General features: G+C 39.9%; 1 protein-coding gene and 2 pseudogenes across 7 annotated transcripts; all 3 read right to left on the reverse strand.

The window, feature by feature from the left end:
- Nucleotides 1-11,861: 11,861 nt before the first annotated feature.
- LOC116563451 lies at nucleotides 11,862-12,531 on the reverse strand (annotated as a pseudogene). The gene has a single exon (XR_004274400.1). The product of XR_004274400.1 is annotated as a 40S ribosomal protein S7 pseudogene (transcript).
- Nucleotides 12,532-22,477: 9,946 nt separating this feature from the next.
- Nucleotides 22,478-128,696, reverse strand: RB1CC1 (RB1 inducible coiled-coil 1). Of its 5 annotated transcripts, none has more exons than XM_032296076.1 (24): nucleotides 128,306-128,696; nucleotides 93,813-93,927; nucleotides 92,358-92,479; nucleotides 91,115-91,241; nucleotides 90,767-90,937; nucleotides 75,186-75,388; nucleotides 72,411-72,840; nucleotides 67,990-68,160; nucleotides 63,235-63,419; nucleotides 62,794-62,980; nucleotides 62,622-62,703; nucleotides 62,292-62,353; nucleotides 60,349-60,452; nucleotides 59,488-59,614; nucleotides 57,503-59,403; nucleotides 47,583-47,748; nucleotides 44,653-44,761; nucleotides 44,312-44,552; nucleotides 36,056-36,110; nucleotides 35,024-35,071; nucleotides 30,729-30,787; nucleotides 28,337-28,464; nucleotides 24,727-24,797; nucleotides 22,605-23,859 (listed from the first exon to the last, which is right to left on the reverse strand). In XM_032296076.1, exons 3-24 carry the CDS (start codon nucleotides 92,426-92,428, stop codon nucleotides 23,782-23,784), a joined length of 4,776 nt encoding a protein of 1,591 aa, XP_032151967.1. In that variant the 5' UTR covers nucleotides 92,429-92,479; nucleotides 93,813-93,927; nucleotides 128,306-128,696; the 3' UTR covers nucleotides 22,605-23,781. The 5 variants fall into 5 exon arrangements, 4 of the variants coding, with proteins under 4 accessions (XP_032151969.1, XP_032151967.1, XP_032151966.1 ...); XM_032296075.1 differs by having other exon boundaries at nucleotides 22,888-23,859; nucleotides 28,328-28,464; nucleotides 128,306-128,665; XM_032296077.1 differs by having other exon boundaries at nucleotides 23,582-23,859; nucleotides 28,328-28,464; nucleotides 47,583-47,727; nucleotides 128,306-128,429.
- Nucleotides 36,392-37,321, reverse strand: LOC116563454 (annotated as a pseudogene). The gene has a single exon (XR_004274402.1). The product of XR_004274402.1 is annotated as a 60S ribosomal protein L6 pseudogene (transcript).
- Nucleotides 128,697-288,358: the final 159,662 nt, after the last annotated feature.

Below are 288,358 nucleotides of genomic sequence, written 5' to 3' on the forward strand. Positions count from 1 at the left end.
GCCAGAAAGAGAATTATCCGTAATTTTTTGTTGTCTGTTCTTGCTATAGTTATGTGAATCAGATCACCCTCAGGTAAATGAAAAAAATCCAGAAAGTTCATCAATATTCCTGTCATACTGTAAGTTTTGACTTCCCTCATCAATCTGTGTGTTATGGTGTATGTTTCAGTCTTCAGATAGGTGAATTGTCTATAAATGTCAATTAGACCCCGTTGACTGATGGAGTTGTTAAATTCTTCTACATCATTGTTGATTTTCTATTCAGTTATTCCATCAGATGTGGAGGAGGGGTGGTAAAGTCTCCAACTCTAATTTGGATATGTCAGTTTCTCCTTTCAATTCTATCAGTTTTTGCTTCACATGTTTTATGACTTTGTTGTTTAGTGACACATTATAGCAATGTCTTCTTGGTGGATTGACCCTTTTATCATTATGTACGTACTTCTTTTTCTCTTCTCTAAAGCTGACTTGATTTGATATTAATATAGCCACTTCTACTTTATTTTGATTAATGTTTGCATGGTACATATTTTCTACCCTTTTACTTTCTTTTTTTTTTTTTTGGGACGGAGTTTCGCTCTTGTTACCCAGGCTGGAGTGCAATGGCGCGATCTCGGCTCACTGCAACCTCCGCCTCCTGGGTTCAGGCAATTCTCCTGCCTCAGCCTCCTGAGTAGCTGGGATTACAGGCACACACCACCATGCCCAGCTAATTTTTTGTATTTTTAGTAGAGACGGGGTTTCACCGTGTTGACCAGGATGGTCTCGATCTTTTGACCTCGTGATCCACCCGCTTCGGCCTCCCAAAGTGCTAGGATTACAGGCTTGAGCCACCGCGCTCGGTCCCTTTTGCTTTCAATCTATATACATAATTACATTTGAAGTGTGTGTGTGTGTTTTTTTTTTTCTTTTTTTGAAAAAAACAGCATATAGACGAATTGGAGTTTTTTCTGCTATGCTAATCTCTGTCCTTAACTTTTTAACCATTTACATTTAATATAATTATAGCTATGTGAAGGCTTTAAGTTTACCATTTTATTTTTAATTTTATGTTTGTTCTTTCTGTTTTGTGCTTCTATGCTTTTTTTTTTTACCTTGTTAGTAACTTTCACCTTTTTTAAAGAATTCCATTTGGTTTTATCGATAATGCTTTTGAGTGTATCTCTTTGTTTAGCTTTTTTTAAAGTGGTTGTTAAAGGTATTATATCATACAAATACACCACAGTCTGCTAGTGTTAACATTTTACCAGTTGATGAGAAGTGTACAAAATTTTCCTTCCTAAAATTTCTTTACCCTCACCTGTTCATAATTGTCCTAAATATTTGCTCTACATATTTTGAAAAACACATCAGATACTATTGATACTTTTAGTTAATAATCATCAAGCATTTCTTTAAATGCAAGAGAAGAATACTCTATTGTGTTTACACATATTTTTAATAATTCTTTCATTCTTTCCTCCTTTCTGACATTCTAATGTTGCTTCATTTATCATAACCTTTTTGTTTTATGAATTCCTTTTGCTGCTTTTTAGGATAGATCTTCTGGAGGCAAATTCTTATTGTTTTCCATCATCTGTGTTTGCCTTGATTTACCCTTAATATCTAAAGAATATATTTACTGTATATAAAATGATGATTAACAATCATTTCCTCTTAGCACTTGGAAAATGTGTGTGTCTTCCTTCTAGCTCCCATGGTTTCTGACATTATTTTTTTTATTTTTATTTTTATTTTTTTTTGAGACAGAGTTTCACTCATGTTACCCAGGCTGGAGTGCAATGGCGTGATCTTGGCTCACCGCAACCTCCGCCTCTCGGGTTCAGGCAATTCTCCTACCCCAGCCTCCTGAGTAGCTGGGATTACAGGCACGCGCCACCATGCCCAGCTAATTTTTTGTATTTTTAGTAGAGAAGGGGTTTCACCGTGTTGACCAGGATGGTCTCGATCTCTTGACCTTGTGATCCACCCGCCTCGGCCTCCCAACGTACTGGGATTACAGGCTTGAGCCACCGCGCCCGGCCTTCTGACATTATTTGAATAGCACTGTACTCCAGCCTGAGCAACAAGGTGAGAACTTGTCTCTGAAAAAAAAAAAAAAAAGCACCACAGACAATAAAGTGGTAGACCTAATCTAGTCATGTCAATAATTATATTAAGAGTAAAATTTCTGACCAGGCACAGTGGCTCACACCTATAATCCCAGCACTTTGGGAAGCCAAGGTGGGTGCATCACCTGAAGTCTGAAGTCTGTGTGATGCAAATTTAATTATCCTATCTCAATTATTTTCTAATAGGGTCACTCATCAAGAGGACTTATAATGGTGTCACCATAAGTCCCACTTCTAGATTAAAGATTTTATAATTCATTAGCAAACAAGGCAAAACAAGACAAAACTCTTCTGCTTCAAATTTCTGAAAGTCCCTCCAAATTTGATTCTACCTATCACCAACTGTGCAAAGTCATTCATTGTTTTATCATCTTCTGATGTAACTTATAGGGCTCATTCGGGAACCAACTGTCCTATGACCTCATATTTTTCCAGGGTTTTCCTACATCTAATAAAGAATGTTCAAATAATTAGTTTTAAAAATTACCTGCTTCCAAAACACGTAACTAATTTCTGAGTTGTAGTTTAAGGTTTTTCAGAATACCTAGTATATATTTTCTCAATTTTTTTTCAATCTAGGAATTAAATGTCACAGAAATTATATTATTTATCCAAATTAATGGTGGAACCATGAAGCTTAGGATAGTTATCGCCCCTGTTTGAAGGTTTTCTCTATGGAAGATGAATCAGAATTTTTCTATGTGCCTTCAAGAAAACTGGTTAAAGTAAGAGCATTTCAAGAATCAGAGATTATGCAAAGATAAAATGAATTGCCCTTGTTGGTAGTAACTTTTTCCATTTCTGGAGAAATTTAGACATCAGTTAGATTTTATACAACTCTATTGATGACTTATACTAGGTTTGAATTTTAGAATACAGGGGTTAAGGTGAATGTTTGAATTCATGCTTTATATATAAACCACAGCTAAAAAGATCATATGCCGCTCAAATAAATTATCTATCAAATTTTTATTTCCTTTGTAAGTTGTCTACTCACCCTCTGAAAAAATTAAAACATTTTAAAAGCTGTCTACTAATTAAGAGAATAGATTTTAAGTCATCAATTGCCAAAATAATCCATAAAATATTTATTGTATGTATAAAATCTTAATAATTGAAAAAATTGCATGTTCATATTAGATTTTTCATCCACTGTTCCTCAGTTCAAAGAGAGATTTGAGTAGATGTAAGATATAAAGAGGCTTGCTGTACTTCACATGTGAATATCAGCCAATTTCAAGGAGACAAGGTTAATTTTATATGCTCTTTGGTGCCCTAATTATTAAAGCAATTGTCACTTTTATAACCAGTATTCCTAGATGTCAAATTGAAGACAGAAAATGGAGTATCATAAACTTGATTACCAATAATTGAAACACCACACTTACTTTAGGAAGATAATTATCGTTGTTTTCAGCGGGACCATACTCTGACAATTGTGAGATTTTGCCTAGTCTCACCTTCTGCCACTGGGAAACATGTCCAGGCATATTTGAGAGGAGCAGATGGGCAGTAATAATACATGTTTCCTAGGTGTATTACTTGAAATCTAAATACCCTTTCTCTTATTTATTTCCTTATTGTGCTATTAGAGGAGTTAAGATGACTTAGATATTGATATCTATAGAGATTTCCTTCATTTGAGGCATCTCTCATTCACAAAATATTGTTTCAGATGCTGAAAATCTCAACTATTTTTTCTGACAGTCGGAGTGGGAATTGAGGTCTTTGTTATACATTTCCGCTAACATACTTTGGAATGTGTAGTTAAGACCTTGTTGCAAATCGATCCTCCAGACCTGGATGAGAAATTAGAATGAAAATAAAAATGTCTGAGTAGGACTAAATGTTGTCTTATTATATGAAAATATCTTTCAATTGTGACTTATCCCTGTAAACAAGAGGTTTTGTTTTTATTCCTGGTAAAATAATTTTAAATATCATCTCTAAATTAAAGAAAATCATAAGAGAACCAATTAGAGTATGTCCATGAACATTTTCTTGAGAATCATGTACTTATGACTTATGTTTTAGAATATCTTCAGTGTTGGCCCAGGCGCGGTGGCTCACGCCTGTAATCCCAGCACTTTGGGAGGCCGAGGCGGGTGGATCACGAGGTCAAGAGATCGAGACCATCCTGGTCAACATGGTGAAACCCCGTCTCTACTAAAACTACAAAAAACATTAGCTGGGCATGGTGGTGCGTGCCTGTAATCCCAGCTACTCAGGAGGCTGAGGCAGGAGAATTGCCTGAACCCAGGAGGCGGAGGTTGCGGTGAGCCGAGATCGCGCCATTGCACTCCAGCGTGGGTAACAAGAACAAAACCCCGTCTCAAAAAAAAAAAAAAAAAAAAAAAAAAAAAACAACAACAAAAAAAACAGAATATCTACAGTGTCATAAATTATATCATGTTAATAAATAAAGTGAATAAATGTAATAAATATTTATTGTATAGATCATTTTCAGTACAAACCATTGTGAATATTAAGTTTGGTGTACAAAACAGAGTATCTAAGGCTATTTTCTATTGGTTCTGAGCCACCTTTCTTTTCTTTTCTTTTCTTTTCTTTTTTCTCTTTCTTTCTTTCTTTCTTCCTTTCTTTCTCTTTTTTCTTTCTTTCTCTCTCTCTCTTTCTCTCTTTCTTTCTTTCTTCTTTCCTTCTTTTCTTTCTTTTTTGTAATCTCTTTCTGTCACCCAGGCTGGAGTGCAGTGGTACGATCTCGGCTCACTGCAACCTCCACCTCCCAGGTTCAAGCATTTCTCCTGCCTCAGTCTCCTGAGTAGCTGGGATTACAGGCGCCCACCACCATGCCAAACTAATTTTTGTATTTTTTTTTTTTTTTTGAGACGGAGTTTCACTCTTGTTACCCAGGCTAGAGTGCAATGGCGCGATCTAGGCTCACCGCAACCTCCGCCTCCTGGGTTCAGGCAATTCTCCTGCCTCAGCCTCCTGAGTAGCTGGGATTACAGGCACGCACCACCATGCCCAGCTAATGTTTTGTATTTTTAGTAGAGACGGGGTTTCACCATGTTGACCAGGATGGTCTCGATCTCTTGACCTCGTGATCCACCCACCTTGGCCTCCCAAAGTGCTGGGATTACAGGCTTGAGCCACCGCGCCCGGCCAATTTTTGTATTTTTAATAGAGACAAGGTTTTGCCATGTTGGCCAGTCTGGTCTTGAACTCCTGACCTCAAGTGATTTGCCGGCCTTTGCCTCCCAAAGTGCTGGGATTACAGGCATGAGCCACAGTGCCTGGCCCTGAGTCACAATTTCTAATAGATCATGCCCTTAAAATAATCAATACTCACCAAGAAAAAAGTATGAATAAATGACTCTGAGGACTGTCACTGGCCTGATATATGAATGCAGAGTAATTTTACTGAAATTATTTGTAATGGAACCCTTCTATTGTTAGCATTGTTATATGAATTTGGAGGCAATGGGCTAATTATAAAAAACGAAAAGACACACTAAATGTGTGCCCTGTGCTTACATAACAGAGAAACATACAGGGCTATGCTGTGGCAATAGCTTACCATTTTTGCCAACACCATTCTGAACACTTTACATTTGCTAACAACTTTAATCCTCCCAGCTATCCTTCAAGTTGTTAATATTAACACTATCAACATTTTCATCGTGTAGTCAAAGGACTGAATCATGGAGCAGGCCACTGGTCCAAGGTCAGAGCTGGTAAGTGGCAGAGTCAGAATTTCAACTGGCTAGTCCACTCTAGACATCATGTTCTTTTTTTTTTTTTTTTTTGAGACGGAGTGTTGCTCTTGTTACCCAGGCTGGAGTGCAATGGCGCGATCTCGGCTCACCGCAACCTCCGCCTCCTGGGTTCAGGCAATTCTCCTGCCTCAGCCTCCTGAGTCGCTGGGATTACAGGCACGCGCCACCATGCCCAGCTAATTTTTTTGTATTTTTAGTAGAGACGGGGTTTCATCGTGTTGACCAGGATGGTCTCAATCTCTTGACCTCGTGATCCACCCACCTCGGCCTCCCAAAGTGCTGGGATTACAGGTGTGAGCCACTGCCCCGGCAACATCATGTTCTTAACTCTCACCCAGTAACTTGTGAGTTTCCTCACTCTGTCTTCATTTATTCACTGAACATCGTCATCAAAACCAAATCCAATTTCAACAGTTTTGCACACTGGGTTTTTTTTTTTTTTTTTCTGACCTGTTTTAGGATGGTACTTAAGAGGTTTTTATTAATTTGGCTTTCCTTGTCTACAGGAAGAACATTTGCATCTCTGCAAAATTAGCAATCAGTTCCTTGGCTTGGCTGAAAGCATTTTCACATAACTGCTAAGATAATAAACAACTCCTACTTTCAACAGCATAGTTATCTGTTAGAATGCAATAGCCACAAAAAGGCCAGAATTTCAACTGAACAGCGATCATCTAAGAAGCCATACTCCCTGGCAATAGCACGAATCCACATACGTGTACTCACTGGTCATTCTGCCTAGTCCCCGTGTCGCCAGGGGACACTCAAAGCCCTTCTACTCTAAGTCATCGGGCTTGCCAGGCTGTGGGCAATCCAGTCACATTGGACAATATAGTGTTTCGTGAGTAGCTTTCATTAGATGGAGTCCCACCATGAGATGTTTACAAGGTCACACTTATTTATGGAATAATTTATTAATTTAAGGCAACTTAAAAATTTTTGTCTTGTGCGTACGTTAATTTTTATCATGGTTCATAAGCAATGTAGGATATACATCAACAAACATTCCTTCACTGTTTTGATTGTTAGCATTTCCACACACAGCCCTCTTCAGCAATGCAGGAAGAACAAGCACCAGCTTCAGTGACATCTGATCTGAGAACTAACTGGGACTTTCTAGGACACGTTTCTGGGTTGCTACCAATGGCCATTGCGAGCTGGAGTCAGTAGTGATAGACATAGACCACCTTTGTTTTCCAGACCTTTGCTGGGAGGTGGCAATGAGTTTGAGGAAGGAGACCGAGGCATCTGGGGTCAACTTCCCCCTCCACTTCCACAAAGCATTTCAGTAGAAGAAAAGACTGGCCAACTGGTGCCTCCTGAGTTTACCTTCCTGTAAATAACATGCTTTGTATGGGGAAACTCTCCGGAAGACACTGTTTTTACTTAAAACAAGATCAAACCCAAAAACCTTTTCACATGTGATTCCTAAAACTGAACCCGAAAGCCTTTCATATGTGATTTCTAAAGCTGTAAACCCGAAACCTTTTCACATGTGAGTCCTAAAGCTGTAAATCCAAAGCCCTTTCACTGGTGATTTCTAAGGCTGTAAACCTAAGATTCTTTCACGTGTAATATCTAGAGTGCAAGCCTATACACAGACGGAACCTCCCTTTGTTGGAGGAGCTGGGTAATTTGGAACCATCACCCGGCTCTTGGCCGTAACAATAATAAAAATAATAATAATAATAATAAACTCCTTCCTTCCCCATTCGGTGTTTGAGAGCTCTCCTTCCTGCGGCCGCTCCTGCTGCAAGTTTAGAAGGTAAAATCTTTGAGAAAGCTTAGCCCGAGAGGAGGCCCTAAGATGAAATTTCTAAAGATAGAGAGCAAATGAGGTAGCCAGAGACAGTCTCGCCAGAGATGCTGCTCAGTGTCAGGCTGACAGGAGCATAAACCGCTAAAGTCGGGTAGAAAGTCCTGTAAGCACAGGTACTTTAAGTTTTGATGAACCTGGTGCTCACTAAAAGGCAGTTCCCAAAAACTCTTTGACACCTATGACCTAACAGCGTCTACAGCAGATTAGTCCAAGTTTGATGAGATTGTCAAAATATTAGTGAATTTACTATGATTCCCCATTACATTTTTTCTGTCCAAATTAAGGTTCAGCGCTCTGAGATTTCCCACCAGCAGTAGCATATGATGTAACTCTATTTTTTTTTTTTTTTTTTTAAAGATGGGGTTTCACCATATTGATCAGGCTGGTCTCGAATTCCTGACCTCAGGTGATCCACCCACCTCAGCCTCCCAAGTGCTGGAATTGCAGGAGTGAGCCACCACGCCCAGCATGATGTAACTCTAGTGTTGGTGTCTCAGGTAGCTCAAAAATAGAGCTGAGTTGCACATATTAGGGGGGCACAAAAAAAAATAATGGTCGATGAAGTGTAAGCTTAAATTGAGATGGAGCAAAAACTCCCCTTAGTGAAAGCCCTCTAAGCATCAAAAGAAAATAAAATCTTAAGTTTGCTTCAAGGGAAATTCCAGGCACCTGGCTAGCCTTGAGAAGAAAACGAGCAACCTGATAAGCAAGAAGGTAACAATACGTAACTTAAAACAGTAGCAAGCCGGGCGCGGTGGCTCACGCCTATAATCCCAGCACTTTGGGAGGCTGAGGCGGGCGGATCACCTGAAGTCAGAAGTTCAAGACCAGCCTGACCAATACAGTGAAATCCCGTCTTAAAAACAAAACAAACAAAACAGAAAAAAACAGCAGCCAAGGAGGTTAGAGTCAGGAGATGTTTGGTTCCCTATGGAAATTAAAGATAACATCTTAACATCTGTCCTTGAGTTGTTTTTCAGAAATCAGATGGAAAATCCTGTCCAGGTAGACCTGGCAGGTAGACCTCAGATGCAGGGAACTGAGGACTGAATTCTGACTACTGTTCTTTGTTCTAAATTTCTTCATGAGGGTCCTACAGGAAGTCATGCCCACAGGCCAGAGCTCAACATTGCATTCTACTGACCCCAGGATTTTAGACCAAAGCTTAACAATCTACAGATCAGAAAATCTTTCAATCCACCTATGACCTGTGGGGCCAATCCTTCAGAGATCCCACAATTTTACACCAAAAGAATGTGTAGCCTCCATTTATGACTTTGCCTGTAATGTCTGCCTCCTCCTTTAACAACTTACATGTGGCCAGGCACAGTGGCTTAAGCCTGTAATCCTAGCACTTTGGGAGGCTGAGACAGGTGGATCACTTGAGGCCAGGAGTTTGAGACCAGCCTGGCTAACATGGTGAAACATCACCCCTACTAAAAATACGAAAATTAGCCAGGCATGGTGGTGCACACTTGTGATCCCAGCTACTTGGGTGGCTGAGACACAAGAATTGCTTGAACTCACGAGGTGGGGGTTGCAGTGAGCCAAGATGGTGCCACTGCACTCCAGCCTCAGCACTCTGTCTCTCAAAAAAATAAAAAGCCTCAAATGCTAACTCAAAAAAGCCATTTGGAGAGAGAAATGTGTTACGTACTAATTGCTACAGTCCGTATTTTAGCAGTTAACTTTTCTGCATCCATGCTCTAAACTTATCATTAGTAACGTTGACTCTGCCTGAAATCAGTTTCCTTTATATACATGACACAAATGCACAAAACTAAATTGACATATTAGTGGATTTCAGTTCAGGATTTAGTTTTATTTTATGTTTTCTTAGATTTCAAATGGAATGAGACTTGGATGATTGACATCTTCCATTTTCCCATTTCTGTCTTTTCCTGTATTCTGTCTTTGTAAAAAAAAAAAAAAAAAAAAAGCCTCTTACATTTAGGCCGTTTGAGAGTTTGAAGCTTAAGCATTTGCTGCCTTCTCTTCATGTGGTGCACTTTAATAAATGCTTCACTTTTTCTTGCTGTAAATCTTGATGTCAGTGTTTGGCTGCACCAGGCAGGTGGACCCAAGGTCAGTGTGTCTGCATGCCTAATTTTTTCTGGTCATAGGACAAGAACTCAGATTTTAGCTGAACTAAGGAGCAAAAAATCCTGCATCAATCCCAGCACTTTGGGAGGCCAAGCCTGGTGGATCACTTGAGGTCAGGAGTTCGAGACCAGCCTGGCCAACATAGCAAAACCTTGTCTCGGCCAGGTGTGGTGGCTTACGCCTGTAATGCAAGCACTTTGGAGGCCAAGGCAGGTGGATCACCTGAGGTCGGGAGTTCAAGACCAGCCTGACCAACATGGTGAAACCCCGTCTTTATAAAAAAAGAAAGAAAGAAAGAAAGAAGAAAGAAAGAAAAGAAAGAAAGAAAGAAAAGAAAGAAAGAAAGAAAGAAAGAAAGAAAGAAAGAAAGAAAGAAAGAAAGAAAGAAAGAAAGAAAGAAAGAAAGAAAGAAAGAAAGAAAGAAAAAAAGAAAGAAAGAAAGAAAGAAAGAAAACCTTGTCTCTACTAAAAATACAAAAATTAGCCAAGTGTGGTGGTGGGCAACTGTAATCCCAGCCAGTCAGTAGGTTGAGGCATGAGAATTGCTTGAACCCAGGAGGGAGAGGTTGCAGTCAGCCGAGATCACGTCACTGCACTCCAGCCTGGGCAACCAAGCAAGACCTGTTAAAAACAAAAACTTGAATTTTTCCCAGATGACAAATTAAAACCCACTGAAAAGTAGGTAAGATTATTAAGGTGACTTTTAGAGTAGTCTGTTATTTTGACCACTGAGCAACACAATTTTTAGTTTCTACTTTCTTTTTTGATACATTCTCTTCTAAAGTTAAAGATAAATTTCAAACTCAAAATTTCATGGCATCTTTTGAGATAATTTGACCTATTTATCTATTGATTGTTGTGATTTTCTTGTTCATTTATTTTTAATTGTATAAAATAGCAAGACTTTCTCATATTTGTAGAAATATTTCTTTGGGCATTGTGGGCATTTCATTTTTATTATTACATGTACTGAAGAGAATTTTTAATTTGTATATGAAAAAATCCACCTGTTTTTAAAGTATTTAATCCTAGGACTGTTCTTGATTTTTAATGCTATCTGCAATTCATAGCTTCAGTTCATGATACTATTTTGGAATATTGATAAAATGAGGAGTTAAGTTTATTTTTTGTAGAAGCAATGCAGTTTTCTCCCCTAATTTTATAAGGTGTACTGATTTGACTAAATTGATCTAATTCCTCTGTTGTTTTATGAAAAGGATTCAGCGGACTCGGGTTTCTCCCTTTAATGGTCTTGTAGTCTAAAATGATGGTTTCAGCCCCTAGGCAGAGACACCTGTGGACCTGTTGTCACAAGAAGAAGTGAATGCCCTGAGGGTGGTGTGCACTGAATAATCCTTCAGGGGTTCTACCAGGCAGATGGGCAGGGGCTGGCTTTAAAAACTAAAAATAAATTATCCTGTTATCATCCTTTCACCATCAACAAAGATAAGACTGCCTTTCTCTTTTTAATGCAAATGCCTCCTAGGCTACAAGAAACATCATTTAATTTTTTAAAAGGGTGGATTGTTTGTTCTGAGCACTGAGTCTTTTTTAGGAGTTTTGTTAATGATTGCAGCAATGTACATATTTTTAAAGTGTCACCCTTGTAAAGTGTCATATTTTCCCCATTTCCTTTCCTTGAATTCCCCCTTTCTATCATATTTATCCTGTAAGTAGACCAAGCAAAGGGTTCTGTTGTCTGAAACTGCATCAGGATAGATTTAGGCTAAACACAAAGAATGTCTCCAAAATAAAATATACTTGTTTGGGTGCCTTTGCCAGCTGCTGTTCTTGCCTTCCTGGACTCATAGCCTAATGTGACAGGCATAAAGACAGGATGCTAAATTAAAAAAAAAAAACACATGCAAAGTCAGACAATAAATGATAAAAAAAAGTCTAAGGCAGCTTCAAATTTAACAAATACCTTAAAGTAGTGGTCCAATTTTATGCTTAATATATTTGATTTTGGGAGACTAAAGGGAAGGTAGTGGCCACTTTGGAATGAGAAGAGTCAGAATCAACTGGGGTAGAGGATTGAGACCACAGTCTCTCAACTCTATATCCCTTTGCTTTCATTTTTTTTTTTTAACTGTGAATATATTTTTTATTTAGTCATTCTGTTTACAATTGAAACTCTGGGAATTCAAAATTAACATCCTTGCCCGTGAGCTTCTTATAGACACCAGAAAAAGTTTCAACCTTGTGTTCCACATTGTTCTGCTGTGCTTTGTCCAAACGAACCTTTATGAGCCGGCTGCCATCCACTTTCACGCGGATTCTCTTGCCCACAATTTCACTTGGGAAGACCAGGTCCTCAAGGATTGCATCGTGCACAGCTGTCAGTGTAGGGCTCCTGGGACGCTTTTGTTTATTTTTTGTACGATTTTTTCGAGTTGGCTTAGGCAGAATTCTCCTCTGAGCGATAAAGACAACATGCTTCCCACTGAACTTTTTCTCCAATTCGCGTACTAGCCGGACTTGGATTTTTTGGAAAGATTTTAGTTGAGGAACAGGAACAAAGATTATGATAGCTTTCCGGCCACCATCAACTTCAATCTCCTTGGCTGCCGTAATATTCAGCTCCCTGAGCTGAGCCTTGAGGTCCGAGTTCATCTCCAGCTCCAGAAGAGCCTGGGAGATGCCGGACTCGAACTCGTCTGGCTTCTCGCCATTAGGCTTCACGATCTTGGCGCTGGAACTGAACATGGCTTCCTCCTTGGTGAGCGCCGACCTAGGGAAAGACCCAAATCTCGCCAGAGCACGTCAAAATCCCCCTTTGCTTTCATAATAGACAGTTAATAGTAAATCTATTATGAATAAAATAGATTTTACATCTGGGTTAAAGGGAGAATAATACTGCCTGTTGTAGCAAATGGAAAATGTGGAGTAAGACTTTTTTTTTTTTTTTTTGAGACGGAGTTTTGCTCGTTACCCAGGCTGGAGTGCAATGGCGCGATCTCGGCTCACCACAACCTCCACCTCCTGGGTTCAAGCAGTTCTCCTGCCTCAGCCTCCCGAGTAGCTGGGACTACAGGTGTGCACCACCACGCCCAGATAATTTTTGAATTTTTAGTAGAGACGGGGTTTCACCATGTTGACCAGGATGGTCTCGATCTCTTGACCTCGTGATCCACCCGCCTTGGCCTCCCAAAGTGCTGAGATTATAGGCGAGAGCCACTGTGCCTGTCGGACAAGGTTATTTTCATTTGTCTATAATAGTTGAATTGCTGAATAATGAATAAAGTTCATGGTCCTGACCCTGGGCTACTTCATTACCTTCTCTACACTTCAGAGTCTTTACAAACAAAACAGAGAGAGATACTTTATTTCTAGTTTGAAATAAATGGTTAATCTGTGTCCCAACTGTAAGAATTAAAGAAAAAGGAAAGAAACATAAAAGGTGGCTTGCCAGTCAGGACAGGTTTATTTTAGAGAAAACAAACTTCAGAGGTGCATCTGGCCAAGTTAGGTCAGAGGCACAGCCTCTTACAAAGAGTTCTTAAAGATTCAGGATGGGAGAGTTTACCAGAGGATTGGATTGCTTGTCTCTTTGTTGTGCTTATCAGAGAGAGAGAGAGAGAGAGTTGTCTGTTTCCATACTTCTTTCTACAGCTGCAGGAATATCCCGACCTGAGTCTGCGGTTAATGCGTACATGATGTAGCTATATTCCTACCCAGATTTCGGGATATTCCTGCAGCTGTTGTATGGAGACGGAGTTTCGCTCTTGTTACCCAGGCTGGAGTGCAATGGCGCGATCTCGGCTCACCACAACCTCCGCCTCCTGGGTTCAGGCAATTCTCCTGCCTCAGCCTCCTGAGTAGCTGGGATTACAGGCACGTGCCACCATGCCCAGCTAATTTTTTTGTAGTTTTAGTAGAGACAGGGTTTCACCATGTTGACCAGGATGGTCTCGATCTCTTGACCTCGTGATCCACCCGCCTCAGCCTCCCAAAGTGCTGGGATTACAGGCTTGAGCCACCGCGCCCGGCCAATAATACATTCTTTTAAACTGCTACATAATACTCTGTTGTGTGAGTATACTACAATAGATTTATACATTCTTTTATTGAAAAGCATTTTGGTTGTTTCCAGGTTTTATCTACAAACATTATTTTACATGGCTTTTGGTGAACATATGTACTCATTACTCTTGGGTAAATAATTTAACAGTGAGATTGACATGTCAGCCTGCAGGATTACGTTTAGTTTTGAAATATACCGTCACATTGTTCAAATTACTTCCCACCTGTAATGTGTGAGAGTTTCAACTGCTGCTCATCTTTGCCAATGCTTTTTATTGTTAGTCTTTTGAATTTTAAGCATTCTAGTGGGTGTGTAGTGGTACCACATTGTGGTTTTTATTTGCATTTTCCTGATGACTAATGATGTTGAGCACTTGTGAAAAAAATAATGATTAAAACTGGTCATTTGGTTATCCTGTTTTATGAAGAATCCATTCAACATCCAACATCCAGTTTTGCCCATTTTTAAAACTGGCTTGTCTTTGTCTTATTGATTCATGGGAATTATCCTCTATATGTTCTGGATACTAACGTTTTGCTTATCCATGTATCACATATATTTTGAGTGTAGGACTTGCCTTTTCACTCTCTTAAGGGGGTCTTTTGATGAACAGAAGTTCATAGTTTTCATCTAATCCAACGTATCAATATTTTCTATTTTTCAAATTTTCCTGTTTAAGAGTTTTTTTCTTCCCTGGGAAAAGATATTTGTCTGTTTTGTTCCAAAAGTTTTATTGTTGTATCTTTACCATTTAGGTCTGTGATCCATTCTAAATAAATTTTTTTTTTTTTTTTTTGAGACGGAGTTTCACTCTTGTTACCCAGGCTGGAGTGCAATGGCGCGATCTCGGCTCACGGCAACCTCCGCCTCCTGGGTTCAGGCAATTCTCCTGCCTCAGCCTCCTGAGTAGCTGGGATTACAGGCATACGCCACCATGCCCAGCTAATGTTTTGTATTTTTAGTAGAGACGGGGTTTCACCATGTTGACCAGGATAGTCTCGATCTCTTGACCTCGTGATCCACCCGCCTCGGCCTCCCAAAGTGCTGGGATTACAGGCTTGAGCCACTGCACCCAGCCTCTAAATAAATTTTTATGTGTCTTAAATAAAGGTAGCTTGCAGTCAAGGCAAATGTTCATTGATTTTTCACCTAGCAGCTTTTATCAAGAACACTCCTTTACCTATCAAATTGCACTGGTGCCTTGGTAATAAATCAGGTGACCATATATATGTGGGTCTATTTCTGTACTGTTTTCCACTTTACTTTGTGAGCACAAACGAGGGCTGGATTTGAAATACTGGATAGTAATTTCCCAAAATGCTATTTTTAGATTGCAAAATGAATTGTTTTGCCTTGATAGAGTTCTTTTGATTCTTTTCCCTGACTTACTTTCCATTTCTTTATAAGGACAAAGACAGCAGTGAGCTCCAGGACATGCACTGACTGTGGCATCCCTAGAATTTTTCCCCATCAATTCTGTTGTATTTTTCTCATACAATTTAATAATATAAAATTTAATATATTTCTTAATACGTAGAAAGGGAAGTGAAATTATACAAGCACTAAGGAGACTTTATTTTGCATCATCTTCACAATTCATTTTCTATATTCATGACTGTATATATGAACACTTACTAGAAATAACCTACAAATGTTATGAGATCTGAAATATCAGATAGTGCTATAATCTGGAACTTTTTCTATTTTTTAGTGTGTAAAGAAAAATATTACATCACTTTAATCTTAGCATTTTAGTTATGCAATCTCTATTTGCAATTACAATATTTAAAATTATCTTTTAATTAGGAGAGTACATTTTTAGCTCCTGCTTGTGATTGAAAACATGAGCTCCAAGAAGAAATATTTACATACACTTTGGCTGTGATATTTTTATGAACTGATTCCATATATTTTTTAATAAACTTACAACTAAAAGTAACTCTCCTGATTTAATTATTAATCAGTTTCCCTGGTGCATGTGGTGTAACCAGTATACCTAATTCAATTCTCTACCAAGTAGCTTGGGACCACAGGCTCATGCCACCATGCCTGGCTAATTTTTTTATTTTTTGTAGACATGGATTCTATTTTACCCAGGCTGGTCTTAAACTCCTAAGCTCAAGCAATCCTCCTCCCTTAGCCTCTCAAAGTGCTGGGATTACAGGCATGAGCCACCACATCTGGCCCACTTTTCATTTATAAAAAATAAAATATCCCAAAGAAAAACAGAGGGAAGAGAATAGAAATTGATTTTAGTGTCTTCTTAAATACATGGGTGTCTTCTGCCACATGTCTGGGCAACTTTTTGTGGGATATGGTGATGGGGTGAGTAGGGTGGAGAGCTTACATAGCTTTTTTTGTAAATAAAGATAGTAACAGCAGTATTGACATTTAAGCCTAGGGAGACACCCTGCAGCTTCTAAAATCACTGTTTTGAAAGCATGTGAAAGCTTTTGAAATATTTCTAGCAATATGTAAATATTTCTACAGCCCTTTTCAATATGCAAAAATACATTTACTTCCTTTCATTGTGATCATCACAGTAAGTTGTAAGAATTTCTTACAGATAGGGAAATTGAAGCTAAAAATAAGCTGCATAGATTAACCAGTAATTTCCTTTACAATCAGGGTTTCAACCCAGGTCTATAAACCAAAAGTGTTCTGCCTCTTATCAGAATGTTACATTGTATCACACCTATAATTCAAGGCAGCAGGATCTGCAAAGAACACCGGAATTTTCTGGAGGAAACTGTTTCTGGAGATGTCTAAACTTAAAGCATTTACCAAATAGATGAGGGCTATGTTCAACTCTTGCATTTCTGAGATTCAACTATAGACACTGATGATGTGGGCCTACTGATAATGCTTGGGCGAGGTGCAGTATTGAAGTTCTAACAAGCAGAAAGCAGCCTGCAAGCTGTGGACGTAGGCAGCTTTGCCTTGCCCTCAGAGTGCGCTCACAGATGTCTTTTCTAATCATTAGACTTCAATATAGTGGTCCATTGGTTAAGTGTAAATGATTCATGTTGTTTGATTAGGTTCAGATTTTTCCTTAGAGCAGAGGTCCTATTTCTTTCAAGTACAAGGACTAGATCCAGATAAAATGACAAAGGTCAGCCTTGCTAATAAAATCTTAGTTTCTTGAGTATTAACTCTGAAAATGTGGACTCCTTTCTGCAGTAGTGCATTTCATATTACAAGAGGCCTACCGCAGAAAATAGTCAACACACTATTTGTGTGACAAACCACATCCTTTCAAGGTATGTTCAACTGTCTCTTCTTACATTAACGTACTTGCTCCAGGAGGGAGTCACGGCAACCACCAGTAACATCCAACGTATTATAGTAACCTTGAATATATGATCTCTAGAAAAGCTTTGAAAAGAGCTTGTGAAAAGGGCGGACACCATGCCTCATGACTGTAATCTCAGCACTTTGGGAGGCAGAGGTGGAAGAATTGCTTTAGCCCACGAGTTTAAGTCAAGCCTGGGTAACACAGCAAGACCCTGTCTCTATAAAAAGTAAATTAGTTGGGCATAGTGGCAAGCGTCTGTAGTTACAGCTACTCAGGGGCCTATGGTGGGAGAATTGCTTGGGCCCTGGAGGTTAAAGCTTCATTGAGCTATGATTTTGCCAGTACACTCCAGCCTGGGCAACACAGTGAGACCCCCCCATGTCAAAAAAGAAACAAATATTTTTTAAAAGCTTGTGAGAAAATGTCATACAAAATAACTTCAATGACTTGATGTTCTAGTCAGCTTCCATTTTGCAATTATAGGCATTTTGCTTTGGCCCTCCTAATCAGAATAAGGCATTTGAATTTCATTGTTATGTGAGAACAAAGACCTTTTTTTTTTTTTTTTTTTTTTAAAGACGGGGTTTCACCATGTTGGTCAGGCTGGTCTTGAACTCCTGACCTCAGGTGATCCACCCGCCTTGGCCTCCAGAGTGTTTGGATTACAGGTGTGAGCCACCATGCCCGGCCACAAAGATCATTTTGATGTCAGGCATTATTTAATGAAGATTTTTCTGAACCTCATTCTATTCATAAACTTCTAGTGATGTGCTCTGAATTAAAATTAGAAATAATATTGTAGTGAGGCACTGAACAGGCATTTCAGTATGTCAAAAGTTGAAATTTTCCACATTTAACAATTTGTGCTATTTCCAATTCCAGGATAGTTTATTTTAATAGACAAACGCTAAAGAGAACACACAAACAGAATCAGGCACCCCCTACAGCCTTAGTAACATTAGGTAAGTGTTTAAAATATAATTCAACTAATTATCTGAAGAAACAGTCTAAGAGGCTGTGGATGTGTGGCTGGGATTTTAAAACAACGAGCAGTCCAACCAAGATAATGTAGACTTGGCTGTAGTCTCAGAGCTATAACCAGAATATAATTATAGTCTCAAAAAAGCTAACACCTGAACAGTTGAAAAGACAGCATGAACCCAACAGGGATGGAAAAGGGACCTAGAGAAGGGTGCTGGGGATAGGAAGACATTTGTGAGCCACACTGAGAAAGGCACGTCTGTCCTATGTGAGGCTACCACAGCTGGGCCATTAGGGCCCCCATCACTACTAACTCTTGCTCCCACTTCCAGCTTTCCAGTCAACTTTTGGATGACTCTGCTTTCCAACAAAAAGAAAGAACATATGTATTTACTAGTATATTTCTCTTGGCACTATCTTTTTGGTTCATACAAGTATCATACCCCATATGACATGCACTGCACTTACACAACATGGAAAAATTAGTGCTAAATAAAACAATTTTTCAATTTTACAAAAGTTTGAAGATATTTAGAAAATACTCAGTACTGGCATACTTATAAAAGAGATTTATCTTTCAAGCCAAAAGATGACTTATATATGCACAACACGTGTGCTCTAAATGTGGAGCAACATCTTGACATTCCAGTTGTATTCACAAGCCTTTGCTCACCTCCTGATCCTCTGAACTAGGGATTGTCGCTGGTTTATGATGAGATTTCAAATACCTCAACTGAGAATACTCTTTATTAATAACAGTAAATGGCTAGTTTAATAAAGTTAATATTCGATTGTTTGAAAAGCCTCTCTGATGTCTTAGGAGTGCACAACTGCTCATGGTCATTGCCAGTTAATGTGGAGGTCCTTTGGGAAATAACAGGTTCGGCAGAGACCTCTCTCACACTCCCACTTCACATGGGAGTATCAGGACCAGAGAGGTGACAGAATTCTCTTATGCAGTACCATTCTTTTTTTTTTTTTTGACGGAGTTTCGCTCTTGTTACCCAGGCTGGAGTGCAATGGCGCGATCTCCGCTCACCGCAACCTCCGCCTCCTGGGTTCAGGCAATTCTCCTGCCTCAGCCTCCTGAGTAGCTGGGATTACAGGCACGCGCCACCATGCCCAGCTAATTTTTTGTAGTTTTTAGTAGAGACGGGGTTTCACCATGTTGACCAGGATGGTCTCGGTCTCTTGACCTCGTGATCCACCCGCCTTGGCCTCCCAAAGTGCTGGGATTACAAGCTTGAGCCACCGCGCCCGGCTAGAGAGCCTATTTTAAAGGTGACATGTTGACAACTCCAGGGGTCGTACTTCTCAAACAGGCAGAATGTAGAGATAAACTGGTGAGAAATGACTATGACATAAACTGCTGAAAGAATGAAGTTATAGTGTATGCTTGTGAAGAGAAGCTTCATGCTTTTGGAGAAGTTTAAGAACTCATTTTTTAAGAAACTACGCAATTCATATTAGAAGGCTGGGCTAGTTAAGGAGCCCACTAGTAGAGTCAAATTCCAAAGAGATTACAAGCGACACCTACATTAACTATTCACTAATACTATGACTAACAGAGAAATTAATTGGTGGTATTTCCGGACCAGTCTAAGAAAAGGGTATTACACCACTGATTTGGATTTAGATTGTCAAAAGCATCTTTGCTATTAAGTCCCACAAAACTGGAGAGTTCATTCCAAAGCAAAACATTTGTAAAAATAGCTCGAGAGCCGAGTGTTGCAAATTCTTAAATTGTCAACATTAACACTTTAGTGATGGTTTAGTACAGTTAGAGGGATTCCTGTCTCTAGAAGGCCAAAGGGTGACATCTGTTAAAATGGTTCACTGGCACAGTATTTCAACGGGGCATAGATACTGGGTAAAGAGGCAGTCCTATGTGTTTTCTTATAGGACATCTACGTTATGTTACTGCATTGATTAGCAGAGCACATGGAGGACTAATCTTCCATTTTGTTATCCTGAGGCTTGCTACTTGTTTCTACTAATGTTAGTACTGGTATTGCTATTAAGCTTTAAGGTAGGAATGAAACAAACAGGTGGGGCTCTAACTGGTTTCCAAGTCTGAGACACCTAAGAAATATGTACACCAAAATAGCTTAAAGCTGACTGTTCAGTCTCATTACCACTATGTTAAGAATTGTTTGCAATAATTTCCATCTTACCCATAAAGACTGTAAAGTATACAAAGTATTTTTTAAAAATGGCCAAAGACAGCTTATGTCCTAAGAGTATGACTAACATAAGAGCTATCAATTAGTGGACATTTTAATAAGAGTTTTCACAGCTTTCCAGTTTTCACTTCTAAAAATTGGTAAATCTATGAAAATTAGATTTTGAAGTAAACATTACCAAGTTTGGAATCTCCAAGTATACCTATATATTTTTATCTAAATCTTAAAGGGCACTACCTATTTTAGACCTAACTTAAAAAGAAATGTGATTTTTAAAAGATCACAATTTCCTTGCAAGCTACTCTCATACTTTGACTGTGGGTTGGCTCTGTGACTTGCTTTGACTAACTGACATGACTTCCAAGCTTCTTTTGCTGTCACTCTTGTTGGAATGCTGCTGCCACTGTTTAAGAACTGGGCATTTTGATAAAGGCTCAAAAGAAACCAAGGTATCCCTAACTAATCTCCAGACATGACTGCAGTCACATGTGCAAATGGTTATTTAAGGCCAACAAGTGTAGGAATGAACAGTTACACAATATACACCTGACACAGAAATTAGTACCAACAGTGAGACTGCTGTGTAACAAAAACTTAGAATCCATGGCATTGCCTTGCAAAGGCTGTAAGAACAGTGAACAAAATTGTACTAGCAGAAGCTCGAAAAGTAAAGAAACTGCTACTGAAAACTGGAAAGATAGGAACTTGTATCTTGTGGTGGCAAAACTGGCACTGGTGTTTTGATAGGGATTGCATTCAATCTGTGGCTCACATTGGAGGAATGTTGCCATCTTAAGTCTACCATCCATGAACACAAAATATTTTTCCAGCTGTGTCTAATTTTTTTCACCAAAATTAATAGTTTTTAATGAATAAGTCTTTTACCTGTGTGGCCAAATTTATTCCTATTTTGTTCTTTTCGGTGCTGTTATAAATAAAATTGTTTTCTTAATTTCCTTATATTATTGATTGCTGACGTAAAGAAACATAACTGATTTTTGTGTCTTGATCTTGTACTCTTGAAACTTTGCTGAATTTATTAGGTCTACCATTTGTGTGTATATGTGTCATGTATTCTTTGGGATTTTCAGATTAACAAATTCAGATAATTGTACACCTTCCTTTTCAGTTTGGATGCCTTTTGTTTCTTTTTCTTGCCTAATTTTGTAGCAGAAGTGGGGAAGTTATGAAAGAACTAAATTTTCTTATATGAGAAAGTAAAAATGTACATGGATTAATTTTAAAAAATCAGCATAGCCGTATAATTTGACACACCATATACAAATATCTACAAGTAAAAGTAATTGCCTCTAGGTGGCAAAATTGGGAAATATGACAGGGATCTTGGGGTATATTATTTTTAAAAGAGTTTGCATGTGTTTGTACCTTAATTTTAAAAAATCAATAAAAATGACTGTTCATATGATTCTTGCTATTTCTGTTCTTAGTATATCCATACTCACCTTTGCCAAAATAAATCAATATATGTAATTCATGTGTGCTTAAAGTCTACTTGCAGTAAAATGTGATTTAAATCTTCATTTATGTAATAAAGGGAGGTACATTTCTATGCAAGTCTGAATAGTACCACCTTACAGATTTGATTGTACTACATAAAGAAATCTCGTAACAGCTAACACGTTGAGTCCTTAGCATATGTCTGAAATTGTTCAAAGCACTTGACACTTATAACTCTCATTTAATCTGCAAAATATCCCTCAAAACAGGTTCAGAGTTTATGGAACTCACCTAAAATTAAAGTTAGATCCAAAACTGGAAGTGAGGTATCCTGATGCCAGAGCTCAGGGTATACCACCTTTACCCAAAGGTAGTAACTCAGCTGACGGGTTTAGATTTCCAAATTTCAATTCTCTTCATCTTTTTAACTAAGAAAATTATTTCATTTTTTTGTGCTTTATAAAGATACAGGTGAACAATGAAAGAACAGACACAAAACAGCATGTACGGAAACCATAGGCAACAATCTTCAACAGCAGGATTAACAAGACAATGATTTGATTTGCTATCATGTGTTCACAACAATTCCACAGCAAACGACCACATAGGAAATTTGAAGGGTACCAATTAAGTCAAAATAGCCTACCTGGCAGATTCATTTAGACCTAACCAGATCTGCTTAACAAAATCACTCTCTCTATATAAAGTTATTGTTTAATATTCTTTGCATAAAGGTGTCATGGAAGGATTAAATAGAAACATGTGAAATCATTTGTTCATTTATTCATTAACGTCAAATTCAGTTTTCTATACACTATGATGTTTATTCCATTTTGTACTTATACATATTTAAAAAAATATTTAACTTATTTTTATGAAGAAATTAAATATTTTCTGAAAAAAATTATTATTGTTCTCTAGCAACAAACCTCAAACAAGTCTCATCCAACTCAACTAACTCATTTAAATAACTTTGCTCAATGGCAACTTCTCTACAGATCTAGTTTACACAATTCTATTCTACATAACACTGTTTTACCCTGTTACATAGTATATAGTTAAAGAACATTTTTGTAATAAACGTTTCTCTTTGATATGATACATAACAATATTTTCACACTTCCCAGCAATCACTCAAATATATTAAAAATGTATCCTTCTTTAAAAGGCACACACATTTACAGGTTCAAATCTTTATTGTTTTAAAATTGTACAGTTCTTTTACAATACAATATTTTGTTAATTAAATGACCTCTAAATGGTTAATGTGCAATGAATATTTTTTGTTCTGAAACTCAACCATGAATTACGATTTCATCAATATTATTCTAAAGAGTCATAAAGATGTTGGGAAGGTTTGAGTCTGCATTTGAAATGGTTAATAGCACAGGCTCGGATTCCCTTTAGAACCCAGATGACCAATCCATTGAAAGTGCTTTTGAAGATTGCTGATTACTTATAGCTGATCTTAAAATCAGTCAATCAAATTATAGTTCCTTTTTGAAACATCAAAGGGCATTTTAAAAAATGAAACAATTTGCTTTAGTAATCTACTGAGGCAAACTCAAAATTATGATTATCTGCATGCAATACCACTCCTCTTTAAATAGTTTTGAAGAATGTATACATTTTATAAAGAATATGTTAAAGAGTGCAAGTATTCTGATATTGATTTCACAAAAGGACAAATGCTGGTAATAATAACATTTAACATCTAAGTTCAAGCTAGTGTATATTTAACAGGCAATTAATATGGCTTACGATAAGCCACAATGCACAAGGTATGCCCTTTGAGAAAATGAACTAGTTTGGTCCGCATTTCTAGAGTTGTCTGGGTAAAAAAAAAAAAATCAAAAACCAAAAACCATTTTAATTCAGCCAAGGATTTTGATAAATTTATTACTCCTAAAGTGAAGCCAGTTAAAAAGTAAATGATGTAGACCAATGAAGTATATTGTCACGCTGACTTTTGCATAAAAAGATGGCCTGCTGTTTGTGGAGTGATGAATGAGCACTGCAGGACAAATCAGAAAAAATGTCACAGAATGTATTAATTTTGTCCATAAGTTATACTTTCTTATTCCACGATACAGCTTTCACTCTATAAAACTTTGTCCCCAAAGGAACTTTAAATCTGTTTTGTGCCTAAGAGGGAAAGAAAAAATGGAATCACTACGATGATTAAACCACATCTCTCTCTCTCTCTCTCTCTCACACACACACACACACACACACACACTCCCCCAAAACAAACAAAAATAAACCACATCACACAAGTACCCTATCATCATATTACTTGCTCCTGAGTACTGAGAGGTTGGAGGATGTGGGGGTCTTTATCAAAGTATGTAAGGTCTATCCCTCACCAACTAAGAATATATTGAGTGACTAACAGACAAAGTTGGCAGCCGCAGCTAAATAATAATACAAAGTGAGTCATATGTCATTAAGTATCAATGAAACCTCAGTACTATATGGTTCAAGTTCTATTAGTGTTTTGTACACTGAGGTCCCAAATTATAGTAAGTCAGTGCAGAATATAGTGCTTCTGAGCATTCTTGCTCAGATGGTTTCACTGATTTTACAGCACTGATATTGTTACACAATCAGCCCATTTTTTAAGCCACCAAAAACTTTACATTACCTTTCTTCAATGGAGATTGAGTATGAAAATAATAAAAGATCAACTGTATTTACAAATAAAATTCCCTTTCTGCCACTAGTTATGCAAGGATTTTTTTTCCCCTGCAAATTAGTTACACTAGTAACCTAACAGTCAGAGAACATGGACTTTGTAATGGTTTTCTTTTATACGTTAACAGTAACTACTACCATCTAAAGACAGCATAAATACTTATAAATTGCTGGTTCAAACTCACTCTCATTAAATTCAAGCTCTAACTCAAATATGCATGAAGGCCAAGAACAGCACTGGCAATGATTTCCATATAAAGCAGTATTAAAATTTTCTCTATAATTCCTAGGTTTATTATCACATGATGTAGTTTTTACCTTTTTGGCTTGACAGTATTCCTTTTCCATTACTTTTCCAAGTACCCAGGGTCTTCTAGATGCACCTGAAGCTAATATAATTAAATAGTTAATTTCTTTTTCAAAGTATAATTAAATTGGTCATGAAAACATAACTGCCAAAATCAAAACAGACTAACAAAGTTCTCATGAGTGAAAGAATATGTTAAGACTTTAAAAACTGCTGAAATCACTGAAATGCTTAATTAACAATTCACAAAACTAAATTCATGTTACTTTTCAACTAGTAATGTGTGTATAGCTTTTGTTACTCATTAAATATACATGATATGTCAAATCCCAGAAACAACAGTTTGGGAAACACTAATATCTAAGTACAAATCATTAACAAAGATCTAGGAATTCCAGGCTAACTCAATAGTGCCATCTATTGAAAGAACTAATAAAGATGAGCTTTCCCATTTCTTTAGGCACACAAAATGTGTAGGTTCAGGGCAAAATATTCATTTTTGAGGGACAGTATTTTTAATACAAGTTTGCAAAGGCAGCAACTAAACGGTTCTCACGTGTGCATGACACAGGGCTTGGCAGAGCAGTGTGTATACAGTTGGTACTCAATAAATAACAAATAAGGGTTAAGAACTTCAGAAGGGTGGCACTTGTGTCAATGAAAGAAAGCTGAAAAATGTGGGAGAGGACAAGATGGCAAGGCTAATCCTAGTCTTCATAAAGCCAAAATGTGACAAGCCAACGGATACTCATTCTCTTTTTAAATTCCAGAAAAGAAGCCGTCATATTAAAGTTGACTTCAAAAGTATTCAGGCAATAAAGTACAGATGCCTCTCAACTTAGGATAAGGTTAAACCCATTCTATATTGAAAATATCTAAGCTGAAAATGCATTTAAAACTTCTAATCTACCATATACCATAGCTTAGCCTAGCCTCAGAACACTTACGTTAGCCTACAGTTGGGCAAAATCGTCTAACAAAAAAGCATATTTTAAAGTGTTGAATATCTTACGTAATTTATTGGATACTGTACTTAAAGTGAAAAACAGAATGGTTGTATACTGAAAGTAGGGTTTCTATGACTCTTTTGCACCACGGTAAAGTCAAAAATATTAAAGTAGAACTACTATAAGCTGGGAACTGCCTGTTTTTGCTTAGGCTAAAGCCTTTGAAAGAAGGCATACAGATTTTTATTCCATAAAAAATAATTTGGAAAGATATACAAGAAAGATATCCCAAATAAATAATCAGAAATGAGCCTAAGAATATGATCACATGGCAGAAAGATAAAAGCCCCTGGACAACAGGATGTGGAGAATACTCTGAAGAGCAAACTGGCACTTCACAGCCAATTACTAACATCCAAAAAGAATCATCTAAAACTCAACGTTTGTATGATGCCGGAAGAGTAATGAACCCCACTATCAACAAAAACACTCTGGTAATCCACACTCTCCCAAGGCAACAATACAGGGGTAGATGACCCCAACAGGTATTTCTCAAAGGAAAAAAGGAAGGGGGGTTATTCATGGTTAAGACTGTTAAATCAATTCTTTTATGCAGTACTTGTGTAAGCCTTTAAAATGGCAATGTGCATTTAAAAAAAAGAGTTTTTAAATGTTTCCCAGGTTTAAACACTGAACTCTTAGAAAATGAACATAGAAATATTGAAAGGTAATGGAGTATGATGTAAATTATCATCAAATGGTTCTGGAGGAAAAATATTCACACATTCGTTTATGTTTATATATTAGACACATATACAAAAGAGATATTGCAAGTGGGGTAATATGTTCATAACAGGTGAATCTGGGTAAAGGAATATGGGTTTTCTTTGTACTATATTCATCTTTGCAACGTTTTGTAAGTTTAAAGATTATTTTCAAATAAAAAGTTTAAACAACTGAAAAACAAAAAATCCCATAGAAGACAAAATAAATGTCAGGTTCGTTATTTTCAAGGTAAAAAGTATTAAGCAAAAACAGTAAGTTGTAAGCTATCTTCTTATTTTCACGGTTACATGATTACTGTAACCATGGATACTCTAAGCAGCCCACCACAAACAGCCATGATGGAGTTGTCATAGGAAAGTGGCCTAGTTCAACAATAGGAATTTGCCAGCCTGGACAACAGAGCAAAACCCCGTCTCTACAAAACAAAACAATACAAAACAGAAAAATTGGGTATAGTGGTGGTATACATCTACAGTCCTTAGTCCCAGCTGCTCAGGAGGCTGAGGCAGGAGGTTCTCTTGAGCCCAGGAGTTTGAGGCTGCAGTGAGAAATGATAGTGCCACTGCACTCCTGCCTGGGTGACAGAGCAACTTATCTTAAAGAAAAAATAGGCTGGGTGCAGTGGCTCGTGCCTGTAATCCCAGTACTTGGGGAGGCTGAGGTGGGCGGATCACGAGGTCAGGAGTTCAGTCCAGCCTGGCCAACATGGTGAAATCCCTTCTCTACTAAAAATACAAAAATTAGCTGAGTGCATGCCTGTATTTCCAACTATTTCCAGCTACTCGGGAAGCTGAGGCAGGAGAACTGCTTGAACCTGGGAGGCAGATGCTTCAGTAAGCCGAGATCACGCCATTGCACTCCAGCCTGGGCAACAAAGCAAGACTTCAAATCTCAATTAAAAAAAAAAGAAAAAAAAAAAAAAAAAAAGATATTTCACTTTGTTTGCATGTCAGTCCAACTAGATTAAGAACATCAATCTAAATGGACTTGTTTTACTGTTAAAAATAATTCTGTTGGCCGGGCGCGGTGGCTCACGCCTGTAATCCCAGCACTCTGGGAGGCCGAGGCGGGTGGATCACGAGGTCAAGAGATCGAGACCATCCTGGTCAACATGGTGAAACCCTGTCTCTACTAAAAATACAAAAAATTAGCTGGGCATGGTGGCGCGTGCCTGTAATCCCAGCTACTCATGAGGCTGAGGCAGGAGAATTGCCTGAACCCAGGAGGCGGAGGCTGCGGTGAGCCGAGATCGTGCCATTGCACTCCAGCCTGGGTAGCAAGAGCAAAACTCAGACTCAAAAAAAAAAAAAAAAAAAAAAAAAAAAAATTCTATTTAGGCTACCAGGATATCTATTCTGTTCTTTTTGAGTATTTTAAAAATCAAATAGGTAATAGACATTGTTCCTTAGCATATTTTAACAAAACTTATTTCCTTCTTAAAAAAATAAAGTTATAGAATAGTATAACGAAAAACAAGGTAGGAACACAGGATGATATAGCATAGACATTTTATAATTCAAGAAAACTTTTTTGCCAAAAAATGGTAATGCTTTTATATAAACAAATACGCATATATTAATCTTGACTAGTCCGTACATGAGAATTTTGACAATATAATTATGCGGCCGCCAGGGTATGAGATGCCTGAATCAATGCACATTCTGATCAACTGGTCCATTATATAAGCTACACTCCTTAATTCTGAATTATAAATGGAATTCATTAAAATAATGTAGATAATGTAGGTTTTATAAAAAACAGATTAAACAGGGTTCGCTCTTAGTGACTTAATTCTGACATAATAAACAGGGAAAAAAAGTCTTTACTATGTAATTTCCTCCATTCCAGGTTTATATTTTAGTCAGGGAATGACACTTACCACCCTCACCTGGTTTGAGATCCAGGGCAGGCAGAGACTCTGAATGTAGAAAATATAAAGTAGGACTAACAGTAAATAACACATAATTGTCATGGCGTTCGTCTAGGATGATGAGTACCAAATCTCCCACCTGAAAACTGAATAAAGAAATGCAATTTTATTGACTGAGAGTTACTTTCAATCCCATTCTGAAAACTTAAGTATATAAGCTACAATGCTCAACTACATATTAAGATATTAATGTAATAATAAATTTCACATTTACATGATATTCTTTTTACATTCTGCCCAGCTCCTAATGGGACTGCTGGTCATGTACAGGTGTTCAAAGGATGATGTCAGGGGCTGTCAAAGACCAAAATTTTCCTTAATAAAGTTTCCATTATTTAATGTTAAGAAACTGGATGAAAGGCAGAAAAAGCACACGTGATAGTTTATCCAGTCATAGAAAGATCTTTTTCTCCTCATCTTTCATTTCACACCAAAAACTGAGAGGGACATCTCATTTACAGTTACAGTGTCAAAGAAAAATTAGATCTTGTCTCCAAGTGTAGTGCTCTTCAATTAAAAGAAAAAGCAATTGAGCTAGGTCCACATGTCAGATGCTTAATTAGGTTTAACAAGTGTGACAGATATTACTGTTTTGGGGTACAAGCCCAAAAGAAGACAGAAAAAGAGAGAAGTAGGTACAATCAATCACACGCTTAAGTGGTGTTTGTCTCTTTTACAGCCTTTTTTAGAACTGTTGTTCAAAACATCAACAGGCCTTGAAAATCAGTCTCATATTTTCCAGTTGTCAAGATCATTTAAGTTGGTAGATCTATACCAAATAAGTTGGGGAAATTTTTAAAGTCTTTCATTTATTAAGTTATGCTACAAATACTTATTAACTACCTAACAACCATGTGGCAGGCACTGTTCTGGCTAAACACCAAAAGCCAATAACTTAAAATGAAGAGATGGGGCCTCTATCAGGCAGTTTTTTTGGAGCTCATCTCTCTATAGTCTCTGAAAGACTATTAATGAACTGCCCATTGACATGGTAATGACACCTGGTAATGACAGATACCACCCAGCCCTTTCAAATCATTGAGATAAGACAGAATTTAATGAGATGTGAAAAGTCAGAATCAGGTATCTGACGACCAAAAATGTGGTCAACAAATTTAGAAATAAAATACAAGAAGTAAAATAAAAGTCTTTAATTTTCACAACCGTCCTGTCAGGAATAAAAGGCTGAACGCTGTTCATGAGTTGCCAACAATGCTTTTATTATTCCAGAGCTCCATTCAAATAACCAAAGCTAAAGAAAAATTATAACCATAGGGTAATACAGTGCAGGAAAATTATTAAGCCATTCAACTGATAAATTCTGTAAAAGAAAAATAAAATTCTAAGGGTTCCCTAACCAACCATCTGAATAGACTTCCTCCTCTAGGCCAGCCCAGTGCTCTCTAAATTTAACCTGAAAGACCGGTTCAGGCCATGACAGGAAATGGAGGTTGGACTTGCCTCATCATGTCCTCCTCCCTTTTAGAGTTCAGGAAAAGTCAACAAGAATTTAACATTAACACAGATAAGAAACATTTACAAACAATTATCTCACCAGCCTGCTACCTGGAGGCTTCATCTCATGATAACTTTGGTCTTCACAACCTCTTATCTTAACCTGGACATTCCTTTCTATTGATAACTCTTCCAACCAACTGCCAATCAGAAAACTTTTAAATCCACTTATATCCTGGAAGCTGCCCTCCCACCTTGCACTTGTCCTGGCTTTCTGGACCAAACCAACTTGTATCTACAATGTATTTGATTGATGTCTCATGTCTCCTGAAAATGTAAAAAACCCTCGACCACCTTGGGCACATGATCTCAGGGGATCCTGAGGGCTGTGTCATAGGCCATGGTCACTCACACTTGGCTCAGAATAAAGCTCTTCAAATATTTTACAGAGTTTGACTCTTTGTTGACAATTTCATGGTTTATTACGAATTTGCAGCACATCAATAAAATAAAATCTAAAAACGAAAAATGAGGAAATACTGCAACTTAAATACAAATCAAGACTCTCCAATATAGATGAACAAGACCAAGGAGATAAATGGGATTAAAAAGAGGTAGCACATGCTGAAAAGTGAACTGGAGGAAAGGGCTTCAAGGATATTTATGTGTATCATAAAGCATAATAGGCATGTTTTGGCAATCTAAATGTTTCCAGAATAACAATTTAGAAAAATCCTGCTTTCCAATAAAAAACTTTTACTACTACTGAATACAAAACCCTCAGCTCAATGAACCTGGACCTGAAGGATCACTGTCACTAAAATACATTTTCATTAACAATTCAATTCAGTGAATTTTTTTCACAAAAAAATACTCACAAAACTAAAATACTTACTCTCTAATAGCTATCTTTTCAGAATGCCTTGAGGATACTGAAGACATGCTCTGAGACATCTAAAAAAACAAAAAGTTTATGAACTTACACAATTTGAATACCATATGTAATTCATACTGTAAAAATTTCACTCACTGTTACACACATTAAAGCCTGTGTCCCAGCTTTAAAGAGCCCAAACTAATATAGTTCTTACATTCATTAATAATTACCTCAACAATTAGTCAATTTGATTGAATTAAACATTGATTTTAGAATCATATTTTACATATTTCATCTTAAAAATAAAACAGAAAAAATGCCAAAATTTTCAAGAAGACTTTGAAAATTCTAGCGCATTAGTTTCAAAATCTTTCCTTTTGAAATGACGACAACAACAAAAAACCAAAAAGATTTAAAATCTCCAGCCTGGGCAAAACAGTGATAGCCTGTCCCTACAAAAAAAACACAAAAAATTAGCCAGGCATAATAGCTCACACCTGTAATTCCAGCACTTTGGGAGGCTTAAGTGGGTGGATTGCCTGAGGTCAGGAGGTTGAGACCAGAATGTAGACCAGCCTGGCCAATGCAGTGAAACTCCATCTCTACTAAAAATACAAAAAATTAGCTGGGTGTGGTGGCTGGCACCTATAATCTCAGCCAGTAGGAAGGCTGAGGCAGGAGAATCCCTTGAACCCAGGAGGCAGAGGTTGCAGTTAGCCAAGATTGCGCCATTGCACTCCAGCCTGGGGAATAAGAGCAAAACTCCAACGGGGATGGGGAGGGAAGGAGAAAGGCAGGGACAGGGAGAGGGAAGGGGGAGGGGGAGCGGGAGGGGAAGAAAGGGGTAAGGGGAGAGGGAAAAGATGCAATAGCCAACCATTTCCAACCATTTCCTCTCCTGATCATAAGCAAAATGAAATGGTACTTGCTAGCTGAAAAGCTATCCTGGGAGCTCAGCAGGGAGTGTTCTGCTCTTCAAATGGGCTTCAATCCATTTATAAGACCTGGGGCTTGGAAACCAAGGTCTCCGAAGCTTGAAAGGGTGGTAAAAACATCTTTCCCAAGCAAAGTGAGCGCAATGCATGGTTGCACAAACCAAACAAGAAAGAATTTCTTTTTGTTTATTAAGCCTAATTTTGATGCTCTGAATTTCCTACATTTCCCTCTGAACACTATCTGGTACAATGCGGGGTTCTCAATAGGTGTTTTTAAAAAGAGAAAGAAAACAAATAATAACTAGGAAGGCCTAAAATTGTAGAGCAGCTTACTAAAATTATCCAGACGAGGCCGGGCGCGGTGGCTCACACCTGCAGTCTCAGCACTTTGGGAGGACAAGGCAGGCAGATCATCTGAGGTCGGGAGTCTGAGACCAGCCTGACCAACACAGACAAACCCTGTCTCTATTAAAAATACAAAATTAGCCAGGTGTGGTGGTGCATGCCTGTAATCCCAGCTACTCAGGAAGCTGAGGCAGGGGAATCTCTTGAACCTGGGAGGTGGAGGTGGCAGTGAGCCGAGATCACGCCATTGCACTCCATCCTGGGCAACAAGAACGAGACTCTGTCCCCAACCCCCCCCCGCCCAAAAATATTATCCAGACAAATGGTCTATATCCTGCCAGTGAAGATAAGATTGACCATCATTTTTAAGACCATAATTCAACTTTATTTAAAATTTTTAAAAGCTTAACTTTTTCATATATTATAAATGAAGATAAGGAAGGAAAAATATTTGAATATAGCTGTAAGTGTATGTAAAAGTGTGATTTACATTTGGACACCTCTCTGAATGTGACTGTGATGCTCTCTGGGTCTGAAAGGCAATTTACTCCGTGAAAAGAAAATAAATCTAGGGACCCAAAAATCACTAAGCCAAAGGGAGGTCAAGCTGGGAACTACATCAGACAAATCTGCCTCCCATTTTATTCCTAAAATAAGAGAGCTACAAAGACCTCATAATTTGCCCACAAGGAAACTCCTTGTGGACAAAGGACAGAACTCAAAAGTCATCCCTCTGGTTCCTCTGTTTACATGAGACAAATGCATATCTGATTACTTTCTTGGCCATATTGTTTCACTAAGCCAGACCAAGGCATAAGTGACAATTCCTCTACCCTCCTCTGACATGTAAATGTGTATTCAGTGAAAGGCTAATCCCAGATTCAAAAGAATGCCACCATTTATCTCTTATCTACCTATCACCTGGAAGCCCTCTCACCGGCTTTGAATTGTCTAGCATTTCCAGACTGAACATTTTACACATACTGATTGATGTCTCCTGTCAAACTAAAATGTATAAAACCAAGCTGTGTCCCGACCACCTTGGGCACATGTCATCAGGACCAAGGCTGTGTCATGCGTTCATCCTTAACCTTGGCAAAATAAACTTCTAAATTGATTGAGACCTGTCTCAGATGCTTTTGGGTTCACAATTTAAAAACATATGCCAAGCATCTACAGTATACAAGTTAGCATTCTAGATGTTAAGAATGTAGCAGTGTCCAAAACTGATGAAAATCCTTGCCAAAGACAGCTTATATTCTATTGAGGATACTACATAAAACACATGTTGAGTCATGTCTGGGATAGGCAATTATTCTAGGATTTTGTGACAAAATTAATGATTCACAGTATAATCGCTACAAAATATGTAAATTTTGCTGTTCAAGTTAAGGTATAAAAAAGGAAATGTTTCACTACAAGACATTTTCATTTTTTAAAAACTTAAATTCTAAAAAGTATTTCAAAAGTACATAACAGACACCTTAAACAGTTCCTATTACCTTGTAAACGATAATTATTAGAATTTGAAAAAATTAAGTTATTGCTTTATTAAAACATATAACTGGCTATAAAATGGGCTGTTCAAATAATTGGTTAAGTTCACAGGTTAAAGCCAAGGCAATCTGGCCACATGCAGCAAAATTCTAGGCAATTCCAATTTGCCTGGAATCCCAGCATTTTGGGAGGCTGAGGCAGACGGATTGCTTGAGCTCAGGAGTTCCAGACAAGCCTGGACAAGATGGGGAAAACTGTCTCCACAAAAACAAAACAAAAATTAACCAGCGTGGCAGCGCTTGCCTGTACTCCCAGCTGCTTGCTAGGCTCAGGCAGGAGGATTGCTTGAGCCGAGGAGACTAAGGCTGCAGTGAGCCAAGATCGCACCACCCTCTCACCTGGGTGACAGAGAGACCTTGTCTTGATTTTTTAAAAATTAAAAACAAAGCAATAGAAACCAGGGCAATTTATAGTATCATATGGGATCCCCTGCCTTTCAGGCACTTTCACTTAAAAATAAGATCCATGAAAAGGGCTGGTGGCACAGCGGCTCATGCCTGTAAATCCCAGCACTTTGGAATCCAAGGTGGGCAGATCACTTGAGGCCAGGGGTTTGAGACCAGCCTGTCCAACATGGCGAAATCCTGTCTCCATTAATTATGCAAAAATTAGCCAGGAATGATGGTGCACACTTGTAATCCCAGCTACTTAGGTGGCTACGGCGCAAGAAATCGCCTGAGCTTGGGAGGTAGAGGTTGCAGAGAGTTGAAATCACTCCACCCTAAGCAACAGAGCAAGCAAGACTTAGTCTTAAAAAAAAAAATTCATGGGCCGGGCGCGGTGGCTCAAGCCTGTAATCCCAGCACTTTGGGAGGCCGAGGCGGGTGGATCACGAGGTCAAGAGATCGAGACCATCCTGGTCAACATGGTGAAACCCTGTCTCTACTAAAACTACAAAAAATTAGCTGGGCATGGTGGTGTGTGCCTGTAGTCCCAGCTACTCAGGAGACTGAGGCAGGAGAATTGCTTGAACCGAGGAGGTGGAGGTTGTGGTGAGCCGAGATCGCGCCATTGCACTCCAGCCTGGGTAACAAGAGTGAAACTCCGTCTCCAAAAAAAAAAAAAAAAAAAAAAAAAATTCATGAAAAGATAATAACGTATTAAAATTACGCACACTTGTGAGTAAACATATTAATCTTCAAAATGCTTATGAAGCATACCTCAAAACTGATTTTCATGATTCTTTTAAAAAGAATCTTAGGTGCTTCAACTGGTCAGATCTATAGTCTTAAGTCTCGGCAAGACATTATTTAATTTCACACAAAGAAAAAGTCCCACTCTACAGTTAGGTGATATTTCTGGCCTGACTTCAGCATTCTGAAAATCAATAGGATTCAATGACCAACACAGGTCAACAAACCTACTATAGATAAATCAGTCACAGCACACATCCTCTGATGGAATATCTTCATAATGAAATATAATGCAAATCATTTAAAAATGTTAAGACAAATTTACCAAGAAGAAAAATCTTACCAGTCTTTGATTTAACCGTTTATTTTCTTCTTCCTTCAGTTGCAATGTCTGCAGGTGGAAAGAGAGACCTAGGGTTTACTCTTCTACCTACTCAAATAAATCTAAACAATGATAGTTAAAAAGTTCTTATCATCAGACAAAAATGTTCCGTTCTAGTATGAAAATTTGATAGGCATATTATTTTCCATGACTCCTTTCCAACTGTTTTCATTATCTACTGGCTTAAATGAGAACCAGAGCAATTTTAGATACATTTACCAAGGACTGTCAAACATTAATATGCATTAGAAACACCATTGGAATATATAAATATGTAGCAAAATCTGAGCTCTATACAGCTCAGGTTATTGTGAGGTAGAAAATCACATAACCCTTTAATAACAGTACACATGCTATAGTTCAAATAAAGTTGTACAATCCTGAATTTGGATTTTTATCAGACAATTATGCTTGTAAAGAAAAAAATGACATTGCTGGAAATCTTATAGGCATAAAGAATGAAAAGTAATCTATGAATTACTGCCAAATGTGTACCAATTGATCTTATAGTACCCTTGATAAAGGGAACCCCTTTATTGTCAATTTTTTCTTGTCCATTTCAATTAATCTTTATTAAAAACAAAACTCTCTTTATTACTTATTTTTGTTTTTGACATTTCTAATAAGTATTTAATACTTTTTAAAATAGACGTTTAAAACTGCTGTTTATGTCATTTTGCTGAATTCTTAAGTATTGGATAATATTATTATTCACATATTTATTTAATGAAAACTACCAACTTTTTCCTCTCATACAGACTTCACTCATTGGGAAATTACAAAAAATGGGAGGGGCTGAAATACTGCCAACTGTTTAGCTACTAAGATCATAAATGACAAGACTTCCCAAAACAATGACCACAAAGTTAATCATAAAAAGATTTAACTGATAAACACAAATAGTCTATTGTATGTTTCCAGAATGAAGTTTCTTTAACTGTATCTAAAAGTGAACATATTTAACATGGTACTTCGAGAAGAGAATTTACTTACTCGTTCTAACAGCATTATCCGCTGTTTTTCTTCAGACAACATATGAATATTTTCTCTAAAAGTGAAAGAATAATTTAGTTTCAGTCTTTCAAAATTCTAACCTTTACATTCATTCTTCAATAAGATTTTGGAAATTTAAATATTAATAGAGGTCACTTTAATAATTTAAGGGTTTTTGTAAATTTTCAACGGTAGCTTATTTCAGTTAGCATGTAATTTCAATGTTGCATATTCTCTGTAGACCTATATCTATAAACCTTTTGAAATAATTTAATAAGTAAAATTTTGTGTATGCATTTAACTAGAGATATCTTTAAATTTTTTTTTAAAGGTAATCAGTTATTTAATTAGATCATCAGGACATTTAAAATACCAATTTGTGAGGATAAATTCCATTTGTCAGGGCAAACACACATCTCAGGTAGCCCTGGAGCTGAGGAATAGCTTTGATTTTTGGTAAAATTTGTGAGTCCACAGCTTTCTGATCAATCTTGCGCTGCTCTGTAATCTCGTATTTCTCTTTTTCTGTGTCGAAGATCTCACCTTCCTGGTGTCTGGGCTTTCGCAGCTTCTTCTTCTTGAAGTAAGCATCAGTAAGATGTTTTGGGATTTTTACATTGCTGATATCAATTTTGGCTGAGGTGGCAATGACAAATTTCTTGTGCGTTCTTCGCAGAGGAACTCGACTGAGGACCAGAGGTCCAGTCACAAGTAATAAGCCACTAGCCAGCTGCTTCAGGAAAACCACCCTTTTGCCCCTGTGGCGTCCAGTGAGGATGATCAGAATGGTCCCGGGGATGATGCTGGCTCGCAGTTTTCTCACGTGCTGACTGAAGGGTTTTTTGCCGTGGCTCCACAGCTTTCGAGGCACATCTTCAGTAGGATAATATCTAGGCATTTTGCGAAGTTTAACCACCCAGGTACCGCCGTTTTTGTCACCACCAACTGGTTTTGTAACAGTTGCAAGAACCTTCTCCTTCTTTTTCTTTTCAACCTTGGATTTAGCCGCTGAGTACTTCCTCTTGTACATGGCCTTTCTGGAATACATGGCAGATTGGGAATACCTGCCAATTCCTCTGACAAGAACAGGATTGCGGCTGCAATGGGGTTTCCCCTTCTTGGGCTTTTTAGCCTTGAGGTTACCCTTTTTCACTTTGCTACCAGCATCAGCCTTCTTGGCTTCAGGTTTCTTCTCTTTAGTATCCGGCTTCTCAACTTTTTCACCCGCCATCTTGCAAGATGGGAAAGGGCTAAATTTCTTATTTTTCTCAGGAATTAAGAACCACTCTTCTCCCTTTATGTGAATGAATCCATGTTACTGATAAAGTTGTAGTTCTTGAGTGCCTAAAGACTTCAGTAGATTTACTAAGCGGATGCTATGTACTCACTAGTTACTATGCCAGGTGTGAATTTGCCCATTACACTAAAACATCCAAAAACTAATTAGAAAAAAAAATGCTATAAAATTAGAAAAGAGAAAAACAAATATTATTTAGGTTTTAAAATTCATCTATAGGTATAATCCCCCAATTATATTTTAAGCAACTTGATGCAAGGCAGGTATTCTGTCTTCTTCAACATGTTAATTCTTTAGGAAGAGGCTTTGCCTAATATAAAATCATAAAGATTGACTTCTATAAGAGTTTTATAATTTTAGCTTTTACACTTAAATCTATGGTCTATTTTAAGTCAACCTGTGCATATGTGAAGAAAGGGTCCAACTTCATCTTTTTGCATCGGGATATCCAGCTATGCTAACCCTGTACCATCTGCTGGATTTCCTTCATGGAACTGTTTCAGCACCCTTGACCATAATGCAAGGGTTCAACTGACATGAATGCAATGGCTTATTTTGGACTCTCAATGCTATTCCATTGATATATATATCAGACTAGCACTACAGTATCTTATTACCCTCGCTTACAAATTTTAAAAGTCAAACAGTGTGAGACTTTGTTATTTTTCAAGATTGCTTTGGCTATTTTGGGACTCTTGCAATTCCGTATGAATTTGGGATCTGCCTGGTCTTTTCTGCAAAAATCACAGTTCAGATTATGATAAGAATTATGCTGAATTTGGGCCGGGCGCGGCGGCTCATGCCTATAATCCCAGCACTTTGGGAGGCCGAGGCGGGTGGATCACGAGGTCAAGAAATCGAGACCATCCTGGTCAACATGGTGAAACCCCGTCTCTACTAAAAATACAAAAAATCATCTGGGCATGGTGGCGCATGCCTGTAATCCCAGCTACTCGGGAGGCTGAGGCAGGAGAATTGTCTGAACCCAGGAGGCAGAGGTTGCGGTGAGCCGGGATCGCGCCATTGCCTCCAGCCTGGGTAACAAGAACAAAACTCTGTCTCAAAAAAATAAAAAAAAAGAATCATGCTGAATTGGAAGATAAATCTAGGGAGGCCTGCCATCTCAAGGAGATTAAGTCTTCTAGTCAGCAAACACAGGATGCTTTTCTATCTTCTTTTTTTCCCACAAAGTTTTATAATTTGTACAAGTCTTGAACTTATGTTAAATCTATTTCCTAAATATTTTTATCTTTTTGATGCCATCATAAAAGAAATTGTCTTTTATATCTCATTTTTGAATGATTCACTGCTAGTAGAAAGAATGACATTTTTTTTTTTTTTAAGAGAGAGGGTCTTGTTACGTTGTCCCTGTTCACAAACTCCTAGGCTCAAGGAATCCTGCTGCCTCAATCTCCTGAGTAGCTGGGACTACAGGTGTGCACCACCACAGCCGGCTCCAACTGATTTTTGCTCATTGAGCCTGTATCCTGCAACATTATTGAACTGGTTTATTACTTACAATAGTTTTTTAGAGGAATCCTTAGGATTTGCTAAATAACAGATCAGGCTATATATGCAAATAGTGTTTTATATCTTCCTTACCAACCTAGATGCACTTCTTTCTTTCTTTTTTCTTTTTTTTTTGAGACAGAGTCTTGTTCTGTCCCTGAGGATGGAGTGCAGTCACACAATCTCGGCTCACTGCAACCTCTGCCTCTGGGTTCAAGTGATTCTCCTGGCTCAGCCTCCCAAGTAGCTGAGATTACAGGCAGATGACAGCATGCCCAGCTAATTTTTTTACTTTTAGTAGAAACGGGGTTTCACTATGTTGGCCGGGCTGGTCTTGAACTCCTGACTTCAGATGATCCACCCACCTCGGCCTCCCAAAGTATTGGGATTACAGGATGAGCCACTGTGCCCAGCCAAAGCTTTTAATTTCTTTTTCTTGCCTAAGTGCCCTTATAAAACTTCCAAATATAATGCTGAGTAGCTGTGGCAAGAGCAGATCATCTTCATCTTGATTTTAGGGGAAAGGCATTCAGTCTTTTTTTTTTTTTTTGAGACAGAGTTTCGCTGTTGTTGCCCAGACTGGAGTGCAATGGCACGATCTCGGCTCACTGCAACCTCCGCCTCCTGGGTTCAAGCAATTCTCCTGCCTCAGCCTCCCGAGTAGCTGGGACTACAGGCACACACCATCATGCCCAGCTAATTTTTGTATTTTTAGTAGAGACGGGTTTCACTTTGTTGACCAGAATGGTCTCGGTCTCTTGACCTCGTGAGCCACCCGCCTCGGCCTCCCAAAGTGCTGGGATTATAAGTGCGAGCCACCGCGCCCGGCCAAGCATTCAGTCTTACACCACTGAGTATGATGTTAATTGTGGGTTCTCACAGATGCCTTTTAACAGGTTGAGGAAGTCAATTCCTAGTTTGTTGAGTGTTTTTATGATGAAAGGCTGTTGGGTTTGGTCAAATGCTTTTCCTTCATCTATTGAGATAATCATGTGTTTTTCTGTCCTTTCATTCTACCGATACAGTATATTACATATACTGATTTTAGATGTTCAACCAACCTTGCATTTCTGAAATAAAGCCAACTGAAATTCCTTTTGTATTCTGCCAGACTGGATCTATTAATATTTTCTTGAGAATATTTGTATAAATAGTTATAAAACATGTATTTTTTCTTGTGATATATTTGTCTGATTTGGTATTAGTATATAATATTGGTCTCAGAGGATAAGTTGGGAAGAGTTCTCTACTACTTTTTAAAAGAGACTATAAAAAAAAATTGGCATTGGCTGAGCAGGGTGGCTAATGCCTGTAATCTCAGCACTTTGGAAGGCCGAGGTTGGGGGATCACCTAGGTCAGGAGTTCAAGACCAGCCTGACCAACATGGAGAAACCCCGTCTCTACTAAAATCACAAAATTAGCCGGGCCTTGTGGCACATGACTGTAATCCCAGCTACTTTGGAAGCTGAGGCAGGAGAATCGCTTAAACTTGGGAGACAAAGGTGGGGTGAGCCAAGATTGCAACATTGTACTCCAGCATGGTCAACAAGAGTGAAACTGTCTAAAAAAAAAAATTGCATTATTTAAAAGTTTTTATCTTTTATCTTTTATTTATTAAAAATATTAACCACCAGACTTCTGCTGTTTATAGTGTTTTCTGTTGTACTAAGGTTTTAAATTTCAATGTAATATTGATTATTTTCCAAGTGCTCTCCTACTCTGATTTCAGAGTAGTCTTTTAAGAAACTCTGTAAGTTCAAAACAAATTTAGTCTTTACTACATCTATCATTTGTTTTTATATACAATGTAAAATATGGCTCACCTCCCAACAACAGATAACCAATGACTCTAATGTCCCATTCTGAGGAGTCCATCCTTTATCAAACTGATTTAAAATGTCACATGTAGATTTCTACATATATCCATTGGTTTGTTTCAAGATTACTAATTCTATTAATCTATTTGTCTGTGGCTATACCAATAATGTACTGAATTAAATATTATCTATCTAGTTTAACACTATATTTTAACACATAGCAGGACAAATCTCTACTCCCTGATCTTTATTCAGAAATGCTATCAATTATTTTTATACATTTTTAAAATATAAATTTTAGCAGAAAACATCACTTTTTACCTAACATATTAGAATTTTAGTTGAATAATAGATTAAAGCACTGAATACATCTGAGGAGAAAAAGAATATCTTCATAATACTCCATTTCCATCCATCTTTCCACATATAGCTTTCAGGCCATTCATAAAGTTTTAGTTTTCTCCATAGTCTTATATATTTTTGTTAAATTTATTACAAATAAATTATTTCTTAAAATTTTTATTGGGATCTTTTATACATATTCACATCAGCTTTTGTTGATAAATATGCGAACTACTCCTCTTTGGATATATCTATGACCTACACTGATGTACCCTGTTAATTCTAATATTTCTTTATGTCTTTGTGGTTTGTAAAGGATACTGTCTGAAAATGATGACAGTTAAGTGTTTCCAAATTTTACTTGTCTTGCTGAATGGCAATGGTAACAGCTGGCATTTTTATGTTCTTCCTGAATTTATGGAAAATACTTCTAAATGTTTCTTTTTTTTTTTTTTTTTTTAAAGAGACAGGGTCTCACTATGTGGCCCAGGCTGGAGTGCAGTGGCTATTCACAGGCGCGATCCCACTGCTGATCAGCACGGGAGTTTTGACCTACTCCGTTTCCGACCTGGGCTGGTTCTCCTCTCCTTAGGCAACCTGGTGGTCCCCCGCTCCCGGAAAGTCACCATATTGATGCCAAACTTAGTATGGACATTGGATCAGCATAGCGCACTGCAGCCCACAACTCCTGGGCTCAAGCGATCCTCCCACCTCAGCCTCCCGAGTGGCTGGGACTACAGGCATGCGCCACTGCGCCCGGCTCTAAATGTTTCAGTATGAAATATAATGCTTGCTATGCCTCTCAAATATACTTGCAAATAAACAGAAAGTTCTCATCTACTCCTAGTCTGCTAAGAATTTTTTGGTTAAACCTATTAAATAAATGGGCACTGTATTGTATCAATTATCATTTCAGCTACTACTGAGATGATTCTATAAATCGTCTCAAATAATCGAGTGAATATGGTAACATATTCTACTATAGTTATTCCTCTGGCATTCCTGAAGTAATCCACTGGGTCATGATGACTGTATCATCATAACACCACATGGCATTTGATAAGCTAAAACTGTCTTTAAGATTCCTTGTAATTCACAGGTGAGATTAACTTATATCATGTTCTCTAATTTTTAAAACTATACCTGAGGTTATGCCCCTCTTTTCATTATACATATTTATTTGTACCTTATATTTATTTCAGTATCTACTAAACAAATTTATTTTATTGTGGCTCATCTGCTTTTATTAATTCATTTAAAAACTAAAGGTACTTGAGGCTATACAGTTCTCTCAGAGTACCACACTTTGATTATATCTCTCAGTTTTTGTTACTTTAGTTCTGAATAACTTAATTTTCATATTTATAACAAAACCTACCTATGATCTCCCTCATATGCAGAATCTTAAAAAGCTGCTCTCATGGAAGTACAGAGCAGAACAGTGGTTACCAGAGGCTGGGAGAGTACAGAGGACAGAAGATGAGGAGAGGCTGGTCAACACGTATAAAGCCACAGCTAGATAGGAAGAGTAAGTTTTGGTGTCCAGTAATGTACTGTAGTATCTCAAAACAGCTAGAAAAGAACATTTTGAATGTTCTCACCATAAAGAAATAATAAATGTTTGAGGTGATATGTTAATTACTCTGATTTGATTATATAATGTATACATGTAACTACATCACAATGTAAACCATAAATACGTATAATTTATGTGTTAATCAAAAAGCCTAAATTCCGCTAGCTTTTTAAAGCCTTTTGCTTTGAATTGCTTTTATATTTTTTCCTTCTGTATCTTTCTGAATCACATTATAGTAAACTTTCTATATCATTTGGCTCCAGGTACCTCTCATACGTAGAATGCAGTTGGATGTATTTTTTTCTGAGAGGTTTTAATAAGGTGGTTCACTTTTTTCACACGTCTGGACATACTTTTCTGTCATTTAGGTTTTCTAAATAACCATGTTTTATTTGTTTATATCTTGGTTTTTGAATTACATTTTTTTGTTCTATTTTATTTTTAATATACATTCTTAAGCCTATATCCTTCCAAGTCTAAAGGTAATCAATTTCTTTTACTTTCCTTTGAACCAGAAAGACAGAAACCTAAATAATTTTATAAAAAACAAACAAACAAACAAACAAACAAAAAAAACAGAAAAAAAAAAAAAAAAAAATCCCGTGCTGAAGTTTCTCTAAGGTCAGGCAGATAATGGGCTTAAATGAAGATGCAATTGACTGCTTTCTTCTTAGTGGGCAGGAGGTGGGGTATGAAGGACACTGTACTTACTGGTTTCTTACTATGTACTAGACCGTCTCACAGGAGCTCATTAAATTTAATGCCCAAAGCAACCCTGCTGGTGTATCGTAACTGTTATCTTGTAGATGGAAAAAATAAGGGAAGATGGATAACTTGCTCAAATTCCCAAGCAGGTGTCAGACTCAGGACTTGAACCTGGATCTGTTCGAGCATGGAGACTATATTGATACTCTACGATATCTTTTGGTAACCCCTTGTTCAAATTACTTTGCTCTACTCTTCTATCTCATATGGGGGTGAAGTTCTATTTTATTTTTGCCACTGGGCATAATTATTTGTGTGGCATAATGATCTGGACTTTCTGCCCTTGGAATCTCAGTTCCCGTATCTGAAATCCCAGAGGTGTAGCTGGAAATGCAAACTCTACTTGCAAGGTCCTTTGGAAAGGAGCACTTTCTTGTCCCAGTTCTGTCTCTCCCACAGACACTAATTGTAAGCACAATTTTAGTAGTCTTACATTATATTCAATGAAGAACTGTTGAAGAAAGTTCTAAATTCCAGTAAGCTCTGCCAAGATTTCAATGTAATTCTGTAAACATTTGCTATATATGAATAAACAAATAATAATAAAACTGCCGTGCCTTTCCTCACCAAAATGAATATATTCATTACTACAATTACCCCTTTATAGGTAATGGATCCCAAAATGTCAACATTCCTTGTAAATAAGAATGGCTCAACACTACTGCCATGATCTTTATCTTGGCAGTATAGGATAATTCTGGTCCACATATTATGTATAATACAAAAGTATCCCAAAATAACTCATTCAGTAATGTTTTCTCACATGTACAGTTTAAGGAATTAAAATAGCACAACTTTCAGATATACAGCCTGTAAACAACCAGTACTGGTTGTCCATTACTGGCTGTCAACAGCTAAAAATATTTTCTCTTTTCAGAGCTTTATAACTTATGGAATTTCACTAGTGCTTTAAAAGTCTTAAACAATAGTTGAAAACAGCCATACTTACTGTACAGACATCATGCTTGTTTCCATTGCTGAATCCACTCTTCCTTCATCTGCTGTTTCCAGAGCGGATCTATCTGATTCACCTGGGAGTTCAGGTGCACAAGCTCCATAAAGTTCTGGGGCTGCAGCTACATATGGTGAAGGAACAAAACTGCTACTACGCAACTTACTGACTTCTTCTTCAAGCTTTTTCTTTTCTTCAAGCAAACGAGCTCGATCTTCAGAAAGTGACTCTATCAAATCTGAAAGACCCCCCAACATGAAAAAAGTATTGTGTAATTAAAAAAAAATTTAGCATGAATATATTTTTTCAATTAAAAAGCATTACAAAATAGTACGAACCTTTATCTCGTTCTTGTTGCTGCATTGTACTTTTCAATTTATCACTAAGATCATTTATTATGTTTTCTTTTCTCATTTTCTCTCTTGTTAAAACAGTGTTAAAATTGGTCTGGAACAAGAGAATAATAATTATTTAAATTTATCTGCATGTACCCAGCAGCTAGGACTTAGAAAATAAACTTGCAAATATCCTTTTCTGTGGTGGGTTTGTATATGAAGGTTAGATAGAGTGTGATTCATGAATGTTTTAAAAATGAAATGCAACATACTGTGGCAAAGATACTTGGTTCCAATTTAAGTATACTGAAAGCAAATTCTATTTTCTTATTATTGTCCATATATTTACTGTCAGAGATTTTGAAATTTTGAAGAATCAGTAACTTAGAGTGCTGTCAGACATTTAATTTTTTTCCTTGAATAATCATCCTGCCTCTGAAACCTTCCTTTTGTCTTTAGCATTTGATTACCAAAGTAACATTTTAGATATGACTCTATCTTCCTTATTTCTGTTATTTGGATATCTGCAATGGTCACTGGAATGCTGATTTATATTGGCTAGACTTGTTACTCCTCCACTTCTATAAACTCTTAATATGAAGCCCATATATCTGATTGTCTGCATGGATCTCATGAGACAATCTGGCAATTTTAACTGTAGTTTCTTTAATAAAGACGAAGGAATTTGTTTAAAAAATTTTGCTTAGGCCAGACTTGGTGGCTCATGCCTGTAATCTCAGCACTTTGGGAGACCAAGGTGGGAGGACTGCTTGAGACCAGTCTGAGCAACATAGCAAAATCGAGTGTCTACAAAAAATTTAAAAATGAGCTGGGCATAATGGTACATGCCTGTAGTGCCAGCTATTTGGGAGGCTAAGATGGGAGGACTGCTTGAGCCCACGAGATGCAGGTTATAGTCAGCCACAATTGCACCACTAAATTCCAACCTGAATGACAGAGTGAGACCCTGCCTCTAAGAAGCAAAAAAAAAAAAAAAAAAAAAAAATTTACTTATAAGATTTCTTGAAATGTAAAAGCAATAGATAAATGATAAAATGATCTAAATTGACTCTTCTCATCTACCCAACATTTCTAATTCCAAAATTTTAAGAGCTCTATGGTCCCTGGATAAATGAATAATGCTAACAATGCAGGCAATAGGGAGACTTAGAGCTGGGTACAAATCACCTTAAATTAACTACAACTTAACATACACACCATGGAAAATTGGAAGGTACCTTAGAAGTCATCTCTCTTGCTCTAATTTTATAAATATTAAAAGAGAAATTAAAACATGAAGAACTAGATAGCTGTCAGTACTACACTTTTGGTTTCAATCAGTTAATCCATTCCTTAATTTTAGAAATCTAAAATTGCACATGCTTATAAAAGAGCACATAGACAATGCAATACAACAGAGATAAAGAGATCAATATGCAGAATGAATCATACAGAAGAATCTATAAATCCAGATTCTTAAAGAGAGAGATGTCATTAATGACCTCTTCATTGTTAATTCTGATTTAAAAGTTGGCTATTTTTCTTTCCTGAACACTTAACTTTCCCTGGCTTCCCCTAAGCCACTTCTTTTCTGGCTGCTCTTTCTTATTTACTTTTCCTAGGCTCTTCTTTCCCGAGGCCTTAAAAATCTAAAATTGTTATGAGGTTTGAACTACACTTTATTTTCTTTCCATTCTCTGATTTACATTTTTTCAAATTCTACAAAGACACTAATTAATCATAACATTTTAGGAAACAGAAAAATGTCACATAGTATTACATGTGCACTAAAATGCACTTTCAAAAATGTATCCCTTAAAAATGCAGTATTATCCCTGGCCTGAATTCTACCAGTGGCTACCCAGTTGCTCTTCCAGCTGACTACTTTGCAGTCCTCCAATCCTTCTCCATGTTCCAGTGGGTGATCTTCATTACGTAGAATTCTAATTATGCCATTGCATTTAGTTGTTGTCCAGTACTTTAGGTACAGTACAAGCTCTTTTTTTTTTTTTTTTTTTTTTTGAGACGGAGTTTCACTCTTGTTACCCAGGCTGGAGTGCAATGGCGCGATCTCGGCTCACCGCAACCTCCGCCTCCTGGGTTCAGGCAATTCTCCTGCCTCAGCCTCCTGAGTAGCTGGGATTACAGGCACGCACCACCATGCCCAGCTAATGTTTTTGTATTTTTAGTAGAGACGGGATTTCACCATGTTGACCAGGATGGTCTCGATCTCTTGACCTCGTGATCCACCCGCCTCGGCCTCCCAAAGTGCTGGGATTACAGGCTTGAGCCACCGCGCCCGGCCTCAGTACAAGCTCTTTAGTAAGGCATGTGGTCCTTGATCTAGCCCCAACATACTTCACAAGCACTACTTCTTACTATTGACCAGCAACAAAGTACATTAGTAAAATTCAACAACATTCCATCTTAATCTACCACCAGCCTATCAGAAGGATAAGAATTACACAAAGTGTGAGATATTTATGTTGCTCTGAATGTAATTTAGGATGACAGAATTTAGAGAATTTGAAGCTTAGAGAAAAAAATAGTAAAATCATTTTTTTAAACAAACAAAAAATCATTTCATAGAAAACTAATCTCAGTTCTGAAGATGTTAAATGATCTACCCAAGATCACACAGGTGGTGAAGAAACCAGGAACAGGATTCACATTTCCTCACTTCTAATCTAAGACTATTTCATTTTGAAGCACCTGATATTGTCAAGTGACATATTAACATGAAAAATACCCTTTACCAGATGAGTAAAGAAACTAAAAAATCAATTCTTAAAAATACATGCTTTTGTCATTAAAAAATTTATTAACAGGATTAATGTAAGGAAAATCACATTTAAGATATAAGAAACCCTCAGCTACATAAAGAAATTATGTCTACCTCTAGTTCTCAAATAAATGGGAAAAGAGGTACACACCTGTTGTTCTGCAATCAAGGATGTTCGAACATTTTGCATTTCTTCATTCTTTCTTTTTTCTTGCTCTTCAAGTTGTTCTAGAAACTTAGCTTTTTCTTCCTGAAGCTTTTCTTGAAGTTCAGCAACTAAGCTTGAAGAATCTTCTCTGGTGGAGTCAATGGCAGGGCTTACAAATTAATTATAGCATTAAATTTTTAAAAAATTACAGACCCACAAATATACCAAATATCATATTTAAGAAATTTATCTTCTTTAAACCTAATAATGTTGTGTGACAGATATTTGTGTGAACCCTATCTCTGATATAAAAAGGGAAATAAAAGTTTAATACAGATTAGATGCTCACTGACACTAACAAGGTTTACCGATTTTATCGGTTAATATTAAAATATGCTGCTAAACCTCAAGAGGCTGCTATTATTAAAAACTACCTTGATTACTAGGTCAATTTACTGGTTTAAACGTACATCTATTTGTTTTGAAATGATACTTTAATGTTTGTGAAATCAAGGTGTGTTTTGCAATCAACGTGGGCATGTATTTAAAATGTTCACTCTACATGTATCCTATGTAATTTTCTAATCTAACTATGATAGGAATATACTATTTATGCCAATAATCATAAAAAAATTATTGGGATTCTTTTAGTCATTATTCCAAATTTACCAATAAAAATCTAATATATCAAACTCGCTGCTCAGATAACCTTTCCTCCAAAGGGATAGCTTTAAACAGCCAAACACAGAATATGCAGTTTGAAACATAGTATCTTGGTCGGGTAAAGTGACTCATGCCTGTAACCCCAGCACTTTTGGAGGCTGAGGTGGGTGGATCACAAGGTCAGGAGTTCAAGACCAGCCTGGCCAACATGGTAAAACTCCATCTCTACTAAAATACAAAAATTAGCCGGGCAAGGTGGCAGGTGCCTGTAATCCCAGCTACTTGGGAGGCTGAGGCAGGAGAACTGCTTGAACCCAGGAGGCAGGGCCTGCAGTGAGCTGATATTGCACCACTGCACTCCAGGCTGGGCGACAGAGCGAGACTCCGTCTCAATGAAAAAAACAAAAAACAAAAAACAAAACATTATACCTCTATCAAAGTCTGAGGCTCCTTGCTTAGTTCCCAGAAAGGGTGGAAAAGGAACCCCCTATTCCATAATACAATTAAGTAAGAAGTAAGGTGACGGATTTACTTCTAAAGTTTCTCTTTTAGGTCTGAAGAAGAGGGACATTGCAAGTTTAAACTACTCCATGGCTGGAAAACTGACATATTACATAAATGGAAGTCTTACTGAGGAAAAATAAAGGACTTATAAAAAGGGACTCTGACTACTAACAATGAAGTCCTTGGGATGAAAATAGGCATAGACAAGGCTTACAAATAATCCTGTTTGGCCAAAGTCTTCTTCAAAGAAAACTCCACAGTTCTAAGGTAAGCGGAAATTTTTAGGAATAAAAAACAAGGCCAGGTTTTAAGGAGGGAATCAAGAGAGGACTGAGGTTGAATTGGAGGACAGATAGTTAACAGTAAAGGTAAATTTTATTGCCAAATACCATATAAAATCATTGAAAGGTTTGGTCGTAATATGGTGTGAACCTAGGTTTTGAAAAGATGATTGTGAGAAAGAATATTTGTAAGAAATGGGCACAACTCTCTCTGAAGGAGAACCTTCAACATGATAAAAGATCCTAGAATCATATTAGAGAGTGAAAAAATGTGGTTGAAATTGTACGAGCGAGGGAGGGGAGGCCATGTAGACACGCAGTAATTGTCATTTCTAGGTGTCCTGCATCTTTGTATTGCCTGGGGTACTCCGTTTCTGCGTCAGTGCTGTGCTGAGATGATACACAGACCAGAGGAAATAGTTCCAGGTACACAGATATAGACACCATGGACATGCTCTAAACATGCTATCATCCCCAAATCCAAAATCAGCATTACATGATTAGCATAGGGTATATCATTTACTGACTCATAAGGTAAAAGACTTTTGACAATAAAAGCAAAGAATGGACATATTATGACATGAATAATAATCATTATCCTGTACTGAAAAGTTTTTTTGTGGCTGTATCAATCAGGCCAAAAGTAGATTTACGCCATATAGTTTGAAGCTGCCATCAGAAAATGTTCCAAGTAACTATCCACCAACTTTTACTTTATACTACCCTAGGATCTGAAATGGCCCTGCTATCAGGAGAATTAACCATAGTAATGAAAGGCTAACAGCTAAAATAGGTTTTGTTTTTTAACTAGCATCACTGCCTAGCTTTCTCTGGTGAGCAAGAAGCTGCATAGAGGGGGAAGGAGGTCATGAAGAAGAGGTTCCAGCATATCACAATTTAGTTAGATAAATATAGTAGACCCCTTTTATCCACAGGGAATATGTTCCAAGAACCCCAGTGGATGCCTAAAACCAAGACAGTAGCAAACCCCATATATTTTCCAATATATGCACTGTGGTCATAACTTTTGCAGTTTGAGGTGTGACAGCAAAGAGAGAATGAACTGACTTCTGTACAGCTTCACAGATTGGGTCTTACTGTAGATCTTCACAACCTCAGCACTTTTGTTTTCTTATTAAATCAAGAACTTTCATTTTTTCACTTAAAGGAAACACTCTGAGGCTTCTTTCTGGCATATCCAAATTGTCAGCACCATTACTCTTGTGCTTTGGAGCCATTAAGTAAAGGTTACTTGAACATAAGCACCACGATACTGATATCCCAGATGGCTACCAAGTGACTGATGTGTGGAGAGTGCCTACAGCGTGGATACGCTGGACAAATGGAGGATTCAAATCCTGGAGGGATAGAGTGAGATTTTATCATGCTACTCAAATGGTGTCCAATTTAAAACTCAGAAATTGTTTATTTAATACTTTAGAACCATGGGGTAAATGAAACCATAAAGAGCAAAATCACATAAAATGAAACTAGAGAAGACGAAATGACTATATTTAATCTAACAACACTACCATAGAAATCTAAAATATTTCGGTTGTCCCACTAAAAGAAACTTGCATAATCCTGTCTTTGCATACCTGAATACCTTAAAGAGGTCCGGATGTTAAAACTCAAGGAAGCAGATACATTTGTTATCAGCTGGGAACTTTAACACCACGGAAACTTGAAAGCAAGCATCTCTAAAGGTTGACAGTTCTTCCCACCATTAAAATATCAGTTCTAGCAAAGGACTGTGTTATTATACCCAAGTATTTCTAGCAACTAGAAACTTTACACTGAACATAAACTGGATTGTCTTGATGCTTGAACTTTTTCCTTTTTTTTTTTTTTTTTTTGAGACGGAGTCTCACTCTGTCACCAGGCTGGAGTGCAGTCGTGCAGTCTTGGCTTACTGCAACCTCTGCCTCCAGGGTTCAAGAGATTCTCTGGCCTCAGCCTCCCTGGCTGGGACTATAGGCACATGCCACCATGCCCAGCTAATGATGCTTGAACTCTTCACACTGACTAAACTGAAACAGGGCGCAGTAAACAATTAGTCTACTTTTTAAAAAAAATCTCTTTTATGAAATTAAAATGCTCCCACCCATACTCACTCAGATTCACATCACTACTTTCTGGAAGCAGGGACATCGATCGTGTAGTAGTAGACAGACTTCTTGACACACAAAAACCACATACACACACGTTCTGCACTCATTTCTTTGTACCAAGGTACAGGAAAAAGCTCCTTCTCCTTACATTTTTAAAAATAATGTCAACTATTTATTTAGTAACTCCAAATTAAAACAGAAGATATTCTGATTTGGCATTTCCTTAATCCCAAGTGGACATGCCGGTCATTTGTATTTCTTCTTTGATCTGTTCATATCCTCTGTCCATTTTTCTAATGGATTGTGTACCTTTTTCTTATTGACTTACTGTGGGAGCTCTTGACATTACAGACATAGCTAATATCCATATTTGTATCTTACAAATGTTTCTCCTTGGCAGCTGGCCTCTCAATGTTGCTTCTGGCATAAGTACAACCAAATGGTGAAAGGGAAATGTGCCAGACTCTGTGTCCTTACATAAGCATCATTCTTCTTCAAAGGTTTCCTCTGTGTGACAGAGAAGCCAGGGATGATGTTACCCAGGAATTCCCTTCCCAGAGGTTCTAGGTTTGAGTTTGCCAGTGGAAGATACACAAATCTGATGTGGGATGCTGAAGAGAGACAGACTCTGGAGGTGGTTGTAGCCAAACACGTGGGCAATCTGAGATTCGTAGGATATTTCCAAGTACACTACCTCTTTTACCTCTTTTGGTGTCTTGGTAGACAACTGGTGAAAGTCTTCGAAGACCCGTAGCAGTTTCCTATGCCACAAACTTTGGTGCTTCACATGACTTTCTACTATAGATCTCTTGGTCTTCACCAGATTACTATCCAGTCTCCCAGTTCTCCCAACATTCATGTAAACTCTAAATCTAATATTAACCCCTTTAATCCTGAAATATTTAAAAGTGGTTGTTTTGTAAGTTCAATCCAGATATAGAAATGACTCTAGAGGAAAATAAAAATCCCATAAAACATGGAAATCTGAGATTAAGTCTGTGATCTGAAAGCAGTAATGACCTCACTGCCAGTGCAAAACAGAACAGTGGAAGACCAGGGCAGTATATGGCAGAAGAGCAGACACTTATAGTTGTTTGAAAACCAGTGACTAAGGATCACAAGACTTTGAGACATGTCTCAGCTGTGCCTCCAAATCCCACCAAACCTCCCTTCCTAGAAGCAACAGCCTTTTCTACCTTGTCTGAGGAAATCAGTGTCCCTTCACTTGAGGTAGTCCTTTTCTCAATAAGATGATCATTTTCAACAACCTCTTCCACCATTTAATTACTTCCAGACCCATTGCTACGCTCAAATTCCCAGATCCCTGGAGAGTTAAAAATCTAACAAAGGAGGAACTGCAAAGCAATTATAGAATCTTTAATATATTTTGGCAGAAAAATGAAAAATAAATATACGAATGGATCTAATGAGAATTACAAGAGAAAAAAACAATGTGGAATGAGGCCAAAATTATTTATACCGATGCAATGACCACAGATTCCAGACTCAAACTGTTAACACTTTGCTAAGTTGACTGCTTAGAAAGTAGACCTAAGAATGACCAACATTAAACGAAAATGAGATGGCAAAATGAGATATTTTAGACCAAGCACAGGTAAATTGAATCTGCCGCTTTTTATAAGTCTTACCGGAACATAGCCAAACTATTCATTTATACTGTCTCATTGCAGTCTTGCTAAAATAAAATGGTACAGTTAGGTAGTCTGTATAGAGGCCAATTTGGTCCACAAAGCCTACTATCTGGCCCTTTATAGCAAGTTTGCCAACCATTATTTAGGCTAATGATTCCCAAAGTGTGATCCACAGAAGGCTGGGGGTAACTAGACACATTCAGAGAATGAGTGAATTCAGAACTATTTTCATAGTAACACTAAGGTGTTGTCTTTTTCACCTTGTTGACATTGGCATTGATGATAAAACTGCTGGCACCTGAACACAAATTAAAGACATTAGCACCAAATTTTACTTGTAATCATGTTGTCTTTCACCACAAGACACTGAAAGTGGGGAGGTAAAAGGGGAGGCTGTTTTTTTCTTAGAATATTCTTGATATAGTAAAAATTAATAATATTGTTAAATCCTGATACTTCACATCATTAATATGCTATGTGACCAAATGGGAAGTGCTTATAAATCACTTTGCTGCTTACCAAAGTATAATGTTTATTTCATGGAAAAACACTTGTACAACTGTTTTAGGCACATGCTGAATTAATTAGCTAGTTCTAAAATACGTTAACATTGGGAAGATTGTCATAACTCGGCGAACTAGTGTTCTCCAAATGACCAACTCATGATGCTATAAAATCATGCAGGAGTAAAAATTCAAGTACAAGAGAGATGTATCAATGACTGTTAAGATTATGAGAAAATCCACTGATAGCTTCATATTCCATAATAAAACTAATGTTCAGAAATTACCTCTTGCTAAATTTTGATTTAGTAACAAAGAATATCCAGTTATCTGAAATGCTACTTAAATATTCCTTTCTTTTTCCAATTAGATTCAGCATTAAGGTTAGAGTTTTTTTTCATATACTTCAATCAAAACTTAGAGATTTGCAAATATATATAACAATGCTACTCTTCGACCTAGTTTTCATTTTAGAAAAGTTTACATTAAAAAAATCTTATGTAGGCTAACATGTAATAAGGTTAATTAAAAATAACTAACTTTTAATTTCTTAGCATTAATTGTTAGTACAGAAATACTGACAGACATAATCCATATAAACAAAATCAGTCTGGAGTCAATTTTTTGAGAGCGTAAAAAGATACTGTGACAGAAGTTAGTGAACCACTGTTCCTGTTTTTCACATATTTAAAAGATGGTAAAACACACACACACACACACACACACACACACACACACACACACACACACACACAAACACACATTACATGACTAAGTCTGTGTATGACCTGCATATGCTAAAATTTTTACTACGGGACCTTTAAAAAACAAGTTTGCTAGCTGGGCACAGTGGCTCATGCCTGTAATCACAGCGCTTTGGGAGGCTGAGAGGAGTGGATTATCTGAAGTCAATAGTTCGAGATCAGCCCGACCAACATGGAGAAACCCTGTCTCTACTACCATTAGCCAGGCATGGTGGTGCATGCCTGTAATTCCAGCTACTTGGGAGGCTGAGGCAGAATTGCTTGAACCAGGGAGACACAGGTTGGGTGAGCCAAGATCCCACCATTGCACTCCAGCCTGGGCAACAAGAGCAAAATTCTGTCTCAACCCTCTCCCGCAACCAAAACAACAACAAAAAACCAAGTTTGCTGACTTCTGGTCTACAAGAAGGCATCCGAAGGCAGGTACACTGGAAGAGATTTATTACATACACCCTCAGAGGGCCCAGAGAATATGTTCTTTACCAGGGCTTTGTGAAATAAAGCTTAAAAGGCTCTGTTGTAGTGCTCTGCAGGAAAGGGATAACAGAGGGAGATGAGAACACTGAAATTCAATGAATTTAATGGGAATGACAGGCTTCTGGAGTGGTGGAGGCCAATTAGTGGCACCTAACCACCAGAAACATAATGTGGCTCTATCACAGGCAACAGATTCAAAGCAGTTATCAGAAGGTTTGACCCAGAAAAAACTGTGGCAATGGTGTCTGTAGGCTCTAATAGAATGAACGAGTTAAAGGCCTATTAAAACTGTAATTCAGAGATTTAACTTATCAATAAAATTAGAATCTTCACCCAATTCCAAGATCTAAGCCAGTTATCAATTACAATGCCAAAGAGATCTATGGTCATTTTCCAGACTTTTGGGAGCATACTGAACACTGGCTCTGAGAGGACTGTAGTAGTGACTGTGGTCCACCAGGAAGAGGACATTATTGATACTCATGTGACAGAGTTTGGGACCAATGGTTCCTGCACTGGAGACAGTACCAAGCTGATAACTTTACCAGAAATGCTTGGGAGCAGAAGTGTTTTGAATTTCAGATTCTGGAATATTTGCGTTGTATTTACCAGCTGAGTGTCTTAAATGTGAAAATTCAAAATCCAAAATGTTCCAATGAGCATTTCCTTTAAGCATCATGTCAGGGCTCAAAATAGTTTTCAGATTTTGGAGCATTTTGGATTTGGGATACCCACCTGTACATTCTTAGATCCAGAATCTTTACTGGAATAGACACAGAAGAAACTGGCAGAATCCTCATGTTGCTTCCCTTACTAATGAAACAAGGACTATTATGGTAGAAAAGGCCAAGTAAAACTCCTAAAACACTCACTTCACATGACACAGGGGAGGCAGGTTTCTATCATATTCTTAATTCGACTAAGTATGTGTCCTGTCCAGAAGATATGGAGACAAACAATAGATTTTAATGAATTTCTGTGGTGGTGTCTTCAACTGCTGTTTCCTATTTTAAATGTCTTTATTTGGAAGCACAATATGGGCAAAAAAGATTTATCTGTCTGACTGCTGAGTTTTAAATGGGGTATAAAGTGCTGGACTGTCTAGTATTCCACAGGCATTGCCCTTGCCCCTCTTTCATCATCCCATATGCACTGAAATAGAGATCCTACATTTCCCAAAATCCAAGGTATAGCTTACAGTTTGCCAATGAGAAGATCTGCAACGTTTGGGAGGTAGAAAAGCAGCACAGGCTTATTCTCCAGAGATGGTTGTAGCCAAACGCAGTTTCACAGTAGCTTCCTGGCAAGTAAGTAAGAACTAACCATTTTGTGATGCAGATTGAGTCAGACTGGTCTTTGAAGAGATTCTTAATGTAGCAGCTTCCCAGAGAGCCATGGAAAACCATCCACTTTGGTGGGTGCTTCAGCCTGTTTTCCTGATATTTCACTTAGTGTTTGAAAAGGGCTCTCCTGAACTAAACTTCAGTCAGGCTCCTCTAGGCCCTCTAGGCTTTGACCTTGACATCTATTCTTCTTGGGCCTACACTGCCCAGCTGTAGCAAGAGTCTTGCTAACTCAGTTTAGAGAGTATCTCTCCATCAATTTCTGACCAAATTGTCGTCCCTACGCTTGGTATTTTATCATCCTGGCCTGGCTTCAGTAAGGTAAGATCCTGTTAGATCAATTTAACCAAAATTCCCCTTACTCCTCATGTTTCCTGTAAGTAATTTTCCATCCACTAACCCTTACCCTCCTTGGCTATAAATCTCAACTTGTTCATGTTGTTTTCAGAATTGAGCCTAGTTCTATAATAAGGCCTATTTTCCATACTGCAATAGTGTCTGAATATAATCTGTTTTTAGTGCTTTAAGTACTGTCCATCTCTGATTCTCCTTGACAAGCTCTCCTGGTCTTCAGCAGTGACTCTGTTAATCTTCTCTCTCCTAGTTTTTTTTTTTTTTTTTTTTCCTTTTTCCTTTTATCTCTAAGTGAGAAAGTGCCTGTGGACCCTAGCTTTAAAACATGCATGCAAATCCTAATTCCTCTCTTAAATCGTCTAATCCCCCCCCAGAATACCTAAAGAGCTTCTACTTTCAAAACAAAAGGGGAAGTTTAACTGTATATCAATACAATACATGAGTATTACATAGCAGACAATAGAAGAGATTGTTTAAAAGTGATAAGGCAAGAGACAGGTTGAAATATAAAATATATATATGTATTCACTTGGAGAATTAATGATAGAATGAATTGACATATGCTCTAGAAACTGTTTATTGGGTCACAAAACCCCCCTTCATTGATTAAAAGTAATACTAAAAACCATCTTCTGTGATCAAAAGGCAGTAACATCAGACAGTAATAATAACAATGTTGGACAGGTCTTTATAGCAATGTGTAAGAAAAAAAAAAAGAAAGAAAATAACAATGAGGAACACTCTACATGTTCCGACCTATGATTTAGCCTTTAGTAAACAATATGCAGAAGAAAATTTTACAGCCTTTAATATACATATTAAATTTAAAGAGAATATAAGTAATTCTTTACTAAAGAATTTAGTAAATTCTGCAAATAAATCAATTTTTTATGAAAGAATTTAGTAAATTCTGCAAAAAAATCAAGGAAAAAACTGCAAATAAATCGAGAGAACTTATGAATTAAAAAGGGAAAGCAAAGAGCTCTTTAAAACATTTCAAACTTTCAACAAAACATTTCTCTGAAAATCCAAACTGCTGATTCATTTTTAAAAAGCCACTCATGGATTTAGTCTGTTATTTCTGTTTGCAAGAAACACTGACTAAAAGGCATGTTTTTACTTCATGAAAATACCCTAGTTGCTACATTTACCCAAGGTAAATTAGTAAATCAATGTAGTATGACTACACACACACACATGCATGCACACACACATAAGTTTAAACCACTGATATTTTAATTTTATAATTACAGACTAAACTTAATTCTTACCTTTTAGCTATTTGATTCTCAAGATGTCTAACTTTTTCTAATAACTCTTTCTCAACAACTTCTCTCTCCAATTTAAACTCTTTAAGGGCAATCTGAATAGCTTCATCTTTTTCACAATTCAGCTTCTGAATTAACTGTTCTCTGTCTTGTTCCTGGCTCATGACCAACTTTTGTTTGTCTTTTTCCAGGTTCTGGATAATAGCTTCATATTTCTCTTCTTGTTGGGAGATTTTTTCATCTTTTTGTTTTTCAAGGGCACTCAATTCTGAATCTAATTTACTCTGTAGTTCAATTATTTGTTCTTTTAGGTTTTTTTCTATTTCAAATGCTTGGTGATGCAAAGATGTTACTTTGTTTAATTCAGCTCTAAGTATATTTGATTCTTCTTCATGTCTACTAATCAACTCTGAAATACACTGATCTTTTTCAATTGTCATTAAAGTTCTTAGCTCTGCTAAGCCCACCTGATAATTTTCATTATTATCCTGAATCTTTTGGTTGAGTTTACTAATTTCTGTTCTCAAATTTTCTGTCTCTTGTTCAAGAAGAGATTTCAAGGTCTCCTTCTGCTGGGCTCTGCTTTCTTCCAGTAAAATTTTTATTTCATCAGTTTCTGCTTCTTTCAATGCAAGTTCAACCTCTAACTTGCATCTCATGTCTGACAAATCAGAAACCTTGAGTTTTAATTCCTGTAGCTGTTGTTCTTTTTCCTGGATAACTGTAGCATGAGATTCTTGAATCTGATTAATTATTTGTTGGTTTTCCTTTTTTAATTCCTCCAGAGAAACTCTGTGGTCTGTCATAGCCTTCTCAAACTCTTGGATGTGCCTAACCTGAAGTGTGTCCTCTAATTCCTTTAGATGACTTTGCTCTAAGGACTGAAGTTCTGCCCTCAATAATTGTAATTTCTCATCATTTTCAACATGGAGCTTTTTTAAGTCTTCTAACACTATTTCTCGTGACTGCTTCAGTTCTTTAATTTCACAATTTTGAGAGTGCATTATATTTTCCATCTCTAACAACTTCTGATCCTTTTCATTCTGCAGGCAGATTACAGCTTCTTTTTCATGTTTAACCAAAGCAAATTCATTATCCTTATTTTGTAAAACCTCCTCAAGGCATACTAAGTCTCCCTTTAATTTTTTAATTTTGCTTTCATTCTCTTCGGTTTCCTTTATTAGTGCACCAAGTTTACCTTCATATTCATTTTTTAAAGACTGTAGTTCTTTTTGATGTTTTTCTTTTAGTGTTATTTCCAGAGAACATTTTAGTTTTTCAATAATGTTTCTTATTTCTACTGCTGTACATTTTAACGAATTTGAGAAGTCACACTGTTCTTTTTGTACAAATGTTCTAAAGTGGCAAAGGTCTTCCTTAATGGTTTGTATACTGAAGTGAGAGTCTTGGGCAACAACTCTACATCTTTCCAACTGGACATTCAGAGAAGCATGATCTCCAAAATCCTCTTTACCACATACATTTGTATCCTGCATACGTCTACTGTCTATAGCATTGATAACTGATGAATAAAGTGATTCCACCATCATTTCTGGGCTTTGCGGATCACTTATAGGATTAGGAGATGACAAATTTTCTTCTATTACAAACTCATTCACAGCAGACATAAAATCTGATTCAGGACTTTCTGCTAATGAATCCAAGTCTAAAGAAACTTGGTGAATAGTTTGTTCTATGTTTGGATGGGGAATAGTTTCAAAATCAAATGTATGTGCATCAATGCTATCTGGAGATAATTCTTCTAAGGGACAAACTGCAGGACATAAGGGATCCTGAACAGTCAGTGGTGGAGGAGTTCTCGGTGAGGTAGTAGTTGTAATTCCTGTCGTACTTTCTATCCTTGGTGAAGAAGCAGACTGTGGGGATGTCTGACTCACGGATGCCTGGAAAACAGAAAGAAAGGCTTAAAGAGCTGCGGCAACACAAATATTTTACACTAATAAAGAAACTGAAAGAACTGAATTTGCCTTTTGTTCACTCAGTAGATCTGTAATGGTCTGTGACATTTCATCCAAACTTTGTGCTGCTTTTACCAAATTATGTAAAGCAAGTACATGCTGGTGTAGAGGTTCAAAGTCACAAAGTAAGGGAACCCTGAAACAGAATACCAATGAAATTAGACTTTTGATTTCTTAAAGGAAATGGATAACTGCTATCAAATATTTTGATATGTTAAAAATAACAAGAACCGTACCATTACTTTTTAATTAATACCAGAAGTATTTTAAGAAGTCTGTGTCATAATCAGTAAAGTAAAAAGTTAGGGCCAGGTGTGATGGCAAACATCTGTAATCCCAGCACTTTGGGAGGTAGAGGAGGTTGAATCATGAGGTTAGGAGTTTGAGACCAGCATGGCCAACATGGTGAAACCCCATCTCTACTAAAAATACTAAAATTAGCCAGCTGGTGTGGTGGGTGCCTATAATCCCAGCTACTTGGGAGGCTGAGGGAGGAGAATTGCTTGAACCCGGGAGGCAGAGGTTGCAGTGAGCCCATATTGCGCCACTGCATTCCAGCCTGGGCGACAGAGTAAGACTCTGTCTCAACAACAACAACAAAACTAGAAATTTCCCAAGAGCATGCAAACAAAGAGTGCCTACAGAAAGAAATAAATTACATGTAAGATATACCTTCCTTTACTTTATCTTCATTTTCGATCATTTTATGTTCCCAGAAATTTCTCAAAGCAGTCATAGGAAAGCCGGTCTATCTTAAAAATATTTCTTATCTGGGCATCTCTAAAGATTACTCGTACTACCTGGCACAACTCGAGAATAATAAAAACACTTTAAGGTTATAAATTAGTTAAAAATACTAATGACATTTACCTGAGGAATGGCTGAACTTCTGACGGACAAAATGATTGCAGAAACTGTAAATCTTTTAATGAGATATCTGGAAGTTCACAGTCGAACTTTCGAGGCTTCTGAGTCTGCACCAAAAAATAAACAAATTAAAAATTTTTTTTTCAACCAAAAAATATAGATGACAAATTTATATAATTTCTTACTATAATTAAATTTATTATACCAAACAAACTAAAATGATTCAGATGATTAAGAAACAAAAAAAGACCATTCAATAAAGATATGGCATATTATTTTTCTGAGCCATTAGTAAAACTGGGACATGAACTGCTGGTGATCAACTGATGCGCTTGTCCCTCCCCTTCTCTGCTTTTAGCATCATTTTATGGGAATTAACAGTATTCCTCTCAACATTAAATAAAACCATGTTTTACTAGTGCAGAGGCAATTCCAAAATTTTTTCTTTACCTACAGTGTAATCATGAAGACCTCTCAAGCCTTACATCTATTCATTCCTATTACCCCTTAGCATGCTTTACCATGGGTAAATACATTCGTAGCTTTAACATGGTAAATATATATACAAGTATATATACATTACATAAATGTATTGTTTACATATTTATATATATACCATGTTAAAGCCACTAATATATTAAAATACACACGTACTTATTTTTTTTTCAATATAATAGTTTCTTATTTGCTGTTCCCTTGACCTTTCCATCATTACATTTCTCAGAAGACAAAGTTTTGATCAATTTTAGCTTCTGTAAAAAATATTAACTGGTAAACCCTACCAATTTGTTATTTATAAAATTGCCAAGAATTGCATTAAAAAAAAACAAACTTCAATTGTTTTAAAACATTACTCAAGCAGATCTGGAGATGTCAAGATGCTCTTCATACAAAAAGGGTTTTTGGATAAATAAGTATGGGAATCGCTAATATGTCAGCAATTCTCAGATATTAAAAAATGCATACATTTAAAACACTAAGATATCTTGCAATACAGAAACATGTTTAACATCTAAGCACAGCTGGGCATGGTGGCTCATGCCTGTAACCCCAACACATTGGGAGGCCAAGGGAGGCAGATCACTTGGGGCCAGGAGTTTGAGACCAGCTGGCCAACATGGTAAAGCCATCTTTACTAAAAATACAAAAACTTAGCTGGGTGTGGTGGTGGGCATCTGTAGTTCCAACTATTTGAGAGGGTGAGGCATAAGAATAGCTTGAACCCGGGAGGCAGAGGTTTCAGTGAGATGAGATCATGCCACTGCACTCCAGACTGGACAACAGAGCAAGACTCTGTCTCCAAAACAATAACAACAACATCAACAACAACAACAACAACACAGCTAAGCAGTACATCTGATGGGGGTAAAACCCCCCTTATTGCTTTGATCATGAAAATTGTTTCTTCTCATGTAATAAAATTAATGACCCCAGATAATAATGGTTTAGAAATATAGTATACCAAACTAATGTCTAACTTCAGTGAAGACTGAGGCATCATTATTCTTGATTCGTCAAAATATAATAGGGGGTGGTGTGAAAAGAAATACAGGAGGGGGAGGAGGAGAAGGAGGTAGAAGAGCGGAGGAGGAGGAGGAGGAGGAGGAGGAGGAGGAGGCGGCGGAAAAGCGGAGGAAGGAGGAAGGAAGGGTGGAAAGAAAAAAAGAAACGGACAACAAAACAAAAACACCAAGTGCATCTATTTCCAGCAACCCTAACAGTGCAGTATAAAGTGTCTTCCTGTGTTATGGCCATTGTTTATCAAAAATCACAAATGCAAATATGAATCTTAAAGCTTTATGCTAACTGGCTTTTAAAGCAAAAAACACTTTTGACTTTTTTTAAACCACAACAATTTCTGCAAGTTTCTGATAAATGCCTCTAATTCTGGAAAAAAGGTTTTAAAACATACGGAATTTAGTCATGGTTAGGAAATAAATACATACACAAAAGGAAGGGGGCCAGGAGTCCAGTCCCCTAAACAGACGATTTCTTAAAAAAGACTTCCCTGTATAAAGAAATTAACAATATGGTTATTTTAGAGCTTTATTTAGGGCAAAAAATTATGTCTGCTTTTTGAAAAAGTAAATTAAAAGTTGACAATAATTCAAGTTTAAAATTTAACAATGGATTCAATTCTATAGACTTAAAAAGGAATATTTCTCTAGATATCGATGGTAATTAACAGCATATTCATGCAGTATGCTATAGAAATTTCAAGCTTATACAAAATTTTTTCTTTATAAAAGTAATTAAAATTATTAATGAACACTTACTAAATAATTTCCCAAAGGATTCCCTTTTTGATTTTTCTGCTTCATATAATCTCTTTCCATCTTTGACTAAAGCACCAGCCCACTAGAAGAGGAGAGCTTATGTTAAATAACAAAAACACACATAAATTCGTTCAAGTTCACATATAATTAAAACAGAATTCAACTTGCATACCTCCCTGTAGTGTTTTATGAACATTTTTCTTCTTACAACTTCAACAACAGCTAAGCAGTACATCTGAGGAACTGTACTAAGAGCTTCGACAATTTTTACTCTTTCTAACAGCTCTATTACGAGGCGGAGCAAAGCTTGTAACTTCTCTCCATCTTGATCGGCATGAAGCATTACAAAGCAACACCATCTATAGAATAAAATCCATTATTTTCAACATTCACAAAAGTTTGTCTAAAAGAATTCCTTAGTTAAGCCAAAGATATCAAGATACATAAGCTCTACAAAAATAGAAATTCCAAAGTTGATCAATAAGGTATTTTAGTAAAATGTTTAAGGGAAAAATCACCCCATCATTTGGGAGAAAGAAATATAAACATCAACTGTATACACCTTAAAACAGATATAAAAGAATCATAAAAGAGATATAAAAGAATCACTTACTTCAGTCTGACATGTAGGTTATTTGCTAGTTCTTGTTTGGCAGTGGTACACTTCTGCTTAATATCTAACAGTTTTCTATGATTTTGCAACATAATCATCAACTGATTTGCATGACTCAGGCATAAATCAGGTAATACGGATGCATCCTTTAAGTTTTCAGCTCTCATCTGATTAGCTAAAAATCCCTTTGAGAAAAGAATATTTCAAAGGACGTTAATTTTGTTTCATGAAAGGTATGGACATTCGGTTAAGTGAAAAATCTTTATGTTAAACACAAACTGCTCTGCTTTCAAACAATGTTTTTTAATCCTCTATTTTTCTGAATGTAGTAAATGCATAAATGGCTTCAGTGTTACACAGCTTCATAGGTCCGGTGAGTGAAGTTTTTCTACCAAAACCATGTAGAAGAGCCTACAACAATCCTCATAAATGTGGTTTCAAGAAATTACCTCTAGAAAGCCATTTGAAATGGTCTCTATCTTATGAGATGTACAGACAATAAATAATAAATCTCTTTCCATGATTTCTCTTCCCTTTTAATTGGGAGTGGTTTTTAAGTTTTAATTTCAATGTAGCTAGAATGTATTATATTGTGCTGTAAATGTGTTTAGCAAGATGCAAAATCAACTCCTAAAACTGGCTAATCTGAATGTATCTACTTTTCACCAATCACATTCTGAAGGAAGTACTGATAAACTATCTGCAACAGGGAAATACCATTAGCAGCAAAAAGTAACTGATGAGACACCTGTAAATAACAAAATATAAAAAATTCCAGTCAGAGACTAAACAGAATTGTAACATTTCTCAAATTTAAAGAAACACAAATCCAGATTCTCATTTTATTAAGTACTGATGTGTTCCTACTATGTATTTATCAGGAATGTGTGGTAAGGCCTTGTGGAGAAAGTAATAGAAGACACACTAGTGTCCTGGCTCCTTGGAACTTATATTCTGAGAAGAGACTGTATTAGAAAGCATGCAGTCATTTAATTATAATTACCATACAGTATAAGTACAGCATACTAAGAGAAAATAAACCTGATGGGATCAAGCCTTCAAGATTAGAAAAGATTGGCTGAGGAAATGAAGTTGCTGCTAAAACCTCAACTTTACATCCCCTGGTAGCCAAATAACATGACATACAGGTGTGAAAAATTGTCCCACTGGCCATATACCACCTAACTTCAACTGGGTATCCATTTTCTTTCATGAGCTCATTGAAAATAATCTTATTAAACTGAATTCTCTCACATTCAGATTTACTCCGACACACTCAGTTGAAAACTGTCTACCTTGGGGCCTACATTTCTGTCTTACAATTGTTCTCCCAACATACAACCAGGCAATGTAGATGACTTCTAAACACAGTCATTAGGAGTACTTAGGAATATCAAAAAATATCCATTGGAGAACTTAAATATTTAATTCCCTTCAAATGTTTAAAAAGAGTATACCACTCAGGTGTCAAAATCAAAGAAAAGATATTTTCTAAAAATAAGAGTATTATCTCTAATATTCATGTGGTGTTCTAAGAGTTATATTCCATGAGCTACCATAGTTTAACACAACAGCAAAATGCTACAATTAAATTAGGGTGAATGAAGATGTTGAAACAGGCTGCTCTATGAGCACAAGACAACAAAAATTAATTTTATAATTTCCATGGGGACAGCTTAAGAAACTTTCACTGAATTTTACTTCAGTTTGGATTCAGGGAGGTGAAATAGTCAGATTTAGAAAGCAAACAACAAAAGTTCAAATACACAAATAATGCATTCTTCCATTTTGAGAAAATAACTAATATTATCACCACAACCATATTCCCAGAAAAAGACTTTTCCTTGTATGACAAAACTCCATTTGCTGAACCCAAGTAGACCTGAGGACAATATCAGCAATAAGGATCTTTTCATATTACTATCAAATATAAAATCATCCAATTTATCTGCCTGACTGCAGAAGATTTCAGGTAATATAAAGCAGGAGGAATAACAGCAATATTTTTAAATATCAAAAGATTAAGGGGAGCAAAGAAAAAGTAGAGAGAGAAATATGGAAGGTCTCAGATAAGAGTATTGAAAGTCCTGGTTTATTCGATCTGTGAAATAGCTACAAAAAAATCTAGAGGATTTTATAGATTGATGGGTTCATAAAATTAAATATTAAAAAAGACGAATTTGACTGCATCAAAATTTAAAGATTTTGTTTTATAATCTGTCTAAATTATAATTAGAGAGACAATATCTGTATGATCTATAATAGACAAAGAATTATCCAGACAATATATAATCAACTCTAACAAAAACATGAAAATGTGGCAAATGGCAATTCAGAGTACATACATGGCAAAGTACATACACACACTGATAACAGAGAAATTACTCTTCTCCTTACTCACTGGAAGTATTGACTGATATTGCCTTCTTAGCAGGGCTTAAAACATTACTAATTAATATTTAAAATGAACAAACACCTTAATTCAACAATCTCATTAATGGAGATTGTGCCAAAAGAAATACTAGAACTAATACATGTAAAAATGGGTGTATTGGGATATTCAATCAATATTTCTAACATGGAAAAACTGAAACTAATCATAAAAATAAGTACGGATAAATACATTTTGTTTGACTCATTCTATGGAAGTTAAAAAACAACACTGCAGAAGAAGCAAATCAGGAATGCAGAGTTCTGTCTCTAGTAATAGTATCTAGCAAGGTCAACGAAGCTCCCTGTGGCTTTAGGGGTGGGAGATCTAGGAAGGCAGTGAGGAAGCCAGGTACAGTTAGAGGGCTAGGATCCAAGAGGATAAGGAAACCAAGAGAGAGGGTTAGGTGATTAGGAATGCTTTGCCCTAAGAAATTCTGCCGATTGTTAAAGAGGAGTCCAAAGTTAAAAATAAATAGTCAGCAGTCCTCAGTTCCCTGAAGGGCTAGAAAATTAAAAACTGAAGACCAGAGCCAAACAAAGGAAGGTACAATGGAACAGACGTTGCTTGTTTTCAGATCGCTAAAAGCTATATTCTATGATTAAGAGTAAACTGAAAGTAGAATGGCCATCCCAAGAACTAGAATACCAACTTCCAATCATCCAAATCTCTGAAAGTGAACTAAATTAATTTAAGATCGTAACTGCCCGAAGCACATACCAAAACCAAACATAAATTCTCCGTAGAAGAAAACGTTATCCTGGGCCTCATAATATTTCTTTTTATATATATTAAAAAAAAAATCAGGTACATGAAAAGGCAAGACCACAAGAGTGAGAATTATAAAAAACATCACCAAATATAAACAGACACACAGGCAATAGAATGAACAGATAAAGATTTTTAAATTGCTATGTGCTAACGTGTTCAAAGAGATGATGAATGGCTAAGACTAAATATTTGGGTAGAAAATTTGAAACTATATAAACAAAAGAACCAAACTGAAATTGTAGAGCTGAAAAATGAACAAAAATAAGAAGTGAGCATATGGTTAGCTACAGCTAGTCAATAAAAAAGAGAAATAGTTAAAATGTAGGTTAAAAGTAAATATCTAAAATGAAGCACAGATAAAAAGATGAAAAATACAGGAAACAAGTGTAAATGAAACGGATATGGTGAAAAGTATAGCACATGTAACTGGAAAAGAAAAAGCAAGTGAGTAAAAAGGAAGATCTGAAGAGAAATTGACTCAGAATTTTCCCAAATAGTGTAAGTCATTAAGCCACAGATTGAAGAAGCACTACAAGCCCGAAGTAGGATAAATACCAAGAATGCCATGTCTTGGCACCTTATACTAAAATCGCTAAAAACCAAACAAAATGCAAAGAAAAGACCACAAGTAAAATGCTAACGACCTAGAATTTTGTAAGAACCAAGTAAAAATATCCTCCAGAAATCAAGTGATTTAAAGAGATTTTCAAAAGACAAAATTGAACTTATCACCAAAAGGAAATACTGAAGGGCATTCTAATTTATATCATCCTCGACTATAACATCATGTTTTGTGTTTTACCTTAAACAAAAAAAAAAAGGGAAAAAACTTAATATGGGGTATGCAATTATTCATATGTTCCAATGAAAGAACACAATTAGAGAAAAAATATTGGCAGAGGAAAATTAAACTAGAAAACCGGGTGTCAGAACTGATTATGACATTCAACTGTTCAGTTATGGGTGGTTTTGCCACAATGCTTGCCATGGTGGGTGGAGGACAAGCAATCATGAATTAAAGAGAGGCACTGGTTTGCTGAGAAACATTCAAGTTTACCATGCTTACTTAGCCATTCTATCACCTTCCCTTGGTTTAATATCAGCTTTTTAAACAGTTCTAGGAACACGGCATTAAATCACACCTAAAACCTAGGTATTACTATTAAAAGTATTAGTAACTTCTTCAAGATTTCGCATTTTCTTTCTATTCTTAAAAAATTTCATTCTTTGTCCTATTGGGAGGGTAGTAGAAAGCACTGAAATCTTTAGCACAATAAATGAGATGATCATGTTTCTAATGTATCAAAAAATGTTGATTTCTCCCCCCAGCTTCAAACAGCAGTTTCATGGTTTATCTATAGGAGCCTGCGCTCACTTTATCAAACTAACAACAACATGCCTTTCTGCTTTATTACATGCAAACAATATTAACACATTAACAATATTCAAGGATAAAGTGAAGAGACGGTGCACACCAAATTGATATTGCACATGAAATGTGTGTACAGAAAAACCACAAATTCCTTTACCTGAGAAAAGTCTAAAATAGGTACCTGAGCGAGCTCTTTCTGTTCATTCACCAGTCGGCTGCAGCTAGCAATCATCTGGTCCAGGGCATAGAGCCGATCTTCAAGTCCTTTAATGGCTTTCATATTCTGATTATCAAGTTTGGCAATGGTCTGACGGCATTCTGCTATAAACGGTCGAATAATCCTTGGATCAAGCTAAATGACAGGGAATCACATATAAATACAATTTTCAGCAAATAGTTTAAAATATCTTTCATGCAATTATGACATACAGCTTTAGAGAGAAAGCAAGTGATAAAAGATATAGAATAGGAAAAGCATGGGAACTCTAAGTTATACTTTCATAAGAAGGTCAATAACAGGATAATTATCATCCTAGACAATACTGAATTTACACTAGAATACGTAATTAGGAATACAGTTTCAGGAAGCACACATTTCAATCAGTGCTACAATTAAATCACTTCTCAATATCTTTCAGAAAAAGGTATTCTCAAGGTAAGCTTAATATCATTAATTCTCTTATCAATGCAACTACTCTTTAAAACATATAAACTTCTTTGGCAAACTTATCTCCCTTCAGGAAACAGACAATAAAAAGTTTTTTAGTCTCAGTCTCTTTTCAGTGAATCTGCTTGCTCAATTATGCTTTCTCACTCTTCCATCTCTCCTGCTCCTGGCTTTAAGTCTACACATTTGCTGAAACTCACGGAATTCATAAAATTTTCCAATAATGCTCCCGGTCCCTTAAATATTTTACTTGGCTGCCTTTCTGTCTGTATTTTGCATAAAAACAGTCCTAAAACTACCCATAACCTTGCTTCACTTGAGGTTCTTTAATAGTTACCATGGCAGATAATCTTTTCCCAACCCTACAGGCTCTGGGAAGTTACTTCTACTGGTTCCTCCATAGCATCCTCTTCCGGCTCCCTTTTCTCTGTCTAATTTTCTTAAAATAGATTATTCAGAAGGACTTTGCCCTTAGTCCATTTTTACTGCTCTCAATATGATGTCAGCATTAAATATAATTTTTCTGGAGATAAGTCCCAAGCCTACTTCAATCACCAATCAGTCTCACAAATTCTCAAACTGTTTATGACTGTTTATTAATATATATATGTCGGTTTCAACCATGACACCTTCTATTGCTGACTTCCTATGCTTGTTCCTAATAAAACTCCCCACAAAACTTTCTTCTGCCTACAAATAATATCCAACAAATGAAGAATACAATAAAGGCTTCATTGATCTGGTATCAGAGAAAATCTTTCAGGCCTCTCATCTTCTCAAGCTGAAATGTCTATCATTTTTCAAGATAAACTGCGTTTTTCTACCTCTGATCTTTGTTCACATTTCTTATACTAACTGTTTAAGACAATCTCTACCCTCTATTTAAAGATCCTAGTCAAATACTACCTCCTTCATGCTGCCTTCTCTAATCTCTACAGTCAAAAAAAACCTGATTAATGCACAGTCTTGTACACAGAGAACATACAAAAGCAATTAAAACTGAACTATTTTATTGTTATTAACAAGAATCCAGTGTAGTCAAATAAGAGGCTGCATTTCTAACACCACCAAAAAAATCAACGAGAAACACTATTTCAGAATAGGCAGCACTAGTTTTGCACAATGTTGTCTCAACTGAAACTTGTACATTTGTAAACATTTTCTTGCTTTTCTCAATTTTGTGGTTAACTGAGTCCAATGTGTATATATTTCTACCCCAGAGTACTATGCAAATCAAAGCCTGGTTATAAATTATTAGAATGATAAAGATGAAAAAGATGACAAAAATTGGTTCAAATGTTCAACCTGGCAAAACTAAAATTACACATAAACTTAACATAGCAACAACTTAAAGACAAAACAAACCAAAAACACAGGTTCCTGAATACAATGTTTCTCAATTTAATAATTCATTGAAAGTGAAAGTGCACTGACAAACATAGGAGAGTATTTTATGATTCACTAGTTTACATAACTTCCTTTAAAAATTTTTTTTGGGGGGCCAGGTTCTGGCTCTGTTGTCCAACATGGAATGCAGTGGCATGATCACAGCTCACTACAGGCTCAAGCGATCCTACAGCCTCAGCCTCTCAAACTGTTGGGACTACAGGCACATGCCACCACAATCAGCTAATTTTTAAAACAATTTTTTGTAGAGATGGGTCTCGGCTTGTTACTCAGCCTGGTCTCAAACTCTCTGGGCTCAGGCAATACTCTTACCGTGGCCTCCCAAAGTGCTGGGATTACAGGCTTAAATCATTGTTCCCAACGGACTTCCTAAAATCTCACTGCACTTAACATTTTATTCCATTTATCCACAGCTAATAAAAACCTTTGAAGAAATGTTTTAGATTAAACATATTTAAACCACAGAATGTCATTAGCAATTGTTTAGCCAATTTTCAATAATTGGCAGTCAGTGGGACGCTTCTAATTATTAATCGTCAGAAACACAAAATCAGTTTGCCTTTTGTGGTATAATCTGAAATAAAACATTCAAGAGTTATCTTAAGGCTGGGCACAGTGGCTCACACCTGTAATTCCAGCTCTTTGGGAGGAGGAGGCAGGCAGATCACTTGAGGTCAGGAGTTCAAGACCAGCCTGGCCAACATGGCGAAACCCTGTCTCTACTAAAAACCACAAAAATTGCTGGGTGTGGTGTTGGGTGCCTGTAATCCCAGTTACCCAGGTGACAGAAGTTGCAGTGAGCCGAGATTGTGCCACCGCACTCTAGCCTGGGCAACAGAGTGAAACTCCGTCTCAAAAAAAAAAAAAAAGAGTCATTTTAGCAAGAATACACTTAAATCTAAAAATGTGAGTCTACAAAAATGCAGCAACAATTCTAAAATTTTTCTGATAAAATGGGGGAAAAAACCAATAATTTACAAAACAAGTATCTCTTAATTCACAAAAATATAAAACTAGTTATCCCATGTTAAGTGACTTATTATGGATGCCAGAGGTAATAAATGAATGGCAATGCCCAGATTTGAGACCCTGTGATTCAAAATCCTACTTTCCAAAATACTTATGTCTTGACTAATTTTCCGAGAAAGACTTTTTAATTTGGCAGTTGAAAATATTATGACACAAATACTGTTACAAGTGGAATTAATCTACAAAAATGAGAGATTTAAACCGAATTTCCTTTTATGGAAAAAAAAAAATCTTAGTACATGTTGTTATTACTTCACTGGCAAACAGCACTACTGTGATCAGATATCAAGTAAGTTAGTTGTTTTGGACAAAGCATCTCCAATCAGAGAGAAATCTCATGCTCGGTTCATCTTCAGAAATACCACTAGTGTTACCAAGAAAAGTATAGTATTCCTGAGAGGAGAAAAATATTGCTCTAATAAAAACATCATGGCAAAGTGCCAATTATTATGCAATATATCACATTTACAGATCATATACTTTGTAACATATAAATAAAAACATACAAATAAAATTTTTCAAAATGGATTTTCACTGCTTTAGAGCAAATAATATATATTTTTTGATTTCAAACATTTATTTTAAATTCTGGGGTATACATGCAAGATGTGCTGTCTTGTTACATAGGTAAATGTGTGCCATGGTGGTTTGCTGCACATATCATCCCAGCACCTCGGTATTAAGCCCAGCATCCAATAGCTATTCTTCCTAATAGAGCCAGTAATGTATATTATTTAAATCTAATGGGTATAATGCAATTAGTGAGTACTACATTATAGGCACTATTTTAAAGTCAGGTTAGTTGATTTTTTAACACACAAGAATAAACAAATACAAGTTTGTATTTTGCTTTTGTAATGTAACGCCATATAAAATATCACAAAGACTTCAGATATTGTTGATATGCCCTATTAAAAGTAGCATTAACCTCTAAAAAGAAAAAAGTGATCACTTAATAATAACACTATAGCTAACTTCTATTTTCAAGTATGCTGGAGAAGACCTTAATCCAAAATACAAGCTCACTATACTTACAAAATAAAACTAAAAACACAGTGTCTAAGTTTTGAATTTAAACAGCTCCGACAGATGCAATATTTAAAACTCAGAAAGAAGTTGCCTCTAAGGAAATGGTGACTGGAAAGAGGCACAAGGGGGCTTTCTGGGTAATAAAATTTTCAATGTCTTCATTTGTTTGGTGGTTATTCCTTGCATAAACAACTCAATCAAGACCTGTGTAGTTTACTGTACCTAATTATTGTTATTGCACTGGAAATTCTTCCTATATAATCTCAAGTAATCTTCACAAATTTACAATCAATTCATAAATAAAGTTAAGAGTTAAATAATTTGATTCAACCTATGTTAAAAAGTTTCAATCCACGGCTCATTTATTTCTACTAAAGGGTAATATCCATTCTCTCAGTACATAAAATATTTAGGATAAATAATGTAATGTAGTTAAATGACATAAGAAATACTAAATTAACGTAACTTACCCTGCTCATAGAATCAAAGCACTTCCTGACCAAAGATTCCACATCATTAGGTCTATCTTGAACATTTATCCAGTCTAACAAAGAAACATTAAAAAAGGGCAGATCACCATCTTTAGTATCTATCGAAGTTTCACCTTGCTGATGAACAGTACTTTGACAAGATTCCCTAATTTCTTTGCCACTTTCAGCATCTGTGGTATCTGGGGACACATGTTCCACTGACTTGGGAAATGAGGTTAACAAGGATTGGTTAGTTGTTCTAGGCATATCAGGAGAGAGCACCAGTTCAGTGGATCTTTTCATCTCAGCTTTTTCTGAGGCTTCATGTTCAGGTAAAGAATCCATTCTTCCCAAACATTCTCTGTAACTATGTCTGGTTAGGCACTCCAACAGTGGAATCTTGGCCATTACTGAAACTGCAGTTCCTAAACTTAAAACACAAAAGATCTGTCAGTAAAACTATGAGACTGCTCTAGTTAAGAATTAGCATGCTTGAATGAAAACACGTATTATTACGTACACAAATCTCACCAATTCTCCATTATATTATACATACATAAATTAGTTTATCAGCTAGCTATTCACTAAAAGAAGTCCACTTTAGTAGAGAGAGGGTATGATGAACATACTGAAATATCACTCTAGGGTAGGGTGCGGTGGCTCACACCTGTAATGCCAGCACTTTGGGAGGTCAAGAGCGGCAAATCATTTGAGATCAGGAGTTTGAGACCAGCCTGGCCAAGATGGCGAAGCCCTGTCTCTACTAAACTTACAAAAATTAGCCGGGCATGGTGGCAGATGCCTGCAATCCCAGCTGCTTAGAAGGCTGAGGCACAAGAATCGCTTGAACCTGGGAGGTGGAGACTGCAGTGAGCTGAGATGGTGCCACTTCACTACAGCCTGGGCCACAGAGCAAGGTTCCGTCTCAAAACAAAAAACAAAAAAGAAAAAAAGAAAAGAAAAAAAATCACTCTTAAGTAAAGCTAGCTATACTAAACAAGTAAATACTAGGCTTTTATAAAACCTTAAAGGTATAACAAATTTGAATTTACAGAAAGATTCACCTTAGCAGTATCTTAGAATACAACCTTATGGCTTTATGTAAATCAAATATATTTGATGTATTGAAAGCAAAGGATAAAAATAACAATCCTAATAAAGATAAGGCTAATTCTTATAACACCCTGAAAATAGGTTTATGTTGTCAAAAGCATGGGGAAAATAAGAAATCTTGGTGATTTAACTTCTATAAAATCATATGCAATATAAGATACGTCCCTAGTTTAAATTGACATAGCTAATAGAATCCTTCAGAAAAGTTACTTGAAAAGGTTCTCATTTAAACTTTAAAAAGATCTTTCTAGTCTTAATGAATCCTTCTCTTTCCTCCCAAGATTTCTTTCATTTTCAACTTAAGGCCAAAATATATCTAATATTCATACCACAAAACAGATACACACGAATTTAAAAGGTTACCTGAATTTTAAAAAAAAAAAAAAAAAGACAAGAAAAAGAAATCAGCCGGGCGCGGTGGCTCACACCTATAATCCCAGCACTTTGGGAGGCCGAGGCGGGTGGATCACAAGGTCAAGTGATCGAGATCTTCCTGGTCAATATGGTGAAACCCCGTCTCTACTAAAAATACAAAAATTAGCTGGGCATGGTGGCGCGCGCCTGTAGTCCCAGCTACTCGGGAGGCTGAGGCAGGAGAATTGCTTGAACCCAGGAGGCGGAGGTTGCGGTGAGCTGAGATCATGCCACTGCACTCCAGCCTGGGTAACAAGAGCGAAACTCCGTCTCAAAAAAAACCAAAAAAAAAACAACAACAAAAAAACAAGCATACACACACACACACCACACCACACCACACACACACACACACACACACACACACACACACACACACGCTAAGGGTTATTTTCATGCTGAATTAGTTTTATTTTCACATTAACAATATCCCTTTTTTAAAAACAATCAATATGTATTAAATGTATTTCTATGCAAAGAACTAAAACTTGCCATCTTAATGAGCGAAAACGCAAGGGCTTTTGTTTCCACCTCCATGCAGGATGGCAATATTTACAAAGAAAGTTTCCTCCATTGTCCCGTGTTTGATAATGTATCTATTTCTGTTTGATGTTAACATCTTGCCTTTTGTTTACTGGTCAAGATACAAAAAAAGATTACTGGTTTTATAAATGACTTCAAAAGTGTTTTGGGTCTTATTCATAAGTAAAACAACCCAAGAGAAAGAACTATGGGAGACTCACAAGATACATGGTAAACAGAATTATCTTTTTCTTTCTTTTATTTTTTTTTTTGAGACAGTGTCTCAGCTCTGTCCCAGGTTAGAGTACAATGGAGTGATCTGCAACCTCTGCCTCTGCAGTTCAAGCTATTCTCCTGACTCAGCATCCCTAGTAGCTGAGATTACAGGAGCCCACCACCACATCCAGCTAATTTTTGAATTTTTAGTAGAGAAAGGGTTTCACCATGTTGGCCAGGCTGGTCTCAAATTCCTGACCTCAGAGTGATCCGCCCGCCTCAGTCTCCCAAAGTGCTGGGATTACAGGTGTGAGTCGTCACACCCAGCCTGATTATCATTTTTAAATTAAAAACTACAACCTATAAAGCACTATCAGAAAATGCTAAAAGAATAAATCTCAGTTATAATAAATATATGGCCTACAAGAAACAAATATGCATTGACTAAAACTACCGATAAATTTCAAAGGTATTTTAAACAAATATTATCCATTTTAATGGCAAACATACTGAGTAAGTTTTAACTTGATGTCTTCTATGGACTGCAGATAATTTGAATAAATACTTTCAAACTTGAAAAGTAGCTTTTGGTATGAATTTGAACAGTCCTCCAGGTTGGCCATGATTGCAGCCCAGCCTTGGTGTTGAAGGTGTTCATCATGTACAAGACCTTCACAAAAAGAACAAAGTTTCTTGGCAACTTCATACATTTCCTATATTGAAAAAGAATACAAAAGAAAGTAAAAGAAGGCAATGGTTTGTTTGCAGAAGTTTGCATATGTTTACAAACATGTATGTGTGAATGAGTTCTAAAGCACATTTAACAAAGTGTTTCAAAGGACTGTTTTAGTTTATCTCTGTTCGTCTCTGTAAAAGAGAGTCTAAACATAAGTGAGATGTTTAACATAAGAGAGGTGTTATAACCTATAACAGAAGTGAGGTGTTTCTGAGCAGGTATCCTAAAAGAAAGTCAAAAGAAGAATACATAAGATGCTACATCTGAAAAACAAAGGAGTAGGGCTTTCAATTATTTGATTAATGATCAACATGTCATCACAAATGTCACTGTCCTCTGGTACTATCTCAAGACATACATGTTAAAAACAGTTTTAGGTAAAGGCAAAATCTAAAATACATCATCTACTTCTAGATTAGTATAACTGTAACACATTTAGTAAACCTAAATAGGATTCTAGAAAATATTTACTTAAACAGTAAAAATACCTTCAGAAAATAGACATGTGACGTTCAGTTCCAAAGAATGAAGGATAAAAATATTTATTACAGATAAATTACAAGACAGCATTATAGATTGCTTTATATATGGAGATACACAAATAAGTCCACTGTTACGAAAGATTTTAGTTGGCCAGAAAATAGAGATTATTCTACCTTTGTTAACTGCTATGAGACAAATATAAAAATCACAAAAGAGACAGGAAATGAGAAGTCAAAGCTTTCTGAAGGCATTTAACTTAAGTATCAGGGTGTGAAAATAATATGGACAAAGACAGGGAAAGAAGTACTTTAAAAGAGTGGAACATGATGATGTGGCAAAGACCAGAAATATAAAGTACTACTGGTTAAGAACAAATGGTCTGGAGGAAAAAGAGACAGAAAGAGGGCCAGATGATCAAAGACCCAGAAAACACTAAGGTAAGGAAGGAGTTGAACTTTACTCAGAAAAAACCTGCTGAAGAACTCTTTTAACATAAAGAATGTAATCAAATAGATGCTTTAAGAAGACTGGTAATATGAAAAATGTTACAAGGTGGAATGGGAAGGAATCTGAAAGAATGGATATAAAATGATTATTTTTAAGTTGTCCAGACAATGTGTAAAAAGGCTACCGTAAATACATCAACAGTTATTCAGTTAGCAAAGTAAATACGAAGTACATGGTCTTTATGGGGTGGGGATGTCAGTAATAATTATGTGCCATTTCACTAAAAATCAATCATGCTGCCACTAAAATAGAGTGGGGAAAAAATGCTGGAATTATGAAGTAACAGAAAGAAAAAATGTTTTCATATTCTTAAAAATGGATAAAAGGGAGGTGACACCCCTGAACTGATGAATAAAAGAGTTGTTGGGTACATTAAAGAGTTTCTTGCAGTACATGCAGAAAATTTAGGAAGATTCTTAAACATACAAAAGATGGAAGATATAAAAAATTAAAATATTCAAATATTTTGAGTTTTTGAATTGTTAAAATTTATAAATGTAAAATAGTAAGTTGAACTGTAGCACTACTTAATAGAAAAATAAAAGGAAAATAAACTTACGTTATTTAAAAAATGGGAGTACCTTGCAACAATGAAAAAGGAATAAAATGTATAGCATAGGCTGGGTACCGTAGCTCAGCCCTGTAATCCCAGCACTTTGGGAGGCCAAGGCAGGTGGATCACCTGAGGTCAGAAGTTAGAGACCAGCGGGGCCAACATGGTAAAAACTTGTCTCTATTAAAAATACAAAAATTAGCCAGGCATGGGGATGGGCACCTGTAATCCCAGCTACTGGGGAGCTTATGCAGGAGAATCACTTGAACCCAGGAGGTGGAAGTTTAAGTGAGCCTGGTCAACAAGAGGGAAACTCCACCTAAAAAAAAAAAAAAAAACTACAGTATGCTTTCATTTATCTGGGGAGGCTGAGGTCGGTTAGAAATGTGAAACAATAAATAATAGAGGTATGGGATAAAAATGCACTTTGTGTATATATCAAAGATTAGGAAAATGCAAAACAAATGTTCCATCATCATTAAGACGGAGTGGGGGACGGAATGAAAAAGGAAGTATTTTTTCTATCTATTTTGCAGATAAGCATGTAAAAATCATTATGATCATTCTGTTTTAGAAGATAGTATCGTTAATGAACAAACAGGTGAAAAGAAATATCTTTATAGGTAAAACATGAAAGTTTGCTTTGTGATATGAATGTAAAGAGCACTGGCCTTGGAGAAAAGAGGTTCTTCTTCATTCTCCCTGGCTATCTGGCCTTGAAGAAATTACTTAACTTCACCTGTTCTTAATTCTATATGTATAAAAGAAAGGGCTAATAGTTTCAATTGTAAGATAATAAAGATGTCTTTGCCTGCTTCTCCTTCCGGAAACTAACCAAAAACCAAAGGGAAATGAGATGCCATCTTGATGAAACCAGGAAACAACTACCATCCCCACACATAGAACATATGCAGCAAACCTGTGAAGAGTATGAAAACTGGATCAACTTGGGTCAAATAAAAAGGGCACCCACTGTGAAAGAATAAGAAATCTCAGGACCCCAAAATCACGAAGCTAAGGGAAAAGACAAGTTGGGAACTATGTGAGGCAAACCTGCCTCCCATTTTATCCCTAAATAAGATAGCTACGAAGATAAGAAAGCTACATACCTCCCTCACAATTTTGCTATAAGGAAATTCCTTGCAGGCTTCAAGATCTTTAACCTAAAACAGTGCTTCTGATTTTCACCATGGCAATGTAAACTGACAGCTAATCTTCACACGTGTGGGACACAAAGTCATCCCTCTGCTCACCTGAGACAAAGGCATAATTGACTGCTTCCTGTCTTATTGTTTATGTAAAAATGCAGATTTATTGAACCAGACTAAATTATGTCTTCAGTGAAAGGCTGATCAAGGACTCCAAAAATGCATCCTTTTGTCTCTTATCTACCTATGACCTGGAAGCCCCGGCTTAGAGTTATCCTGCCCTTCTGAACCAATCCCATGTGCACCTTACACATATTCACGTCTCATGTCTCCCTTCTATGTATAAAAGCAAGCTTTACTCTGATCACCTTGGGCACATGTTAGGACCTCCTAAAGCAATGTCTATGGTGTGTCCTTAAACTTCACAAAGTAAAATTTCTGAATTGTGACCTGTCTCAAGATACTTTAGGTTCACACCACTACTGCAGACATTTAGCAAAACCTGGGAGAACTGAATCCTCCTTGTGGAAGCTTGGGTGGACAGCAAGAACCTCTTGGGGCCCGATCTGAAGTTAGAAAGTAGCAGAAGAAATAATACCTACTTATACGACACGCTTGCAAAAAAGCCAGAGGAAAAACTGTGGGAAAAAGCCCCTAGAACTGCTAAATTTTGTCTAAGGAGAAGGACAGAATAAGTCTACACAAACACAGACACACACACACACACACACACACACACACACACACACACAGGACAAAGTACACACACACACACACAGAGGACAGAATAAGCCCACACACACACAGGACAGAATAAGTACACACACACACACACGACAGAATAAGTCCACACACACACAGAGGACAGAAGTACACACACACACACACACACACACACGAGGACAGAGTAAGTACACACACACACACAGAGAGGACAGAATAAGTACACACACACACACACACACACACACACACACACAGAGGACAGAATTAAGTACACACACAGGACAGAATAAGTACACACACACACACACAGAGGACAGAAGTACACACACACACACACACACGAGGACAGAATAAGTACACACACACACACACAGAGGACAGAATAAGTACACACACACACACACACACACAGGACAGAATTAAGTACATACACACAGGACAGAATAAGTACACACCCACACCCACACACACACAGAGGACAGAATAAGTACACACACACACACACACACACACACACACAGATGACAGAATAAGTACACACACAGGTACACAGAGGACAGAGTGTACACACACACACACACACACACACACACACACACACACACACACACACATTCTGCTTCTAACTAGGGATCCCCTGTGACCTAGGGCAGCTTCCTGCTCACCAGGGAGTGCTATCGTACACCCTTTCTTACACTGTCTTATAGAGAAATCATTCTACTCATTCAAAGAAAAGCAAAAATTTTAACATATGAAACACAGAGAGCCCTAAATCAGGCTTTAACAACCAAGACAGGTGAAATGAATAGAATTACTATGAAAATGATAGCTAAAAGGTGGCATCAATGAAGAAAAGAACTGAAGACATGGACAAGAACAATATTCAAAAATTCTGACTACTTGAATCTGAAAATTAAGAGATGATATTACTAAAATATCAAATATAGATCAATCAACACCAGGTCACAGCCTAGTAAAATAACTGGATTTCAAAGAGTTAATGCCATGAACAAGAAACAAAACAAAAACTTAAATCACTATAGGGTAGAAGAGAAGTGGAAATGAAGTTGGCTACAGGTTAGTACCTAAGTAATTGCAGGTGCTAAAATCTTGAAGATGACACAATATAGGGTGAAATTATCTTTCAAAAATCTGAACCTACAAAGATTTTCAAACTTGTAATTAATATACTTCTCCTGACATCTTGAAGAAACTATTTCATCTTTAATGAGTTCAGAAATAAATTGTTTTTACCATATATTACCAGATAATATATGGTTAAAAAAAAAAAAAAAGACAGGCAGCACTGAGTCCATTTCAAGATGAAATCTGAAAGAACTATGGGCATTTCGGTACAGAAGAGATTGCAGAAGCAGAAGAGAAAACAGATTTAACACTGTGTTAAGTATTCTGATATGTTTACAAGTCAAAAGAATGTCCTAGGATATTTGCAGCAGGTTTAGTCACAATAGATGAACACTGGAAACAATAAAACTGTGGCATATTTGTACAATAGAATACAATGCAGCAATGAATACAAACCACCCATACATGCAACAGCACGAATCATTCTCAGGAACATCATGTTGCATGAAAGAGGCTAGACACAAAAGAACAAAAACTACACTATTCCATTTATTTACATTCAAAAAGAGACAAAGTAATCTATGGTTTAGAAGTCAAGATACTGGTTAGCATTAATGAAGAGGAAGGATGAAAACTGACAGGGAGAAAGTCTTAAATAGGGCTTCTGGGGTGAAACTATTTTTATCTATGTCTTCATTGTAAAAATTCACTAAGAATGGATGTACAATTACGATTTGTGCATTTTTCAATATGTATATTATCTCAATAAACAGAAATCTAATCTTAATTTTACCAATAAGGTAACTGAGTCAAAGGTCACACCACAAGTAAATGAAGGAATCAGATATAAACTCAGAAAATCTGACTTTAGAGACCACATCCTGGACCATGAAGTAGTAACACCTCTAATACTGCAGGCAATGAATTGATTAGACCTATATTGCTGTTTTGGTTATAGTAGCTTTAGAATGTTTTATAAATCTGAAAGGAGGCCAGGCATGGTGGCTCAATGTGTTTTATAAATCTGAAAAGAGGCCAGGCATGGTGGCTCACGCGGGTAATCCCATTACTTAGGGAGGCTGAGACCAAAGGATCGTTTGAGGCCAGGAGTTTGAGACCAACCTCAGCAACAGTGTGAGATCCCATCTCTATATAAGAAGTAAGTAAGTAAATAAATAAGTAAATAAATCTGAAAAGATACATTCCACCACACCCCTTCCATTCTTCTCATGACTTTCTTCGCCATTTCTGGACACTGACCTTTTCATAAGAATTTAAAGATCATTTTAGATACAAACAAAATGAAAACCAAAGCTCCAAAAGAAGTATCATGGCTGTAACTACAGTTCATAAGCTTATGATCATATTAAAAATTAGATATGTCTTCTCATTTGTTTCATGGCCATTTGTTCATTTAAGAAACAACAATTTGTTCATTTATGTTCATTTCTTTCATTTGTTTTGTTCTTGAATATTTTATATAGCCAAATTGTTAAGTATATCTTGAAGTTTTTGTAAAAAAAATTTACATATTATTTTGAAGTTTTTGCTGCTGTTCAGATTACAGTATTTTTCCTATTTCCAGTGCAGAGAAATTCTATTTTTATATATTTATTACATATCCAGTCACCTTACCAAAACTCTAAGAGGTTTTGATTAAAATCCCTTAATTTTCCAAATATGCAACCATATCATTACCTAAAAGAAGTGTTTTTCATTTATCATTTTCACCACTTATTTCACTGATTTCATTTTCTTATTTCCTCAAAGCTTCAAAATACTGAACACATTGTTTCTGTTTTATGCAAAGATGGCCCTTGCATTTCACTAATTTAAAAGCTGCTTAGGCTTGGTGTTGTGGCTTACATCTGTAATCTCAGTACTTCGGTAGGCTAAAGTGGGAAGACCACCTGAGGCCAGGAATTCCAGACCAATCTGGGCAACATGGTGACACTCCATCTCCACAAAAAAAAATTTAAAAATAATCCAGATATGGTGGTGTACACCTGTAGTATTTGCCACTCGGGAGCTGAGGCAGGAAGATCACTGGAGTCCAAAATGGCTGCAGTAAGCCATGATCACGCCACTGTACTCCAGCCTATGCAACAGAGTAAGATTTGGTCTCAAAAAAAAAAAAAAAAAAAAAAAAGGCTGCTTATCTATTCTTCCTAACAACTGGAACAAGACAAGTATGCCCACTCTCACCACTGCACTTCTATTAAATATACAGTACTGGGGCTGGTTGCAGTGGCTCATGCCTGTAATCCCAGCTCTTTGGGAGGCCAAGGAGGGAGGATTACTTGAGGTCAGGAGTTTGAGGCCAGCCTGGTTGACATGGTGAAACCCTGACTCTACTAAAAATACAAAATTAGCCAGGTGGGGTGGTGCACATCTGTAATCCAAACCACCCATGAGTCACGAGAATAGCTTGCAAGAGGATCACTTGAGGTCAGGAGTTTGAGGTCAGCCTGGCCAACATGGCGAAACCTTGTCTCTACTAAAAACACAAAAATTATCCACACATGGTGGTGCACACCTGTAATCTCAGCTACTCAGGAGGCTGAGACAGGAGAATCACTTGAACCCAGGGGGTGGAGGTTGCAGTGAGCCGAGATTGCACCACTGCACTCCAGCCTGGGCAACAGAACAAGACTCCACCATAAAAAAAAAAAAAAAAAAAAAAAAAAAAAAAGTACTGGAAGTAACAGCCAGAGCAATAGAGCAAGAGAATGAAAGAAAATGCATCTGAACTGGAAGAGAGGAATTCAAATGCTCTCTGTTGGCTGATGACATGGTCTCACATACCTAGAAAACTAATGTCTCCTCCAAAACTCCTAGACTTGATGACTTCAATAAAGTTTCAGGATTAAAAAACCACTGTACAAAAATCAGTAGCATTTCTATACACCAATACCATTCAAGTTGAGAACTAAATCAAGAACTCAATCCCATTTACAACACACACACACACACACACACACACACACACACACACACCAAAGAATACATTTAATCAAGGAGACCTCTCTACAAGGAGAATTGCGAAACACTGACAAAACTATAGATGGCACAAACAAATGAAAAAATATCCCATGCTCGTGGATTAGAAGAATCAGCATCATTAAAATGACCATGCTGCCCAATCTACATATTCAATGCTCAATGCAACTCCTATCAAATTATCAATGTCATTTTTCACAGAATTAAAAAATAAAACCTAAAGATCATATGAAACCGAAATAGGGTCCTAATAGCCAAAGCAATCCTACTAAGCAAAAAGAACAAAGCTGGAGTCATCACAGTACCTAACTTCAAACTATACTAAAAGGCTACAGTCGCCCAAACAGCATGGTACTAGTAAAAAAACAAACACATAAATTAATGGAACAGAATAGAGAACCCAGAAATAAAGCTACATAGGTACAATCAACTGATCTTTGACGTATAATCAACTAATCTTTGACAAAGCTGACAAAAGCATACAATGGGGAAATGACACCCTATTCATTAAATGGTGCTGGGAAAATTAGCCATAGGCAGAAGAATGAAGCTGGACCCCTAACTCTGACCATATACAAAAATTAAATCAAGATGGAATAAAGACTTAAACATAACCTTGAAACTATAAAAAATCCTAGAAAAAAACTCTTCTGGACATTGGCATAAACAAAGAATTATAATTCAGACCTCAAAAGCAAATGCAACAAAACAAAAATAGATATTGGTCTAATTAAACCAAAGAGCTTACACACAGCAAAAGAAAACAACAGAGTAAAAAGAAAACCTACAAGAATGACAGGTTGCAGAATGGTAGGTTTGTAAGCCAGGTGCAGTGGCTCATGCATGTAATCACAGCACTTTGGGAGGCCAAGGCAGGAGAATCACTTGAGCCCAAGAGTTCAAGACCAGCCTGAGGTACATTGCAAAACCCCATCTCCACAACAAATACAAAAGTCAGCTGGATACAGAGTGCCTATAGCCTCAGCTGCTCAGGAGGATCACTAGAGCCCAGGAGGTCAAGGCTGCAGTGAGCTCTGATGGGGCCACCGCACTCAAACTCACCAAGAAAAAAACTAGGCAAAGAACATGAACAGACATTTCTCAAAAGGCGTACTCGCCAGACACAGTGGCTTAGGCCTATAATCTTAGCACTTTGGGAGGCCGAGGTGGGCAGATCACTTGAGGTCAGTAGTTCAAGACCAGCCTGGCCAACACGAAGAAACCTCACTTCTACTAAATATACAAAAATTAGCTGAATGTGGTGGCAGACGCCTATAATCCCAGCTACTTGGGTGGTTGAGGCATGAGAATCGCTTAAACCCAGGAGGGGGAGTTGCAGTGAATCAACTGCTATACTCTAGCCCAACAAAGCCAGGTATCACCAAAAAAAAAAAAAAAAAAAAAAAAAACCCACACACAAACAGCCAACAAACATATGGAAAAATGTTCAATAGCACTGATCATCAGAGAACCACAATGAGATACCATCTCATACAAGTCAGAAGAGGTATGTAAAGTCTAAAAACAACAGATGTTGGTAAAGATGAGGAGAAAAAGGAATGTACTAATTCCCACTGGTGGGAGTGTAAATTAGTACAACCTCTACAGGAAATAATATGGAGATTTCTCAAACAACTACCATCCCATCAACCCAGCAACTGCACTACTATCTATCCAAGGAAAAGAAAACGTTCTAAGAAAAAGACACCCCTCACTTGTATGTTTATCACAGCACTATTTGTAGCAGTAAAATCATGGAATCAACCTATGTGTCATCAACAGAAGACTGGATAAGGAAAATGTGTTGTATATATGTATAAACCACGGACTACTACACAGCCATTAAAAAAGAATAAAATCATGTCTTTTGCAGCAACATGAATGGAGCTAGAGGTCATTATCCTATGTGAAAAAACTCAGAAAAAGAAAATAAAATACTCCCATGTTCTTACTTTTAAGAGGAAGCCAAACAACAAGTATACACAGACATACAAAGGAAAACAATAGACACCAGGAATTTCAAAGGGAGGGAGGTAAGGAATAAAAAATTACCTACTGGGTACAATGTTCACTATTTAGGCTAATGAGCACACTGGAAGCCTAAACGTCTGCATTATGCAATATGCTCATGTATTAAACTTACACATGTACTCCTGAATCTACAAAAATTAAAATTAAATAAAAGTTGATTATATTTTTAGTCAAGTCTGTTTTACATTTATTTTGTCTCCCTCTAGGTCTATTTATTAAAAACAGCTGTCAAATTTTTACAAATGTCTCTTCTGGACAATATTCATTATGTTAATAGATGTTAACTGACAGATTAATTATTTGTATTTTTCTTCTGTAAGGTATTAATGACGATGAAATTAGTTTAAGAATTAATTTCTGAACAGTGAATCATCCTTACATTTTGAGAATAAGCACCTTTTGTTCCAAATATATTATTTTTTTGATCTTCTTCTGGATTTTATCTGCTAAAAAACCAAGAGCATACTCTCTATTTTCAGGATACAAGTCCACAGGAGCTTTCTGATTATGAAACAGATATATTAAATTTACCATTTTAACCATCTCTATGTGTACACTTCAGTAGCTTTAAGTACATTCAACTGTGCAACCATAACTATCTCTAGAAATTTTTTATCATCCCAAATTTAAACTTCTTTACTCATTATTAAACAGTAACTCTATAGTTGCTTTGCTCCCCAGCTGCTGGTAATCACTTTCCTACTTTTTGTCTCTGAGTTTTCCTGCTTTACGTAAGTAGAATCATGCAGTTCTGTTCATTTGTGACTGGCTTATTACAATTAGCATAACATCCTCTAGGTTCTTCCATTTTGTAGCATATATCACAATTTCCTTCCTTTTTAAGGCTGACAAATACTCCATTGTATATATATTCCACATTTTGATTGCACTGACATACTAATAAACATCTAGCTTGATTCCACCTTTTGATCATGGTTAATAATGCTACCATAGACACTGGCATATACATCCATTGTTTTATTGTTACCCTGAAATTTCTAGTAGTTATTACCTTATTATTCAGCCTGTGTTGATAGGCAAATACATATTTAACTTATGTTTTCATAAATTAAACGTTTTATCATTACATTGCACGTTGTTCTGTTTAACATTCTGAAGCCCACTTTGTCAAGTATTATTTCCATTTTAATCTTTGTTTGCATTTATCTGTTATCTCTGTGCATACTTGTCTTTTAATTTTTTGAGATGGAGTTTTGCTCTGTTGCCCATGATGGAGTGCAGTGGTATGATCTTGGCTCACTGAAACCTCCATCGCTCACATTCAAGTGATCCTCCCACTTCAGCCACCTGAGTAGATGGGACTACAGGTGCATGATGCCATGCCCGGCTAAGTTTTGTATTTTTAGTAGAGATGGGGTTTCAGCATGTTGACCTGGCTGGTCTTGAACTCCTGACCTCAGGTGATCTGCCCACCTTGGCCTCCCAAAGTGCTGGGATTATAGGTGTGAGCCACCATGTTGGCCATGCCTGTCTTTTTCACAGTTTAGCAATCTAACTGTATTGCCTGTGAATGATAGAAATGTGGTGAGTTTTGTGTGTTTTTAGCAGTGTCGTATAATTAATCTTCTAATAAAGTAATTGGTGAAATTAAGAGTAACAACTGATAGATTGGACTGCATTAATCTTGTTACTTTTTCAGTGTTCACTTTGATGTGCTGTTTCTATTATTTTTCTTTCTAGATTTTTGCTAAATTAATGAAGTTATTATTCATTCTTAGTTCTTCTCTGCCCCTCTTACACCCCCCTCAAGAATACTGGTTCTTCAAATGCTTTCACTTTATCACCTTGATCCTTTACTCTTTCCCCCCTTTTTTTTTTTTTTTTCCTGAGATGGAGTCACGCTCTGTTGCCCAGGCTGGAGTGCAGTGGCCTAATCGGCTCACCGCAACCTCTGCCTCCGAGGTTCAAGCAATTCTCCTGCCTCAGCCTCCTGAGTAGCTGGAATTACAGGCATGCGCCACCATGCCCAGATAATTTTTGTATTTTTAGTAGAGACAGGATTTCACCATTTTGGTCAGGCTGGTCTCAAACACCTGGCATTGCAATCTGCCCGCCTTGGCCTTCCAGAGTGCTGGGATTACAGGTGTGAGGCACCACGCCAGGCCTCTTTCCTCTCTCTTAATCCTGCCCTGGATGAAATCTTTAGAATGCTCTGCACCGCTAGATATTGCATATATAGTTTACTTCTACATTATTTCTAAGGTTTTGCATTGCCACATCTCTTTTAATCTAAAGAAACTTTTTTACAAAGTATCTTATTAGTATCTTGTGTTCTTTGGACACTGAGTGCTTCCTTACTCTCTGTTACAAGATATCTCAAGCTCACCTTGTATTCTCCCTGTCCCAGATATAGAATCAATTTCTTGATGAACACATGTTGTTTTTCCTAATAGGAAATGATATTTAGAATGTGATATGGTTTGGCTGTGTCCCCACCCAAATCTCAACTTGAACTTATCTCCCAGAATTCCACATGTTGTGGGAGGGACCTAGGGGGAGGTAACTGAATCATGGGGGCCTGTCCGTCCTGTGCTGTTCTCATGACAGTGAATAAGTCTCATGAGATCTGATGGATTTATCAGGGGTTTCCACTTTTGCATCTTCCTCATTTTTTTCTTGCTGTTGCCATGTGAGAAGTGCATTTTTCCTCCTGCCTTGATGCCTCTCCAACCATGTGGAACTGTAAGTGCAATAAACCTTTTTCTTCCCAGTCTTGGGTATGTATTTATCAGCAGCATGAATACAGTCTAACATAGTAAATTGGTACTACAGTGGGGCGCTGCTGAAAAGATACCCAAAAATGTGGAAGCAACTTTGGAACTGGGTAATATGCAGAAGTTGGAACAGTTTGGAGGGCTCAGAAGAAGACAGAAAAATGTAGGAAAGTTTGGAACTTCCTAGAGACTTGTTGAATGGCTTTGCCCAAGAAGCCGCTGATAGCGATATGGACAATAAAGTCCTGGCTGAGGTGGTCTCAGCTGGAGATGAGGAACTTGTTGACAACTAGAGCAAAGGAGACTCTTGTTATTATGTTTTAGCAAAGAGACTCGTGGCATTTTGCCCCTGCCCTAGAGATTGGTGGAACTTTGAACTTGAGAAAGATGATTTAGGGTATCTGGTGGAAGAAATTTCCAAGCAGTAAAGCATTCAAGAGGTGACTTGGGTACTGTTAAAGGCATTCAGTTTTAAAAGGAAAGCAGAACATCAAAGTTTAGAAAATTTGCAGCTTGACAATGTGATAGAAGAGAAAACCCCGTTTTCTGGGGATAAATTTAAGCCAGCTGCAGAAATCTGCACAAGTGGCAAGGAGCCTAATGTTAATCTCCAAGACCATGGGGAAAACATCTCCAGGCCACGTCAGAGACCTTCCCCCGCAGCTCCTGCCATCACATGCCCAGAGGCCTAGGAGGAAAATGTGGTTTCATGGGCCAGCTCCAAGGTCCTCATGCTGCGTACAGCCTAGGGACTTGGTGCCCTGTGTCCCAGCCACTCCAGCCGTGGCTGAAAGGGACCAACGTACAGCACAGGCTGTGGCTTAAAAGGGTGGAAGCCTCAAGCCTTGGCAGCTTCCACGTGGTATTGAGCCTGTGGGGGAAAAGAAGTCAAGAACTGAAGACTGGGAACTTCCGCCCAGATTTCAGAAGATGTACAGAAACACCTAGATGCCCAGGCAAGTTTGATGCAGGGGTAGGGCCCTTGGCGAGAACCTCTGCTAGGGCAGTACGGAATGGAAATTTGGGGTCGGAGCCCCCACACAGAGTCGCTAGTGGAGCTATGAGAAGAAGGCCATCATTCTCCAGACCCCAGAATAGTAGATCCATTGACAGCTTGCATTGTGTGCCTGGAAAAGCCACTGACACTCAAGGCCAGCCTGTGAAAGCAGCCAGTAGGGAGGCTGCACCCTGCAAAGCCACAGGGACGGAGCTGCCTAAGACCACAAGAACCCACCTGTCACATCAGTGTGGCCTGGATGTGAGACCCGGAGACAAAGGTGATCATTTTGGAGCTTTAAAGTTTGACTGCCCTGCTGGTTTTTGAACTTGCATGGGATCTGTAACCCTTTTGTTTTGGTCAATTTCTCCCTTTTGGGACGGCTGTATTTACCCAATACATGTACCTGCATTCTATCTACAAAGTAACTAGCTTGCTTTTGATTTTACAGGCTCATAGACAAAAGGGACTTGCCTTGTCTCAGATAAGACTTTGGACTGTGAAGTTCTGGGGTAATACTGAAATAAGTGAAGACTCTGACAGACTGTTGGGAAGGCATGATTGAAATGGACATGAGATTTGGAGGGGCGAAGGGGTGGAATGATATCGTTTGGCTGTGCCCCACACAAATCTCAACTTGAATTATATCTCCCAGAATTACAACATGTTGTGGGAGGGACCCAGGGGGGAGGTAACTGAATCATGGGAGCTGGTCTTTCCTGCACTATTATGATAGTGAATAATTCTTACGGGATCTGATGGCTTTATCAGGGGTTTCTGCTTTTGCACCTTTCTCCTTTTTCTCTTGCTGCCACCATGGAAGAAGTGCCTTTTGCCTCCTGCCATGATTCTGAGGCCTCTCCAGCCATGTGGAACTGTAAGCCCAATTAAACCAGGTATGTCTTTATCAGCAGCATGAAAACAGACTAATACAGAATGCTTGGCATTTGAATCTCAGATTTCTAATTCAGGATCTCAACAGCAATAATCATCGTTCTCATTTCATTTGTGTATTTCAAAAATATGTTAAATAGGATGCATTAAAAGAGAAATAACACCAGATTATATTTAATATAATTGCTGACATATATATTTCTGACATTTTATCTTTTCTTTGTACTTTGTCTTCATTTTGTTGAATTTAGTTTTAATGCGTTTTATTTCTCTCTAATCACTTGAAAATTATATATCCTAGTTATCCTTTAACTTATTTAATACTTTATCAAAATGTAGTATGTACACTTTTCAGCCAATCAAAAAACAAGTCTACAAGTTTTATTGTGTAAATTCAGTTTGCAGAAGTATATTTTAAAAAATTTTGTTCTCTCAAAGCACTTTTGAACTCTTAAATGTATGTTTAACACAGATGAGGTTATTTCCTTTTAATGCTGTATCCTGTGTGAAAAATGGGGGTAGTTGCACAAATGTATACACTGTATATTTTCTTTATAGAGTTTTACTAATTAGAGCAAATGTTTAGTAATGTTATTTTTTACTTTTACAAAAGGTAAACATTATTGTTTCATTGATTCTAACACATTTTTCCCATTACTAAAACAAAAATGTAGCTTACTACTGACAGCTTAATGTCAATGATATTACTAGAAGGTAAACAGCAAATTAAAAAAGAAAATCAATGACTGGGAAAGAATCCTTGGAAACCGCAAGTAGCAGTGTTAAGAGCTATATATTAGAAAGAAACCTGATTCTCTTCCGGGAACTAACCATAAGTATGGAAAAAATACATACATTTTTTAGAGCTATTTAAGCTCTTTTTGTCTATATCTCCTCTAACATAGGTTCTCAGTTAATGTTCAAAAGTAATTATTTACATAGCATTACCTAGGAAAGAAGGTGACCAAATCATATTTAAGACAGCTTTTCCACTCTTAAATACTGTCATTGTCAAAGTAGAATAACTAGCAATGTATCATCCAGAAATTTTAAAACTAGATATATTAACTACAAAATATTTTTAAAGTTTGTGAAACTTTTTGCATGCTTTCTATGCAATTTAGACTACTGTGCTATTTAGATCCGAATTCTTTAAGAAGCAATCAGTTAGTTAAAATAATTGTTTATATCTTACCACTGCAAGCTGTGTCCTTGAAGCAACAGTATGAAAAACTGCAGGCATCATAAGAGATTCTTCAACTTTTATTTCCATGTCATTTTCTGTCGAAAAGGTAGTTTTAGGAATAGCAGGTGGACGATCACATAAGATCATTTCTTTGTTAAAAAGAAAAATTGGATTTGTATCCTGTATTTTTCAAAAAAAAGGGAGAAATAATCAAAATAAAATGTTATAAATACTGAACATGCACAGTGCCTTCAATATATGAAGCAAATAAATCTTACTTCTGAACACTGAGTTCCCATTTCCCTATGTGATGTAAAGGTGGTGCATCTTTGTATGCAAGGGCTCTCGAATACCTACCGTCCCAGCACTGTAGGTACACACTCTTCGATCTGCAGCCATGCATTCTCCTCCATTGACCACCAGCACCTGGTGTTGAATAGCAATCTTGTATTTGCTTTGAATGGCATGTTTAAGGTCTGCCACACTTCAAAAAATGAAATAAAATAAATCAGTTATTTATATTTGCCCAATGACTTTATTTTCCAAGTAGTACTATGTAAAAACACCTTTAGAGGTTAATGAATTTCACTCTAAAGCTTTCCCCAAAAACAGTAGTAAAAAATATAAGCTTCCTATTTCATGAACTGGATTCCATAACAACTGGCTGATCTCAGGTAAATAATTCGCCCATGTGTCCCATCTCAAAGTGAGTCTATGAAATGGAGGCGCAGACACTTTCATTTTTGAGTTCTCTATATAGCATAGCAAAGGAATATGCTCAGTTATCAGGGCTATTAAAATCCTCAGAATACAAGTTTTGTTAAAATCTCCACACGTTTTAGAAACTACATTAAGTCTAACACATATGAAAATTCCTTCCTATCCCTATCTTCCAAAAAATCCTTCATACAGAGGTAAAACCAAGTTTAATGAAAACTAATTCCAAAAAAAAATCCATAATTTTTACAACAAAGATTATTGATTTCACACATATTTATAACAATTTCAGTGTCAGATTTATTTGTTCTGTATTGCCATTAGGTCTTCTATTACGGCCACTATAAAAATATAATCAGCATTGGAAATGATATTTACTTCTATTTCCTTCCTGTCCTGTAAAGCCAGAGAATTATTAGATACCTGAGCCCGACTAAATTAGGCTAAAAACATTAAACTTATTTTTCTCTCATTAACAAAACAAACCTATTGACTTTTATTCACAAACTGAATAAAAACAAATGACCAAAAACCATGGAAGTGATAGATATTGTTTTATGTAGCTTACAGTAATTCCCTTAACAATGGCCTGTGAAACTTAGAATAGCAATTGACTACAGGTACTTATAGTAATGCAAATCAGTTTGTTTTATGGGTAGATCTGTTTACTGTGAGTATTATATTCATGCCAACAGGACAAAGAACAACTTAAAGAATATAACCAGCATTTTAGAGAAAGACAACAATTATGTATAAAATACGCTGGGATAAAGATTTAAGACTTGCCATGATGCTGCTTTTTAAACAAGAGAACAATATTTCTTTAACTTTCTGCATGCAAACAGAATGTAACACTGAAAAGAATAAATGAAACACAACTCACGTTTGCACTGTAAGTTCAGTGTCAAATGTTAGAGTAGTCCCAGTGTTAACCAGAAACACATATAACTTCATGATGGCTTGTCTGAATTCTGTGAGCTTATACCTCACCCTCCGAGACGGTGACTAGAAGAAACAAGAAAAGGGATCAGTTTTACAAATGCAACTACAATCATGAAAACTTCCATCAAGACACAGTACAGTATTACTATATAGACAACAAAAATATCAAAATGGGCTTGATGTCTAGGATGGCTAACTGGATAGTTCAGTAAACTCAATGCTTAAAAAAATAAACAGTAATGAGGTTAGTGAGAAGAAAAGTATAACTGTTCTGCCGTAGGAAAAAAGTCTGATTTTTCAAGAAATAAAAGGCCAGTGGCTAGAGTAAAGGTTGCTATATGCATATTTCATACAGTGTTTGACATTAAGAATAAAACAGTTGGTCAAACATCTTATCCCTGACAGTTCCCCCCCCAACTTCTTCCTCAATATAATAAAAAATAGATTAGTATTAAGGTTAAACTTACTAATCGCAAATTAAGAGTAGCCATTACTTGCAAATTAGGGGAAATGAATCCCAATTCCTCCCATCAGCTGCCTGTCCATCTGTGTTTCACCTCTACACTGAGCTAGAAATCCTCCGTAAGAAACTCCCTAATAGTTGCATCACCTTATAAAACAGTAGAAAGTGTACAGGTAAACAACCTTAACGGGCAATATCACCTTGCATAACAGTAGCAAGCATCCAGGTCTAGAAATGAAAACAACTCTGCCATTAACATGTCCAAAGAAAAATCTCATCTAGAAAATAAAGCTTCTTCATCTACATAATGAGGATGACATACACAACCAGGCACAGTGGCTCATGCCTATATACAACCCCAGAAGTTTGGGAGGCCAAGGCAGGAGGATCACTTAAGGCCAGGAGTTCAAGACTAGCCTGGGCAACATAGCAACACCTGGTCTGTACAAAATGTTTAAAAAAATCAGCCACACGTGCATGCTTGTGGTCCTAGCTACTTGGGAGGCTGAGGCAGGAGGATGGCTTGAGCCAAAGAGTTCAAGACTGCAGTGAGCCATGACTGTGCCACTCATTGCACTTGAGCCTGGGAAAGAGAAAGGCCCTGTCTTTAAAAAAAAAAAAAAAAAAAAAAAGAAAAAGAAAAAAACCTTAAAATAATGACATATAAAAGGGACAGATTTCATGATCTAGCATTTTATTTTCAACAAATGGAGGAACACATTCACAAGATTAATGAAACTGGTGATAGATAACTACAAATAAATTCCCAGAAAGTAGTAGGTACCTTTACTTATGCTCTTTCCACATAGGCCTTAGAGGAGTATTAGAGAAGGAAAAAAGCACATAAGGTTTTAAAATTAAGATTTATAGAATCATTATATTAAAGGCATTAAATTTAGAAACTCTGCTATACAGGTAGAAACTGTGACTTACCGTCAGGCACTGTGAAAACGACTACCACTTTTCTTAAAAAGTAGATTAAAACTGGCTTATGTTTGTTTTGCTTGAGATTGGCAACTGAATGGCATTACTGGTTAAACTCAGAGAACTGGAAAAGAAAAATGTCTGGTTATAAAGAGAAACAATTCAGTATGAAACAACATATGGCTATTGTTCCTTTCTACCTTTTAAAATTACCATCTGTAAGAATAATCTCTACTCAGCCCCTTCTATCACATATTCACTATAATATCACTATAATAACCAACCACATGACTTCGACCCACATCACTCCACGGCATCAAACAAAAGTCACCAATAAATTCTTCAAAACCGCCATTTCCACAGTAATTTCTCATTCCTTAAAATATAATGGTAAAGAAGTATCCAGGCAGTGGAATCAGAAAGCTTGGGTTTGGTTTGGGGCTCATCACTTGCAATTATATGATCTTGGACAACTGTTTCAGCTTCCTCTTTTGTAAACAGGAGTAAAGATGGCACCTGCAGCAGACAGCCTCTAAGACAGGAGCAATTATCTATACCACATCTGCCTACTGTATTCATACTCCAGTGAAATCCCCACCCTCACGTGTAGGCATGGCCTGTGATCTGTTTCTAACCAAAAAATATATTGCAAAAGTGATGGGATATCACGTAGGTGATTGTTACCTAAGATTTTAACTCCCATCTTGCCAGCTGACTCTCTTGCCAGCTCTAATGAAGTAGGCTGCCATATGGACAGGTCCACTTCGTAGGGAATTGAAGATGGCCAGCCAGCAAGAAGCTAAGGGTCTCAGTCTGACAACTTTCCAAGGAACTCAATTCTAACAACCACTACAAGCCCATAAGCAGATCTTTTTTTAGTTGAGCCTCAGAGAAGACCTCAGCCCTAGCCAGCATTTTGACTAAAGTCTTAGAGAGACTCAAAAGAACCCAGTGAACCAAAGCCCAGAAGCTATAAAATAATACATTTATGTTGCTTCAAACAACCAAGATTATGGTAATTTCTCACTCAACAATAGATAATTAATATAGCACAACCATATTGCAGGGATATTAGGAGGATGTCAAAGAAAAAATTTGGTATTTGGCAGATAATAAGTTAACTCTCCAAATAGTTTGGGAGGGATCTCAGCCACCTTACCTTTGTAGTGGAGCTCACTTACTCCCGTGGCTGCAGCTACCGCCACTGTTGACTGCTGACTCCCAAATCTCTCCTCAACTATCTAGCCAATCTGTCTCAAATTCAACAAATTCTAACTGATCTCCTATATGCATTTCTTCAATATTATTGTTTCTAAAATTGAGTTCCTTACTTCTCTGCCCCTTAAACCTCCTTGCTTTCATTTTTTATTTCTTTTGTTGATGAAACCTATATTCACCCAATCTCTCACACAGCATCCTAGATTTGTCTTCCTACAAGACATAAAAACATCAGCAAATCTGTCCTGCAAATTCTAACACTTGAATATTTAATGACACGATATTCTATTCTCTATTCTTATCACTACTGCCTTAAATCAAACCCTGTTTTCAACCTGCACCCGATCTCCTCAATCACTAGTCCATCAAACTCCATGCTGCCTTGAAAGAAATCTTCCTACATGCTAAATTGATCCAAGTTTTTCTGCTGCTTTAAAACTCAAGACGATTATGACTTTTAGGGCAGCAGCTATCACTCTGTATTCATTATATCCCGGGAAACTATTCTAAATGCTTTATTAAATAAAATACTTTCATTTGATCTTCACAAAAATCCTTTAAGGTAGGTACTACTGTCATCCTCATTTACAGAAAAGGAAACTAAGAATTAAGGAGTTAAGTAATTTCATATGTTAAGGAGTGAATGGCAGTACAACTCTTGTCATTTCATGCCTTTAACCACTACAATAACACCTAAGAGAGGAAGCAGAATATCCTCTTCCTTTCCATCACTTCTTACTGTCATCCTCTACCTGTCCCCCAGCTTATCACTCTCAAATACCACACTGCTTAAACTCCCTGAACAAATCAAGTTGTTAAAGTCTCTAAGTCTTCATGGGACAGTTCTCCCTGTTTAAGATTCTCTTTGCCCTGCCTGCTACCATCACTCCTTCCACCTGCCCTACCCTCACACACATCTTTCAGACTCAATCACAAAGAATCACTTCATTGGCTGGGCTATATTCTCTGTATATACTTCTATCCTTGCAACATTACGATGTTTCTTTTTACACCTCATCCTTATTAAATAACAAGCTTCCTTAAAGCAAGGATTTGCATTTCTGGAAACTGGCTCTAAGATAACTTCAAAATAAAATAAGAGAACTGAACACTGGCAAAGGAGTATTCTCCATCATTGTAAGTCACATGCTTAACATGTTTCCCAAGATTTCTTCAACTCATTCTCAAAGGAAAATCCCTATATTTTCCTTCACCATTATTTTCATGACAATAGAACGGCTCCAGTTCATCCATCACCACCCACCTTTTCCACCATTGCCATTTATGGGTGATACAGATATTCTATAAATGCAGCCCACCTTGGCCCAAATAAGTCGCTATTTAAAAAGTTCTACCAACAAACATAGACTAAAATATATTTCCTGTTATACTATAATTTAGTACCAAAGCTTTTAATGAATAAAAGAAAGTTGACTAGGAAGCCAATAGATTAAAGGGTTAAGTATGAAGCTGACAGAAGTAACAGAGCTGGGCTCCTGGGTAACAATGAGCAAGGTCCTTTGCCAATTCCTGCCAGGCATTACAGGCGTGAGAAAGAAAAGCATATCTTAAGTTCCTAAAATTTTGAGGAATTCATACCATAGCACCTTTTTTTTTTTCTGAGATGGAGTCTTGCTCTATTCCCAAGCTGGAGTGCAGTGGTGCAATCTCGCCTCACTACAATCTCACTACAACCTGCCTCCTGGGTTCAAGGGATTCTCCTGCCTCGGCCTCCCGAGTAGCTGGGACTACAGGCACGTGCCACCACGCCCAGCTAATTTTTTTATACTTTTAATAGAGACAGGGTTTCACCGTGTTAGCCAGGATGGTCTCAATCTCCTGACCTCGTGATCTGCCTGCCTTGGCCTACCAATGTGCTGGGATTACAGGCGTGAGCCACCGTGCCCAGGCCATACCACAGCACTCTTAAGTTTGTCCTGATTCATATACTTTTCCTTCACATTGTATTTTTTCATACTATGACAAATGCTTCATAATCATCAATATTAATGGTTAAAAAGTGTTCCAACTTGGTAATTCACCATAATTTACTTACTACCTCCCAGGGTTTTTGTTTGTTTAATCTCATAAACACATTGTTTTCTTGTATTTAGATTGATTTCCATAAAATAAATTCCTGGAAGAAAAATTACTAGGTCAAAACATTAGAAAATTTTAGGGCTATTAGAGTATGTTACAAAATTGTTTCTTTTAATAATTTATACTCCTCAGCCATTGTACCCAGTCAACAAGGTCACTATATCTTTGACACTATCATATTTTCAAATACTTACCAATAATATTTTACTATTTTACATTTACATGTCATCTTTGATTATTGGTGAGTCCGAATGTTGTTCATTCCTAGATTGCCTCGTATGTACCAGGCACTACGCTAGACACAGAATGTAGCGGGGAACAAAATAAAGTTCCTGGAATACCATGAACCTCAATTACTAGATTAAATGATAGCCCCATCTTATAGCACTAGCACAGATTGAGCAAGGCAACATGTGTGTGCATGTGTATATATATAGAGAGAGAGATTGATTTAGATATATACACACAATACCCAACACAATGCCTAAGACAAGCACTCAGTAAATGATCTCAAAAAAACAGATTTTGTACATACAAGTGCCAGGCATTGACAATATAAAAATGGGGGGGAGGGGACAGTATTGGCTGGGCCCAGTGGCTCACTCCTGTAATCCTAGCACTTTGGGAGGCTGAGGCGGGTGGATCATCTGAGGTCAGGAGTTCGAGATCAGCCTGGCCAAAATGGTGAAACCACCATCTCTACTAAAAATACAAAAAAATTAGCCAGGCGTGGTGGCACTTGTCTGTAGTGCCAGCTACTCGGGAGGCTAAGACAGGATAATTGCTTGAACCGGGAGGCAAAGGTTACAGTGAGCTGGGATCACACTACTGCACTCCAGCCTAAGTGACAGAGCCACACTCTTTCTAAAAGAAAAAGGAGCAGTATCTACAGCCAAGGAAAGCAGGCATGATTATCATAAATGCGATACTTTCTAAGAAATATGTGAGGAGTAACAGGGAATTATGAAAGGCATTTAACAGATTGACAGAGAATATTGGCCAGAAGGTACAGACCTAGAAAAGTCATGCAGATCTGAGAGATGTTAACAAGAGGAAGCTAGAGATAAGTAGGGAATCAGATGACTGGGTTAAATAAAGATCTGCTGAATGAATGAGTGAATGAATACCAATCCAAAAGCACAGGCTTTATCTTACAGCTTAAGAGGAGCCATTTTGTTTTCTCAGACATTAGGTCGCTAAGGTACAGTGACTGAAGTGGAAGGAATATTCACTCATTCATCCAAATCCAACACACACTTATTGATCTTATGTGCCACGACTGGGTATTCTGTGGGGAAAAAAACAGACATAATCTTTATCCTCATGGAATTCACAGTCTTGAATGAGAGAGCAGCAGTAAACAAGAACAAAGCAAACATGATATAAGTTGTAACAAACGCAGGAAAAAACAAAAGAGTGGGTAGGAAGAAGAACTTACTTTAGATTTACGTGATCAAAGGAGGCCTCTATGTGGGTTACATATAATGGGATTGTTGGCATAAGAAAAAGTCTGAACTAAGGAGATACATCATTTTTGTGAGACTAAACACAACATCTTAATAATCATTGCATTTTTTCTTTTCTCGTTTTCCTTTGAATATTATCTTTTGTTTTGATATATTTCCACAGTTAGAGAAAAATTAAAAGAATAGTACAAAAAACTCCCCTGTCCCCCTTACTCAGATCACCATGAACATTTGTGTTCTATTTGTTTTATCACTTGTGCCAGTGTGCGTACCATACATGCTCTCTCTCCACATACATACACACACAGAGATATATTTTTTCCTGGACTACATGTGAATAATTTACAGACAGAATTTCCCTTTATCCATAAAAACTTCAGAATGTCTTACCTAACAGCAACAATTTTCTCCTACATAACCGAAGTACATTTATCAAATAAAATTTAACATTGATGCATTATTATTATCTAATCTGCAGTCCATATTCCAACCCCTACTCCAATAATATCTTTTGTAGTTTCCCCTCTCAGATCCAGGATTTATTTCTGGATCATCATATTGCTTTTAGCTATAATATCTATTTAATCTCTTTCAATCTGGGACAGTTCAACTTTTTCTTTGCATAATCTACAACCAATACACTGCTTTCAATATCAGAAACTTTAGAAATTAAAGAGTAAAGATGACCTCAGTTCAATTCCCCTCTTCCATGATACTTAAATCAAATTGAGGGAAACGCTGATAAGCTGTAGCAGCTGTGTGCCTTTAAGCAAACACCAACCTCTTCATCTGACAGGCACACAACTCACCCCAAGAAACCACAATCATAAACAATGTTGACCAAAAAAATAAACCTACTTGAGAATGAGTTTGTCTACATACTTCATGAACAATTTAAACTATTTTAAGGATAGTTTTGATTACAGTGGCTCTAGAATCTACGTTAAAATTTGACTCCAGTATACAACAAGCACATTTGATCTGTCATTTAGCTCATTTTTAACAGCTCCTAAGTGATGTTAATGACAATATCATTTCCCCATGTTTTCATCCACTGTTTATAGTCCTAAGACAGGCATCTTTAAAAGCCTCTTCTGAATCTTCACTCTCTACATCCTCATTAACTGTCAGCTACTCAAAAGTCTACCGAAGAATACCACAGGGAAAAACCTAACTATTAACATAAGGCATCTTATCTCCCCATGGGTCTACCAGTACTGGTAACCTGTGAGGAAATGTGAGGTTCATGGCTTTCATGGCCACAAATGCTCTTATTTTCTCTATAAATCCTAAGTATATGGCACATAAAATAAATCATAATCATTGCTAATACTTATTAAGTTATTCATTAATACTACTTATTATGCTAGTTTTACATGCATTACTTCATTTATCATTACATGTAATATATTCATATTATTAGCGTTTCCATTTGCAGATGAGAAAAAGATTCAGATTAAACTTGCCTAAAGGAAGAAACTTAGTAAACCAAAACAAAAGTAAACTTAGCCAGGGGTGTGAATATAGGTCAATAAATTAATTCATTCAATAAAAATATCACGTGAGAATCTAGTAGGTACCAGGCATTTCCTTAACTTTGGGAATAAAATAGAAAATAATAAAATTGCCCGCTCTCATGAATTTTAATATAATAGTGGGCAACATGAAAATTTTATATTTATACGAAAACTCCATGATATCTACTTTCAGGGGCAAAAAAGCTACAAAAAAGCATCTTTTTAAGTAAAGACAAACATGAAATTCCAAAATACATACTCCACTTTGCTGTTTTATACTTTAGAGATAATGATATTGTTGGCATAGCAATAGCTTCCATTGATTGGAAAAAAGATGTAAGAACTATACAAAATACATGATATTCTCACAAATCCTACTGTGAGAAAGGTTAAGAATTATCTGCATCATTCAAATGACAAAACCATGGCTTAAAGAAGTTCATTTGTTTCCTAAAGTCACATAGAAAGAAATTTGTAAAAACTTAAAATCCGTAACTGGATTGGGGGAAAAAAGAACATGAACATACTACTACATAAAATCCCTTATATTAGACTACATGTAGTAAGCATATTCTACGACTTGGTACTTTACTTTAGAAATACCAACACTTTTTTTCCCCATTGGCGATTTTCTCCTGTATATAACCATTTAAAAATATTCCCTTTTCTAAACACAATTAAAAAAAATCTCTTTCAATATTAGGTAAGAAGCGTGACAAGGTAACATTTTCAACGGAAAGGAAAGTCATCATCCAGTAACACCACACACCTACAACCATCTGATCTTTGAAAAACCTGACAAAAGCAATGGGAAAAGGATTCCCAATGGTATTGGCAAACTGGCTGACCATGTACAGAAAGCTGAAACTGGACCCCTTCCTGACACCTTATACAAAAATTAACTCCAGATGGAGTAAAGATTTAAACATAAGACCTAACACCATAAAAACCCTAGAAGAAAACTTAAGTAATACCATTCAGGACATAGGCATAGGCAAGGACTTCATGACTAAAACACCAAAAGCAATGGCAACAAAAGCCAAAATAGACAAATGGGATCTCATTAAACTCCAGAACTTCTGCACAGCAAAAGAAACAATTAGAGTGAACCAGCAACCAACAGAATGGAAAAAATTTTTGCAATCTACCCATCTGATAAAGAGCTAATATCCAGAACCTACAAAGAACTAAAACAAATTTACAAGAAAAAAAAAAGCAATCTCATCAAAATGTGGGCAAAGGATAATAACAGGCACTTTTCAAAAGACATTTATGCAGCCAACAAACACGAAAAAATGCTCATCACTGGTCATTAGAGAAATGCAAATCAAAACCACATTGAGATACCATCTCACGCCAATCAGAATGGCGATCATTAAAAAATCTGGAAACAACAGATGCTGGAGAGGATGTGAAGAAATAGGAATGCTTTTACACAGCTGGTGAGAATGTAAATTCTCACAACGCAACCATTGTGGAAGACAGTGTGGCAATTGATTCCTCAAGGATCTAGAAACAGAAATACCATTTGGCCCAACAATCCCATTACTGTGTATATACCCCAAAGGATTATAAATTGTTCTATTATAAAGACACATGCACACGTATGTTCACTGCGGCACTGTTTACAATAGCAAAGACCTGGAACCAACCCATATGCCCATCAAGGATAGAATGGATAAAGAAAATGTGGCACATACACACCATGGAATACTATGCAGCCATAAAAAAGGATGGGTTCACGTCCTTTGTAGGGACATGGATGATTCTGGAAACCATCATTCTCAGCAAACTGACACAAGAAGAGAAAACCAAATACTGCATGTTCTCACTCATAACTGGGTGTTGAACAATGAGAACACATGGACACAGGGAGGGGAACATCACACACTGGGGTCTGTTGCGGGGTGAGGGGTTAGAGGAGCGATAGCAGGGGGTGGGGAGGTTGGGGAGAGATAACATTAGGAGAAATACCTAAGGTAGGTGAAGGGGGGATGGAGGCAGCAAACCACCAAGGCATGTGTATACTATGTAACAATCCTGCAAGATCTGCACATGTACCCCAGAACTTAAATTAAAAAAAAAAAAGAAAAAAGAAATGGCATGGACCTAGATCCTGACAGAACAAGATTTCCTTGTGTCCATAAATGAAAAGGTGATCTTCACTTACAACGATCTGATCTTCAACAAACCTGACAAAAACAAGCAATGGAGAAAGGATTCCCTATTTAATAAATGGTGCTGGGAATCCTGGCTAGCCATCTGCAGAAAATTGAAAGGGACTCCTTCCTTACACCATATACAAAAATCAACTCAAGATAGATTAAAGATTTAAATGCAAAACCCAAAACTATAAAAACCCTAGAAGAAAACCTAGGCAATGCTATTCAGGACATAGACACAGGCCAAGATTTCATGACAAAAAAAGCCCAAAGCAATTGCAAGAAAAGCAAAAATTGACAAATGGGATCTAATTAAACTAAAGAGCTTCTGCACAGCAAAATAAACTATCATCAGTGAACACTGAGACAACTTACAGAATGGAAGAAAATTTTTTCAATCTATCCGTCTGACAAAAATCTAATATCCAGCATCTCCAAGGAACTTAAACAAATTTGTAAGAAAAAGACACACATGCAGCCAACAAAAATGAAAAAAAGCTCAACATCAAAAATTAGAGAAATGCAAAGCAAAACCATAGTATCATCTCACACCAGTCAGAATAGCTATTATTAAAAAGTCAAAAAACAACAGATGCTGGCAAGGTTGTGGGAAAAAAAAGGAATGCTTTTATACTGTTGGTGGGAGTGTAAATTGGTTCAACCATTGTGGAAGACAGTATGGCATTCCTCAAAGACCTAGAGACAGAAACACCATTTAACCCAGTAATCCAATACTGGGTATATCCAAAGGAATATAAATCATTCTATTATAAAGATACATGCATCCATATGTTCAGTGCAGCAATATACACAATAGCAAAGACACAGAATCATCCTAAATGCCCGTCTATCATTGATGCCATTGGATATGTGCCACCTTTTCTTTTTCCAATGAAAAATCATTGGATAAAGAAAAGGTGGCACATATCCACCATGGAATACACTGCAGTCATAAAAAAGAATGAGATTATGTCCTTTGCAAGGACATAGATGGAGCTAGAAGCCATTATCCTCGGCAAACTAATGGAGGAACAGGAAACCAAATACCGTATGTTCTCACTTATAAGTGGGTGCTGAATGATAACATATGGACACACGGGGGTGGAGTGGGTGAAAGCACCCACTGGGGCCTGTCAGAGGGTGGGGTGTGGGGGGAGAGACAGCATCAGGAAGAACAGCTAATGGATGCTGGGCTTAATACTTAGGTGATGAAATAATTTGTGCAGCAAACCACCATGGCACATGTTTACCTATGTAACAAACCTGCATATCTTGCACATGTACCCTTTAAACTTTTTTAAAAAGAAAAGGTGATCTTGGCATGTAGCAGAGAAATAATTTTCCATACCTGGTTATCCTGGCAGTGTGGAATTCTCTAGAAATGTGCATACTGAACACTTCATAGCTAAAGAAATATATAGAGGAGAACGTACCTACAGTAGCCAAGAACAGAGCTGAGTGTTTAACAGGAACAGCTGCCCCTTTGCACCCGTACACACTTCACTCCCAGAGCACACACTGGGGCCAACTACAAATAGGGAACTCCACTGCTACTGTTGGCAACTGCAGGGCAGTGAGGAGTATAATCTTAGCTCTAGAGTAGAAGACCAATAGGTCACGTGGTCTCCCACCAGGCTTTCAGGAAGAAAAGAAGGGTGATTCAGGATCTGTTCTCTGAGCAGAAAGTAAAATGGTGTTGGCCTCTACTTCTAGACTCATCCCCCTTGGGTAGCCCCCTTGGATCCCGAGAAAGTCTCAAACTGATGCCAACTGGGCACAAAGCATGCCCACCAATCTGGATGGCTCATCCCAGACAAATGGGACCAAGCAGGAGTTTTATCTCTTATTACATAAACAGCTACACATCATAGCCTCAGTTCTGCCTCTTGCAGAGCAAAGCCTAAAATAAAATACTTAACTATCTGGTCCTTGAGAGAGAAAGTGTGTGCCTCTTCCTCTAAAGCTTAAGCAAGAACAGCCACTTCAACGAGAGCTGAACATACTTCAGTTACTACCAGGCATCTACTAGTGAAGGACTGAAGCCCTGGTAAGTGGCACTTCCATCATATGGAAGTGACAGCAACAATACAAAGAAGTCCTGCCAAGAGACAGGCCCAATTTCCCAGTTTTCTTTTTTTTTTTTTTTTAATTTTTAAAATTTTTTTCAAAGAGAGAAAGAGAAAGGGGGAGAGAGAACAAGAGTCTTGCTCTATTGCCCAGGCTGGAATGCAATCTAAAAATCGGTATTAAAAACCTCTTTAATACCAATAATTGTGCTTAACAGAGGAGATAGGAAGGAATAAGGGAAGAAAATAACAAACAAACAGCCAACCAATATTTCATTTAAGTCTGTGAAATGCTATGCAAATGCTGAAGAGTGATTTACTTCCAATTATGTGGTAACTTTCAAAATAGGTATAATATGATACTGAGAAAAATGTGTGTTCTGTGGACCTGGGGTGAAGAATTCTGTAAATATTCACTGAGTTTACTTGTTCCAGGTCTGAGTTCAAACAAATCATAGATGTCCCTGTTAATTTTCTATCTCGTTCATCCGTTGAATATTAACAATGTGGTGTCAAAGTCTCCCGCTATTATTGTGCGGGAGTCCAATTCTCTTTATAAGTCATTAAGAACTTGTCTTATGTATCTGGGTGTTCCTGTATTGGGTGCATATATATTTATGATCACTGACTCCTGTTGTTGCATTGATCCTTTCACCATTATGTAATATCCTTCTTTGTTTCTTTTAGTCTTTGTTACGATTAAAGTCTATTTTGTCAGAGAAGAAAGTTACAACTCCTGTTTTTTCTTTTTTCTTTTTTGCTCTCCGTTGGATTGGTAAGTCTTCCACCAACCCTTTGAGTCTTTGTGTGTCCTTGCTTATGAGATGGATCTGGATACGGCGAACCGATGGGTTTTGACTTTTTATTCAATTTGCCTGTCTTTGATTGGGGCATTTAATCCATTTAAATTTAGGATTAATATTGATATTTGTGAGTTTAATATTGTCATTTAATGCTAGCTGGCTATTTTGCCCATTAGTTCATATAGATTCTTCATTATGGAGATACTCTTTACCTTTTGGTAAGTTTTTGGGATGACTGATAATGGTTGTTCCTATGTATAGTGCTTCTTTCAGAAGCTCTTGTAAAGCAGGCCTGGTGGTGATGAAATCTCTGAGTGCTTGCTTGTTTGCGAAAAATTTTATTTTTCCTTCATTTATGAAGCTTAATTTGGCTGGATATGAGATTCTGGGTTGAAAATTCTTTTCTTTGAGAATATTGAATATTGACCCCCACTCTCTTCTAGTTTGTAGGGTTACAGCGGAGAGATCTGCAGTCAGTCTGATAGGCTTCCCTTTATGGGTAACCTGACCTTTCTCTCTAGCTGCCATTAGAATCTTCTCCTTTATTTCAACCCTGGTGAGTCTAACGATTATGTGTCTTGGGGTTGCTCTACTTGAGGAATATCTTTGTGGTGTTCTCTGTATTACCTGAAGTTGAGTATTTTCCTGCCTTACTAGGTTAGGAAAGTTTTCCTGAATAATGTCCTGAAGAATATTTTCCAGCTTGGATTCATTCTCTTCATGACATACAGGTACATCTATCAAACGTAAATTAGGTCTTTTCACATAGTCCCATATTTCTTGGAGACTTTGCTCATTCCTTTTTACTCTTTCTTCTCTAATCTTGTCTTCTCATTTCATTAAGTTGGTCTTCGACCTCTGAGATCCTTTCTTCTGCTTGATCAATTCGATGGTTAAAACCTGTGCATATCTCGCGGAGTTCTCGTATTGTATTCTTCAGTTCCATTAATTCACTTGTATTCCTCTCTAGATTGTCTTTTCTCGTTAGGATTTCGTCAAACCTTTTTTCAGGGTTTTTAGTTTCTTTACCTTGGGCTAGAACATGTTCTTTTAACTCACAGAAGTTTCTTACTATCCACCTTCTGAAGCCTAAATCTGTTAATGGAACCCACTCGTTCTCCATCAGGCCTTGTTTCCTTGTTGATGAGGAACTGTGATCCCTCAGAGGCATTCTGATTTTGGGTATTCACAGGCTTTTTACACAGGTTTCTTCCCATCATTGTAAATTTATCCACCTGTCGTCTTTGTAATTCCCGACTTTCAAATTAGGTGTCTGAGTGGACGTCCAACTTGTTGATTCCCAGCGCCGGTATCTGAGCAACCCACTGCGCCGTCCCAGTTTTCTTTCTAACAGATGATAGACCCAGGACTGATCTCAGAATGACTGGTTTTCTAACTTAGGGGGAGGGGAAAAGGTAGAAAACCAAACAGAAGAAGTTGTTCTCCATACCTGCCCCCTATCATTTAATTCAAATATCCAAAGACGTGATTACGGGCGAGAATGACAATAAGGAGTGACTAAGGATTAATAATCAGGTTTTTATTAAAGTTCCTATGAATTAATAAGACAATCACAAAGACTCGCAATAAACAGGCAAAGGGCGAGAGTAGGTTATCATACGTGGAAAATATTTGAGGCCTCTCCAGTTATCAAAGAAATACAAATCTACAAAGACGACAGTATTTTTCACCTACCAAGCAAGCAAGATTTCCGACCTAAGATTCCAAAGTTTTCAATCCAAGAGAAGAGAAATAAAATGTATAAAGAAGTAAAAAGTACTTTGGAAATACTAGTATAAACAAGAATTTATCTTTCCATAAAACAAATATTCCATAGCTCCACTGAAAAAAAGGCATTGACAGCCCTAGAGCCAAAGCACCCATAGCACAACAGGCAGTGAAGAATTAACATTGACTAAAAAAAGGTCTGGCCTTTGCCCTTGGCTACTGGGAGGTGATCTCCAGGCCGCTGTAACATCCTGCCAGTCAGAACTGTCTTTATTTGCCTCAGGGCTTTATGATGGGGGCTTTGGGACACATGTATCAGTTCAGTTCTGATCCCTAGAGGAACTACTGACTAAAGACACTGGTCTGACCTCCAGGAAGGGCTAGAGACTGATGGTCAGTCATGTAGACAGCAAAGGATCAAGCCCCAATAAAAACTCTGGACACCAAAGATTCAGGTGAACTTCCTTAGTATGCATATTGTCACACATTGTGGCCAAGAGAAGGTAATGCTGTCTATGACTCCACCAGCAATGATGGCCAGAAGCTCTGTTTATAGTCAGCTGGTTTGAAGTGAGGGTGGGTCCTGGGTACCACCAAACCTGCAGTTAGTATCTGAAATGAGGGCAGCTTTGTTGGACTGTTCCTTCTAACTCGAGAGTTGGCTAAACTCATTGCACACTCATACTATGGTTTCTAAAAAGAACCTTTGGAGAAGTGGCAAATGCTAAATGTCAAAAGAAGAAAATGTTCCACTCACATAAGCCTGGAACATCTTAATATGCCATAAAGCAAGACAGCTATCAAAGGCTAAAGAGATTAGGTCAAAAAGGCAAGGACACAACTTTAAACGGCTTCTATTGGCTATGATAGGACAGTCTAAACATTTAAAGAATGATTACAAATAACTGAATGGCAAAAACCCATAAAAATTCATGTTGCATAATGATACTCAAAAAAACAAAAACAAAAGACAGTGAGCTAAGACAGAATTCATCATAAACTGAAAAAGCAAAGAAATTAAGCACTGTCTTTCCTACATGAAATGTATTTTGGACAACTGGGCATGGTGGCTCACGCCTATAACTCCAGCACTTTGGGAGGCCAAGGCAGGCAGGCAGAACGCTTGAGCTCAGGAGTTCAAGACCAGCCTGAGTAACATGGCAAAACCCTGTCTCTACAAACTATACAAAAACTAGCTGGGCATGGTGGTGCACATCTGTACTCCCAGCTACTTAGCGGGCTGAGGTGGGAGGATCGTCTGAGCCTGGGGGATGGAAGATGCAGTGAGCCAAGATCATACCACTGCACGCCAGTCTGGGCAACAGAGAGAGAGGCTAACTCAAAACAAAACAAAAAGTTTTCAGTCCATTTATATGGAAAAATTCCAACTAACAGTGATTCAACTGGACACAGCCAACTATAAAGTCTTCTTGCCACCCCAGCCCACCTCTGAAAAATTAAACCTGAATTTAATCAAGCATCTCTATCTACCTACGGTTTCCAGTTTATAGGAAATATGGAGTATAAAGAAAACATTATGATTAATCAGCAAATTCAGAATAAGCATTCCACAAAACAATGACTTTGTTTCTTAAACAAATAAATGATTTCAAAAAAAGAGGGAAGACTTTTATGAATTAAAAAAGATGGAAGAGACAAACTAAACAAATGCCACGTGTGAACTTGTTTGGATCCTGGATCCTGATTCAAAACAACTGTAGAAAGACATTCTGGGGATAAATGTGCAAATCTAAATACGGACAGGGTATCAGATTATATGAAAAGATTACGATTACTTTTGTTTGGATTACATATATATAAATAGAATTATAGTTACAAAAAATGAATTCTGAAAAATTAGTGTGTAAAATGATGCCTGAGACTTGCTTTAAATTAGTCCAGCAAAAAAATAAGTGAAGGAAGGAAGGCTGGAAAAAACAGAATTAGATAGTAGAAAGGTGAGACTGGCAAAATGTTGCCACTTATTAAAGCAAATGAGATGGCTAAATTAGGTTCACTATAACATTTTCTTTACTTTTGTATATGTTTGCAAATTTCCATAATAAAACACAGAAAAAGTATTATTTTAATCACATTCAACATTCACATTACAAGTGTGAATGTACTTCAAATAATTATGATGTTTCTGGAAAGCAACTGGTGTTTGTGGAGGTAGGTAAGCAAAGGTTTTATAAAATCATATTTTCCTTAACTCAATAACTGTACCATGAAAATCAACTTTAGGGAAAAAATTTGAAATATAGCTAAAGCATACACGACACGTTCCTACTTTTAGTAGTAATAAATGTCTACTCATTCTTTTACTATTCATATTGTAAGACAGGATTTAAAATGTTATGAATAAAAATAAAAATTAATTAATTAATCAATATATTTTTTGAGACAGGATCTTATCTTGTTACCTAGGCTAGAGTATAGTGGCGGGATCATAGCTCACAGCAATTGCAACCTCCCAGGCTAAAGAGATTCTCCCACCTAAACCTCCCAAGGAACTGGGACTATAGGCATGCACCACCATGCCCAGCTAATGTTTTGTAGAGATGGGGTTTCTCTATGTTGCCCAGGGTGGTCTTGAATAAAAATTTTAAAATAACATATTAAAGAATAATGTTTAAGATTTACCAAGCAAATGGAGAGCAAAAAAAAAGCAGGAGTTGCAATTCTCATCTCTGATAAAATAGACTTTAAAGCAGCAAAGATCAAAAGAGACAAAGAAGGACATTACATAATGGTAAAAGGATCAATGCAACAAGAGCTAATGATCCTAAATATATACGCACCCTATACAGGAGCACCCAGATACGTAAAGCAAGTTATTAATGACTTACAAAGAGACTTAGACTCCCACACAATAATAGTGGGAGACTTTAACACCCCGTTGTCAATATTGGACAGATCAACCAGACAGAAAATTAACAAGGATATCCAGGACTTGAACTCAGACCTGAACCAAGCAAACCTAATAGACATTTACAGAACTCTCCACCCCAATCCACAGGATATACATTCTTCTCAGCACCACATCACACCTACTCTAAAATTGACCACATATTTGGAAGTAAATCACTCCTCAGCAAATGCAAAAGAATGGAAATCATAACAAACAGTCTCTCAGACCACAGTGCAATCGAGTTAGAACTCAGAATGCAGAAACTAACTCAAAACCGCACAGCTTCATGGAAACTGAACAACTGGCTCTTGAATGTTGACTGGATAAACAATGAAATGAAGGCAGAAATAAAGATGTTCTTCAAAACCAACGAGAACAAAGACACAACATACCAGAATCTCTGGGACACACTTAAAGCAGTCTCTAGAGGAAAATATATAGCAATAAATGCCCACATGAGAAGCAAGGAGAGATCTAAAATTGACACTCTAGCATCACAATTGAAAGAGCTAGAGGAGCAAGATAAAAAAAAAACCTCAAAACCTAGCAGAAGACAAGAAATAACTAAGATCAGAGCAGAACTGAAGGAGATAGAGACACAAAAAACACTTCAAAAAAATCAAGAAATCCAGGAGCTGGGTTTTTGAAAAGATCAACAAAATAGACCACTAGCCAGATTAATAAAAAAGAAAAGAGAGAATAACCAAATTGATGCAATAAAAAATGATAAAGGGGATATCACCACAGATTCCACAGAAATTCAAACCATCATCAGAGATTATTACAAACAACTCTATGCACATAAGCTAGTAAACCTGGAAGAAATGGATAAATTCCTGGACACTTGCCTCCTCCCAAGCCTAAACCAGGAAGAAGCCGAAACCCTGAACGGACCCATAACAAGGTCTGAAGTTCAGGCAGCAATTAAGAGCTTACCACCCAAAAAAAGCCCAGGTCCTGACGAGTTCACAGCCGAATTCTATCAGACATTCAAAGAGGAGCTGGTACCATTCCTTCTGAAACTATTCCAAATAATTCAAAAAGAGGGAATCCTTCCCAAATCATTTTATGAGACCAACATCATCCTGATACCAAAACCCGGCAGAGACTCAACAAGAAAACAAAACTTGAGGCCAATATCCATGATGAACACAGATGCAAAAATCTTCGATAAAATACTGGTAAGCCGATTGCAACAGCACATCAAAAAGCTTATCGACCATGATCAAGCAGGCTTCATCCCAGGGATGCAAGGCTGGTTCAACATACGCAAGTCTATAAACGTAATTCACCACATAAACAGAACCAAAGACAAAAACCACATGATTATCTTAATTGATGCAGAGAAGGCCTTTGACAAAATTCAACAGCCCTTTATGCTAAAAACCCTCAATAAACTAGGTATTGATGGAACACATCTCAAAATAATAAAAGCTATTCATGACAAACCAACAGCCAATATCATACTGAATGGGCAAAAACTGAAAGCATTCTCTTTGAAATCTGGCACTAGACAGGATGCCCTCTCTCACCACTGCTATTCAATATAGTACTGGAAGTTCTAGCCAGAGCAATCAGGCAAGAAAAAGAAATAAAGGGTATTCAAATACGAAAGGAGGAAGTCAAATTGTCTCTATTTGCAGACGACATGATTGTATATCTAGAAGACCCCATCGTCTCAGCCCAAAATCTCCTGAAACTGATAAGCAACTTCAGCAAAGTCTCAGGATACAAAATCAATGTGCAAAAATCACATGCATTCCTGTACAACAATAACAGACTTAAAAAGAGCCAAATCAAGAATGAACTGCCATTCACAATTGCCACAAAGAGAATAAAATACCTAGGAATACAACAAGGAACATAAAGGACCTCTTCAAGGACTACAAGCCACTGCTCAATGAAATAAGAGAGGACACAAACAGATGGAGAATCATCCCATGTTCATGGTTAGGAAGAATCAATATCGTGAAAATGGCCATACTGCCCAAAGTAATTTACAGATTCAACGCTATACCCATCAAACTACCAATGACCTTCTTCACAGAACTGGGAAAAAACACCTTAAACTTCATATGGAACCAAAAGACAGCCCACATAGCCAAGTCAATTCTAAGGAAAAAGAACAAAGTGGGACGCATCACACTACTGGACTTCAAACTATACTACAAGGCTACAGTAATCAAAACAGCATGGTATCAGTACCAAAGCAGAGATATAGACCAATGGAACAGAACAGAGGCCTCGGAGGCAACACAACATACCTACCACCATCTGATCTTTGACAAACCTGACAAAAACAAGCAATGGGGAAAAGAGTCCCTGTTTAACAAATGGTGTTGGGAAAACTGGCTAGCCATGTGCAGAAAGCAGAAACTGGATTCCTCCCTGACACCTTACACTAAAATTAACTCCAGATGGATTAAAGACTTAAACATAAGACCTAACACCATAAAAAACCGTAGAAGAAAATCTAGGCAAAACCATTCAGGACATAGGCGTAGGCAAGGTCTTCATGACCAAAACACCAAATGCACTGGCAACAAAGGCCAAAATAGCCAAATGGGACCTATTCAAACTCCACAGCTTCTGCACAGCAAAAGAAACAGTCATTAGAGTGAATCGGCAACCAACAGAATGGGAAAAAATTTTTACAGTCTACCCATCTGACAAAGGGCTGATATCCAGAATTTACGAAGAACTAAAACAGATTTACAAAAAAAAAAAACAAACAAGCCCATTCAAAAGTGGGCAAAGGATATGAACAGACACTTTACAAAAGAAGACATACATGAGGCCAACAAACATATGAAAAAATGCTCATCATCCCTGGTCATTAGAGAAATGCAAATCAAAACTACATTGAGAGACCATCTCACACCAGTTAGAATGGAGATCATTAAAAAATCTGGAGACAACAGATACTAGAGAGGATGTGGAGATATAGGAACACTTTTACACTGTTGGTGGGAGTGTAAATTAGTTCAACCATTGTGGAAGACAGTGTAGCGATTCCTTAAGGACCTAGAAATAGAAATTCCATTTGACCCAGCAATCCCATTACCGGGTATATATCCAAAGGATTAGCACTACACACTGGGGTCTATTGGGGGGAAATGGGGGAGGGACAGTGGGGGGTGGGGAGTTGGGGAGAGATAGCATGGGGAGAAATGCCAGATATAGGTGAAGGGGAGGAAGGCAGCAAATCACATTGCCATGTGTATACATATGCAACAATCCTGCATGTTCTTCACATGTACCCCAAAACCTAAAATGCAATTAAAAAAAAAGAATAATGTTTAATAAGGCTTACAGTATTTAAAAAACAGTATATAAAATATATTTTTTAAAAAATATATATTTTATTGCATTTTAGGTTTTGGGGTACATGTGAAGAACATGCAAGATTGTTGCATAGATATATACAGATTTTTTTTTTTTTTTTTTGAGGCACAGTCTCACTCTGTCACCCAGGTTGGAGTGCAGTGGTGTGATCTCGGCTCACCGCAACCTCCCCTCACTGCAACCTCCCCTTCCCAAATTCAAGCGATTCTCCTGCCTTAGCCTCCTGAGTAGCTGGGACTACAGGTGCTTGCCACCATGCCCAGCTTTTTTTTTTTTAATTTTGTATTTACAGTAAAGACAAGGTTTCGCCATGTTGGCTAGGCTGATCTGGAATTCCTGGCCTCAGGTGATCTGTCTGCCTCGGCCTCCCAAAGTGCTGGGATTATAGTCATGAGCCACTGTACCCGGCCTGCAATATGATTTTTTAAATGGGCAAAAAGAATTCAGAGGAAAGAAGAAAAAAATCTAACTCTAAGCTAACCCTAACCCAAAACAATTAACAACAAATGTCTGTTGGTATTAGAATTAATAATAATCCAGTAAAACATTTAGCTGCCGTCAGAATACACCACTCTCCTTGGTTATAATTTAACCTAAACAGAAGGAAAAACAACTGACTGCAGAGTAAGAACTTAACAAAACTGGTTAAAATGCTTATTCTGCCACTTACAAGCTGGGTGATTTTAAAAAAGAAATTTATCCTAACATTCAATTTCCTTATCTTAAAAGTAGAGACAACATCTTCCTGGAAGGGCTATTGCAGGGGATACCTGTTCTTCAAAATTTACAGGCCTAAAGTAATAAGAGAATGAGAAGCAGATGGACGTATAGCTGAAACAAGCTTGGCCATAAGGTGATGATGACTGAATCCAAATGATGGGTACATAGAGCTCATTCTTCTATTGCCTGTCTTTCTTTGTTTTTAATTTCCCTAAGAATTATAAAAAGACAGCCAGGTGCAGTGGCTCACAACTGTAATCCCAGCAGTTTGTAAAGCAATGACAGGTGGATCACTTGAGGTCAAAAGTTTGAGACCAGCTTGACTAACATGGTGCAAGCCTGTATCTAGTAAAAAAACAAAATACAAAATTAGCTGGGTGTGGTGGCACATGCCTGTAATCCCAGCAACTTGGGAGGCTGAGGCAGAGAATCACTTGAACTCAGGAGGTTGCGGTGAGCCAAGATGGTGCCATTGCACTCCAACCTGGAACCATGCCTACTCTAATACCTAACCACTGGCACAGTGCCTATGCAAGAGCTATATGCATGCTATAAATTACCTATATAATCCCCTCCCATAATTCATGCTAAACAAAAAACTTTCATTATTTCCCTCTACCTATTCCCCACACTCATATTTTCTCATATTGATGGGAAGAAGTAACTGAAACACTCTGAAGGCAGTCTTTCACTGCGGTGACAAGACAATTTCAGAGCTAACAAATTTTCTTTCTCATTATGTCTCAAAGAAAATCAGCAGCAGGCCGGGTGCAGTGGCAGCACCTTGGGAGGCCAAAGCAAGTGGACTGCTTGAGCTCAAGTGTTCCAGACCAACCTGGGCAACACAGTGAGACACCATCTCTACAAATACACAAAAATTATCCAGGTGTGGTAACATGCACCTGCAGTCCCAGCTACTTGGACAGCTGAGGCAGGAGGATGACTTGAACCTGGGAAGTTGAGGCTGCAGTGAGCAGAGACTGTGCCACAGCACTCCAGCCTAGGCAACAAAGCAAGATTCTGTCTTTTAAAAAAACCAAAAAGAAAAGAAAGAAAATCAGCAACATGTTCTTAATTAAGTCTGGACTAAACATATCTTATTGGTCCTTGGCATATCTTACTTGCAGCCAATACATTAACATGAGCAGAACATACGAACAATGTCTAATACACACAGTAACTGCCCTGTATCCACTGCAAGGCATACACATTAAACATGCTTTACTAAATAAAGGGAATACAGAAACAACTGCCAGTAATCAAAATTACAGTTTCCTATAAGTAAATATGTATATACAAAAACATACAAATCAAACTTCTATTTTGTACCATCTAACCAATATAAGTGATATTCAAGGTTTTCCCATTCTCAGACTACACTCTCAATCTTAATATTTAACAAAAATCACCAGAGGAATGAAAAGTGAAATCTTTACTTGAGTTGAATTTCCCTGGACCTACCAATGCATTAAGAAGGAGGCTGACCCAGGCTAACACCCAAAAGTGGCTAACTACGAAAGATTCTACAAGGTAAATTGTGTAAGTTGGACTCTCAAGCCAGTTGTTTAAGGAAACAGACAAAACTGGTCTCTTTCTCAAAGAGCTGCATAGCCTAATGTATGTAACAACGTGTGAAGGACCAGATTTTTTTGAGAGTTTCGCTCTTGTTGCCCAGGCTGGAGTGCAATGGCATGATCTCGGCTCACTGCAACCTCTGCCTTCCGGGTTCAAGGGATTCTCCTACCTCAGCCTCCCGAGTAGCTGGGATTACAGGCACCCGCCACCATGCCTGGCTAATATTTTGTATTTTTAGTAGAGATGGGATCTCACCATGTTGGCCAGGCTGGTCTTAAATTCCTGACCTCAGGTAATCCACCCGCCTCGGCCTCCCAAAGTGTTGGGATTACAGGCATGAGCCACCATGCCCAGCCGAAGGACCAGATCTATATAACAGTAAATGGAAAACAAAGTTCAATTACTCCTTTGCCTGAGCACTCTGATCCAGTCAAAACATGAGGATATTGCCCTACTTTGGCTCACGAGGGTCATCACTTTTCTTCTTTACTTTTTCTTTAAGAGAAGGGGTCTCTCTCCGTTGCCCAGACTCGTCATGAATTTCAGCCTGCAAGTGATGTTCCCATCATGGCTTTCCAGAGTGCTGGGGTTAGAGGTGTGAGACACCATGCTTAGCCAGATCGTTACTTTTCTATCACTTAAACCTCTTTACCTTGGCTCCTATACCACTAAAATCTTCTTTAAAAAAATAAATAAATAAATCACTTTCTGAGACAGAGTCTTCCTCTGTTGCCCAGGCTGGAGAGTAGTGGCACCATCTCAGCTCACTGCAACTTCCGCCTCCTAGGTTCAAGCAATTCTCCCTGTCTCAGCCTCCCCAGTAGCTGGAATTACAGGAACCTGCCACCACACCCGGCTAATTTTTATATTTTCAGTACAGATGGAGTTTTTGCCATGTTGGCCAGGCTGGTCATGTACTTATTACACAACAAGCTGTTTGCAAACTGAATGATTCAAGTTTTTAGTTTTTGGTTTTTTTTGTTTGTTTTTTTTACCACAGATGGGACACAGTAAGGGAATGGAAATACAGATTTTTGTGAAAGCAAAATAAAACCTTGTCAGATTTTAATAAAAATATATGGCTTATAAAATTAAATACTCTGTATGGGTACCAGGATGAATAAAATATATTTATTCATGCTAATGTTTTAAATTCTCTTATTAAAAGAAATATCATATGACCCATATAAAGACCAATTTTGTGTAATCTAGGTTATAAAATTCTATTGAATGCATCTCTTCCAGAAAATCCATGAGCTGCATGGCTTTATTAACATGAAAAGAAATGTAGATAAAACAATTAAAAAAAACTTTCCTCATCAGTACACGTCTGTCTAAATTTCCATTGTGTAATCTGTAAATGGGGATGTTTATCATACCTATCTCATATAGCTGTTGTAGAAAAAAAATCACCATAAATATTCCGAAATTATTATCTAGGGACATTAAGTAACTTTGTGACATAACACATAGCACTCAAAAGCATCTGCTGAATAAACAGGGTTTCATAAGCAAATTTAGTCCTTGGGTTCTACCAGCAGTACTCTATGCAAATGACAAAGCAGGGTCCAAATAGTAAATAGTAACTTAGTAACAGAGATATCACATGCAGATGGCTAATTATCGCCAGTTTATCAGCTGATATATTCCCAGTATCTTTTTTTTTTTTTTAAAAAGGTAATCAACTTGGTTTAATGTTTTAATATCATATATGAATCAGTACTCCTCGGTTCCACATAAACAGTTACTAAGTATGTGTATCCTCTCTTCCACTTGATTCCTATTAAGCTATCTAATTCAGAGTTTCCTACTGTATGTCGGGCTCTGACGCCTTCTAGTTGCAGATTCCATCTCAGAGGACACCACCAACTAAACAATCTTAGATTATCTTTTAATGTTTTTACTTCTCCCTAAACTAAAAACGCTCTATAACTTCTACTCACGTATAATTTCCTTAGACTGACAGTCCACTATTTCCTTTATTTGGCTCACCACATGAAAGTTCCATACCATTTAGGCTGATCTCCTGATATGCAGTCAATGAATAAACAGATGTTCATGCCTCTACTCAGGTCATTCCACAGCTTCCATTTTGTAACCAAGAACTCACAAATACTGTTTCATAAAGTCTTCCTCAATGTACTGGCTGTCAATGGTCTTGATGCTGAAGTACTGAAGGCTCATTCTTCAAATTCAAACTATTCAAATAAGTGTTGGCATTCAGAACATAAATAAATGCCCTGCTACAATTTTATGGCACTTACCAAATAACTTACATTGCCCAAGCTGTATTGTAAATGGCTAAAAAAAATTGGTCATGCCATATTATACCTCAGTACCTAACATACTACCGAGAGATAGTAAACAGTCAATAAATGTTTGAGGTCAAAACCATGTAGTAAGAACTCTGACAACTGAAACTGTGAAATCAGAAAGTTGCTCAAAGGGAATCCACAAAGAGAATCCACAGAAACACCATCTCTATTTATTCACAAGAATATATACTTTATGTTACATATTCCTATATGCTATCAAAATAAGACATCCCATGAATCTCAATTCTCTCCTTGGTATGTCACAATTGATAAAAGCATTCAGCAAAAACGGACATTAGTAACCAAGTACCTATTTGGTTATCCTGAAATAAAAATACTTGGGCAGAAATAAGAGATCTGGTTTTTAGTCTTAGTTTCACACCTTTACTCCTGTGATTTTGGAGTTATCCAATTTCTCTGAATCTCAGTTTCCTCATCTGATCAACATAAAGGGGTACACTGAATTATTCTTCCAATCTTCCATAAACAGTGAAATCACACATTAAACATGGGTCTAACATACTGAACAAATACTAATATTAAGAAACTTATGGTGTGCCAGTGCCAAAAAGTAATAGAAAGCACATTATCTGCCTTCCAAAAAGTTCAATAACACTAGTATGAAGAGAGGTACACAAAAGTTAGGCTGATAAGAAATGGACAAGAATTCACAGGAAGGTGACATTAAAAAAAAATAATAATAACATGAAAAGATATATAAAATCAAGTCCCAAATAGAAACCGACAGTTTATCCTCACTGATCACATTACTAAAACTTAAGAGAATAAACTTAATAAATCGAGAATTTCTTTTAAGAAAACAATCATTAAAAGGAGCTAATTCTTTATTAACTTGCAACTTTGGGGATGCTTATTATGTATATGTCCACCTAATTTACGTAAAATCCATTAACTCCTGTAAATGGGCTGAATCTGTATGATCTAGAACGAAAGTTATTGCATGTAATTGTTAAGTAAGATACAAGCATAGAAATCAATTGCTATTCAAGGAATTATAAAGTAACTTTCTAAGCCTTATATAAATATAAGCCTAGTACATAAGTATTGCTTTTCACCAAATAGTCATGACTTCCTAAAATTTGACTTGATGCTTACTTTACATAAAGTCCTTTCTTAACTTTTATAAAACAAAACCATACTTAATATTATACAAGCTAACACAAGTCAATTCTAAGTTAAAAGTAACAGGTTAGTAACTCAACAACTGACAGAAGATTTTCCTAAATTATTATTTGACCCTCTGCTTAAACAGTCTTTAGTTTCTGCCCACTAAGAATTACTATAAACTGCCTACCATATATATTGAAATGTCATAGGAGAGAGCACTTGTCAAAACACATCAAACATACACATAAGCCACATGGTGGTTAAAGTTAGTAAGAATCACGGTACATTAATAAACCCAATGCATGAAACTGAACAGGTCCATATTGATCTGTATATATACATACATACACACATGTACATCCATACAATAATGGTAAGATTTCAAATTGGGGAGAAGGCATCAACTTTTTAAGCAATAGTATCATGACAAATGGCTACACATAGCATGAAGAAAAATATCTGGAGGTACATATTCACTAATGAGAACTAAAACACCAACAAGGAACCACTTTTAACCCTTCAGATTACTAATAATGATTATAATGGGTGCTAAGTGTTGACAAGATTAACACTGAGTCCACTGGCACATTTCCGACAAAAATATAAACTGGTACAACTTTTGAGGAAATTTAATCTAGCACTATCTATCAAAATTTTAAATGTACAAACCAGCAATTCTACTGCTGGGAATGTACTGGAAGAAAAGAATGAGACAATTGTACAAAGGTATACATATGTAGTGATTTTTATTACAGCATTACTTTTTAAAATGATGAATTTAAAAACTATCAATGGAAGTTGGTTAAATAAATTATGCCTGTAGTCCTAGCTACTCAGAAGGTTGAGGCAGAAGGATATGGCTTGCTTGAGAGCCTGGAAGCTAGAGGCTACAGTGAGCTATGATGGCGTCACTGCACTCCAGCCTGGATGACCCAGCAAGACCCTGTCTCTAAAACAGTAATAAATTATAATGCAACTCTATAAGGTGACAAATTTTAGACATTTAAAACGTTTGTTCAGATCTATACATATTGAACACTAAGAATATATATCATGCAATTCTGTTTGTGGATTTTATTTTTACAACTAATGCAGAGAAGGACATATGCATATTCAAGCACTTAAAAGTCTGGAAAATTTAATACCAATCTTTTTAACACTGGCTATTTCTGGGTGCCAAACTTGTACTTTCTCCCAGTTCTTTAAAAAATTTCACATATAATTAGCAGGGAAAAGCGCTTATATCCATTAATTAAAAAAAAAAAAAAGATGATGTTACCCTATACATTACAAAGAAATAAAGATCTTAAATTTCTTGCCCCAGAAGAGCTAGTCCCACCAACAGAGTAAAACAAAGATTCCCACCTGCTTTCAATCCCAATAGTTTTGGGATTGAAATCACAATCCTGGCTCACTGCAGCCTCCGCCTCCCAGGTTCAAGTGATTCCCCCTCCTCAGCTTCCTGAGTAGCTGGGATGACAGACAACCACCACCATGCCCAGCTAAGTTTTTTTTTTTTTTTTTTTTTTTTTGTACTTTTAGTAGAGACAGGGTTTCGCCATGTTGGCCAGGCTGGTTTGGAACTCTTGACCTCAGTGATCTGTCTCGGCCTCCCAAAGTTCTGGGAATACAGGCATGAGCCACTACGTCCCAGTTGTTATCCTTATGTAGACATAAGAGGGGGAATAGAACTGTGAAAAGAAGATGAGATTTGGAATCAAAAGACTTACATTCAAGTCCTGGCCCTATGTGACGTGGACTGACTTCACCTAGTAAGTTTCTTCATTTGATTGCAAAAAGAAAAAGTACCTGTCTCAGAGTTGTTGTCAGGATCTAACAAATACTATACATATATGGAAATTATGCAAACCATAAGGTGAAATACAAACATCAGTTACTGTTATTAACTAATCCAGTTCTCTGATGTAGCAGAAACTGATGCTACATATTTCCAACTGGAAATCCTAATGTTACTTCAGACTCAACATGTTTAAATTTAAATTCAGTGCCTATCCTTTAAATCTATTCCCTAATTTCGTCATTGTCAATAAAACTATCACTACTACCCCAAACTTCACTTATTTATTTATTTATTTTTGTAACAAACTCTCCAAAGTGACAATGGACCAAGCTTCGGTTATCTCTGTCCAAATCCTACCCTTTTTTTTTCTTTCTAATCCAACCCCTCATTTTCCAACAACATAACCCTTACTTAGGAGTCTACACCCTCTTCTCTTAGCCTTTAAATCTCTATCTTGCTTCAATCCTTCCTAAATACTCCCTACCAGTTAGACCAAGGTAGTCAGGCTGCTTCCCACAAATATTTTCCCTAGCACCTTACTGCTGCCTATAGCAGGGCACAAATCAACAGTTCAGCAGGCTCTGTCGTTTGCTACACTCTCCTTGTGACCACTGGTTCAGTACCCACAGTTTCACTTCATTGCACTGTCTGCCTACCCCTCTTAGCATGTGAATTTGCCAACTTGACATAGGCTAATGCCAGACTTTGGAACAAAATTTACCTGTATTTGAATCCTATCTTTCTCAGTGAGGCACAGGTAACCTCTACACATCAGCTGACAATCTATAAATTGCAACAATACCTTTCCAAGACGAGAAGAATACCAATAATGTACTTCAGATTCTTTTACAGTGCAAGGGATATACTAAAAGCTTTTAAAATGGTGGCAATTATGACCTTTTTTTTTTTTTGAGACGGAGTTTCACTCTTGTTACCCAGGCTGGAGTGCAATGGCGCGATCTCGGCTCACCGCAACCTCCGCCTCCTGGGTTCAGGCAATTCTCCTGCCTCAACCTCCTGAGTAGCTGAGATTACAGGCACGCGCCACCATGCCCAGCTAATGTTTTGTATTTTTAGTAGAGACAGGGTTTCACCATGTTGACCAGGATGGTCTCGATCTCTTGACCTCGTGATCCACCCGCCTCGGCCTCCCAAAGTGCTGGGATTACAGGCTTGAGCCACCGCGCCCGGCCTCAATTATGACTTTAAACTCCAGCATTCAAGAACTTCATAATTAACCGCAGTTTATTTTTGTAGCAGTATCATCAACTACTCCCTTACATGAGAAACCTATACCCTCACTTTACATATTCCTGCCAGGTAAAATTCCCATCTTTACTTATCTGAATTTTACTCATCTTTAAAAGTCCAAGTATTGTCCTATTACCACTTTGGAAAGTCTTTCCTTATCACAGGTGGCCTACAGTATTCTCCCTTCTCCAAATTTACAGAGCTCTTAAGCAGTTAATATAAGGTAGCAGGAATTATCTTATCTGGGGGGGGAAAGCCTATCTTTCATTATGAGAAGACATCTATTCCTCCTAAATCCTCCTAGGATACAGTCAGCTATAAATGAAGGGGAGAGGTGTATTTTAAAAAATATTGATTTGGTCAGGCACAGTGGCTCACGCCTGTAATCCCAGCACTTTGGGAGGCTGCGGCAGGCAGATCACCAGAGGTCAGGAGTCCAAGACCAGCCTGACCAACATGATGAAGCCCCATCTCTACTAAAAATACAAAATTAGCTGGGCATTGTAGGGCATGCCTGTAATCCCACCTACTAGGGAGGCTGAGCCAGGAGAATCGCTTGAACCTGGGAGGCAGAGGTTGCAGCGAACTGAGATCGCACCATTGCACTCCAGCCTGGGCAACAAGTGTGAAACTCCATCTCAAATATTAATAATAATATTAATAAAAATATATTGATGCCACTGCATTTGCTTCCAGATGTAGAGGGATAACAACCGAACCATATATCCCCATATATAAGGAAAAGAACCAGAAAGTATCTCATACTCATTAAAAATCTATCTAACTTCTCAATTGGAGATTAATTTACCATTTCCTCTTGAGAGATTACCATGACGATAAAGTCAATTATCCCAGCCTTACTGTCAACTATTCTAATACATTCAAAACTGACAATTAGGCCAGACACAGTGGCTTATGCCTATAATCCCAGCACTTTGGGAGGCCGAGGTGGGTGGCTCACTTCAGGCCAAGAGTTCAAGATCAGCCTGGGCAACATGGTGAAACCCATCTCTACTAAAAATACAAGAATTAGTGGGGTGTGCTAGCACACCTCTGTAATCCCAGATACTGGAAGGTTGAGGTAGGAGGATCACCGGAGCCCAGGAGGCAGAGGTTGCAGTAAGGCCTAGATCACTCCACTGCACTCCTGCCTGGGCAAAAAGGAAGACTCTGCAAAAAACAAATAAAAAACTTAGAATTAGCTTCCTTATATGAGAAGGCGAAAGCGGGAAACCCCAATGACAATTTCTGACCTTAAAAACTGGACACATTATTTATTCAGTATTTTGGGGGCATCTAACATAAGCCAGGCATTGTGCTAGGTGCTTGGAATACAAGTATCTTCAAGATGCTTTCCAGTTGGATAGAACACATGAGATTTAGATAACCCTAAAGTGCACTAAAAGCTTCAGAGAGAAAAGATGATTGGAAATAATTTTGTCTGATCTCTACTGCTGTAAACTGCAATTCTGAGCAATTCTCCCTCGAGGGGTTACTGGCTACTGCATCAATGGAGATAATGTCTTCCACAAATGGAGTGTCTAGGTTGGTCGGGTTAGAATACAACTGATTTAGGAAGACTGCTGCCCAGGTACTGAAAACTGTGCATCAGCCTCCCTAAATCAGATGTATTCTAATCTGGTCCTACCCTTTCTCTGCCAGGAAAAAGAATGAAAGACGAGTAGGTCAGGCATTTTCCTCACATTCCCCTAAAAGAAAAACCTTTTCATAAAGGTTCAGATCTCCTAAATATATGCCTTGTCTACAACTAGACAAGCAACTTCACCAAAAGAATGAAGACAGCATTTAGAAAGGTAGTGCCCAAAGACATCAAACAAGGTAAAAGTAGCAGGACAGGAATACTTTTAAAACAAAAATGAAAAACACTTGGGAGTATATCCTTCAGGTTTTTTCCCTAGGTATACAAGTGTATGTGTATATTCAGGCAATATGGTTTTATAAAAATGAAGTAACACCCTACATACTACTGTGGACTTTGTTTGAACTGCATAAAATACATATAAATGCATTACACATTTTGGTGTCCATACCATTTATAATAACTATAATATAAAATGCATGATTTTAGTGAAAATTTTCTAGTTGCATGTCTCATTTTACAACGGAAACTAAGAGTAAAATTAAACCAAAATTACCTATAGGGCAAATATGGAATTATATAAGACAGAGAAGATGGGTGAAAAAAGAAAATATAGAATTAGCTTCATTCTATTAAAGCAAGACTATCTATAAACATACAACAATATTAAAGCAGCCTGCCCAAATCTGGCATTTGCAGTAAAACTACTACTAAAAGCCATTATTATTACTATAATATTAATAATATAGTAGTGAATTCATTAATATTTCAACAGGTATGCTGCACAGTTACTGAACAATTATTAAGTGTGGAATGTGAAGGAAAAAATGATATGGACAGTCTCAATTCAGTGACAAAAAAAGGAAATGGATCACAATTATTTTCATCTCCTAGCAAAATTATAAGCCAATAAAATATGAGAATTCAAGGGTGGAAAAAATTGTTACTCCACAATCCTCAGAGAACTCACTAAACAGCTATGAAAGCAGAAACAAATTAACCAAGGAAAGAGGGTACTTGGAGGCGCTCAAGTACTGTACTCACAAAAAGTAACTCAGCAGAACTGGAATTTCACAGAGGGATGGAAAGAAATGCCATCCTCTCAGGGACCTAAACAATGGGGGTACAGTTTGCAGACAAATTAAGCTGATTTGGCCCATAACAATTAAAGAACCAGAGACAAGTAATCTTTACATCCTTTTATCTACGCGAATTAAGTAAAAACTTATCAGCCTAGCACCATACAATCTGGTTAGCTAGCCTTTCATCTATTCTACGTCTTCAAAGTAATATGCATTCCTCATTCACCTCCATTAAAATTTCCAGTGGTTCCCTATTCCTTATAAATATACATACATAGACATATATGTCTTTCTCGCTCACTGTTACATTGCTGAAGCTAAGAGTATGCTGCAGGGTTCCATTAGCATTTTAGAAATAAACGAAGTGAATTTGGCTTCAACTGCTTTCCAGTCATGCTAGGTTTACTGGAATTCACCTGTAGGCCTTTGTACATGCTAAGTCAGAGTACACTAGTTCCCTTACTATGATTTCCAAACCTGGATATGTAGAGCCCTCCCCGCCATGCCACCTTCCACTACTATCCCCTCTCTCAAACTAGTCCAGCCTCAGTAACTTCATTTTTCTTTGTATATGCCATGTATATCAGAGCCTTCCCATTCACTGTTTATTCAGCCAAAAATTCAAAGAGTCACCACACAGCCCCCTTACTTCTCTTGGGCCTTTATTCAAAAGTCAATCAGTGGCTGGGCTTTGGGAGGTCAAGGCAGGATCACCTGAGGTCATGATTTCAAGACCAGCCAGGCTAACGTGGCAAAACCCTGTCTCTACTACAATTACAAAAAATTAGCCGGGTGTGGCGACAGGCACCTGTAATCGCAGCAACTCGGGAGGCTGAGGCAGAAGAATTGCTTGAACTAGGAAGGCAGAGTTTGCAGGGAGCCGAGATAAGGCCACTGCACTCCAGCCTGGGTGAAAGAGTGAGACTCCATCTCAAAAACAAAACAAAACAAAAAAGTCTATCAGTGAGACCTTCCCTGGCCACCTTATCTAAAGTTTCAAACCCCTAACCCTGACACTTCATACCCTCCCTTCTCTGCTGTGTTTTTCTCCTTAGCAATTCCATTTTTTTAAAATTGAAGACAGAAATCTTTCTTTGGTTTGTTCACTCCGGAGTCCCAAGCACATCTACAGCAGTGCCTGCCACAGAGTAGGTAAACAATAAATACTCATCGAAACTCTCTGAGGTGACTAAAATACTTTTAAAGAGGTGAAGTGACTTCTCCAAGTCACTTCATGCTTTTCCTTACCAAAATATCGTCCTATACCTTATAAAAGCTCAAATTCTGGTCAGGTGAGGAGGCTCGCGCCTCTAATCCCAGCACTTTGGGATGCTGAGGCGGACGGATCACCTGAGGTCGAGAGATCCAGATCAGCATGACCAACATGGAGAAACCTTGTCTCTACTAAAAATACAGGAAAAAAAAAAAAAAATTAACCAGGAGTGGTGATGCATGCAAGTAATCCCAGCTATTTCGAAGGCTGAGGCAGAAGAATCCCTTGAACTCAGGAGGTTGCAGTGAGCCGAGATGGTGCATTGCACTCCAACCTGGGCAATGAGAACAAAATTCCATCTCAAAAAAAAAAAAAGCTCAATCCCTTCATACCAATTTCCAATAATACTTACATCACAAATGTATAGAGAACTCCAATTTTCTTTCTCTTATAAAGCAAGAACAATTACTTAAACATTTTTATGTTCCTCATGTAACTAGTTCAAAAACCTCACAGTGGTAAAGAGATAATAAAAAAAATCGTGGAAGTGTGTCGAAAGGAATTGCTAGATTTTCACCTGAGTGTCTTGGGCCGGTATTACTACAAAAGAAAAGTGCAACTGGAGTTAGACAATACCATTACCTGAATGAGAAAATCTTATCAGCCATTCTTTTAAAAAGATATTCATAAGACATATGCATCTGCAAAGTAAAACATATGGGTGCTCAAATATTTGCTGAATGTATGATTAAAATGTTTAAGTTAATCTCAAAATTAGAGTCTAAAAACTTTTCTCAGGCTAACATAATCAAAATTTTGGTTCAAAATTTCAAAAACAAAGGTCTTGTGTCCTCTGCCTTGATGAGCCTGATTTGCTAAAAAGTCAATCTGCCATGCATCCTGATTTTGCGTTTGGCAGGAAGTGTCCAAAAAAAAAAAAAAAAAAGCCTCTTTCAGGGACAAAAGTACCGCTTTCACTGTCTTCTGATGGTCCAATAACAAAAATATAGGATTAGGCACATAAATAATCATTTCTTGATTACCATAAAAGGTTCAGAATAGACTAAATAAAATTACTTTAAAAACATAAACTACATCAATATCCACTTTCCAGCAACAGAGATTTCTCAACATAAGCATTATGTGACTAAAGCACCCCTGACATAAAACTTTATCCAGCTTTTGAATACAATAGCAAACACTAAAAGACTTGACAAGAATGTTAGTGAAAAAATATGTTCATTAGGGCCATATTCTGTTACAACAAATACAAAAAGCAAAAATATTTTCACATTCTTATCAATGGTCTGCTTATAGATCCAATAACCCAAAAAATAAAAACAACCACCGCCCTCAGTAGTCTGTTTCTCACGGTTGTATCCGATCAGAAGTGGATGGACCCTCTTTTTATCGTTTATCAAAATGTAATAACATTCTTGATTAAACACACAATTAAACCTATTTAAAAGTCTCCTCCTAAATAGCTAACTGTCCAAATCTACGTATAAATTATACAAGCCCCATCAACACACAAAACTTAAGAAACTATACAATAAAATGGTTAGCAAATAGGTACATTTTAAATGTTTGCAGCCTACTTGAGAACATTCCCATCTGGCTGAATGTCTCATAGTAACGTGACTCTCTATCAATAGTGAGCACATGAGTCTTCCTTGGCACCCAGGTCTACACTACTTCAAGGTATGAGCACACTTTAAAGAGTCACGGTGGAAAAGACTAGATTACGAAACCATAAACAGTAAACACAGCACATCCACCAGGCGGTGGAAGAAACTATATATTCCACTCAGAAGCTGCCATTTCTACTGTTGGTTAATGTATTTTTATTTCTACCAAGGAAGCTGTGAAATCCGCGTGCACACCCAACTCAAATCTATCCAAGGGGCGGGCGCAGGCTGAGTCATTCCTAGGAGTAACTTTACACTGATCGTCGCACTCCGGGGTCGGGACAAAGACATCATCTCTCCGTTCCTCCCACTCGGTGCGCTTCGTTCGGCCTCGGCCAAACTCCTCTCTCTTTCCTCGAGTCCAACACAGCTTTAAGGGCTGATCCCTGGCAGCGATGAGCACAAGTCAGGAGCCGTCTCGGTGGGTTCGGGCGTCCCTCGCCCTCGGCCACTCCCGCAACTCGGCTGGGTGCTAACCCGCAGCGCAGAGGGATGGAACCCAAGGCTCAGGCTGAGGAAGTCGCAGGCAGCCCCGCAGCAAGCGAGCCCGACCCACACTTCCCGCAGCCTGGTGGAGCATCGACTCGAACCGCTTTTGTCTCCACAGGGGCCGTAGCGCCGGGAAGGCGGCCAGTGGGCAACACCTGCCGGAGCGGGAGGCGCCGGGGCCCTCAGATGCACACACCTGCGCGTGGGCTGGGCTCGAGCCGGCCGGGACCCTGGACCCTGCGCCCCCGGTCCACCGTTCCAGGGCCCGCCGCACGACCGCTGTACCAGATGGGGGAAGGGGACGCGGGCGGCGGTGACACTTACCCGGCAGCGCCTCCTCCTTCGCCGGCAGCAGCAGCAGAGCCAGCGACCCCCGGCACCATCTTCCGCCGCCGCCTAGTCGTCGGCGGCGGCTACCAGCCGCCCATTCGGCACTGCCAACCGACACAACCGCCGGCGTCCCGGGCGCCCGCCCGCCGCGGCCCCGAACTCTAGGCAAGAGGGAGGGGTCGGGGCGGAGAAGGACGCGGGCAGGCCCCTCGGCTCTGGGTCTGGGGCCGGGAGACAGGGGGCCGCGGCCTGTCAGAGCCGAGGGGCCCAGGCAAATGGGGAACCCTGAGGCAACGCCGAGGGCTCGGCAGGGCCGCGGACACCGCCGCGGCTGGGTTTGTTATTGTCGACTCCGTCTCTTCCTCCGCGGCGCATGCCGGGAAACGGCCGGCCGGGGGAGGGGCGCGCCTGGAGGCGCAGAGAAGCGTCTGCGCAGGTCCGGAAGTCGGCAGACTGCCGGGAAGGGGGCGGCCCCGCCTCCGGCTCTCGGCCGGCCAGGCAAGTTGGCTGTCCTGGCCTGACCCTGTGAGACTCCGCTGGGGCCGCCTGTTGTGGTGCTAGCTGCCGTCCCAGCGCGGACTTTCCCAAGGTGAGTTTGACCTTTGCGACAGCGAGTAGGTCCGGACAAAGGCCGACCCGCCAAATGTTGGATCGGTCCCAGGTGAAAGAGGGCTTGTCCCCTTCAGCCTGTCGCGGAGGAGGGCAGCCAATCGAGGGTCTGGTGTCATCTCCTGTCCCGGTGCAACCTGCGGGCTAGGCCAAGGTCTGTAACAGGATAACGTACCTGCGCCTGACCCAGGCGTTCCTCCCGGCATACCCGGACCGCCGGGACTGCGTGCAGCTGGCAAGCGTCCCCCAGTTAACTCTGCAAGGGTGGGGCGGCACAGTTTTTCTCAGACCAGGTAAGGCAAGAAAACATCCAAGAGAGAAAAGAGTGAAGGCTGGGCCGATCGGAGTGAAAATGTAAACACCACAACCACGTTTTCAGCTTTACAACTATTGAATCTTGTAGTGGGTCTAGTGAGTTATTGGTTAGCATGAGCACCCTAATGGTTGGGAGACAGTTTCAGAGGACTCTTGGATTTGCGCAGATGATCAGTCACAGGCAATGACTTGAAGCCACAAGGCTTGAATATTAAAATCTGATAATACCTGTTATATCCAGGAATACCTGCTATGAGTAAAATCTTAGAGGTGCCTTCTCTAAAGTTATCAGGACTTCTGAGTTGTGTTTGTAAAAATGAGAGGCACAAGAGGGCACCAAACTGAACTGCAATGTTAGGTGGAAACTGAAAAACATTGGTTAACATGAACAATTTCAGTTTTCAGTCACACTGACCGGTATCTGAACGTTATGATTGAGATGGGCTGCTCCTATTTATTTACTTTTAAATTTGTGCTGCTATATATCCCAAACAAATCTGGTTGATCTTTATCATCTTTGGCAAGCCATTTTACTTATTGTGTTTGTTAGACTGGAATTTTATTACACCACCCCAGCAAGATAGAGCAGAAAAGTGAAAATTAAGCAGTAAATGGCTATTATGCCTTAGGGAAAGATGTGAGCTGGCAAGACAAAAGAGCCTAACTTAGTGGCACTGCATAGTAATCAGCACACAGAACATAAGTGGTGAGGAGGAGTTTGGCCAGAAAATTGGCCAAGAAAAACAACAACATGACCAAGAATGAAAAGAAAAAGAAAAAAACAGCAGTATGAGGCCTGTAAAGAACATATTGGTACTTGCACTTCCTCTTTTTAGTGACATTCATCATTCAAATATAACCCAATTTAGAATGTAAAAACCTTGCTAGAGCTGAGTGCAATGGCTCACACCCGTAATCCCAGCACTTTGGGAGGCCAAGGCAGGAGGTTTGCTTGAGCCCAGAAGTTGGAGACTAGCCAGGGCAACATGGTGAAACCCCTTCTCTACAAAATATACAAAAATTAGCTGGGCATGGTGGCACACATGTGTAGTCCCAGTTACTCAGACAGCTGAAGTGGGAGGATCAGTTGAGCCCAGAAGCTCAAGGCTGCAGTGAACCATCATGGCACCACTGCACTCCTAGCGTGGGCAAGTGTTGCCCTGTCTTTAAAAAAAAAAATGCAGAAATATGCCAGTGATAATCTGGTAAATATGTTCTCTGACTTTTTTCTTTGGGAAATGAATTAATTCAGTCCTAACCTTCTGTCTTAATCATAGGTTGCAATAAATTACCAGAAACGACCGATTCATACCTTGAAGGTTTACACATCCATCGTAAATGTTAAGAGTTTGTATGCATCAGTAATTCTTTCCTAGGGATAAGTGAAAATGTACGAACATTAATTCTATTATATGTAGGCTCCAGCCCTACCGGGTCCTTTGAGCCCCTCTCTGCTGCTGTGGAGATGAGAAACTGTAGAAATAAAAGACACAAGACACACAGATAGAGAAAAGAGAGTGTGGGCCCAGGAGTCCACTGCCAACCAAAGCGTGAAGTCAGCAGTGGCCCCGAGTGTCCGCACACTCTTTTATTGAGTACAAGGCTGGGGGCAGGCTAGATAGGGCGTGGCATTGGTAGTCAGTGATAGTCAAGTACATCATGTGTCACATAGGTAGGGGCCCAAGACTTTTTGGTAGCCGAGATGAGGTAAGGAGCATAATGTGTCAGCACTTTTCCATACTTGCCAAGAAAGAACAAAGACATTAAGATGTATATTACTTTTACTGATTCTCTCTTCTAAGAAAAAAGAACCAAGTGCAGAAGTGGAACTTGAGAGTGGACATGGAACGTGACCACTGAAGCACAGCATCACATAGAGACAATTAAGCCGCTGATGTTTGTGGGCCTACCTGACAGCTGTCAGGCCTAACGCAAGAGCTTGGAGAAGCAGACTTTTCTCCTAACTCCTCTGGGGAAGGAGACATCTCTGACATCTCCTTCCGCAGCTTGCTAACCAGCAGGTGCTTTCCCAGCACTGGCACTGCTGCATAGCCAAGGGACCCTCCAGCAGCCCTTACAAGGGCAAGACAGAGGGCTTAAAGTGTCTTGCCTTAGGGTCATTCCTTTCACAATGTCACCCCAGGTTCATACTTCCCGACGTGAGAGGCATTAGTAAGATCACCTATGAATAACTATGATGGTTATAGCTCTAGTTATTTTCTTCATTATTTGTATGGGAATAGGCTGAGGCTTCTGACTCCTGCCTCGGTACTTATGGGGTCCCCACCCCCCCATCTATATATATGCAAATATCTAGAGGAAATACTGTTACAAGTTACTAATACATGTATCCGTAGTAATAAGCCTTGACAAGTTACTTTCCTTCCTTCCAAGTCTATTAGACAACCTCTATTCTCCTTTCCTTAATGAAAAAAGAACCAACAAAATTCTGTAGCATCACTTCTCAAATCAAATTTTCTGACAGGAAGTCCTCAGTTCAATCTAATTTTTGGCCTACTGTGTATTTTACGTAAACTGCAAACAGATCATTAACAAGGACTTCCAAATTACGGTAAATTACAGTACTGAAATTTTATTTGAACTTTTTAAAGCATTTGCCATTTTAAATTATTTAACTTTTATACTCCTCCTTCCCTTTTGTGCTGTTTCCTTCCTGGCGCTCCTAAATGTCTGTCCATTCTTTGGACTGCTTCCAAGTAATTTTCAAGTAATTATAATAGTGTGCGAATGATGCAAAGGTAAGATGCTGTGGGAGAACAGGGGAGAGAAACCTAATTCTGGCCTCAACATATTATTGTTTTTTAAATTATTAACTATTTTAAATGCTTTAGTAGATTACAGTGAGGGCAAAAGAAAGTGGTTTTCTTTAGGAGTATGGAGGGATTATACAGGATGCACAGTAAACACTCTAAGTACTTCCAATCAGTTCATATCTTTACAATCCCATTTTTCCTTCAGTTCTACACTTCAATATCGCTTTCTCTGGGACTCCTGTGCTGACATACTTGTTTGTTTCTTTGTTTGTTTTGAGACGAGTCTCGCTCTGTTATCCAGGCTGGAGTCCAGTGACACGATCTCTGCTCACTGCAGCCTCCACCTGCCAGGTTCCAGCGATTCTCTGCCTCAGCCTCCCTCGTACCTGGGATTACAGTCACTCGCCACCACTCCCAGCTACTTTTTGTACTTTTTGTAGATAGAGTTTCACCATGTTGGCCAAGCTGGTCTCGAATTCCTGACCTCAAGTGATCCACCCACCTCAGCCTCCCCCAAAGTCCTGGGATTACAGGGGTGAGCCACAGCACCTGGCCACATGCTTATAATTTCTTTAGATTCTCACATTGTATCTTTCATTGTCATCTAGCCTGCTGACTGTAAGCTCTTTTAAAAGATCTACTGTCTCCCTAGTATCAGGTATACAGTGGTATTCACTCAATAAACATTTGACAGTACCCCACAACTTGTTCAGGCCCTCACTTTATACCTGAATTGACCTCCTGCCAGTCTCCATTATTTACTCCAGCCAAGACTAGTCTAATCACATCTCTTCCCTGCCTAACAACCTTCATTCGTTTTGTTTTCTATGCTAGACACAATTTAAACTTCTTAACCTAGCATGGACGTCTCTCCATGAATAGGTACCAACCCATCTCTGCAGCTGTATCTCCCAGCACTTTTCTCCCCTTTATATGTGTTCTATATGAGTTTCCTCATCCAGGAGTGTTCTTGTTCACCATTCAAAGTCATCTCTTAAGACACAGCTTGGAAGTCGGGTGCAGTGGCTCTCGCCTATAATCCCAGCACTTTGAGGGGCTGAAGCAGGCAGATCACCTGAGGTCAGGAGATTGAGACCAGCCTGACCAATATGATGAAACCCCATCTCTACTAAAAATACAAAATTAGCTATGTGTGGTGGCATGTGCCGGTAATACCAATTACTTAGAAGGCTGGGACAGGAAAATCGCTTGAACCCGGGAGGCGGAGGTTGCAGTGAGCCAAGATTGCACCACTGCACTCCAGCCTGGGCAACGAGAACGAAACTCCATCTAAAACACACACACACACATACACAGTTTGGTTGTTAGCAGCTTCTAACTTCTGGAGTCTCTACCCTTCTACTATCCTTTCTCCATATCACACAACTGTAAATTTTTCTCTCCCCAGTTAATCTGTGAAACTTTTAAGATTAAGAACTATGCATTATTAATTTTTAAATTCCTGGAACGTTATGGAGAGCTTGGCACAGTCAGCAATTAATACAATATTTGCTGTATATAATAAATTCGGCAAAATATTTATATTGATGGTTGACTAGAAAGTTAATGTGGAAAATTCGTGGCATTAAATATCTCAAAGGCTCATACAGGGGACCATTAAAAACAATTAAGGCAGAAATTAATCAGTCATGTAATCCCAGCACTTTGGGAGGCTGAGGTGGGTGGACTGCTTGAGCTCAGGAGTTCGAGATGAGCCTAGCCAACATGGTGAAACCCCAACTCTACTAAAAATACAAAAATTAGCAGGCATGGTGGCGCTGGCCTGTAGTCCCAGCTACTCAGGGGGCTAAGGTGGAAGGATCGATTGAACGTGGGTACAGCAGTTGCCATGAGCCAAGATCGTGACCCTGCACTCCAGCCTGGGCAACAGAGTGAGACTCCATCTCAAATAATAATAATAATTGCAGTAACAAGTTTATGTGATATTAATTATTTACCAAAGTCCATTCAGTATATTGGGAATATTATGGTACACATCTTAATTTTGTCATCTCTGCCTGAGGCATTCAGCGTATTAAATATTTCTCAAACAACTTAGTGTCATTACCCTAATTTTTTATTAGGTGATATTCAAACAACCAGCAACCACAATTCACATAATTTGGCTTTATTCAAAGTATGAGTCACAGTTATTGTTCATTTTTAAAAGGGTTAAAAAGATGTACTGTTTTGGACTTTGTTTTTAAGATTGTAACTAATTTGGTACATATGATTATGTACTATTTAGAGGCTGCTGGCACTATGATTATTAAGTTAATGTTTTCAGTACTATTTACAGACCTGAAAGCTGCCCTCTTCTGCTGCTCTGTGGGTACTCACACATATTATTAGTAATAATGATGATGGCTAACTTAGGAATGACCATCTTCAAAGCTAGTGATGAAATTGATGAGCTCATGAGCAACACTGTTTCCAGTGCTGCAGCAACAAAAACACTTCTAGAATGCTTAATTTCCTCAAACATTTAAACCAATAGATTAAGACAAAACATTTGTAGTCATTTTTCAGATTGAAAGAGATATCTTTTCACATCATATTTTATTAGGCTCTTGTCTTTCATTATTTTGAAGAGCTGCCTAGCAAAATGTCCAAAAATAGAGCTGGCACTGTTTATAAAATGCCTTAAGGCAGAAATTAATCAGTCATGTAGACACAGATACAGAACTGATTCAAATGTCAAGTGCTAGTTGGACTTCAGGTGGTGACTTTCTAACTTTTACTGTGATCCACATTAAGAAATACAGTTCCACACTGTGACCTGATATACACATACAGAAAAAAGTACTTGCTGCTTGTGATATACTCTGCTGTCTTCTATTCTTTTTTTCCCCTTGCTAGTCTTACACACCAATTTGTTTTTACCACCATCTAATGGTTTCAGAGACATTAGATTCAATGACTTAGGCCCCAAACCTTGAGATTCTTTGTTCCCGATTTTTCTGTCAGTGCCTTCCTATTTCAATTATATACCTCAATAGTGAAGTTTATAAATAAATTTATTTCTTGAAAAGTATGACCTAACTGAACTCATGAAACACTTATGAGTGTATCTTAGATGCCAGACATGGGTTTTACATTTATCAACCTGTTTAGTTGTCTTAACAGCCCTTTGCAGCTTCTGTAAATGTTCTCCAATTTTACAGATGGGGAAATAAGGCATGGAGAGGTTAAGTTACTAATTCAATGTACTTCCTTCTAGTTAGTGTTCTTCAGTTAGTAACTGTCAGGGCCAGGATTTGAACCCAGGTAATCCAATTGTACAGGCTATATCCTGGATTTCCTATGCTACCTCTTAATTTGGTGTCAGTCCTGCAGGAGTTAAAAAAAAAAGTTGGCTGGGCGAGGTGGCTCACAGCTCACACCTATAATCCCAGCACTTTGAGAGGCCAAGGCAGGCAGATAGCCCTGAGCTCAGGAGTTCTAGACCTCCCTAGGCAATGTGGCAAAACCCCATCTCTACCAAAAATACAAAAAAAAAAAAAAAAAAAAAAAAATAGCCAGGTGTGTGGTGGCATACGCCTGTAGTTCCAGCTACTTGGGAGGCTGAGGTGGGAAGGTTGCTTGAGCCTGGAAGGCAGAGGTTGCAGTAAACTGAGATTGCACCACTGCATTCCAGCCTGGGCAACAGGGTGAGACCCTGTCTCAGAAAATGTCTAGCAATAGGCTACAGAGTTTTTCAGTCTTGTGACTACTGGCATTTGGGGCCAGTTAATTCTTTGTTATAAGGGGCTCTCCTGTACATTTTAGGATGTTGGATCTCCTTGGCTTCTGCCCTCTAGATGCCAGTAACAACCCAGTTATGACAATCAGAAATGTTGTTCCCAGAGGGACAAAATCAACCCCTTGGCCTAGTATTACAGGGCTAACGTGTGGTATGCTAATATAATGAAATACTATGCAGCCATTAATATTATATTTTAGAAGCATATTTAAAGATAGGTCAGGTGTGGTAGCTCACACCTGTAATCTCAGCACTTTGTTAGGCTGAGGTAGGCAGATAGCTTGAGGCCAGGAGTTTGAGACCCCCAGGACAACATAGCGAAACCCTGCCTCTAAAAAAATAAAATAAAAGTAAAAATATAGCCAGGTGTGATGGCACACTTCTCTAGTCTCGGCTACTTGGGAGGCTGAGGTGGGAGGATTGCTTAAGCTGAGGAGTTTGAGGCTACTGTGAGCCATGACCATACCACTGCCCTCCAGCTTGGGCAACAAAGTGAGACCCTGTTGCTAAAGAAAATTTTAAAGTATTTATTTGTTTTGAGACAGGGTCTCGCTCTCTCACCCAGGCTGGAATGCAGTGGCACACTCACAGCTCACTCTAGCCTCAACTTCCCAGGCTTAAGTGATCCTTCCACCTCACTATCCCTAATAGCTGTCACTACAGATGCCCGCCACCATGCCTGGCTAATTTTTGTATTTTTTGTAAGGTTGGGGTTTCACCATGTTGCCCAAGCTGGTCTCGAACGCCTGGGTTTAGGCTATCCTTTCACCTAAGCCTCCCAAAGTATTGGGATTACCAGCGTGAGCCACTCAGCCCAACCAAAAATTATTTAAAGACAAAGGAAACTTCTTAAATTAGTGAGCTCTATTTTGCCATTTTTCATATTTTAACATCTCTGACATCTGGGTCCATTTAACAGTGGAAGGATAGTGGTCCTACAGGCTTGTCAACCAGTGCCATCTATTTCCTGTGCTTACTATAAGACATCAAAAACACCAGATTGGAAAAAAATCCTAACTATAATGGTGAGAGAAGTGATGAATAAGATGTGTTGTACAACATTCCCAAAGACAGCTTAGGTACCTAGCACCACAGCTTTAGTTCTTTTATGGATTCTGCATGGAAATGCTTGTTGCCAGTGCTTTCAGTGCTGCAAAGGATAAATTCTGTGGAAAAACCCAGACAACTTCTGAGTTGGAGGTAATTCAGAAGAGTTACATTTCAAAAGGGATGAAATTTTAGAAATACCTTTACCAATGTAATTTGCTTATATTTTCGTTTTTATGTATGCACAAGGGCGATATGATAAAAATGTGTCTAATGAAGTCTAACAGAGTTTTTTAAGTACAAAATCAAATTCTAAGTGATTTTTCTTTTCTTGTGTGTACATTTTTCTGCATTTCCAGACTACGTATTTTTGAAAAAGTATCATTAGTCTTTTGTAACTTAAAATGAGTTCTCTGTTGTTTATCATATAAAGTGAATGCTTTTTTCCAATTTTCTGAAGTCCATTTATTTTAATAACACCATTTAGTGTTTTTGCTTTCTTCGTCAAATGATCCGTTTGTTTTAGTCAACCCTACCTGCTGCCCATTCATGCAAAATATTTTTCCCAATCGTCATTCCTTTTCAGTATGATTTATTAAAAGGAGCAATGAACTGAATTTCTGGAAACCTGGGCTCCAGTTCTACCCCAGCCTTCTGTGTTGCTTCCCTAGTAGTTCACTGTGCCTACCCTCCATCAGAGCATCTGCACTATTCTTAAATCCCTAATTCCCACCTCTTCCCAGTTCTCTCCTTGGTAAATAATCTCACCTCCTACATCACTGAGGAAATAGAAGCCATGAGAAAAGAACTTCCTCTTCTGCCTTGAAATCTGCAAACCTATTTGCATCCACAAATTCTCCCCAACAGTCACTATTCTGTCCCTTCTATTTAAGGTAGTCGTGGGTTTTTGACTCCATCCCATTTTACCATCTCATTCTGTCATTCTGTGGAACCACTTAGTACAAAATTTAGTTCATGTGTGAAATACTTTACAAAACTTAAATATCTTTAAAATTGAAACTTATCCAGTTTCATTATTCATTCATTTAAAATTAAAATTCAAGAAATACTATCATCAATATAATTTAGTAGAAACAAGTTATATCTTTTGTAGATGTTTACCTTATTGAAATTCACTTATCAGTTGCTGGACAATTGTTTACATAAAATGACTTATTAACAAAGAATCAAAGTTAAAATTCCCAGGCAGATCTCAAAATTATCAAGTAGTTTAAATTTTTTCTTTTTCGTTTTGTAATATTTGTGTGGGTTTTTTTTAACTTTTAAATATTTAACTGCCTCGATTAAAGTTTCAATTTCAAAAATTTTGCTGTCAATTTCTTTTCTAATAATAATTGTTGTTGCTCCATTGTTACTAAAACTAATTTATAGGGGAATGGGATGTTAAAAAATTACCTACTCTGAGTGTCAAATACACTTCACTAGCAGGGCTCAGTGCTCTTCATTTTTTAATAAGCTCTCAGGGGAATGCTAATAAAACGAATGGCTTTGAGAAACAAGACTAAATTTTTAAAAATTTTCACAATCCTTCTATATCTATCAATAGATGTCACCCTTCCCTTGAAATAAGCTCTTCAGAAAAATCGTAATCTACACACAAAGCTTTCCAGGTGTTTGTATGTTTATTATGGATTAATTTGAACTCATATCATTCTCAGATGTGCCTTTATTTTTAAAATACGTGTATATAGTTTATACACATAAATCATAAGTTGTCTGCATTTACAAGTTGGAAAACCTGGGACCTCATTTGGATTTGGACAATCAATTAACATCTATAAATTCAAGTTCCTCATTTTGAAATTGTGTTGGCAATATCTATTTTAGCTACCTTACATTGCTTTACGGGTTAGAATGAAAAACTGCATGCAAAACATACTGTAGCTCTGACATTTGTATGGTCCCTACAAAAATTATACAATGGCCACTCAATACTTTTTTTTTTTTTTTCTACTGCAATAGTTCTGGAAGCGGACTAAAAAGAGATACTTTTGTGAAATGCTTGTTTTTTCCCTAGCATATTTAAGGCTCACAAGAGCAATTTTATACTCCTGTTTTAAGAAGATTATTTAAAAATATATATGTCCAATACCACCAAGAAATGAGCTGAAAAGGACAGATTTTCTGAAAGGAGGTTCAGCTAGCCCTTATTAAGAAGTTATGGTATGTTTTCCACACAGTGGGTAGTATAGATTCAAAAGAAGTAAAAATGTTAAAGTCTCCATTGAGTGACTTTTAAAAAAATATCTTTTTCCTGTTTCATATAACGGCTTCAGAAGTATTGTTTTTACTTGAAAATATTTGTTGTATTTCTGTATAACAGCAATAAACAATTAAAATGCTATTGAGAGGTCAAACGAGATGGCTCATGCCTGTAATCCTAGCAAAGGCAGGTGAATCACTTGAGGTCAGGAGTTTGAGACCAGCCTGGCCAACATGGTGAAACCCCGTCTCTACCAAAAATACAAAAATTAGCTGGGCGTGGTGGTAGGCTTCTGTAATCCCAGGTACTCGGGAGGGGCATGAGAATCACTTTAATTCAGGAGTTAGAGGTTGCAGTGAGCCGAGATTGCACCATTGCACTTCAGTCTGGGCAACAGAGCCAGACTCCCTCTCAAAAAAAAAAAAAAAAAGATCTGTGAAACATTCTTTTTTTCCAATTTCAAAACTTGCTACAGAGCCACAGTAATCAAGATGGTGTAGTAATGGCATTAATTAGACAGATGGAATAGAATTGAAAGTCCAGAAATGAACTGAGTTTAAGGTCAATTGATTTTTCTCCTGAATCAAGGATCAGCAGAAAATCATAATAAAATAGGCCAGGCACTGAAGCACACGCCTGTAATCCTAGCCCTCTGGGAGGCTGAGGCAGGAGAATGGCTTGAGGCTAGGAGTTCAAGACCAGCCTGGGCAACATTGTGATACTGTCTCTACTAAAAAAAAAAAAAAAAAAAAAAAAATTAGCCAGGCATGGTGGCGTGAGCCTGCAACCCAACCACTTGGGAGTCCGGTAGGAGGATTACTTGAGCTCAGGAGGTAGATGCCACAATAAACCATGATCATGCCACTGCAAACCAGCCTGGCAAAACACTCTTCAAACAAAAAAAGATACTTAAAAGGAGAAAGAATAGCCTTCTCAGTAGTGTTGGGAAAGCTGAATATCCACATGCAAAAGAATAAAGTAGCACTCATACCATAACATAGACAAAATTAACTCAAACTGGATCAAATACTTTAAAACTGTAACGTTCTTAGAAGAGGAGTACATCTTTTAGGCTTTGGATTAGGTAATGGTGTCTTATAGATATGACACCAAAAGCACAGTTAACAAACACACACAATTAGATAAATTGGACTTCATCAAAACTAAAAACTTTTGTGGTTCAAAGGACATCATCAAGAAAGTGAAAAGAGGCTGGGCGCAGTGGCTCAAGCCTGTAATCCCAGCACTTTGGGAGGCCAAGGAAGGTGGATCACTTTGAGCTCAGGAGTTGGAGATCAGCCTGGGCATCACGGCAAAACCTTATCTCTACAAAAATACAAAAATTCACTAGCATGATGGCACATGCCTATGGTCCCAGCTACTCAGGAGGATGATACTAGAGAATCGCTTGAAGCCAGGAGGCGGAGGCTGCAGTCAGCCAAGATTAGGCCAGTGCACTCCACCCTGGGCAACAAGGTAAGACCCTGTCTCAAAAAAAGAAAAGAAAGAAAGAAAGTGAAAAGAAAAAACAGAATGTGAGAAAATATTTGCAAATCACATAAATAAGGAACAATATATAAACAGTTCTTCAACTCAACAATAAAAAGACAACCCAGCTTTAAAAATGGGCTGAAGATTTGAATTGACATTTGTACAAAGATATGCAAATAGCCAATAAGGACATGAAAAGATGTTCAACCTCATTAGTCACTAGGGAAATGCAATCAAAGCACAAGGTACCACTTCATATCCACTTGTTGTCTAGGGTAGTTAAAAAGACAGTAGCAAGTGATGACAAGGATATGGAGAAATTGGAACCCTTGTTATTGGGATTACAAAATGGTGTAGCCACTTTGGAAAACAGTTTGGCAGTTCCTTAAAAGATTAAAGAGTAACTACATGACCTAGTAATTTCACTTTTAGAGAAATGAAAACATGTCACAAAAAAAGTATACACAAATGTTCATATAGCATTACTCATAACAGCTAAAAAGTGAGAACAATCCAGGGATTCTTTAATGATGAATGGATGACCAAAATGTAGCATATCCAACAATGGAACATTATATGTGGTAGAAGAATTTCTGTTCCTCAAATAATAAGCATAGAATTCCTACATGACAATTCCACTCCTACGTGTACATACGGAAGATAACTGAAAATCTATGTCCACACAAAAATGTGGACACAAATGTTCAGAGAAGCATACTTAAGTAGCCAAAATGGAAGCAACCCAAATATCAGCTGATAAATGCGTAGACCAAATGTCGTTCATCCATACAATGGAACATAACCTGACAATAACAAGGAGCCAAGTACTGATACTGAAAAAACATGCTAAGTGAAAGAAGCCAGTCACAAAAGGCCACATATTGTATGTTTACCCTTATATGAAATGTCTGGAATAGGCATATTCATAGATAGAAAATAGATTAGCATTAGCCAGAGGTTGGAGGAAGGAAGAGAATAATGGGATATGACTGCCACTGGACATAAGATTTCTTTTGGAAATGATGAAAATGTTCTGAAATTAGTGGTGATAGTTTCATAACTTGATGAATATACTGAAAACCGAGTTGTACACTTTGAAATGATGACTTTTTGGTTTGTAAATTATATGTCAATAAAGCTGTTATTTAAAAATTTTTAATTATGTTTTTTAAAATGAGATAGGCATGAAATGAACCAAGAGAATAGCCACATAAGTCACCTGTGGCTAGCGCTGGTTCATTTATGCCTCACTAAGGTGGTACTCCAGAAGAAATCTAATGGGGCAATGAATGATAGCCAAGATGGGGTGGGGTGTGGGAGTGGTTACCCCTGGCTACAGACAGTAAAGGGGTAGACTGTCTATACAATTACAATTTAGCTACAATGAAAACAACTAGAATCAGTCTGCTTTTATTATCACCTTTCTGCCATCAAATCCTAAACAATGTCATTGAAAAAATATACTCCTGCCTCAAAAACCTGGTTGGTCCAAGCCAGGGTTTCTCATTTTGTTGTCATCTGGGGTGAAACGGTTGTTGTGAGAGGCTGTCCTGTGCATCTTAGGATGTTTAGCTGTATCCCTGGCCTCTACCCGCCTGATTTCAGTTGCACTCCCCACAATGGTAACAGCCAAAAGTGTCTCCAGACATGGCCAAATGTCCTGAGGGGCAAAACAGCCAAGAGTGAGAATCACTGATTTAAGTTCTAAATAAATTCTGTGATTGTCTGTTGAGTTTTAGTAACATGTAAGCCTCAAATTGGCACATTTTGATTGCTTATCTTTTTTTTTTTGAGACAGAGTTTCACTCTGTCGCCTGGGCTGGAGTGTAGCGGCACAGTCTCGACTCACTGCAACCTCCGCCTCCCAGGTTCAGGCGATTCTCCTGCCTCAGCCTCCTGAGTAGCTGGGATTATAAGTGCCCGCCACTATGCCCAGCTAATTTTTTTGTGTTTTTAGTAGAGACGGGGTTACACCATGTTGGCCAGCTAGTCTCGAACTCCTGACCTCGTGATTTGCCCGTGTTGGCCTCCCAAAGTGCTGGTATTACAGGAGTGAGCCACTGCTCCTGGCCTTTTATTGCTTATTTTTAAATTATACTTTGGGAACGTTAATTCAAAGAACTCTTGATTATACAATTGGTCCCCAACATACAAGGACTCGGCTTTATATGTGTGTTGGTGTTGAAAGTACATTCTTAATAGTGCTAAATTGTTTCAGTGTGTTTTGTGCACAGCTCATATCTCCACCTTTGGCACCATATAAATCCTAGCTTTAAATAGCAGGTTCAAAATACATGACTATAGCATCGTGATTGTAAAGGTGTCAAAACAAATTTAATAACTTCAACTCTGTTATTGTATAATATATACACATCATGTTCTAAGGCTTATGGGCAGAGTTCTCTTTCTAACCATTTCCACATCTCTCCACCAGCCTTTAATTTTTTTTCCAAAAAACACATTCATATAACAGAAAAGTATTAATTTGTTTGCTTTTTTCTACTGTATTATTTTATTTATATTTTTATTTGGGAAAGTTTAATGATACAGTTACATAAGTAAAGATCAATAAAATATTTTTCAGTGTCTTCATTTCTTTCTAGTCTATATTTCATTTCATGACTATTAAAAATAATTTTCTCCTTTAGAGGAAGAAGCCACTTAAAATGATCTGTACTAGGTGTCAAATGTGCTAGGCACACCACTGATTTAGGGAAAGAGATAAAGTACGTTACTATGAAAAGTAGAAGATAAAGTGCATTAAGATGAAAAAGAACAGAAATAGATGAGGGGCCGAGGAACTGAAGGTGAGAAAGCAGAAAATTGAAAGAGACCAGGAGGCAAAATTGGCAACTTCTGAAATGAGTAGATTATGGAATTGCATCTGTTCTATTTTTATTTATCATTTGTTTGGTCGGTGGGCTAGGACCTGTACATTATCATCTGTTCTTCCCATACATTTGAAAGATTAGTTGCCAATTAATTACCATTTTTAATTTTTCAACTACTCTGTAGCTTCAACTGTGCCTTGCTCTGATCCACATTGTCGCAGAGACCCAAAAGTGATTCTTTAGGTTCTACAAAGGAAGAAGGAGTGCTCAGAATCGGGAGCTAACAAAATTGGATAGATATGTGTGAGGTACTAGGCTAGGGGCTTTGTATACCTTATTCCATCTGTCACAACAAACTGCCATTTTACTTGAAGGTCAGCTTAATTAATGGGGTTTTCCTCTTCAAATTCTATTTAAAAATCTCAATAGGATGAATAACATTTATTGGCAGGTTTTTTTTTTTACCCTCAGTCCTAGGCTGATTTTTACTTGCTCAAAAACCAAACAATATAATGGCATACTACTTGTACAATATAAGTCACTTTTAAAAATATTATGCACTCTGGTAGTTCTTAATTGTGGAACGATATGTTTTTTTTTAAGGAATCTTTTAGACATAAGTACTTGAATCTCTAGTAGATGCCTCTTTTTGTGCTGCACATTCTATAGCATGCAATTAACGCTTGTTGAATGTGTAATGTATTTGTAGCTTACGTAGATAATGAAGTTGGCTCTAAGAAAAAATTGTCAAGAAATGGCTCTGTCAGTGAAGTCTCAGTGCAAACTTTTAATTTGAAGGATAGATAAATAATAAAAGGAGAGGCTGAGAGTGGTGGCTCATGCCAGTAATCCCAGCATTTTGGGAGGGCAAGGTGGGAGGACTGCCTGAGGCCAGGAGTTCAAGGACAGCTGGGGCAACAGAGCAAGACCCCGTCTCTGCAAAAACATTTAAAAAACCAAATTAGCTGAGCTTAGGGGTGCATGCCTGTAGTCCTAGCTACTTGGGAAGCTGAGACAGAAGGATCCCTTAACCCCAGGACTTCAAGGCAGAGTGAGCCATGATTGTGCCACTGCACTCCAGCCTGTGCGGCAAAGCAAGACCCGGTCTCTAAAATATATAATAAAAGGAGATAGAATCACTAAAATAAAGTCCTAATCTGAGACACAAGAGAGAAATAAGACTGACATGTTTTAAAGTATTCATAAAATGTTCTCTTATATCTACAGTCATGAAAGTTTTGGATTGCATTCTGTTTTTATAGTAGAAAGCTAAATACTAGAAGAAATTTCTAACCATAGCTTCAGTAAAATTAACCACATTAACCCAGTCACAAAATACATCATTACCCGAATATTAAATAATGTCCTGTGCCAAAACTTGCCGCTGGTGGGTAGTCAGTGTTAATACAATTCTTACATGGAAACTGCCTTTTTCACGATATGACAGCCGACTGGAGAATTAAAATACAGTGTATGAACTTGAACTTGAGCTTTAAATCATTGGTATGTCATTTTAACAACAAAGCAACCTAGCCAGATTTATTCTTAACTCAGTGTAAATATAGACAGGGTGTAGTGGCCTTTAGCCGGCTGGGAGTATCTCTGCAATTCAAAAGATGATGAATGAGATACTGTTTATGAGTAGATATATTAGCCTTGACATACAGTTTTTTTGACTAACTGATGATTGAGGCTATTTATTCAAGTTATGAAAACTGAAAAAGTGAAAGCAATAAAAGACTATGCTTCCCATTCTATTCCATTTACCTGTAAGGTCTTCAAATGACGGCCTAGCGTTGGATTTCCACCGAGGGTGCTGTGGGCTTTTGGCTTTCTGCCCTCTCCTTTTTCCTTCTCGTATTGGATTTGCATGGGTATTTAGCAACTTTGTCTGTCTTCCCTTAGACATGGCAATTAGTAGTAAGGAAGATTAATTACAGTCCCTCAAAGTCTGTACCTAAATATTGAGCATGCCTTTCAATCAGTTTCTTACTGACTCATTAGTTCATTCTCTCAACAAATATCTACCATTGACTAGGCACTCTGATAACATGCTTTTTCTATTCTCCCCGATTTTGCTCATAACTAATTATATTTGTATGCACACAGTACATCTCTTTCTCCTCATGACCCACCAACCCTTTCTTTTTTATTATTTTTAATTTTTTTCCACCAATCTTTTCTGCTTCTCCTAAACATGGCATAACTCTAGAAGAGACAGCGTGTCTTATTCATCTCTGTATACCAAATGCTGACATACAGCTTTTAAAAATGAATTGTATTGAATGTTCAGTAAAACAGCAGGAGGACACCCCCAGTGTCAAAGATAAACCTAGTTGTCCATTAGTAGGTGTGTGGATAAGTAAATTGTAGTATATTTGCACGATTTAATAGTACTTAGTAGAAAATACTTGCAAAGTATGCATCCAACAAAGGACTAATACCCAGAATCTATAAGGAACTTAAATCAACAATATAATAACCCCATTTAAAAATTGGGCAAAAGACATGAATAGACATTTCTCTAAAGAAGACATACTGGCTGGGTGCGGTGGCTCACGCCTGTAATCCCAGCACTTTAAGAGGCCAAGACGGGTGGATCGCATGAGGCCAGGAGTTCAAAACCAGCCTGGTCAACATGATGAAACCCAGGCTCTACTAAAAAATACAAAAGTCAGGCCGGGCGCGGTGGCTCAAGTCTGTAATCCCAGCACTGTGGGAGGCCGAGGCGGGTGGATCACGAGGTCAAGAGATCGAGACCATCCTGGTCAACATGGTGAAACCCCGTCTCTACTAAAAATACAAAAAATTAGCTGGGCATGGTGGCGCGTGCCTGTAATCCCAGCGACTCAGGAGGCTGGGGCAGGAGAATTGCCTGAACCCGGGAGGCGGAGGTTGCGGTGAGCCGAGATCGCGCCATTGCACTCCAGCCTGGGTAAAAAGAGCGAAACTCCGTCTCAAAAAAAAAAAAAAAAAAAAAAAATACAAAAGTCAGTTGGGTGTGGTGGTACACACCTGTAATCCCAGCTACTCAGGAGGCGGAGACACAAAAATCACTTGAACCTGGGAGACTGAGGTTGCAGTGAGCCGAGATCATGCTACTGCACTCCAGCCTGGGCGACAGAGTGAGACTGTCTCAAAAAAAAAAAAAAAAAAAAAAAAAAAGACATGGAATCAACCTAAGGGGCCAACAATAATTGATTTGATAAAGAAAATGTGGTACATATACTCTGTGGAATACTACACAGCCATAAAAAAGAACAAACATATGTCCTTTGCAGCAACATGGATGAGACTGGAGGCCATTATCCTAAGCATATTAACACAACAGAAAACCAAAAACTGCATGTTCTCACTTATAAGTGGGAGCTAAACAATGAGTACACAAGGACATAAAAATGGAAATCAACACTGGAGACTCCAAAAGAAAGGATGGAGGGAGAGGGGCAAGGGTTGGAAAACTATCTATTGGGTACTGTGTTCATTATGAGGTGATGGGATCGATAGAGGCACAGATCTTGGCATCATGCAGTATACCCATGCAACAAACCTGCATATGTACTCCCAGAATCTAGAATTTAAAAACAGAAATATACCTAGTAATCAAAAATGCATAAAATAAAGCTACATGTATCAATATGGATATCTCAAAAACAGAATTTAAGTAAAAAATTGAAACATTTGATAATATGCAATATTACAAAGGTGTGAGAAAATGGGTACATATCTCAGAGTGTAAATTTGTGATAACCTCAAGGGAGGGCAATTTGGCAAGTGATGACGATTAATATTATAATGAATAAAGTGTCCATTCTGACTTATTCTCTAGAGATGTCTACATGTATGGAAAATGATGGACAAGAATAGTTATTGCAAGATTGTTTACAGTAGTAAAAGATGCCTATTAACAGGACAGGTCAGATAAATTATGTTCTGCACATCCAATGAGTCTTTGACAAAACAATAAGGAATATCTTTATACACTCTATATAATTATCTCTAAATACTTCTAGAAGAATACAGATGAGATGGGAGGCATTGGTTGGTTCCGTGAGGTGACATTGGCTTCTCAGGCACATGTATAGAAAATAAACTTTCCACTGCTTACCCTCGAATAATTTGAGTTTGGAACCATATGACCATATGAACTATCTCTTCACAAAAATGAAAGGCAATTGAAAGCTGGCATGGTGGTTTGAGCCTATAATCCCAGCACTTTGGGAGGCTAAGGTAGCAGGATGGCTGAGGCCTGGAGTTCAAGACCATCCCGTGCACCATGGTGAGACACCCTCGCTACCCCCAGCCCAGGTTCTACAAAATAAAAGATGATGGGAATTTTTTTTTTTTTTTTTTTTGAGACAGAGTCTCTCTCTGTAGCCCAGGTTGGAGTGCAGTGGCACAATCTCGGCTCACTGCAGCCTCTGCCTCCTGGGTCCCAGTTCAAGTAATTCTCCCACCTCAGCCTCCCAAGTAACTGGGATTACAGGCATGAGCCACCATGCCCAGCTAATAGTAGAGATGGGGTTTCACCATGTTGGCCAATTTGTTCTTGAACTTCTGACCTTGTGATCCACCTGCCTCGGCCTCCAAAAGTGATGGGATTACAGGCGTGAGCCACTGCACCCGGCTGGGAATTTTTTAAAAAGATGATGAGCTGGTGGGAAGGCAGAGCACCTTGTCTCCCCTGAGAGGCAGCTCCTCTTCCACATGGACGGGAAGAGGAAGAAGACTCTTACGAGTTGGAGGTGGAGCTGGACAGTGGGTGAGGAACCTGTGTTTCTTCTTGTGACCTCTCACCCAGACCACACAGTGTCACACTGCCTGCTCTAGGTGGCCACTTAGGCCCTGCAGACTAAGACCCCAGCCTCCATGAGGCCAGACTATGAGGAGACGAGGGCTCCAGCCAGCTGAGGCTCCTGCCAGTGCCTCTCGCTAGCAGGGTGATCTTAAGTGAGTGCCTTAGACTCTCTTTGCCTCAAGTTTCTTCATCTCTAAAATGAAGATCATAATGCCTGCTTTATAAAAGTATTGTGAAGTAATATCTGTAAAGAGCGAAAACACCTGGCATGTAGTAAGTGCTCAATTACTAGTGCCTGTTAGTTCTAGAAGTGCTCCTTCTGGTGTATGCCTTTACTCAGCCTGGCACTTCTGAAAACTTCTCATCTTCCTGTCAAAAGACTACTGATTTTTTTTTAAGAGACGGGTCTCGCTATGTTGCCCAGGCTGGAGTGCAGTGGCTATTCACAGGCGCAATCCCACTACTGATCAGCACGGGAGTTTTGACCTGCTCCATTTCAACCTGGGCCGGTTCACCTGTCCTTAGGCAACCTGGTGGTCCCCCGCTCCCGGGAGGTCACCATATTGATGCCAAACTTAGTGTGGACACCCGATCGGCACAGCACACCACAGCCCAGAACTCCTGGGCGCGAGCGATCCTCCAGCCTCAGCCTGCCGTATAGCTGGGACTACAGGCACGTGCCACTGAGCCCAGCAAGACTACTGATTTTTAACCTTTTTTTTTTTTTCCTGGTCCACCCAACTGGATGTCGTTTATTTGTCCTCTGAACCGTCACAGAACTATGAACCTTTCCTATGGTCCTTCTAAGCTGCCTTTCTGAAGTTACCTGAGTTCCTGTCTTGTTCCCCAGTTCTCGACTGTCAGTGCCTGAGGAATCTTTATTCTTGGAGATGTCCTTCACAGCTAATAATCGATAATAGTAAGGAAACAGTTTCTAAAAACAATCATCTTTACTAGATGACAAACTTAATGTTATCCTTAAAATACTTATGAGAGATTATCCTTGTTAAAAATAAAAACCATTTAAAAGAATTCAATTATTTTCTTACCTATCCCAAATTATTCCTAAGAGGTAGTCACTTATACACACACAATTTGTAAAATCTTCCAGGTGTTTTTACAAGTACAGAAATATGTGTATGTGTGATGTCAGTAGATTTAGATTTTATCATATTTCTTTCTTTTTTTGAGACGGAGTTTCCCTCTTTCGCCCAGGCTGGAGTGCAGTGGCGCAATCTCAGCTCACCACAACCTCCCCATCCCAGGTTCAAGCAATTCTCCTGCCTCAGCCTCCTGAGTAGCTGGGATTACAGGTGCCTGCCACCACTCGCAGCTAATTTCTTTTGTATTTTTAGTAGAAACAAGTGTTCGTCATGTTGGCCAGGCTGGTCTCAAACTCCTGACCTCAGGTGACCCACTCACCTTGGCCTCCCAAAGTGTTGGGATTACAGGCGTGAGCCACCTTTCCCGACCTTACCATATTTCTTTTAATGTTTTTGTAGTGTTCTATCATGAAATATGGGTCTACTCATATGGATATAATACCATTTACAGGTATTGATTGACTTACGACCTATGCAACTTATGACCATTCGACTTTACGACCACAATAGCTAGCCACGACTGCTCCGCGTCTGGCAGCGCAAACGTTGCCCAGCTGGGCGTACGACAGTGCGGACCAGCTTCTGGCAGCACTACCATCTCCGCGTGCACCATTTCAACTGTTATCTCAGACTCGGTACAGCAATTTGTGTTTTGTGTCTTGGATATTTTTCATCAAACCCCTCCCAATAAACTTCTTATACATTTCGAAGCAATGGACCCAAACATCGAAGGATTTGCAAGGATTGAACGGATGGCGCACGATGTGTTTCGTCCGTATCGTGAAATTTATGAAGAAAAAAAGAAACATACAATTCAGACAAAGCTCACCATGTTTATGAAAAAACCAACTCCGGTAACCCCAACTGCTGCCTCAGATGATGACATCAACGATCCGCAGCCAAGCACTATCGGCCAATAAAATGTTTTGTACATGTCTATATATTTTGATATGTTTTGCAATTGGGAAAATGTTTCCTATGGTATTTTTTACACCTATATTTTGTATTTTTGTATGCACCTGTATTTTGTAATTTTGTATGTTTTGCAAATATTAAACCAGTTGTACTGGTAATGCAGTGTTTTACTTAAACCTGACGAATGTAAAAATAAGAAACAAAATGGTGTAGAGGTGATACAAATGGCATAAAATGAACAAAGAAAATTATGATATATAACTAATGAAAGAAAATTATGATAAAATATGACTTAAAGATTTTTATAACATCATTTCACAGTACTGTACATATAGCCTACTCAACTTACGACCAAATGGTGTTACAACCGGTCTGTCGGAACCAATCGTGGTCGTAAGTCGAGCACTAGCTGTATTTAACCGGTACGTTTTTGATATTTAGGGGTTTTTCAGGTCTGCTTCTACAGTTTTCAATTTTACAACTGCCATGATAAATCTGTTTTTTCTTTTCTTTTTATCACTCCACATTAAGTCATGAGTAAACTCTTGCACAATCATAGGGTTGTTTCGTAGTCAAAAGTTTTAGGCAGTGGAAATCATTCCTGTGATTTCTACCTCTGAGAGACCTGTGTCTTGGAACACAATTTAGAGCCCATGAATGCTTTCCAGTTTCTTTCTACTGAGGTTCCATTGGTATCTGACCACATTTGGTCTGCCTTTATTTGCCTTTCTGACCCCCCCAACTCAGCACCCTACAATGTCTCTCTTCGGTTGCTTCTGATAGAGTTTTTTTTTTTTTTTTGGTTGAATTTTCTTAAATTTTTACTAAGAATGGGTGAAGACAATTATTTTGTTTGAAGAGGGTATTTACTGTAATAAAGAGTGTTTCCTCTGGAGTCAAAGTTGCCTGTGTTTTAAAACTGGCTCCACTATTGTGACCAAGTAATTTTTCTCTGTGGCTCTGTTTCTTTTTCAGACACTTGGGTATTTAGAAAAAAGGAGCATTTGGAGAGATGTCTGTATGAATTCTCCTATGTACAGTAAGGGTTGAGGACCAAGGAAAAGCTTTACCACATTCTTCTCATGTGCAGGGTTTCTCTCCAGTATGAATTTTCTTATGTTTATTCTGTGCTGAGGACTGTCTAAAGGCTTTGTCACATTCTTCACATGTGTAGGGTTTTTGCCCAGAATGAATTCTCTTTTTTTTTTTTTTTTGAGACGGAGTTTCGCTCTTGTTACCCAGGTTGGAGTGCAATGGCGCGATCTCCGCTCACCGCAACCTCCGCCTCCTGGGTTCAGGCAATTCTCCTGCCTCAGCCTCCTGAGTAGCTGGGATTACAGGCACGCGCCACCATGCCCAGCTAATTTTTTGTATTTTTAGTAGAGACGGGGTTTCACCATGTTGACCAGGATGGTCTCGATCTCTTGACCTCGTGATCCACCCGCCTCAGCCTCCCAAAGTGCTGGGATTACAGGCGTGAGCCACCGCGCCCGGCCAGAATGAATTCTCTTATGTTCAGTAAGGTATGAGGACCTATAAAAGGCTTTGCCACCTTTTTCACATGTGTAGGGTTTCTCACCACTATGAATTCTCTTATGTTTATGAAGGGATGAAGATGAGTAAAGATTTTGCCACATTCTCTGATAGAGCTTTTTAACAATAGGCTCTCTTTTAGCAAAACTGGGTAACTGTTATTTTTTTTTATTATACCCAGCTTTGGTTTCCATATTTCCTCCCCTTCTTTCTTTTTTTTTTTTTTTTAGGAGACAGGGTCTCACTCTGTTGCCCAGGCCAGAGTGCAGTGGCGCAATCTTGGCTCACTGCAACCTCCGCCTCCCAGGCTCAAGCAAAGCGGATTCTCCTGCCTCAGCCTCCGTCCTGAGTAGCTAGGACTGCAGGCACATGCCATCAAGCCCAGCTAATTTTTTGTACTTTTAGTACAGACGGAGTTTCACCATGTTAGCCAGGATGGTCTCGATCTCCTGATCTTGTGATCTGCCCCCTCAGCCTCCCAAAGTGCTGGGATTACAGGTGTGGCCCCCACACCCTGCCCCTCTCCCGTCTTTCAATGTTAGGCTCTTAAGACAGTAAATAAGTGCAATTATAGACTTCAGTAAGAACACATGCATTGTAACCACCTTTTATTTTAATAAGAATGCTGTGTAGTGAAAAGATCTTCAGGAATTGTCTGAGCAATTTAAAGAACCGTTTTGGGCTGGAGAGCATTTTTGTAATCCTAATTTAACAGGCATGGAGTTACTTTTGTTTTCCATTATTGCTGGGCCACAAGCTTTACACACAGCTGCTGCTGGATTTGTTCAAGGGCCCCATGCCACTTTCACGGTGGCAATATTTTGCAGTTACACAGTTTTACAGTTTCCCCATGCATGGTCTCATACAGGCATAGTCAGTGGTGTGAAGCCTGAACAGAAAGAAATTTGGCCAGGTGCGGTGGCTCACACCTGTAATCCCAACACTTTGGGAGGCCAAGGCAGGCAGATCACCTAAGGTCAGTAGTTCGAGACCAGCCTGGCCAGCATGGTGAAACCCCATCGCTACTAAAAATACAAGAAATTAGCCAGGCACAGTGGAATGTACCTGCAATCCCAGCTACTTGGGAGACTGAGACAGGAGAATCACTTAAACCCAGAAGATGGAGGTTGCCGTGAGCCGAGATCATACCACTGCACTCCAGCCTAAGCGACAGAGGGAGTCTCCGTCTCAAAAAAAAAAACCAGAAATTGCAGCTGGGAGTGCTACCCAGTCCCACCTGATTCTGAACACACTAGGCAAGAAATGCAAATGTTAAATTTTATGTTCGGCATAGTTTTAACTGGTCAGCTTTACATAGTTAAACCTTATGAAACTGCTGTTGTGTGAAGGGCAGTGCACCTGTGAACCTAATACATGTCAGCCATTGAACCAGACCCAGCAGATTTGGCAGTGATCAAGACTCAAATTGCAAACACCCAGGAGGCAAAATCCATCCAACGTTTATGTTTTCTCTCCTCTTCCTTCCTTTTTTTTCCCCTTCTTATGACCAAGATCCAGAACAAGTCTTTCTTTCCATCTCTTTTTTTCCCCCGTCTCCTCCTCTCCTTTCGTTCTTCCTTTTTTTTTCTTTCTCCTTCCTCTAATTCCTTTTCATCCCTCCATGTTGGATGAAGGATTTGAGGTGAAAACTGTGTTCTCATTACAATAGCATATCCAGAGTTAATTGTTCTGGTGCAGTTTATTTAGATTTGTTTCACATATTCACACAGATTACACGTTTCTTAAATTTGCCGTTCATGAGGGAACACAATTCTGCATGATTACAGATTTTAAAACACTTAAAAATAGATTTTATATCTCTTTTTTTGGACAATGTCATCTACTACATTAGGCTACAAATAAGTTTAAATTCCCATCATTGCTTTTATTTTTAAAATAAGTCACTTTAATAATGGACAGTTGAGAAAAATGAATTTCATGGGTCTGCTGTTTCTTTGTACATATTTTAATGACATGTACAAGTATTACCTAATAAAATGTTTGTCTTTGTATGTTGAGTGCACAGATTCTAATTTCCTTTACAGAAATTTGCTGTACCCCACAGCCACTGGGAATGGGCTGCTTTACGCAAAGTTGGTCGGCTCCTGCCAGGAGCTATTTCAGCAGATGGGAATAGCAGATTGCATGTGTTTCAATGTAACACCAGGGGTCACTGTAAGCTAGAAACCTTCAACCATGTTTAGAAATGTTGAATTAATGTTAGTCACAAGATTTTTATTTGAATAGTTGCTTATTAGTGAGATTTTTTTGAACTTCAGGTTTCATAATAACCTATATTGTCTTTAATCATTTTTAAACTGTCCCATTTTAATTCAACTAAAAAGGAAGTAAGAATTCCTTATTTACGATTTTTAGAAGTAGCATTGCCACAATCATAAACAATGACAAAGTATTATACTTTCAGGAACGTTGAGAATTCCTATTTCCAGCTGAAATTAGATACGATATCATACAGTTCAATAGATAAAGCCACATTTGAAATCAGGAAAGATGAATTCTTAAATATGCTGCATGTAGTATAATAATCTTTCTGCCTAAATTTTCATGTTAGTATGAGACTAGATTATTTCTAAGAGCCTATTCAACTCTTAGTTTTGTTTTGATCCTATTCAGCTCTTAGTTCAATCATGCAATTAAACAAACTTGAACCATCTACCGATTTTAAGTATTCTAATATTATACAGAAGGCCATGGAGCCTTTTCCTTGAGCTCCTGAAGGGCCACTTTGTTTAAGGATGGGCCTTAGGGGAAGACTGAACCAGGTCTACGGCTATTGGAGATTTAAATCCACTAAAGAGGCAGACCTGGGCTTTAAGACCACAGGGGATGAACCTAAGTTCTTACCTTGAAAGAAGCTAAATCTCCAGGCAGCCTGGCCCAGTGCTTTCTTCTGGCCACTTAGAGATCACATGTTCTGCAGGCAGCCTCAATTCTACAGGGAGAACTCCTCCCCTCCCAAGAGGCGGTCCAACACGCCCTGAGATACACCCAAGCCAATCAACTGAAACCAATGAAACATTTCTCTCAGGGCTTTCGAGGCCTTCCTTAGGTTTCTCTCAGCCTTCTCCTCAAACTCCAACGTTTGCTTAAGCCAGTTCACATCCCAGGGCCCTCACCTTCCGTAAATCAAATCAGTTTTATTCCACGTTATTGCTAAAGAGCCGCCGCTCACCCCAACACCCGATTCCCTGAGCATTGCTGCGTTCTGTGAAAACTCACAGAACTTTCTTCATCACTCACCGGTTATCTGTGTCACTCACCTTCCCTATGTCACATTCATTTTCTTGAATGTAATGATAATCGAGTTATTATATGCAAGTATATCTGCATCTCCAGTAAATTTCGGTCATAAAAAGCTACCAAATCACATAGCCCATCCCAGACTCTCAGTTAACAGCCTAGCAGAGAACAGCTTTCAATGAATCAGTAACAATCCGAGTTGCTATCTAAGGCCTGTGTTTGTTACTACCTTTGCATGTTCCACCCTTCTTTCAGGTGAGAGCGCATCAGAATATGAAACATACTTGTTAGATTTCCATTGGTTTGGGGCCACTGGGGAACCAAGGAGGTTTACTCATAAGAATTAAAATGTAGACTGTATTAGAGGTGACAAGAGTATTAATTAAATGAAGACAAATTGTTTAAATAGAAAGACAGCCAGGAGTGGTGGCTAATTCCTGTGCTTTGTATAATCCTAGCACAGGTGTATAATCCTGAGGCGGGTGGATCACCTAAGGTCAGGAGTTCGAGACCAGCCTGTCCAACGTGGTGAAACCCCATCTCTACGAAAAATACAAAAATTAGCTGGGTGTGGTGGCACGTGCCTGTAATCCCAGCTACTTGGGAGGCTGAGGCAAGAAGATCTATTGAGCACAGGAATTCAAGTGCAGCCTAGATAGTAGTGAGACCCTCTCTAAAAAAGAAAAGATATTTAAAAGTTTCATTTTATGATATATTTGCTCTCTGTGACATGAATATAAACACAAACATATACTGTATTTTTAGTGTTAAACATATACTTATGCTGAAACAAAAATTAGTTGCTCTTAGAAGGTGGACATTTTCCTGAATCCTTGTAGCCTTTAGGCAAATTAGTTTTGGAACCGCGTGTATGCTCAAGTCAATATAGAAGGTTTAATAGCTATGCTCACAAATAAAGCAAGGGTTGAAAATTGTCAAGCATCGCTTTCTGAATCTATTTTAGTCTTCATGCCCTCAAAGACTTATACTGTGGCTTTGATGGGGAGAATACTGTTTGTACCTTGTACTTTTCAATTTATGAAGAGTAAGGTAAAGAGTATTAAAAAGTTGCAATGCCAATCTAGATTAATACACAATTAAAAATAATTAGTGCAGTTCTGAGCACACTAAATGATTTCTTATAATTGAATTTAAACATTTGTTAAATCTTAGCTAAATAATTTGGATACTATGCAAAGGAAAATGAAAACAAACACTGATAGAAGACTTACTATGAGCCAGCCTCTATAACAACTTATCAAAAATCCTGATAACACTATGAGAATCTTCCTTTTCCAACGGAAACAGGAACAGGGTGGGTGAGTCATTGGCCAGAGATTAATTGCCCAGTTTGAAAGTGACAGAGGTGGGATGTCAGTCCAGAGTTTGGCTCTGAGGCGGCTCTCCACTCTTGCTGGCACTTAGTAGTGTCACTTTTAAAGATCTGAACCATTCTGATAGGTGTGCACTGATATTCCATTTTAGTTTACTTAGCATTTTCCAAATGACACAGCTCTTCAGGTGCTTGTCATCTGTATCTGCTCTTACATCCTTTGCTCATTTTCTAATTGGATTTTTAAATTTACTATTGTTGAGAGTGCTTTATATATTCTAGATAGTAGTCCTTTGTTGCCTATGTGGTATACAAATACTGTCTAAGATTCTTTCTTGTCACAACATCTTTTCATTCATGTTTCTAATCCACCAGCCTGGAGATAGATTGGGGGAGCAAAGAGCCCAGATTGCATCTCATTATTTGTGAGCAGGTTTCAGCACAGAGTCCACTTCAGAGTCATCACTTAACCATCTAACTCTAAACTTGATTTCATCTTTTGTGTACCCAATATTTAGTTAGCATTCTTGGTAATGGCTACAAGTTTGTTTTTAAGTTTTCTTACAGTAAAACATAACACCAGACATGTTTAAGGAATCCGGTGTTTTAATATAGAATAAATGCCAGTGAAGGTGTTGTATTCCTTGTTTCCTTTAACTCACCCAACCAGTGGAAGGTATTACCATTATCTTTATGTCACAGATGCAGAAACCTAGGCCTGAAAAGTTTAAGTAACTAGCCCAGGTTGCATGGCAACAAGAATAAGACGTATATCAGGTATGAATCATTCCAGAGACTCTTAGTGGCCAATCAATATTGTCTCTTTTATATTAGATTTTGTCGCAAAATTATTTGACTTTTTAAGAAATCGTGAAGTTGCTATGTGTCATTTACCAGAAGAAGGCCTGAGAGAACTGCTATTAAAAACACTGTGAATGGGGCCAGGCACAGTGGCTCACGCCTGTCATCCCAGCACTCTGGGAGGCCAAGACAGGATTGCTTGAGTCCAGAAGTTTGAGACCAGCCTGGGAAAAACAGACAGACTCCACTCTACAAAAAAATAAATTAGTGAGGTGTGGTGGTACACTCCTATAGTCCCAGCAACTTGAGAGGCTGAGGTGGGAGGATCACTTTGAGTCCAGGAGGTCAGGGCTACAGCAAGCCATGATGATGCCACTGCACTCCAGCCTAGGCAACAGAGCAAAACCCTGTCTCTAAAACCAACAACCAGAAACCCCAACTCCAACCCCACCCGTGATGGAATAAGAGAGATTGAATTTGCCTTCAGGTCTATTTTAATGAAGAAGCTCAAAAGTAAGCCTAAAAAGGATCAAACAGATTTCAAGTAATTTAACTGAAATATTTTTTGGAATACCAAAAAGTCCAACACCTAATTACATAAAATTGACAACAGTGGCATCTTTTCATAAAGTACCAGGCACAGAAAGCAAGAAAACCTATCGCAATGCCAAGCAGGGAAGAAAAAACACAGACCTACAAGTGATGCAGCTAATAGAATCAGCAAAGACTATAAAGCAGTTATTAAAAATAGACTTCATGTGCTCAAGAAGGTTAGGGAAAAGCAGGAGCATGATGAGAAAAGAAAAAGAATATGTGAAAAGGTCCAAATTAAACTTGTAGAGATTAAAAATACAGAGACTGGGCACAGTGGCTCACACCTATAATCCCAGCACTTTGGGGGGCCGAGGTGGGCAGATCACCTGAGGAGTTTGAGACCAGCCTGGCCAACATGGTGAAACCATGTCTCTACTAAAAATACAAAAGAATTAGGCAGGCATGGTGGCAGGTGCCTGAAATCCCAGCTACTTGAAAGGATGAAGCAGGAGAATTGCTTGAACCCAGGAAGTGGAGGTTGCAGTGAGCCAAGATCACGCCACTGCACTCCAGCCTGGGTGACAGAGCCAGACTCTGTCTCAAAAAAAAAGAAAAGAAAAATATCATATCTGAGATGAAAAATACACCAGATAGGGTAAACAGCAGATAAGACACTGCAGAAAAAAGACTTGTAAAACTGAAGATGAAGCAACTGAAACTAACCAAAATGAACAGAAGAAAAATACCTGAAAAATGAAAAGAGGAATATAACATGGCCTAAAATGCATCACACATATAATTAGAGTCTCTGGAAGGAAGGGTGGGAGTTCAGACAAAAAAAAAAAATTTCTTAATGGCTGAATATTTATCAAATATGAGGAAAACTGTAAGCCAATAGATCAAAAACAAAACAAAACTCATGAAAGCCAAAATCAAAGAAACAGAAAAACACAACCAAGTACATCTCACAAATGGCGGCCAGGCACAGTGGCTCACGCCTGTAATCCCAGCACTTTGGGAGGCTGAAGTGAGAGAATTGCCTTAGCCCAGGAGTTTGAGACCAGCCTGGGCAACACAGGGAGATCTCATCTCTACAAAAAATAAAAAAGTAGCTAGGAGTGGTGGCAGGCACCCATGGTCCTAATCACTTGGGATGCTGAGGTGGGAATATCTCGAGCCTAGGAGTTTGAGGCTGCAGTGAGCTTAGATGGCACCACTGCACTCTAGCATGGGTGACAGAGGGAGACCCTGTCTGAAACAAACAAACAAAGTAGATGGCAAATTACCACATATATAAAGATATTCATGATTATTAACCAGCAGGGAAATGCAAATGAAAATCGTAGAGAAACCACTCCATATCTGCTAAATGCTAAAATTAAAAAGACTTCCAACACCAAATGCTGGCAAAGATACAAAGCAACTGTAAATCTCACATTCCTGGTGGGAATGCAAAATGATACATCCACTTTGGAAAAACAGTCTCAGTCTTGTATTAACTTAAATACTTACCATATGACTCAGCCGTCCCACTCTTAGATATTTTGTCAAGAGAAATAAATTTGTATGTTCATGCAAAGACAGATCTTCAAAGCAGCTTTGCTCACAATGACCAAAAACTGGAAACAATCCAATGTCTATCCGCAGATGGGTGAATAAATACATGGCAGCCATTCAAAGGATTTGGTGTTAGCCAACTCAAAGGATTTGGTGTTATCAAAGACCTACAGACTTCCGCAAGAGGGCAGAAGAATCACAAAAGCATTATGCTAAGTGAAAGATAAAAGCCCTCTCCTTGCCCTGTTCAAGGTTACATACTTAGATGCTTACACTTATATGAAATTTGAAAACAATGCCAGGAGTGGTGGCTTTTAATCCCAGCTACCTGGGAGGCTGAAGCATGAGGATTACTTGAGCCCAGCAGTTCAAGGCTGCAGTGAGCTATATCACACCACTGCCTAAGCCTAGGCAACAGAAGAAGACCCTGTTTCCAAAAAAAAAAAAATTATAGGGCCGGGCGTGGTGGCTCACGCCTGTAATCCAAGCACTTTGGAGGCCAAGGCGGGTGGATCACCTGAGGTCGGGAGTTCAAGACCAGCCTGACCATCATGGTGAAACCCCGTCTAAAAAAAAAAAAAAAAAATTATAGAAAAGGAAAAACTGTAGTGGCAGAAAACCGACAAGTAGATTCCAAGTAGATTCCAGGAGTCGAGGAGATTTGCTTAAAATGGGACAATGGAGCTTTTCAGAGTGATGGTAATATTTTATATCACACTTTGGGTGGTAATCACATGGTCAAAACACACCAAATTGCTTATAATTATACACTTGAAAATTTTATTTCTTGTAAATTATAGCTCATCAGAGTGTGAGGATATTCTGGAAGCTTTGATTAAAGCAGTAATATAGAGAAAGTCAATGTAGGAAGCTGAGATCTATGATTAAGACTGCCAGTGGCAAGAAGCACTATTGAGATGTTGAACGTTTGGTAAGCTTGCAAGGGTGGGGCAGGGTTTGTTAACCCTCAGGGGTGATGAAGTAAAGCACTGGGTAGAGTTGTTAGGAGAATTGCAAGTAGATCATGACAATGAAACAAACGTCCAGAGCGAAGAAAATGCATATACAGACACTTGAAGCCTATGACAGCAGTAAATACTCGGACTGCTGCCTTAAGGCGCATTTCTTTCAAATGTGCTTTCCTAGAAATATTCACAATCATTTGAAGGAACACATTTAGCTACTCAGGAGGCTGAGACAGGAGAATCGCTTGAGCCTAGGAGGCAGAGGTTGCAGTGAGATAGTGGCACTGCACTCCAGCCCAAACAACAGTGGGTGGCTTTGTTTCAACAACAACAACAGCAACAACAACAAAAACACATTTGGATTAAACTTCAAAAATGATAGTGTTTGAGTAAATATATCTCCCTTCTTAAGACACTAGTCAGTCAATGAGATAAGGATTAAATTAGCATCTCATTTCTTAGATAGAACTGGACAGAATTTCTTTTGGGACCAGTAAATAATTGCCAAGAACAATTTATTTCCTTCTTTCTCTCTCTCTCTCTCTTTCTCTCTCTCTTTCCTTTCTTTCTTTTTCTTTCTTTCCTTTCTTTCTTTTTTTTTTTTTTTTTTTGAGTTTGAGTCTCCCTTTGTCGCCCAGGCTGGAGCCTCCCAGGTTCAAGCGATTCTCCTGCCTCAGCCTTCTGAGTACCTGGGATTACAGGCGCCTGCCACCACGCCCGGCTAAGTTTTGTATTTTTAGTAGAGACGGGGTTTCACCATGTTAGCCAGGCTGATCTCGAACTTCTGACCTCCCGTGATCTGCCCACCTCTGCCTCCCAACGTGCTGGGACTACAGGCATGAGCCACCGCTCCCGACTTTGCCAGCTAAGGACAATTCTAAAGGTAACTGCTTTTGACAAATCAAAAATATAACTCACAACATCTTGTTTCTCTGTAATAATTCCCTTTTATAGAACTCTCCTAAGTGTTGCTTTTGCAAAGATGTTTCCAAATAAGATATGCCTAATTATGATTTTATGTCTACCCATGCAGACATACTGAGAGACTACGAAATCACACAGCACAGGACAACTGAAGCAACTCAAAGGAATTTCAAATATTCTTAAAAGTATGAATTAAAAAAAATGAATTCCAATCACAGAAAATGTATTTCATTTGTCAAAATTCTTAATTTCTCAAGTTCAAAAATGCCTTGGCACATTTCCATGGCTCCCAGCTAGAAGGAGAATTTAACTTGGCTCTACATCCAGGTTTGTAAAAAGACCACTCACAGTTAATTTTACTTTGAAAACGTTTTTAGTTTGAGTCTGCTTTAATTGAAGGCTTAGTCAATGAGCTTTCACTTTAAAGAATAGTTTTACATGAAATTTTCTATTAAAAAAATCACTTGTCGGGCGGGGTGGCTCAAGCCTGTAATCCCAGCACTTTGGGAGGCTGAGGCGGGTGGATCACAAGGTCAAGAGATTGAGACCATCCTGGTCAACATGGTGAAACCCTGTCTCTACTAAACATACAAAAAATTAGCTGGGCATGGTGGTGCGTGCCTGTAATCCCAGCTACTCAGGAGGCTGAGGCAGGGGAATTGCCTGAACCCAGGAGGCGGAGGTTGTGGTGAGCTGAGATTGCGCCATTGCACTCCAGCCTGGGCAACAAGAGCGAAACTCCGTCCCAAAAAAAAAAAAAAAATCACTGAATATCAAAGCAAACTAATGCTCAAAAAAAGGCCAATTGCTTGATATTGTATCATATAAACAAAACAAAATGACCAAACCACTTTCACTTTTCTATGCTGTCAAGAAATCAATTCAGTACCTTTTGTTTGGTGTTTGAAATACACAGCGACCGCTAAGAATATCGCAATTACCTTGTAAAAGTCTAGTTCTTACCCTTTCTTGGTGGAGGTTGAGGCGGAGGAAAGCAAACGCTGTAGAAATGTTAGTCCTAAATTCAGAATTAACACTTAAGAACTGTCTTCCTTAAATCCTATTTGGGGTATTTATGCATTTGCCCCACCTCTAGCCATCTAATTTAAATTTAAAAGAAAGTCGATGAGGTGGCTGAAGCCTGTAATCTCAGCACTGCTGCACTTCCGAGGCAAGGGAGGATCACTTGAGCCCAGGAATTCCAGACCAGCTACAAAAAATACGAAAATTAGCCAGCCGGACGTGATGGCCCAGGCCTGTAATACCAGCACTTTGGGAGGCCAAGACGGGCGGATCACTTGAGGTCAGAAATTCAAAACCAGCCTGAGAAACTTGGTGAAACCCCCTCTCTACTAAAAAAAAAAAAAAAAAAAAAATAGCCGGGCGTGGTGACGCGTACCTGTGGTCCAGCTACACGGGAGGCTGAGATGGAAGGATGGCTACGCCCATGAGGTTGAGGCTGCTTTGAGCCAGGCTGGGCGACAGAGCAAGGTCCAGTCTCAAATAAATAAATAAATGTAAAAGAAGAGCTTTTTGGTCTTCAGGTAGGAGTTAATCCCATTTCCCAGGAGATGGGAGATAGATTAATCATCGCAGGAGATACCAAAAGAGTTTCATCAAGTTCTGCTCTAGAATAGATCAAGACTGACTCATTGACTTAGCAAATAGTTATTGAGGCCCTCCTGGGTTCCAGGCAGTACTAAACACTAGAAATCTGAAAAATAAATAAATATATTTGACCAAGTCTTATCCTCAAGAGCATTTACAGTCGTGTAGAGGGGAGTGAAGGAAGCAGTCAACACAGCGGTGACAATTCACTGTGGGTGCTGTGATGCTCACAGCAGCTTTGGGGGTAGTGCACTCTTAGAAGGGACAGCCATCTACTCTTGAGGCAAAACAAACGGTAAGGAGGTGGCAGGTGGGGTTTGAAAAGGGAGGGGTTGCTGGGCGCGGTGGCTCACGCCTGTAATCCCAGCACTTTGGGAGGCCGAGGCGGGTGGATTACGAGGTCAAGAGATTGAGACCATCCTGGTCAACACGGTGAAACCCCGTCTCTACTAAAAATACAAAACATTAGCTGGGCATGGTGGTGCGTGCCTGTAATCCCAGCGACTCAGGAGGCTGAGGCAGGAGAATTGCCTGAACCCAGGAGGCGGAGGTTGCGGTGAGCCGAGATCGCGCCATTGCACTCCAGCCTGGGCAACAAGAGTGAAACTCCGTCTCAAAAAAAAAAAAGAAAAAAAAAAAAAGAAAAGAAAAGGGAGGGGTTGGCAGGAGTCTTCTCTAAGTAAACTGAAAAGCCAGAGAACCTGGCCTAGATAGAAGAAAAGCCTTCTTCAGGCCAAGTGAGGTGGTTCACGCCTGTAATCCCGGCACTTTGGGAGGCTGAGGTGGGCGGATCACCTGATGTCAGGAGTTTGAGGCCAGCCTGGCCAACATGGTGAAATCCCATCTCTACTAAAAATGCAAAAATTGGCAGGGCATGGTGGCTTATACCTATAATCCCATCTACTTAGGAGGCTAAAGTAGAATTGCTTGAACTCAGGAGGCAGAGGCTGCATGAGCCAAGATCACACCACTGTACTCCAGCCTGGGTGACAGAGCAAGACTGTCTCAAAAACAATATATAGATATAGAAGAAAAGCAGCTGGGCTCGGTTGCTCATGCCTGTAATCTTAGCACTTTAGGATGCCAAAGTGGGAGGATCACCTGAGGTCAGGAGTTCAAGACTAGCCTGGCCAACGTGGCAAAACCCTGTCTCTATTAAAAATACAAAAAAGAAAAAAAATTATGTGGGTGTGGTGGCAGGTGCCTGTAATATCAGCTACTTGGGAGGCTGAGGCAGGAGAATAGCTTGAACCCAGGAGGCAGAGGTTGCAGTGAGCGGAGATCACGCCATTGCACTCCAGCCTGGGTGACAAAAGCAAAACTCCGTCTCAAAAAAAAAAAAAGAAAAGCCTTTTTCCCTCTTCCTTGTCCCCTTCCCCAAGGGCCAGTGTTTATAAAAATCCAAAGCTATAAAGGAAAAGAGAACAAGACATCACAAAGAGTTAACTTTTCACCGTAGAGGGTTGTAGGTATGACATAAGGGAGAGGTACATTGAGGCAAGATTGTGAAGCTGCTTATGACAAGCCAACCTACCACTGGATTTAGTTCACATGAAACAAGGAAAGCCTGCCTCACTTCCTTCGCCTTCCTTGTTTGGTGGTTTCCTGCACTTTCCTGTTGAATTTCAGTGTTCTCTCTTAGACAATCTATCTGAGGTGTGATTATCTACTTGTTATATTGGTTCTTCTCTGTGGAGGAGGTGCGTACCAAATATCTCTAGTCAGCCATCTTCTGCACTATCATTTTTAAAACAACTCTGAGAAATATTCATCTAATCATATTTTTCCATAAAGTTACCACCAAAAATTTATTTTTCTGGCTTCACTTAAAGGACCATTATAAATAAATGAGGCGATCCTTGTTAATTTAATCCTTGTTTCACATGGATTAAACAGAGTGGCAAAATGGGTATGGAGAAAGGCTCCTTTAGATTAAATGGTCCTCAAGGTCTTCTTGGGGCCGATGCATTTAAATTGAGACAAAGGAAGAGAATCAACTAACCATTTAAAAAATTGAGGCCGGGCGAGGTGGCTCATGACTATAATCCCAACACTTTGGGAGGCCGAGGTAGGCGGATCATTTGAGGTCAGGAGTTCAAGACCAGCCTGGCCAACATTGTGAAACATCGTCTCTACTAAAAATACAAAAATTAGCCAGGCGTGGTGATGGGCACCTGTAATCCCAGCTACTCGGGAGTCTGAGGCAGGAGAATCTCTTGAACCAGGAGGTGGAGGTTGCAGTGAGCTGAGACTGTGCCATTGCACTCCAGCCTTGGCGACAGAGCAAGACTCCATCTCAGAAAAAAAAAAAAAGAAAAGAAAGACAAATAATTTCAGGCAGAGGGAACCACAAATATAAAGGCTCTAAAGCGGGAAAGGGTGTTCTATGTTTGTGATACAGAGAGGGGCTCAGAATAGTACCTTCATTAAAGAAAACCCTGGCAAGAGAAGAAATCAGCAAAGGAGAGACAGGGCTGTGGACTTAGGGAAAAGTTTTATTTTTTCTAAGAAAAATAGAAATCTGTTAGATAGATTGGGTAGGTTTAAACCAAAGGAGTGATAATATCGGTTTACATTTTTTGCAAGATGACTCAAGCAGTGATAGGGAGAAGGGGCAGACAGGAATAGGAGTGAAGGAAGCAAACTCAGTTGAAGGTTGGTCTCCCAGAGAAGAGATGGAGGGGAGAGGAGGTGCGCTTTGGGTGGAGGAGTATCAAAACTTGATGATGGGTTTGATGTGCACTGGGGCTGCTCAAACTCACTCAGCCTAGGAGGCTTTGAACTTGGGCTGCACCCTCCAGTGCTACAGTGAGGACTAAGGACATGTGTGTTGAACCAGATAACCTGCTGTTCTGCTACCGACATTTTCTATTTCATAAAATGAGGAAATAACCGAACTGACCTCATGAGGTTGGTGGGAGAAGTTTAGCAGTTGGCACGTGATCTTTCAAAGTGGATCAACACATTATACTAATTATATTAATCCTTGAATATAATTGGTGATTGGTTGATAGGTACTCATGTTTTCAATCAGAGGAGTGATACAGTATATAAACAGCTATTCGGCAAGCAGATCCTTGCGCTTGACAGAATCCTCTCACATCAGGTCACCCCTGTCCCTCATTTACTTATAATGGTCCTTTATGTGAAGCCAGAAAAAATAAATTTTGGTGGTAACTTTATGGAAAAAATATGACTGTTAGATAAATACTTTTCAGGGTTGTTTTAAAAATGACAGTGCAGGTCGGGCATGGTGGCTCACACCTCTAATCCCAGCACTTTGGGAGGCCAAGGTGGGCAGATCCCTTGAGATCAGGAGTTTGAGACTAGCCTGGCCAACATGGTGAAACCACATCTCTACTAAAAACACAAAAATTAGGCAGGCATGGTGGTGGGCACCTGTAGTCCCAGCTACTCAGGAGGCTGAGGCAGGAGAATAGTCTAAACTTGGAAGGCGGAGGTTGCAGTGAGCCGAGATCATGCCACTGCATTCCAGCCTAGGCCACAGAACAAGACTCCGTTTCAGAAAAAAACAAAAAGAAATAAAGCAGCATTTAAAAAAAAATGACACTGCAGAAGATGGCTGACTAGAGATATTTGGTACTCACCTCCTCCACAAAGAAGAACCAAAATAACTAGATAATTACATCGCAAGTAGATCGTCTAAAAGAGAGCACCAAAATTCAACAGAGAAGTGACAGGAAATCCCTCAACAAGGAAGCAGAAGGAAGCGAGGCGGCCTCTCCCGCAGTGGTGAACTGGGAACCTGGAAAGGCTGTTCCCCAGTGTGGGGAGAGTAAGTGAGAGACCCCAAGCAGTGCACGTTCCCACTGCAAATCCTGCAAAGCCAGCCACAGGAGAGCTTCTCCACCTTCGAGGGTCATGAGACCAGCAGGGAGCTGCTTGGAGACTGTGTGACAGCACTGTTCCAGAGAGGATGCTTGAGCTGGCGTCCCCGCACACTCCTTCCCCCCAGTCCTAAGCAACGGCAGCACCACAGTGCCATTTCGAGAGCTCAGCCCCCATCAGACTTCATCCTGCCCCTAGGGTCTAACAACCTCTGCACCTCTATATCCCTGGAGCCCTATTCACTGCCACATCTGCAGCCACCATCACTGCTGTCTGCTGCTGCCAGGGCCAAAGTGCAAGCCTTTGGCAGCCACCATGCCACCCCCAGCAGTTGGGCCACTGCACATTTACATACACCCTGAGGACACGGTTCCCTGCTCACAACTACCACTGCTGCTGTCTGCTGTCACCTGGGCTAAAGTGCGAGCTGCTGGCAGCCACTCTGCTGTCCCGAGAAGCGAGGCCTCCATGCACTTACCAACACCCTGAGATAAGGCTCCCCTGCCTTCCGCTACCACCTGGGGCCAAAGCTGCCTGCCTATGGCTGCTGCCACTGAAAGCAACTCCACCCTCTCCAGCAATGGTGGGGGGTGAGGGGGTGAGACTGGGGGATGGGAGATACAAGGAAGGGAGGTGGGTGATAACCTTGCCCCTTCCCACCAAATTTATGCCCACGTGCGCCACCAAAGGGCCTGAGGACAGGCCCATGGGACCCGGTCCCACCTCTCCCAGTGTCCAAGCATGCGATCCAAGGGGACTGGGGACCACTGTATATAATCCACCACTGTTGACACCTAAGCACTCCTCCCAGGGCCCTGAGGACCAGTCCATCAACTTGCCACTGCCAACACAGCTGGCACTTACCCACATGTGCCACCCGTGGGCCTGGGAACTGGCCTGCCCAGCCTGTCACAGCCACTGCTAACACCAGCACAAACCACTAAGGAGCCAGAGGCTGTTCTACCACTGCTGCTTTAGTCTCTTAAGCCATGCGTGATGCCCAGGTCCGAGGACCCCTGCACCCACATGGACTGCCACTACTCTTGCCAGCACTCAAGCCTTCTAAAGGCTCAAGAAATTGGCCCTCATGGACCACGTAACACTGGTGCTAGCATATGCCACCCTGGGGTTCTAAGATAGGCATGGTGTGCCCACCACTGCCAACACTGGAGCCAGATTACTGGCCCACCTGGTGTACCCAACCCTAGCAAAATGTCAACAGAGCTACCACTAACAACTGCACCCTAAACCACTGAGTTAACTATAGAAACTATTTGAGCTGTTTATAGCCAAAGAAACTATATGGAGACTATGCTACTGCATGTGACCAGAATCAAAGCCAAAGTGTCCTACCCAACCAACGTCTTCAGGAAAAACACGAGGTAAAAGACCTCTAGAAGGGAAATTACAAACCACTGAAGAGAGAAATTGAAGAGGATACAAGCAAAAGGAAAGACATCTTGTGCTCATGGACTGGAAGCATTTATATTGTTTAAATGACCATATTATCCAAAGCAATCTACAGACTCAAGGCAATTCTTATCAAAATATCAATGCCATTTTTTACAGAAGTGGAAAAAATAATCCTAAAATTTATATGGAACTGAAAAAGAGCCTAAGTAGCCGAAGCAATTCGGAACAAAAATAATAAAGCTGAAGGCGTCACTCTATCTGACTTCAAAATATATCATAAAGTTATATTAATCAAAACAGCATAATATTTATCTAAAAGCAAACACATAGACATATGGAACAAAATAAAGAACGCAGGAATAAATCTAAGTAATAACAGTGAACTGATTTTTAACAAAGGCGTCAAGAGCCTCCGTTGAGGAAAGGACACCCTTTTCAATAAATGGAGCTGAGAAAACTGGACATCCATAAACAGAACAATGAAATGGGACCCCTGTCTTTTGGCATATACAAAAATCAGCTCACGATAGATATAAGACTTAAGTGAATACCCCAAACTATAAAACTGCTGGAAGAAAACAGGGGAAACACTTCAGGACATTGGTCTAGGTGAAGATTTTATAACTAAGACCCCAAAGGCACAGGCAACAACAACAAAAAATAGGCAAATGGAACTATAAACTATTAACTGTAAACTATTAAACTAAAAAGCTCTGCACAGCAATCAACGGAGTGAAGAGACAACCTGCTGAATGACATAAAATATTTGCAGACTATTCATCCAACAAGGCACGAATATCCAGAATATACAAGGAACTCAAACAACTCAACAGTACAAAAATAAATAATCCCTTTGAAAAGTGGGCAAAGGACATGCATAGACATTTCTCAAAAGAAGACATACAAATGGCCAACCAGTATATGAAAAAAATGCTCAACATCACTAATCATCAGAGAAATGCAATCGAAACTACAATGAGGTATCATCTTACCCCAGTTGGAATGGCTACTATTAAAACGACAAAAAAAAAAAAAAAAATGCTGACAAAAATGCAGAGAAAATAACCTCTTACATACTGTTGGTGGGAATGTAAATCAGTACAGCCACTAAGCAAAAGAGTATGAAGATTTCTCAAAAACTTTTTTTAGAACTACCATACAATCCTGCATCTCATTGCTATTTATCCAAAAGAAAAGATATCAGTACATTAAAGGGATACCTGTACTCATATGTCTATTGCAGTACTGTTCGCAGTAGCCAAGATATGGAATCAACTCAATTTTCATCAGTTGGCATATGGATAAAGAAAATGTGGTATATTTTGGTACACGATGGAGTACTATTTGACCATAAAAAAGAATGAAATCTTTTCATTTGCAGAAACATGGATGGAACTGGAGGTCATTAAATTAAGTAAAAAATAAGCCAGGCACAGGAAGACAAATATGGCATGTTCTCACTCATAGCGCGTGCTAAAACAAATGAGCTCATGAAGGTAGAGAGTAGAATGGTAGTTACCGTAGACTAGGATGCGTGGATGTGCATTGGGAGGTACAGGAATATGAGGAGAGGTTGGTTAATGGGTGCAAAACATATGGTTAAAAGAAGTAAGTTACAATGTTCAATAGAAGAGTGGCGTTACTATGGTTAACAACAATATGTTGTATATTTCACAACAGCTAGAAGAGAGGATTTAAAACGCTCCCAGCACACAGAAATGATAAATAATCGAGGTGAAAGATATCCTAAATACTCTGACTTGATCATTATATATTCTATGCATGTAGCAAAATATCACATGGAACCTATCAATATGTATAAATATTATGTATCTATAAAAATAATTTGAACATTAAATATAAAAAAAATACAAAATAAATATCTTATTTTTATATTTGGAAGTTTAAAACTATAAAGTGTTTTCTTTCCATATTCCTAGAATTAGTCCTAAGCTCTAGGCAATTCAGACCAATCTCAAAAAAATCTACTGTGTGTTAAACATGACTGAATGTTGAGTGATGGCTGAAGAGGCCAGACATCAGATTTGTGTTTGGCACAAGCCTCCGAGGAGGTATTCGGCTCAGTTTGTATCTTAATAGTACAGGTTTTTGGCTGTTTCCAAGCAGTGTACAATGTTTGGACAAATAGTGTTAAATGTAGGCAATTGATTACAATGCTATGTCTATATTACGTCAAGTCTTCAGATATCTGTGAGCCAACAGCAATCTAAAGGAAATATTCTGCTTTTTTTCTGGATATTTGACATCATGTAGTCTAAATCTGGCAGTCTTCCAAATACATATCTTCTGTCTGTATTCTGTGTTTTTCTCATTTTACTGCAGCAGCTGATAAGACACGTCAGTCAGTCTCCTTGTTCCTGAAGCTATAGCAGCTCTGGAAAGTGATGTTGATTTTCATGTACGATAAGATTTCTAGACATTTCAAGGGGATAGCATGATAGCTAACATGATTCCAACTATAGTTTTGTTATACTGGACCGAGCGTAGAAAGTTAGCACCAAGACAAAAGTATGCCAGATTGCAGGGTCGTTTATTATGCCGGCGACCACAGAGGACTCACGTCTCTCCAACCTGTGGCGTCGAAAGGAGGGTGCCAAGACTTTTTATACCCGAAAAACCACCTTGGGAGTCGGGGTGAGGAGCGGGGATGGGGATGAAAAGGCTTCAGACATTCCGAGGGCTAGTGGATTCTGTAAATCACCTCCTGGGCAGAGATGAGGTCTCCGGATATCCCAAGGGCCAGGGGACTTTTGTCATTCCGTTTGTTACTTAAGTGGCTTACAGAAGTCAAGATAAACATTTGTTTCCACATTATCTGGGTAAGGTGGAAATCACAGACCTTAGTTACCTATTACAAGCCGCGGGAGCCAAGATGGCGTGGGTTAGGACTGCTTGCCTGTCACATTAGGGCCACAGAGAGCAGTTACTGGTAAGCGAATTTTAAGCAGCTTTACATAGTGGGCATTTTTCAGAGCAAGCTAGCAGCTTTATTTACAGAAGCCAAACACAGCTTTATCTTATAAAATGGCGTTGCTCAGGTTCTGGCTCTAGGTCAGCACAATATCACAGTTTCATCCTACCATGGGAAATATATATTTTTAAATAGAAAAAGCGTAAGGAATATTATTTGCCGCAGTTTGTAAATAAAACCTGTGTAGATAGATGTATTGTTTCCCATAAAAGCTATGGTCACATTAATAAATGGAGTGATTCTAGTTCTGTAATGCTGTAGTGAATTCCTGTAATTTTGCACTGCATCTGCATGCATTTTGAATATAAATTGGACTTTCTTATACCAAAAACAGGGCTTAGTTTCCCTTAACATAATAATAGTTTCCAGCTCTCCACATCCTCCCATTTCCTCAAGGCTGTTGATCTAGATAATCTGCCCTATACAACCACCTGTAATGTGTGACAGGTCCCCCACCTAGGTTACTTAAGGGTGTATGTCTGCTGCTTAATCCTGGAAGGCCGGGCGGTGAACCAATGCCAGGGTCTCCAGTTGAGGGTCAGGTGTCCTTGAGAACCCAAACATCCCCGGGCACAGGTAGGAACATTCCAAGGAAAACAGTCTCATCACACATAGGCAGTAGGCTTCGAGATGGGTGGTGACATGGGTCTCTAGAAATGTGCTTCTGACACCCAGGAGTGAACTGTATGTAAGTCCTAACAAATTCATCTATTCGCCAAGCTGGACTTACTTAATTCATTCTTTGGTATCATGACTCATTCCCAGTTTGGGAGGGGACATTACAATCTCAGGTTTTTCTCATAACAATTGGTGTCACTAACCTAGGGTCCAGGAGACCAAGTGATGAGTCAGGAAGGAGCATCTGTCGGAGGAATCACAGGGTGGTCAGAGACACAAATGTGGAGTGGAGTTGCCCCACTGATCGACCTTTGTGGGCCACTGTGTGGGGATGGGGATGCTCAGAAAACACCGCTGGAGACTGAGGACCTATTACAAAAAAAACTAAGATATTAATGTATGATATGGAAAGCAAATATGCTGTGTGGTAGTCTGGCTACTGAGAAATTGTTAGAGCAGATGAGGGAAGAAGGTTAGAAATTCCTGTGGCTTACATATTTTAAAAGACGAAAAAGTTCAAAGGCACAACACGTTTTCTAGGACACCAGCTGGTTACATATTATGGCCCATCCTTGTGCACAGTTTTTAACTGATGGGCAAATTATAGCAAGAAAAGAATTCAAAGTGCAAGTGATGAACCTGCAACCATACGGTTAGGTAGAGTCTTCTAAATCTCTCTATTTCTCTCTTTTCTTTTTTGTCTGCCTTGAATCTTCTGTTACTAAGCTATTGGTGTGGAGATTAAACTCACTGTTTATGGTCATTGGATAATAACCTTGGAAACTCATATGAAACTGAAGGAAAAAAGGTAAAAGAGCTTTTGAAAAATCAGACTGCTGGACGCGCGCAGTGGCTCCCGCCTGTAACCCCAGCATTTTGGGAGGCTGAGGCTGGCAGATCACAACGTCAGGAGTTCGAGACCAGCCTGGCCAATATGGTGAAACCCCGTCTCTACTATAAGTACAAAAATTAGCTGGGTGTGGTGGCAAACACTTGTAGTCCCAGCTACTTGGGAGGCTGAGGCAGAAGAATCACTTGAACCCAGGAGGAGGAGGTTTCAGAGAGCCGAGATCAAGCCACTGCACTCCAGGCTGGGCAACAAAGTAGGACTCTGTCTCAAAAAAAAAAAATATATATGTGTGTGTATATATATATATATACATATACATATATATATATATGTATATGTATATATATATGTATGTGTATATATATATATATATATATATATACATATATATATATCAGACTACGGAAACTACTTTACTCCAATTTTTTTTTCTTTCCTTGGATAATTTATGGGGGCAAACAAAATTTAGCCATGTGACAGGTTCTAACTTAGTAAAAATAATTTGGATCCAGCCATTTTTTAAGCTGATGAGTTTATGCTGCTGTCTCAGGACTAAAGTTTTGAAACTGTTAGATCTTTTGTGTGTATATACATATTTAAATGTGTTTATGTGTATGTACCTGTATTACGTTATGCATCGTGCTTCTCATTCTACTAAATTGTCTTATAAGTAAGTGATTAATTGTACATTAAGTTCAAATGCTTTTCAAGTTCACATGAATTTAGTAACCTTTAATAAATAAACTGGCTTTAAAATTACTGGTAAAATAAAAATAAAAATTATCTTCAGAGTTACCAGAATATATTTTTGTCTGAGTTTACTAATTAGATAACTCTTATATTTGCTCTGTTGGACTTCTTTTCCTTTGAGACAGGTTCTCACTGTGTCACACAGCCTGCAGTGCTGTGGTACAATATAGCTCACTGCAGCCTTGACCTCCTGGGCTCAAGTGATCCTCCCACCTGAGCCTCCCAAGTATCTGGGACTAGAGGTGCATGTCACCATGCTTGATTAATTTTTTTAAATTTTTATGAAAGATGATGTCTTGCTATGTTGTCCATGCTGGTCTTAAACTCCTGATTTCAAGCAATCCTCCTGCCTCAACCTTCCTTAGTGCTGGGATTACAGGCATGAGCCACCATGTTCAGCTGCTTCTGCTACATATTTTAAGGTGTCCGGGTTTGATGAGAAGCTTTTTAAAATTAATTAGTTAATTTTTTTTTTTTAAGGATGGGGTTTCACCATGATGGCCAGGCTGGTCTTGAATTCCTGACCTCAGGTGATCCACCCACCTCGGCCTCCCAAAATGCTAGGATTACAGGCATGAGCCACTGCTCCTGGCCAAGAAGGTTTTAAGACTGTAAACCCAGCCAAAAACATAATAATTTTTATGTAGGTTTTTTTGACAAATAATATGAACAGCTAAATTTTCTGAGTTATTGGCAAAAATGCCCATGTATCCAGTGTTCTTGCTTAGGCAATATAGCCTGATATTCACAGGCTATAAAAATGGTCACCAGGAAAATAACTTAGAATCATGATTAGCTTGTATAATGTCTCAGTTCTCATGGGAATCTAGATGAACTGCTACAAATAAAATAATTGGGTAAATGTAAATAAGAGAACTGCTTGTAGGCAAGCTTTTTGTGTAATTTAAAATCAAAATTATTTTAGGTACTCATTGAATGTTTGGATCATTTTCAATTAAAAAAGGGTTATACACCGCATGTCCTCACTCATAGGTGAGTGTTGAACAATGAGAACACATGGACACAGGGAGAGGAGCATCACACACTGAGGTCTGTGGGGTGGAACTAGGGGAGGGACAGTGGGGGGTAGGGAGTTGGGGAGGGATAACATGGGGAGTAATGCCAGATATAGGTGATGGGGATGGAGGCAGCAAACCACATTGCCATGTATGTACCTATGCAACAATCCTGCATGTTCTTCATGTGTACCCCAGAACCTAAAGTGCAATAAAATATATATATTTATAAATAATAATAATGATAATAAATAAATTGTAGTTTAAAAAAAGGGTTATAGTACGGGGCATTGGTTGCATTTGTGAGCTTGTTCATGAACTCTATCATGGGGAAAAGCATTAGCAGACCTCACTGAGCTGAATAAAGACAAGGACTGAGTCTAGAAAATAAGCAAAAAATAAAACGGGATGGGCCAGACAGGCAATGAACACGAAACAATACCGCCTGCCAGGGAAACACTGTAGTCACCCAAACAACCCAGAAATTACATAAGGTGCAAGCAGCGGGCTGGCCCGCAACCCCTACAGCAGCTCTGTGTGGCCTGTGAAAAAGCCAGTTGGCACCTGGAGAATGACAGTAGACTACTGTGAGCTAAAAAAAAGCGACGTCCCCGGCCAGGCACGGTGACACACACCTGTAATCCCAGCACTTTGGGAGGCCAAGGCAGGCGGATCACAGAGTCAGGATTTCAAGACCAGCCTTCCTGGCTAATAGGGTGAAACCCCATGTCTACCAAAAATACAAAAATTAGCCAGGTGTGGTGGTATGTGCCTGTAGTCCCCAGCTACTTGGGAGGCTAAGGCAGAACCCGGGAGGCAGAGGTTGCAGTGAGCTGAGATCGCACCACTGCACCCCAGCCTGGGCGACAGCGGGATTCAGTCTCAAAAAAAAACAAAAACAAAAACAAATAAAAGTGGTGCCCCCTATACTCACAGCTATACCCAATGTTGCTCAGCTGCTAGAGCAGGTGGTCCTTAGGCTGGGAAACATCCGTGCTGTGACTGAATTGACTAATGCCTTTTTCAGCAGTTTCTTAGCAAAAGATTCACAGGACCAGTCTGCTTTCACTTGGGGGGCCAGCGATGGACTTTCCAGGTGTTACCACAAGGTTACCCGCACAGGCCCACCGTCTGTCATGGTACGAGTGCACAGGACTTGTCTAGACTCTCTTTGCCTGCCTCGATCTCCGTTTTTTACCGTATCAATGTTATCATCCTAACCTCAGAATCTCTTGCTGATCTGGAGACTGCCTGACATACCGTGTTTGGCCAGCCTAAAAGACACGAGATGGAAAGTCAACTCCAAAAAGTTTTAGGGATCGGGCAAAGCCTTCAAAGTCCTGAGAGTTACCTGGTTGGGTAAGATGTAAAACATACCCAGAGCTATCATGGATAAGAGAGCACAGTAGCCTATTTCCCAGACAGTAAAAGAACTCCAGGTTTTTCTAAGTTTGTTGGGATATTGGAGGATATTCATTTCTCATTTGACACAAACACAGTACCCATTATACACCCTGTCACAAAAAGCTGAAAAGTGGGACTGGACACACATAGAGCAAAGGCTTTTGACAAAGTAAAACTATTGGTAAAGCAAACCCAAGCACTAGGTGTCCCGCTGCCACAGCACTTTCTTGTGTTAGAAGTCACTGGAGATGCCACAGGGATGAACTGGGATTTGTGGCAAAAGCAACCAATGAAAATGGTAGCTGTAGGACTTGGGTCTTAATTATGGAAAGAAGAGAATCCTGCTGTATAGTTCTAGAGCAACAGCTGTTGGCCATACTTAGACCACTGCAACAAGCAGAGGCCATCACCAGAAAGCAGACCATCCCAGTGAAAACTGCCTACCTCATTCAAGACTGAGTGAGAGGCCTTCTAGGTAAGCCTACCTCCAGGGTGACAATCACGAACCCTGAAGAAATGGCACGCCTATCTATATTAAAGGGGTGCCCTGTCAGGCCTTTAAGTCCTTTAAGTCAGGCACTGCAGGAGGTGCTTGGACCCATCCACTTTAAATAAGTAGAGGGGGCTGGCATAGCAATGGAATCACCTACCAGGTCAACCACTGTGTCTGAAGGGAGCTGCTGAGACCCTCTAGGGCCTGGTACACTGATGGGTCTAGCGGTCAACCGTTGTGATGCAAATGGAGACTGACACCATGTGGATAAAATGGTCATCAGAACAAAGCATAGACCAGAGGTCCACTTACCATATAACCAAGCAGGTGCAGGCCTCACTACAAAAAATAACACCTTGTTAAAAAGTCAATTACAGGGAGGCCAAGGCGGGCCCATCACAAGATCAGGAGATCGAGACCAGCCTGGCCAACATGGTGAAACCCCGTCTCTACTAAAAATACTAAAATTAGCTGGGTGTGGTCACAGGTGCCTGTAATCCCAGCTACTTGGGAGGCTGAGGCAGGAGAATAGCTTGAACCCGGAAGGCGGAGGTTGCAGTAAGCTGAGATCACGCCATTGCACTCCAGCCTGGGTGACAGGGCAAGACTCCATCTCAAAAGCAAAACAAAACAAAACAAAACAAACAAAACAAGCCCAATTACATGAACTGTCCCAATTAGATACATCGTTCATAACCCAATTACATACTTTAAATCCCTGGACTAAGAATCTCCCTGAGGTCATACAAAGGTTAGATGAGGCACCTGCTATCACATGTGGCATCATTCCCTGTGACTGGTTGGCATAGCCTGTGAAACAGACACCATAAACTCTCAGGGCTACCTCTGAGACACTGACTCGTACTCCTGAAGCAGGTGGTTAGACCATGCTCCCGAGAACACCAATGGATGTAGTAAGCATAGATGGCTATGTAGACCTGAAGCTGAGCTGGCCAGTGCCTCCATACTGGAGGGTGCCAGGAAGACTGCTGGAGGGGAGGTGGTCCCAGCTGTGCTCCTTGATGGAGGTCTGAGAGCCTTATGATACCAACATGCAGCAGCACCGATCCCTGCTGGAGTGATCACATATGGGCAAGGCTGGAAACTTAACAATTTGGCTAGAATGCCTGCTCCTAAAAGGGAAGCCATGTCTGGTACTGCAAGCCAGGCCTGAAGCCCATTGTGGCCACTCTAATAGGCCCGGTGAAAAAAATATAGTAGTAATAATGTTACAAGAAATGGATACTCCTGTGGGCTCCTATTAAACACCTGTGTTCACACCTATATGCTGTTGTTCCTACTAACCATGACAGCTGGGAATGCCTTCCTGCACTGGGCTGATGACGGCAGCAGCCAGCAACCAGTCTGATTGTTGCATATATGGACACCTCCCTACTGTCAAATAATAATAATATGCTTTGAAATACTCTGCCCTTCTCCCAATGGAACTGGAGAGACTGATTCAACAGAACCAGCCATGCACCTGGGGCTTACTAGGGATTGCATCCACCTGGAGGCCCAATTGCCAAAGTGATGGAGACCCAACAACAAATGCCTTTATGGGCACAACTTGTTAGGCCTATATCTTTCATAAAGAAAATAATGTCACAATTTTTTTTTTTTGAGACAGTTTCACTCACTGTGTCACCCACGCTACAGTGCAATGGTGGGATCTCAGCTCATTGCAACATCCTTCTCTTGGGTTCAAGCAATTCGCCTGCCTCATCCACTCAAGTAGCTGGGATTACAGGCGTGTGCCACTACGCCCAACTAATTTTTTGTATGTTTAGTAGAGACGGAGTTTCACCATGTTGGCCAGGCTGGTCTCGAACTCCTGACTTCAGGTTATCTGCCCATCTCAACCTCCCAAAGTGCTGGGATTACAGATATGAGCCACCACACCCAGCCCACAAATGCTTTTAAATCATTTGTCAACTCAGATCCATGATAAAACCCAATTAGATTTCTTTACCTCATTCTCAAGTTGGTTATATACCTTACCTACTCATTGGAGTTGTGTTTTGCTAATAGACCCTATAACTGTATTTAGCTACTGCTTTTGATGCTGTTGTGCATACTGTGGATGTGACTTGTACACACAAGCCAATGCTATAAGCTATAGGCCCATATAATGCTTTTCCCTCATACCCCACTCAGAGACTCTGGTCCAAGATTGGCAGAAAAAATAAGAGTTGAGGGATGGGGTGGATTGTAGTGTGATGGTCCCCCATCAGGTTACTTAAGGGTGTATGTCTGCTGCTTGAACCTGCAGGCCAGGTGGTGAGCCCAGGTCATGGCGTGCAGCTGAGGAGCAGGTGTCTCTGAGAACCCAAACATCCCAGGGCATAGCTGGGAGCATACCAAGGAAAACAGTCTCGTCACACACACAGAAGGCAGAAAGCCAGAAAATTAGCTGAAAAGCAGCTGAGAACTGGGTGGTGGTGAGGACCTCTAGAGCTGTCCTGCCGCTGACCAGGAGCGCCCTCTATGTCAGTCCTAATAAACTCATGTACTAATCAAGCTGGACTTGTGAGTTGTTCTCTGGTACCCTGACTCCTTCCCAGTTTACGAAAGGGACATTACAGTCCCAGGTTTTTCCTACAACGTTGCCTCCTGGTGACCACCTCACTGTGAGACGGCTGGACCCAGCCTACCTGACTGGCCCCGCTGACCCCCTAGACTATGCAGTTACGCAAGAGTGACCGAGTCACAGCCACAGTGTGACTCCCGGAAACTCACCAATTAGAAGTCCCCGTGGGAATTTTGCCTGGATTTGTAATGCTCCAGGCCGCGGTAAAGGCTTCAGCCCACAGGTCCCTCTTGCACGCATTCTCTCCCCCCACCACGCCCTCCCGTGTCTCTTGCTCTTGCTCTCCACCCACAGTCTGAGTGTGCAAGTCCCAGACAGCCTTCCTCCTCCTGCCGGCCCTGTGAGGCCTGCTGCCTTCTTCTCTGGGAGACGTAATAAAAACTGCTTCTGTTACCTGTGTGTCCTTTCAAAAGACAACGCAATAATAAGAGCAAGGGAAACCCCACCTCTGTTATTTCATGTGTTTTCTCGTGCTGTCTTCTCTGCCTCCCCCGACCCACACATTTGACCCAGCTCTCCTCCCAGTCAGGGCTCTCCTGGAGAATGGCTATCTTGGTAGGAATAAAGTGGGCACAGGTAACCTAAGAGCCACCAGGGTGTCTGCTGGAATAAACACGTTTCCTGTGAGAGGGACCCTGGTCACGGGTCAGACACAGAGGCAGGAGGCATCCTTCGGGGTGAGGCAGCATCCTGAGAAAGGCAGGCTGTCCACAGCCAGGCCTGCCTCCCCCAGTCCCGTCAAGGCAGCACAAGAGCTGCCACTCTCTTGGGAGAAATCTCAAGACAAAATTGAAGAAAAATACAGCAAGGGCCTTGGATAAATTAGTTTCACCAGTTTTAAAGATATTGGCACTTTCCTTCCCTTCCTTCCTTCCTTCCTTCCTTCCTTCCTTCCTTCCTTCCTTCCTCTCTCTTCTCTTCTCTCTTCTCTTCTCTTCTCTTCTCTTCTCTTCTCTTCTCTTCTCTTCTCTTCTCTTCTCTTCTCTCTTTCTTTCTTTCTTTCTTTCTTTCTTTCTTTCTTTCTTTCTTTCTTTCTTTCTTTCTTTCTCTCTCTCTCTCTCTCTCTCTTTCTTTCTTTCTTTCTTTCTTTCTTTCTCTCATGATGGGGTCTCCGTCAGGCATGGGGGCTCACATCTGTAATCCTAGCACTTTGAGAGGTTGAGGCAGGCAGATCACCTGAGGTCAGGAGTTTGAGACCAGCCTGCCCAGCATGGTGAAACCCCATCTCTACTAAAAATGCAAAAATTAGCCGGGCATGGTGGTGGCCGCCTGTAATCCCAGCTACTCGGGAGGCTGAGGCAGGAGAATCACTTGAACCCAGGAGGTAGAGGTTGCAGTGAGCTGAGATCGTGCCACTGCACTCCAGCCAGGGCGACAAGAGTGAAATTCTGTCTCAAAAAAAAAAAAAAAGAAAAAGAAAAGACGGGGTCTCGCCGTGTTGCCCAGGCTGGTCTAGAACTCCTCAGCTCAAATAATCCACCCGCCTTGGCTTCCCAAAGTGCTCGAATTAGAAGTGCAAGCCCCCATGCCTGGCCGATATTGGCTGTCGTGATGTGAGATAGGAAAAATCTGTGTTGCCACCATTTATTTTATTTTACTTTTTTGCAAAAAAACATTTAAAGTTTTCTAAAAAAGTAATAATAATAATAATTATAATTGTCTACATGGTATAAATCCCCTTAGGCATTAAATTGTTGTTGGTATTACTTATATGCCCAGTACTTCAATGTGTGAAGTAAAAACATAAAAAGTGTTTTCTCCAACACCTGTCTCTCAAACAGGAGAACTTAAATCACATTTCCCACTGGGGAGCGGCTCCCTGAATGCCACCATGACCTACTCCATCCCTTAGCCTCTGGGGTCAGATATCAGAACACTCATTCCAGTACGTAAAGTTCACACCTGTTTTTTGGTTTTGACTATTTTATCTTTAAACTTCAAAGCCGTTTTTCTTCCCTCTTCTAGGGCAGACCAGAGCAGTGGGCGATTTATGTCCTTCCACTCTCCTGAGAGAGCGGAAAGTGGAGAAGAGAATGTTTAAACTGCTGCTGGCTGGGGACACATTGCACTCCTCAATTTGGTTGGCGGCAACTGCGATTGGAATTTATCTTTGGGTCCAGTCAGGTTGTGCGATGTTCTGAGGTCCCACAGGGAGGAATTATTCTCTGTAATTCTCTTGGGTCTTGCAGTCCTTGAATAGCTTTGTTCTATTCTAGGGTCATCATGCCGAATTCTCTGATGCTAAGGCAGTCCAGGCAAGTCTGTAGCTGCGCTTACTTTTTTTTTTTTTTTTTTTTTTTTTTTTGCCGATGGTCTCTCCCTTTCCGGGGGGCCGGGTGGGTTTGCAATGGCCCGATCTTGGCTCACTGCAACCTCCACCTCCTGGGTTCAAGCAATTCTGCTGCCTCAGCCTCCCAGGTAGCTGGGACTACAGGCGCACGCCACCACACCCAGCTAATTTTTGTATTTTTAGTAGAAATGGGATCTCACCATGTTGCCCAGGCTGGTCTTGAGCTCCTGACCTCAGTTATCTACTAGACTCAGACTCCCAAAGTGCTGGGATTACAGGCATGAGCCACCACGCCTGGCCAGCTGTCTACTTTTTTGAGGCCAAAACCTTAAGCCATTAAACGCTTGGGGAATCTTCCGTATCTCCTAAGATCTAGGAAAGGGGTTGGCTGGCATTTCTTCACCATATTGTTTCTCTTTGCTTTTCCACTACTACTGTACCCAGGAAAAGTTCTCTAAGTCCATGGTAAACAGACATCCAACCAGAGTCAAAATGCTGGTCTCCTCTTTGAGCCTAGGCCTCCTGTCTTCACAAAGGATTCCCTGAGGTCCTCCTCCCTGGCCACAGGGAGGGAAGCTCCCGTTGAGGGGAGAGTAAGAACAGCTTCTTCAGCCACCTCTGATCCCTGGATCTGATCTCTCTTTCTGTGGATGAGGATAGCAAGAGGGGATTCTGGGAGGGATGGTTGGTAGGGGGACCTGTTCTCTCACCATCTCAGTGAGAAAAGTGAGACAGGGCTGGCCTAGGCAACGATCTGAATTTAGAATGTGAGACCTTAGCAGCAATTCCAGAGCGACAGCAACACATATTCCTATTAAACGAGTTAGCTTTATAGCGATGGCTTGTTAGGGTTCTGGGTTGCTGGAGCCTCCAGGTGACACAATGGAAGAAATGTACTTAGCCGGCCCTGAGCATCAGTCCACATTTTCAGTTAGAAAACAATGGGTGTATGTGAACAGGGCTGCTACATCAGCTCCTGTCTAGGACAAGGAGGTACATAAATGAGTCCTTGAATATCAACATTTTATTTTCATTTGGTATTCTTACGTTAACGGAAAAATAACAAGTTGTTATGATTAATAGCAGCTGGATTCTTCCCTGTCAGTGCTAAGTGATTACATAGAAACCAAGGTTCAAATAAACATAAACACACCTACAGATAAGTATGATCATTTTCCTGACCGTTTAACGTTGTTTATGCCATATGCACATTCTAAAATTATCATTTTCTCTTTTATTTGCAGAGCTGAAATTTTGTCTTTTATTTTTATTTTTTTAAAGATGGACTTTCACCATGTTGGTCAGGCTGGTCTTAAACTCCCGACCTCAGGTGATCCACCCTCCTTGGCCTCCCAGAGTGCTAGGATTACGGGTGTGAGCCACCGCGCCCGGCCGAAATTTTGTCTTTTAAAGCACTAGTGCATCATTCTGCTGCTGGAAGCTTGGAAAAGCTCCGATAGCCTCAAGTCTCTGCTGTGCTTCTGTGGTGAAGCCCTGGACAGATGCAGAGTTAAGGTTGTTAGAATCACAGTTGCTATTCCTCCACTGGAATAGCATAGGGGCAGGTTACAAAGTTTTAGTTGTCAAAAACAATTTGTCCAGTAAGAAAGTACTTTCCCCTATCTTAGCCTCTTCATTCATGGTCTATCACTGCCAGATATGTGTGTGAGTTAACCCAGACACAAAATAAAACTGCGTATAAGGGATTCATTTTAAAAAACCACTTTTCTTAAAACATGTAAAACCCATTTGTTTGAAAGTAACTTTTGCTTGTTGGAAAGCCTAGTATCTTAACATCTCGGGTTTCTTAAAAGAATAAACCGTTCATTTTAAAGTAGATTTACAGAAAATCTCCAGAAAAGAAAAGTGAAGACAGTACAGAAATCTCTCATATACTCCACATCCAGTTTCCGTGTTATTAACATCTTACATGAATATGGTGCATTTGTTACACTTAATTAACCAATATTGAGACATTCTTCCCAGCTGGACTGCATGTGTTCATCATTCAGATTTCCTTAGTTTTTGCCTAATGATGCTTTTCTCTTCCAGAATGCCATCCAGGATCCCACCTTACATGTAGTCACTGCCCCCTTAGGCTCCTCTTGGCTGCGACAGTTTCTCAGATTTCCCTTATTTCTGATGATCTTGGCAGTTTTGAGGAGTACTGGTCATGTATTTTGTAGAATGTCCCTTGTTTGGGATTTGGCAAATGTTTTCTTTTGGTTAGAGTGGGACTATGTGTTTAGGGGAGGAAGATCACAGAGGGGAAGTGCCACTTTCGTTAAATCATACCAAGGGTGCACATCAGCATGACTTGTTACTGTCAATGCCAACCTTGATCCACTGGCTGATGTAGTATGGGTCGGGCTTTTCCATGGTGAAGTTGCTGTCTGTATTCCCTCTTTCATTGTTGTATTCTTTGGAAGTAACTCTGTACAGCCAACACTTAAAGGGTGAGGAGTCAGCTGGGCAAGGAGGCTCATTCCTATAATCTTAGCATTTTGGGAGGCCAAAGCAGATGGATTGCTTGAGCGCTTGGAGGTTGAGATTGCAGCGAGCCAAGATTGTGCCACTGAACTCCAGCCTGGGTAACAAAGTGAGACACTGTCTCAACAAAAATTAAAAAATGAAAATAAAGAGTAGAGCCGGGCACGGTGGCGTGTGCCAGTAGTTCCAGCTACTTGGGAGGCTGAGGCTGGAGGATCGCTTGAGCCCAAGAGTTCTGGGCTGTGGTGTGCTATGCCAATCGGGTGTCTGCACTAAGTTCAGCATCAGTATGGTGACCTCCCAGGAGCGGGGACCACCAGGTTGCCTAAGGATGGGTGAACCAGTCCAGGTCGGAAATGGAGCGAGTCAAAACTCCCGTGCTGATCAGTAGTGGGATGGTGCCTGTGAATAGCCACTGCACTCCAGCCTGGGCAACATAGTGAGATCTGGTCTCTTAAAAACAAAGAAAAAAAGGAAAGAAAAGGAAAAAAAAAATAAAGAGTGGTGAGTTCTAGTTCACCTTATTGAGGGCAGAGTATCTACATAAATTATAGACACTTCTTCTGCACGGGAGGTTTTCTATTCTCCTTCACTTGTAAGTTCATTCAGTCATTTGTTTATATGATTCATGTATATTTATTTTTTATTTTGGGTTACCATTCCAATGTTACCTTACTTGGGTTTTTTAAATTGTTCCAGCTTTGTCCATTGGAAGTTCAGTTGGCTCTTTTTTTTTTTTTTTTTTGAGACAGGGTCTTGCTCTGTCACCAGGCGCCAGGCTGGAGTGCAATGGCGCGATCTCAGCTCACTGCAAACTCCATCCCCCAGGTTCAAGCAATCTCCTGCCTCAGCCTCCCAAGTAGCTGGGATTACAGGTGTGCCCCACCACACCCAGCTAATTTTTTTTGTATTTTTAGTAGAGATGGGGTTTCACCATGTTGGCCAGGATGGCCTCGATCTCTTGACCTCGTGATCTGCCTGCCTCAGCCTCCCAAAGTGCTGGGATTATAGGCGTGAGCCACCGCGCCCAGCCTTCAGTTGGCTCTTGTATCATTTTGACAAACTCCCACTATTGTGTGTGTGTGTGTGTGTGTGTGTGTGTGTGTGTGTAAAACACTTTCTCACTTTCTGGCATTACAAAATAATCCTGCCTTTTTTTTGGATAATCCTGTTTTATCTTTTTTAAAAAAACTCTGTCCTATTGATATAATTTGGATGTTTTTCCCCTCCAAATCTCATGTTGAAATGTGATTGCCCATGTTGAAGATGGGGCGTGGTGGGAGGTGGTTGAATCATGGGGGTGGATCCCTCATGAATGGCTTAGCACCATCCTCCTGGTGATAAGACAGCTCACATTAGATATGGTTGTTTAAAAGAGCCTGGCACCCCTCTGCATCACTCTTACCATGTGACACGCTGGCTCTCTGTCAACTTCTGCCATGACTGTAAGCTTCTGGGGCCTCACCTGACGCAGATGTCTGCCCCAAGCTTCCTACAAAGCTTGAAGAACACTGAGCCAATTCAATCTCTTTTCTTTACGTATCACCCAGTATCAGTATTTCTTTATAGCAATGCAAGAAAGACCCGATACTCCTATCTTGAGTATTTCCTGCCTCAGCCCTGGGATCAGCCATTTCTTCAACAAGCTCTGGCTCCTTTTTATTGGGGAACATTATGAGTCCAAAAGTTTCTAAGATACGTCTCAATCAATTTAGAAAGTTAATTTTGCCAAAGTTAAGGATGCATGAGTGACGCAGCCTCAGGAAGTCCTGATGACCTGTGCCCCAAGTGGTCAGGGGAGAGCTTGCTTTTACACATTTTAGGGAGACAGGAATTTCAAGAAGTCAAAGAGAGGTCTTGCTCTGTTGCCCAGGCAGGTCCTGAACTCCTGGCCTCAAGCCATTCTCCCACCTCAGCTCTTGAGTAGCTCGGGTCACAGGAGGAACTGCCTATCAAGTCCCATTGAATACTGACTCCTTCCATCCCTTTCTCTCTGTGTTCTACACAAATATTTTACTTAATGGTTCAGCATACCTGATGGGTCCTAACTTATTACCTCTGTATGCTTAACTCATCTCATAAGTCTCATCCATCTCAGCTTTTGCCTTTTTCGTAGCACAATTAAATATTTTCCAAAATACAGCATTATGTAGATACATGAAATATTACACACACATTACAAAGGCAAAGAAACTGTAGTCGGAAGTCACAAGTGAAACAAAGTTTCCCCTTTTAGGGAATGGGAATAACAAGTGATATTAAATAGGTAAGATTGATTGGGAAGTAGAAAATATTGAAAATGTCACATGTGCTTCCAAAAGCGGGTATATGGTTTTTGATCCAAAGGCTACATATTGGTTAATTTACTCTGAAGAGCTGAAATTTTATTCCGAATAATCTATTTTTCTTTCAAAAAAGATGTGCAAAAGACTTCACAAGGCTGGAGGAAAAGGAGCTGAGAGGCAGCCTGTTGCTAAAGGGTCTACAATATTTCCCACCCCTCACCCCATTTTTAAGAGAAGCAATCTCAAAAGGGTGCAGCTATCTTCATCCTAAAGATATTCCTGGCAAGCGTTACAACCCCATGCAGCATCTTCTTGATACTTGTGAGGTAAAAGATTCCAAATCTCTGTATGGTCAAAGTTTTGTGGAGCCTTAAGAAGACTGGTGCGTTTTGCCCTTGCTTAGTAGAAGTAGGGCAGTCAGAGCTGCCTTTTGGGAGGGCATCATCTTAGCACCAGACCCTGAACAAGGCAGTAGAGTTTTGACAAACCAAAAAGACAGAGAACAGTGCGCCAAAAAAGCCAGCACCCAAGCATAGGAGGGAAAGTGCACAGCGTGTTTGTCTGCTGCATGAGACGGAATGGAAGGAATGAAGCCCAGTGCTCTGTGCAGTTAGAACCCCAGTGGGCAAGATGGGCTCAGACAGAAGCAGAGGGTCATAGGTAGCTTTCCAGGAGTTACCATCAGACTTTACAACAGCACGAAGCAGGTGCTGTTCTACAGCTGTGTGGAGCATGTGCGTATTATCCTCCCAGGTGTTGCCAGCACCTTTGGGGAAGAGAATCTCTATAGCTGGATTTAAGTAGTGAAGGTTATGAACCCAGAACAAAAGGTGTTCAGATTTGCTGATTGGCAGGGAAGTTCTGGGAGCTTCACACATTCTACTTTCTTGTATTTCTTCACAACAATCCCATATCTTATGTATATAACATATTTCTTTCCATTTTACGGATGATGAAACCGAGACCCAGGGAGGAAAGCTCATGGGCCCAAGGTCACATAGCAAATACGTGGTGGAGGCTGCATTCTATGTGCACACCTTTAACTGATGCTTTCAACCTCATGTATTTTTCTTTTTTCAAAGTGGGCTACTTTTCACAATTCACATTGTGAAAACTGAGGGTGCTGCAAATTACAATACAGTGCCTGCGGCTTACTAGCTACCACATAAATGAATGTGAATAAGCCAGTGACTGAATAAATGGATGAGTGAATGCAAGAGGATCCCATTGAAAAGGAACCTCCGCTTGGCTCCAAAAGTCTGGAAACACACAGAAGAAAAAAAGGAGAGAGAGAGAGGCTCTGTATGTTCACATTCCTGGAAGGCTACAGAAAAAGAAGTGAATACAAATTTGTAAAAATCTGTATAAAATCTAGCCAAGTGCTGTAAGCTCAGCTACTTGGAGGCTGAGGTGGAAGGATCGTTTGAGCCCAGGAGTTGGAGGCTGCAATGAGCTATTATCGTGCCACTGCACTCTAGCCTGGGTGACAAAATGAGACCCCCATCTCTTTAAAAAAAAAAAAAAGGAGGCCAGGCATGGTGGCTCACACCTGTAATCCAAGCACTTTGGAGGCCAAGGCGGGTGGATCACCTGAGGTCAGGAGTTCAAGACCAGCCTCACCAACATGGTGAAACCCTGTCTTTTATAAAAAATTTAAAAAAAGTTAAAAAAAGTATAAAATCTAATGAAAGATTACCAACATGAACTTGCCCAATTTAATTTTAATTATTATTATTATTTTTTGAGACAGAATCTCACTCTGTTGCTCAGGCTGTAGTATGCGGTGATGTGATCATAGTTTACTGCGGCCTCAAACTGCTAGGTTCTAGCAATCCTCTCACCTCAGCCTTTCAAGTACCTGGAACTATAGGCATGAGCCGCAAAGCCCGGCTAATTTTTAATTTTTTTTGTAGAGACAGGGACTCACTATGTTGTCCCCACTTATCTATAACTCCTGGACTTAAGTGATCCTCCCACCTCAGCCTCCCAAAGCACTAAAATTATAGCTGGGAGCCACTGTTGACTGGCCATATTCTTTTTCTTTCTTCTCTTTTTTTTTAGTTACAAAAGGGAGGTAAATGTGTGTGATCAGAGCCCAGAACAACCTTCAAAGACCTCTGACCATTACTTTTGATTTTTGTTTTCCAGAGTGGGACTTTCCCTGGAAATCTGTTTCTAGTAACCAACACAGTTCGAAGTTGTGAATTTCTTCTGACCTGCAGAATCTTGCCCCTTTGGGAACGTGATGATGAGGAAGAGCTAGCTGCAAGTCCATTCCTCAACAGTAGCATTCAGTTCTTATTCGTGACAGAATGACTTTGAAAGTACAGTGACTGCATTTGTTTAACATTTCCCAGCTCCTAGAGCTGACAGTTGCTATATTAATTGCACAAAAGTTTGCACAAAGACTGAGAAGATGGGCTGGGTGCACTGGCTCATGCCTGTAATTCCAGCATTTTGGGAGGCCGAGGTGGGTGGGTCACAAGGTCAGGAGTTCAAGACCAGCCTGACCAATATAGTGAAACCCTGCCTCTACTAAAAATACAAAAATTAGCTAGACGTGGTGGCATGCACCTATCGTTCCAGTTACTTGGGAGGCTGAGACAGGAAAATCGCTTGAACCCGGGAGGTGGAGATTGCAGTGAGACCAGATCACACCACTGCACTCCAGCCTGGGTGACAGAACAAGACTCCATCTCAAAAATAATCCCACGCTGTCAATTCAGTAATCATGTGAACTCACATCTCAGAAACAGTGAGGAGATAACAGAAAGAATGTCTTTACAGTCCTTGCCTTTCTCATAGCCCTTTTCAATATTTGGTGAATATTTTTACATGAATTACTGTTTTTTCTTCTTTCAGTAAACCTAGTCTCCTATCACATTTAACACGAAATTGTATTAATAATGTGTTCTAAAATTTTCCACATCTTAGGATGGTTGGTCATCTTAAACATCTTGCTAGCCAGATAGAGACTGCTGCCCCTCCCAGGGCGGGCCAGTTCTGGAGATAACAAATTACTCAGCCAGGAGCATGTGTTTCCTGTGCGAACCACCCAATCTCAAGTCTACTCCCAGCCAGTCCCCTTTATCTAGCTCTCACACACCAGGCCGATATTCCCCCTGCCCTAAAGCCTCTCACGTCTAGCTACCAGACAACTAGAGACCACCCCTGTAGACCAGAGCTTTTGGGAGAGGGGAAAAGACTGACAGAGAGAGAGAGTATGTAGTACTGTGAAGCTGAGCTTACCCATATTTTAAAATTTGGGATAATTTAGCTATATATTCAAAGAAAGAAAATGTGCAAAACAATACAAATAAATTTAACTTGTAAAATCAGTATTTTTGAATAACCCAGTAAGAAAAGTAGAGATTATTAAAACATATTTGCACAGACCTTTAATGCTTTCCAAGCCACTGTTTAAAAGTCAAAAGATGCGGGGCGCAGTGGCTCACGACTGTAATCCCAGCACTTTGGAAGGCTGAGGCGGGCCGATCACTTGAGGTCAGGAGCTTGAGAACAGCTGGGCCAACATGGTGAAACCACGTCTTTACTAAAAATACAAAAATTAGCCAGGCGTGATGGCACATGCCTGTGGTCCCAGCCGCTTGGGAGGCTGAGGCGGGAGGATTGCTTGAACCCAGGAGATAGAGGTTGCAGTGAGGCAAGATTGCGCCACTGCACACCAGCCTGGGTGACAGAGTGAGACTCCATCTCAAAAAAAAAAAAAAAAAAAAAAGTCAAAAGAAACTAAATGTTATTAGTAAAGGTCAAACCTGGAATAGAAAGTATGAAGAAAGAAAAGCTGGTGTGTGTGTGTGTGTGTGTGTGTGTGTGTGTATTTTATAAAGCTTATCTTCAAAGAACCTCAAATGAATAATAACTATGTAACTCTCTCTGTATGTATCTGTAGCTTTCACTTGCAAGTATTCCAGTTTGAACAGTAAATCATGCATTCACCTATCTAAACATCACATGATCACATGATAAGTAATGTTTACATAGGTCAATGCAAAATTTTAGTGCAGAAAATTTTTAGAATTTTTTTTAGTACATAATTTGATGAGCATGTATGGAAAGTATGTTTTTACGAAGAAATTATCCTGAAACATCCATAGTAAGTCCTTTAAATCACTGCTTAATCTAAATAGTTCTTATAGCTAATGACCAATTACGTAGTTTTATGTATTACCAGTGGTCACTGCAAATTATTACAATCATCAAGCCTGTTTTCTTGATTTTACTTATAGGCTGATTTTAGCACATTTGAGCTACATCATATTTTATTAACTGGAAAATGCCTCAAAGACATCTGTGGGCCTACAGACTTCCAGGGCTGCTCTCTGCATACAGAGGAGACACGAACGGGTCTTTCTACTCAGAAGTGGACTAAGGCAAATCCATGCAGCCGCCATCTGTCATAGTTCTCTGTGTCCCAAACACCTCATGTATGTTGCAATTAGCTGATTTCATGATTCAGAATAGATCTGGTCTTCAGCCTCAAGGTTGTCCAGAGCATCCCCAGTTCAACCTTGGCAGAGCCTTTTCAGAATTCTGCCAGCTCATGATGTACTTCTTCCAGGGGTCTCTGCTGGGCACAGAATAAAACCCCCTTCCCCTCAAGGTCTGCCCTTTCTGCCCCTAAGGCTGCTCTCCTGCTCCTCTGTTCCGGGTTCCCTCCACCCAAGACAAACTGCCCGGGGCACCTGCCCAGCGTGGGAAGTGTTGGTCTTAATGGTCTTTACTTTTTACCAGCATCTCTGAAGCCCCAAAGTCACATAAGAATTTATTTAACTGATAATTATTTAAGAACTTTATGTGTTAACTTTCCTTATAAAGTGAAAGCTTATCACTTTCTTTTCCTATTTCCTTTGCCCAGAAGCAACTTTTTGTTACTGTGTTTTCTACATGGAGGCAAGAAACAGAATTCACTGTGAACCTGCCCCAGTGCTATTGAGACTCATTCTATCCAGGGAGCAAATTCACTCCATAATTTGTGTAGCTACAGTGACTTACCCACCCCCTCTCTAGTAAATAATGCCCCACACACACCTACGGACTTCTTCCCCTAGGGAACTGCTCAGTGGTGTATCTCCCTTTACCATGCAACTGCATGAAATCACTGCATGCTGTGCTGGTCAATGTGGTGGTCTTTTTCTCTCCTTTAACCTGGGGAAGACAGTTTATGGTAGAAACCGCAGCTTTAAACCACACACCTTTGTGTACCAACCTCAATGTTCTACAAGGCAGAGAAGAGAATGGGTCCAGGGATTCCCCTGAGCGGTTGTCAGGGAAATCTCTTGCTCTCCTTTGGGAAGATGACTTTACTCCCAATGATGCATCAGTACTCACCATTATTACAAGGACTGGTGAGCAAGAACTTGTCATGTGCCAGCACTGCACTGTGCTTCACTCAAGTTGGTTAATTCCTGGCACTCTCCTGTATTACTGAGCGATTTTTCTTTTCTTCTGAATGGTAGTTTTTAAACGTAGGACTACTGTTTCTTCATCATTTGAGTTTGAGAATCAGGCCTCAAATGAGGCAGCCTATGAGGTCTGCTTTGGAGGTCAGGGGTCTTCCCCATAGTGGAAAACATCTACCGGACCCTTTTCAGGTCCCAGACCCCTCTCCAGAGTATAGTGTATGTGTGGCACTGGGCATCCCTCTTGCAGATGGAAGGGCTTAGATCTCTGGGGGAAACTTCCGGGTTAGTACGTGGCTACGACAAAAATGGCTACAAGTAGGAATAAAAGGGCTTTGAACACATAGTCTTGAGTTCCAGGCAGTTTTTCTGGGCTGTGCCACTGACCAAGCATGGTGACATCGAAGGAAGGTTTGCTCTTTTTTTTCTTTTTTGAAATAGCGTTCCACTCTGTCACCCAGGCTGGAGTGCAGTGGGTGGTGCAGTCGCGGATCATTGCAGCCTCTTCCACCTCAGCCTCCAGAGTAGCCGGGTCTGGAGATATGCAGCATCACACCTGACAAATTTTTTTTTTTTTTTTTGAGACGGAGTTTCACTCATGTTACCCAGGCTGGAGTGCAATGGCGCGATCTCGGCTCACCGCAACCTCCGCCTCCTGGGTTCAGGCAATTCTCCTGCCTCAGCCTCCTGAGTAGCTGGGATTACAGGCACACACCACCATGCCCAGCTAATTTTTTTTTTTGTATTTTTAGTAGAGACGGGGTTTCACCATATTGACCAGGATGGTCTCGATCTCTTGACCTCGTGATCCACCCGCCTCGGCCTCCCAAAGTGCTGGGATTACAGGCTTGAGCCACCGCGCCCGGCCACACCTGACAAATTTTTGTATTTTTTACAGAGTGGGGCTTCACCATGTTGCCTGGGCTTGTCTTCAACTCCTGGCCTCAAGTGATCCACCTGCCTTGGCCTCCCAAAGTGCTATGATTACAGAGGTGAGCTGCTGCGTCCAGCCTGGTATCTCCTTTTGTGCTTTTCAGAAGAGCTCAGATAGACGAATTAGCATAAAACTGCATCTGCTGCTCTAGTGCCAGTGAATAGGCCATGAAGCTTGTGGCTCGAATCGGACTTTAGCTCTGTGACCTGCCAGGTATTCAGAATGCAGCCGCAGACAGTGTAGGGTTCAAGACAGCAACTGTGCATGAAGCACTATGGGTCAAGAGGAACCGCTTGGTCTGATCTCATCTCAGCTGGCCCCCAAGGGCTTTCGTGCAGACATGGCTGGCGGCCAGATGGTGGCGCTGTGGAAGCAGGCCCTTCACTAGGGTACTGGCAGCTGGGGTTGCACAGTCTACCTCCAGGGGAGTATGGAGTTCTGCTCTCCCTGTGGGAAACAGGCAAGCTACACGCCACACAGAGGACCGGGTCGTGAACAGATGTTGGTAACATTTGTGGTACTGAGGGTTGAGAACTAGGGGGATTCATAAAACGATTAGGGGATTCTCTCTTGCTAGTGAAACAGACGGGAAGCAGAGAAGCTACTGCACTTTGGACATTGACTTTAGTTTCAATCACAGACTGTTAAGGCTGGAACATATTTTTCTTTAACTTTTAGGCTCAGAGGTACATGTGCATGTGTGGCTTTGATTTGCATACACAGGAAAACTTGTATCACAGGGTTTTGTCGTACAGATGATTTTGTCACCCAGGTACTAAGCCTAGTGCCCAATAGTTATTTTTTCTGCTCCTCTCCCTCCTCCCACCCTCCACCCTCAAGAAGGCCCCAGTGTCCGCTGTTCCCCTCTTTGTGTCTATGCGTTCTCATTACTTAGCTCAGACTTACAAGTGAGAACGTATGGTATTTAGTTTTCTGTTCCTGTGTTAGTTTGCTGAGGATAATGGCCTCCAGCCCCATCCATGTTCTGGCAAAAGACACAATCTTGTTCTTTTTTGTGGCTACCTAGTACTCCATAGTATATATGTGCCCTATTTTCTTTATCCAGTGTGTCATTGACGGGCATTTCGGTTGATTCCATGTCTTTGCTATTGTTCGTAGTGCTGCCATGAACAATTCGTGTGCATGTGTCTTTATGGTCCAATGATTTATATTCCTCTAGGTATATACCCAGTAATGGGATTGCTGGGTCAAACGGTAGTTCTCTTTTAGCTTTTTGAGGGATTGCCACATTGCTTTCCACAATGCAATGAAGTAATTTACACTCCCACCAACAGTGTATAAATGTTCCCTTTTCTCTGCAACCTTGCCAGCCTCTATTGCTTTTTGACTTTTGAATGGCAGTCACTCTGACTGGTGTGAGAGGGTATCTCACTGTGGTTTTAATTTGCATTTCTCTAATGATCAGTGATGTTGAGCTGTTTTTCGTGTTTGTTGGCTGCATCAATGTCTTCTTTTGAGAAGTGTTTGTTCATGTCCTTTAACCACTTTTTAATGGGGCTGCTTTTTTCTTATAAATTTGTTTAAGTTCTTGTAGACTCTGGATATTAGAACTTTGTCAGATGGGTAGCTTGCAAAATTTTTCTCCCATTCTGTAGGTTGTCTGTTCACTCTGATGATTGTTTTGCTGTGCAGAAGCTCTTTAGTTTACTTAGATCCCATTTGTCAATTTTTGCTTTTGTTGCAATTGCTTTTGGAGTTTTGTCATGAAATCTTTGCCTGTGCCTACGTTCTGAATAGCATTGCCTAGATCTTAAGAAACATTTAACTCAAATCAATAACTTGTCATCTGAAAAGTAGAAGAAAGCAGATAACAGATCAACCTATGTTTTTGAGATGAAGTCTTGCTCTGTCACCTGGGCTGGGGGCAGTGGCACACACTTGGCTCACTGCAACCTCTGCCTCCTGGGTTCAAGCGATTCTCTTGCCTCAGCCTCCCGAGTAGCTGGGATTACAGGTGGATGCCACCATGCCCAGCTAATTTTTGTATTTTTAGCAGAGATAGGGTTTCCCCATTTTGTCCAGACTAGTCTCGAACTCATGACCTCAAGTGATCCACCCACCTAGGCCTCCCAAAGTGCTGGGATTACAGGTATGAGCCATCACACCCTGCCTGAGCTTTTTTCATTTGCTTGTTGGCCACGTATATGTCTTCTTTAGAAAAGCGTCTGTTCATGTCCTTTGCTCACTTTTTAATGTGGCTTTTTTCTTTTTAAGTTCCTTATAGATGCTGAATATTAGACCTTTGTCAGATGCATAGTTGGCAAATATTTTCTCTTATTCTTTATGTTGTCTGTTTATTCTGTTGATAATTCTTTTGCTGTGCAGAACCTCTTTTTTATTTTATTTATTTTTTTATTGCATTTTAGGCTTTGGGGTACATGTGAAGAATATGCAAGATTGTCGCATAGGTACACACATGGCAGTTTGATTTGCTGCCTTCCTCCCCATCACCTATATCTGGCATTTCTCCCCATGCTATCTCTCCCCAGCTCCCCACCCCCTGCTGTCCCTCCCCTATTTCCCCTTGACAGACCCCATTGTGTGATGCTCCCTTCCCTGTGTCCATGTGTTCTCATTGTTCAACACCTACCTATGAGTGAGAACATGTGGTGTTTGATTTTCTGTTCTTGTGTCAGTTTGCTGAGAATGATGGTTTCCTGGTTCATCCATGTCCCTACAAAGGACACAAACTCATCATTCTTTATGGCTGTATAGTATTCCATGGCATATATGTGCCATATTTTCCCTGTCCAGTCTATCATTGTTGGGCATTTGGGTTGGTTCCAGGTCTTTGCTATTGTAAACAGTGCTGCAATAAACATTCGTGTGCATGTGTCCTTATGGTAGAGTGATTTATAATCCTTTGGATATATACCCAGTAATGGGATTGCTGGGTCAAATGGAATTTCTATTTCTAGGTCCTTGAGGAATCGCCACACTGTCTTCCACAATGGTTGAACTAATTTACACTCCCACCAACAGTGTAAAAGTGTTTCTATTTCTCCACATCCTCTCCAGCATCTGTTGTCTCTAGATTTTTTAATGATCACCATTCTAACTGGCGTGAGATGGTATCTCAATGTGGTTTTGATTTGCATTTCCCCTTTTTTTTTTTTTTTTTTGTGAGACGGAGTTTCGCTCTTGTTACCCAGGCTGGAGTGCAATGGCCAACCTCCGCCTCCTGGGTTCAGGCAATTCTCCTGCCTCAGCCTCCTGAGTAGCTGGGATTACAGGCACACGCCACCATGCCCAGCTAATTTTTTGTATTTTTAGTAGAGACGGGGTTTCACCGTGTTGACCAGGATGGTCTAGATCTCTTGACCTCGTGATCCACCCGCCTCGGCCTCCCAAAGTGCTGGGATTACAGGCTTGAGCCACCGTGCCTGGCGATTTGCATTTCTCTAATGACCAGTGGTGAGCATTTTTTCATATGTTTGTTGGCCTCATGTATGTCTTCTTTTGTAAAGTGTCTGTTCATATCCTTCGCCCACTTTTGAATGGGCTTGTTTGTTTTTTTTCTTGTAAATCTGTTTTAGTTCCTTGTAGATTCTGGATATCAGCCCTTTGTCAGATGGGTAAACTGCAAAATTTTTTTCCCATTCTGTTGGTTGCCAATTCACTCTGATGACTATTTCTTTTGCTGTGCAGAAGCTGTGGAGTTTGATTAGGTCCCATTTGTCTGTTTTGGCTTTTGTTGCCAATGCTTTTGGTGTTTTGGTCATGAAGACCTTGCCTATGCCTATGTCCTGAATGGTTTTGCCTAGATTTTCTTCTAGGGTTTTTATGGTGTTGGGTCTTATGTTTAAGTCTTTAATCCATCTGGAATTAATTTTAGTGTAAGGTGTCAGGAAGGGGTACAGTTTCTGCTTTCTGCACATGGCTAGCCAGTTTTCTGACACCATTTATTAAACAGGGAATCCTTTCCCCATTGCTTGTTTTGTGAGGTTTGCCAAAGATCAGATGGTTGTAGAACCTCTTAAGTTTAATTAAATTACATTGGACATTTTGGTTAGCAAGGAAGGACAATGCCTCAAGCAATAATCACAATGCAGGATGTCTTTAAGGAACAAGGTAAACATTTCTGGAGGTTGAATGACAATTTCACCTAATTGTCATAGCTTGAAAGTTAACAGAATGCTCTCTCCTTCAGTATATGGTTTATGCTTCAAGTTCAGGTGAATGATTTCTATTATCTATGAGTACATCAGGAAAAAGAAAAGCCCAGTCCAAATGCCTGTCTCTTTTGGGATGGCACTGTCCCCAAGCCTCTCTTGCCCAGCTGCACACAATAGCCAGATATCATGCGCTTGGACCCACAATGTTGAGACATGTAATGATTTGTGATTATAAAAAAATCAGTATTTCCCAAAACTTACTCTGTGGTACACTGAGTCAAATAAATTTGGGAACTTGGCCAACTGTATCTTCTTAATTATTGTGAAATTTGTCAGGATCAAAATAGAGTCACGACTGTTAAGAAAACCCTGACAAGTAGAGACAGCAAAAGCCATAAAGGATTCTGACACTTGCGTGCCTGATAATGAAAAATACTATATAAAAACCACAACCTGGCACACAACCCATTGCAACCTTACACAAAATATATACAAGAACATCTGTCCAGCAACTGCCTGCCCAAACTTGTGCTGGTGTCACCTTGCCATTGATCTGTGTAACTAAAGATAAGTATTTCAAAAACAATTGTGTAGTCATCCTCACTTTTTTTCCTTTAGAAATCTTTGCCTTCGGCCGGGCGCGGTGGCTCAAGCCTGTAATCCCAGCACTTTGGGAGGCCGAGGCGGGTGGATCACGAGGTCAAGAGATCGAGACCATCCTGGTCAACACGGTGAAACCCTGTCTCTACTAAAAATACAAAAAATTAGCTGGGCATGGTGGTGCGTGCCTGTAATCCCAGCGACTCAGGAGGCTGAGGCAGGAGAATTGCCTGAACCCAGGAGGCGGAGGTTGCGGTGAGCCAAGATCGCGCCATTGCACTCCAGCCTGGGTAACATGAGCGAAACTCCGTCTCAAAAAAAAAAAAAAAAAAAAAGAAATCTTTGCCTTCTTTTACCTCCCTGACACATATATTAACAGTTTGCTGGCTGGACACAGTGGCTCATGCCTGTAATCACAGCACTTTGGGAGACTGAGGCAGGCAGATCACAAGGTCAAAAGATCGGGACCATCCTGGCGAACATGGTCAAACCCCGTCTCTACTAAAAATTAGCTGTATGTGGTGGGGCGCCTATAGTCCCAGCTACTTGGGAGGCTGAAGCAGGAGAATCGCTTGAACCCAGGAGGCAGAGGTTGCAGTGAGCCGAGATCATGCCACGCCACTGCACTCCAGCCTGGTGACAGAGCAAAACTCCATCTCAAAAAAAAAAAGAAGTTTGGTATGGCATGTGTATTCCCATTGCAATGTTCTATTCCCTAGTAAACGTCTTCTTTTAGAGAGCCTCTCTTTGTTATTTAGGTTGAAAATATTTATACCACATGTGAGCATATTTCACAACTCTGAGAAGTTAGATGATAATTGCCTTTCAATCTTGTTTAGTCAATATTTGCCCAAATTATTTGATCTTGAAGTGTTACTGTAGCATACCTATTAACAGTTTGTATAAATCTGTCTGATACAGTGTAGGAATTATTTTTTAAAAAAATTTGTCACATCTCTTAATGCTGATACGAGAGAAACTTTAAGCAGTACTTTTGGTGCCAAGATACTAAGGATAAAACTGTAAGACGATGAGAACACAGAAGCAGCAGCGAAGCTTGGGAATCGGTAATATGAATTGTTAGAAGATCAAGAGACCGTGGAATTCCAGGTTGCCCTCTGGAATGTAGATGAACCCACTGGCTATCTGGCAGGTTAAGAGGCAGATGAAACCAAGTGTTTCCTGGGCCTATGAAAACAAGAAAAGACCAGTGATTAGAAAAGATGAGGATGAGGTTCAGCAGGAGTGAGAAAGCAGGAAAAGCTAAGGGATAATTGACTGTAAACAAAGAAGAAAATGTCAGAGAGAAAGACGGCAGAGGTGGAGAAGGTCTAGGCGGTAGATGGCTGTCAGCTATTTCTGGGTAGACGAAGTGGAATGGAGTGGAGGTGAAGATTCTTGGCAGCTGTGACTCCACTTCAAGAAGTGGAGGGTCTTGAAGAATTAGCAGCAAGTGGAGTAGCGAACACAGGCTGAGAAGGTGCGTGGGACTCAAATGATGACGCTTTTAAGGAATAATAATCATGACACGATTTATGCCACACACCTCAGCCCTCACCACTGCAGTGCACCCCAGAAGCCTGAAGGAGGCTGGCCAGGTGCAGGGCAGGCTGGAATTGCTGGGGAGCTAACTGCCCCCAAACATTCCCCAGCAGCAGCTTGGCTCCTTGCATCTGGGATAGGGCAGCTGTGACATGTGTGCTTTCTGCTTTTTTTTAAAAGGCGGCCACATAGAATGTATGTGTTGCCCTTTGTGTCCTGCTTTCCATTCCAGGACCACTTCTTCTCTTCCCCAGCAGGCGTTTCTAGCCCCTTCCACAGAAGCTACCTGTCTTGTTGTTGGGCCAGTTCAGGCTCTTGCCTTCGTGGCACAAAATAATTGTCAGTGCGGTTGGCGCAGTGGCGCCCTCCAGTAATCCCAGCACTTTGGGAGGCCAACATGGAAGATTGCTTGAGCCTAGGCGCTCAAGACCAGCCTGAGTGAGGCCCCATCTCTATCAAAATAAATGAATAAAATAAAAAAGAAATAAATTAAGAATTTGAGAGTGAGTCCAAAGTGAAAGTAGGCGAAGAAGTTTATTGCAAAGTGAGGTAACTCTGATAGCTGGGTGCTTGAGAAGGAGACAGCCACGTCTGGCACTGAGGTACTGCCTGTTCTGGGCGATGCACACGGTCATTCAGAGGGGTGGGAAGGGGTGTTGCTGTTGAGTGCGTTGCAGATGGTTTCCCAAGCCAGCAGGTGCAGTAGCCCTACAGGCTAGTACACATATCGTATGTCTCATGAGCATTTTAATTCTCCACCCAAGGGTGTGTTTTTTACTATTCTAATGAACACAGGTCAGCTCCAGGACACTAATATTGAGTTTCTGTGCTTATGAGAATTTGGGATTTTCCCTTCTGCCCTTCTACCTCCTTACTGCAGGATGTTCTAACCATGAGCCCAGGATGTGGTTTGTGGTTGTCAGGCTGTTCCTTGTCTCCATCAATTTGGTAAGTTTGTTTCCACTTAAAGGAGGCCGTCAGTATCCTATCTAACCTACCTCACTTGCATTTGAATTCTTGTCTCAATCTGCGTGTAGGAAACCCAAACTAATTCACAAATATTGTGTCATTTGGCCATCAAGATAACTCTAGACGATGGCAGAATAATATTATTTTCCCTTTTATTTTAGTTTTATTTGTGTTTCTTTTTTTTGAGACGGTGTCTCACTCTGTTGCCCAGGCTGGAGTGCAGTGGTACAATCTTGGTTCACTGCAACATCCACCTCCCAGGTTCAACCGATTCTCGTGCCTCAGCCTCCCAAGTAGCTGGGACTACAGGAGTGCACCACCACGCCCAACTAAGTTTTGTGGTTTTAGTAGAGATGGAGTTTCACCATGTTGGCCAGGCTGGTCTCGAACTCCTGGCTTCAAGTGATCTGCCCATCTTCTTGACCTCCCAAAGTGCTGGGATTACAGGCATGAGCCACTGCGCTAGGCTTATTTCTCCTTTTAAAAAGGCAACAGGTTGTACATTTTTCTTTTTTTTTTTTGAGACGGAGTTTCGCTCTTGTTACCCAGGCTGGAGTGCAATGGCGCAATCTCGGCTCACCGCAACCTCCGCCTCCTGGGCTCAGGCAATTCTCCTGCCTCAGCCTCCTGAGTAGCTGGGATTACAGGCACACGCCACCATGCCCAGCTAATTTTTTGTATTTTTAGTAGAGACGGGGTTTCACCATGTTGACCAGGATGGTCTCGATCTCTTGACCTCGTGATCGACCCGCCTCGGCCTCCCAAAGTGCTGGGATTACAGGCTTGAGCCACCGCGCCCGGCCTAGGTTGTACATTTTTCAAAGCCAACCCATATAGTAAGACGCGGAGCTGAGAGATGAACTAGTCTTTCGAATTCAAGCTCTGTGTTCTCATCCCTACATCCTGAATCCCTACATTCAAGGTGTGTATTGTCCACAATGTTGGTAGATTAGCATGAGGATGGAGAGAGGAAAGTATATGTTGATATATGAACATCAACAGGCAAATCATGAGAATGTGACAGGGAAACAATGCCCAAGGTGAAAAGCGGGCATTTCACTACAAGGGAAGAAGGTACAGTGCAGTGGATTAACCTAAATCGGACGTGGACCGGGACTATTGAAAACCCTGTGTTAACCAAGGTGACACGTCAAAAGGGTAAAAGACCAAAGATAGGGATAAGTTTATTCACTGTAGAAAGTGGATTTGGTAGGAACCAAAGGACGTCCTAAAGTATCTTTTTTTATTGGTACATAATCATTGTATACATACATGTGATATTTTGATACACACATACAATGTGTAATGACCAAATCAGGGCATTTAGAAAATCCATCATCTCAAACATTTATCTTTTCTTTGAGTTGGGAACATTTCAAATCTTCTCTTGTAGCTATTATGAAATATACAATACCTTGTTGTTAACTCTATTCACCTGCTCTGCTGTGGAAACGCACTCACTCCTGCTCTCTAACTGTATGTTTGCACACATTAACGGACCCTACACTGCCCCCACTCTCCTTCCCAGCCTCTGGGAACCATCATTCTACTCTCTACTTCCAAAAATATCTGAAAGAGCAGAGGGGGAGCAAAGGTTTGGAATCTTTTGAGATGTGCATGTGGTTATTAATAAGACAACGTTTCAACATTACAGGATTACAGAAAACAGCATTACAAGCCTGGTGTGGTGGCTCACACCTGTAATCCTAGGACTTAGGGAGGCCGAGGCAGGCGGATCACCTGAGATCAGGAGTTTGAGACCAGCCTGGCCAACATGGCGAAATCTGTTTCTACAAAAAATACAAAAATTAGCAGTGCGTGGCGGTGGGCATCTATAATCCCAGTTGCTCGGAAGGCTGAGGCAGGTGAATCACTTGAACCCGGGAGGCAGAGGTTGCAGTGAGCCAAGAGTGCACCACTGCACTCCAGCCTGGGTGAAGGAGGGAAACTACGTCTAAAAAAAAAAAAGGAATGAAAGAAAGAAAATAGCATTACAAAATTGAAGAGATTATAACACTGGTCTCATCTTCATTTTTATTACTCTGCTCCTTCCTCTCCTAGCTGACTCTCCCTCCCCATCCATGTCTATTCATCTAAAAATCCTAATGTCCCCTTTCTGATGGCCTCCAGGCCGCTGAATTTGGTCCCTTCTATGATAGCTTTACTGACAGACACCAGCCTTCTAACTACACAGAAGTCCTGCTGCATTTCATAAGATGACAAAGTGAATGTATTCCTATAGAACATTATTTGTACAGATAACCATGGAAATAATATTTATTTTGTCTAAATTAGTCAAGTGACGGCAAACCATTTCCTTATCTGCACTCTCTTTTTCTTTCCAAAATGAGTTCAAGATAATTTAGATCAGTGGGGATTAATGGGAAGGGCCTTTGTGAAATCAAAAAGCTTGGGTTTCTCTCTTCATTTTACCTCTGACTAATTGTGACACCGTAAGCAAGCCATATAATAGTTTCATTAGCAGACCCTGTTGAGAAAGGCAGGGGCAGGGAGCCATCTGGTGTGTGAGGTGCCTGCCGGTTGAAAAAGTTGTGGGGCTAAAAATAATCTCAATGTGATGACTCTGTTGAAATTAGGCACCCGGGCAAATGAGCTGGCCATTGACCACCCCAGTAGACTGCCATTTTCCCACTCCCGGTACAGAGATCCGATGGGATAAATGGTCCTGGAAAAACCACAGCTCTGGTTGGGGGCTGAGAATAGGAGATTGACAAGTATGTGGTTTCAAAATGACCGTACAGATGAAAGCATGATTGATAATTCTCATGATGCCTCTTAATGAGTTTGAATTGAGGGCACATGGGTAGAAAGATAAACTATGCAAATGTAAAGAGGAGTGACTGGTTGGAAACAGGAATGGCAATGCCAAATATGGCCAAAGATTTGAAAGATGTAGACAAATCCAGGTGAATGCTTATAACGTTATTTGTATAGGTAATTCTAAATGTATCAGAAGAGTGATAATTATGCTTTTTAGTCACATTTTTTTTTTTTTTTTTTGAGATAGAGTCTTGCTCTGTCACTAGGTCCTAGGCTGGAGTGCAGTGGTGCAATCTCAGCTCACCGCAGCCTCCGCCTCCTTGGTTCAAGCAATTCTCCTGCCTCAGCTTCCCGAGTAGCTGGGACTACAGGCGTGCACCACCACACCCAGCTAATTTTTGTGCTTTTAGTAGAGACGGGGCACCATGTTGGCCAGGATGGTCTTGATCTCTTGACCTCGTGATCCACCCGCCTCTGCCTCCCAAAGTGCTGGGATTACAGGCCATATTTTTATTATAAAAAGCTTCAAACAGAGAAGTTGAAAGAATTTTACGGTCTATACCTACATATGCACAACCTGGATTTAACAATTAATATTTTACTATAGTTACTTTATTGCATTTCTGTCAATCTGTCCATCCCTTTCTCATCCATCAACCCATCTTGTTTTTTTATTCATTTCGAATTAAGTTGCAGACATCAGTATACTTCCCCTTGTAATCAATAGTGTTTCAGTTCTTATTTCATTTAATTTTATTTTATGAGATGGAGTCTCTGTTGCTTAGGCTGGAGTGCAGTGATGCAATCTTGGCTCACTATAGCCTCTGCCTCCTGGATTCAAGATCCTCCTGCCTCAGCCTCCTGAGTAGCTGGGATTACAGGTGCACACTGCTGTGCCCAGCTAATTTTTGTATTTTTAGTAGAAATGGGATTTCACCGTGTTGGCAAGGCTGGTGTCGAACTCCTGGCCTCACGTGATCCACTCACCTCGGCCTCCCCGTGCGCTGGGATTACAGGGATGAGACACTTTGATTTTTAAGATCAAATTGACACACAATAAAATGGACAAATCTTAAGTCTATTATTCCCTGAGTCTTGAGAAACGCATACACCTCTGTATCCTAAACCTCTACCAAGACATAGAGCATCCTCTTCACTCCAGAACGCTTCCTCAAGCTCATCTGCAGTCCGTTTTTGTCCCAACCCAGCTAGAGGCCATCACTATGCTCATTTCTATCTCCTGTTATTTTTTCCTGTTCCAGAGCTTCATGTAAATGGGATCATAGAGTACATACTCTGTTCTGTTGGGCTTTTTCTCAACATAAGGCGTTTCAGATTGCCCCCATATTATTGTGTGTTTTGTAGTTTCTTCATTTTTCATTGTTGGTTAGTGCTCTATTTTATGAATATATCACAGCTTGTTTTCCATTCTATTCATGGGTACTTGGCTATTTCCAGTTTTGGGTTAGCATGAATAAAGCTATTATGAGCGTTCCTGTAAAAGTATTTTGTGGACATGCATTTTTATTTTTCTAGGGCAATATGCACAGTAGAAGTGCTAGGGTAGGTGTGTGTTCCCTTTTTAAAGCAACTGGGAGGTCATTTTACAAAGTGGCCATTCGGGTTATGCTCCCACCAGGAATGTATGAGCGCCCCAGCTGCTCAGCATCCTTGCGGGAACTTTCTTTCCTTCTAAATGTGAGCGTGAGATTGCATAGAAAAAACTCTCCCTAACCATGGTTTTCCTCTACTCTCACCAACACAGAAGACTTCTGTGACTAAATGGGTGGGGGATTCCCACCCCCCCCCCGCACCTAGTAGTGGACACCAGCTGGGCGACCTGGAGTTAGTGTCAGATCCCACAGGTTGAGGTCTCAGTGCCGAAGACTGGCCCCTCCCACACAACACCAGTTGCTTGTCCTGGCTTCCAGAACTGCCGACTGACCGGCTTTAAGTTAGGGTTCCCATGAGTCCCACTTTGTCTTTTGTTCTTGCTGTCATTTTTTTGAGAATGAGTCTCACTCTGTTGCCCTGGCTGGAGTACAGAGGCAAAATCTCAGCTCACAGCAACTCCACCTCCCGAGTTCAAGCAATGCCCTGACTCCCTCTTCAGGTTTGATTAATTCATCGCAGCAGCTCATGGAACTCAGGGAAACATTTACTTGCATTTACTGGTTTATGATGAAGGATACTGCAAAGGATATGGATGAAAGACACAGAGTGAGGTATGGGTGAAGAGGCTTGGAACTTCCAGACCCTCCCTGCGCACCACCCCCAGGAACCTTCATGTGCTCAGCTATCTCGGAGCTCCCAAACCCAGTCCTCTTGGGTTTTTATGGAGGCCTCATGATGTCGGAGGCCTGCTCCTGAGGCCTAACACTCCCAGTGTAGGCACAAGGGCTAAGGGGGTGATGAGCCAGGAACTGCGGATGAAAATCAGTGTGCATCCTGACACCACTGAGATGATATCATATTGTGGTTTTAATTTGCATATCCCTAATAACTAATAATGTTGGGCAGTTTTAAATGAGATTCTTGACTACTATTCCTGTATCTTCTTTTGTGAAGTGTCTGTTCAAATCGTTGACCGTTTTTTCATTGAGTGGATTCGTTGTTTTTATTATTGAATTGTAAGGGTCTTTGGGTTTGGTTTTGTTTTGTTTTGTTTGAGATGGAGTCTCACTCTGTTGACCAGGCTGGATTGCAGTGGCGTGATCTTGACTCATTAGAACCTCCATCTCCAGAATTCAGGCGATTCTCATGCCTCAGCCTCCCTAGTAGCTGGGATTACAGGTGCCCGCCACTACCCCCGCCTAATTTTTGTATCTTTAGTAGAGACGAGGTTTCACCACGTTGGCTAAGCTGGCCTCAAACTTCTGATCTCAAGTGATCCACCCGCCTCAGCCTCCAAAGTGTTGGTATTACAGGTGTGAGCCACCGCGCCCGGCTCCAGGGGTCTTTATATATCCTGAATACTAGTCCTCTGACGGATCTTTCTTTCTCCTAGCTTATGTCTGGCTGATTCATTTTCTTCAAAGTGTCTTTTAATACAAAATTTTAAATTATGATTAAGTGAACTTTATCAATTTTCTCTTTTTATGAATTTTTGTTTTAAATGATTACTTTTTCCTATTATGTTATTGTCTTCTATATTTTTCCTGGGAAACCTTACCTAGCCCCAAGTGACAAAGATATTCTCCTGTGTGTTCTCCTGGAAGTGTTAAGGTTTGTGCTTTTCCATGTAGCTTTATCGATCCACTCAAATTAATTTTTGGTGTGAAAGGATCATGCTTCATTTATTCCAAATGGATATCCAGGTTGTTCCAGCCTCATTTGATTAAAACAATGTCCTTTTGCGATTGGACTGTTTTGGCTCCTTTGCTGAAAATCGTATTGTTTTCTGTATTTGTTGATACTTACTACTGTGGATTCATCGTAAGTCTTGAGAAATAAAAATAAAATCCTAAGCACTTCAACTGACTGAATGGACACCCTCTCGACCAAGTGAGTCTCAAAGAAACCTTAAGAAACTGAGTTTCTCGACAGGAGGAGACAGGAGATTGGATACACATTGTTATACTCTGTTCTTTGCTCACCACCGTTAGGGCTTCTTTCCTAAGGGTTAACCAGAAACCAGCAGTCCTTTCAAAAGACTTGTTCCATTGTTGATTTGAACCAGTCTCCCGACAGTGCCCCTCCCTCTTGCAGGTTTTTTTTTTTTTTTTTTTTTTTTTTTGGAGACAGAGTCTCTTTCTGTCATCCAGGCTGGAGTGCAATGGCACACTCTTGGCTCACTGCAGCCTCTGCCCCCCAGGTTCAAGCAATTCTCCTGCCTCGGCCTCCCAGTTGGCTGGAATTACGGGTGCCCGCCACCACACCAGCTAATTTTTTTTGTGTATTTTTGGTAGAGACAGGATTTTACCATGTTGGCCAGGCTGGCCTCAAACTCCTGACATCAGGTGATCCAACTGCCTTGGCCTCCCAAAGTGCTGGGGTTGCAGGCGCATGCACCACCACGCCTGGCTAATTTTTGTATTTTTAGTTGAAATGGGGTTTCATCATGTGGACCAGGCTGGTCTACAGCTCCTGACTTCAGGTGACCCACCCACCTAGGCCTCCCAAAATGCCGGGATTACAGGCATGAGCCACTGTGCCCAGCCCCTTTTACAGTTTTGACACATCAACTGACCACCTTGAAAAGGAGATCATGATCAGATCATGGAGTGGTTCTGGCCAGTCTAGTGGGGCTGAGTACTGACTGCCTTCATGTTTTCTCCTTCTACTTCTGACCTATAGTGCCTAATTGTAATATATTTAAATGTTAAGTCTCCACTGTGAAGCAGCGAACATAGGATGCATGGAACATACATGTTAGCCTAGGTATTAGACAGTTCTCACATTGCTATAGAGAAATACCCGAGACTGGGTAATTTATAAATAAAATAGATTTAATTGGTTCATGCTTCTGTAGGCTGTATAGGAAGCATAGCGGCCTCTGCTTCTGGGGAGGCCTCAGGGAGCTTACCATCCTGGCAGAATGCAAAGGGAGAGGCAGCACTTCACAGGCCGGAACAGGAGGGAGAGAGAGTGGGGAGGTATCCCACGCTTTTATTAAACAACCAGATCTCATGAGCACTCACTCGCCATCATGAGAACAGTACCAAAGGGGAAATGCACTCCCATGATCCAATCACCTCCCCCCAGGCCCCACTTCCAACATTGGGAATTACAATTCAACGTGAGATTTGAGTGGGGACACAGATCCAAACCATGTCGGCCTACCAGGCGTATGTGCACCCCTTTTGTGAATATTCATAGCTCCTCCTATAACCTGCTGAATATGTATACTTAGCTAACCCTCAGCATAAATTCCTGTCTCGTCCTTCCCTCCCTTGAACAAACTACCCTTCAGTTTCTGGCCGAGGTTCCACATCCCACTGGCAGGTGATGGTACCTTTCTTTAGAAATAACGCTCTTCTTTCTAGATTTCATAAGTTTTCTGGTCAACAGTCTTGAAGTCAGCTTCAGGAAGTATAAGTTCTCCAACTTTTAATCTTCTTCAAGATGACTTTGCATGTTCTAGGACCTTTGCATCTCCATATAAATTTAGGAATCAACTGGTCAATTCTACTAAAAAGACTAGCAGGATTGTAATTATATTTGCAATGGATCTCATTTATTTTTTAATGCAAAAAATGTTGGTAGATTATACTTGATGTTCTGACCACAGTTTTAAGAGAAATGAAAAGAAAACAACACAAAATAAAGTAAGTGTAGGGTGTAGAAGTGACTTGAGTTGTTTCTAGATGAGGCGTATTCCCAATTTAGCGCAGTATTTTGTTTATTGCTTGGCGATTTTTATATGCATATTACATAAGCCATAGCACAAAACACATAGCTCAGTCTGACTTTGCTTCCTAAATGATTTGCCAATTCCCCCATGGTTCCTTACGCTAGGAGTGATAAGAACAGAATGTATGCCTGCGTAACTCAAACATAAGTGGAAAATTCTGCCCCAAGGTGAGGTTTACAGATTCCCACCCCCATCCCTGATTGTCGACTTCCCTCAGTGAAGCTGAGAAATGTTTTCTGTCATTCTGAGTGTATCTTTCTCCCCTCTTTTGGTTCCTGCTCCTCTCAAATCAGGAATGTATGATAGTATCTGCATGACCTAACCTTAAAATGGAAATAGAATTAGGCTGGGCATGGTGGCTCAGTCTGTAATCTCAGCACATTGGGAGGCTGAGTCAGGAGGATCACTTGAACCCAGGAGTTTGAGGCTACAGTGAGCTATGATTGCACCTGGGCAACAGAGCAAGACCTTATCTCTAAAAAAATAAGTTAAAAAGGAAAGAGAATTAATTCCATTTTGATACAGCTTTTAAAAAATAAAATTTACTTCTAAGCTAGGCAGTATTTATATATATATTTTAATGTTTTTGACACACCTAGGCTGGAGTATGGTGGCCGAATCTCAGCTCACTGCAACCTCCACCTCCCAGGTTCAAGCAACTCCCCTGCCTCAGCCTCCCTAGTAGCTGGGATTACAGGTGCACACCACCATGCCTAGCTAATTTTGTATTTTTTGTACAGATGGAGTTTCACCTGTTGGCCAGGTTGGTGTTGAACTTCTGACCTCGAGTGAGCTGCCCACCTGGGCCTCCCAAAGTGCTGGCATTACAGCCATGAGCCACCGTGCCTGGCCATATACTGATAAAAGAAAAACTGCAGCTGAATTGTTTTAAGAGTTTGAGCAATGAACGATTTGTGAATCGGGCAGCCTCCCGAGCCAGAGTAGGCTCAGAGAGACTCCAGTGCAGCTCCATGGTGGAAGAAGATTTATGGACAGAAAAATGAAAGTGACTTGAAGAAAATGGAAGTGAGATACAGGAACAGCTGGATTGGTTACAGCTTGACATTTGCCTTATTTGAATACGGTTAAAACAGTTGGCTGCATTTGATTGGCCAAAATTCAATGATTGGCACAAGTATAGGTGGCGATCTGTTTACATCTCCACTTGTTATGGTTCACAGTATACAGAAAAGTTTTTAGGCCAAGCATAAAATATATGAGGATGCAGCTGTAGGCTAAACTTGATTTAACAATATTCAGATTATGCAATGACGTGGATATAGATAAGACAGGAATTTGTTTGCCCTAGGCTAGTAGACCAGTTAACTACAGTTAAACATTTTTGTGAAAGCCAAATAGTTTGGAGCTTGACACTGTTTATTTGCCTCGTTAGGACCAAAACTTTGAGACCAGAGAAGTGTCAGTTTTTAAGTGTCTCCAGTATTCCCCTAATAGTGGTTCTCACTGGGCATTCTTCACTTCAAGGACAGAAAGGGATCAGGAGCTAAGTGTGGTGGCTCATACCTGTCATCTCATTAATTTAGGAGGCCAAGGCAGGAGGATCTCTTGAGGTCCAGGAGTTGACCAGCCTGGCCAACATAGGGAGACCCTGTCTCTAAAGAAAAAAAAAAAAAAAAAATTAGCCAGATGTGGTGGTGTGGACCTGTGGTTCCAGCTACTTGAGAGACTGAGATGGGAGGATCGCTTGAGCCCAGGTCAAGGCTGCAGTGAGCCTTGATGGCACCAGTGCGCTCCAGCCTCGGAACAGAGCAAGAGCCTGTCTCAAAAAATTATAATATGGCTGGACGTGGTGGCTCATGCCTGTAATCCCAGCACTTTGGGAAGGCCAATGTAGGCAGATCACCTGAGGTCAGGAGGTCAACTTGGACAACATGAAGAAACCCCATCTCTACTAAAAATGCAAAAACTAGCCGGGCGTGGTGGTGAGTGCCTGGAGTCCCAGCTAATTGGGAGGCTGAGGCATCAGAATTGCTGGATCCCAGGAGGCGGAGGCTGCAGTGAGCTGAGATTGCAACACTGCACTCCAGCCTGGGCGACAGAGCCAGACTCCGTCTCAAAAAAAATTTAATTAAAATAAAATAACAATAATAATGTGTCAGGGACAATTTGGCTAAGAAGTATTAAATGGAAAAGTATTACTAGATGTTCAGTCTTTTTCCCTTTGTGTACACTCATTCGTGCAGTCTCTCAGCCTAGCTTATTGTCTAGAATATAGTATGTTCAGTATTAAGTATTTGGTCAATTGAATGTCAGTAATCTCTGGGATCTTAACCTGTTTGGGCAGAAAGACAAGGAAATTAGCTGGATGACCATTCCAGATTCTTATCTAGCTTGGCATTCTGATTTTAACATTTAACTGGATTTCACAGTCGTTTGATCTTTTAAAAAGTTTAGAATGTTATCACTAGCCTGCCTGCCTGGAGGGCTGTCTTCCGCTGTGCAGCTCACATAACATCTGCTGCGAAGTACTTTGTGCATATGGAATTGACTACTACTGCTTCGGGGCTGGGACAGGGTGGAGTGAGATAGCCATCATTTTAACAGACTGACAGAAAACAGCACTACAAGGGGAGCATTGATTGGACGCTCTATCTGCCTCCTTCAGAACTGCTCAAAGTTGAATGTTTTCATTGACTTTCCAATTGTTCTTCCCCCCACCATCCTAGCACTTTGTACTTTAATACTAAGGAAAATTCATTAGAGTCTGGACCTGCCTTGCATCCTGCTCAAGGGAAAGAGGGGAAGTAAATGGGTGGCAGGAGGAAGAAGGACAATCTAATTGAACAGTTATTAGATGCCAGGGATTTTCTTTTAGTTCTTTCTTTTTTTTTTTTTTTTTTTGACAGAGTCTGGCTCTGTCGCCCAAGCTGAAGTGCAGTGGTATGATCTTGACTCACTGCAACCTCTGCCTCCTAGGTTCAAGCAATTTCCCTACTCAGCCACCAAGTAGCTGGGATAATAGGCGCTCACCACCATGCTCGGCTAATTTTTGTATTTTAGTAGAGACGAGGTTTCACCATGTTGGCCAGAAGGGCCTCTAGCTCTTTACTTCAAGTCATTCACCCGCCTTGGCCTCCCAAAGTGTTGGGATTACAGGTGTGAGCCACTGTGCTCGGCCTGGGATTTTCGTATATTCTGTATTTTATATACTAAATATTTATTTTACACTCATTGTGTGCCAGAGATTTTCACATACTTTATATATTATTTATCTCAATTGATCTCCAGAGGAACACTGTCATTCTAAAACCCATTTTTCATGCAAAGTAGAAGCTGTGGTTCAAATAAATGAATCTGAATTTGAATCTGAGCTTGGTTGACTTCAAAATTCAAGCAGTCTCCGTTCCCTCACCCTACCTAAAGGAGTTCTGTTAACAAAACGACCTCGTTTTGTTACCGGGTGTCCTGGATACCCCCAAAAGGGCTCTTTCCTGTTCAGTGTTGTGAAGCCAATACCCGAAGTGAAAAGCGTCAAGCAGTGCAGCCTTTATCCAAAGGCCAAGGAATTAGAGAAGTAGGAGTGTAGCTTGCAAATCAATTTCTCAGTTTCTGAGAACCAGGAAATTACAAGTACAGGATATCTTCATTGAAGGGGTGGGCATTAAGAGCAAGGGGAGGAATATGCATGCTTTTCTTGGGAAGCAATGGAGATTTTCCTGGAACAGGGAGCTGCCCCTTTTAAGTCCTTTCTTGGTCTTTTCGGGATTGTCATGGTGATTGTCAGCTGTCATGGTGCTAGTCGGAGTGTCAGTTAGCATAGAGATTGGATTATAATGAAGCTAGAGGTTCTTCATAGGTTGAGTAAGCGGACATATTGGGCTTCACCAGCTTCAGCCAGTTTAGTTCTAGGAAGGAAGTAATGACCACAGGCATCCTGCCTCCTAAAAATAAGCAGAGTTAAAACTGGGTAGGAGCCGGGCGTGGTGGCTCAAGCCTGTAATCCCAGCACTTTGGGAGGCTGAGGCGGGTGGATCACGAGGTCAGGAGATCGAGACCATCCTGGTCAACATGGTGAAACCCCGTCTCTACTAAAAATACAAAAAATTAGCTGGGCATGGTGGTGCATGCCTGTAATCCCAGCTACTCAGGAGGCTGAGGCAGGAGAATTGCCTGAACCCAGGAGGCGGAGGTTGCGGTGAGCCGAGATCGCGCCATTGCACTCCAGCCTGGGTAACATGAGTGAAACTCCGTCTCAAAAAAAAAAAAAAAAAAAAAAAAAAAAACTGGGTAGGAATATAGCTACATCATGTACGCATTACCTTGGGTGACAGAAGCAGAGAGGAAGCCCAGCTAAGCCACCTAGGCTCTACAATGGGTGACAATTTTATAGTATTATAGAAAAGACTCTCTGATTTCTTCCATGTTTATGGAACTCCAGATTTACTTTCAGGAATCAAAGCACCAAGGAAAGATTCAACTTACTTCAGAGCTTTTGAAAACGGAGTTGAGGCATCATTTCCCCTGCCTCTCACTCCTGCACCTTTTTTCTTAGCTGCTCCCTAACTCTGTTGGGTATAGGTGATCTGGGTTCGTGACAATGGATGGAAAATGAAAAAAGGATGCCAAACAATAGCAACTTTCAAGGGTAGCAGGAATGCCATTTTTAGTAGTCAGTTTCCGTGTCTCCTGGGCAATGATTGCTGCTGGCCAGGATCACCCAGCCAGGAGGGTACATTGGGAGTGTGTTTCTGTCTCCTGCCCAGAAGGTGCCCATTGTCTTCATGATGGTCCTTGACACCCTGGAGCACCCCCCAGCCCTGCGCTGCAGTGTCCCAGTTAGGCTTACTCAGTGTGGCTGGCTCCCCTCATCCCAAATTATTCCACTCTGCTCAGCTACAGAATTATGATTTCTATTTCCAACTGGCAACAGCTTGTCATCCATCAGAGATACATTTCCATCTAAACAAAGCTCTTATCTTGCCAGTCCTTTGCAGAAAAATGTTCAGTGTTTTCCTGTTGTAGTTAGAATGAACCCAAACTCCTTGCATGACCTATGAAACCTGTGATCTGGCCCAGCTCCCTGATTTCATGCCCCATTACTCCACTCCTACACATGGGACCCATTCTTGCCTTTCTGAGACACTCCAAATGCGTTTTCATTCTCATTTGCGGTAACCTGCTCATTTAGAATCTCAGAGGGGCCTCTGCTAACCCTTCAACCTTGAAGAGCTTCCTCCCCACCCACAGAGGCCTCACTTTTATCATCACATTTTCTATTTTTTCAAAGAAAGTTTCACAGTTAGAAATCATGCTTTAGATGGATTTGTTCATTTAGTTTTCTGACTCTCTCCACTGAAACATCAGTTCCATTTGCCAGGGGCCATCTCTATCTGTTTTTCAGTATACTCCTTGTGAGTAGAACAGTGTGTACTCAATAAATGTTGCTCAAATGAAGGCAATGTATGAGCACTAAGCATTGGCTGGCCGTCAAAGCGGAATTCTAGCTACCATGGGAAGCAGGTAAAGGAAAGATTTTGCATCAAAATGGGAGGCAGGAGATAGGGGTCAGGTCCTACCTCTCCCTAAGATTCCAACTGGCAGCAGCTTGTCACCCATCAGAGATGGATTTCCATCTAAACAAAGCCAGTGGTTCTGCATACTGATGTTTCTGCTTATCAGTCTGTCTTCCCTAATGTACAAACTTGCCCCAGACCCCAGGCTGGGGACAGATTTGAGCTGGACTGCTATCTGTTTGTGGGTGGACTGGCAATAAAGCTTTTCTTTTTTCAAAAACTGAGCACCACAGGATTGGCTCCTGTGCACATCTGGAAGTGAGCGCCTTTGTTCCGTAGCAACATTGCCATGCGTGCCCCAGCTCCAGGCTCCATGGCAGCAGGAGTTCTGCTCAGGGATTCTCATAGCAAGGGGCCAGTTAAGTGGCCTGTGCAAAGGGCATGTATTTAAAAGTGTAAGTCCACACTCATAGGGTGGGAAGGAACAAGAGGCACTCCCATTGTGTGTGTGATGGACACAATCTCTGGGCACCAGGAAGCCCTGTCTGTGGGGCTATGGATGGCCCACCACTGCAGGTTCCCCTTCCAGGATGCTGGAAGGCCACAGTTACCCTAATTGTGCCTGGCAGTCATGCTCAGGTTCTAACTCTGTGATCCTTAGTGTCTGCCCCAAATGTGAGGCCAGCCATATCCTTCCTTCCTTCCTTCCTTCCTTCCTTCCTTCCTTCCTTCCTTCCTTCCCTCCTTCCTTCCTTCCTCTCTCTTTTTTATTTTTTAGTATTATTTTTTTTTTATGTAGTCCCACTCTGTCACCCAGGCTGGAGTGGAGTGGTGTGATCTCGGCTCACTGCAACCTCCGCCTGCCAGGTTCAAGCACTTCTCCTTCCTCAGCCTCCTGAGTAGCTGGGACTACAGGTGCACACCACCATGCCTGGCTAATTTTATATATTTTAAGTAGAGATGGAGTGTCACGATGCTGGCCAGGCTGGTCTTGAACTCCTAACCTCATGATCCACCTGCCTCGGCCTCCCAGAGTGTTGAGATTACAGGCATGAGCCACCGCACCCGGACTTCCTTCCTTCCTTCCTTCCTCCCTCCCTCCCTCTCTCTCTCTCTCTATTTTTCTTTCTTTCTCTCTTTCTTTCTTTCTTTTCCCTTTCTTTCTTTCTTTCTTTCTTTCTTTCTTTCTTTCTTTCTTTCTTTTCTTTCTCTTTCTTTCTTTCTTTCTTTCTTTTTCTTTCTTTCTTTCCTTCTTTCTCTCTCTCTTCTTTTCTTTCTTTCTTTTCCATCTCCTCTCTTTCCTTCTTTCTTTCCTTCTTTCTTTCTCTCTCTCTCTCTTTCTTTTCTTTTCTTTCTTTCCTTTCCTTACTCACTCTGTCTCTCTCAGGCTGGAGTGCAGTGGTGTGATCACATCTCACTGCAGCCTCAACCTCCTGGGCTCAAGCGATCCTTCAGTTTCAGCCCCTTGAGTAGCTAGGACTACAGTACCACCACGCCCAGCTAGTTTTTGCTGTTTGTAGAGGTGGGGCCTCACTATGTTGCCTACGCTGATCTCAAACTCCTGGGCTCAAGTAATCCTCCTGCCTTGGCCTCCCAAAGTGCTGGGATTATAGGTGTGAACCCAGTGATGCCATTTCTTCCTGTATTCCTCTCCATACTTTTTGCTACTAAATTTCCTTGCAATTAAATCCCAGATTTCTATCCTGTAGAATGCCCGCCTCATGGTAAACAAATGCCTCTGTTTTTACCAACTCTTTGTAGAATATTTGCTCCTCACCTCTCTGCCATAAGTCAAACCCCGCTGTGGAGCTACAGTTCCTATCCCTCTCTCAGGAACATCATTCACTGTGGTTCAGCGGGACGGCTGATATTCTCCCAGAGTGGACTGCAGCCCAAGCTTTCACAAACTTTCCTTTATTTTTTCAGCTGAGAAGTAGAGAGATGTAGGGATGTACAGGTTGCAGACAAGTGGGCTCTGATGTGTGTGGCACATCATGTGACAGGGTCTGTGTGATTCTGAGCCGTGGACACCAAACAGCTATGAGGAAGGGGTCAGAGAGCAGCTGACCTCAGGACGAATGCTGATGTGCTGCAAGCTTGACTTATTTTCATTTTTCCTTTCTTTGTCAATAAATTTTATAAAGTTCCTAGGGATGGCTTCAGTATAAACTACGGAAGCCCTTTTGCTTTCTGTAACCCTACCCAGGTTAATCAGGATGTGCAGGGTGCTGACCTGCTTCCAGCCAGGACATGAGTGTTTTGTAGTCAAAATTTAGAAAGCATTCAACAGGCAGGGGGCGCACTGACTGAGTGATTAAACAAGGTAATGTTTAGCTGGGCTCGGTGGCTCATGCCTGTAATCCCAACACTTTGGGAGGCTGAGGTGGGCGGATCACCTGAGGTCAGGAGTTTGAGACCAGCCTGACCAACATGGTGAAACCCCATCTCTACTAAAATGCAAAAAAATTTAGCTGGGCATAGTGGAGGGCACCTGTAATCTCAGCTACTCAGGAGGCTGAGGTGAGAGAATCGCTTGATCCTGGGAGGTGGAGGTTACAGTGAGCCAAGATCGCACCACTGCACTGCAGCCTGGGCAACAAATGTGAGATTCTGTCTCAAAAAAACAGAAACAAAAACACTAAACAAGGTAATGTTTAAACAAGGTAAACAAGGTAATACATTAATATTGGCATGCAAATGTTAGGAGCTTTAACTGCTGTTATGTAAAACTCACACGATCTGTGTGTGTTGCTGATGTTAGTGATGCGCTAACTGACCCATGATTGGTGTCCATGGACCACTTCCTGTTTTGTTCATGATGGAGTCTGAACCCCCTTATAAGTGAGTGCTTGAAAAGTGGTAGACGTGATGAACTGCCTTTTCATCCTATTAAGCTATGTTTAAAAAATGCTAGGTACATTTAAAAAATGCTGGGCAAAGTGGTAGCTTATTACTTTTGCTAATAAATATTTTCTGATAGTTCATATGAACTCAAAAGACAGTGTTGCTTTTATTTCCGATTTTTACTTACTAGAGTGCTGATGTCCATTTTTGTTATATATTGTTCTCTTTATTTCATTTCATGCGGAAAGTAAATGTGTATAAGTCATGCATCTGCATTTTGTTATTTATCTCTGGAAGGCAAAAATATCTTCTTCTAACTCTTGACTTTCACCTGTAATGAGTTTTGTGTTCCATTTTGATTTGATTTTCTTTCAGTTCTGCTACATCAATAGACAAGGCTTGAAATATTATATTTAGGATCACTTTACTGGAAGAGAAGACTAAACGTTTCATTTAGTGCCACAGCCCCAGGAGGCTGTATTCTGTGTCACTATTTTCATGCTTTGACAGCTGGGTGCAGTCGCCTCTTGTTATTAGTAAATTTCATGAATTTGCTGGTTCTGGAGAGGACGAGAAAGGTGTAAATATTTGAGTATTCCCTGCATGTAGCAATCTCACAGTGTCACATCTGTCTACTACCTCTATGAGACAGTCCATTTGCGTAGAGAATAAGTGTCCTAGGAAATAAAGCTATCAGGAGTGTCGAATTGAAACATAAGAATGATATTCTGGGCTTAAAAAGCATATATAAGACTGGAGTTCATTGATGTGTAACCTCGAAGATTGCTCTGAATGACAATCATGTTGTTATGCCGGTAGAGAATTGTGAAGTTTTAGAACTGAAAGTTCTGTTTGTTTTAACCTTATTTTATACATGGAGAAACAGAGGCCAGAAGGGCCCAGAGCCTGTGAAATTCAGGCAGCCAGCGGGAGACTGAGACCATGCAGATATAGAGATACAGGCTTTGGGATGTGCTGCCCAGCTTTCGCTTGACGAGGGATGCTTTTCAGCCATTGTTGATGATTCAGCTTGGGGGTTCTTCAGAGCTACTGCTTAGCTGCCTTAGTCCTGCTTCTGTCTCAATTTTAGTAAATCTACTTATTGTACCTGATAGCTCTGTACCTGGGAGGAGGTGAATCCTCAGCTAGCCAATTTTGTGCTTTAGAGGGGATATGGCAAAGATTCAGTGGGAAGGAGTTTTTTTAAAGATAAGTGACTTTTTTTTTTTTTTTTTTTTTTTGCCGAGCCCTATGTCTCACTCCTGTAATCCCTGCACTTTGGGAGGCCAAGGCAGGTGGATCACCTGAAGTTAGGAGTTCCAGATAAGCCTGGCCAACATAATGAAACCCTGTCTCTACTAAAAATACAAAAAATTAGCTGGGCGTGGTGGTGGGAGCCTGTAATCCCAGCTACTCAGGAGGCTGAGACATGACAATTCCTTGAATCCAAGAGGGGGAGGTTGCAGTGAACCGAGATTGAGCCACTACACTCCAGCCTGGGCAACAGAGTGAGACTCCATCTCAAAACAAACAAACAAATAAACAAAGATAAAAAACTTTTTTTTTTTTTGGGACGGAGTTTCGCTCTTGTTACCCAGGCTGGAGTGCAATGGCGCGATCTCGGCTCACCGCAACCTCTGCCTCCTGGGTTCAGGCAATTCTCCTGCCTCAGCCTCCTGAGCAGCTGGGACTAGAGGCATGCGCCACCATGCCCGGCTAATTTTTTGTATTTTTAGTAGAGACGGGGTTTCACCATGTTGACCAGGATGGTCTCGATCTCTTGACCTCGTGATCCACCCGCCTCGGCCTCCCAAAGTGCTGGGATTACAGGCTTGAGCCACCGCGCCCGGCCTGATAAAAAACTTTTTACAGGATTCTGTTGTTTTCGTCTATGACTCCATTGTTTCCTTTAAGGTGATTAAAAATATTTTAATTCACTGGGGCGCAGTGGCTCATGTCCGTGTAGTCTCGGCTCGTTGGGAGGCCAAGGTGGGAGAATCACTTGAGCTCAAGAATTTGAAACCAGCCTGGGCAACATAGTGAGACCTCATCTGTATTTTACAAACAATCAAAAAATTAAAATAAAAAAAATTTTAAAATACATTTGTATCCCTTCTTTATTATATCAACAAAGGTACATATTAATACAGAAATCTTATTCCAGAAAATACTATTAATGTACTTCATCCTATGAAGTAAACAAAAAATAAAAATAAATAATGGTACTTTGCAATCTGGCTTGGTAGTCATAGATGGATTTGTAATAAACAAAAGCATATCAGTTGCTTGGAGTAAATAACACACTGTTTGTAGTAAAACTAGAAGCAAGTTGAAATTAGAGACACATTAGAGATCACTGTGACTAGTGGCAGAGGTTGGATTAATGAAGAGGAGAGAATGCAGTATGAAAATGTTTCTGCAAGCTGATGGCCAGGCACGGTGGCTCATGCCTGTAATCCCAGCACTTTGGGAGGCTGAGGCGGACAGATCACAAGGTCAAGGGATCGAGAATATCCTGGCCAACATGGTGAAACCCCGTCTCTACTAAAAATACAAAAATATTAGTTGTGGTGGCACAGCCGTGGTGGCACGCGCCTGTGGTCCCAGCTACTCAGGAGGCTGAGGCGAAAGAATCGCTTGAACCCAGGAGGCGGAGGTTGCAGTGAGCCGAGATTGTGCCACTGCACTCAAGCATGGTGACAGAGCAAGACTCCGTCTAAAATCAATCAATCAATCAATCAATCAATCAATAAACGTGAGCCTGCATCTACATAAATAAATGCAAGCCTGCCTCTAAATCATTATACAGATAGTTGAGAAAATAAATCAGTGCAAGCCTGCACACAAATACGTAAGTATGTAAGTTAATGTTTCGAGCCTAGGTTTAAATAAATAAATGAGTAAATGTGAGTCTGCCTCTAAATAATAGGTTAGTTAGATAAATACATAAATCCAAGCCTGCCTTGAAATAAATAAATAAATAAATAAATAAAATGTTTCTGCAAGCTGAATAAAGCTGTTTAAATTTTATTATGTATGTACAGTGAGGCAACTACAGCAATGTTTTCCAGTTTTGTGTAAGACATTTTTTGTTTTTGTTTTTTTGAGATGAAGTCTCACTCTGTCACCCAGGCTGGAGTGCAGTGGTGTGATCTTGGCTCATTGCAACCTCTGCCTCCCGGGTTCAAGCAATTCTTCTGCCTCAGCCTCTCGAGTAGCTGGGATTACAGGTGTGCCACCACGCCCGGCTAATTTTTTTGTATTTTTAGTAGAGACAGGGGTTCACCATGTTGGCCAGGCTGGTCTCGATCTCCTGACCTCGGGATCCACCTGCCTCAGCCTCCCAAAGTGCTGGGATTACAAGCATGAGCCACTGCGCCTGACCTGTGTAAGACAGTTTTTAAAAGAGTTGCATAGGATTACTTGGTATTCATCATTAAATTGTCATTGTCTGAATCCTTACACATGAAACCATTTCGGAATTTCCTTCTTTTTTGGGTTTTTAAAAAAATACTAGAAAAATGTGTACCTATGCAACAATCTTGCATGTTCTTCACATGTACCCCAAAACCTAAAATCCAATAAAATAAATAAATGGGAAAAAAAAATAATGCAGCGTTTTGTTTTTTTTTTTTTAAATGAAAGGCAGAAAGAAATACTGAGTAAGTGAGGGAAGGGAAGGAGAAAGGAGAGAAAGAGAAATTTTGCAGAGGATTATGTTTAAAAAACAGCCAGAGATGACAGAATCACTGCTCATAGAAAGTTTTTACCATCTTGGTGTCTGTAGACATTACAACATAATGATGAAAAAAAAGTGTTTCTTCCGCAGTTCTCTTTCTCTAGCATCAACATTTCCTTCTCTGCTTCATTATTGCTTCCATCTTTAAAAAATAAACAACCAAACTTCTCTGGACAAGACCTCTTTCTCTAGCTATCATTCTTTGCAGCAAAATTACTGAAGAGTTGCCTTCTTACTGTCTCCAGTTCCTTTTCTCCTATTTTCCCCTCAATCGTTTGAAAACGGCTTTAGCCTCCCTCACTCCCCACCCCAGTGGCCGTCCCCATCCCACGCAGCTGGCCCCCTCACCTCCTTGAGGCTCTTTCTTCACCTGGCTTTCCAGGACCTGATGCCCTCCCTCCTCTTACCTCTCCTGATGTTCTTCATCACCTGACCTTGGACCTTGTCTCTATCTCCCAGATCTTGATTTTCAGCTCAGACCTCTCCTTTAACCTCCAAATCACATATCTAGGTTTCTACGTAAAAATCTCCAAAACAGATGCAAACCACACTCTTGATTCTCCAAATTCTGCCCCATCTAGCTATTGGCAACGTGATCTGCCAGTTGGCTGAGCCCCAAAATTTCATGTTATCCTTGATGCTTTTCTTTTACTTTCACACCCCAAATTTAATAATCAGGATGCTGTCCTGCCTCTACCTTCAACATTTCCATAATCTGAAGACTTCTCACTCCTGCCCTCCTATGTTTTAAGGAGCGCATTCCTGTGTCCTAAGCCACTGTCATTTCTTTTATTTATTTATTTATTTATTCCCCATTTATTTATTTTATTGCATTTTAGGTTTTGGGGTACATGTGAAGTTGTTGCATAGGTACACACGTGGCAGTGTGATTTGCTGCCTTCCTCCCCATCACCTACATCTGGCATCTCTCCCCTTGCTATCTCTCCCCTACTCCCTAGCAAAGACCTGGAACCAACCCAAATGCCCATCGACGATAGACTGGATAGGGAAAATGTGGCACATATACACCATGGAATATTATGTAGCCATCAAAAACGATGAGTTTGTGTCCTTTGTAGGGACATGGATGAACCTGGAAACCATCATCCTCAGCAAACTGACAGAAGAGCAGAAGATCAAACACCGCATGTTCTCACTCATAGGCAGGTGTTGAACAATGAGAACACATGGACACAGGGAGGGGAGCATTTCTTAGGTTATTTCAGCAGGTGCTTCACTGCTCTGCCTGTTGGCTCTGCTGCCTCACCTCTGCCACGACAGTCTACACAGCAACCTCAGCGTCTTTTGACAGCTGAATTCTAATCACGCTATTCTCTTCTCAAATCTTCCAACATGCCGCCTCCTGTTCCTAGTTTCCCTCTCCTGGCCACCTGGGTGCTCCCTGACCACTGGCCGTATTTCCCCTGGGTGCTGAGCACAGCTCCTGCTCTGCAGCTAGGATTGCTTTTCCCTGGTGTGTCCTCATGACGCCCTCACTCAGGGCTTCCCAGTGTTCATTCAGAGAGCACCTTGGCAGGTAAACACCTCTCAGACTGTCCCAGCTAATGCTGTAGCGCATATGGCCCATGACACTGGCTCGTCCTTAGTTTATCTTCCCCTCAAGAATTTATCCTTATCTCACAGCGCACCGTTTATTTTATCCATTTTGTGTTATCCATCTTCATGTTTATTACCTTCTCCTGGAAGGTAATGGGGCAGGGATTCTTGCCTATTTTGTTCTCTGTCTCAGGCTCCGTGTCTGGAGCAGCTCCTGCCACCCAGCAGACTCGGGAATGTTTGTTCGTGGATGTGTGAATGGACATTGGGCCTTAGAAACGTAATCCTCTTTCTGTAACCCAAGGAAGGTAATTGGACCCTTGGGACCAAGTTTGTTGATTTGTAAAGAAAACTATAAGAGTCTTCATAGTCTTGTATGTTGTTTTGAGGGACAAATTATATAGTTACTAAGTTCTTCACAAATTATAGTTGAATTTTTAAAATTATTTCTTTATTTTCATTTTTTTGGAGTTAGGGTCTTGCTCTGTCCCCCAGGCTAGAGTGCTGTGGTGTGACCGTCGTTCATGGCTGCGTTGACCTCCTGGGCTCAAGCAATCCTCCTCTTGAATCTTGTTTCAGATGCATTTGTTTCTTTGAGACGGAGTCTCACTCTAGCCCAGCCGGGAGGGCAGTGGCACAATCTCGGCTCACCACAACCTCTGCCTCCCAGGTTCAAGTGATTCTCCTGCCTCCTGAGTAGCTGGGATTCCAGGCATGCGCCACCACGCCTGGCTAATTTTTGTATTTTTAGTAGAGACTGTTTCACCATGTTGGTCAGGCTGGTGTCGAACTCCTGACCACAGGTGATCTGCCTGCCTCAGCCTCCCAAAGTGCTGGGATTACAGGCTGGGATTATTTTAGTACTTATAATGACCTTAGTATCATAATATGTTAGTATAACATAATATTAAGATCTCAGTAGCTATAATTATAGTTGAAATACCTCAAGTTATTTTTCCTAAAAGTTCTATTCAAAAAAAAAATTTTTTTTTTTTGAGGCAGAGTTTCACTATTGTTACCCAGGCTGAAGTGCAATGGCGCGATCTTGGCTCACCGAAACCTCCGCTTCCTGGGTTCAAGCAATTCTCCTGCCTCAGCCTCCCGAGTAGTTGGGACTACAGGCACGGACCACCATGCCCAGCTAATTTTTTTGTATTTTTAGTAGAAGCGGGGTTTCACCATGTTGACCAGTATAGTCTTGATCTCTTGACCTCGTGATCCACCCACCTCGGCCTCCCAAAGTGCTGGGATTATAGGCATGAGCCACCGCACCCGGCCCTCAAAAAATTTTGATACAATCATTTATAAGTTTTATTTTTCTATTGTTAGCACACTTTTTGCTGTCATTATTCATAGTTAGAAATGTACTATTTGATCTCTAGAAATGCTGGTATCTAGAAATGCCAAGGTTGCTTTAGGCTAAATATATTTTCTGTATCTTTTTATAGCCATCATAAAGGTAATTTTTAGAAAATTAATTGCCTTTTGATGTTTACCATTAAGTGGAAAAAACCAAACATCATTAATTCTAGGTGTTTTTCCCTGGGCTGCTAAGATTTCATCACAGCTTTGGACTTCAAAAATAAATTACTAATAATTTGCTAAATGGTATACATGTCATTTAATACTTTAATTGGCAGTAATATATTGACATTTAATGCAACTACTCATATTCATCTTAGCTCAGATTTTTAAAGAATGGCAATGAATAATCATACAGGTGTTTTGGGGCATAGTGCTGTAATAGTGCATAAGTCCAAAATGTATTGCTCAAATTTTAAAATAATTTGCCTTCTTCGTATTTTTGTACGCTTTGGCTTATCCCTCAAAGACCATGTCTGAAGCTGAAGGCAGATTCCTCTGAACTGCTCCTTTTCCTGATCTTCATCCAGGGTCTCATCACAGCTGCTTGCCAGGGTGATCTCCTGGGGGCGATCCTCCTCTCTTTCCACCCTGAGGACACCTGATTAAGAAGATTGACGTTTGTCATCCAAATATCTCTTACATTTATTCCTATTACCTTAGATTAATACAAGTTGTCATTTCCTATAAAAACTAGTTTGAAAATGAGTCTCTAGGCTGGGTGTGGTGGCTCATGCCTGTAATTCTCATGCCGGGATCCTCAGGGCTGATCATCTGAGGTCAGGAGTTCAAAACCAGCCTGGCCAACAGTATGAAACCCCATCTCTACTACAAATACAAAAAAATTAGCCAGACGTGATGGTGCACGGCTATAATCCCAGCTACTCTGGAGGCTGAGGAAGGAGAATCTCTTGAACCTGGGAGGTGGAAGTTGCAGTGAGCTGAGATCACACTACCGTACTCCAGTCTGGATGACAGAGCAAGACTGTGACTCAAAAAAAAAAAAAAAGACAAGCCTCTACTTTGACCACTTGCAGTCTACTCACCATCCAGCCAGCGATCTGTGTGTTTCAGGCTAGTCAGTTTCTCCGTTGCCAGACTGTTCTAGGCTACCTCCTTAGCATAGTGTGTACCATCTGATGTACAATTCTGCTGGATGTGGAGCCAAGGGAAAGGGCCTCGTCCAGCACAGAGAAATCGCCCTGGGCCATCCCTAGGGGGCGCCAGCTGGTCACTAAGAAAGCAATTATTCACAAAGAACAAGTGACCTGGGAAAAGGGTGAGTCAGGTGGAGGGTGGGGCTGCACAAACCAGATAGGATGAATGAAAAAGCAAAGATGGTGCTATAAATCAAGAGGCAAGAAGGAGGGACTCCTGATGATATGTGGATCCCTTAACCATTTCCTTTTTGGGGAAAATGTTCAATTTATAATGAGGGAAAGTGCTGCACAGAAATCATGTTCCTCTTTCTGTCTAGACAAATGAGGTAAGTGTCCTCCCTGAAGCCTAGGTATCAGCTTTCCAGTGCTACTTATTTTAATTTTAATTTTTTATTTTTTTGAGACGGAGTCTTGCTCTGTCACCCAGGCTGGAGTGCAGCGGTGAGATCTCAGTTCACTGCAAACTTTATATCCTTGGATGAAGAGATTCTCCTGCCTCAGCCTCCTGAGTAGCTGGGATTACAGGAGCATGTCACCACAGCCAACTAGTTTTTGCAATTTTGGTAGAGATGGGGTTTCACTATGTTGGCCAGGCTGGTCTTGAACTCCTGACCTCATGATCCACCCACCTTGGCCTCCCAAAGTGCTGAGATTACAGGCATGAGCCACTACACCCAGCCTTCAGTGCTACTTATACCAAATCCAACCTGCACAGACCTTCACCTTTTTGTGAGCTGTTTTCTTTGCCTTGAAGTACTTTACTCAAGGCTTGCAGAGTTATTACCTACTGACCAAAGCTCAAGCCTAAGACTTTCTGTGAAGGCCTTTCTGCACCTCTCCCTCAATGCTTTATTTTTCAAATAGCAAAGCACCCATTCTCCTGGGAATGACGTCACATCTTTGCCATAGGCCTGTTCTATGATTCTTCACCTTGCATGGTAGCTGACTTTCTACTGACAGTCTTGAAACTGTCCCAGTAAATTTTATAAAATTAATCAGGGGAGAATGGGGACAAGAAATGAAAACAAATCCAGTTTGCAACACATCAGCATTCATCATGAGGCTGGCTGCTCTCTGACTATTTCCTTATAGCTGTTTAGTGCCCATTGCCCCAGATTCATGCAGACCCTGTCATAAGGTTATAATTCCCCTTGACTGCTCTATAGATAACAACCTAAGCATTGTGATTTGAGATATTTCTTCAGGTCCAGCATTTTCATGAAACTAATCATGCCAGGTGGTGTGAAAAACCCCAGGAGGGGCTGACTCATCAAAGAATGCAGTTTCCACATCTTGATGATTTCATCTCCATTACTCTGACCAGTCAACGACCCTCGAACTCCATGATACCTATAAAAACCCAAGCTCAGAACTCCTGGGGAGATGACTTGAGGGTTCCTCATGTCTCCTTTCTTACTGTCCTGTGATCATTAAACTCTTTCTCTGTTGCCAAACCTGCTGTCTCAGTATGTTGATCTCCAACTGTGCAGCACAAGACCAGGGATCCCGGAACAGCCTTGCTGCATTACTCAGAGACATCCTGGAAGCTTTTCCTCTCTATTCCCTTTCACAGTGTCTAGTACATGGTAGGCTCTCAAAAACATTTCCAGTGCATTAAAAGCCAAATACAACCTCAATTCTTTTCCTGTGAAGAGATGATAGAAAAGAGAAGAAAGTCATTGCTTCCCAAGACTTTTGTTAAAAACATGTACATTTATTTTATGCTTAAAACTTTTTTTAGATGGTTCACTTTCTTTTCTTTGCTTTTGGTGTTTTATGATTTTGAATATTATTGTAATATGACATGCTTAGCCTGAAGAGACCAAGCTTTTATATTGGCAAAAAGACATCAGATTTAGCTTAACAAATATGTAGCATGTACCAGATTAAAAACTCTAATTACAAGGGTGAGGTGGGATGGGGTGGAGGTAGCAGTGACTATTGAGAAGTACACTGGATGAAAACTGGCCCTAAATTATTTGGAAAATTTGATGAGTTTCCACATAATTCTGTTTCTGGCTGAGAGTGTAAAGTTTCAGCTGTTTTAGTATGGGAGATGGTGACTTCCTCATCCCTCTGCCTCTGTTTTTTGAATTAGTCCTTTAGTCATCTAGGCATAAAGCAAATTTTTGGAACTAACTGTCCAGTCAAGATCACCCATCAGAATCTGCATTCTGTCAGGTAATATGAATAGAGTGTGTGATTGGGTGAGGAGAGCTTTGCTGTAGACTCTGCTGCCCTTTGTGGTGTAGAGATATTTCTGATTTCATATGTGCAGGCTGTATTTTACCCTGAATAACCCAGGTTTTGCACAATGTGCAATGGAAATAGAGCAGAGGAACCTGAGAGGGTCGTCTGCCTTAAAATTATATTTGTTAGTGAGTTTTCTTTTTTTGAAAACATACCTTCTGAGAATAAGAAGTGATATTTTAAGTCTTTCCAAAATGATGTACCTCATATATAACCTCTAAGAGATTCCTGTATAAATAAACTCAAAACATCCTACTCTGCTTAGAAAATTAGGCCATGAGTACACTATTGTATTATGTACCACCTATAAATATTCTCACTACTTCTCTGAGTGATATTCCTTTTCTTTCTCGTAATTATGAAGAAAATAAATATCTGAGCATTTCCAGCAATATGAAAGCATACACAGTAAAATTTACTTTTTGATCTTTTTCATTTATTCCCTTTCGCTCCAGAACTCTGGGGTGACTTCTATTTTCAGTCGGTGTCCATCTTCCTAAAATCCTTACTATGTGTCTTAGTTTGCTAGGGCTGCAGTAACAAAATATCCCAGGCTGGCTGGCGTAAACAGTCAAACTTTCTCACCATCCTGAAAGTTCAGTGTTAGGGTGTTACAGGTTCAACTTCTCTTGAGGCCTCTCTGTTTGGCTTGCAGGTGTTCTCCTCTCTGTAAGCACTCACCTCCAGTGCCTCTGTGGCCTCTGTGTGTCTAAATTTCCTCGTTTTAATGAGAACACTGTTAAGACAGGATTAGGGCCCACCCTAATAGCTTCATTTAAACTTAATTACCTGCAAATCTGTCATCTCTTGAGGACCTGGGGTTAGGGCCTCAACATATGAGCTTCGGGGAGGCACAATTCTGCCCACATGGCAGAGATGCAGTATCTTTTTCTAACAGGTGGGAGTTCAATAGGCTTTTTTTTTCTGTGATTTGTTTTCTGCTTAACAATGTAACATATATGATTGCAGTATTCTCTAATATGGGTAATCTGTATTTATCACATTTATTTTTTATTTTTTTGAGACTGAGTTTCACTCTGTCACCCAAGCTGGAGTGCAGTGGTGCTGTCTTGGCTCACTGCAACCTCCGCCTCCGGGTTTCAAGGGATCTCCTTCCTCAGCCTCCCCAGTAGCTGGGATTACAGGCATGTGCCACCACACCCGGCTAATTTTCTATTTTTAGTAGAGTTGGGGTTTCTCCATGTTGGTCAGGCTGGTCTCAAACTTCTGACCTCAGGTGATCCACCCACCTCAGCCTCCCAAAGTGCCTGTGTGCTAACCTACCCTGTGTTAGCCAGACAGACTCCATTTTGCTGAGAGCCAGACAGACTCCATCTTGGCATCCGCCTCACCCATCCTGACACTCCTCCCTTAAGTGCATATCTGGGTCTTGCTACTGTGCTGGGTCATGTTTACTTAGAACTACACAAACATATAACCTTTGTAACCATAACCTGCTTGGCAAGCCCACTTGCCATTGTGAGTGCCCTCCTTTGATTGATTATATGACAAGTATCGATTACCCCCCTTTGGTGACCAGCAATCATGGGAACTACTTGTGTATACCCTCCTTAAAAATCAACAATCGTGAGAACTTCCTGCTTCCTAGTTACCAGCCTCCTTACCTAATTTGCTTGTTTTGCGTCTGTAAACTCTGCTCCAGCTAGGCTCCCCCTCCCCTACCTAAATCAAGGTATAAAAGATAAGCAAACCCCTTCCTCAGGGCCGAGAGAATTTTGAGCATTAGCCATCTCTCAGTCACCAGCTAAAAATAAAGGACTCATAATTTGAAACTCGGAGCATGGCACTGTTCCATCTAACTTGCCTGGGTATAAGACTGGGATTACAGGCATGAGCCACCATGGCCAGCCGTTTATCACATTATTGATGAACATTTACATTGCTTCAGATGACTTGCTGTCATATACACTATTGCGTTAAATATCCTTGGAATCATATCTATTTAACATAGGTGATTTTTTTCAGGGAAAGATAGATAGAAATGGAATTTTTGGGTTAATGTGTAGGTCATTTACATATTTTAATGATACTGCAATACTGTGTTCTCAAAAGGTTAAATTAATTCGAACCTGCCCAAAAATTTCGTAACTGTTAACTATTACCAACTTTCAATATTATTAATTTTTAAAAAATTTATAAAGGAAAGAGATTTTGGCTGGATGTGGTAGCTTATATCTGTAATCTCAGGAGTTCAGGAGGCTGAGGCAGGTAGATCACTTGAGGTCAGGAGTTCAAGACCAGCCTGGCCAACATGGTGAAACCCAATCTCTACTAAAAATCCAAAAAAAAAAAAAAAAAAATTAGCTGAACGTGGTGGTGCATGTCTGCAGTCCTGGCTACTGCAGGAGGCTGAGGCATGAGAATAGCTTGACCAGGGAGGTGGAGGTTGCAGTGAGCTGAGATTGTGCCACTGCACTCCAGCCTAGGTGAGTGAGGCTCTGTCTCAAAAAAAAAAAAAAAAAAAGGAAAACAAAAGAGGTTTAATTGGCTGATGGTTCTGAAGGCTATGTAGGAAGTATACCACCAGCATCTGCTTCTGGGGAGGCTTCTGGAAGCTTCCTGCTCCGCAGGCCAAGCAGGAGCTTGCATGCCACAAAGTGGGAGCAGGAGCAAGAAAGCAATAATATCGGTACGTTAAAACCATTTGTGTATCTGACGGGCAAAACTCACTGTTTTAATATACATTTCTCTTGTAAGTAGAGAGGTTGACTATCTTTTTTATATGTTCCACATGTAATTTAGTTGCGGCGCGACTATAAATTGTCTGTTTATAGCAGATACCCATTTTTTTATTGGGCCGTTGGTCTTTTTGTTATTCATCATAATTCTTTATATATCCTGACTATTCGTACTTTAGCTGTTTTACATTTTAAAATATTTATCTTAGAAGTGACTTATAGCTTAACCTTGTTTTTGGGTTCTTTCAACCTAGAGAGATTTTATATTTTTATGTGATCTAATCTGTCAGTATTTTCCTTTTAAATATTTGTGTGTTTGGGAATGTCATGTCTACTAACAGGCAATGGTACCATTTTCCCGTATGTTCTTCGGTATGTATTAATTAAGTGTCTGTTTTTTACCACATCATAGGTTTAGACTACACAGAAGAACTTGGAGTGAAACACGAAGGTCCACTTTCCTCGTCCGTCCCTCGCTGCACACACACACCCCTACCTCCCTGACCTGGGCAACCACATTCACTGCTTAGCACCCAGCATTCTAGCTCATTCTCTATGCATTTGCACATGTCTGTATATCTCATTATAAAGCCATAAATGATATTCAGAGACAGGCTGCTTATTTTACTTGCTTTTTGTATGCAATGGTATGTCTCAGAAAATTTAAATGTCAGTACAAATAAGTCTACCTTATTCTTTTTACTTTCTTGGAAACGTTAAATGTCAGTACAGATGTCTGCCTTGCTCCTTTTAGTGGCTAAATGTTATTGCCTAGTGCTTATCCTATAATTTATTTAAGTACTTCTGTAGGCGGGTTTTGGGGTGCAGGGGAGTGCTCAGCTTGCTCCCTGTTGGTCTCCAGGCTCTTGGTCTCTCGCTCTCTTAAGAATGAGAGAGGGTATCACGTCAGGTGCGCTGGTGAATACCAGACCCCAAACAGTGTTTGCACAAGTGATTTATTTAGGTAGAGAAAGAGAAAAAGGAGAGGAAGAAAGAAAAGCCTCCACGAGAGAGTGTGTGGAAGTGGACCCCAGAGGGGAAATCTGCCCAGATGAGGGAAACAGGGACTTTTAACCTGGGGGGAATTCCCACCTTCTCCAAGTACCCTGGCCAATGAAAAGAGTTCCCTCAAACTTCGGCTGGAGCGATTGACTTTTTTATCCTTTCCCATGCCCATGAAAATTAAACAGAAGCAGTCAAATCTCCCAATGGAGAGAGATGGGAGGGGGGCATGGTGCTAGGAAGTTTCTGCCCTGAAAACTACGCCCCCTTGTGGACCTTCGACCATGATCAATACGCAGGTATTTTCAAATTGTTTTGCTATGACCACAATTTCAGAAAGCAGAATTATTAGTTTTGTTTTCTAAGGTTGAGTCTCATTTTAATCTATCTGATACTTATTTTTGTATTCCGTGTGAGAACAGGAGATAAGGCTCTCAGCCATACATTGAACAGCCCGACTTTATCAATTTAAACTGAGATTTTTGCATACTTAAAAAATTATGTCTAATTAATTCTGCTTCTTGACTCATTGTTCTTATTTTTCCTGTTGCTATGTCATGACCACACTGTTTTAATTACTGAAAAATGATAAAATGCTTGATTATCTGCTCAAGCAAGTTAATCTATATTATTTTTTTCTAAAAGTATTTAGGTAATTCTTATCATTTATTTTATGTGCTAAATGGGGTAGAGATAGCTTGTCAAAAATATGGAATCTTTTAAAGGTTATTTTATACTAATAGATTAATTTGGGGGGGCATCAACCTGTTAAATATTGAGTCTCCACAATAACTATGTCATGTCCCTCCTTTTTTTTCCTGATTTTCTCTGATGCTTCTTCCTTCCTTCCTTCCTTCCTTCCTTCCTTCCTTCCTTCCTTCCTTCCTTCCTTCTTTCTTTTCTTCTTAATTATTTCTTTTAAGTAATTAAAAGAAACTTGCTAAACTCTCTTTTCTTTTCTTTTTTTGACAGAGTTTCACTCTTGCTGCCCAGGTTGGAGTGCAATGGCATGTCATGGCAACCTCCACCTCCCAGGTTCAAATGATTCTCTTGCCTCATTTTCCTGAGTAGCTGGGGTTATAGGCAGGGGCCACCATGCCTGGCTAATTTTGTATTTTTCGTAGAGATGGGGTTTCTCCCTGTTGGTCAGGCTGGTCTCAAACTCCCGACTTCAGGTGATCCGCCTGCCTCAGCCTCCCAAACTGCTAGGATTACAGGAGTGAGCCACCATGCCCAGAGCATATTTTTCTTTTTATTTACCTTCCTATCTATACCATTGTTTCGATATTATAAATGGAATCTTTTTCTTATTAATTTTTTTTTTTTTTGGACTAAGTCTCACTCTGTTGCCCAGGCTGGAGTGCAGTGGCACAATCTCAGCTCACTGCAGCCTCTGCCTCCTGGGTTCAAGCAATTCTCCTGCCTCAGCCTCCTGAGCAGCTGGGATTACAGGTGCGTGCCACCACGCCCGGCTAATTTTTGTACTTTTAGTAGAGACAGGATTTCACCATGTTGGCCAGGCTGGTCTCCAGCTCCTGGCCTCAAGCGATCCAACTGTGTTGGCCTCCCAAAGTGCTGGGATTACAGGCGTGAGCCACCTCACTCAGCCATTCTTATTAAATTTTATAATTTGTTATTGTTGTTATATAGGGAAGCCATTTTCTTTGCATATTTATCTTGCATAATTAAAAAACAGTGTTGTCCTTAATAATTTAAAAATTTAAGAAAAAAATAAAGTTAATATTCAATTTAGAATATAGGAATAATTTGGGGTGTAATTATGTGACCTTTTGTGTAAATTACCTTCAGGGTTCTAAAAGGTTCAAATACACTTATAATGACCATAATGAGCTTAATGGAGGAGCAACTTGACCTGGTCTTTTAGGAAAAGGCAGCTCACTAAGCAATGGATTACGGTGAACAGTGGTATGAAGATGAGATTCAGGATGGTATATACTTAAAAGGGTAATTAGCATTTCTTGACAGATCAGAGAGGAAAACTAAAGCTCAGTGAGTACAATGGGCAGAATGGTAGGGTGGCAATTGTGAAGACTCTTCAAAGTCAAGTGGAGTAGTTTGGAATTAATTCGATAAATAAGGGGAACTATTTTGGGGTCAGAGAAGTGCCATCCAGACAGTAGAACTGTAGAATTATTTCTGGGACATTGAATGCAGTTGGATCCAGAGTAAACTTGCTAGAAAGCTATTAGAATCATGCAATCTTACAGAGAAAAGGACCTGCAACAAAGATAATGGTAAATAAATGATGCATTTCCAAAAAAGAAAATATCAGATGAAGAAACGGAATATGAAGGAAGAATAAAATACTTAAAGCGTTTTTATTTTAGTATAATAGAATAAGAGCAGTATGATTCCCAAAGGGGATGGAAAGCTGTTTTAGTGCGAAATAAGAGTAAGTTTGGGTCAGAACATATTTAGGTAAGTATTGGAATAATAGAATGTATCTTTGATAAAAAACGGAATCCGGGTGATTAAGGAGCTGAAGGAGCTCAGCAGCATAGCAGGCTTCTGTTCTCGGGGCAAGCCATCCTCTGCCAACCTGCTTTTGAGCTGCGGTGTGGCTAGACTTGTCGTTGTGTTTCTATTGATGTTAAAGGGGCTTTGTTGTCGCTTCTGTTTGGGTAGAAAGTAATTAAACCAGGGAAAAATGACTACCTGGAATAGATTTTCTGAAAAGTACAATTATGTTGAAGTTAACCTTTTTATAAAGGGTATTTTGGTGTTCTGTAAAGGGTAAAGATATTAGACTTGCTTTAAACTTAAAGGTCACATTTATAGGGAAAAAGGTGGGAACGCGAGCAATGCTTTCAAGAACCACTGCAAAGGAATTATTATTTTTTAATTTTAACTTTTATTTGAGACAGGGTCTTGCTCTGTCACCCAGGCTGGAGTGCAGTGGCGCCACCTCGGCTCACCGTAGCCTTGACCTCCTGGGCTCAAGCAATCCTTCAGTCGCTCAAGTAGCTGGGACTACAGGCGTGTGCCACCATGCCCAGCCAATTTTTTAAAAAGTTCTGTAGAGATGGGGTGTCCAGACTGGCCTTGAACTTCTGGGCTAAAGCAATCCTCCTGACTTGGCCTCCCAAAGAGCTGCGGTTAAAAGTGTGAGCCATCGTGCCTGGCCTACAGCAAAGGAAAGCGATGAGTACATTTCAGCTTCCTAAAACGAATCCCCAAAGTCTCAAAACTTAAGAAGAAATATTTGACAAAAATATTACGCCAAACTTCTGGAATTCTAGAGTGCATTTCTTTCATATAATAAATCTTGTGAAAAAACCAAAGCAGTGGTTATAGATGTAGGTGGCAATAACATAGATGCATCTTAGATGCCTTTGTGTTAAGCTCCTGATTCTTTCCAACGTACTCCTTTTTATGTTCCTTGGAACCTTCTAAAGCCCAGCCAGAAAACTAACAGCATTTCAAGGATACAGAAATTCCCTGTAGGAACACACATTTATTTGAGGATTGATTCTAATTACTAATTGACAAAAATAGTTGAAAAAATATTGATTACATTTAAGCTTTATGAAGAACTGCCATCAGCTTTTTAGACTTTTTTGATGTACAGTTCTAGAGTTTTAACACAGGTGTATATTCACATAGCCACCACCATGATCAGGATATAGAAGTGTTCCTTCACTGAAAAGCTTCCTCACGCTGCCGTTTCTTCTCACCCTCCCCAGACCTCCTAAGTATTTGCAATCCCCAATCGGTACTTTGTCACTATGGTTTTGTCTTTTTGAGAATGTCATGCAAATAGAATCGTGTAGTGTGACCAGTACTTTCCCTCAGCATAATGCCTTTGAGATTCATCCACGTTGTGTATATCAATTCCTCATTCCTTTTTATTGCTGTGGTATTATTCTATACCACTGTTTTGCCATTTACCCACTAAAAGACATTCAGATTGCTTCCAGCTTTTGGCAATATGAATAGAGAAGCTATAAACATTTACACAAGCGGCCGGGCGCGGTGGCTCAAGCCTGTAATCCCAGCACTTTGGGAGGCCGAGGCGGGTGGATCACAAGGTCAAGAGATCCAGACCATCCTGGTCAACACAGTGAAACCCTGTCTCTACCAAAAAAATACAAAAAATTAGCTGGGCATGGTGGCACGTGCCTGTAATCCCAGCTACTTGGGAGGCTGAGGCAGGAGAATTGCCTGAACCCAGGAGGTGGAGGTTGCGGTGAGCCGAGATCGCGCCATTGCACTCCAGCCTGGGTAACAAGAGCAAAACTCTGTCCCCCATCAAAAAAACAAAAAAACAAAAAACAAAACAAACAAACAAAAAAAAACATTTACACAAAAGTATTTATGTGAACATAATTTATAATTACTTTAAGGTAAATAGGAGTACAATTACTGGGTGATATGACAAAGTGTATGTTAAATTTATTAAAAAACTGCCACACTATTTTCCAGAGTGGCTGTGCCATTTTGCATTGCCACCAGCAATATGTGAGAGTTCTGGTAGCTTCATGTGCTTATGAACCCTTGGTATGGCCAGTGTGTTTTATTTTAGCCATTTTAATTGATGTGAAACTCACTGTGGTTTTAATTTGCATTTCCCTAATGGTAAATAATGTTGAACATTAGATAATGTGTGAGGTGGTATCTCACTGTGGTGTTGATTTGCATTTCTCTAGTGATTAGTAATTGGAGCAATTTTTCATGATCTTATTGGTCATTTGTATATCTTCTTTGGAGAAATAGCTATTCAAGTTCTTTGACCATTGTTTTAACGAGGCTGTTTGGTGTTTTTGTTGTTGAGTCCTATGAGCTTTTTATGTATGTTGAACATTAACTACTTAGCAGATATCCGATTTCACATATTTTCTTGCACTTGGTTGGCGCTTTTTCACTATGTTGATTGTGTCCTTTGAGACACAGATGTTTTAAATTTTGATGTAGCCCAATTTTTCTATTTTTACTTTTTTCTTTTCTTTTAGTGTCAAATCCAAGAAATTACTGCCAAATTTAATGTTATGAAGCCTTTCCTCCATGTTTTCTTCTAAGGGTTTTATTGTTTTTATCCTTTTAGTTCTTTCATCCATTTTGAGTTAATTTTCATATGTGGTATTGAGTAAGGGTTCAACTTTATTTTTTTATATGGTTATCTAATTGACCCAGCACCATGTGTTGAAAAAACTGTCTTTTTCCCATTGAATGGTCTTGGCACTCTTGTCAAAAATTCATTGGTTGGCCGGGCGCGGTGGCTCACGCTTGTAATCCCAGCACTTTGGGAGGCCGAGGCGGGTGGATCACGAGGTCAAGAGATCGAGACCATCCTGGTCAACACGGTGAAACCCCGACTCTACTTAAACTACAAAAAATTAGCTGGGCATGGTGGCGCGTGCCTGTAATCCCAGCTACTCAGGAGGCTGAGGCAGGAGAATTGCCTGAACCCAGGAGGCGGAGGTTGCGGTGAGCTGAGATCGTGCCATTTGCACTCCAGCCTGGGCAACAAGAGCGAAACTCCGTCTCAAAAAAAAAAAAAAAAAAAAAAAAAAAAAAGAAAGAAAAGAAAAAGAAATTTGTTGGCTGTATATGTGAGAGTTTATTTTTGTGATCCCTACTCTATTTTATTGACCTCTATGTCTGCCATTACGCCAGTATCACACTATTGTGAATATTGTAGCTTTTTAGTAAATCTTGAAATCAGAAAATGTGTGTCTTCTAACTTTGTTCTTTTTAAGGATTCTTTTGTCTGTTTTGGGTCTATATGAATTAAAACTTTTTCCTATTTCTTTAGTAAAATAATTGAGATTTTCATAGAGATGGCACTGGATTTCTAGATTGCTTTGAGTAGTGTTACCATCTTAGCAAAATAAGTAGGAAGACCTACATTTAAATCTTTTAAAAATTTCTTTTAGTAATATTTTATGGTTCTCAGTGTATAAATATTTTGCCTCCTTGGTAAAATTTATCCCTATTTTATTCTTTTTGATGCTATGTAAATAAAATTGGTTTCTTGATTTCTTTTTAAAAATTATTCATTGCTGCTATATAGAAATGCAACTGATTAGTGTGTATTGATTTTGTATTCTGCAACTGGGATAGATTCATCTATTACCTGTAACTTCTAGTATTTTAAATTAGTGTGTTCAGACCATATATGTTTGGATTTAGGTCTCCCATTTTATTATTATTTTTTCTGTCTCTTCCCCCTGTTTTCCCCCTCTATTTAGCACTCCTGCCTTATTTGGAGTTATTCGAATATTTGTTAGTACTCATTTTAAGTTATGTATTGTGTTTCTGACTACCTATTTTTGTAATTTATTTTTAATGATTGGTTTAGGGATTACAATGTACTTATTTCATTTTTCACAATCTACTCAGAAATGACATTTCACCACTCCAAGTGAAAAGCGGAAACTCTATCACCGTATAGGACTCTTTACTCGCTCCCATTTATGTTGTGGTTATCTTGTGTACTACAGTTGTATACCCTGAAAACTCCATCAGCAATGTTACGATTTTTGTTTTCTACTGTCAGACATGTTTTTAAAGACTCCAGAGACAGGAATAGCATGTTGCATTTGTCCAGATGTTTGCTATTTCTGCTGCTTTTCCTTTATTCTTGATCATCCAAGTTTCCTTTGGTATTTTATCTCTTCTTTCTGAAGAACTGTTTTTACAAATATTTTTTTACAGTAATTCTGCTGGCAGTGATTTATCAGCTTTCCTTTTTCTGAGAATGTCTTTATTTCATCTTTATTCTTGAAGGAAATTTTCATTAGCTATAGATATCTTTTCTTTTTTTCTTTTTCTTTTCCTTTTTTTTTTTTTTTTTTGAGATAGAGTCTTACTCTGTTGCCCAGGCTGGAGTTCAGTGGTATGATCTGTGCTCATGCAACCTCCACCTCCCAGGTTCAAGCTATTCTCTTGCCTCAGCCTCCCAAGTAGATGGGATTACAGGCATGCACCACTACACCCAGCTAATTTTACATTTTTCGTAGAGACAGGGTTTCACCATGCTGGCCAGGCTGGTCTTGAATTCCTGGTCTCAAGTGATCTGCCTGCGTCAGCCTCCCAAAGTGTTGGGATTACAGGTGTGAGCTGCTGTGCCTGGCTTCGAGGTGATAGCTCTTCTTTTTCAGTGTTTAAAGATGTATTCCTGTTTTCTTACGGATTTTGTGGTTTCCGATGGGAAAATTCATGACTAAAAATTATTTCCCTATAATTAATGTACCATTTTCCTCTGATTTTTTTTTTTTGTGTGTGTGTTGTTATTTGAGTTGACTTTTATATGTCTCAGTATGAATTTCTTTGGATTTATTTTGTTGGGGGTTTGATGTAATTTTTGAATCTGTAGGTTTCTGCCTTTCACCAGACCTGAGTTTTCTATTATATCTTCAAATAATTTTTTTCTGCACCACACTCTTTATTCTCTTTCTTAAGCACTGGTAACATGATTATTATAAATTTATTCTTGTTTCGCAGGTCCATGAGACTGTAAATTTTTCTTTAATCTTTATTCTGTTTTTAAGATTAATTTATATTGATCTAGCTTTAAATCCACTGACTCCTCTTTCTATTTTATTGAGACAATGTTGCTATTTCTTTTTTGTGAATGCATTTTTCAGTTCTAAACTCTTAATTTAGTTCTATATATCTTCTGTTTCTTTGGGAGAGACTGTATCTCTTTTTATTTATTGAAAGAATGTCCTTGCTTTTTAGAACATCATCATGATAGCTGCTTTGAAGTCTTTGTCACATAATGTCTACAAGTGTGATATCTCAGTGTTGGTACATGTTAAATGTGTTTTTTCCATGCAAGCTGAGATTTTTTTAGATTTTAATATGGTAAGACATTTTAAATATTATAAGATTTTGGGTTTTGTAATCTATGTAATATTAATATTTTTGTTTAAGCTGGCAATTGACTTAGTTGGATGCAGGTATCTGATTTTGACCAGCCTTGTGTGGGTTTTGGTTTTAATGTCAGTTCTGCTCTTGAGGATTTTGCAGTGCTATGTAGATCTTTCCTGTGTGTGCATGACCCAGTGGCCAGCCTGGGAGGTGATTTTGGTCCCTCCAGTAGATCAATTCTTAAAGTCTTTGGTGTGCTGTTTACGGACAGAGATATGCATCCATATTTTGGGCATGAACCCAGAAGTTCATAAACAACTTGTTGAGATTTCTATCCCATGTGTCTCTTTTTTCATAATCTCCTTAGAATTTTCCAGTTCCTTAGTGTTCTCCTTTTAGGTAATTCTTCTAGAAAACTTTGTTTCTGCCTATCCTCTGTGCTGCATTCTTCCAGCCACGATGCCTGCATTCAGAGTCAAGTAATAAGAGAAGAAAGAGAAAAATGGAATATGCTTTTCTTTTTTTTTTTGAGTTGGAGTTTCACTCTTGTTACCCAGGCTGGAGTGCAATGGCATGATCTCGGCTCACCGCAACCTCCACCTCCTGGGTTCAGGCAATTCTCCTGCCTCAGCCTCCTGAGTAGCTGGGATTACAGGCACGTGCCACCATGCCCAGCTGTTTTGTATTTTTAGTAGAGATGGGGTTTCACCATGTTGACCAGGATGGTCTTGATCTCTTGATCTCGTGATCCACCCACCTCGGCCTCCCAAAGTGCTGGGATTATAGGAGTGAGCCACCGCGCCCAGCGGAATATGCTTTTCACATCTAATACAACTTCTCTGATTAGAGATAAATTTCCCATCTTTCAGAATTTTAGTTATCTGTAAGCCCCTGTTGCTGCCACTGTCACCATCATCACCACTGTGGGATTTCCCGTGAACAGGGACATGAGAGAATGGAAAAAAGATGTAAGAAACAGGTATTTTTCCCCACATGTGTAAGTATTAGAATTTCTTTTTCCCTCTCCTTGAACCAGGGCTAGAGGGCTTCTTATGAAGTTCTCTGTGTCTCATCCAGTGTTCTTTTCTCATTTTGGGGCCCCCTTGAGTCTAGGACAGGGTATACGGGAGGGAAAATAAGAAATTCGTCACCAGTTTGCATTAAGGAAGAAAGAATGAAATGGGCTGATTGTCTCTCACCTGGAACTAGAATCACCTCATTTCAAAGTTTTATACTGTTTGTTTGATAAATACACTTTTTTTTTTTACATTATTGATAACCATGATTGTTTCAGCATGGCTTGCTTAAAAGAATGCATGATCAAGAAAGTTTCCCATTGCTGGGCGTGGTGGCTCATGCCTTTAATCCCAGCACTGGGAGGCTGAGATGGGTGGATCACCTGAGGTCAGGAGTTCGAGACTGGCCTGGCCAACAAGGTCAAACCTCATCTCTACTAAAAACACAAAAATTTTCCAGCATGGTGGCGCATGTGTAATCTCAGCTACTTGGGAGTTTGAGATAGGAGAATCACTTGAACCCAGGAGGTGGAGGTTGCAGTGAGCCAAGATCTTGCCATTGCACTCCAGCCTGGGTGGCAGAGCAAGACTCTGTCTCACACACACACACACACACACACACACACACAGTTTCCCATAAAGCATTTATAAATTAGAAATCACACTCATTTAAAAATAGTGAAAATTATTTTAAATTATACCATTGATACACTAATAGTTTGTCTCGCTATATAGTTAATTAGGATGGATAAATCTAAAAATTTCCTCTGACCAAAGCGTCTCATCCATCTCTGTTCCCTTTCTGTTATGGAGTGAATACTGGTGTTTCCTCTCTCCCTCTACTGCCCAAATTCATATGTTGAAATCCTAACCCTCAATATGTGATGGTTTTAGGAGGTAGGTCTTTTGGGAAGTAATTAGGTCATGAGGGTGATAATGCCCTTATGAAAAGGACCCCAGAGAGCTCTCTTGCTTTTTTGCCTTTTTTTTTTTCCTGTCATGGGAGGATACAAAGAGAAGTCAGAAGTCAGTAACCTAGAAGAGGGTCCTCATCAGAGCCCAACAATGCTTGGCACCCTGATCTGGGACTTCAAGCCTTGAGAACTTCGAGAAGTAAACTTTTGTTATTTACAAGCCACCTCGTCTATCGTACTCTGTTATAGCAGCCTGGACAGACTGCAGCAGCTTCTCAGAGGTTACTGCTGTAAACAACCTTTGTGTCTCAATACGTCTCAGAGGTCTAGCCATATAATCCAGACGGAGCCATTGTACTTTTAATGGATTCATTTATAGTTTTAATTTAGATCAATGTATTAAACCATTCTGCTATTTAGATATCTAGGTCTTTACAATGAAAACCTGAATGCTTGCTTAGAAAGAATGTTAGCATCTGTATTATACGTAATTCCTGAGCTGGCAGTCTCATATAGCCCGGTCCTGTGAGTTTTAAGGGTGTGTGTTGAAATTTTGGATCTGGTTGCTATAACCTCACATTTTTTGTTTTTCAGTGTCGAGCCGTAGTCACAATACTGTTAAGCCAAGTGTCAAGTCCCTTTACCGAAAAGCAATATGGTAAATTGAATGCCAGTGAAAATCATTTTAAATTGAATTTCTATAGCTTTCCCAAGGGTACAATTAAAATAATTGGCTAAGTTCACAGCCACAAAAAAAGTGTAGAATAATGTAGCTTTTCCCCTAACAGTATTTTCTGTAAAAAATGCCTTTTTGCCATACTATCAATCCTTTTTTTTTTTTTTTTTTAATCATGATTCTACTTCTTGTTTTGTTGAGAATAAATTTTATGTGGGCTATAATGTTTGGTATTCTCTAGAATTTCATGCATGGAGTATCTAACACATTTAGAAACCATTCACAAATTGGATGGCATATGGTGGATTGAACCCCGAGCTTGTCTCTAGCCCTTTTCTGAAGCACACTGGAATGACAGTAAAAATACAAAAATAATATAACTCATGAGACAAAGAGACATCAAAGATGTTTGGAAGAGCAAATGAAAGAATGGTAATTACTTCGCTGCTGAAAGTCACAGTGGAGTTGTGTATAGATAGAAAAAACGCATGAATTTTTGTCACAGAACTCCAGAAAATTTAAGGTGATGAGAGCAAGTGGAAGCTTCCCGCCCCCGACTCCCCCTTCCCAGCGCCTGTTAAGTCTCCTTCCTAAGCTCATGGGAACGGAAACTCCCTCCTCTATCAAAGAATACTGTAGGGTCATTCTCTGGAAATACTGAACGAGAAAGCTCAAGGCCCAGGATGCCACACGCAGCTGGGGCTTCAGGGAGATGCTGTGCTGGAGAGAGGGAAGGGGAGCCTGCAGGCTGCATGAGGAATGTCCCCCGACAAACGCCCCACGCATCTCCTGGGACGCCAATGCCCGGGTTCATGCCCTCTGAGCATGAGATCACCCAGCTATTCTCTGGAAAAAATAACTGGTTCCCTAAAAAAGCTTCTCAGACTCTGACAAGCGGGGCTTCCAATGGAATGACAAAGTCCTAACCCAGTCCCTTGAAATAACACTCAAAGGTCAGTGCGTGTGCCCAAACACTCAGAGTTCACTTATTTTCTTAGTGCCCTGTTCTTAAATAGGAGCCATCAGTAAAGATGTCCAACACATTTGAGGAAAATCTTTAGCATGAAAGCAGAGAACCCCAAAACAAACACCAAAAGAGGACAATAACAAAAATTGAGGGAGCAGAAGAAACTTAGAGAAAACATATAATAATGTCTGTATATGAAGCAAGAACAGGGGTTATAAAAGGAAGGAGGAGTGCTCAGCATAATTAAATATAATGTTATAAATTTAAAATATGGAAGTGTTGGGACAGAGAATTAAAGGTTCTTATAGGATATTTAAGAAACCAAAAAACTGGATGGGCACGGTGGCTGACACTTGTAATCCCAGCACTTTGGGAGACTGAGGCAGGAGGATCACTTTAGGTCAGGAGTTCAAGACTAGCCTGGCCAACATGGTGAAATCCTGTCTTTACTAAAAATACGAAAATTAGCCGGGTGTGGTGGCACACTTGTCATCCCAGCTACTTGCAAGGCTGAGGCAGGAGAATCACTTAAGCCCAGGAGGCAGAGGTTGCAGTGAGCTGAGATCGTGCCACTGCGCTCCAGCCTGGGTGACAGAGCAAGACTCCATCTTAAAATAAAAATAAATAAATAAATAAATAAAACCAAAGAGGTAAGAAATAGGAGAAAAGGAAAATTAGATCATCTATAAGGAGATTAAGGTACTTAAAAAGATTTCCAGAAAGAACAAACAAGGAAAACAGAATGTTATTTTTAAAAATCAAAAGAAAATAAAAGAAATAAATTAATCAGTTAAACTAGGGACCTGGGTGTGTGTGGAAGTCCTGAGTCCAGAAAAACAGAATTTTTCTTCCCTCAGCTACTGACTCACCATCTCCTAGAAGAAAGGGCAGAGTGGGCCTGGTCAAGCATGTCCCCCAGCTCAGCACAAGGAGCAGGGCAGGGCAATCGTGTGCCACTTGCTCTGCAGGGTGTGGCTCTGTGGAGTTGGTGGGAAGTTAAGGAACACCGAGAGAAGGAAACATCAAAGAAGGACATGAACAGAGAGACTGATGTGTGGAATTACAGGGAGTGATAATTAGTTATGAAATCAGAGGACCACTTAAAATGGCTGTTCTGCTTTACCATTACACCAAATCTTTGGCTATAGGCAAATGTAACCATACAGCACTTGTTATTTGCAAGACAGTGGCTGGTGTGTGTGTGTGTGTGTGTGTGTGTGTGTGTGTGTGTGTATGTGTGTGCACCTGTGGAGCTAAGAGGCATGCACTGGGGGCAGAACCAAAGTGAAGAAAAGCCAGCAGATTTTTGTTCCCAGATCTGAGTTTCGGGAACACAGCGGGTTGAGGAAGCCATCAGGATCAGGAGAGGTGCCTGAGTCTCTAGCACATCCGGCTGCATCTTTTTCAGTTCCTGTCCCCAGGTGGGCAAGTGCTGCCTGGGGAAACCAGCCGGCAAGAAGACAGCTGAGACGGTGGTGGTGCCTCAGTGTTTTCTGAGCCTTTAATGCTTTCTGTTTCTCTATTCAACGTTCTTGCTTGTGGCCTTCACAAGTAGCTACTTTATATTATTGCATACTCTGACACCTGCTTTTTATTTTTTTGAGACAGAGTCTCACTCTGTCACCCAGGCTGGAGTGCAATGGTGTGATCTCGGCTCACTGCAACCTCTACCTCCCAGGTTCCAGCAATTCTCCTGCCTCAGCCTCCCGAGTAGCTGAGATTACAGGCATGTGCCACCACCCATGGCTAATTTTTTATTATTGATAGAGATAGGGTTTTACCATGTTGGCCAGGCTGGTCTCAAACTCTTGACCTCATGATACCTGCTTTTTACTAAACACTGGAAAATAATTTTGCTCCCTACTTTATGAAGAAAAGCCATAACATAAGCCTTTATTTTCCCATGGCTTCTCTTCCCATCTGTGTATTGATGAGTTTTTTTTATCTGTAACTCCATCCAACTTGTGACTCCTGAGCCCAAGTTCCATAGGCACTCCCAATTCTACATGCCTAAAGCTCGGTTTCCTGCGCCTCACCACCCCTGTCATCAGCGCCAACCATCAGCACTCAAGCCGGAAACCTGGGAGGATCACTTGACGTTTCCCTGCCTCTACACTACTTGCCCACATCCTTCCACTGCCGGTCCCACTGAAACTCACCCTTGTTCTGGCCAGCTCGGATTTCTTGCTGTTTCCCCTCAGCTTTTCTGTCGCCAGGCTCTCACACCCAGGTGATTCCCTGCCCAGGTCTTGCCCGGCTCCAGTCCATTCTCCCACACTGTGGCTAGAATGATTTTTCTTAATATTCCTGTTTCCCCTGTGTTCTTCCACAAATCCTGGATAGGCCTTTGAGGTAGGAGATGGGACTTGACCCTAGAGGTGGGGCTTGGACATTGGACCCAATTGAAGACTAGGTAACACAGGGATGGGGTGGGAGTAGCTTTCCCTACGATGCGCCCACAGGTGTGCTATGTCAGTTTATCATTGCCATGGCAACACCCAGGAGTTACCACTCCCTTCCCCTGGTAATGACCTAACGACCCAAAAGCTACCATACTTTTCCTAGAAATTTCTGCATAAACCACCTCTTCATCCACATGTAATTAAAAGTAGGTATACATATGACTGCAAAACTGCCATGAGCTGTGCTCTCTGCCTGTGGGGCAGCCCTGCGCTGCGGGGCAGTCACGGAGGTGTAACGCTCCTGCTGCAACAAAGCTGCTTTCTTCTATCCTACCACCAGCTCACCCTTGAATTCCCAGATGAAGCCAAAAACCCTCATGGGCGAAACCCCACTTTGGGGCTTATGTGTCCTGCCTCAGTTTCTCTACTTGGGAAATCTATCCTGAGTCTTGTCAATTGAGCTGTTATTTGGAGTCTGGAAATCAGAGAGATTTCTCTTGGTATTATACCCTGGGCTATGTGCACCTTATTGCTTTCTGCATGTTAATGTCGGATGGAGAGAACTTTATATATGTCATAGATTGGATTTTAATGAGAAAAATAAAATCAGAGGAACGGGAGAAACTGAATGCAATTTCAGGAATTTATGGAAAACACTTCCTGTTCTGATTTGATTTAATTTACTGCACCAAATGCACCACATGTCAAGCATATCCTGTTCAAATAAGATTTATGAAGTACGTTTTCTTATTTATTTATTTTTAGACAGAGTCTCACTCTGTCACCCGGGCTGGAGGGCAGTGGTGCAATCACAGCTCACAGCAGCCTTGAACTCCTGGTCTCAAGCAGTCCTCTTGCCTCAGCCTCCCAAAGTGCTGGGATTACAGTGCTTGGCCTGAAGTATGTTTAATGGATGGTTTCACGTTGGTGACTTTTCCAAAGCATTTTTGTTTGATGTATTCTGTGTCATCACTGGCACTTAGCACTCTATCCATTTGTTTTTGTAGAGACACCATATTTTTGCGGCACTTACTGCAGCATTTTTTTGATCACATAAATATACAGGGGGTATTTAGCAATACAGGATAGCTAAGTTATACCATTAAAAAATGTACGCATGGCCCCCGAATGCATTCAAAGGATGCTGAGCAGCGAGCGTGGCTTTCAAGTGTCCTGTAGCCACTGTTTCTGCCCTCAGTATCCCATATCTTCCTGTGTGCTAGAGGCCAAAGTCCAGTGCCAGACTGACTGCTCCTGAGTCCACCAGGTCACCCCTCCTGGGTGAGTACCAAAGCACCCAATTGCTGCAACATATCTTCTCTCTCTTTGAAGCATTTTCACAACAAGAAGGTGCTGGAAAGGAAATGACGTTCTGCTCACACTGTGCTGTTTCACACCTCTGTTAACTTTGCCTCAAAAAACCCAAGACAGCCTTGTTGGTCATTCAGTAGGAGGGGTCTATACTTTTCCCTCAAGGTTTTCAAAAGATCACTAGGTAAATCATACAAGTGAATATTCAGATATTCAGCTTCTGGGTTTTTAAAAATCTTTTTTCTTTTTTTTTTTTTTAGAGATGGGGGCGTTGCCCAGGCTGGTCTCCAACTCCCGGCCTCAAGTGATCCTCCCACCTCAGCCTCCCCAAAGTGCTAGGATTACAGGCATGAGCGAACAAGCCCCACCCTCAGCTTCTGTTTTAAAATATCTGACTTTGTTCATGCGGAGAGAGTCCCATAAATGAAAGATGATTACAATTCTAATGAGATCCCATCAACGCTCGAGCCTTCAATTTAGCTTACCTACTCTTTGGCATGAATATCTTAATCTAGGGATCTGAAAGAACTCTGGGTGTCATTACCTAGCAAAAGGCCTTAAATTATAATGAGGTTGAGTAAGTTTGCCCAGAATCCACATTGTATCAGGAGCAGATATCTGGCCAGGATTAGCCAAACTCCATTAACTTAAAAAGCCCTGTAAGACAAGATTGTCTTCTTAAGTATAAATAAATATACTCCTTCAAAGAAAATAAATACTATGATGTTTTGAGTCCTTTCCATATTTGAAACTCTCTATATGGTTATTGAGTTTTTTTTTTTTTTTTCTTCTCTATTCAGTCAACTAGTGGTTCCCTCCTGTCCTCGCCCTTCACACATCTACTCAATTGCTAAGTCTTGCCAGTGCCCCATCCTAAATATCTGGAATGCTGGTTTGGCACTCACGCCTGCCTTCCTCCAGCCCTGGTTCACGCTACCATCACCTTTCGTTTACCACCTTGTTCTCTGTATCTAGTACGACCAGAATGTTTACTTAAAAAAATAATAATCAAGGATCAGTCCACAAAGACGAAATGCAAACTGCTCTAATTTGGCTTAGACTTCCTGTTCCTGTTTCTTATTCTCGATGGCATTGGAATTTTCTGTGGAACATAATTTTTCTGATTCCCAAAGCTCAGAGTTAAGACAGTATGCAGCCGGGCGCGGCGGTTCACATCTGTAATCCCAGCACTTTGGGAGGCTGAGGCGGGTGGATCACAAGGTCAGGAGTTCAAGACCAGCCTGGCCAAGATGATGAAACTCCATCTCTATTAAAAAATACAAAAATTAGCCGGGCATGGTGGCACATGCCTGTAATCCCAGCTACTTGGAAGGCTGAGGTAGAAAATTGCTAGAACACAGGAGGCGGAGGTTGCAGTGAGCCAAGATGGCCCAACTGCACTCCAGCCTGGGCGACAGAGTGAGACAACGTCTCAATAAAAAAAAAAAAAAAAAGACAATTGTGCAACTAGAAGGTGGAATGGGACAGAAGGGGAAGGATTTATTCATATAGTTATAATCTTGTCTTCTGTGCCGCATGGAACATGTGTTTCCTGAGTATTTTAAGAAAGGGCTCCTTTCTCGTCCAGCTGTCTGCTTGACTTGGTGTCCCTGTGTGTCTGGGCGGCAGGGAGGCGTGGTCCGTGGCTTGCCTTTTTCTCTGGTTCATCCTAGCACCAGTGAGGCAATTGTTTCCTGCCTGGGGAACAGGGCCACGTACACCCCTGGAAGATGCTAAATGAGTGTCATTATTTGATAATTTTCAATGATCTACTGTTCTTACTAATGGAGTGATCCAGTGTTCACTATGACTAATGCTGACTTCAAAACCATTAGAAAGTTTAGGAAGACAAGTATTATATTATTAATATATAATTATTATAACTATACAATACACAATTATATAAATATACACACAATATATAACAATATATAAAATATATATTTAGTGCATATTATTTCAAAAAGCGGAGTAGTTTGTTGTAATGAATGACATTATTGTTTTCATATTGTTAAAATATTTTTGTTTCTGTTAATGTAAGTTTTATTTATTGTCAATAAAGGCCATATATTGTTTTTGACAAAAAAAGGTATTAGAAAACCAGTTTATTTGTTTTTTAATTTTTGAGATGGGCTCTTGTTCCGTCACCCAGGCTGGAGTGCAGTGGCCCAATCACAGCTCACTGTAGAGGATAAATCCCTTATCCACTTGAGTAGCTGGGATTATAGGTGTGCACCACTGCACCTGACAAATTTTGTATTTTCATAGAGACGGGGTCTTGCTATGTTGCCCAGGCTAGGCATGAACTCCTGGCCTCAAATGATTTTCCTGCCTTGGCCTACTAAAGCATTGAGATTTTAAGTGTGAGCCACTATGCCCAGCCTGATTTTGATTTTTTAAACCCCTTTGCTTTGAAATAATTTCGAATATTCAGAAAAGCCGAAAAAGTAGTATAAAGGATTTCTGTATTCATCAGGCCCTTGAAAAATATCATTCTGTTATAACATAGTTGAGAAAAAAATGGATTCCCACCAGGGTTTACCGTTGGTGGAGTTTGCGGGTTCTTCCCGTATCTGGGTGGGTTTTCCTCTCTGGGTCCTTGGGCTTCCTCATGTATCCCAAAGCCATGCATTTAGATGAACTGGTCTACATGGTCCCAGTGTGAGTGTGAGTGTGCTCTGTGATGGGACGGCGCCTGTCCAGGCTGATTCTCACTTCCCGACCTGAGCTGCCAGGATGGTTCCTGCCACCCACGACACTAGCTGGAATAAATGGGTTGGAAAGCGAATGAATGAAAACAAATGATTGAAAAGCAAACATCCCTAAAGTCTATGATAGTAATAACGCTCAAAAATAAATGACGCAATACAAACATGCTCAATGAACCACCATATTTGTGATTGTTTTTGAATTGCGTGATGTTAGGAGGTGCTCCTGACAGTTTTTGCTTTGCAAACATTTATTCCTTGATTTAACCCACCACCGTTTTGACATCTTCACTCACTGTGTCATCAACAATTGGGTAAATAATTCTCTTTCTTGTTTTTAATTACCTTTATTAAATTAATGAAGAGTTCTCATTTATTTCAATGAGAATTGAATACATTATTTCAATGAGAGCTCTCCATAAATTCAATAAAGATGAATAAAAACAAAAAAGATTAATATTAAAGTGTTTCGGATCTTTGTTTAGAAGTTTGATGATGTTTTTGTGACCAGAAATGTTCCAAGAATCCATCGATGACATTAAGTGAGGGCTCACTGTAATCTCTTTCTTTCTCTCATCTCCCTCCACCCACAGCATTATTATTAAGTATTTTTCTGAATCATTTGAGAGTAATTGCAGACACGATGCTCCTTCACCCTAAAACACTTTGCTGTGTGTGCTGCCTAAAACTGTGGACAGTCTCCTGGATAACCAGGGTATACCTGTCCACATCAGGAAGTCAGCATCGATACTGCGCCACCACCCAGACCTCACTTGGAGATCACTAGCAGACCCAATCATGTTTTTTGCAATCCCCTTTCCTCTTCAGGAACAGGATTCAATCCAGGATCTCCTGTTTCACTTAGCTTTCATCTCATTCTGTTTTCCTTCCGTCTGGAGTAGTTCCTCACATTTTTCTTGTCTTTTGTGATGTTCATATTTTTGAAGAGTAGAATCCAGGTGGTGACCTTCATTTGGGGTTCGCCTGATGCTTTGTCACGATTAGATTCAGGTGACACATCACAGAAGGGAATTTTAGACTAGGACTGGCCAGTCCATGCTGCTTTGCTTATGATTTCAGATGCCCTCGGGAGTGAGCATTAGTTTTGTGAGTGGTTCATAATTTTTTCTCTCTTAGTCCTTGTTTATTTAATTATTTATTTTTTTGATAGAGTCTCGCTCTGGTTGCCCAAGCTGGAGAGTGCAGTGGTGTGGTCTTGGCCTCACTGCAACCTCCACCTCCCAGGTTCAAGCGATTCTTCTGCCTCAGCCTCCTGAGTAGCCAGAATGACAGGTACCCACCATCACGCCTGGCTAATTTTTGTATTTTTAGGAGAGATGGTGTTTTGCTATGTTGGCCAGGCTGTTCTTGAACTCCTGGCTTCAAGCGATCTGCCTACCTTGGCTTCCCAAAGTGTGGGGATTATAGGCATGAGCCACTGCACCTGGCCGAGTTCTCACTAATTTTCAATAAGTCAAAAGTTAACCTGCCCGTGTGGCCTGGCATCCACTTCTTCAGCAGTTCCTATCCATTGCCACTAAAAGCGTCCCCCATCACTTTGCTAATAAGAACATCCTCTATGAGTCAGTATCCTGGCATCTCCCAGTCTAAATGCACGAACTCCAGGTAAACCCAAGACCAACTACATCAGATTTTGCATTTTAACAAGTTTCCCAGGTGACTCATATGCACATTCAACTTTCAGAAGCACAGCTCTGAGAATATAAAATATGCCTATTTCATTAATTTGTTCATTCCAAAATATCTGAGTGCCTACCATGTGCTGGGCAATGTGGGAGCCTGTGGGAGAAGGAGTTTGCTTTGTTACTTTTATTTTCTGATCTTGGACAGAATGCATTTACATTTTGAATACATTTTATACTTCTTTAAATTCTAAAACAAAAATCTTCAACCTCAAAAATTCTAATTCACTTGGTCTAGTGTGGGTCCCCAGCACTAATATTTTCTAAAGGCTCCCTGAACATGCCCCTAACGTGCACGTAGGTTGGGCGATTATACAGCTTTAACACACGTGGAAATCATGAATTAACTGCATAAACATACAGCAACCTTGGGAATAAAATACTTCCAATATCCTCCCTCTTTGTTCTAGAACTTTTCTCCAGGCTTTTATCTTCCTCTCTATTTTATTCCCATTCCATATCATTGTCATTGTTAAGAAACACAACCCTTCCAAATCCCAATTTCAAAGATTTCACTTTCAGACCACCAGCTCCTGTCTTCAGCTCACTCTCCATAGTGCCTACGCCAGTGTTCCTGGGCCTTACTGAACCCTGCCATCTATGTCTCCCTCCACAAGCTCACATTCCCCCTCATTGCCTCACTGCCTGCCTTCCACAGCACAGGCTTTATTGCCCATCACCACGAGCGCCTCCCTTGCTTGAACCTCCAATTCCCTTGCCCTCACTTACTTCCCAACACTTGCTTGGAAAACCCCAAACCTTGTTAAATGCTGCTCTCTTCCTGCTCATGCTGAACTGTGTAGCAGAATAATCACATAAAACAAACAAATAAGCAAATCAAAAAATCTCAGATCATGTTGACCCAACAGTTGGTCTCACTTTAAATTCAACCTCCTCTGTCCGGCAATTCTGCTCCTTTCCCTAGTCCAATGACTCGCCCTTGTGCTAGACTCTGATTCCCCACCTTAGTCTATATCTTCAGACTTACAGATCCTCCTTCCTGTCCCCACTCAGTGGTGCTTTTCCTATTTCTCTGGAAAAAAAATTTAAAAAAGTTCTGCAAGCTGTTACCATCACCGCCAGCCTCCTTTGCATCTGAACATGTTTGCCTGGACTTCTGGCTGTTCCCGTGCCCACCGAAGACCCATGCCCTCCACTTGTGCTCTGGATCTGGTCAAGTTCTTCAGACGCCAATCTGTGGTGCTTTTTTGGGGTCACCAGTTTGTCTCTACTGAATCATTTTCATCAACTTTCAACCATGCTTTTTCATTCCACGTAAAATAGACTCTTTGGCCCCACCCTCCCAGGCCAGCTACTGCCCCCTGCTCTGCTTTGCTGTCTTGTCTTTCTGTGGAAAGCCTCTCTGAACTCATTTTGCCATATGTACAGTGGAAGAGAATGAGATAGGGAGAGAGGAAAGCTAGGAAGAGAGATTAGAGGGGAGATAGACAGTGGGAGGGAGAGGTTAGAAAGTTAATTTTGATTTATTTAAGTTTCCAGTATGTAACCAGGTATGGATCCATTCTAGGATTCACTTATTTAACAACTATTTATTGGTTAGTAGGCATTTTTTTTAAGGTGCCAGGGATACAATAATGGACAACACAGGAAAATAAATCCTGCCCCTTAAATAAGAGATGGGGTTTCACCATATTGGCCAGGGTGGTCTTGAACTCCTGACCTTAAGTGATCCACCCACCTTGGCCTCTCAAAGTACGAAGATTCCAGGCATGAGCCACCACGCTTGGCCTCTTCAAGCGTTTTTATATCACTCAATCTCTACCTCTCCTTCCTCTTCCCAGAGCCCAGTGGGTGGGGCTGAAAGTTCCAGGCCCCTACTTACTTGGTCTTTCTGGTGACCAGCCGAATCCTGAGGCTACCTAGGGACACAGCTCTGTGTCATGCCATTAGCATAAACTCAGCTGTGATGGAAGCTGCGCATTATGAATTATAAACAACAGTTGTATTACTCAGGAAATTCCAAGGGTTTTGTGCCAGAAGTCAGGGTCAAAGACCAAATATAGCTTTGTATTAAATCATAGTGACTTTTCCTTCCTTTTAATTTCATAAAAGAATATCCTTTGGACATTCTACCTAATTGTCTTTAATGCAATTAAGGATTTTTTTTTCTGTTTATTTTATTGCATTTTAGGTTTTGGGGTACATGTGAAGAACATGCAAGATTGTTGCATAGGTACACACGTTGCAGTGTGATTTGCTGGCTTCCTCCCCATCACCTACATCTGGCATCTCTCCCCTTGCTATCTCTCCCCAACTCCCCACCCCCCACCGTCCCTCCCCTATTTCCCTCTAACTGACCCCAGTGTGTAGTGCTCCCCTCCCTGTGTCCATGTGTTCTCATTGTTCAACACCCGCCTATGAGTGAGAACATGCGGTGTTTGATCTGCTCTTCTGTCAGTTTGCTGAGAATGATGGTTTCCAGGTTCATCCATGTCCCTAGAAAGGACACAAACTCATCGTTTTTGATGGCTGCATAATATTCCATAGTGTATATGTGCCACATTTTCCCTATCCAGTCTATCATCGATGGGCGTTTGGGTTGGTTTCAGGTCTTTGCTATTGTAAACAGTGCTGCAATGAACATTCATGTGCACGTGTCCTTATAGTAGAACGATTTATAATCCTTTGGATATATACCCAGTAATGGGATTGCTGGGTCAAATGAAATTTCTATTTCTAGGTCCTTGAGGAATCGCCACACTGTCTTCCACAATGGCTGAACTAATTTACACTCCCACCAACAGTGCAAAAGTGTTCCTATTTCTCCACATCCTCTCCAGCATCTGTTGTCTCCAGATTTTTTAATGATCGCCATTCTAACTGGCTTGAGATGGTATCTCAATGTAGTTTTGATTTGCATTTCTCTAATGACCAGGGATGATGAGCATTTTTTCATATGTTTGTTGGCCTCATGTATGTCTTCTTTTGTAAAGTGTCTGTTCATATCCTTTGCCCACTTTTGAATAGACTTGTTTGTTTTTTTCTTGTAAATCTGTTTTAGTTCTTTGTAAATTCTGGATATCAGCCCTTTGTCAGATGGGTAAACAGCAAGAATTTTTTCCCATTCTGTTGGTTGCCGATTCACTCTAATGACTGTTTCTTTTGCTGTGCAGAAGCTGTGGAGTTTGATTAGGTCCCATTTGTCTGTTTTGGCTTTTGTTGTCAATGCTTTTGGTGTTTTGGTCATGAAGTCCTTGCCTATGCCCATGTCCTGAATGGTTTTGCCTAGATTTTCTTCTGGAGTTTTTATGGTGTTAGGTCTTATGTTTAAGTCTTTAATCCATCTGGAGTTAATTTTAGTGTAATGTGTAAGGAAGGGGTCCAGTTTCTGCTTTCTGCACATGGCTAGCCAGTTTTCCCAACACCTTTTATTAAACAGGGAATCCTTTCCCCATGCAATTAAGGATTATTGATCTCAGGTCAGATATAAGCCCTTTTCTTCTGTCCGAATAAACTTTCTAGAGACATATATTCCTGGACTGTAATTTCTAGTGGATTTGTTTTGTCCATTATCAGTTTATTTTTAACTGCCTTTCTTTCAAAACAGTTCCTATTAGTTCTTTCACTTTCAGTTAGAACATGGGATAGTTTTATGGAACTTTAGGCTTTCTTTTAAAGCCTGTAGATGACGACATTTGATAAATAACATCAGAGCTTTTTAACTGTATGATGTTATCACGTAGTGATTCTTATCCACCTCCATACATTCTGTTTCTAATTGTTCTTGTGTCAGACAGTTGGAAGCTGGCCCTGAACTATGAACTGTGAGCAGTGTGGCGAACTCAGCCTCGCCTCTATTAAAGTGTCTTTGTCAGAAGACTGAATTCAAAAACAGCTCTTTGCATCACTAAATCAAAAGAGACCGTACCAAACAATATTCACTGCTGTTGAGATGGAGTTAAACTGATTTTCATGCTTCCTTGACAACTTTATAAATTCATGCAAACTTTTGGAAACCAGTTTGGCAACTAATTAAGGAGTTGAGAAAACATTATTTAAATTATTTCAAGATAAACAATGGTATTTTTACTCTAAGGAACAGTGTGTGGCAATCAAATATATGGCAATGCGGAAAAATTTACATCATATGATATTAAGTTAAAAAATGCAACTATGTGCATGGTAATTACAGCGATCTACAAAAACATATTTTAAAAAATCTTGCAAGGAAATTTTTTTTGAGACAGTCTCACTATATCGTCCAGGCTAGAGCGCAGTGGGTGTAGTCTTGGCTTACTGCAACTTCCATCTCCCCGGTTCAAACAATTCTCCTGTCTCAGCCTCCCAAGTAGCTGGCATTACAGGCATGTACCACCACGCCTGGCTAATTTTTGTATTTTTAGTAGAGACTGAATTTCCCCATGTTGGCCAGGCTGGTCTTGAACTCCTGACATCAGGTGATCCGCCCACCTTGACCTCCCAAAGTACTGGGATTACAGGTGTGAGCCACTGCGCCTGGCCAAGAATTTAACCAGAATAATGATAGTTAAATTATGAGGGTAGTAGGATTACAGATATTAATTTTTCTTTCTTATTTTTCAAACTTCATTTAATACAGCTATATTACTTAAAGGTTTAAAGTAATGTTCTAGAATACAGTCAAACCATTTGCATTTGGAAAATCCTGATATATTGTTGAGTTGCTTTCTAGGATAGACAGATGTAGCCTAATGCAGAGTGTGAGGGTGCTGATTTCACTACATGATATTCACCAGTGAATGCTGTCTTTCAAAACACCTTTGTTAATTTAAGAAGCAGGTGGGGCATGGTGGCTCATGCCTGTAATCCCAGCGCTTTGGGAGGCTGAGGTGGGCGGATCACGAGGTCAAGAGATCGAGACCATCCTGGCCAACACAGTGAAACCCCATCTCTACTAAAAATACAAAAAAAAATTAGCCAGGCATGGTGGCACAGGCCTGTGGTCCCAGCTATTCGGGAGGCTGAGGTGGAAGAATCGCCTGAACCCAGGAGGCAGAGGTTGCAGTGAGCCAAGCTTGCGCCACTGCACTCCAGCCTGGCGACAGAGCAAGACTCCATCTCAAAAAAAAAAAAAAAAAAAAAAGCAAACATGTTTTGCTTCTGCTGTTACTCTCATCCTTTGATGGTAAAGTCGAACATTTTTATGTGTTTATTGCTCATTTGTATACTGTCTTTTAAGGGTTTCTTATAACTTTGCCTGTATTTCTTTTTTTTTTCCCTTTTTGAGAAAGGGTCTTGCTCTGTCACCCAGACTAGAGTGTAGTGGCACGATCTTGGCTCACTGCAACCTCCTCCTCCTGGGTTCAAGCCATTCTCTTGCCTCAGCCTCCCAAGCAGTTGGGACTATAGGCGTGCACCACCACATCTGGCTAATTTTTGTATAATTAGTAGAGAAGGGGTTTTGCCATGTTGGCCAGGCTGGTCTTGAACTTCTGCCTCAAGCAATTCACCCACCTCAGCCTCCCAAAGTGTTGAATTACAGTAGTACTTTTTTCTCTAATTGATTTATATAAAGTCTCTATAGATTAATGCATAAGTGCTCTTTTATCATTGTATTATTCATTTTTTTGTTTTTGAGACAGGATCTTGCTCTGCCATCCAGGCTGGAGCGCAGTGGCTAGCTCACCTCAGCCTCCCAAGTAGCTGGGACTAGAGGTGCGTACCGCCAGGCATGGCTAATTTTTGTATTTTTGTTTTTTGGGACAGATGGGGGTCTCATTATGTTGTCCAGGCTGGTCTCAAACTCCTGATTTCAAGTGATCCTCCCACCTCAGTCTCCTGAAATGCTGGGATTACAGGTGTGAGCCACCTTTTCTGACTTTTGTTTGTTTTTGTTTACATTTTTTGTTGACTATTGTATGATATTTTTATATTTTATTTTGTTTACATGGTTTGTTGACTATTGTATTCTTATCTCTAGTTTTCCCCTTTCAATTTGTTAAATAATGTTATTAGGCATAAAGATATTTAAAATATTTTCTATGCTTAATAATGTAGGTTTCATTATGGTTTCTGTATACATGTATAAGTTTATAGTTTTTCATTATTATGAGTTATAATGTACATCCTGAAGAGGGTTTGAAAATATGTGTGTGTGTGTGTGTGTGTGTTTGCGTGTGTGCGTGTGTGTGTGTGTATGAAGAAATATAATGATGCCAACACTCCAGAAACTTCCTTCATCTCTTTTTCTCTTCGTGATCACAATGTTCCTCTTTGCTTTAGCAGTAGCTGCCTGCGGTAGACATCCTCTACGATGGCCCCCAATGGTATTCATGCCCCTGTAATCTCCTCCCACTCAGTGTGGGCTGAACTCACGGACTTGCTTCAAGCCAATAGAATCCAGCAGAAGCAATGGTGTGCCATTTTTGAGAGTGGATCTGATTGTGGTTTCTGTTCTCCCTCTTCCTCCTCTCTTCTCCGGTTCCCTCTTGCAGCTCTTGCTCTAGGGGATGCAGATGCTACACTATGAGCTTCCTGGGGCGAGGAACTGATGTGTCCTCCCAAATGCCAGCAAGGACTGAAGGCCTCCAACAATCATGTGAATGCAGTTGGAAGCAGCTCCTTCCCAAATCCAGCCCTGAGATGAATGCAGGCCAGCAGTACCTTGACCAGGAGCCAGAGGCATCCAGCTAAACCACACTGGGATTCCTGACCCACAGCAGCTATGGGAAAGTAAACATTTTTTTTGTTTTTGTTTTAAGCCACTAAATTTTGGGATAGTTTGTTATGCAGCAATAGAAAACCAATACATGATTCACCTTTGGGGTTATAATTTATTTGTTTTTCTTTTTATTTATCATATAAATAGCCCTTCCTAAAAACGGAAAATCAATGATAGGCATATCCTCCCATATACATTATTTATACCTGTCTTTTGTACCATAATGATTGCAGCATTTATCAATTTTGTGACACGAAGCTATAGCTTATTTTTGTTGCTTTATGACATTCCGTTCAAATATACATCAGTTTATTCACTTAAGTCCATCAACAGATGGACATGTGGTTTGTTTGTAATTTTGGTTGTTCTGAACTATAGTGCTGTCAGCATTTTTGTACATGCACACTGGTACATATATGCATTCATTTCTCCGGAATGTTCACCTAGAATTTTCTGGATCATAAAATATTGATGTCTTTACATTTTCAACACCAAAGTATTTTTTGAAATGTTATATTAACTTATTCTCCCATAAGCAGGTTATTATCGTTTTTTGACTCCACTTTCTTCAAATATTTTACCCATCTGTCAGTACATGGTGCTGCTTGGTGGTTTTAATTTCCCTTTTTAATGCAGTTGAGCAGCTTTTCGTATATTTACTGACTACTGGGATTTTCTCTTTGTCAAGTATCTATTTGATTTATCCTATTGTTTTTTAAATGTATATTTTTTATTATACTTTAAGTTCTGGGTACATGTGCAGAATGTGCAGGTTTGTTACATAGGTATATATACACGCGCCGTGGTGGTTTGCTGCATCCATCAACTCGTCATCTACATTAGGTATTTCTCCTAATGCTATCCCTCCCTAGCCCCCCACCTCCTGACAGGCCCCAGTGTATGATGTTCCCTTCCCTGTGTCCATGTGTTCTCATTGTTCAACTCCCACTTATAAGTGAGAACATGCGGTGTTTGGTTTTCTGTTCTTGTGCTAGTTTGCTGAGAATGACAGTTTCCAGCTTCACCCATGTCCCTGCAAAGGACATGAACTCATCCTTTTTTATGGCTGCATAGTATTCCATGGTATATATGTGCCACATTTTCTTTATCCAGTCTATCATTGATGGGCATCTGGGTTGGTTCCAAGTCTTTGCTATTGTGAACAGTGCTATAATAAACATATATGTGCATGTGTCTTTATAGTAGAATAATTTATAATCCTTTGGGTATATACCCCCAGTAATGAGATTGCTGGGTCAAATGGTATTTCTGGTTGTAGATCCTTGAGGAGTCACCACACTGTCTTCCACAGTGGTTGCACTAATTTACACTCCCACCAACAGTGTAAAAGCATTCCTATTTCTCCACATCCTCTTCCAGTATCTGTTCTTTCCTGACCTTATTTATTTATTTTTTTTTGAGACAGAGTTTGACTCCATTGCCCAGGCTGGAATGCAATGGCACAATCTCGGCTCACCACAACCTCTGCTTCCTGGGTTCAAGTGATTCCTGCCTTAGCCTACTGAGTAGCTGGGATTACAGGCATGTGCCACCATGCCTGGGTAATTTTGTATTTTTTTTAGTAGAGATGGGGTTTCTCCATGTTGGTCATGCTGGTCTGGAACTCCTAACCTCTGGTGATCTGCCCATCTCAGCCTCCCAAAGTGCTGGGACTACAGATGTGAGCCACTGTGCCCTTTTGTTTCCTGACTTTTTAATGCTCGCCATTCTAACTGGCTTGAGATGGTATCTCATTGCGGTTTTGATTTGCATTTCTCTAATGACCAGTGATGATGAGCTTTTTTTCATATGTTTGTTGTCTGCATAAATGTCCTCTTTTGAGAAGTGTCTGTTCATATGCTTTGCCCAATTTTTGATGAGGTTGTTTTTTTTCTTGTTAATTTGTTTAAGTTCTTTGTAGACTCTGGATATTAGCCCTTTTTCAGATGGATAGATTGCAAAAATTTTCTCCCATTCTTTAGGTTGCCTGTTCACTCTGATGATAGTTTCTTTTGCTGTACAGAAGCTCTTTAATTATATCCCATTTGTCAATTTTGGCTTTTGTTATCATTGCTTTTGGTGTTTTAGTCATAAAGCTTTTGCCCATGCCTTTGTCCTGAAGGGTATTGCCTAGGTTTTCTTCTAGGGCTTCTATGATTTTAGATCTTATGTTTAAGTACTTAATCCATCTTGATTTAATTTTTTATAAGCTATAAGGAAGGGGTCCAGTTTCAGTTTTCTGCCTATGGCTAGCCAGTTTTCCCAACACCATTTATTAAATAGGGAATCCTTTCCCCATTGCTTGTTTTTGTCAGGTTTGTCAAAGATCAGATGGTTGTAGATGTGTGGCATCACTTCTGAGGCCTCTGTTCTGTTCCATTGGTCTATATCTCTGTTTTGGTGCCAGTACCATGCCATTACTGTAGCCCTGCAGTATAGTTTGAAGTCAGGTAACATGATGCCTCCAGCTTTGTTCTTTTTGCTTAGGATTGTGTTAGCTATAGAGCCTCCTTTTTAGTGCCATATGAAATTTAAAGTAGTTTTTTCTAATTCTGTGAAGAAAGTCAGTGGTAGCTTGATGGGGATAGCGTTATATCTATAAATTACTTTGGGCAGTATGGCCGTTTTCATGATATTGAGTCTTCCTGACCATGAGCATGGAATAATTTTCCATCTGTTTGTGTCCTCTCTTATTTCCTTGAGAAGTGGTTTGTAGTTCTCCTTGAAGAGGTCCTTCACATCCCTTGTAGGTTGTATTCTTAGGCATTTTATTCTCTTTGTAGCAATTTTGAATGGGAGTTCACTCATGATTTAGCTCACTGTTTGTCTATTATTGGTGTATAGGAATGCTTGTGATTTTTGCCCATTGATTTTGTATCCCGAGACTGCTGAAGTTGCTTATTAGCTTAAGGAAATTTTGGGCTCTAAATATGCAATCATGTCATCTGCAAACAGAGACAATTTGACTTCCTGGTTTTCTACTGGAATACCTTTTATTTCTTTCTCTTGACTGGTTGCCCTGGCCAGAACTTCCAATACTATGTTGAATGGAGTGACAGAGTGAGACTCTGTCTCAAAAAACAAAAAGAAAAACAAAAAAAGAAACAGAAAAAAAGAAAATTCCTTAAACTTAGAGGCAAGATATGCAAACAATCATTAATAGTGGCTTCCTCTGGGGAGTGGAATGGATTTGGGAAGTTTTTTACTTTTCATTTCATTCCTTTCTCTACTGTTGGAATTTTTACTGCGTGTGTGTGAGTGTGTGTGTGTGTGTGTGTGTGTGTGTGCATGAGAGTGTGTGTGTGTCTGTACGTGTGTACATTAGAAAAAATAACCTCTTTTAAGTCTTGATATTGTTTCAGCTTGTGCTCTTTTCCACAGTGGGCCCCATAAGATATGGTTTTTGTTTTAACATCAAAGGCAGTTTTTTTCTAGGGCCCCAGACAAAATTAGCATCTGTAAAGAGAAAGCAAATCCGAGGCAAGCAGGTCAACAACATCTGCCACAGCATCACGTTCAAAGAGCCTGAGAGATTTGCTTTTGATAAGCTGCAGTAAAATTTATCTGTCTGTAGATAGAAAAACAGGTTAGTAAGTCTATAAACATTTTTATTATTTTAACTTAGACTTACAAATGGTTTACATTTGCCCTACTTGCTAAATATATGTATATATGTATTTCTCTTTCTGAAATGTTTGAGAACGAGTTTCAGATTTGTGGCTCTTTGCCCCTAAATATTCAGTATGTATTTCCTAAGAATATACTAAGAATATTCCTAAAAATACAACCACAGTACAGTTATCCAAATCAGAAAAGTTAACATGGATACAAAGCTGTTATTCAATTTATAGTCCATATTCAATTTTGGTAATGGTTGCAGTAAATATATATATTTTTGAGACAGAGTTTTGCTCTTATCGCCCAGGCTGGAGTGCAATGGTGTGATCCCTGCTCACTGCAACCCCTGCCTCCTGGGTTCAAGGCATTCTCCTGTCTCAGCCTCCTAAGTAGCTGGGATTACAGGCATGCACCATCATGCCCAGCTAATTTTGTATGTTTAGTAGAGATGGGGTTTCATCATATTGACCAGGCTGGTCTCGAACCCCTGACCTCAGGTGATCTGCCTCCCAAAGTGAGCCTGCAATATCTTTTATAGCTATTTTCCTCAGATCTATTCAAGAAATACATGTTGCATTTAGCTGTCCTAACTCTATTCTCCTTAATCTGGAACAGTTTCTCAGTCTTTGTCTTGCATGGACTTGATGTTTTTTTTAGGAGAACAAGACATTTATTCTGCAGAATTTCTTTTAATTTAGATTTATCTGATATTTTCTCACATTTAGATTCGCTGTATGCAATTCTGTGACAAATACTAGAAGAGGATTTGTACCTCTCTTTGAGGTACCTGATAGTTGAGTTGATGGGGTGTCTGTAGATTTCTTCACCATCAAGTTTCTGTTTTCCTCTCTGTAATTAATACATGCTTTGTGAGGAGATACATGCACATAACACATGTCTATATTTATATATCTATAAAAAACAAGCGAGACCCCATCTCTACAAAAATAAAAGTAAAATTAGCTAGTTGTGGTAGTGCACACCTGTAGTCCCAGTACTTGGGAGGCTGAGCTGGGAGGATCGCTTGGGCCCAGGAGTTTGAGGCTACAGTGAGCTATGATCATGCCACTGCACTCCAGCCTGGACCACAGAGCAAGGCCCCAAAACCATAAAAAAATTGGTGATGCTAATATAATACCTCTAGTTCCTTCCAATCCAGCACTCCAGGTTTATGGTTTTCTTTCTCAGTTCCCCATTGTAACTCTGGTCATGTGGGAGACAGAGTAAAGTCAACACACAGAAGAGCAGAAAAAACCTGGACAGAAACTTCTGGTGGTGACATAAATCCTGCTACACCTGCATTTCCCAAAGTTTTGAAAATTCCAGGAAACCTTTCTTTTTCTAACTACTCTGGTTGGATTTTAGTCTTTTGCAACTAGAAGATTGTTGACTCATGCTGTGATGAAGGAAAACCCAGTGTCATCATGGTCCCTTTGACATTCTCCTTTGCAAATAGTTTTGCAATGATAACTCAGTAACTTTTACCCTTGCGGTGTTTGAGTATATCTCCCTGCAGATTTGAGGAAACTGCCATTTGTTAGAATGCTGCACTGCGCCATTTAGGCACCACATAACGTTTAATCCTCGCGCTAATTTGTAGCATTAGTAAGAGAATCCTCATTTTGCAGATGAAAGACTTGAGACTGAGAGAATTTAAGAGACTTCTACGGGACACACAAAATAGAATAAGATCCCTAGCCTCTCTGCAAATTAGCTTTCTTCTTCACACAATTTTGCCTTTTACCTAACTCCTTACCCTGGAAATTCATTCATTCAGCAACTGTTTTCTGAGTACTGTGTATGTCAATCTACGTCATAGTCAATTAAACAGACTTGTCAATACCTGTCAACCCTGTTGATTGCTTTAGTACTTTGGAGAAATTTTAAATTACACTCACGTTACAATAGGAAAGTGCTAACCGAAAAAAAAACAGAGTCAAAGTTCTTGTACTCAAAGAGCTATAAGTAAACTACTTACATTCAAAACTAGTATCTGATTTTCTAAAGAAAACAATACAAGTTGATATTTATAAATACTTATTGGTAAATATTTATTGTACACAAAAATAATTGTTATGATTTCAGTGCAGATTTCTCAGAGATGTTCCTTCAGAAAGTTTATTTGGAAAAGGTCTGACTCCGGTTGTTTGATTGGGATTCATTTACATGAATCATTTTCAATCAAGTGGATATGACATCCATACAAATAGTGATAACATTTGAACGTTATTATATGATGCTCAAACAGAAACATGAAACATGATTAAGGATGAGTGGTGTGTTTTATGCCCTTGAAATTGCTAGGATATGAGACATCCACGGCTTTGCTCACCGCTTCTCTTGGCCAACCCGATGAAGACATTCGATGTCCTTCTGTGCTTTCATGTGTCTCTTAGCCAGAGCCACAGAGTCCAGCTCACAGAGGCGCTGGGGCTTCAGAGGTTTTGGAGGCCCTTGGAGTGAGCCTTTCCTTAGAGAACTTCACAAGATCAGACAGCTGCTGCCCTGAGCGCTCTAAGTTCCCACACATCATTTCAAGTTTAGAAATGCAGGGCCTACATATTGGAGTCCTTGTTAAATCCTCATGAGAAATGAGAGACAGGCTTTCCCCCTACCACTTTCTCCAGCCAGCAAAGGAAAGAAACATTTATTTAAAGTGCCAGATCTTATGCCCATGGCACTTTGTACACATTTTATCTTATGATCCTCATAACAACGGAGGAAAATTATTTTAACATTCTCCATTTTACATGTGGAGTTAATGTGAACAAGATCACAAGCTGGAAAAGGACAGTCTGCAGTCAAACTGAAATACCTTTGACTCCGCTCAGCCCTTTGAAATCTGCAGCGTGGATTTCCAATGAGCCTGAAACTCCCTGGCCTCACAGGACTTGGAAATGTGGCTAATGTATTAATCAGGGTAACTGTTTGATCCATTATTTGTAAGGACTGTGTGTACATTCTAACAATAATTGTATGGAATTTATTATTTTAGATTAAACACATATGTTACTGCATATAGTTATTTTTATATACAAATCTATTTGGTATTAGCAATAATTAATACTGTGGGGAAATGAATTGTTATGAGATTCACATATTTTGGTTATGTGAAGCACTTTATGAAGGAAATTTTTTTTTTTTGAGACAGAGTCTTGCTCTGTCACCCAGACTGGAGTGCAGTGGTGTGATCTCAGCTCACTGCAACCTCCACCTCCTGGGTTCAAGCAATTCTCGTGCCTCAGCCTCCCAAGAAGCTGAGATTACAGGCTCGCGCCACCACACCCGGCTAACTTTTGTATGATTTAGTAGAGACGGGGTTTAGCCATGTTGGTCAGCCTAGTCTCAAACTCCTGACCTCAGGTGATCCACCTGCCTCGGCCTCCCAAAATGCTGGGAATAGAGACATGAGCCACTGTGCTGTGCCTGGCCTGGAAATAATAAGTTTAAGGCAAAACTTGCTGCTCCTCTATTGATGAAATGAATTTTTGATTGTTACAATTTTTAATATCCAATACAATATAATCAATATAGAACAACACTGCTATTTAATTATGAATTATATTTGTACAATTTTTGATAATGTAGTAAACATAGCAATAATAGAAATAATGTATAAAATGGAAATCTTACAATTTTTGCCTTATTGAATAAATAAATAAGTTTTTCTGTATTAGAAAGGGGAATATTCTTGTCTTGACTAATTCTGAGTAAGCAGTGTATCTGAGGACAATGGCGGGGGAGTTGCATGTAAGCGTGCATGTGCGTGAGTGTGTGCATGTTTGTATGTGAGTGTGCACTCAACATCTCCCCCTGATTGGCTTCTCCTGAGCTCCACCACATTTTATATTTGGTTGGTTCCTAATACATCACAATAGCAAAGTGCTGTTATACAAATACTAAATATTGTATACACACCTACTGTATACCCACAAAAATTAAAATTAAGAATTGAGAAAAAGAGGTTGAAATGATGCAAGGAAGGGCCCACAAGCCTAGGCATGCAGGCAGCCCTTAGAAGTTGGAAGAGGTAAGGAAACAGATTCTCCCCTAGAGCCTCCATAGGGATCCAGGCCCGCCAATCCCTTGATTTCATCGCAGTGAAACTCATTTCAAACTCTGGCCCCCAGAACTATGAGAAAATAAATCTGTGCTGTTTTAAGACACTCAAAAACCCCCACAAATGTTAAATATTAGTGTTTCAGTTTTATGAAGAGAATAAAGAAGAAAAACACCAGAACGCTGTTAACTCCCCTCAACTCGGTAATGTGCATTTTTTGTTTTTGTTTTTACCGTTCTAAGTTGCATTGATTTGGACTCAGTTAATTTTCAAACAAACCACAGTTGAATGGTATCATGCTGTTTCTAACTAGTTACAGAAACGCTTTCCCACAGTGGTGACCAGTGGTTTCCCCAGTGATTACTGATGGTCACTCGTGTGTGCTCTTTAAGTCTCGGTGCCCTGGTGCCCCAGCCTCTCTCTGCTCTGCCATTTTTCTCTCCAGGTTCCTTGTCCTCCATTTCCACCCCCAGCTCCATATCTTGGCCCGTTGCTCATCCAGCTGGTGGACTAGCACCTCAGTTTGTGTGCTTTTGGACGTCACTTTGGCAGGTTTAGTAGGTCACCACTTCCGTCTGGTGTTTGTTCAACAGTGTTTGAACCACAAGCTTGAGGAAGACCATCTGCAACCTCTTCTAGGTCCTAAGGGAGCAGCAGCCAGGCCCATCAAACAAAACGAAATTTCAGAGACCCCTGGGCTGGTATACACAGTCCAGCCACCGGCAGCATGTGGATCTTCTGATCCTGTCTTTCTTTAACATTTTATATTTGGTTTATCCTAGTTGTTTTGCATTTATTTTTATTTTTAAAATATGGTATTAAGATATTCATTGTGAGGACTGAGTTTTCTTGGCCTGAGCGCAAAATGCCTCACTCACCGTAGCCAAGCCCTGCCCCGTCTGGAATGAGCCTGGATCCCAGCTATGGAATCAGTCTGGATCCCAGCTATGGAATGAGCCTGGATCCCAGCTATGGAATGAGCCTGGATCCCAGCTATCCCCTAGCTTCTGGGCTCAGCCTTTCTGGCTCCGTGAGCCCCTCCTCCCTCATTTGATTCTTGGAGGATGCTCTCAACCCCGCCTAGTCCTTGGCGATTTTGCTTTAGTTTGGACTTCCTGCTCCTGTTATCCTGGACTTCACCTTGATGCCCTTCTAGTGCCCAACTGTCCTCCCCGTGACCACGGGAGGGGGCATCCCCGACCTCTGCCCACAACAGTGCTTGTAGCATCAGGCAGGGCCCCGCCAGAGAAAAGGAAGGGGAAACGGATGTATTAAGAGGTTGATGGCGAGGAATTGGCTCACACGCGTGTCGGGGTGAGTGTGCAGGTGCAGAGCTACAGGGCGGGCCTCAGGCAGGGCAGCTGCACCTCTGGCTGTGAGGAGAAGCTCCTGTCCACAGGTGGGATTCCTTCTTCCTCAGGGAAGCCTCGGTCAGGCCTTTGAGTGGGTTGCCGTGGACCCACTGGGATGGTCTAGGATAACCTCCCTTGCCTATAGTCAACTAATTTTGATCTTTAATCACACGTGGAGGAGACCTTCACAGGAAACCTAGACGTGAGTTGGAACAGGGGAGGCCTGTGACTTGGCCAAGTTGACACATAAAACCGACAGTGCCAGGGCCCATGGACTTCTGGTTAGGCCTTGCTTTGTGTTGGGCTCCTGGTAAGAGAAGAGAAATTTACTAGTCACTCATAAAGTTCCATGTGTTATCCCGGAGAAAGAAGTTTCTCAAAGCAGGGCCTGCACTAAGTACACGCCCTAAGGCTCTAAGAGGCAAGGAAACAGATTCCCGCCTGGAGCCTCAGAGGGGCGCAGCCCACCCCCCGACACCTTGATTTCAACACAGTCAAATCCATTTCAGACTCTGGCCCTCCAGAACTCTTTCTTCCCTAGAAGGAAGAGCCTTGCATATATTGTTTGTTTTCTTAAGGGCTCCAGGCAGAGCAATAGTATGTCCTGACACTTTACATCAATTGCTTGAAACTGGAACATATTTCCACACATACAGAAAAAAATCATAAATGAGTCGAAGCTGATTTCAAATTACATTTGCTACATGACATGGGAGCTCCTCCTGGGGCTAGGGACCAAGATGGAGCAGATTCAAGCTTCAAGGTGAGAGTTCTGCTCTGCCTTTGAGTAGGACTTGTCGCAGGCGAGATTTCACCATGGGCTGCAGGTGCCTCCATCACCCTTTCTGTGTCTTTCTGTGCTTCCCTGGGGGCCCAGACCTTCTGTGGCAGGAGGTCTCCCATTCTGGTGACCGTGCCTTGCCCAGGGCTCTCAGTAGTGCCGCAGGCCTTGGGCAGACACCCTCCGTGTGCCCGGGATTCCCAAGTCCCTGTATTCCAGGACCTCATTCCATCTGCTGACATCTTTGGGGTACCTGCCCATCTGTGACCCTGGACTCCTTCTCTCTCTGAACCCCCAGAGTCTCCAATTTCCTTACTGCTGTGCGACCTTCCCAGACCCGAGCCAGCTCAGTGCTTTGGGTAAGAGAATTTCAGCCCAAGTGGCCAGCCTGGTGGGACACTCCTGTCCCAGCCCCAGAACCTCTTGTACCAGGAGAAGAACTATGGCCTGCTGAATTTTCATTAAGCACGGGGCCCATCAAAGTAATGACTTCTCACACCGGTCAGGGCCAGGATCGGCACAGGCAAGGATATCCCCTAGCATCTCAAAGGTGGGCCTGAGGGACATGTAAGGGGTGGGGGATGGGAAATACATACCAACCATGGGTTTTTGTTCATTATTCCACATACTCCAATACCTTTTAGTTTGAAATAGTACTCTGTGCTGGTTAAACATCTTGTAATTGACATACACTCCATCACCTAGAAGCAGGTACAAAATACAATTCTATTTTTAGAAATCCTGATTGGTCACCTTCTCTCTTTTTTATAACCAAGGCCGTATGGAGTGTTTGTGGCACTTCTGCCTGTGTCTTCTAATGGTGCCCCAGAGCTGGGCTCTGCACCTGCCCCCAGTGGAGTCCTGGCCATCGAGTGGGACCTGGGTGTGGTCTGACTGGCTCTAGATGCTGGCGTCAGTGGTGTGCAGGGTCTCTCAGCCTTGAGGATGGCGATGGCGAAGATCAGAGCAAGAAGGAGCAGGAGGAGCCCCAAGAACACGAGATCAGTGCCCAAGTCATCAACTAGGAGAATAACCGGAGGGCCGGGAGAGGCCTTTGGAGCCACACCGACCTGCGTCCCGACTCTCAGCTCTGCGCTGGATGCAATGTGTGGCTGCGGGAAACTGGCTGAGGGGTTTTCTGCTGTGGGTATTGCTGGTGTTTTTTTTTTTTTTTTTTTTTTTTTTGAAACAGAATCTTGCTCTGTTGCCAGGTGCCAGGCTGGAGTGCAGTGGTGTGATCTTGGCTCACTGTAACCTCCACCTCCCGAGTTCAAGCAATTCTCCTGCCTCAGCCTCCTGAGTAGCTGGGACTACAGGCGCACACCACCATGCCCAGCTAATTTTTTTTGTATTTTTAGTAGAGACGGGGTTTCACCATGTTGGCCAGGATGGTCTCGATCTCTTGACCTCGTGATCTGCCTGCCTCTGCCTCCCAAAGTGCTGGGATTATAGGCGTGAGCCACCGTGCCCGGCCTAGATAGGGATAACAATGTCTACCTCATAAAATTGTTTTGAGGAATGGAAAAGATACCACAGGTAAAACATCTGCATCAGGTGGGCACTGCATAGATAACTGTCACTGCTATGACTATTTATAGGGGGCAAGAGTCCTCAGAACACGCAGAGTGCTTGATTAACCTCAATCGATGATGGCTGTTGCTCTTATTGGTGGGAATAATAATATTACTACTACAAATCCCACAATATGCAGCTGAGGGAGAAATTCAAGGATATAATATGTGACTCAAGTTTAGGATGCTGTCACGGTGGAGGACAGAGCAACTGGTTTGCTTGGAAATGCACTTTCACTGGGCCAAAGACTTGGGCATTGAGGAGGCTGCAGAATCTGGTGGCTGACCAGGGAGGCTGGGGACTGAGCGGGGGCACAGCTGGGCTGAGGTCTGTTATCCTAGCCTGTAGCCCTTCTTAAAGGGTCCAGTAAAAGCCCCTGCTGCACAGTCCCTAAACATTCTTAGGGACTAGTTCTTTTTTTCCAATTGGTTTACAAAGCTAATTACAAAAACACCACATTGACATTTACAGAATCCTGGGCAAAGCTAAAACAAAGGCAATGTGGCTCCACCGTATTTGAGAAGGGCCTGTCAGAGGATGGGGTCATTTGCACTAGATTTGATGCAGCAAAACAAAATGCTAGATTTTGACAAGGTCTTAAATGAAGACTGCTGAAATAGATTAGATCTGGTGTGACCCGAGGCAGAGCTTGTTCTTTGCAGTAAGGGAAAGCAGCCTCCTGCCTGTGTGGGTCTGTGTTTGCCTGGGGTGGTGGCAAATGGGGGAAGTTGAGGGAAATCAGTTCCATTTATTAATGAATCTATTTGGAGCTCAGCAAGGATACGTGAACACACCAAGATCTCTCCTATAGGGAGCAGTGTGGCCCAGTCATGCTCTCCTCAGCCTGAAACAGTTCACAGTTGCTAAGAAAAAGCACGTTGTAGCAATACAAATCCCTTTTGCTGGCTAGGCCTGCTGGTATCCTATCCATTACATTGTTGCAATTTGACATAGCTCACACCTGATTTAGGTGAAATCCCAAAGCAACAGCCATCACCCACATGTACTGCTCACCATTTCCCTCCTTCCCACCTCCAGCTCCTGATCCTTTTGGTGATGTCTGTTGCTAAGAAATCTAGTGTGGCTTGGAACATCTAGGTCCTATTGATGTGGATTAAAAGGAAGAACTGAAGAATTCCTTTGGAGTTAGCAGTCATCACCAGATACCTGTGGCCTGCCACCCACCTGTAGCTCAGTCCTTCACCTGTGCAGCTCTGCTTTCGCTTTGCAGACGCAAGTCATACGTCAGTGGATTTTTTAAGGAATGGTCTTCTTTGACTTCTCTGTAGCATTTGGATATTTCTTACTGGATGCCTACTGCTTTGATTTTGCATGAACTGTATTATACAGATTATCTGCTGCTCTCCTATCCTTCCATTTCCCATTCAGAGTCCCCTTCCTCATGCTCCTTCTAGACGTGAAGCCCACAAGGTTTTCTCCTTACCTACTGTGCTTTTTTGAGTTGGAGTCTTGCTCTGTCTCCAGGGTGGAGTACAGTGGCGCAAGCTTGGTTCACTGCAACCTTTGCCTCCTGGGTTCAAGGAATTCTCCTGCCTCAGCCTCCTGAGTAGCTGGGACTACAGGCACGTGCCACCATGCCTGGCTAATTTTTATATTTTTAGTAGAGATGGGGTTTCACCATGTTGGCCAGGGTGGTCTTGATCTCTTGACCTCGTGATTTGCTCACCTTGGCCTCCCAAAGTGCTAGGATTACAGGTGTGAGCCACAGTGGCCGGTCCCCTACTGTGCTTTTCTCTGACCCTGCCTTGCAGAAATCACTCCTTCTCACAAGGCCAGGAATCACCTGAACATACAAGTCATAAGCACACCTTACCGCTCACCCCTCCCAAAGTTCAGGTCACATCTTTCCAACTTCCTCTGCGTTCAGAGACATTTTCTCCTCTTCCTAGATGCTCATGGCTGAAACAGTACACGTGATTTCCTTTCCTTACCACCTGCAGGGCGCTTGCTCTCTCAGAATTCTCTATTCCTTTTTTTTTCTTTTTTGAGACGGAGTCTTGCTAAGTGGTCGGCATCATCAGCATTCAAGGCACCCAACTTAAACCTCAAGATCGCCCGTTATCTGCAACTTCTTCTGTCTTGCCGTTAGGCCTGTACCCACTTCTTAAGTCAATTATTCTTCAGGCAGACTCCTGCTTTCTATCCCCACTAGTTTCCATGTTGGCAGCTCATGCTGCAGCATCCTATCCCGTGCCCTGCCTCTAGGTTTTCTCCCCTCCGCACTCATCAGACGTGTGGATAATACACACTGCAGAGACCCTGCCTTAGACATTTCTAGGCTTCCCACTGCACTCAGCACAATGCCTTTTGAAACACAGACACTCAACAAATGTTTTTATAATGAATGGGTCAGTAGAGGTGCGCCAGGCAGCAGCCACTTCTGAAGCAAGAGCGGCAACCGAGACGTGAAAAGGCTGCTATTGCAATCTACAAATGCTCTTCTGCTGAAAATGAACAAGAAGATTAAGCTATAAATACACATTCGGGGTAATGAAATGGAACAAAAGGTAATAATTGTTAGCATAAAATGCAATCACATTTTAATAGATTCTGAAAGTTAAACAGGCTTTCTGGCGATAGATCTTAAAGAATTTCTATTACCCATATTAGAGAACATTAATTTCTGAAGATTCAGAAATGACCCAGTCCTTTGAATCACATTGATGTTATTACCACAGGGCCTGAAAATTTTATCTTTGATATTGAGAAATCAAACACAGTCACTCTTAAACATTAGATGTTATTGGGTCTGGCATTTGATTTTACCTCTTACTGAAAATGTAAGTTATTTTGCTACTGTGTTATGTATCCTGACAGAAGACATAAGACTCCTGGGACTTCATCATTCACAACACAGCAAATGGCATGATTGCATTGGCTCCCTTACTCTTTAAGTCCCAAAAGGATGAACAGCCCGAAAGGATACCTGAATATGGAGTACATTGTGTTAAAGGAACTGACCTTGAGGAGCCCTGCAAAGAGCCCAGATGGAGACATTATACATTGTTCAAGATTGTTCACTGAAAACACAACCCAGAGAAATGGCTCAGGTGAAGAGGGTCAGTGCCTTGCATTCTTTTTCCCTCTCCTACGTACACCTGTGTAAGCAAAGGGCCTTGCATTCTTGACAGACACAGCAAGAACCTGCAGGGATGTGAAAAGCCATGGTGAATTGCCTTTCCCAACATATTTCAGATAAGAATCAATACTTGAGTAACAAAGATATCAATATTAGCTTTCTGAATTGAGGGTACAAACTATTGGGATATTGATGAATGTCCTTTATGCAAAAATGAACTAGGCGATCAGAAAAATTAGTACTCAGTTACGTGTACACACACACACACACACACAGAGTGTAAGTAAAGGAAGATATAAGTTATAACTTGATATTTTTCCTCACCAGGAATTTTTTTTATGAACACATCATAATGAGCCAAATGAAATTCTCTCACTTTAGCACGAGACTTGAGGCCTCTGAAAAAAATCTCTTTCATGCTATGTAAGCTTATTCTGAAAAGCCCATGGCTATTCTACTGCAGCAGAATCTGACATGGTCTCAATTATTATCACTAACAACTTTAAATTATGGAACTGTTTACTGTGTGAGTCACTTAATGTTAGTGATGCACATTCAAAAGAGATAGAATAGTTCTTGTCCTCAAAAGACATCAAACTGAGTTTGGTCCGCATGATTAGTCACAGGTCCCATCATCTATTCTGGTACACCTGAGCATAAGAGAATATATTGAAGCAGACTTGTAGCTATGGAATCTCTGAGAGGGCCTGAGAACCAGGCAGGGATGCTGCATCTCCAGAGAATACACAATGCGGAGTAGCCCAGCCAGAAGAAATCAGACTACAGGGCAGACTGGAAAGCAACATGGCAGCTACGGCCCGTGGCTTGGCACCTATGATGCTCAGGACCAGACCCTTGACTCTGCCATGCTGCCCCAGAAACCTAGATGCCTGTGCCGCCGTGCCTTTCAGCAGCTCTGCCCACGGTGACTACTTCCTCCATTGTGTCACTTCTGCTGCTAAGCTGCTCACGGTGAAGACTGATTATGGAAGCTTGTTTCGAACCTAGCAACAGAGGACTCAGGGGAGCTGAAATTTAGCTTTATAGTGTATGTAATACAGAAAGATAGGCTAGAAGGGCGAGCGGAATAGGTGAGCCTGTCTCCGTTTCTGCCATTAGAAGGTAGTATGTACAAGCAATAAATAGTAGGTAGCTATTAAGTGGTTGCAAAAGACTGAAGTAATGTACATAGATGCTTAACGAATGTATACAGATCTTCATTCCAATAGAAACATGACGTAAGCCAGAATTGTGATTTTGCATTCTCTAGTAACCACGCAAAAAAGCAAAAAGATTGAAAACCAGATGAAATTAATTGTATCAGTACAGGTATTGATCGACTTACGACCTATGCAACTTACGACCATTCGACTTTATGACCACAATCGCTAGCCACGACTGCTCCGCGTCTGGCAGTGCAAACGTTGCCCAGCTGGGCGTACGACAGTGCGGACCAGCTTCCAGCAGCACTACCATCTCCGCATGCACCATTTCAACTGTGCATATAGCCTACTGAAATTACGACCAAATCGTGTTACAACCGGTCCGCAGTCCCGACCATGATCGTAAGTCGAGCACTAGCTGTGTAATTATTTAACCCAGTATATCCAGAATATTATTTTAACATGAAATCAATATTAACATTGATACTCTTTTTGAATACTAAGTTCAAATCTGGCTTGCATTTTTCTCTTATAGCACCTCTCAATTTCCATGAGCACATTTCAAGTGCTTCCCAATCTTGTGGGGCTAGTGACTACCACACTGGATGGCACGACTTTAAATAGACCGTGTTAGAGGAGCTCAGAGAGAGAATCAATCAGATCCAGGGTAGCTGAGCAGAGCTTCCTGGAAAAGTGGGACTTGAATCGCGTTTGAAATAATGTTAGAACTTACGAAAGTTTGGAAATGGAAAATAGCATGGCAAGTGTCAAGGCTGGATATTTCCAGAAGCCCTGAAAAGCTTCACCTACTAATTGTCCTTGCTGGATTTTTCATGGTCGAAATCTGACTCTGAGAACTGATTATAGGGACATGGTGAATTCTTCTCATGGAGGCAAATGCCTCGTAGCCAGCCTCAGAATATTGACATATGAAGTCAAAGGGTCATTCTTTAAAGTTTTTATTTTAGGGTAATTGTAGATTGACATGTAAGTGTGAAAAAAAAAAAAAAAGAAAAAGAAAAACTACAGGAAAATCTGCTTTCACTAAATGGTAACATCCCGTAAAACTATAGGATAATGTCACATCCAGGATAGTGACACTTAAACAGTCAAGATACACAGCAGTTCCATCACACACAATCCCCATGTTCCCCCCTCACCCCTCCTTTATTTTTTTTGAGACTGGAGTTTCGCCCTTGTTGCCCAGGCTGGAGTGCAGTGGTGCGGTCTCGGCTCACTGCAAGCCCTGCCTCCCCGGTTCCAGCGATTGTCCTGCCTCAGCCTCCTGAGTAGCTGGGATTACAGGCACCTGCAGCCGTGCACGGCTAATTTTTTGTATTAGTAGAGGCTGGGTTTCGCCATGTTGGGCAGGCTGATCTCAAACTCCCGACCTCAGGTGATTCGCCTGCCTCGGCCTCCCAAAATGCCGGGATTACAGGCATGAGCCACCGTGCCCGGCCCATGTTCCCCTTTCATAGCCATAGCTACTTCCCTCCTGCTCCCAGCCTCCTCCTCTTTGTCAACCACTAATCAGTTTCCAGTTCTCTAATTTTGTCATTTCAAGTATGTCCCGTATGAAATCACACAGTATGTAACCTTCGGAGACTGATTCTTTAGACTCAGCATAAATTCTGTAGATTCATCCAGGTTATAGAATCTAGCGACAGTTTGTCCCTTTTTATTGCTGACTGATATTTCAATTGTAGAGACCGTGAAAATTGTCAGAATCAAAATGGAGTCACTAAAGTTAAAAACAAAACAAAACACCTGCCAAATAGAGCCAGAAAGGATATATTATTGATATAATGTTTCAAAAATTTTTGCATAAATTCATAAAAATCTAATATGTTATCAGTCATGATTTTAGTTTTTAATGTTAAATCTTTTTTCAAAATTATGTTTGTATGGATATGTTATTGATGTAAGTAGCCTAAAAATTATGTAAAATGTATAAAATTCTGATTGTCCTAATGTGACACTGTCAGTCATAATTCTGATTATCTTAAAAATGCCACATGTAATAAAAATAATGAGATTTCACTTTCAATTGTGAATTTTCATCAGATTTTTTATTATAGCTATCTTCGGTTATTGTTATCCACAGTTATTGTTTTGAATTCTTCTTTAAATGCTTCTTAATCAGCTATAGTCCAAAATTGTTTCTCATAGAGAAGTCTAACAAGTACTCTTGAACACAGATTTCTGGTAACGTGAAGATCAAAGGCCTAAATAAAAATATTCAGAACTGTAATATAGAAGCTGGCCAAGCAAAACAATATTTAATCACATGAACTCAAACAACTGATTAAGATCTTCTTTTTTTTTTGAGATGGAGTTTTGCTCTGTTATCCAGGCTGGAGTGCAGTGGCACAATCTTGACTCACAGCAACCTTCATTTCCTGGGTTCAGGTGATTCTCCTGCCTCAGCCCCCTGAGTAGCTGAGATTACAGGCATCTGCCACTACGCCTGGCTAATTTTTGTAATTTTAGTAGAGATAAGGCTTCACCATATTGGCCAGGCTGGTGTTGAACTCCTGACCTCAGGTGATCTGCCTGCCTTGACCTCCCAAAGTGCTGGGATTATAGGCATGAGCCACTGAGCCTGCCAAGATCATGGTTTTATGATTTTTATTCAAAATGTTGTTAGTTCTTTATTTAAATGTATTGCTTTCCAGATTTAAGGAATTTCTTTTCTTCTTAAGCTATTTATAGTTTACAACAATTTGGTAAGGTGTAGTTTTGTGAACAAAGGTTGAATCTTTTTTTTCACATTTGTTTAATATTTAGTTTCACGGGCATGGTGCAGGTTTGTCATACAGGTAAATCACATGTCATGGGGGTTTGGTGTACAGATTATTTCGTCACCCAGTTAACTATCATACTACTTGATAGGTAGTTTTTAAATCTCCACCCTCCTCTTTCCCTCTACCCTCAAGTAGGTTCCATTGTCTGTTGTTCCCTTTTTTTATGTCCATATGTACTCAATGTTTAGCTCCCATTTATAAGTAGAAACATGCAGTATTTGGTTTTTGGTTCCTACATTAATTAGCTTGGGATAACAACCTCCAGCTCCATCCATGTAGATGCAAAGGACATGACCTTGGCTTTTTTAATGGCAGTGTAGTATTTCATGGTGTATATGTACCACAATTTCTTGATCTAGTCTACTGTTGATGTGACATTTAGGTTGATTCCATGTCTTTACTGTTGTCAATAGTGCTGTGATAAACATACATGTGTGTTTGTCTTTACGGTAAAACAATTTCTATTTCTTTGAGTATGTACTTAGTAATGGGATTGCTGGGTTGAATGGTAGGTCTAAGTTCTTTGAGAAATCTTCACACTTATTTCTTGTTCTGTGGCCCAAGAGTGTTGCAGGTATGATTTCATTTTTTAAAAATTTACTGAGGATTGTTTTATGGGCTGATTGTGTGGTTGATTTTAGAGTATGTGCCAAGTATGGGTGAGAAGAATGCATACTCTGTGTTTTGGGATGGAGATTTCTGTAGATGTCTATTAGGGTCCATTTGGTCAAATGTAGCGTTCAGGTCCTGAATATCTTTGTTAGTTTTCTGTCTCAGTGGTCTGTCTGATACTATGAGTGGTGTGTTGACATCTCCCACTATTATTGTGTGGTTATCTAAGTCTTTTTTAGATCTCTAAGAACTTGCTTTATGAATCTGAGTTTTCCTGTGTTGGATGCATACATATTCAGGATAGTTAGACCTTCTTGTTGAAATGAACCCTTTACCATTATGTAATGCCCTTCTTTGTCTTTTCAGACTTTGTTGGTTTAAATCTGTTCTGTCTGAAATTAGAATAGCAACCCTTGCTTTTTTCTGTTTTCCATTTGCTTAATAGATTTTTCTCCATTCCTTTACTTGGAGCCAATAATGTATCATTGCATATGAGTTGAGTCTCTTGAAGACAGCAAAGAGTTGGTTCTTGCTTGTTTATCCGTTATCATTGTGTGCCTTTTAATTGGAGACATTTAGCCTGTTTACACTCAAGGTTAATATTGACGTGTGAATTTGATCCTGTCTTCATGTTGTTAGCTGGTTATTATGCAGTCTTGATTGTGTGGTTGCTTTATAGTATCAATTGTATGTATACTTAAGTGTGTTTTTGTGGGGGCTTGTAATGGTCTTTTCTTTCTGTATTTAGCACTCATGCCGGGACTTTTTGTAAGGCAGGGCTGGTGGTAATGAATTAGCTTAGCATTTGCTTGTCTGAAAATAATCTTATTTCTTCTTTGCTTATGAAGTCTAGTTTGGCTGGATATAAGATTCTTGGTTGGAATTTCTTTTCTTTAAGGATGTTGAATATAGAAACTGAATCTCTTCTGGCTTATAGGGTTTCTACTGAAAGATCTGCTGTTAGTCATGGAGTTCCCTTTGTAGGCGACCTGCCCCTTCTCTCCAGTGGCCTTTAACATTTTTTCTTTCATTTCAACTTTGGAGAATCTGATAGTTATGTGTCTAAGGACTGGTCATCTTGTATAGTATCTTGCAGGGGTTCTCTGTATTTTCTGAATTTAATGTTGGCCTTTCTAGTGAGATTGGGGAAATTTTCATGGATGATATCCTGATATATGTTTCCCAGTATGCTAGCTTCCTCTCCCTCTTTTTCAGAGGCGCCACTGAGACATAGATTTGGTCTCTCTCTCTCTTTTTAAAAGACATGGTCTCTACATAAGTCCATATTTTTCAGAGGTTTTGTTTATTGTTCTTTAATCTTCTTTCTTTATTTTTGTCTGACTTTCTTCAGAGAACTTAGAGCACTGAGATTCTTTCCTCAGCTTGATCGATTCTGCTGTTAATATTTTTGCGACTGTATTCTGCAATTCTTGAAGTGAGTGTTTCCCCTATATCAGACCATTTTGGTTCCTTCTTAAAACGGCCATTTTATCTTTCATCTCTTACAGTGTTTTACCATATGCCTTAGAATCCTTGAATTGAATCTCAGTGATCTCTGTTCTTGTCCATATTCTGAATTTTATTTCTGTCATTTGAACCATTTCAGCCTGGTTAAGAACCACTGCTGGAGAACTAGTGCAGTTGTTTGGAGGTAAAAAGGCACCCTGGCTTTCTGAGTTGTCAGAGTTCTTGAGCTGTTTTTTTTCATCCATGTGGGCTGATGTTTCTAAAATCTTAGAAGTTGCTGTTCTTTGGATGGGTTTTTCTATTTGCTTTTATCTTCTTTGAATCTCGGGGTTTGATTGGTATAAGGTGGGTTCAGTTGACTGGCTTTGTTTTCCTTCTCTAAGAGTCACTACGGGCCAGGAACAAGTTCCAGTGCACAGTAGCCCTGTGCAGGGTTCCCAGCTTCCTCTTCCTTCAGACCAGCATGGGTGTCTTCCCACTGTCCACTCTCAACCATTTGATTTTTCTCCCTACTTGACTTTTCCAAAATTCAGAAAGTACTCATGAGCACATTTATTTATTTATTTATTTATTTATTTTGAGACGGAGTTTCACTCATGTTACCCAGGCTGGAGTGCAATGGCGTGATCTCGGCTCACCGCAACCTCCGCCTCCTGGGTTCAGGCAATTCTCCTGCCTCAGCCTCCTGAGTAGCTGGGATTACAGGCACGCACCACCATGCCCAGCTAATTTTTTGTATTTTTGGTAGAGACGGGGTTTCACCATGTTGACCAGGATGGTCTCGATGTCTTGACCTCGTGATCCACCCACCTCGGCCTCCCAAACTGCTGGGATTACAGGCTTGAGCCACCGCGCCCAGCCGAGCACATTTATTTTTATGACAATATGATTATTTACATACATTTAATAAAAATTTGGTCTCTATAGCAAAACACAGCTGGAAACATTGATTATATTACCAAAGCTTCAGTTAAAATAACATATTTCAGAATGAACGTAATGCCTGGCTTCAAGCATTCCAGTCTTACAGTGAATGAGTAAAAATTGTCACTTCCTACCAGACCCAGAAACCTTAAGAATGTTAGTAAAATAAAATTTCCTAGCCCTGAGAAGTTTTAAAATCTGGGATTACTATGTGATTGATGTAGAAAAAAAAGTCTTGTTTTCAAAGAAAAATTATAGTACCCTGCTAATAGATAGTAGCCCTGTTTTGCATTGGGCATTGTTTTCAAGTTCTTGTTTACCTGTAGACTGGACTGGATCCTGAATTCTCCTAATTTCCTCCAATACTTGGCTACAACACTCCAACTAAAATCAAAGGCTGTTACGTTCTTAAAGTCCTATAAGCCGAAACTGTATAAATTTTAAAAAACAAGCCTTATGCTTGATGTATGGGCCACACAGCAAATTCATTCACCAAGCCACCTGATACCACGGCAGAGACAGTTTAAGTGCAAACCAGGAGTAGTAGTTGCCGTTTTCACATTATAGACCACTTTTATTTTTGACACTAGAACAAGACTCCGTGTCATAATGGGACTCTTATCCCCTTCATACTACTTTTTTTCACTTGGCATTAGAATGATGTCCTTGAAATTTTTACAATCAATAGCACCTGCTGGTAACTGAACAGAACCTAATCTAAGAAATTATTTAGTATCTGTCGTTAAATAAGAAAACGTCTATGCTATTACTAACACTACATGCTATACCTCAGTAAACTCCTCTGTGAAAGTTGGGACCCATATACACAAAATAAGAAAACAGGTCATATGATTACCACAGATGTCACCTAATTCTCCATGGTTGTGTGATTAATTCAATTGTCTTAAAACGTAGGCTTATGGCTGAAAACGTTATGCAAACTGAGGTTGTCATGTTACTATTGATTTTACTTTGTTTACCTACTTTTTAAGCTTTGCTTCTGCTACTTGTTAAATTTTTACAGAAGTATAACTCCTAAAACAATAATTCTAGTCTAGCACTTTGTGATTGTAACAAAAAGCTATGAAACAGACAAAATTGAACTTAATAATGAACTGCAAGCAGACAGCCTTAGAGCCACTCCTTCAAACCTCCCTTGTTGTTCAACTGTGGCTACACGGGTTTTGACCTTGGCTCCTAGTCACCAATCACTTCCATCAACATGGCGTGAGACCAGTAACGAGGACAGGCCCTTCCAGGCACCAGTGGAAATCAAAACCTAACTGCAGAATGATTAATAGTGACGCTTTGGGAAAAAGATCTTGATCAAATGAGAGAAACATGAAAGTTGTCAGAATCAAAATGGAGTCACAATGTTAAAAGAAAGCCCAGACAAATAGAGCTGGAGAATGTTATGAAGAGAGGGTTCTCATGCTTGTACGTATCACGAAAACCTATCACAAAAGGCTGCAAAATCACAAACTTGCACAAAGAACATCATAATCTAACACAAAAAATACCTTCTGCAGGGACGTTTGCCCAGCAACTTGCGTGTTCAGACTAGACTTACATCACCCTTGTTACTGATCTTCATAGCTAAGAATAGCAATTTCAAAACAGTTACATAATTCTCCTTATTTTTCTTTAAAAATATTTGTCTTCCTTTACCTTGCTGGATAGGCACACAATTTACTATGGCATGCCCACTCCCATTATAATGCCTTATTCCCAAATAAATATTATTTTCTTTTAGAGAGCCCCTTGGTTTGTTATATAGGTTGATCAGATGTACCACTCTTTCACCTGTTGAGGGACATCCGGCTGATTCAGGCTTTGGCTATTGCAAATAAAGCTGCTACAAACATTGGGTATGGGTTCTTGGGCAAACATATTTCCATTTCTTTGATTAAATACCCAGAAGTATAACTGCTTGACTTTATGATTGCGGCATGTTTAGTTTTTAAAGAAATTGCCAAACTGTTTCCTTGAGTGGCTGTATCATTTTACATTTCTGCCATCAATATATGAGCGTTCTGAATTCTTTGCATCCTCATCAGCATTTGGTGTTGTCATTATTATTTATTTAGCCATTTGTATGGTATATAGGGATATCTCATTGTGGTTCTAATTTTCATTTCCATAATGACTAAAGATGTGAACACATTTTCATGTAATTATTTGCCATCTGCATCTCCTTTTTAGTGAAATGTCTATTTCTTTTAACTACTTTCTAATTGGGTTATTTGTTTATTTTACTGTTGAGTTTTGAGAGTTCTTTATATATTCCAGATACTAGTCCTTTTTTGGATATATAGTATGCAAATATTTTTCCCATCTCTAGCAGCTTGCGTTTTTATTATCTTTTACAGTGAAAAATTTTAAAGTTTGATGAAGTCCAATTTATTTTTCTTTTTATAACTCACGCTTTTGGTATTCAAGAACCAGGCACAGTGGCTCATGCCTGTAATCCCAGAATGCTGTGAGGCTGAGATGGGATAATTGCTTGAGCCCAGGATTTTGGGACCAGTCTGGGCAACATAAAAAGACCCCATTTCTTAAAAAAAAAAAAAAAAAAAAAGAGCTCTTTTTTTTAGCACTAGAGTCCAAAATTTTCTCCTATTTTTTTCCTTAAAGATTTGATAATCTTATGTGTTAAGTCAGTAATCCATTTTGAGTTAACTTTTGTATTAGGTGTGATGTTGAGGTTTGCTTATGAATGTCAATAGCTCCTGTATCATGAATTAAAAAGTCTGCCTTTCCTCCATATCATTTACTCCATTAAACTACTTTTGAACCTTTATCAAGGTCTACTTTTCAGCTCACTCTTTCATTGACTTATGTGTCTATCAATCTGTCAATATCACAGTCTTGGCTGCTGTGGCTAAATAATAGGTCGTAAAATTAAGTAGAATGTTTCCTCCTACTTTATTCTTTTTCTTAAAATTATTTTAGTTATTTTAGTTCCTATGTATTGTCATAGATATTTTATAATAATCTTGTCCATATCTACAAATCCTGTTACCAGCATTAGACCTTTACATCATTTTGGGGAGGATTGACTTCTTTATTATGTTTAGCTTTATTGTCTATGAACATGACTTGTCCCATTTGTTTAAATCTTCTTTCATCAGAATTATGTAGTTTTAAATGAACAGGTCTCGTGTATGCTTTCACAGCTTTACAGGTAAGTACTGTGTTTGGGGACAATTGTAAATGGTATTGTATTTTAAATGGTGGTGTCCCTGTGTTTATTACTAGTATATATAAGTGTAATTGCTGTTTTGTATGTTTATCTTATTTCCTGTGACTCTGCAAAACTCACTTATTTGTTCTAGAGGGTTGGTTTTTTTTTTTTTTATTCTTAGGAATTTTTTTATGCAGACATTTATGTCATCTGCAAATAGGGAAAATATTATTTCTTCCTTCTGATCTATATGCTTTCTATTCCTATTATTGCCTGTTGAACTTAACTAGAACTCCCAGCATTATGCTGAAGAGGATGGTGAGAGTGGTCATCTTTGACTTGATCTTATCTCAGGCAAAAAGCCTTCAGTGTTTTAGTGTAATGCTAGCTGTAGATTTTTTTCATGGGTGGTTTTTATCAGGTTGAAAAAATTTCCCTCTATTCTTATTTTTCTGAGAGTTTGTATTATGAAGGTGCATTGAATTTTGTCAAATTTTATTTCTGCATTCATCAATATGATTATGGCATTTTTCCTTAGTCTTAATCTAATGAATCATACTCATTGACTTCCAAATACTGAACATACTGAACAAGACTGGCATCTTTGAATACAGACTGATTGGTCATGGTATATATAAAGCTGTGATAAAAACCACATACCATAAAATTTACCATTTTAACAATTTTAAAATACACAGTCAAGAAGTGTAAAGTATGTGAACCCCCAAAATTTGAGACAGAGCTCAGTTAATTTAGAAAGTTTATTTTGCCAAGGTTGAAGACAGGCTTGTGACACAGCCTTAGGAGGTCCTGATGACATGTGCGCAAGGTGATCAGAACACAGCTTGGTTTTATACATTTAAGGGAAACATGAGACATCGATCAATAAGTGTAAGATGCACATTGGTTCAGTCCAGAAAGGTGGGGCAACTTGAGGTGAAGGAGGGACACCTCAAAGCAGGACTGGGCTTCCAAGTCATCGATAACAGACAATGGTTGCATTTTTCTGAGCTTCCGATTAGCCTCTCCAAATGAGACAATCAGATATGCATTTATCTCAGTGAAGAGAAGGATGACTGCACAGAGTAGGAGGCAGGTTTGTCCTAAGCAGTTCCCAGCTTGACTTTTCCCTTTAGCTTAGTGATTTTGAGGCCCCAAGATTTATTTTCCTTTCAAAAGTAAATTCATATCGTTGTGAAACAGATCTCTGGAACCTTTTCATTTTGTAAATTTGAAATTCTATACCTCTCAAACAACAACTCTCTTTTCCCCTATCGCAGCCTCTCATAACCATCATTATACTTTTATTTCATGAATTTGACCACTTTATGTACCTTATATAAGTGGAATCATACAGTATGTTACTGGTTTACTTCACTTAGCGTAATGGCCTCAAAGTTCATTTATGTTGTAGCATATGACAGGATTGCCTTCCTTTCTCCTCAGCTTTATTGAGATATAATTGACAAATAAAATTTTTATATATTTAAGGTGTGCAACTTGGTGTTTAGACATACATATACATTGTAAAATAATCATCAAAATTAAGCTAATTAGCATATAAATTCCCTCACATAGTTACCATTTCCCCCTGCTTCTTTCTGTCACACTTAAGATCTACACTCTTAGCAAACTTCATGCATACAATACAATATTGCTAACTATAGTCACATTGCTGTATATTACATCTCCAGAACTTATTCATCTTGCATAACTAAAACTTTGTACTCCTTGACCAAGATTCCCTGCCTTTTAAAACCTGAATAATATTCCATGATATTTTTTGCTGTAAGAGAGAAAAAAAAAAAAAAGAGGAAAGAAACACAAAAGCAGCTCAACGGTCAAAGACAGGTTTATTTTGGAGAATAAATCTGAAAGGGGCTTCCGGTTGATTTTGGTCAGGAGTGCTCTCTCTTACAGACTAAGAGTATTCATTGGTGAGAAAGTTTGGAATATTTTTGTGTGAGGGAGAAGTTTATGGCAGGTTTGGAATATCTCTGGTCAGAGGGGAGGTTATCTTGGGGCTGACATCTCTCTGGCCAGAGGGAAGGTTATCTGGGAGCTGGCATGTCTCTGGTTGGGGAGGGGTTTGGAATGTTTCTGGTCAGAGATGTTATTTGTGGTTTATGGTCATGCTGACCTTAGCCATTAGGCTGATGCCCTTTAGATTTAGGCAGTTTTTGGTCAAGGTAAACTTTAGAATGGTGGTGCTTGTCCAAGATGGTGATGTTCTGGTTCCGTCATATGTCACAGTCACATTTTATTATTCATTCATCTGCCAATGGACATTTGGGTTGCTTCTACTTTTTGGATATTGTGACTAGTCCTATTTTGCACAGGGGTGTGCAAGTATCTCTTTGAGATCCTGCTTTTAATTCTTTCGGATGTATTCCCAGAAGTGGAATTGCTATCATATGACAGTACTAATTTTTTTTTTTTTGAGGAGACTCCATAATTTTTATCAACCATTTAACAATCCCAGCAACAGTGCACAATTCTAATTTCTCTATATCTTCATTATCACTTTTTATTTTCCATCTTTTTGATAGTAGTCATGCTAATAGGTGTGAGGAGATGTATCATCATGGTTCTGATTTGCATTTCTCTGATGATTGGTGATGTTGAGCATCTTTTCTTTTCTTCTTTCTTTCTTTCTCTTTCTTTCTTTCTCTCTCTTTCTTTCTTTCTTTCTTTCTTTCTTTCTTTCTTTCTTTCTTTCTCTCTCTCTTTCTCTCTTTCTCTCTTTCTCTCTTTCTCTTTCTTTCCTCTCTCTCTCTCTCTCTTTCTCTCTTTTTTTTTTTGACAGAATCTCACTGTGTCACCCAGGCTTGAGTGCAGTGTTGTAATCTTGGCTCACTGCAACCTCTGTTGCCTGGGTTCAAGAGATTCTCCTGCCTGAGCCTTCCAAGTAGCTGGGATTACAGGCATGTATTGCCATGACTAGCTAATTTTTTTAGTAGAGATGGGGTTTTACTATGTTGACCAGGCTGGTCTCAAACTCCTGGCCTCAAGTGATCCGCCTGCCTAGGCCTCCAAAAATGCTGGGATTATAGTTGTGAGCCACTGCACCCGGCCATGTTGAATGTCTTTTCATATGCTTATTGATCATTTGTATATCATTTTTGGAGAAATGTCTATTCAAGTCTTTTGCCCATTTTCTAAATGGATTACTTTTGTTGTTGTGATTGAGTTGTAGGAGTTCTTTATATGTCCCGGATATTAAACCCTCATCAGATATATAATTTGCAAATATTTTCTTCCGTTTGCCTTCCCACCTTGTTAAATATGTCCTTTGATGCACAAATCTTTTTTTTTTTTTTTTTGAGACGGAGTTTCCCTCTTGTTACCCAGGCTGGAGTGCAATGGCACGATCTCGGCTCACCGCAACCTCCGCCTCCTGGGTTCAGGCAATTCTCCTGCCTCAGCCTCCTGAGTCGCTGAGATTACAGGCACACGCCACCATGACCAGCTGATTTTTTGTATTTTTAGTAGAGACGGGGTTTCACCACGTTGACCAGGATGGTCTCGATCTCTTGACCTCATGATCCACCCGCCTCGGCCTCCCAAAGTGCTGGGATTACAGGCTTGAGCCACCGCGCCCGGCCGATGCACAAATCTTTTAAAATTTCATGTACTATCATTTGCCTCTTTTGCTTTTAATCTCTGTGCATTTGGTGTCATATCTAAGAAATCATTGCCAAATCCAATGTCGTGAAATTTCATTCTGATTTCTTTTAGGAATTTCGTGGTTTTAGTCCTTTAATCCACCTTTAGATAATTTTTATATATGGCATAATGGCACAATTCTATTTTTATTTTATGCATGTGGATAAAATTTTTATATATTACTGAATTCCCTTTGCTAATAACTTATTGATAATTTTTGTATTTATAAAGAGGTATTAATCTATAGTTTTCACCTTTTCTATTATCTTTGCTTTTTGTCTGAACAATACTAACTTTAAAATTTTAATTGAGATGTGTTAATTTATCTTCAATTTTCTATTTAATTCCCAAAGCTATTTTGTAGAATTAGTGTTAATTCTTTTTTAGATTTTTGATAGAATACTTCAGTGAAACCACCTGGGTTTCCACTTTTTTCAGAGTTTTAAAAATAAGATTTAAATTCCTTTAATAGTTTCAGGCTATTCAAATTATTTATTTCACATTGGGTGAGTTGTGTCAGTTTATGTTTTTGAAGAAGTTTTATCTAACTTGTCTTCAGAAGTGTTTATAAAATTCCCTTATTGTCCTCTGGATGTATTCAGAGATTATGGTGCTATCTCCTGTTTCATTCCTGTGACTGGTTATTTGTATCTTTTATTTTTGCCAGTCCTGCTGGAGATCTGTGAATTTTATTGATCTTTTCTAAAAAGTGGCTCTTGTTTTTCATCCGTTTGCTCTGTTGTTTTTGTGTTTCCAGTTTCATCAGTTTATGTTTTCATTTTAATTATTTATTTCATTTGACATTACATATGCTTATTTTACTCATCATTTTCTAGATTCTTGTGGTGGGAGTTGAGATTCTCAAGTTGAGGTTTTCACCTCAATTGGAGGAGAAGGAAAGTCTATTTTTTAATCTATATTTTTGCATACTGTGTTCTTCCTTTCTGATGTCCTTTTATCGGTTGCCTTCTATTTAGGAAACTTTCTTCAGTCTTCTTTTAGGGTAAGTCTGTTGGCAACAAATTCACTCAGTTTTTCTTCATCTGAGAATGTCCATATTTTTCTCTTAATTCCCAAAGAAAACTTTCACTGGATATAGAATATTGGTTCTTTTCTTTTTGTACTTGCAAAATGTTGTGTACATTCATGATTTCTGCTAAGAAATTTGCTGTCATTAGAATTGTTTTCCCCATAGGCAGAGTGTAATTTCTCTCTTTCTGCTTTAAAGATTTGTTCTTTGCCTTTACTTTTAAAAGCTTGAGTATGATGTGTCTTGGCGTGAATATTTTAAATTTATCCATTTCTCAGGTTCACTCAGCTTCTTGACTTTGTATGTCTATTGCCAAATTTTTGAAGTTTTTACCATTATTTTTTGAGCATACTTACAGCTCTGTCCCCTCCTTTTGGGACTATGATGCCCGGAATGTTAGATTATTTTTTTGTTATTGCGATACTGGTCTTTGACACCCTGGTGTCCCCAATTCTCAATTGATTTTCTGTTATTTAGATTAGATAATTTTGATTGTTCATCTTCCAATTCACTGACTCTTTCCTTTTCTCTTCCATTCTGCTACTGAGCCCATCCATTGATGTTTTAAATTTCTATTTAAACATCCACTGAGTTTTTAAATTTCAATTACTATGTTTTTCAATTCTGAAATTTCCACATGGTTCTTCTTTACTTCTTTGCTGAGGTTTCCTTTTTCCTATTTATTTCCTGCTCTTTAAGGCGTTTTTTTATTGTGGCTGTTCTAACATATTTTCAGTTAATTCTAACCTTTCAGTCATCTTAGTGTTGGCATTACTGGTCATCTCTTTTCATTCAGTTAAATTTTTCTTGGTTCTTGGTGTGATGAGTGATTTCTTAATTGAAACTTATACATTTTGCTTATTATGCTATGAGATTCTGGATCTTATTTAAACCTTATCTGTAATCTGGCTTTTTTTTTCTACACTGTGTTTCTCATCAAAGGGGCACCACTTTGTTTCTGCCAGGTGGGAGTAGAAGTCCAGGTTTTCCACTCAGCCTCCATGTTGACAGCTATTTTGGGTTTGTTACTGAATAGATCCGGAGTTCACTCACCTTTTGTAGTCAAGTCACACATCCATACCAAGGATCTGCAGCAGAAGAAAGGAGAACATTTATTTGCAGAGCACCAAGCAAGGAGGATCTGGCCACTCACACTTAAGACCCAACTTCTCCAATGGCTTATAAGCAAGAGTTTTTAAAGGAGGAATAAATTTCAGGAAAGCAGAAATTATAGGCAAAAATGTACATTAATACATGGAGGTTATACATTGGTTTTGCCTAAAAGGCAGGATACCTTGAAGCAGGGAGGCTTAAGGTCATAGATGGGTTCAAGGACTCCTTGATTTGAAATTTGTTTAAAAACTAAAGCTTTGTCTAAAAACTTGGGGTCAGCAGAAAGGAATGTTGAGCTGGGGTCTGAGGGTGTGACTTATTCCAGACTCCTCAGGAAAAAATTTAGAACAAAAAACAGACGTCAGATCAGTTCTAAGCTACCCCTCACCTGAGGTCTACCTGCCAATGGATCCATTTGGTGGGGGCTCTGGGTTTCTGAAAAACAATCCAGGAACATATGTTAAGATGCTATCTTTGTTTCTATAGGAAATCATACATCTTTTTACTTGAACTTTCTGGGCTATAATTTTATTTTTTATTTTGAGATGGAGTCTCACTCTGTCACCCAGGCTGGAGTGCAGCGGTGTGATCTCAGCTAACTGCATCCCCACCTCCCAGGTTTAAACAATTCTCCTGCCTCACCCTCCCACATAGTTGGGACTACAGGTGCCCACCATCACGCCCAGCTAATTTTTATATTTTTAGTAGAGACGGGGTTTCGCCATTTTGGCTAGGCTGGTTTCAAATTCCCTACCTCAGGTGATCTGCCCGCCTTGGCCTCCCAAAGTGCTGGGATTACAGGTGAGAGCCACTGTGCCAAGCTCTTGGGTATTGTTTTAAGTTATTGTTACCTTCTTGCTTATCAGGTTCCTCATTTACTTCTCAGGGATAGCTAGGTGCCTGGAATTTCCCTTGAAGGAAACTCAAAATTTTCCTTTATTTTCATACTTGGGTGGCCTGCAGGCCTCTAAGATTGATTCAGCTTCCAGCTCAAGTTCATTGTAACTGCTGAGGAGAGGTGGGGTTTCTGGCCCCCACTAGGCCAACACTGATACCTCCTTGGCTGGGAAAGGTAGCAGTGCCTTTTCACTCTTTCCCGGATTACCAGCTCCTCTAGTATTCAGTCTGGGAGAGAAGAGGAAGAAAATGCAGGGAACTCCTCCCTACCATGCTATTCCTCATGTCCTGACAGCTCTTATCAGTCTGCTTTCTACTGCCTTTGAGATTTTTCTTAGGTTTATTTTACATAATGTCCAAGGCTTTTAGATGTGCTTGGTGGGAGGAATGGAGAAAAGTATGTCTATTTTATATTCTAAGCTAAAGGGCCAATTTTAAAATTTTCTGACAAAAATGTAATTGTCATGGAAACCAGGAAGTCTAGTTTGCATTATCGCTGATAGCATATTCTCTTCCTGGAGTCTGTCTTATGTGGGAGGACAAACTACAGTCAGAAGGTTGTTAGGTGAGTTTGGAATTGGGGCACATGTTATAGGATTAACATGTAGATTTTAACAGCCTCAGACTGATGCATCCTGACACAACCATCTCATCAATCGAGATATTATTGCCAAATTTTGCATCTTTCTTCTGTACTCAATAAGAGCTAATATAGTATGGTGAATGAGAGTGTGGACTGGGGCCTGACTAGGGCCAGACTGGTAAGCCTTGAGTCCTTACTTTGCTGCTTATAAACTCAGTGGCCTTAGGCAGGTGATTTAACATCTTGGTTTCTTTGCGTGTGAAATAAACAACCAAAGTACCTGCTGAACAGGGTTGCTTTAAAATAAAATAGTTAAAGGCCGGGAGCGGTGGCTCATGCCTCTAATCCTAGCACTTTGGGAGGCCAAGGCTGGAAGATCACAAGATCAAGAGATCGAGAACATCCTGGCCAGCATGGTAAAACCCCGTCACTACTACAATACAAAAATTAGCTGGGCGTGGTGGTGTGCGCCTGTAGTCCCAGCTACTTGGGAAGCTGAGGCAGGAGAATTGCTTGAACCCAGAAGGCAGAGGTTGCAGTGAGCCGAGATCATGCCACTGCACTCCAGCCTTGTGTCTGGTGACAGAGCAAGACTCTGTCTCAAAAAATAATAAAATAAAATAAAATAAAATAAAATAATAAAATAGTTAAAACCTGTAAAGCGTTCAGGGAAGTATCTGGCAAGGGTCAAACACTTAAT

This window comes from Sapajus apella, unplaced genomic scaffold (assembly GCF_009761245.1).
Source record: "Sapajus apella isolate SASKATOON/1434 unplaced genomic scaffold, GSC_monkey_1.0 scaffold35, whole genome shotgun sequence".
NCBI classification, from domain to species: Eukaryota; Metazoa; Chordata; class Mammalia; order Primates; family Cebidae; genus Sapajus; species Sapajus apella.

What these genes read in the sequence shown, in the direction of transcription:
- RB1CC1 (XM_032296075.1), bottom strand. Translation starts at nt 92,428, where the DNA reads ATGAAGTTATATGTGTTTCTGGTTAACACTGGGACTACTCTAACATTT. An exon ending in CAAGGACACAGCTTGCAGTG is followed by an intron (nt 75,389 to 90,766) that starts GTAAGATATAAA and finishes TTTTCAATATAG; the next exon opens with GAAATGTATGAAGTTGCCAA. An exon ending in GGATAATGCTGTTAGAACGA is followed by an intron (nt 35,072 to 36,055) that starts GTAAGTAAATTC and finishes TTCCACCTGCAG; the next exon opens with ACATTGCAACTGAAGGAAGA.